The 288,358-nt window shown below is 46.6% G+C and overlaps 3 protein-coding genes across 5 annotated transcripts; 1 reads left to right on the top strand and 2 right to left on the bottom strand.

The window, feature by feature from the left end:
* The first annotated feature begins 75,339 nt into the window (after positions 1 to 75,339).
* Positions 75,340 to 110,527, top strand: SLC6A6 (solute carrier family 6 member 6). The gene is made up of 14 exons (XM_040408440.1): positions 75,340 to 75,472; positions 83,373 to 83,609; positions 85,224 to 85,358; positions 89,695 to 89,929; positions 97,222 to 97,354; positions 97,457 to 97,591; positions 100,663 to 100,766; positions 100,852 to 100,976; positions 102,843 to 102,955; positions 104,195 to 104,332; positions 105,471 to 105,573; positions 105,649 to 105,749; positions 107,927 to 108,097; positions 109,746 to 110,527. Exons 2-14 carry the CDS (start codon positions 83,381 to 83,383, stop codon positions 109,872 to 109,874), a joined length of 1,851 nt encoding a protein of 616 aa, XP_040264374.1. The 5' UTR covers positions 75,340 to 75,472; positions 83,373 to 83,380; the 3' UTR covers positions 109,875 to 110,527.
* A 5,552-nt stretch (positions 110,528 to 116,079) lies between these two features.
* On the bottom strand, positions 116,080 to 208,472 carry GRIP2 (glutamate receptor interacting protein 2). 3 transcript variants are annotated; one of them, XM_040408437.1, is made up of 24 exons: positions 208,274 to 208,472; positions 167,282 to 167,362; positions 164,839 to 164,974; positions 164,610 to 164,755; positions 162,321 to 162,404; positions 161,336 to 161,411; positions 151,337 to 151,482; positions 149,753 to 149,900; positions 148,540 to 148,709; positions 147,821 to 147,946; positions 147,333 to 147,491; positions 146,906 to 147,092; positions 141,800 to 141,945; positions 141,134 to 141,214; positions 138,212 to 138,275; positions 136,920 to 137,065; positions 135,360 to 135,504; positions 133,291 to 133,430; positions 132,906 to 133,085; positions 130,566 to 130,719; positions 129,196 to 129,316; positions 126,512 to 126,724; positions 125,936 to 126,082; positions 116,080 to 118,128 (listed from the first exon to the last, which is right to left on the bottom strand). In XM_040408437.1, exons 1-24 carry the CDS (start codon positions 208,326 to 208,328, stop codon positions 117,952 to 117,954), a joined length of 3,228 nt encoding a protein of 1,075 aa, XP_040264371.1. In that variant the 5' UTR covers positions 208,329 to 208,472; the 3' UTR covers positions 116,080 to 117,951. The 3 variants fall into 3 exon arrangements, with proteins under 3 accessions (XP_040264371.1, XP_040264373.1, XP_040264372.1); XM_040408439.1 differs by having other exon boundaries at positions 147,333 to 147,455; XM_040408438.1 differs by lacking the exon at positions 208,274 to 208,472 and adding an exon at positions 177,027 to 177,110.
* Positions 208,473 to 265,865: 57,393 nt separating this feature from the next.
* LOC120979041 (RNA exonuclease 1 homolog) lies at positions 265,866 to 269,580 on the bottom strand. The gene has a single exon (XM_040407559.1). It carries the CDS (start codon positions 269,517 to 269,519, stop codon positions 266,094 to 266,096), a length of 3,426 nt encoding a protein of 1,141 aa, XP_040263493.1. The 5' UTR covers positions 269,520 to 269,580; the 3' UTR covers positions 265,866 to 266,093.
* Positions 269,581 to 288,358: the final 18,778 nt, after the last annotated feature.

Raw genomic sequence — 288,358 nt, 5'->3', positions numbered from 1 at the left:
ATGTAAACATGACCATTTAGTATACGGCGTGTGCCAGGCGCCTGCACTGTGACAAAATGATTACAAGGACCATGTGGAAACCGCTGTATGAAACCATATTCTCCCCTACTGTACCTTATGGTCCACAACACCTCTGAGCATGTGCCTCGAAATTTCAAAAACTACAAATAGTGCACGTATGCAGATCATAAGCAAAGTTTTACACCTGCATGCCGCCATATAATGCCAAATAATACTCCTACTGTGTCCAAGTAACACTCTGTTCACATCCGGTTAAGATTCTCCTATTGGAAGTATAGGTCTATTCTGACGGGAAAAAAAAGATATACTAGCGCAGTGGTGGCGAACCTATGGCATGGGTGCAAGAGACGGCACTCAGAGCCCTCTCTGTGGGCACCCGCACCCTGAAAAAAGCCTAAGAAGTACCAATATTCCTCCCATTCATCAGGGCAGGGCGCACTATGAACAGCACAGACCTCGCACTGAATGCAGGCCGGCTATTATAGCTGAATGATAAAGTACATGGAGGATATACAATGCTGGACTGTAGTATTCACGTGTTGGCACTTTGTGATAAATAAGTGGGTTTTGGGTTGCAGTTCGGGCACTCGGTCTGTAAAAGGTTCGCCATCACTGTACCAGCCTGACGAAGGACGCTCTTTTGGCCTCTGTTGAGTAAATGAAGCCCTATGGGTATATTGGGTGTATACTCCACAGCCGTCAACTGTAGTGACTGTGAATACAGCCTAATACCACCATATAGTGCCCATGTAACCCTGCCATATATTTCACTTACAATACTGCCATTCCGTGTCCAAATAAAACTGCAATGTACTGTGCAAACAATACCGACATACTATATCTACTGTGTATAGTGAAACCTTTAATGGTAAAGTCTACAGCAATGAAGGTGTGACGGCCGCTGTAACAGGAAGGTCTCAGGATAATCACTTTCGGCTTCCCCCTTCTCCTCTGCACTGATCTGTGTGATACGGCATTAGACCCGGAGCACAGTGGCGATGGTTTATCACAGTTCTCCAGCAAATATTTCTCCACTCTGTCCTCTGGCTGCTCCGAGGACAGCGCCTGAGCAGTAGTTGTTTCTTCCCCTGCTCTGCGGTATAACACCGTGCATGGCCCTTTAACAGACTGCTAACTCTTTTTATCATGTATGTATCAAATGATTGTACACGTGTTTTTGGCTAAAAAGACGCCTGCAGCGTATCAAACACCGATATAAACCAGATATTTGCCAATAGGGGATTAATACTGCCCTTGTCAGTGGATCGTATTACCTTCACTTACTGACTTCTAATTTGGTGGACTCAGAGGAATTTCGGCCACAGCTGTTACATAATCTGAAGTTCGAATGGACTATTAAAATCCCCCCACTGATAATTAGTTGACAGCTGTTGAACAGCAATAGAGACATTCAATGATTCACACAAGTTTAGAGTTTCCCTGTGGTCTTAATGAAGGTCCCTGAGAACACATCATGGAAGAACCAAGGTGCAAGAGACACCCTAAGGCCGCATGCACACGGACTGATACCAACCATGTGCGTTCCGCATTTTACGGAACTGAACATCCCACCCTGTTATAGAAATGCCTATTCTTGTCTGTAAAACCGGTCACGAATAGGACATGTTCTATGTTTTTTTTTGCAGGGCTGTGGAACAGAGCAGCAGATGCGGACAGGACACAGAGTCAAAACTGATGTCCCTGTCTCAAGTTCTAGAGATGCACAGGTCCTGTAAATCTTTGCAATCTCCAGGTTCTTTAGAGATAAGGACAGTTAATTTATGGCCTATTCTGAATGTCACTCCATTCATATTTCAGGAAGGTTATAGAATTTATGTTTTCCAAACTTTTCGACGGATCCGTCTGCCGGATCCGTAGTAATAGCGGATCCGCCTGTTCCGTTTTTAAACGGAAAGACTGATCCGGTATTCAAATTTTAGAGATAAAAAGATGCTACCTGTTAAGCAAATACTCCAAGTGGCTATAAAAGAAAACCGAAGGTCACTTACCACTCAGAGGTTACTTCTGCAGATTGCAAAGATGATGCCGGACCATATTCGATTCGGATTTCAGGCTCTAATTCTGGTTTCGCGCTGGAGAAGACGTCTTCGAGCCAGACGGCGTAGAAAGCGTCGTTATTGGGTGCATCCAATAACCTCTGCAAGAATAAGAAGGGGAGTTTTTGAAACTCTGTTTCCCGAATTGAGGGATTATCCTGAAAAATTCTTTAGCTACTTACGGATGACGGTAGAAAGTTTTGATGTTCTTTTACAACGGGTGTCACCTCACATTCAAAGACAAGACACCACTTTCTGACCCTATTGTTGACCATAAGGTAAAGTACATACTTATTATACTGTATATAGTACCAATTAACTTCTGTCTAAATTTTTTAAAGCTGCTCTTTGGTAGTGTGAAACTATAAAAGTTTTTTAACAAAAATTTTTCTGGGATCACTGTACAAAGTGCCTAATTTTGGCCACAATTGATGCTCAGCATTATTATTTTTAATTCTACATCTTGTATGTTAAAGTTTTAATGCATATAATGGTCATTAACGATGTAGAATGAACTGTGATCAATATCGGTCACCATGGAGAAGAAACCTTTATCATTATTTATTTAGAAAAAAATTTATTGGCCACATAAAAAATCTTGTCCAAAGAAAAATATTCATAAAAGGTCCCATAGAATTGTGTCCGATTGATATACCTTGTATGTTATGTTTTTTTTAAAATCTAATACCCTAATATTTTTATTTTTTTAGGTTTCTTGCAAGTGGAGAAAGTTTCAGCTCACTCCATTTTCTATTTCGCCTTGGCATATCGACTGTTTCCATAATTGTGAAGGAGACATTTCGTGTTTTGTGGGATCAACTGCATGATCAATTTATTCCACATCCAACTAGACAGCATTGGACAAATTGCTGAAAAATTTTGGGACATTTGTCAGTTTCCCAACTGCATAGGTGCGGTAGACGGGAAACATATTAGAATAATCAAGCCCCAAGGAACCGGATCAGAGCATTACAACTGCAAGAAATATTTTTCGATAATCCTAATGGCCATCGCTGATGCACAATATTGTTTTGTTGCCATCGACGTAGGGGCCTATGGACGCACCAACGATTCCATGGTTTTTAAAAATTCTTATATGGGCCGTAGTCTATATAAAAGACAATTTGATTTCCCTCTGCCTCAACCACTGCCAGGTACTGATGCCCCACCCATGCCGTTTGTATTGGTTGGTGATGAGGCCTTCCAAATGTGTGGAAATCTTCTGAAACCGTATTCAAGCCGCGGATTAGATTTAAAAAAACGCACATACAACTACCGTTTGACCAGGGCTCGAAGAATGGTTGAATGCACATTTGGAATTTTGGTCGCAAAATCTAGGATTTTTACCAAACCAATTCATATGAAGGTTGAATCGGTGGACGAGGTTGTAAAGTCTGCTGTTGTGTTATACAACTACCTCCTTAAAAAAGAACCACTCAATTTGGAACAGATACCGGAGGACAGCGAGAAGGCCAGCATTGAAAGTTTTGGAATTTCAATGGCCAGCATTGAAAATTTTCAAATAACCGTTAATTTCTGTTTATTTGGCGGTTTATACAGTTTGTTGTATTTGTTTTCAATTGGATTTGTGGTTCAATAAATATTGTTTTTCAACGTACTTGAAATTTTCATTAAATATATATTTTTTCCCACGGTGGAGGAGAAACACATTATTGCGTTGCTACACTGACAATGTTATATTATGTGAGACATGTTTTTAGATACTCATTTTCAATCTTCCCACGAGAGAAGCGACACATACTTGTGTCGCTCCACTGGCGATTGGACATTTTTAAAGACCTGTTCTACATACACTAAAGTAATCTCCCATCGCTGGTGGAGCTAACCAAGTATAGTTCGCTTCAAAAGCGATGTGAGATGTTCACTTTTATTTTTAAAAAAATAATAATAATAAATACAAAACAAATCAAATTTTGAAACAAAAAATATTTTATTTTAAAAATAAATATTTTTTAATAATATAAATAACTTTATTAAAAAAAAACAAAAAAAAGGCTACAAATGCCTGTAAGTAGGACCGGTGGGAGTGGAAGGTTGGGTGGTGGAGGGTTTAACACTGGTTGGTCCCCCTCGTTCCTGTGCCCCTGTGGACATATAAGTGTGTGCTGTGGCAAGCACAACAGAGGGAGTATTCAATCTGGATGGGGGAGCAGGAGAAGGAGTTGACCGAGCAATAGTAGAAGGAGTGGTGAAACTGGTAGCAGTAAAGTAATGAGAAGGAGAAAAGTGTTGAGAAAAGTGCTCGGTGGATGGGGAGGCTGGGGGCTGAGGAGGTAGGAAAGGGGGGTAGGTAGTTTGGGTAGGGGGTTGTTGAGGTTGTGATGGGGGATAGGGCATGGATGGAGGATAGGATGTGGGGCGGTGCTGAACTTGCCACAAGACACTGTCCACCTGTCTTCGGGCCTCAAACAACTGGTCGGGCGTAAATCGTTCCATCACGGGGAGCAACGATAACCAATAGTGATGCACAGGACCCAATTGCGACGTATGCACCGCCCCCTCCTGCAGACGTCGCACTGTGTCCTCCAAAGCGGCAACTCTATTGGTGAATCCCATCAAGGACTCGTAAACGAGCCTTGTGAGATCCTCGTAGTCCGCCTGACTGCTCCTACCGGTCCTCTGGTGACGCATCAATGCCTCAAACACTGGTCCCATTGTGGCCATTGTTGAGTCGCCAGAGGGCACAGGTTGGGGAACATTGAGGTCCCGACCAGCTGTTGGAGTAGGACGAGAGGGACCCGCGGTGGGCGGCTCTTCGGGGACCGCCTCTGGTGCTCCAGCCTCTGGAAGGACTTCACGAGGAGGTTCGTGCGCCCGAGAACTGCTAGATGTGCTGTAAAGGAAAAAAAATAAAATTAATGAAAAAATAGCGAACTATATGTGGATGTCCCGGACAGAGTGTCAAATGACAGTCTGCCTGGGCCACGCACATAGATTGGAGATTAACATTCATAATTATTATAAACATTAGAGCTTACCTTCGCAGCTGTAGGGTTCTACGAAGAAAACGTAGTGTGGCCACATACCGGTACGGCCGCTTTTGGCTTGCTCTTGAACCACTCGGGCGCTTGACCTCCTCGTTGTAGTCCTTCTTATAGCGGTCCCTCATTGACCGCCACCGCACCAAGATTGTAGTCCCTGTCCACAAGAAAATTTTTTTTTAATTAATATTATAATTATTTTTTTCAGACATCAAAAATGGTTTAGTATTTGTTTGAACCTGCCACAACAACAATAAAAACATTATTGATGTTCACTATAGGTAGCAGTGACCAACTTCAACCAGACACAAAACCAATTTTGAATGAAAAGTACACATGTGCATTATACTACTGTCATTGATGTCGTCCCAATTAGGCACTAATACTTCGCATATATCAAGCCAGAGGAGCCGGGTAGCATGATGGTCTGCGTGGCGGTGGTCCGTGTGGTCCCACAGTGGTGGTCTGTCCTCCAACATCTGGATGAGGAGTTCATTGTCGATAATACAACTGCCAAATTCCTCCTCATCCGTTCTGGTGGAGCCTCTGGAACCCTAAAAATATAATAAAAATAAATTATAACCTCATGTTTGACAGATTTGCAATTAAAAATACTCATTGAGGAAATACTCACACGAACACGACCGCCGCGTGCTCCCCGACTTCTTCTGGCTTTTGATTGACGACCTCTATTGGAGTCAACGGGACGAGCGGCCTGTAATAGAAATAACAATAATAAAAAAAAATTAAAATATACAAATCACAATATTGAGCCAAAAAAAATATATAAAAAGTTACCGCTTGCTGTCCTCCACCACCGACTTCCTCCTCTCCAGCGGTCTCTGGGCCGGGAGGCCGCTCCTCCGCAGATGATGACTGTGAAATAAAAAAATTAAATATTTATAATGCGTTCATAATGTTATAATGCTGAATGCTTCTAAAAAAAATTTACCGTATCATGTCTACGACGACGTCTTGGAGGAGAGGTCCCGGCCTCAGTAGAAGATGATGAGCCTGTAGAAAACAAAAATATTAAATTAGATTTGAACTATTATTAATACAAAAAACCCACACAAATAATACTTACTTGACATTCTTCTTGAAAATTTGTTAAATTTTCTACAGACGTCTGGCTGGCTTGTCTAACTTGGATTGGCTTTTTCTTGCAAGCAGGTCACAGGTTTTTTTTTTTTTTTATATTTTTGGTAATATTTTTTGGACTACATGAGAAAAAAAAAGGTGAGTTACCATGTTGTAGGAGTACTATCTCTAGCATCCCCTATGTACTTGTACCACATGCAAAACTACATAGGCACTGCATGTGGAGCAAGTACATAGTGGATGCTAGGGGTGGTAGTCATCAGGACTACCACCCCTAGCATCCCATCCACTATGTACTTGCACCACATGCAGTCCCTATGCAAAAGTACATAGGGGCCCACTGGTGGTACAAGTACATAGTGGATGCTAGGAGTAGTAATCAACAAGACTACTACTCCTAGCATATCTATTTTCCCTGCAAAGACAAACAAAGAAACAACAACTTTCTACTCACCTCGAATGGCGTCCAGCCTTCTCCCTCTGTCACTACCAGAGCTTTGAGACGTTCTCACAGCTCTGTTTCTCCACCCCTGTGATGATGTCACTACTAGAGCTTGGAGGAGTTCTCACTGCTCTGTTTCTCCACCCCTGTGATGAGGTTTTTACTTTCTGTTTCCTTCCTCCCAGCTGTTCCTCCTGCGTTTGATTTCCCTGCCTTTAAATCACCCATGATCATTATATTTCTCATTTGAGTTGTAGCTCTTGCTTGAGTATCTTCACTTGTAAGCTATCATTTCACTGGACCTGTGTTCTGCTGCAGCAAGTACTCTGGATATTGCCAGCTGTCTTTGGATCAGTCTTCTCTGCTGCTGCAGCTCCTTCAGCTAAGTGTGCAGACATTGTAGTGTATCTGTTTATTTTCTGACTGGATCTGAGGCGACCACCTCCATATACTGAGCAGGGCACTGGTGGCCGTGCCCCTTCCACTATTGTAGGGGTTTCAGTGGTCATCAGTCTTAGGTACGCGGGCATGCCTCGTTCCACCATTTGGATCCAGGCATGTGCTTTAGCAGCATAGGGAGAGCTTTGAGGGTCTGACAGGGGTCACCCTTTTCACCTCCCTAGTTTGGGTCCGGTCAGTAGCTCTATTCACTGTGTATGCTCTTGTTGCTCACATACAGCCGTGACATTATAATCCACCAAAACCGTCCTTTTTGACATGGATCCGCTTTCTGGCCTGGTTGACCGCATGCAGGGTCTTTCTTTGGAGGTAGCGGATTTCCGTCAATCTATGACTCAGCTTCAAGCATTAGGCTCTGCTCCGGCCCATGGAGTCTGTTGCGAGCCAAAGGTCTCACTTCCGGAAACGTTCTCCGGGGGCAGTGAGAATTTTGTTCGCTTCAGAGAGGCATGCAAACTCCATTTTTGCTTGTGTCCCCACTCCTCTGGTAATGAGGAGCAGAGGGTGAGGATTGTCATCTCCCTGCTCAGGGGTAATGCTCAGACTTGGGCTTTTTCGCTGCCATCAGGGGATCCCTCCCTTCGATCCGTGGAAAGATTTTTTGTGGCCCTGGGGCAGATATATGATGACCCTGATCGTGTTGCTCTGGCCGAATCTAACTTACGTTTTTTATGCCAGAACAAACTGTTTGCGGAGCTTTATTGTTCTGAATTTCGGAGATGGGCAGCTGATTCAGGTTGGAATGATGCTGCACTCCGGAGTCAGTTCTGTCATGGTCTCTCAGAGAGATTGAAAGATGCGTTTGCTTTCCATGAGAGACCAACGTCCTTAGAGTCTGCCATGTCATTGGCGGTACGCCTTGACAGGCATCTAAGAGAAAGAAGCGAGACCTCTCTGTCCAGCCATTGTCAGTCTAGGGGCAGTGGTGCGGACTCATTCAGTGTGCAGGGGCCTCATCCTGTCTCGCTCCCCTCTGAGGAGGAGCCCATGCAGCTAGGTCGACTTGCCCCTGATAAAAGAGGATTTAGTCCTCAGAGTATGGTGTGTTTTTGTTGTGGGGGCATAGGTCATTTGGCAAATGTTTGTCCGTCTAGGAGATTCTTGAACTGTACTAAGAGCGATAATAAGAGAAAAACCTCAAAAGGTAAATCATCAAGTTCTGCTTCATCTGCTACTTTGGGCAAAGTTGATGTAGGAATTGATGCTTTTCCTCTGACCTGCAGTTCCCGTTTTCTCCTGTCTGCCAGGGTGGCGCTAGAGAGCAAAGTAATTTCTTGTGAGATTTTTGTCGATAGTGGAGCGGCCGTCAATCTTATTGACACTCAATTTGTAGCCATGCATGGTTTTCAGGTTTGCACATTAGAAAAGGATATACCTGTTTTTGCTATTGACTCTGCTCCACTCTCACAGAGATCTCTGAAGGGCATTGTTCACAATATCCGGCTATCTGTAGGTGACACTCATGTGGAGGATATATCTTGTTTTGTCCTTAACGGATTGCCTTCTCCTCTAGTTTTGGGGTTACCCTGGCTCACTAGACATAACCCCACTATTGATTGGCAAGGAGTGGAGTGACTTTTATAGAGAGAATTGTCTCACAGCGACTTTTGCAGAGGTGTCTACTAAAACTGTGCCATCATTTCTCTCTGATTTCTCGGACGTGTTTTCCGAGAGCGGTGTTCAGGAGCTACCTCCTCACCGGGAGTTTGACTGTCCCATTAACCTCATTCCCGGCTCCAAGCTGCCAAAAGCACGCCTCTACAATCTCTCACAACCGGAAAGAATCGCAATGCGAACCTATATCTCCGAGAGTCTCGATAAGGGGCATATTCGTCCCTCAAAATCACCTGTTGCCGCGGGTTTTTTTTTTGTTAAAAAAAAAGATGGCTCTCTGAGACCTTGCCTAGATTTTAGGGAGCTGAACCGTATCACGATTCGCGATCCCTATCCCCTTCCTCTGATCCCGGACCTATTCAACCAAATTGTTGGGGCCAAGGTTTTTTCCAAATTGGATTTGAGAGGCCCGTACAACCTGGTCAGGGTCAGAGAGGGGGATGAATGGAAAACGGCCTTTAATACCCCTAACGGGCATTTCGAGAATCTCGTTATGCCTTTCGGCCTGATGAATGCTCCGGCCGTCTTTCAGCATTTTGTTAATAGTATTTTCTATCATTTAATGGGGAAATTTGTATTGGTGTATCTTGATGATATTTTTATTTTTTCCCCTGATGTTCAGACCCATCAGGATCATCTTTTTCAGGTTCTGCAGATTCTGCGGGAAAATAAATTGTACGCCAAGCTGGAGAAATGTCTTTTTATGGTATCGGAGATTCAATTTCTGGGTTTTCTCCTCTCTGCTTCTGGTTTTCGCATGGATCCGGAGAAGGTCCGTGCTGTACTTGAGTGGGAGCTTCCTGAGAATCAGAAGGCATTGATGCGCTTTCTGGGTTTTGCGAACTATTACAGAAAGTTCATTTTGAATTATTCCTCTGTTGTCAAACCCCTCACTGACATGACAAAAAAGGGGGCGGATTTTTCCTCTTGGTCGGAGGAGGCGCTTGCAGCCTTTTCTAAGATTAAAGAGAGTTTTGCGTCTGCTCCCGTCTTGGTGCATCCCGATGTTTCCTTACCTTTTATTGTTGAGGTGGATGCTTCCGAGGTGGGTGTGGGTGCGGTTTTGTCCCAGGGCCCTTCTCCTGCCAAATGGCGACCCTGTGCCTTTTTCTCTAAAAAACTCTCCCCGGCAGAGAAAAACTATGATGTGGGAGATAGGGAGTTGTTGGCCATCAAGTTGGCTTTCGAGGAATGGCGCCATTGGTTGGAGGGGGCCAGGCACCCTATCACCATTTTTACCGACCATAAGAATCTGGCATACTTGGAGTCGGCCAGGCGTATGAATCCGAGACAGGCCAGATGGTCTCTGTTCTTCTCCAGATTCAATTTTGTTGTTACATTCCGCCCTGGGATCAAAAATGTGAAGGCTGATGCTCTCTCTCGCTGTTTTCCGGGAGGAGGAAACTCTGAGGACCCGGGTCCCATTTTGGCGGAGGGGGTAGTTGTTTCTGCTCTATATTCTGATTTGGAGGCCGAGGTCCAGGCTGCCCAGACTGAGGCACCTGCCCGTTGTCCTTCTGGGAAGTTGTTTGTGCCTCCTGAGCTACGTCACAAACTCTTCAAGGAGCATCATGATACTGTTCTTGCTGGTCACCCCGGGAGTAGAGCCACGGTAGATCTCATTGCTCGGAGATTTTGGTGGCCGGCTCTTCGTAAGTCGGTGGAGGGTTTTGTGGCTGCTTGTGAGACGTGCGCTCGCGCTAAGGTCCCTCGTTCACAGCCTTCAGGTTCCCTTCTCCCGTTACCCATACCTTCCCGTCCTTGGACACACCTGTCCATTGACTTTATCACGGATCTTCCTCGTTCCTCAGGGAAGTCGGTGATCCTGGTGGTGGTGGACCGTTTTAGCAAGATGGCTCATTTCGTACCTTTCCCTGGTTTACCCAATGCTAAAACGTTGGCGCAAGCTTTTGTCGACCATATTGTTAAATTGCATGGCATTCCCTCTGATATTGTTTCCGATAGAGGCACGCAGTTTGTGTCCAGGTTCTGGAAGGCTTTCTCGCCTGGCGGTTCGGCTTTTCTTCTCTTCTGCTTTTCACCCGCAGTCGAATGGTCAGACTGAGCGCCTCAATCAGAATCTGGAGACATATTTGCGCTGTTTTGTGGCAGAGAACCAGGAGGATTGGTGTTCATTTCTCCCTCTTGCTGAGTTTGCTCTGAACAACCGTCGTCAGGAATCTTCTGATAAGTCACCATTCTTTGGTGCATATGGGTTCCATCCGCAGTTTGGGACATTCTCGGGAGGGGCTCTTTCTGGTTTACCTGAGGAGGAGAGATTTTCCTCGTCTTTGTCTACCATTTGGCAAAAGATTCAGAGTAATCTTAGAAAGATGAGTGAGAAGTATAAGCGTGTGGCTGATAAGAGACGTGTGCCTGGTCCGGACCTGAATGTGGGTGATCTGGTGTGGTTGTCTACAAGAAATATTAAACTGAAGGTTCCCTCCTGGAAATTGGGTCCCAAGTTTATTGGGCCTTATAAAATCTTGTCAGTCATCAATCCTGTTGCCTTCCATCTTGATCTTCCACAGGTTTGGAAGATACATAATGTATTTCACAGATCTCTCTTAAAACCATATGTCCAGCCCACGGTACCCTCCTCTTTGCCTCCTCCTCTGATTTTGGTTGATGGCAATCTGGAGTTTGAGGTTTTCAGAATTGTGGACTCTCGCATTGTCCGCGGTTCTCTTCAGTACCTCGTTCATTGGAAGGGTTATGGTCCTGAGGAGAGGATGTGGGTTCCGGTGTCGGACATTAAAGCCACTCGCCTCATCAGGGCATTTCATAGGGCTCATCCTGAGAAGGTGGGTCCTGGGTGTCCGGAGTCCACCCGTAGAGGGGGGGGGGGTACTGTCACTACCAGAGCTTTGAGACGTTCTCACAGCTCTGTTTCTCCACCCCTGTGATGATGTCACTACTAGAGCTTGGAGGAGTTCTCACTGCTCTGTTTCTCCGCCCCTGTGATGAGGTTTTTACTTTCTGTTTCCTTCCTCCCAGCTGTTCCTCCTGCGTTTGATTTCCCTGCCTTTAAATCACCCCTCCTCCTTTTGTAGGGTGTGGATTATATTTCTCATTTGAGTTGTAGCTCTTGCTTGAGTATCTTCACTTGTAAGCTATCATTTCACTGGACCTGTGTTCTGCTGCAGCAAGTACTCCGGATATTGCCAGCTGTCTTTGGATCCGTCTTCTCTGCTGCTGCAGCTCCTTCAGCTAAGTGTGCAGACATTGTAGTGTATCTGTTTATTTTCTGACTGGATCTGAGGCGACCACGGTTCCCTCCATATACTGAGCAGGGCACCGGTGGCCGTGCCCCTTCCACTATTGTAGGGGTTTCAGTGGTCATCAGTCTTAGGTACGCGGGCATGCCTCGTTCCACCATTTGGATCCGGGCATGTGCTTTAGCAGCATAGGGAGAGCTTTGAGGGTCTGACAGGGGTCACCCTTTATCCTCCCTAGTTTGGGTCCGGTCAGTAGCTCTATTCACTGTGTATGCTCTTGTTGCTCACATACAGCCGTGACACCCTCGCAGGCAGGATCGAAGAGAGAACAGGAAGTTGATGGCGCCCACAGCTCCTCCTATTCGATTGCGCAGGCGCAGAAAGAAAAGCCGGATCCGTCGATCAGGCAAACAACTGAAATCTTTGCGACGGATCCGGCTCTAATGCATTCCTATGGAGAAAAACGCCGGAGAAATGCTACAGTATTCTTTTTTGCCTGATCAGTCAAAACAACTGAACTGAAGACATCCTGATGCATCCTGAACGGATTAGGGTACTTTCACACTTGCGGCAGGACGGATCCGACATGCTGTTCACCATGTCGGATCCGTCCTGCCACTATTTTGCCGTGCCGCCAGACCGCCGCTCCATCCCTATTGACTATAATGGGGACGGTGGCGGAGCTCCGGCGCAGCACGGTGAAAGCCACCGGACTAAAAAGTCGGACATGCAGGACTCTTTAGTCCGGCGGCTTTCGCTGTGCTGCGCCGGAGCTCCGCCCCCGCCCCTATTATAGTCAATGGGGACGGAGCGGCGGTCCGGCGGCACAGCGAAATAGCGGCAGGACGGATCCGACATGGTGAACAGCATGTTAGATCCGTCCTGCCGCAAGTGTGAAAGTAGCCTTACTTTCCATTCAGAATGCATGGGGATATGACGGATCAGTTGTTTTCCGGCATAGAGCCCTTTTGACGGAACTCTATGCCGGAAAACAAAAACGCAAGTATGAAAGAGCCCTTAGACAAATTTTCTCTCTCCTCTTCGTCCTCAGGCAGCACAGAATGGGATGTAAATAGCTAAGGGCTCTTTCACACTTGCGTTATTGTCTTCCGGCATAGAGTTCCGTCGTCGGGGCTCTATGCCGGAAGAATACTGATCAGGATTATCCTAATGCATTCTGAATGGAGAGTAATCCGTTCAGGATGCATCAGGATGTCTTCAGTTCCGGTACGGAACGTTTTTTGGCCGGAGAAAATACCGCAGCATGCTGCGCTTTTTGCTCCGGCCAAAAATCCTGAAGACTTGCCGCAAGGCCGGATCCGGGATCAATGCCCATTGAAAGGCATTGATCCGGATCCGGCCTTAAGCTAAACGTCGTTTCGGCGCATTGCCGGACCCGACGTTTAGCTTTTTCTGAATAGTTACCATGGCTGCCGGGACGCTAAAGTCCTGACAGCCATGGTAAGTGTAGCGGGGAGCAGGGGAGCAGGGGAGCAGCATACTTACCGTCCGTGCGGGTCCCCGGGCGCTCCAGAGTGACGTCAGGGCGCCCCAAGCGCATGGATCACGTGATCACATGGATCACGTCATCCATGCGCATGGGGCGCTCTGACGTCATTCTGGAGCGCCCGGGGAGCCGCACGGACTGTAAGTATACCGCTCCCCCGCTCCCCGCTCCTACTATGGCAACCAGGACTTTAATAGCGTCCTGGGTGCCATAGTAACACTGAAAGCATTTGGAAGACGGTTCCGTCTTCAAATGCTTTCAGTACACTTGCGTTGTTACGGATCCGGCAGGCACCTCCGGCAACGGAAGTGCATGCCGGATCCCAACAACGCAAGTGTGAAAGAGGCCTAAAAAAGAAACAAAAGGTAAATCTTGCGAAACAGCACTAGAATATCTGAGTCACAGGCTGAATCCTAGATGAAGCCTTTATATAGAGACTGTTGTTCTGTACGTGGGATGACAGTTCAGACCAGGAGACTGTACTGACGGTACTTGAAGAATGCTTTGGGCCTTTTCCGCCAAAAGGGTGGGAGCTAAACAGACAGATTATGATCTTCCTGGAAATGAAGTAGAGTCCTCCTATCTGTGCACAATAGAACTCAGAAGGTCTGTTGACATGTCAGGAATGAAGATTATTTCTGAAGATCATCTGCCGGACAGAGGCAGCAGGTAGACATGGTCAGGGCCGGACTGGCCATAGGGCAGATCGGGCATTTGCCCGGTGGGCCGGGCCGCCTGGTGGGCCGGGCCGAACACAATCAGCTGGGCAGGAGTGGAGATGAGCGCTTCCCAGTAACTATCAGGGAAGCAGCTGCTTCGGGGCCGAGAGCAGTCACTGTACTCCGTCACCCCGGCCCCTGTCAGAGCAGCTGACTTCTCCTGCACCACTTGCACTCTGTCACTGACCTCCTGACATCAGTGACATTGCTCCGCCTCTCCCCTCCTTAGTTCTTATGATGGACAGTGGTGACCAGCATCAGGACGGCCCCGATGTGGGCGGAGCTATAATAACCCCGCCCCCTTTTATGCCCGCGATTCCTGCAGCCTGAACTTTCCTGCCCACCATGCTGAACATCAGTTGGATTGTCACCTCACAACTGCACCAGTGATGTGAGTAGCAGGGGAACTGGGGTTATATTCAGCTTTCCCAGACTGTGCACATGTGACCTGCAGTACAGTAGGAAAGCTGGGTGAATTATATCATGAAATGTCATCCAGCTTCCCTGCTATCCTGCATGGCACAAGTGCAGAGGCATTAGTGTATGCGGGAGAGGCACAGCAGGAAAGCTGGGTGTCTATATATGTGTATTGTATATGTGTGCGTCCATGTATGTGGTGAGTGTGTGTATGAGTGCATCCATGTATGTGGAGAGTGTGTGTATGAGTGCATCTATGTATATGGTGAGCGCATGTATGAGTGCATCCATGTATGTGGAGACTGCGTCCATGTATGTGGAGAGTGCGTGTATGACTGCGTCCATGTATGTGGAGAGTGCGTGTATGAGTGCGTCCATGTATGTGGAGAGTGCGTGTATGACTGCGTCCATGTATGTGGAGAGTGCGTGCATGACTGCGTCCATGTATGTGGAGAGTGCGTGTATGAGTGCATCCATGTATGTGGAGAGTGCGTGTATGAGTGCGTCCATGTATGTGGAGAGTGCGTGTATGAGTGCGTCCATGTATGTGGAGAGTGTGTGTATGACTGCGTCCATGTATGTGGAGAGTGCGTGTATGACTGCGTCCATGTATGTGGAGAGTGCGTGTATGACTGCGTCCATGTATGTGGAGAGTGCGTGTATGACTGCGTCCATGTATGTGGAGAGTGCGTGTATGACTGCGTCCATGTATGTGGAGAGTGCGTGTATGACTGCGTCCATGTATGTGGAGAGTGCGTGCATGACTGCGTCCATGTATGTGGAGAGTGCGTGATTGACTGCGTCCATGTATGTGGAGAGTGCATCCATGTATGTGGAGAGTGTGTGTATGAGTGCATCTATGTATATGGTGAGCGCATGTATGAGTGCGTCCATGTATGTGGAGACTGCGTTCATGTATGTGGAGAGTGTGTGTATGACTGCGTCCATGTATGTGGAGAGTGCGTGCATGACTGCGTCCATGTATGTGGAGAGTGCGTGATTGACTGCGTCCATGTATGTGGAGAGTGCATCCATGTATGTGGAGAGTGTGTGTATGAGTGCATCTATGTATATGGTGAGCGCATGTATGAGTGCGTCCATGTATGTGGAGACTGCGTTCATGTATGTGGAGAGTGTGTGTATGACTGCGTCTATGTATGTGGAGAGTGCATCCATGTATGTGGAGAGTGTGTGTATGAGTGCATCTATGTATATGGTGAGCGCATGTATGAGTGCGTCCATGTATGTGGAGACTGCGTTCATGTATGTGGAGAGTGCGTGTATGACTGCATCCATGTATGTGGATAGTGTGTGTATGACTGCATCCATGTATGTGGAGACTGCGTTCATGTATGTAGAGACTGCATCCATGTATGTGGAGAGTGCATCCATGTATGTGGAGAGTGTGTGTATGACTGCGTCCATGTATGTGGAGACTGCGTTCATGTATGTAGAGACTGCGTCCATGTATGTGGAGAGTGTGTGTATGACTGCATCCATGTATGTGGAGAGTGTGTGTATGACTGCACTATGGGGGCATCTACTGGGGGCCCTGTATACTGGCACGCATTAGAGGGGGGCACTATGGAGAAGTGGGGGACAAGAGCACTATGAGGGCATTATATAGGGGCATTTAATACTGGCACCCATTTTGATGCTACTATGGGGGTATCTATGTGGGGCAGTCTATAGGGCGGGGCATTTTATAGTGCCACATTATGGAGGGCACTATGGAGACGGGGAAGGAGCACTATGGGGGCATCTTCTGGGGGGACTATATGGGAGTATTTTATACTGGCACAAATTATAAGGTCACTATGGGCACCTAAGCTCAACTGGGGGCACTAAGTGTTTTTTGTAGTGGCACACAGTACGGGTCATTGGATCCCATGAGGGCACTCTGGGGACATTGGCTCTACTGGGGGCACTAAGAGGAGGTATTTCTTTTTTTTACTGCCACACAACGGGGCATTTTTTGTACTGGTGCACATTATAAGGGGGGGGGGTTCTACTATCACACATTATAAAGATAATTATTACTATCGGGGCATTATGTGGGCTTTATTACAACTGGGGGACTATGGGAGCATTATTACTTGTGGGACACAATTACTGTTGGGGGCACTGTAGGAGCACTATTACTACTAAATGCACTCTGGCAAAGAAACAATTACTATTGTTGGGACTTTGGGAGCACCATTACTTTGGGGGCACCCTGGCACAGCATCAGCTTAGCACAGTTATTTTTGCAGTATAGTTTTGGGGAGCACAGCTTCTCAGTATTGGGGGTGCATGATGGGATGTTAATTGGAGGATAATGGAAAAGTAGGAAACTAAGATGTCTGTCAAACTCTGCAGAGACGTGAGATGGCTGAAAGAAATTATCACGGCGGTCTGGTCTGAATGGAGAAGATGAAGAAAGAGAACGTCTACATCAGAGGAGACGTCACTGGATATAAGAGGTATGGGGCGCTGTATTAGGCTACCTTCACATCTGCGTTAGTGATCCTGGCAGGCTTTTCCAGCTGAGAAGTCACTGGATCCGGCACTGCTGGATGCAGACAGAATGCCCGCCAGCCCCATTAACTATAATGGGGTACGGCAGAGATCCGGCCACAATCTGGGAAAAATGCAGAGAATCAGCGGGACGTAAACCGCTGCATGCTGTGCTTTGTGTCCAGTCGATTCCTTGCATTTTCTGCCGGATTAGGTGGCCGGATCGTACTAAGACCCCTAATGTCACCTTGGGACCCCCAAAGAAGCTTGTGTGTTGGCTGAAGCCTTCCTATCTTATTGGTGGCTGGCCCTGCCTCTTAATTGTGCTTCCGGTTTTGGCTCCGCCCCTAGACTGCAAGGGGGTGGGGCCCTTTGGGGGTCATGTGATTGGGCTGCTCAGTCAAAAATGCCCGGGCCTATTTTTTGTCCCAGTCCGGCCCTGGACATGGTTTCCTATTAATGTCTTCTACCGAAGAGACCTTTGGAATCGTCTCAGAGACAAGATCCCAAGAAAGAAAGGAGGTCTCACATCTGTCACATTGTAGTAGACATGAAATTTTGAGCAATGAATTTAATTTCCTCTGTAAGCTTTCCTACAGAAATAGAAGGATCACTGGATCATCAATATCAGGGTGAGAAGACTCTCAGAGACAAGAATATGTTCTTTGACTCTAGTAGATCCTGTAGTAGTCCTCTAGATCCACAGTGTTCACCACTCACTCCAAGACCTTTTATTCCCCAGGCTTTTTCTCTAAAGTAGCCTTAGTCTCCAAGTTATGAACCTGCTGAGATGGAGATGATAGAAACCTCTGTGTAGCAGTAGGTATAGAGGTGGAAGAAACGCCCAAAATTCTCTCTCTCAAAGAAACATTAGTGGAAACCAGGCCAAATGAAGATCAATAAAAGTTGGCTTCTCTTCTGATATCCCAAGGAAGGATGAACAGAAGATGGAAGCCTCAAATGAAAGAAGGCTGATTGACCAGAAGATCTGCAGCCTGTAGAGGCACATTTTTTCCAAATGATACATGTCCATTGCTAGAGCTCCTATTTCTCTAGAAAATAGAAGAAATTCAGCTCCATCTGGATGACATCCCTTAGATAAAAGTACTACTTCAGTAATGCTACTGTTCTCAGAATGCAATGCTAGGGACCACACGAATACCAGACTTCCAGATAAGTGCCCTCAACCTTGAGAGCCAAATATTTGTAGAAACAACTACTTGGCTTTTGTAGTGAACATCTTCCTTTTGTGAGGTTCTTCTCATTCAGCCATAAAAAAAGGGATTGCTGAGAGATTATTGCTCAGCTTTACTGAACCTGATGCCAGGATCTGAGGGTATGTTGCCGTAGATCTATGAGGTGGCTCTTTAACAGGGGCGGACATCTTTGAAAGAAATGGGATGACCAGGCTAAGTCATGGAAGAATTAATAAACCCTCCATTTACTGGTAGATGGGAATGATCTTAACTTGGAGACAGAGTATTTGAGCTTCTGAAGGGGGCAAACCAGAGTCAGTAGTCTAAGCGCTGTACCACATGAATGCACAGGAGGCAGTGAGATGATGCCACCATAATGGCTATTTCCATAAAAGTGCAAAGAACCGGAGAGGTCATATGAGAACCCTAAATTGTAGAAGATGTACTGCCTAGGACAGGGATGGCCAACCTGCGGCTCTCCAGCTGTTGTAAAACTAAAATTCCCACCAGGCCCTGCTGTAGGTTGTTAGCTGTAAACAGTCTGGACATGCTGGGAGTTGTAGTTTTGCAACAGCTGGAAAGCTGCAGGTTGGCCATCCCTGGCCTAGGAGAATGGGTTACTACTTTCACACCTGCGTTAGGTGCGGATCCGTCTGGTATCTGCACAGACGGATCCGCACCTATAATGCAAACGCTTAGATCCGTTCAGAACTGATCCGTTTGCATTACCATGAACAAAAAAAAAAAAAATTTTTTTTTTTTTTTTTTTGTTCATGATAATGCAAACGGATCCGTTTTGACTTTACATTGAAAGTCATTGGGGGACGGATCCGTTTGAAAATTGAGCCATATTGTGTCAACTTCAAACGGATCCGTACCCATTGACTTACATTGTAAGTCTGGACGGATCCGTTTGCCTCCGCACGGCCAGGCGGACACCCGAACGCTGCAAGCTGCGTTCAGGTGTCCGTCTGCTGAGTGGAACGGAGGCCAAGCGGAGCCAGACTGATGCATTCTGAGCGGATCCACATCCACTCAGAATGCATTGGGGCTGGACGGATCCGTTCGGGGCCGCTTGTGAGCCCCTTCAAACGGAGCTCACAAGCGGAGCCCCGAACGCTAGTGTGAAAGTAGCCTTAAAGGGAATAAGCAGGTATGTGATGATAATGTGAGAACATAATCGCTGTTTTAAGAAACTAGAATAGCTCTTCTGGAAACACTTAGTGTAGTAATACTCAGCACACATCCCGTCTTAGAAGGAGAAACTGAAACAAACAGGAGCAAACTGCCTACATTCAGACTCTGCTGAAATGGATCTAATGCATCTTCATAAGGAACTCCGTATGATACACAGATCTTCTTTGTGGTTCAATAGAAACAGGTGGAATGTAGCAAACGTGAAGGTGTCGCCTTTCAATACCCAGCTACCTGACGTAACATCTAACCATATGGATTGAACTTCTCCACTCTAGTGGCCACACTGAGAGTTCAATTAGTGGCCTCCAAATGCCATCTTAGTGGAGCCAAAGTTGTTGGACTTCAGATTGTTCCTGAATCCTCTCTCAAGGTGCAGCTATCTACGGAATAACCATCACCCTGAGAACTTCCATCCCTTAACACCCAGAGGTCAGAATATGAAGACTCTATTTGCTGCTTATTGTATCTTGAGGAAGACTTGTGCTGCGGATATACCAGCCGTGGTGCCTCTACACGAACGACTATTGCCTGCTGCTTTAGTATCAATTCCTCCTGCAAACATCTGAGGAGTAATGTACTGATAATGGGAAAGGGCAAATTATTAAAACAAACCCTCGCATACAGAGTAGAGGCTGGAGGCCATATTATACATTGCTAAAACTAACATGCATACATAGTAGAGGCTGGAGGCCATGTTATACATTGCTAAAACTAACACACATACATAGTAGAGGCTGGAGGAATGGGGAATTAGGGGCCAGGGTAGTACTTGGAAGTCTTTGTCAGGCTCTTCCAACCAATGTCGGACATTTCTACATTGTCTTGCTGGAAGATCCCATCTGCCCCAGGGAAGACAGTCGGCATGTCTGGGTGTATGTAATCTGCAAGGATGGAGTCATACCCAAATCAGCTGAGAGCGCCTTCCACATGGATGAGTGGCCCAGAGAATGCCAGGAAAACCTCCCCCGACCATAACGCTGCCCCCACCAGCCTGTGTTCTTCCAGCAATTGCTGCGGGGTGTTCCCTCTCTGATGTTTCTCTCCTGACACCCCAACGTCCATCCGTTCTATAAAGCAGAAATCGTGACTCATCGGAGAAGACGGCCCTTTACCAATCAGCGGAGTCCAGTCCTGATGTAACTTCATTATCAGAGGAGCAGTGACCGTCCGTCTGCTCCGGAGCCCCAGACGCAGTAGGTTCTCTGCACTGCTGTGTTGGACACACGTCTGGTGCCCCCGGGTCATTTTGGGGTGAGCTGCTCCCCTGTAGGGTGTCCTCCGCCCTCGAGCACCTTCATAGCCAACGTTCACCTCTGGCACATGGTCTCCACATCACTTATTCACAATGGCGCCATTTGTCCACTCACAGTAACAATTTCTCCACAGCATCAGAGAACGGTTCACACTGCGCAGGTTTAGAAATACCGCCACCCGGGGCCTGAAAGACGGTAATCAGCCCTTCCTGCATCTCTGATAAATCACCCTTTTTACCCATGACAGTAATGAGGGATATGTGTGCAGACAGCCTATCACACCTTACTGTATATGCCCACCGAGCCAGCTCACCACACCTTATATACCCACCGAGCCAGCTCACCACAGCTTATATACCCACCGAGCCAGCTCACCACACCTTATATACCCACCGAGCCAGCTCACCACACCTTATATACCCACCGAGCCAGCTCACCACACCTTATATACCCACCGAGCCAGCTCACCACACCTTATACCCACCAAGCCAGGCCAGCTCAACACACCTTATATACCCACCAAGCCAGCTCACCACACCTTATACCCACCAAGCCAGGCCAGCTCACCACACCTTATATACCCACCAAGCCAGCTCACCACACCTTATACCCACCAAGCCAGGCCAGCTAACCACACCTTATATACCCACTGAGCCTGTTCACAACACCATATATACCCACCAAGCTAGCACACCACACCTTTTATACTCACCGAGCCAGCTCACCACACCTTATATACCCACCAAGCCAGCTCACCATACCTTATATGCCCACTGAGCCAGCACACCTTATATACCAACCAAGCTGGCTCACCACACCTTATATACCCACCGAGCCAGCTAACCACACCTTATATACCCACTTAGCTGTTCACAACACCATATATACCCACCAAGCTAGCTCACCACACCTTTTATACTCACCGAGCCAGCTCACCACGCTTTATATACCCACCAAGCCAGCTCACCACACCTTATATACCCAGTAAGCCAGCTCACCACACCTTATATACCCACCAAGCCAGCTCACCATACCTTATATACCCACTGAGCCAGCTAACCACACCTTATATACCCACCAAGCCAGCTCACCACACCTAATATACCCACCGAGCCAGCCCACCACACCTAATATACCCACCGAGCCAGCCCACCACACCTTTTATACCCACTAAGCCGGCTCACCACACATGACACTTCCTTCCTGCTGATGGCGAAAGTAGGAAGTGGTCAGAATAATGGGACGTGACTGTGTAGATACACGGATGGCCGTGCAATATGATTGGGTCTAACAGTAGAGTGCGTATCATAGAGAGCTTTCTCTTAGTTCTGCCAGTTTCTGAGAAAGCTGGGTTATTTCAGGGGAATTAAAGGGGTTGTCTGGTTTCCTATATTGATGAGCTATCCTCAGGATAGGTAATCAGTATCAGATCGGCCTGGGGCGAATCCCAGCACCTCTGCCGATCAACTGAGATAATGGTGCTCATTGCTGTAAAGCATTTTCTCCTGAACACGGCAGCTCCCCATATGTGGTCGTAAATTGCTGTTTGGGCACACGGCAGGGATCAGAAGAGAAGGAGCTCCATATGGTTTTTGGAGGGCAGATTTTTGTGGATTGGTCTACAGGCGCCATGTTGCTATTGATCAACCTCTGGACACCAGTGCAGCCATTTTCTGACAACCATACATTTTATTTTTCTCTCAGTGGAGCTTTATGATTGGTTCTATTTTGGGGTATAGATGATTTTTTTATCACTTTTTATTTAGCTTTTTGGGAAGCAGGATAAAGAAAAGCCAGCAACCAGCAACTCTGCCATTGCTTTTTGAGTTTTCTTACTGGAGCGAACACCGTGCAGGAAAAATGACATGTTACCTCTATTCTGCTGGTCAGTAGGATTACAGGGATACTAATTTTATATAGTTTTTTTTTAATGTTTTGCTACTTTTACATAAAGTATTTTTTTTAAAAGAAATCCTGTTTTTGTGTCACCATTTTCTTAGAGCAAATTTTTATTTTATTTTTCTGCCGATCGTCTTGTGTGGGGGCTAGTTTTTTGTGAGATGATGAGTTGACATTTTCATTGGTACCATTTTGGGGTACATAGCACTTTTTGTGTGCTCGCTATTAAGCTTTTTGTAAGGCAATGTGACAAAAAATGACTATTTTGGCACAGTTTTTATTTTTTTATGGCGTTCATCTGACAGGGTAGAATATAAGATATTTTTACAGACCCCGTTGTTACCGATGCGGCGATACCTAATATGTTTATTTTGTAGTTTTATTTTTTGTTTTTTTTATTGTACATAGCTTGATTATTGGAAAGGGTGCTTTTTTTGCTTGAAACTTGACATTTTTTATTGTTAAATACCACTTTTTTGTGTCCCACTATGAGACTTCAACATTTCAGGGTCTGATCCTTGTTTCAATGCAGTACAATACATGCTGTATTATACTGCACCGAACTGTCAGTGTAATACACTGACAGTTCACCTCATAGGTCTCCGTAGCTGCCGGGCCCCACGGCCTTTGCAAGGCTTGGGGCTGCCATGGCAACCATTGGGACCCCGCCATCACAGCACAGGGACCTGACGGGTTGACAGAGGGAATCCCCTCCTTCTGCGAACCTCTTATATGCTGCGGTCAGCGTTGAAGGATTAATCCACTGGCATACAGCAGGGGCCCGCCTGTCAGTAACAGCTGATCAAGACGGGGCTGTGTGGGGACGGGGTTAACCGCAGGATGAGAATGCTCATCCTAATGTGGGAAGTACCCACTGGTTAGGGCGAGTATTCTCTCAGATCATTCATGCACTGATGTGAAGCACTGGCTGAGACCTGTAGTTCCACAGACTCCCTTTCCTGTTCCTAGAGGCAGCAGCGATCAACTTCTCCCCATTCAGAGGATCTGAGAGGAGTCGCGGATAATAGAACAGGTTTCCAGTGAAGCAAGTGACACCAGAACGAGGTGAAAAGGGATTTTATTTCCTCACAAACACAACACTTGTGCAAGGCGCACGGATAACAGCATAAAAAGTGCGGCACGTCCGGTAAACTTGCCCGACTATGGGTTTCGCCACACAACCGGCTTCTTCTTATATACCAAAACATATGGTATTTGCAGTGTTCCACTGGCAAGGGGCCCGGCAATTGTGACTGCTGCGACCTCTATAGCTACACTACTGATTACAGGTCCTTACTACTTCTCCTCTCCACTGCTGAGCTCTAGCCCATCCTCTACTGATCACATGACAGTGACACCATCACAGGTCCTTAGCACTTCAACTCTCCACTGCTGAGCTCTGACCTCTCCTCTACTGATCACATGACAGTGACATCATCACAGGTCCTTAGCACTTCAACTCTCCACTGCTAAGCTCTGACCTCTCCTCTACTGATCACATGACAGTGACACCATCACAGGTCCTTAGCACTTCAACTCTCCACTGCTGAGCTCTGACCTCTCCTCTACTGATCACATGACAGTGACATCATCACAGGTCCTTAGCACTTCAACTCTCCACTGCTAAGCTCTGACCTCTCCTGCACTGATCACATGACAGTGACATCATCACAGGTCCTTAGCACTTCAACTCTCCACTGCTGAGCTCTGACCTCTCCTGCACTGATCACATGACAGTGACATCATCACAGGTCCTTAGCACTTCAACTCTCCACTGCTGAGCTCTGACCTCTCCTCTACTGATCACATGACAGTGACATCATCACAGGTCCTTAGCACTTCAACTCTCCACTGCTGAGCTCTGACCTCTCCTGCACTGATCACATGACAGTGACATCATCACAGGTCCTTAGCACTTCAACTCTCCACTGCTGAGCTCTGACCTCTCCTGCACTGATCACATGACAGTGACATCATCACAGGTCCTTAGCACTTCAACTCTCCACTGCTGAGCTCTGACCTCTCCTCTACTGATCACATGACAGTGACATCATCACAGGTCCTTAGCACTTCAACTCTCCACTGCTGAGCTCTGACCTCTCCTCTACTGATCACATGACAGTGACATCATCACAGGTCCTTCAGCTCTCGCACTGTAGCGGATTATAGTGCCTGCCCAGCAGCAACCCCCTCCCCATTGAGAATTCCGGACATTTTTGGTAGTTTATAGACTTTATTTTTTAGGTCCCAGAAAGAGGACATTTCCGGGAAAAAGAGGACATATGGTTACCCTACTTTTTATTAGCACCTGCTCCAGTAGTGTGTATGCCCATACCAGGTGCCTATAGTTTGTTAGTGTTTTCAGCAGCAATACCGTCTCACGTATCTGAAGAATGAATACCATGGTGTCCTCAGCCGACCGCTCCTCGCCTGCGCTGTAACTTCACATTTGTCCAAGGATTATTTTTTTTTACTTTTTCAGCAAAATCCAACTACTGAAAACGAATCCCAGACTTGTATGAATGTGGTCAGCGGAGCAGACGAGGATCTTCGGCCGCGACAATAAGACATTGACTAAGTCCAGCAAACCGGTGAAGACAACCACAATGTAAGAAGGCTTCTGCAGTGGAGGAGTTCACAATGGCTGCCCCTCATCCCCTCTGGGTGGCCACTGCAGGCGGCCACCAGACATAGAGGCCTCGCCTAAGGGATGTGACCAGCATCGAGGCCCATGGTTGACTCTTCTTTCTGACCCATTGAAGCAACACTGGAGCTCAGAGATGAATAAATTCGAGGCCTCTGGGGGCAGACAGGGGAGGGTTAAAAAATAATTATTCCTAAAAACAATTTGCTACCTCTATGTTAGCGTATTGGATCTTAGATGACTGTCTACAATATGGCGCTGTTCCTAGTAAAAGATGAAAGGGTTGCAACACTTGCTGGAGAACCCTGACCCCTTTAATCAGCTGATCAGTGGGGGTGCCAGGAGATGGACCCTCACTAATCCTTAGGATTTGCTGTGAATATTCTGGTCTAATCCCAGTGCTCAGTTTATGTTCATTATAACAGCTTGTCATTGCTATGTTGCATTAAGCAATGTACAGAAGTTTTTGGAATTCCCCAACCAGTGGCTATAGTTTTTTTTTTTTTAAGTGCCTTTATTCTGGTAAATAGTGGGGAGTCTCTAAATAAAGGTGGTGTTCCCCTTTAAGGTATTTCGGAACCTCAGTTGGCAACACTGGTGAAATATAGAAGATGAAGGTGGAGTGATGCGCCGGGTTGTCGTCTCTCTTTTGCTGTGTTGAGTGCCCTGAAGTAATGGACATTTGGGGGCATTTGCCCCTATTGCTATTATGCAAAGCCATCAACTCCCTACTTTATTGCAATTTGAAGGGATGACTTGCACAGTGATTTAGGCTGTTGTGTGCACACTGTTTCATATTATTGAACTGCATTTATATGTTTATTTGTTCTGTTATTGCACTATAGCTGCACCGCACTGTGGAAAGGGTTAATGCACGCTTAACTAATACTGACTTTTGGACTGACTAAGCAAAGTTTTAGAGGGTAAAAAACAGACACATTGACCTTCTCATTGGTTTAGCTCTGCTGTTTTTGTCTGAAGACTTGTTTATGTCTGGAAAAAGTCTTTAGTCATTCCCATAGACTTGCATTAAAACTGAAGTCTATGACAGGCAGAAATTGTAACAATGTTTCTGTTTAAGCTGTGCTTCTCCACTTCACCCCTCCCATTAGAAGGTTCTAATCCAACTAGAAACTGTGTATAAGGAGAGCAGTCAGAGACCCAAGTTGTCTGCAGATAGGGACCAGTGCTTAGAAGAAGAGACTCTACCAGAAGAAGATGCAGAGATGGGGATACTCTGCCACAGACCCTGGATCACCAGCCTCTGACCAGAGAGCCAGCCAGACAACTGAAATAAGAAAAGATAAGCAGCACTCCAGATTCCAACATGAGAAAAGGATACCATTAATAAGGGTGATGGTGCTCGCAGATAGAGATCCCGGCCAAGGGTCCCAACATCAGTTGAAAATATACAAAGATCCGCAACATTGATGAAAAAAATCCGGTCTTTTATTAAACCAGCAGCATAATTACAGCGACGTTTCGACCACCTCTGGTCTTCATCAAGCAGTGAAATCACAATAAAGAATGTGCCTTTAAATAGTGCTTATGTGGGTGTGTCCCTCACCTCCCCATAAAATGGGGGTGTGATCCCAACATTCAAATACATCACATTAGCAATTCATTCAATGCACATATTTTTCTAAACAACATCAGTTGTGACATTGATAGAAGCATATCAATGTTTATAGTGCTTATGATCTATTCACAACCTAACCCTAAGGGCTCGTTCACACGACCGTATGGCTTTTTCAGTTTTTTTTGCGGAACTATTGAAATGAATGGTTCTGTATACAGAACGCAAAAAACGGCCCGTATACGGAACGCAAAAAACGTTAGTGTGAACTAGCCCTAAATAACATGTTTATACTATAAACATTTCCCCTGAATAAATTTTTTAATAACTTACATGCGGTAGTCTTCATATGTGGACCGGCGCCGCACTGGAGTAAGTGCGCGCCAATGCCCGGTTGGGAATAGATCATAAGCACTATAAACATTGATATGCCTCTATCAATGTCACAACTGATGTTGTTTAGAAAAAAATATGTGTATTGAATGAATTGTTAATGTGATGTATTTCAATGTTGGGATCACACCCCCATTTTATGGGGAGGTGAGGGACACACCCACATAAGCACTATTTAAAGGCACATTGTTTATTGTGATTTCACTGCTTGATAAAGACCAGAGGTGGTCGAAACGTCGCTGGTTTAATAAAAGACTGGAGTGCTGCGGATCTTTGTATATTTTAAGCCAGACAACTGAGCCCCTGAACCACCATCCTTTTGGCCAGGGTAACGGCCTTCTGCAGAGAGGGACAGTTAGCTCAGGTCTTTTAGTAGAGAACCTTCTTCTGCCGGTAGGAGACTAGAGAAGCCATCTCCGTGCATTGTCTGCAGGGCCGCCATCAGGGGGGTAAAGCCGATACCCCAGTAAGGGGCCCGGACCACGGGGGGGCCCGGCCAGTCCCGAGCCATATATATACACTCACCTAAAGAATTATTAGGAACCCCTGTTCTATTTCTCATTAATGCAATTATCTAGCCAACCAATCACATGGCAGTTGCTTCGATGCATTTAGGGGGGTGCTCCTGGTCAAGACAATCTCCTGAACTCCAAACTGAATGTCAGAATGGGAAAGAAAGGTGATTTAAGCCATTCTGAGCGTGGCCTGGTTGTTGGTGCCAGACGGGCCGGTCTGAGTATTTCACAATCTGCTCAGTTACTGGGATTTTCACGCACAACCATTTCTAGGGTTTACAAAGAATGGTGTGAAAAGGGAAAAACATCCAGTATGCGGCAGTCCTGTGGGCAAAAATGCCTCGTGGATGCTAGAGGTCCGAGGAGAATGGGCCGACTGATTCAAGCTGATAGAAGAGCAACGTTGGCTGAAATAACCACTCGTTACATCCGAGGTCTGCAGCAAAGCATTTGTGAAGCCACAACACGCACAACCTTGAGGTGGATGGGCTACAACAGCAGAAGACCCCACCGGGGACCACTCATCTCCACTATAAATAGGAAAAAGAGGCTACAATTTGCACGAGCTCACCAAAATTGGACTGTTGAAGACTGGAAAAATGTTGCCTGGTCTGATGAGTCTCGATTTCTGTTGAGACATTCAAATGGTAGAGTCCGAATTTGGCGTAAACAGAATGAGAACATGTACCCATCCTCTGATGGCTACTTCCAGCAGGATAATGCACCATGTCACAAAGCTCCAATCATTTCACATTGGTTTCTTGAACATGACAATGAGGTCACTGGACTAAAATGGCCCCACAGTCACCAGATCTCAACCCAATAGAGCATCTTTGGGATGTGGTGGAACGGGAGCTTCGTGCCCTGGATGTGCATCCCTCAAATCTCCATCAACTGCAAGATGCTATCCTATCAATATGGGCCGACATTTCTAAAGAATGCTATCAGCACCTTGTGGAATCAATGCCACCTAGAATTAAGGCCGTTCTGAAGGCAAAAGGGGGTCCAACACCGTATTAGTATGGTGGTCCTAATAATTCTTTAGGTGAGTGTATATATTTTTGTGTCAGTGTGTTAACTTTAAAATCAGCGCTCATCTCTTTACTATCTTACACTGACTCCGGTAACAGGCAGTGTGGGGGCGGCGCTCACTCACTGACGTTATGCGCCTGCTCCTCCCACTAGGCGGCGCAGGTGCGTGACGTCAGTGAGTGAGCGGTGCCCCAGCACTGCCTGTTACTGGAGGGAGCTGAATGTAAGGTAGTAAAGAGATGATCCCCCCCCCCATAATAGTGTCATCCACAGATCCCCCCCATAATAGTGTCATCCACAGAACACTGTTATGGAGGGGGATCTGTGGATGACATTGTCATGGGGGGAATCTGTGGATGACACATATAGCATAAGATGCTATATACGGTATGTATCATCCACAGATCCCCCTCCATAACAGTGCCATCCACAGATCCCCCTCCATAACAGTGCCATCCACAGATCCCCCTCCATAACGGTGCCATCCACAGATCCCCCTCCATAATGGTGCCATCCACAGATCCCCCTCCATAACGGTGCCATCCACAGATCCCCCATAACAGTGTTGGGGGGCCCAGGCCTTGAGCTGTGTAAGGGGCCCCCAAATTTCTGATGGCAGCCCTGATTGTCTGTATAGTTTTACACTTGAGATCCAGTAGTTTACTGCAGACCCTGACTCTCTGGACCTATATCCCATTGGGGTGCACCGTGCCATCCTCTCTGGAGAGCAGCAGCATGTGGTGACACCCCGACAGTGTCTGGGGGACCCAGAATAGCATTGGGGCCACCGCAAACCCGGCCACTGCATGTGTCGTACTGTAGATCACCGAATGGAATAATCATTATGAAATTAAATCTCATTCTGATTATTTTTGCTCCCCTGCTGATGTCAGTGAACGGACATGCTCCTCCTAAGTGACGCTGGATGGGACATTCCATGAGACGTCCATGGCCAAGGATCTGAGCGCTGGGTCATTTTCTGAGAAATATCTCCCTGTGGTTGGGTACAAACTACTCGTAACTCTAGACTGTGAAAATGTCATCTTCTTTGGATTGGATACGCACTGTACACAAAATGAACAGGAGAAGGTGACAGATCGCAGGCATCTGCTGCTGCGCCCAGGTCCTGCACCTTTCGTTCCTACTGCTGGGGGTGATGCAGAGCCACCGTCACAGTGACATCCGCCCGTTATCTTACCCTTCCTACCCAAAGATGAAGGGACCATTTCAGACTTAAAGGGGTTGTCTTATCTCAGACAAGGGGGCATATCACTAGGATATGCCCCCATTTGTCTGTTAGGTGCAGGTCTCACTGGGACCCGCATCTGTCTCCTAAATGGAGCCCTGTAAATTGGTTGTGTCACCGCCAGCTCTTTGAGAAGATCTGGCAGACGTTCTTCTCTACCTGTTGTATGATGTTTTTTGTTTTGGTTTCACTTTCTCATCTCCTTTCCTTCTCCCAGCTGTCACCTATTTGCACTGATTGTCTCCCTTTATATTCCCTCCCATACTGCCTCACTTTGCGGTTTATACTTCTTCCTGGATTGTGTTCACTGCTGGAGGCTGCTACTGCTGATTCCTCAGATAAGTCTGTTTCCTTTATTTGTGTTTCTTGCTGGCTTGTTTGTAGGTGACCCTGACTCCGTCCGTATTAAGTGCAGGGAGCCGGTGGTCGTGTCCCCTCACTATTATAGGGTTTTCAGGTGTCACATAGTATAAGGTACGAGGGCATGCAATCGTGTACCATAAAGATCTTTGCATGGGCATTACAGTCAGGGAGAGCTCTAGGGGTTTTATAGGGCTCACTCATATGCTCCTTAGTTTGGGATCAAGCCAGTCGGATGTTTATTTATAAGTTCCAGCTTTCTGCAACACCATCCGTGACAGGTTGATGGAGGACTCCGGTCCAGCCACCACCAAGCACTCTCCCCATAGAAGCGAATGGCAGCGCACCTCTCATGACCGGCTCGGCGGAAATAGCCAAACCAGTGCTCGGCTATTTTCTGCGGCCCCATAGAAATGAATGGAGGGCAGCTGCACCTTCGTGGCTCCGTTCTCAATATAGGTGTGGGTCCCAACAGTGGGACTTGCACCTATCAGAGAATAGGGTCATATCCTAGCCATATGCCCCCCATTGTCTGAGATGAGACGACCCCTTTAAAGGGGATACCCACCCTCCTGTAATTTTAATTTATTTACCATTAGTTTTTGTGTGTTGGTGTCACGGAGGGTGTTGCAGAAAACAAGGAGTAACAAATAAAGATCCAACTGACTTGATCCCAAACTAAGGAACAGAAGGGTGAGCCCTATAAAAGCCCTAGAGCTCTCCCTGACTGCTCAGCCCATGCAAAGATCTTTATGATAGAAAATTGCATGTCCACGTACCTAGACTGAGTGACACCTGAAAACCCTATAATAGTGAGGGGACACGACCACCGACTCCCTGCACTTAATACGGAGGGAGTCAGGGTCACATAGAATCAAGCCAACAGGAAAACACAAATAAAGGAATAGACTTATCTGAGGAAGCAGCAGTTGCAGCATCTAGCAGTGAGCACAATCCAGGAAGTAGTATAAACCGCAAAGTGAAGAAGGATGGGAGGGGATATAAAGGGAGGCGATCACTGCTAATAGATGACAGCTGGGAGAGGGAGAAGAGATGACAAAGCGAAACCAAAACAAAAGAACATCATGCAGGAGGTACTGAAGAACGTCTGTCAGAGCTTCTCAGAGATCTGGCGGTGACAGTTGGAGTGAGGAGTACAGAAAACTCTGCTTGTACTAAATGGGGGCCGGATAGGTTAATGAAGAGTGGGCAGCTCTGGGGCTTTCCACCCTCATACATGAGATGCTCTATGGCTTATTATGTAGCTGAGATGACGTTACTTCTTTTGTGGTGTTCCCCTTTAAGAAAGATCAGCCCCAGTCATCGGCATCTGACCGCCACACCAAGACCTTGCTTAGGCCTCATGCACACGACCGTATGGCTTTTTCAGGTCCGCAAAAAATATGGATGACGTCCATGTGCATTCCGTTTTTTGCTGAACGGAACAGCTATCCCCTGATAGAACAGTACTATCCTTGTCCGTTATGCGGACAATAATAGGACATGTTCTATCTTTGAACAGAACGGAAAAACAGAAATACGGAAACGGAAGGCATACGGAATACCCTCCGTTTTTTTGGGGGGGATCCATTGAAATGAATGGTGCCGTATACGGAACGCAAAAAACGGTTATTGGGAGCCAAAACCAGTAATGAAGTCTACTCAGAGATCAGGTATAATGGAAAGATATTGCACCTGTTCGGTGTCTTCGACCCGCACCAGGTTTTGGTTTAGGGTGAATTCACACGTCCGCAAATGGGTCCGCATCCATTCCGCAATATCGGGAACGGGTGCAGACCCATTCATTCTCAATGGGGCAGGAATGGATGTGTAGAGCACACTATGTGCTCTCCGCATTTCCGGAGCGCGGTTTCGATCTTAAGGTCCGCAGCTCCGGAAAAAGATAGAACATGTCCTATTCTTGTCCGCAATTGCAGACAAAAATAGGCAGTTCTATGGGGGTGCCGGCCGGGTGTATTGCGGATCCGCAACGCACTACGGATGTGTGAATGGACACTTACAATAACTCATGGAAATAACTGATCAAATAACTGAAGTGTGAACTCAGCCTTAGGGCTCATGCACACGAACGTTTTTTGCGTTCCGTATACGGGCCGTATTTTGATTCCGTCTACGGTCATTATACGGAACCATTCACTTCAATAAGTCCGCAAAAGATGCAATTTGCGGACCGCAAAAAAACGGCACAGTCGGGTGCATGAGCCCGTAGGCCTCATGCACACGGCTGTTGTTTTAGTCCGCATCCGGATGCGGACCCATTCACTTCAATGGGGCCGCAAAAGATGCGGACACCACTCCTGTGCTGTCCGCATCCTTTGCTCCGTTCCATGGTCCGCAAAAAAAATATAACCTGACCTATTCTTGTCCGCGTTTTGTGGACAAGAATAGGCAGTTATATTAAAGTCTGTCCGTGCCGTTCCGCAAATTGCAGAACGCACACGGACACCATCCGTGTTTTGCGGATCCGCGATTTGCGGACTGCAAAACACACATTGGTCGTGTGCATGTAGCCTTACAGGCCCTCGACTTTCAGTCTCCACTTCTCCTGCAGATGCACAGACCACACTCCGATCCAGCAAACCATGTGGCTTCCCGTCCACGCCGAACCCTATTTTTGGGCTCCTCTCAGCTCACAGTGATGTCACAATATGCATGGTGATGTCACAGCACAGAAACAATGCAAAAAGTAATGCACTTCTCTATTGTCCACATCACTAATTGTACACACTGTATGTCTGAGTGGAAATGGGCCCCCCTAGTTATTGGGCCCCCTTAGCAGCTGCTACGCCTGGTACCTTTGTAGTTACGCCCATTTGCGGTGTTTTTATAGAGAGTTTCTGCTATATGCGACACATGAACCCGTGCGGCATCCATACATCTGCTTTATGATGCCGCGCCATTGGTTCTCCTTTATAAAAATCCCAAAACCCCTTCCAGGATCCATGCCCGGTCTATGAGGCGGATGATCTGTGTTGGGCTCATTGCTCAATGTTTTTCTTGGTAGACAGAGATGGCGCCATCACATTCCCAGCTATCTCATGTCCTGGCTCCACATGGCAAAGAATTTAAGGTTCCTCCTGTGGCAATCTCACTGAGGGGCCGTCTTCATCACTGTCACAGCAGCTGATGGTCGTCACGTGGTTAATGAAGCAGCTGCCAGCTTAGAGGAATCCAAGGGAGGATGGAAAAGTACTGAGGCGACCTGAGCTGCGGGGTCCCTCCGGCCTGTCCATTACTGGTGTGTCATCTTAACTTCAGATTGCAAGCTCTGCGTCCTAAATTCAGAGGGGTGATATCTATATGAAACTAGCAGAAGGACACGGCATCGCACGTGTCTATTTCATCTATTTCATTTAATTGTGTGTGTCGTTAAAAGATATCGACAGTATCCCCCATAACAGTGACATCTACAGTACCCCGCCTCCACTATAACAGTGACATCTACAGTACCCCGCCTCCACTATAACAGTGACATCTACAGTATCCCGCCTCCACTATAACAGTGACATCTACAGTACCCCGCCTCCACTATAACAGTGACATCTACAGTACCCCGCCTCCACCATAACAGTGACATCTACAGTACCCCGCCTCCACTATAACAGTGACATCTACAGTACCCCGCCTCCACTATAACAGTGACATCTACAGTACCCCGCCTCCACTATAACAGTGACATCTACAGTACCCTGCCTTCACTATAACAGTGACATCTACAGTACCCCGCCTCCACCATAACAGTGACATCTACAGTACCCCGCCTCCACTATAACAGTGACATCTAGAGTACCCCGCCTCCACTATAACAGTGACATCTACAGTACCCCGCCTCCACTATAACAGTGACATCTACAGTACCCCGCCTCCACCATAACAGTGACATCTACAGTACCCCGCCTCCACTATAACAGTGACATCTACAGTACCCCGCCTCCACTATAACAGTGACATCTACAGTACCCCGCCTCCACTATAACAGTGACATCTACAGTACCCCGCCTCCACTATAACAGTGACATCTACAGTATCCCGCCTCCACTATAACAGTGACATCTACAGTACCCCGCCTCCACTATAACAGTGACATCTACAGTACCCCGCCTCCACCATAACAGTGACATCTACAGTACCCCGCCTCCACTATAACAGTGACATCTACAGTACCCCGCCTCCACTATAACAGTGACATCTACAGTACCCTGCCTTCACTATAACAGTGACATCTACAGTACCCCGCCTCCACTATAACAGTGATATCTACAGTACCCCGCCTCCACTATAACAGTGACATCTACAGTACCCCGCCTCCACCATAACAGTGACATCTACAGTACCCCGCCTCCACTATAACAGTGACATCTAGAGTACCCCGCCTCCACTATAACAGTGACATCTACAGTACCCCGCCTCCACTATAACAGTGACATCTACAGTACCCCGCCTCCACCATAACAGTGACATCTACAGTACCCCGCCTCCACTATAACAGTGACATCTACAGTACCCCGCCTCCACTATAACAGTGACATCTACAGTACCCTGCCTTCACTATAACAGTGACATCTACAGTACCCCGCCTCCACTATAACAGTGACATCTACAGTACCCCGCCTCCACTATAACAGTGACATCTACAGTACCCCGCCTCCACTATAACAGTGACATCTACAGTATCCCGCCTCCACTATAACAGTGACATCTACAGTACCCCGCCTCCACTATAACAGTGACATCTACAGTACCCCGCCTCCACCATAACAGTGACATCTACAGTACCCCGCCTCCACTATAACAGTGACATCTACAGTACCCCGCCTCCACTATAACAGTGACATCTACAGTACCCTGCCTTCACTATAACAGTGATATCTACAGTACCCCGCCTCCACTATAACAGTGACATCTACAGTACCCCGCCTCCACCATAACAGTGACATCTACAGTACCCCGCCTCCACTATAACAGTGACATCTAGAGTACCCCGCCTCCACTATAACAGTGACATCTACAGTACCCCGCCTCCACTATAACAGTGACATCTACAGTACCCCGCCTCCACTATAACAGTGACATCTACAGTACCCCGCCTCCACTATAACAGTGACATCTACAGTACCCCGCCTTCACTATAACAGTGACATCTACAGTACCCCGCCTCCACTATAACTGTGACATCTACAGTACCCCGCCTCCACCATAACAGTGACATCTACAGTACCCCGCCTCCACTATAACAGTGACATCTACAGTACCCTGCCTTCACTATAACAGTGATATCTACAGTACCCCGCCTCCACTATAACAGTGACATCTACAGTACCCTGCCTTCACTATAACAGTGACATCTACAGTACCCCGCCTCCACTATAACAGTGACATCTACAGTACCCCGCCTCCACTATAACAGTGACATATAGAGTACCCCGCCTCCACCATAACAGTGACATCTAGAGTACCCCGCCTCCACTATAACAGTGACATCTACAGTACCCCGCCTCCACTATAACAGTGACATCTACAGTACCCCGCCTCCACTATAACAGTGACATCTACAGTACCCCGCCTCCCCCAAAACAGTGACATCTAGAGCACCCCGCCTCCACTATAACAGTGACATCTAGAGTACCCCGCCTCCACTATAACAGTGACATCTACAGTACCCCGCCTCCATTATAACAGTGACATCTACAGTACCCCGCCTTCACCATAACAGTGACATCTACAGTACCCCGCCTCCACTATAACAGTGACATCTACAGTACCCCGCCTCCACTATAACAGTGACATCTACAGTACCCCGCCTCCACTATAACAGTGACATCTAGAGTACCCCGCCTCCACTATAACAGTGACATATAGAGTACCCCGCCTCCACTATAACAGTGACATCTAGAGTACCCCGCCTCCACTATAACAGTGACATCTACAGTACCCCGCCTCCACTATAACAGTGACATCTACAGTACCCCGCCTCCACTATAACAGTGACATCTACAGTACCCCGCCTCCACTATAACAGTGACATCTACAGTACCCCGCCTCCACTATAACAGTGACATCTACAGTACCCCGCCTCCACTATAACAGTGACATCTAGAGTACCCCGCCTCCACTATAACAGTGACATCTAGAGTACCCCGCCTCCACTATAACAGTGACATCTACAGTACCCCGCCTCCACTATAACAGTGACATCTACAGTACCCCGCCTCCACTATAACAGTGACATCTACAGTACCCCGCCTCCACTATAACAGTGACATCTACAGTACCCCGCCTCCACTATAACAGTGACATCTACAGTACCCCGCCTCCACTATAACAGTGACATCTACAGTACCCCGCCTCCACTATAACAGTGACATCTACAGTACCCCGCCTCCACTATAACAGTGACATCTACAGTACCCCGCCTCCACTATAACAGTGACATCTACAGTACCCCGCCTCCACTATAACAGTGACATCTACAGTACCCCGCCTCCACTATAACAGTGACATCTACAGTACCCCGCCTCCACTATAACAGTGACATCTACAGTACCCCGCCTCCACTATAACAGTGACATCTACAGTACCCCGCCTCCACTATAACAGTGACATCTACAGTACCCCGCCTCCACTATAACAGTGACATCTACAGTACCCCGCCTCCACTATAACAGTGACATCTACAGTACCCCGCCTCCACTATAACAGTGACATCTACAGTACCCCGCCTCCACTATAACAGTGACATCTACAGTACCCCGCCTCCACTATAACAGTGACATCTACAGTACCCTGCCTCCACTATAACAGTGACATCTACAGTACCCTGCCTCCACTATAACAGTGACATCTACAGTACCCCGCCTCCACTATAACAGTGACATCTACAGTACCCCGCCTCCACTATAACAGTGACATCTACAGTACCCCGCCTCCACTATAACAGTGACATCTACAGTACCCCGCCTCCACTATAACAGTGACATCTACAGTACCCCGCCTCCACTATAACAGTGACATCTACAGTACCCTGCCTTCACTATAACAGTGATATCTACAGTACCCCGCCTCCACCATAACAGTGACATCTACAGTACCCCGCCTCCACCATAACAGTGACATCTAGAGTACCCCGCCTCCCCCAAAACAGTGACATCTAGAGCACCCCGCCTCCACTATAACAGTGACATCTAGAGTACCCCGCCTCCACTATAACAGTGACATCTACAGTACCCCGCCTCCATTATAACAGTGACATCTACAGTACCCCGCCTTCACCATAACAGTGACATCTACAGTACCCCGCCTCCACTATAACAGTGACATCTACAGTACCCCGCCTCCACTATAACAGTGACATCTACAGTACCCCGCCTCCACTATAACAGTGACATCTAGAGTACCCCGCCTCCACTATAACAGTGACATATAGAGTACCCCGCCTCCACTATAACAGTGACATCTACAGTACCCCGCCTCCACTATAACAGTGACATCTACAGTACCCCGCCTCCACTATAACAGTGACATCTACAGTACCCCGCCTCCACTATAACAGTGACATCTACAGTACCCCGCCTCCACTATAACAGTGACATCTACAGTACCCCGCCTCCACTATAACAGTGACATCTACAGTACCCCGCCTCCACTATAACAGTGACATCTACAGTACCCCGCCTCCACTATAACAGTGACATCTACAGTACCCCGCCTCCACTATAACAGTGACATCTAGAGTACCCCGCCTCCACTATAACAGTGACATCTAGAGTACCCCGCCTCCACTATAACAGTGACATCTACAGTACCCCGCCTCCACTATAACAGTGACATCTACAGTACCCCGCCTCCACTATCACAGTGACATCTACAGTACCCCGCCTCCACTATAACAGTGACATCTACAGTACCCCGCCTCCACTATAACAGTGACATCTACAGTACCCCGCCTCCACTATAACAGTGACATCTACAGTACCCCGCCTCCACTATAACAGTGACATCTACAGTACCCCGCCTCCACTATAACAGTGACATCTACAGTACCCCGCCTCCACTATAACAGTGACATCTACAGTACCCCGCCTCCACTATAACAGTGACATCTAGAGTACCCCGCCTCCACTATAACAGTGACATCTACAGTACCCCGCCTCCACTATAACAGTGACATCTACAGTACCCCGCCTCCACTATAACAGTGACATCTACAGTACCCCGCCTCCACTATAACAGTGACATCTACAGTACCCCGCCTCCACTATAACAGTGACATCTACAGTACCCCGCCTCCACTATAACAGTGACATCTACAGTACCCCGCCTCCACTATAACAGTGACATCTACAGTACCCCGCCTCCACTATAACAGTGACATCTAGAGTACCCCGCCTCCACTATAACAGTGACATCTAGAGTACCCCGCCTCCACTATAACAGTGACATCTACAGTACCCCGCCTCCACTATAACAGTGACATCTACAGTACCCCGCCTCCACTATAACAGTGACATCTACAGTACCCCGCCTCCACTATAACAGTGACATCTACAGTACCCCGCCTCCACTATAACAGTGACATCTACAGTACCCCGCCTCCACTATAACAGTGACATCTACAGTACCCCGCCTCCACTATAACAGTGACATCTACAGTACCCCGCCTCCACTATAACAGTGACATCTACAGTACCCCGCCTCCACTATAACAGTGACATCTACAGTACCCCGCCTCCACTATAACAGTGACATCTACAGTACCCCGCCTCCACTATAACAGTGACATCTACAGTACCCCGCCTCCACTATAACAGTGACATCTACAGTACCCCGCCTCCACTATAACAGTGACATCTACAGTACCCCGCCTCCACTATAACAGTGACATCTACAGTACCCCGCCTCCACTATAACAGTGACATCTACAGTACCCCGCCTCCACTATAACAGTGACATCTACAGTACCCCGCCTCCACTATAACAGTGACATCTACAGTACCCCGCCTCCACTATAACAGTGACATCTACAGTACCCTGCCTCCACTATAACAGTGACATCTACAGTACCCTGCCTCCACTATAACAGTGACATCTACAGTACCCCGCCTCCACTATAACAGTGACATCTACAGTACCCCGCCTCCACTATAACAGTGACATCTACAGTACCCCGCCTCCACTATAACAGTGACATCTACAGTACCCCGCCTCCACTATAACAGTGACATCTACAGTACCCCGCCTCCACTATAACAGTGACATCTACAGTACCCTGCCTTCACTATAACAGTGATATCTACAGTACCCCGCCTCCACCATAACAGTGACATCTACAGTACCCCGCCTCCACCATAACAGTGACATCTAGAGTACCCCGCCTCCCCCAAAACAGTGACATCTAGAGCACCCCGCCTCCACTATAACAGTGACATCTAGAGTACCCCGCCTCCACTATAACAGTGACATCTACAGTACCCCGCCTCCATTATAACAGTGACATCTACAGTACCCCGCCTTCACCATAACAGTGACATCTACAGTACCCCGCCTCCACTATAACAGTGACATCTACAGTACCCCGCCTCCACTATAACAGTGACATCTACAGTACCCCGCCTCCACTATAACAGTGACATCTAGAGTACCCCGCCTCCACTATAACAGTGACATATAGAGTACCCCGCCTCCACTATAACAGTGACATCTAGAGTACCCCGCCTCCACTATAACAGTGACATCTACAGTACCCCGCCTCCACTATAACAGTGACATCTACAGTACCCCGCCTCCACTATAACAGTGACATCTACAGTACCCCGCCTCCACTATAACAGTGACATCTACAGTACCCCGCCTCCACTATAACAGTGACATCTACAGTACCCCGCCTCCACTATAACAGTGACATCTACAGTACCCCGCCTCCACTATAACAGTGACATCTAGAGTACCCCGCCTCCACTATAACAGTGACATCTAGAGTACCCCGCCTCCACTATAACAGTGACATCTACAGTACCCCGCCTCCACTATAACAGTGACATCTACAGTACCCCGCCTCCACTATCACAGTGACATCTACAGTACCCCGCCTCCACTATAACAGTGACATCTACAGTACCCCGCCTCCACTATAACAGTGACATCTACAGTACCCCGCCTCCACTATAACAGTGACATCTACAGTACCCCGCCTCCACTATAACAGTGACATCTACAGTACCCCGCCTCCACTATAACAGTGACATCTACAGTACCCCGCCTCCACTATAACAGTGACATCTACAGTACCCCGCCTCCACTATAACAGTGACATCTAGAGTACCCCGCCTCCACTATAACAGTGACATCTACAGTACCCCGCCTCCACTATAACAGTGACATCTACAGTACCCCGCCTCCACTATAACAGTGACATCTACAGTACCCCGCCTCCACTATAACAGTGACATCTACAGTACCCCGCCTCCACTATAACAGTGACATCTACAGTACCCCGCCTCCACTATAACAGTGACATCTACAGTACCCTGCCTCCACTATAACAGTGACATCTACAGTACCCCGCCTCCACTATAACAGTGACATCTACAGTACCCCGCCTCCACTATAACAGTGACATCTACAGTACCCCGCCTCCACTATAACAGTGACATCTAGAGTACCCCGCCTCCACTATAACAGTGACATCTACAGTACCCCGCCTCCACTATAACAGTGACATCTACAGTACCCCGCCTCCACTATAACAGTGACATCTACAGTACCCCGCCTCCACTATAACAGTGACATCTACAGTACCCTGCCTTCACTATAACAGTGACATCTACAGTACCCCGCCTCCACTATAACAGTGACATCTAGAGTACCCCGCCTCCACTATAACAGTGACATCTACAGTACCCCGCCTCCACTATAACAGTGACATCTACAGTACCCCGCCTCCACTATAACAGTGACATCTACAGTACCCCGCCTCCACTATAACAGTGACATCTACAGTACCCCGCCTCCACTATAACAGTGATATCTACAGTACCCCGCCTCCACCATAACAGTGACATCTACAGTACCCCGCCTCCACCATAACAGTGACATCTAGAGTACCCCGCCTCCCCCAAAACAGTGACATCTAGAGCACCCCGCCTCCACTATAACAGTGACATCTAGAGTACCCCGCCTCCACTATAACAGTGACATCTACAGTACCCCGCCTCCATTATAACAGTGACATCTACAGTACCCCGCCTTCACTATAACAGTGACATCTACAGTACCCCGCCTCCACCATAACAGTGACATCTACAGTACCCCGCCTTCACTATAACAGTGACATCTACAGTACCCCGCCTCCACCATAACAGTGACATCTAGAGTACCCCGCCTCCACCATAACAGTGACATCTACAGTACCCCGCCTCCACTATAACAGTGACATCTACAGTTCCCCGCCTCCACCATAACAGTGACATCTACAGTACCTCGCCTCCACCATAACAGTGACATCTACAGTACCCCGCCTCCACTATAACAGTGACATCTACAGTACCCCGCCTCCACTATAACAGTGACATCTAGAGTCCCCTGCCTCCACTATAACAGTGACATCTACAGTACCCCGCCTCCACTATAACAGTGACATCTACAGTACCCCGCCTCCACTATAACAGTGACATCTACAGTACCCCGCCTCCACTATAACAGTGACATCTACAGTACCCCGCCTCCACTATAACAGTGACATCTACAGTATCCCGCCTCCACTATAACTGTGACATCTACAGTACCCCGCCTTCACTATAACAGTGACATCTACAGTATCCCGCCTCCACTATAACTGTGACATCTAGAGTACCCCGCCTCCACCATAACAGTGACATCTAGAGTACCCCGCCTCCACCATAACAGTGACATCTACAGTACCCCGCCTTCACTATAACAGTGACATCTACAGTACCCCGCCTCCACTATAACAGTGACATCTACAGTACCCCGCCTCCACTATAACAGTGACATCTACAGTACCCCGCCTCCACTATAACAGTGACATCTACAGTACCCCGCCTCCACTATAACAGTGACATCTACAGTACCCCGCCTCCACTATAACAGTGACATCTACAGTACCCCGCCTCCACTATAACAGTGACATCTACAGTACCCCGCCTCCACTATAACAGTGACATCTACAGTACCCCGCCTCCACTATAACAGTGACATCTACAGTACCCCGCCTCCACTATAACAGTGACATCTACAGTACCCCGCCTCCACTATAACAGTGACATCTACAGTACCCCGCCTCTACTATAACAGTGACATCTACAGTTCCCCGCCTCCACCATAACAGTGACATCTACAGTACCTCGCCTCCACCATAACAGTGACATCTACAGTACCCCGCCTCCACTATAACAGTGACATCTACAGTACCCCGCCTCCACTATAACAGTGACATCTAGAGTCCCCTGCCTCCACTATAACAGTGACATCTACAGTACCCCGCCTCCACTATAACAGTGACATCTACAGTACCCCGCCTCCACTAGAACAGTGACATCTACAGTACCCCGCCTCCACTATAACAGTGACATCTACAGTACCCCGCCTCCACTATAACAGTGACATCTACAGTACCCCGCCTCCACTATAACAGTGACATCTACAGTACCCCGCCTCCACTATAACAGTGACATCTACAGTACCCCGCCTCCACTATAACAGTGACATCTAGAGTACCCCGCCTCCACTATAACTGTGACATCTACAGTACCCCGCCTTCACTATAACAGTGACATCTACAGTACCCCGCCTCCACTATAACTGTGACATCTACAGTACCCCGCCTTCACTATAACAGTGACATCTACAGTACCCCGCCTCCACTATAACAGTGACATCTACAGTACCCCGCCTTCACTATAACAGTGACATCTACAGTACCCCGCCTCCACCATAAAAGTGACATCTACAGTACCCCGCCTCCACCATAACAGTGACATCTACAGTACCTCGCCTCCACTATAACAGTGACATCTACAGTACCCCGCCTCCACTATAACAGTGACATCTACAGTACCCCGCCTCCACTATAACAGTGACATCTAGAGTACCCCGCCTCCACCATAACAGTGACATCTAGAGTACCCCGCCTTCACTATAACAGTGACATCTACAGTACCCCGCCTCCACTATAACAGTGACATCTACAGTACCCCGCCTCCACCATAACAGTGACATCTACAGTACCCCGCCTCCACTATAACAGTGACATCTAGAGTACCCCGCCTCCACCATAACAGTGACATCTAGAGTACCCCGCCTTCACCATAACAGTGACATCTACAGTACCCCGCCTCCACCATAACAGTGACATCTAGAGTACCCCGCCTTCACTATAACAGTGACATCTACAGTACCCCGCCTCCACTATAACAGTGACATCTACAGTACCCCGCCTTCACTATAACAGTGACATCTACAGTACCCCGCCTCCACCATAACAGTGACATCTACAGTACCCCGCCTCCACTATAACAGTGACATCTACAGTACCCCGCCTCCACTATAACAGTGACATCTACAGTACCCCGCCTCCACTATAGCAGTGACATCTACAGTACCCCGCCTCCACTATAACAGTGACATCTACAGTACCCCGCCTCCACTATAACAGTGACATCTACAGTACCCCGCCTCCACTATAACAGTGACATCTACAGTACCCCGCCTCCACTATAACAGTGACTTCTACAGTTCCCCGCCTCCACTATAACAGTGACATCTACAGTACCCCGCCTCCACTATAACAGTGACATCTACAGTACCCCGCCCCATTGACAGTGACCCACAGAGGCCTGCCCCCGTCTCATTAAGTGATTTCCACAATAATCCGCCCCCTTAACAGCGACCTCTACAGAGCTCTGTTCCCTTAAAATGTGACCTCCACAACACCTCGCCCCCTTAACAGTGACCTCTACAGCACCCGCTCCTTAACACTGACCTCCATAGTGGACCGTCCCCTTAACAGAGACCGCCACAGCGCCCGCCCCCTTATCAGTGACCTCCACAGCATCCCGCCCCCTTATCAGTGACCTCCACAGCAGCCTGCCCCTTTAACAGTGACCTCCACAGCATCTCGCCCCCTTAACAGTGACCTCCACAGCAGCTCACCCCTTTAACAGTGATCTCCACAGCGGCCACCCCTTTATTAGTGACCTCCACAGTACCCAATCTCCTTAACAGTGATTTCCACAACACCCCGTCCCCTCAACAGTGGCCTCTACAGCAATCTGCCCCTTAACACTGACCCTCATAGCGGACCGTCCTTTTAACTGTGACCTCCACAGCAGCCTGCCCCTAGGGTGGCCAGAGGTCCAGTTTTAGGCCGGACAGTCCGACTTTCTGACTCTATGTCCTCCATGTCTGGCACAGGGCCTGGACGGACACAGGGAAGTCCTTTTGAACAGCTCACTCTCAGACAGCAGCACTGTGCTGTCTGAGTGTAAGCTGCAGGGAGAAAGTCACCCTCCCTCACCCCTGCAGCTGACAAGTTGATTTTTACCTTCATTTTTTCAATCCCCGTAGGCTGCAGAGTGGGAGGGGGCGTGGCTTAGTCGGACCTGGGGGCGGAGTTTTTAAGTCCGTCTTTTGAGGGTGGCCTGATGGGCCACCCTACCTGACCCTAAACTGTGACCTCCACAGCACTCTGGTCCCTTAACAGTGTCATCCACAGCGCCCTGCCCCTTTAAAGCTGACCTACAGCAGTGAAGAAAAATGGCTGGGTTGTTAAGGAAACCTGGTGTAAAACTGTGTGTATGTGGAGACTAAGGTCCTGCAAGCTTCTATTGGCTAATAAGGGTCATGTGACCAGGCTTGTATTGGCTAATGGAGGTATTTTTTTGGTAATATATGTCAGGAACGGTACGTCCTAGAGAGCTGTGACCCCCACAAGATTTCTTTCCAGGTAGCAAGGGATGTGTATAGCAAGTGTCGTTGAAATTGATGGTTGCGATTTTTAATTGCGGAACACATACATACATGCGTCCTTCTTTATATACACTCACCGAAAGAATTATTAGTGCCCCCATACTAATACGGTGTTGGACCCCCTTTTGCCTTCAGAACTGCCTTAATTCTACGTGGCATTGATTCCACAAGGTGCTGATAGCATTCTTTAGAAATGTTGGCCCATATTGATAGGATAGCATCTTGCAGTTGATGGAGATTTGAGGGATGCACATCCAGGGCACGAAGCTCCCGTTCCACCACATCCCAAAGATGCTCTATTGGGTTGAGATCTGGTGACTGTGGGGCCATTTTAGTCCAGTGAACTCATTGTCATGTTCAAGAAACCAATGTGAAATGATTGGAGCTTTGTGACATGGTGCATTATCCTGCTGGAAGTAGCCATCAGAGGATGGAGACATGTTCTCATTCTGTTTACCCCAAATTCGGACTCTACCATTTGAATGTCTCAACAGAAATCGAGACTCATCAGACCAGGCAACATTTTTCCAGTCTTCAACAGTCCAATTTTGGTGAGCTCGTGCAAATTGTAGCCTCTATTTCCTATTTGTAGTGGAGATGAGTGGTCCCCGGTGGGGTCTTCTGCTGTTGTAGCCCATCCGCCTCAAGGTTGTGCGTGTTGTGGCTTCACAAATGCTTTGCTGCAGACCTCGGTTGTAACGAGTGGTTATTTCAGCCAACGTTGCTCTTCTATCAGCTTGAATCAGTCGGCCCATTCTCCTCTGACCTCCAGCATCCACAAGGCATTTTCGCCCACAGGACGACCGCATACTGGATGTTTTTCCCTTTTCACACCATTCTTTGTAAACCCTAGAAATGGTTGTGCGTGAAAATCCCAGTAACTGAGCAGATTGCGAAATACTCAGACTGGCCCGTCTGGCACCAACAACCATGCCACGCTCAAAATGGCTTAAATCACCTTTCTTTCCCATTCTGACATTCAGTTTGGATTTCAGGAGATTGTCTTGACCAGGACCACAACCCTAAATGCATCGAAGCAACTGCCATGTGATTGGTTGGCTAGAGAATTGCATTAAAGGGTTTCTGTCACCCCACAAAACTCTTTTTTTTTTTTGGATAGTTACATTCCCAATTCCGCTGTGGTCCGTGGTAGCGGAATCAATAATCGGCCATTATTGATTCCGCTACCACGGACCACAACGGAAGCCGAACTTTAGACGCCGAACTTAAAACAGAAGTTCGCTTAACACTAGTTCCTAATAATTCTTTAGTTGAGTGTATATATAGATGTCAAGGAAGTACACAGTGAAGATGAGCAGCACAACAGTGATGTCCTGATAGTTATAGGACAAAACGTCAATGGGGGGCCCCCCAATGCCAAGGGAGGGAGACCATTCCACAGTAAAGGTGTCCATGCATATTAGATGAATGTCAGCAAGACCGACCAACCATCCCATACTTATAGGTAGGGATGAGCGAATTTCATATTTTAAATTTCATGTGCGGGTTCGTGTTGTGGTATTTATTGAATTGCGTTATGGATTCCGTTATTCAATCTGTCATAATAGAAGTTTATGGGCTGCAAAACGGATCCATCCCGCGTTTCCGTTATGCAGGGGAGTCCTCTCCTGATCCTGAGTCCTCTCCTGCATAACATAAACGGGACGGATCCGTTACGCAGGCCATAGACTTCTATTATGACGGAATGAATAACGGAATGCCACAAAAGGCATTCAGTCATAGAATTGCGTTATGGTCCGTGGTAATGGGATCCATAACACAGTTCCATAAATACCACAACACGAACCCGCACACGAACTTCAATATATGAAATTCGTTCATCCCTATTTATAGGGGTAGCCTAATGCCTCATTCACACGTCATTGATTTCCATCAGTGATTGTGAGCCAAAAGCAGGAGTGGAGCCTCCGCAGACATAAGGTATAAGGGATCTTTCACACGGGTAATCTGCTGCGTAAAACAGAGCCAAGCCCCGCTCCGGACAGCAGAGACACGGAGCAGTAACATGACTGATAATGTTCTTTGCCTCTCTGTGACCTTTTTACTACAAAATCACGGTGACAACTTTATCTCATTGTGATTTTGTAGTAAAAAAGTCACAGAGAGGCAAAGAGCGTCATCAGTCATGTTACTGCTCCGTGTCTCTGCTGTCCGGAACGGGGCTTAGCTCTGTTTTACGCAGCGGATTACCCGCACGGCATCCGCTTGTGTGAAAGAGCCCTAAGGGGAAGATCTGCTCCTGTTCTATGTTTAGAGCCGCACCTGGTTTTGGCTCACAATCATTGATGGAAATCACTGACTGGACACTGACTGTGTGAATGAGGCCTGAGGCATAACTCTCCCCTGATGACAGATATCAGCGGAGCGAAAGATCGGGCAGTTGGATTTCACCATGCCTGATCCTTTTGTTCTCAGGGGAGATAAACCGCCATCAGTAGCATCTGGAAGCAGCTTATTCCCCTATTGAGAACACATGCATGCCTAGCCAAGCCCGGCGTGCATGTCTATGGGGCGGGTCAGGAGTAATACCTGTCCGCCAAACGACAGCTATCTAATGTGCATACCCAGCTTAAGAGCTCATGCACGCGACTGTGTGCCGGCCGGGCCCCTGCTGCGGACCGCAAATCCCAATCCGCATTCGACATTCCGCACCGCAAAAAAGTAGTGCACGCAATACTTTTTTGAGGTGGGGAGGCACAGACAGAAACCCCACGGAAGCACTCCGTAGGTTCGGTGCCTCCGTTCCGCACCTTCCTTCCGCGAGGCGGTGCCAGAACGGCACGATTTCTGCATTTCTCATCTCATTGAAGGACACTGCATTCAGCCTCCCCAGCTTCATATGGCTGATAACAGGGAGCAATAGTTTTACATTCAAGTGCATTGGTTTGACTGAAGGTTAAAGGGGTACTCCAGCCAAAACATTTACCACCTGTTTACTGATTAGGCGCTAAATAACCGCATTAAGAAGGAGGAAGGGAGTGTCACATCATTCCAGCCATGTGCCTGGGTGAAGCAGCGGAGTTCCCCACTCTGGCAACTGGTAGGGGTATAAGAGGTCAGACCCCACCAGTCTAGTCCATGGTTGATAAATATATTTGGCTGGAATACCCCTTTACCCCTTGTTATACCTTCCTTGTAGTGGCACACTCTGATTTTCTGGATTTCTGTGGAGTTGCCCTTTAACCAGTTGTGTTCCGCCCTCTGTTCGTCTATTTTTATAAAGGCATGTTAATGGACGGAGAAGTTTCCAGGCAGTGAAATCTTAATACTCTGTGGAAAGAGGACGGTTCCTGGAAGCAATCCACGACAGCTTTCTAGTATTTTTTGTTTAAAGTGCTCACCATTACAAGATCTCTGTTTCCTGTCAGTGATTATGAACCTCCTCTTTCTATCCAGCAGCTGAAAGCTCACACAGACCTGACAGCACTTGTTACAGTTGTATCTGGACAATCCTCTGTGATTCTGGAATGATACAGTTTCCTGCGCTGATACATTGTAACAAACGATCAGGACAGGTGTCATTAGCAGAATGGTTTGGGGATTTGGTTTTCTACAGATATTTGGAGTTTTCTTCCTATGGCCACAGGGTAACGTTTCCGATGTGCGGACGCTTTGGTTTCTCCTCAGCCTGGTCCATGTTTTGTCGCTGTGAGGTTATGGATGTCTCCTTCCAATGACCTCGGGGTCCCCCAGTTTAGAGGGGGTTCATAGGAGGTTCCCCATGATGCCTTGCCATGAAGATGTCACTGGTGATGCTGGGCGTCCATTACGTCTTCTTGATAAGATGGCGAGAAGCCTTGAGGCGTATTTTACGCTGCAAACATCTGTGGATTTGGATCTATAATTAGGAGCATAAATCAGTGACCATTAGGAGAGTGAGTGATGGTGTGCCCCCCTCCCCCACCAACCGCACGCTGCTCCGACTGAAAGGAAGAAACTGCTCAACACATAAGAACACTCAAAAGTTCCTCAACTTTCGAAGTAACTTTATGTTTCAATTCCTTGCCATTTTTAAGATCTCTGTTTGCTGCCAACGAATAAGAACATTTTGTTAAAAGAGGCAAAAATCTGTATAGACTGGATGCTTTCACTGCTGAGGGTTTGCTACAATTGTATTTAATCTAGATGATCCTCTCTAAAATACAGTGTGGAATATAATACAGGATGGGGATCAGTACAGGATAAGTAATGTATGTACACAGTGACTGCACCAGCAGAATAGTGAGTGCAGCTCTGGAGTATAATATAGGATATAACTCAGGATCAGTACAGGATAAGTAATGTATGTACACAGTGACTGCACCAGCAGAATAGTGAGTGCAGCTCTGGAGTATAATACAGGATGTAACTCAGGATCAGTACAGGATAAGTAATGTATGTATACAGTGACTGCACCAGCAGAATAGTGAGTGCAGCTCTGGAGTATAATACAGGATGTAACTCAGGATCAGTACAGGATAAGTAATGTAATGTATGTACACAGTGACTGCACCAGCAGAATAGTGAGTGCAGCTCTGGAGTATAATACAGGATATAACTCAGGATCAGTACAGGATAAGTAATGTATGTACACAGTGACTGCACCAGCAGAATAGTGAGTGCAGCTCTGGGGTATAATACAGGATGTAACTGAGGATCAGTACTGGATAAGTAATGTATGTACACAGTGACTGCACCAGCAGAATAGTGAGTGCAGCTCTGGAGTATAATACAGGATGTAACTCAGGATCAGTACAGGATAAGTAATGTATGTACACAGTGACTGCACCAGCAGAATAGTGAGTACAGCTCTGGAGTATAATACAGGATGTAACTCAGGATCAGTACAGGATAAGTAATGTATGTACACAGTGACTCCACCAGCAGAATAGTGAGTGCAGCTCTGGAGTATAATACAGGATATAACTCAGGATCAGTGCAGAATAAATAATGTATGTACACAGTGACTCCACCAGCAGAATAGTGAGTGCAGCTCTGGAGTATAATACAGGATGTAACTGAGGATCAGTACAGGATAAGTAATGTATGTACACAGTGACTGCACCAGCAGAATAGTGAGTGCAGCTCTGGGGTATAATACAGGATGTAACTGAGGATCAGTACAGGATAAGTAATGTATGTACACAGTGACTGCACCAGCAGAATAGTGAGTGCAGCTCTGGAGTATAATACAGGATGTAACTCAGGATCAGTACAGGATAAGTAATGTATGTACACAGTGACTCCACCAGCAGAATAGTGAGTGCAGCTCTGGAGTATAATACAGGATATAACTCAGGATCAGTGCAGAATAAGTATTGTATGTACACAGTGACTCCACCAGCAGAATAGTGAGTGCAGCTCTGGAGTATAATACAGGATGTAACTGAGGATCAGTACAGGATAAGTAATGTATGTACACAGTGACTCCACCAGCAGAATAGTGAGTGCAGCTCTGGAGTATAATACAGGATGTAACTCAGGATCAGTACAGGATAAGTAATGTAATGTACACAGTGACTGCACCAGCAGAATAGTGAGTGCAGCTCTGGAGTATAATACAGGATGTAACTCAGGATCAGTACAGGATAAGTAATGTATGTACACAGTGACTCCACCAGCAGAATAGTGAGTGCAGCTCTGGAGTATAATACAGGATGTAACTGAGGATCAGTACAGGATAAGTAATGTATGTACACAGTGACTCCACCAGCAGAATAGTGAGTGCAGCTCTGGAGTATAATACAGGATGTAACTGAGGATCAGTACAGGATAAGTAATGTATGTACACAGTGACTCCACCAGCAGAATAGTGAGTGCAGCTCTGGAGTATAATACAGGATGTAACTCAGGATCAGTACAGGATAAGTAATGTAATGTACACAGTGACTGCACCAGCAGAATAGTGAGTGCAGCTCTGGAGTATAATACAGGATATAACTCAGGATCAGTGCAGAATAAGTATTGTAATGTATGTACACAGTGACTTCACCAGCAGAATAGTGAGTGCAGCTCTGGAGTATAATACAGGATGTAACTGAGGATCAGTACAGGGTAAGTAATGTATGTACACAGTGACTGCACCAGCAGAATAGTGAGTGCAGCTCTGGGGTATAATACAGGATGTAACTGAGGATCAGTACAGGATAAGTAATGTATGTACGCAGTGACTGCACCAGCAGAATAGTGAGTGCAGCTCTGGAGTATAATACAGGATGTAACTCAGGATCAGTACAGGATAAGTAATGTATGTACACAGTGACTGCACCAGCAGAGCAGTGAGTGCAGCTCTGGAGTATAATACAGGATGTAACTCAGGATCACTACAGGATAAGTAATGTATGTACACAGTGACTGCACCGGCAGAATAGTGAGTGCAGCTCTGGAGTATAATACAGGATGTAACTCAGGATCAGTACAGGATAAGTAATGTATGTACGCAGTGACTGCACCAGCAGAATAGTGAGTGCAGCTCTGGAGTATAATACAGGATGTAACTCAGGATCAGTACAGGATAAGTAATGTATGTACACAGTGACTCCACCAGCAGAAAAGTGAGTGCAGCTCTGGAGTATAATACAGGATGTAACTGAGGATCAGTACAGGATAAGTAATGTATGTACACAGTGACTGCACCAGCAGAATAGTGAGTGCAGCTCTGGAGTATAATCCTACATGTATATACTGTATGTCATTTCACTGTATATAGTGTGATTGTATAACGCTGTTCACGAGGCCATAAAAATAAAAAAATTTAGTCTTCCTCCTGGGTGGGCCCCTTCTGAGTTCGGGCCCCCCTGCAGCGTCGCCCCTGGACAGGTCACTGTTCTCCCCCTGCTCCCTGGGATTTGCGGATTGTCACTGACACTAGTCCAGCACTTAAATTCTGATGTGAATAACTTTGAATATGTCATAAAGGGGAATAAGAGCAGAGGTAAATGTGCGGATGTGAAGGGTTCGCTCATCTGCTCGGCCGGTGAACATGGTAAGGTTCCTTTTAATTTTCCCTTTATTCTGGCTCTGCTTCAATGATATAAATACGAATGGAAATATCTTCATGTCATAACTGTAGTCAACAAAGCGTTTCTCAGGATGTGAGTCTGGAACGTCTCCAGGGATGGTTCACTGGAAAGTGTCAGCTTTGTGACTTGTCCTTTATTAGCCTGGCACCTTTAGTGCTCAGGTAGTATCTGCTGTAAGAATATAGAACTGGTGCCTTCCGGCTGACTACAGCCCCCCAGCATCAGGGTCAGGTGCCTCTCTACAAACTAGAATATCACCGAAAAGTTAACTTATTTCAGTAATTCAATATTCTATAGATTCATTACACACAGAGTGATTTATTTCAAGCATTTATTTCTTTTAATGTTGAATGATTACGGCTAACAAAAACCCAAAAGTCAGTACCGGTATATCCAAAAATTAGAATATTGTGAAAAAGTAAAATTTTGTAGACCCATGGGCTCACACTCTAATCAGCTAATCAATACAAAACCTGAAAAGGTTTCCTAAGCCTTTAAAGGGTCCCTCAGTCTGGTGCAGTAGGCTACGCAATCATGGGGAAGACTGCTGACTTGACAGTTGTCCAGAAGACAGTCATTGACAAGGAGGGTAAGGCTACTTTCACACCTGCGTTTGGTGCAGATCCGTCTTGTATCTGCACCAACAATGCAAACGCTTGTATCCGTTCATAACGGATCCGTTTGCATTATTGATTTAAAAAAAAGTCTAAGTCAAAACGTTTTCAATTGCACCATATTAGCTCAGCATCGTCAGGCAGACACCAAAACGCTGCAAGCTGCGTTTTACTGACCGTCTAAAAAACGCAACGGAGACCAAACGCAGCCAAATTGATGCATTCTGAATGGATCCTTATCCATTCAGAATGCATTGGGGCTGAACGGATTCGTTTTGGGCCGCTTAGCCCTGAAACGGATCTCACAAGCGGACCCAGAAACGCCAGTGTGAAGGTAGCCTAAGCCATAAAAGGTCATTGCTTAAGAAGACGGCTGTTCATCAAGTGCTGTATCCGAGTGTATTAATGAAAAGTGGAGTAGAAGGAGAAATGCTGTAGAAAAAGGTGCACAAGCAACAATGATATCCGCAGCTTTGAAAGGATTGTCAAGAAAAGGCCATTGAAGAATTTGGGGGAGATTCATAAGGTGTGGACTGCAGCTTGAGTCAGTGCTTCAAGAGCCACCACACACAGACGTATCCAGGACATGAGCTACAAGTGTCACATTCCTTGTGTGAAGTCACTCATGACCCAGACACAACGTCAGAGGCGTCTTACCTGGGCTAAGGAGAGAAAGGACTGGACTGTTCCCACTGGTCCAAAGTCCTGTTTTCAGATGAAAGTACATTTTGCATTTCATTTGGAAATCAAAGTCCCAGAGTCTGGAAGAAGAGTGGAGAGGCACAATCTAAGTTCCTTGAGGTCCATGTGAAGTTTCCACAGTCAGTGATGGTTTGGAGAACCATGTCATCTGCTGGTGTTGGTCCACTGTGTTATATCAAGTCCACAGTTAGGCCTCCTGAACACGAACGTGTGCGCCCCGCGGCCGTGCTGCGGCCGACAAAATGCGGGCCGCAATGCACGAACACCGTCCGTGGGACAGCCGCAGCGGATCGCGGACCCATTCACTTTAATGGGTCCGCGATCCGTCTGTTCCGCAAAAAGATAGGACATGTTCTATCTTTTTGCGAAACGGAAGAGTACAGGACAAAACCCCACGGAAGCACTCTGCAGTGCTCCCGTAGGATTCCGTTCCGCACCAATCTCCGGATTTGCGGACCCATTGAAGTGAATGGGTCCACATCCGTGATGCGGAATGCACACGCAACGGTGCCAGTGTATTGCGGATCCACAAATGCGGTCTGCAATACGGCAACGGGCAGCACACGTTCATGTGCAGGAGGCCTTAGTGTAGTTGCCTACTAGGAAATATTAGCGCACTTCTTGCTTCCCTCTGCCGACAAGCTTTATGGAGATGCTGATTATATTTTCCGGCAGGACTTGGCCTCTGCCCACACTGCCAAAAGTACTCTGTGCTTGATTGACCAGCAAACTCGCCTGACCTAAACCCCATAGAGAATCTATGAGAGACACCAGAGGCAACAATGCAGACGAGCTGAAGGCCAATATCAAAGCATCCTGGGCTTCCATAACCCCTCAGCAGTGCCACAGGCTGATCTCCTCCAGGCCACATTGCCGCAGTAACTCATGCAGAAGGAGCTCAACCAAGTATTGAGGGCGTATACTGGACAGACTTTTCAGTAGGCCAACATTTCTGGATTAAAAATCATTTGATAATTGGTCTTATATAATATTCTAATTTTCTGAGATATTGACTTTTGGGTTTTCATTACCTGTAAACCATAATCATCAACACAAAACAAAAACACTTGCAATAGATCACTCTGTGTGTAAGGAATCCATAGAATATGGGAGCTTCACTTTAAAAAAATAAATAATAATTACTGAAATAAATTAACTTTCCAATGACAGTAACATAGTACATAAGGCCTAAAAAAGACATCCGTCCATCCACTTCGACCTGTTATCCTGCAAGTTGATCCAGAGGAAGGCAAAAAAAACACCCTGTGAGGTAGAAGCCAATTTTCCCCACTTTAGGGTACTTTCACACTTGCGTTGTTCTTTTCCGGCACTGAGTTCCGTCCTAGGGGCTCTATACCGGAAAAGAACTGATCAGGTATGTCCCCATGCATTCTGAATGGAGAGTAATCCGTTCAGTTTGCATCAGGATGTCTTCAGTTCAGTCGTTTTGACTGATCAGGCAAAAGAGAAAACCGTAGCATGCTACGGTTTTATCTCCGGCTAAAAAAACTGAAGACTTGCCTGAATGCCGGATCAGGCATTTTTTCCCATAGGAATGTATTAGTGCCGGATCCGGCATTCAGAATACCGGAATGCCGGATCCGTCCTTCCGGTATGCGCATGCGCAGACTGAAAAAAAGGTGAAAAAATAAATGCCGGATCCGTTTTTGCCGGATGACACCGGAAAGACGGATCCGGCATTTCAATGCATTTTTTCGACTGATCAGGCATTTTTAAGACTGATCAGGATCCTGATCAGTCTTACTAATGCCATCAGTTAGCATACATTTTGCCTGATCCGGCAGGCAGTTCCGGCGACGGAACTGCTTGCCGGATCTCTCTGCCGCAAGTGTGAAAGTAGCCTCAGGGGAATAAAAAATTCCTTCCCGACTCCAATCAGGCATCAGAATAACTCCCTGGATCAACGACCCCTCTCTAGTAGCCATATCCTGTAATATTATTACACTCCAGAAATACAACCAAAACTATTCCAAAGCCCCCTCCCCAGACAGGGATTATGGGGCCATGGCGAGGAGACTTATGGTCCATATAGGTGACATTTGTGATTTCAGCAACTAATATCCAAGATTAGGTCTAGTCTATATTATCCATTTTCAGGTACTACAGAGTGCCTCCATGGGTTTTCTGTCTGTGCATGCAGCACTGTCGGATGCGGATCGCGGACCCCATTCAAGTGAATGGCTCCTGCGTCCCCATATGGCGGCACTACCGTCGGTGCCCGTGCATTGCAGACCACAGCATGAGCCCTTACAATGATCTTTTTTAGCCTCCATTTATAAACGTGTTTATTTCACTCAACCAAGTATCTCTTAAAGGGCCTTTACCATTCCAGACATATAGCGGCATATTGCTAGCCTGTACCACCAATGTCAGATCCAGAACGGGCCCCCGAAAGTAAGAAGAGCGCACAAGCGTGGCATGTTCTCCTCTCATTTCTATGAGAGTCCCAAAAATAGGCAAGGGAGTGCACTTGGTTATTTTCGGAAATCCCATCTAAATGAATGGATAACGCACCAAGCAGGCACGGCCATTATTCCATTCACCTCTATGGGACTGCCGAAATTAGTTGAGCCAGCGATCGGCTATTTTCGTGACTCCCATAGAAATAAATGGAGGGTGGCTGCTCTCCGCTCACTTCGGAGTTCCCGCTCTGGAGATAGGAATGGGTCTCAATGGTAGGACACACACCTATCTGACATTGGTGCCATATCCTAGAGATATGCCTCCAGTGTCTGAATATATGCGATCTCCATTGCAAGACCAGTTTTAGACGATCGTGTTCGCTGCTTGTTGGGAGCATGAATTCCCGTGGTGAACTCTGCTCCCTTGACCCCACGGCATTATGTCAGTACAAATCATTATAATGCCGTGCGTGGAATTCTCGCCCGTGTGAAAGAGGCCTAAGCCTCTCATGTGTGATACTGTCTGCTGACCTGGTGCATCTAATCCTATCATGTGTGATACTGTCTGCTGAGCTGGTGCATCTAATCCTATCATGTGTGATACTGTCTGCTGAGCTGCGTATATAATTCTGCCATATATGATATTGTTTGTTTTGTTAGGGCTCAAACACACGACCTTATGTATTTTGCGGTCCACAAAACACGGTTCCGCAAAAAATTTGGATGACGTCTGTGTGCATTCCATATTTTGCGGAACGGAACAGCTGGCCCCAATTAGAACAGTCCTATCCTTGTAATGTGTAATGTGGACGATAATAGGACTATTATGTTCTATATTTTTGTGGAACGGACATACAGAAACGGAATGCACACAGAGTAACTGTGTGATATCATTGGCTGAGCAGTGTATCTAAGCCTATGTTGTGTGATACGTCTGACGATACAGCTCTACGCTTGAATCCCATTTAAGGTTGTAGCATCTCAGCATTTTCCAAAAATATGCCCTGAGGACTCTTTGCAGTGGAATCCCATGCAGACCTGGCATGTGTCATGTGCTGCCAGCTTCTCCTTCAGTTTGGTATGAGACATCATTCAGTTTGACACAAAATGTCAACAGGCGGATTAGTCCCATTGTGTAAGCGAGACACAGTCACAAGTCAGCCTCAAGGTGTGACAGCGAGGGGCGGAGGAGCAGCTGCCCGGGCACCGGCCGTATTCCATGAGACCTTGAGTATCCAGAGGGCGGGCAGAGGTAGCAGTGGCACCTGGGGATTTTTAGGAAGGTCCTCAGCCCATGCTGTAGAGTTTAGCGGAGGCTTTCCACCATACTGCCCCCTGGAAGGGACAAGGTTCCTGCTTTATTTAGGGAAGTCACTGTATACCGTCATCTAACTCACTGTAGATCCAGACTTTTAAGGAAAACCTTGAGTTAAAGGCATACCTCCCAACTTTTGAAAAACATAAAGAGGGACACTATATCCCGGCATGCATCGCGGCAATTTGCCAGAAGCAGAATTACTGACACCGTCACAATTGCAGCAGCCGGGGAACGGTTAGGAGGGTGGAAATCCCTTTACTTTTTTTACAGCATGTGGAGCTTCGATATCCATATAAATATTAGCAGATACATCATCAGATTATAGATGTTTTAGGGTCCAAAATGCACCAAATAATGAAGTTCTGGTCTAATATACAGGTAGAAACCGGGCAGATAGTTTAGTAAGGAGCAATTTAGTAAATTTATTAATGCACAAGTGTTGTGCATTAATTCCCCAGGTCAAAAAGACGGACATTTAACCCCTTCACGCATTGTCACATACATGTACGTGAGGGAATGCCACATCCTCATGTGCCTGTACGTGATGTGATCGGGCGGGTGCAAGAGCTGCGCAGTGCAGTAACAGCTGGGCCCCTGCTGCATCCGCTGGCATCAATGTATGGGGTGATGCCGGCGGATTAACCCTTTCACATGCCTCGGGGGCTCCCTCTGACTCCATCCCCCCCCCCCCCCACGCTGCGCTGACAGGGGGCCGATGGTTGCCCAGCTACAGAAGCCCAGGAGATCCAGCCTTACAGAATGTATTGTACTGAATTGAAACAGGGATCAAACCCTGAAAAGGTGAAGTCCCACAGTGGGACAAATATAAAAAGTGGAAAAAAAAAGTTTTTTTGTTTTTTTTTATAAAAAAAAAAAGGTTAGTTTCAAGGATAAAAAAAGAAAAGAGCCCGTCACCATAAAATCGTGTTTAAAAAAACATAAATAAAAAACAAAAAACAAGATGGCTGCACACCGTTATATATACAAACAATAGAGCTAAGAAATGGGGGTCATTCTAGATAAAAGTAGTACAATACCGACTATAAATAAGTAATGGAAGCTCTTAGCGCACATACGTGTCGGGCCCATCTACCAGGCGTCAAGGTGGCTTCCGCAGATGGGTCCCTAACACTAAATATACTGCCTCACTTTGGACTTAGAGTACGTTTGTAGCTGGTTCCTACACTGCCCTGAATATTGTAGGCTTAAGTAAGTCCAAAGTGAGGCAGTATATTTAGTGATAGGGACCCATCTGCGGAAGCCACCGTGCAGCCATTTTGTTTTTTGTAATTATGTTTGCTTCATGGATATGCACCTGTGATTCTGAAGGTTCTAGTCTAAATTTTCTTGCAATAAATAAAAAACAGACATATTGAGTATCGCCGCATCCGTAACGACGTACTCTATAAAAATCTCACATAATCTACCATAAAAACTGTCACATTAATCTACATGAAAACTTAGCAAAAAATGCAATTTTTTTGTCACCTTACATCACAAAAAGTGTCATTCCAAGCGATCAAAAAGACATATGTACCCCAAAATAGTACCAATCAAACAGTCATCTCTTCCCACAAAAAATGAGCTCCTACCTAAGACAATCACCCAAAAGAGTAAAAAAAATATGGCTCTCAATGGAGACACTAAAACATGATTTATCTTTTTGTTTCAAAAATGCTTTTATTGTGTTGAATGTAAAAAAAAAAAAAGTTGACATATTTGGTATCGCCGGGTCCGCAACGCAACAACCTGCTCTATAAAAATACCACATGACCTAACCCTTTAGGTGAACACCTTAAAAAAATAAAATAAAAACAGTGTCAAAAAAGGCATTTTTTGTTACCTTGCCTCACAAAAAGTGTAATATAGAGCAACCAAAAATCATATGTACCCTAAAATAGTACCAACAAAACTGCCACCTTATCCTGTAGTTTCCAAAATAGTGTCACTTTTTTGGAGTTTGTACTCTAGGGGTGCATCAGGGGGTCTTCAAATGTGACATGGCAACTTAAAATTATCCCTGTGAAATCTGCCTTCCAAAAACCATATGGCAATCCTTTCCTTCTGCGCCCTGCCGTGTGCCCGTACAGCAGTTTACGATCACAAATGGGGTGTTTCTTTAAACTACAGAATCAGGGCCATAAATATTGAGTTTTGTTTGGCTGTTAACCCTTGCTTGGTTACTGGAAAAAAACGGATTAAAATGGAAAATCTGCCAAAAAAGTTAAATTCTGAAATTTTATCTACATTTTCCTTTAATTCTTGTGGAACACCTAAAGGGTTAAGAAAGTTTGTAAAATCAGTTTTGAATACCTTGAGGGGTATAGTTTCTAAAATGGGGCCATTTATGGGTGGTTTCTATAATGTAAGCCTCACAAAGTGACTTCAGACCTGAACTGGTCCTTAAAAAGTGGGTTTTGGAACTTTTCAGAAAAATTTCAAGATTTGCTTCTAAACTTAACTTCTAAGACGCACGTGACCGAGAAGGGCGGTACCAGAGAAGGACCGCTCATGATGACGATGGCTGTCCGATGTGTTAGACGTCACAGATGACGTCGAGGGAATATAGGGACGCCATACACGCCATGTGCGGTGCGGAAGACATGGGTTAATGGAATACATAACACCCCCCCCCCCCATGGATGTATCCCACGGCCTGAGACAAGGGTAAGAAATGGAGTAATGGATTCGTTTAATGGTTTTATATGGGACTTTAAAGTGATGTGGCTGACAGAGGATACGTTTTTTAATTTGAAGGGGGAGGTGTTTACATTCAATTTAGGAGGAGTCAACACTGACCAATTGTAGAGGTTTTGTGCTTACATAAGTTCACTATGAGTATGTTTGTTTGAGCTGGATAAAGACCCAAAAGGTCGAAACGTCGCAGAATTCGGTATGAATATGTGAAGTTTTCTGCGACATTGGAGTGCTGCAGTTTTCTACAACATTGCAATTTACTGAGGAGTTCCGGAGGCCAGGACTCAACACTGTGGGCACCGCCACAAAACGGAACAACCGAAAGGATTCAGTGAGTAGTGCCGTCTTGTTTATATTTTTTGGATAAGTAAAAGCGTTTTAAAGTTATCACCACATAAAGTGACACTGGTCAGATTTGCAAAAAATGGCCTAGGCAGGAAAGTGACCCCTGAAGGGGTTAAGGATCAAAGAAGGACTGTCCCTCCAAAAGAGGGACACTTGGGAGGCCTGGTTAAAGGGGTTTTCTGGGAGTTGGATATTGATGGTCTTTCCTCAGGATAGGTCATCAATATCTAATCAGTGGCGGTCCGAGTCCTGGCACTGCCACCCTCACAGCATACCGTCCATTGTATAGTGGCTGTGCCTGGTATTGCAGCTCAGCCCCATTAACTTGAATGGGACGAACTTGCGCCTAGTCCATGTGACCAATCAGTGTGATGTCCCTGGCCTCGGCAGAGGACGCAGAGCTCACCGGAGCACGGCAGCCTCTTCAAACAGCTGATCTGCGGGGGGTGATGGGAGTCGTACCCCCACCGATCAGATAGGCCATCAATGTTGAACTACTGGACAGCCCCTTTAAATCACAGCTCATACTCCAGTCACATCCAGAGCTGCATGCACAATGTTGTCGTAGTAGATAAGATGACCCAGCCCTATCTATACATTAAAGTAGATGACCTGGGAAGTTACGAATGCAGCTCTGGATGTGACTGAAGCGCAAGTCATGATGTAACGGCAGTCATTTCCTGGCGTCCTGCAGCACTACCTCCTCCGTCGTGTTTACAGCCGGTTAATCCACTTTGATTCGAGGGTATAATTCCTGTATCTGTGGCTGGGCCGATGTCCTGCGCTCCATCCAGATTTACTAGGTGTTTGCTGTTGCGTACAATCTTTATTGCTCAGCCTTATCTAGGAACATCTACATTATTATAACATCTCCCAGAACACCAGGTACTCGTGTAAAGGGGAACGATGGCGCCATAAACGATGGGAGGCAGCACCGGAGCAGCTTCACCTACAGAGAGGCGAATACATTCACAGGAGGGGAAGACTCCTGCCCCATGATCTAAGGAGAACCATACAACTTTTTGATCACTTTTTATTACATTTTTTTTATGCGAGGCGAAGAGACAAAAAAATGGCAGTATGGCCATTTAGACTTTTTTCTGTTTCGTCATTTGCCATAATGGATAGATATCTCTAGATCTTAATATTACGGGTGTTTTCGCACATGGTAATGTCCATGATGAGTATTTTTATTTTCATTTTGATTTGAATATTTATATTTTACATTTTTTTATATTTTTTAAAACTTTTTTTTATTTAAAAGCCATCTTTAAAGACTTAACATTTTGGGAACGGGTTAAAGGGGTTGTTAAAGTTAATATATTACTGTCACTTTAGACTTCAGACTAAGTTGCCACGTGTGTGTATACGAGGAATAGCACTATTTCTGACCATCCTATGACTTATATCCTGTATTTTTTAGCACTTTTTTTTCTCTATATCATCCTAAACTGGCAGTTTTTTTCTGAGCTGTTGGGCTGAGACGAGCTGGTATCATGTCTGTGAACGTCCCCATAACTCTCTGTAGCAGTGTCAGTAATGGAGGACATTACACAGCAGTACTGAGCAGTTTAGATGTAAGTCCAGCGGGTAAATAATACACTAAATACTTTACAAACCAGCAGCAGCCTCTCTGTCCGTCTCTCTGCCTCTGCATGCCTTCTCCTCCGTCCCCATTCCCTCTTTATAGACTTTTATGTAATCTGATCCTTCAGTGAGCAGGCAGCCCAGACAGGACATGGATAATGCCCAGTGATGTCACAGTACAGGGATAATGTGTGGAACTGGTTGCTGAGGTAGCAAGTTAAAAGAACAGAAGAATAGATGCTCCAGAATCGTTATTACATGGGGGATGCATGGAGCTGGGCTGGTGTTTAAAGATGGCGCCCGCTCCGGGCGCCATAGTCGCAGGTGGCCGTCTGCTTCTTTTAGCAGACACCCGCGGCTCATGTCCGCAACCGGCAGTAATGCCGATCCTGACCACGGCATCTGAGCATGCTGAAACCGAAAGTGCGCACTTTCGGTTGTGCTCCGGATCCCCCATGTGGTGATCGGAGGAGCCGGAGCGTGTATGCAGCAGCCCCTGTCTTTATGAATGACAGGAGGCTGCTGCATAGTATTTCCTATGGAGCCCTTGCCTGTAATAGGGCTCCATAGGAAACAAACAATTTTCTCATAGAGTCCAATGCTAGTGCACTGGGGTCTATGAGAATAGGCATGTTAGTTCCCTATGGGAGCTATAAAAAAGTGTAAAAAATAAATTAAAAAAAAGTTTAAAAAAATTGATAAATTAAAATTAAAATCACCCCCTTTTCCCAAAATAAAAATAAAACAACCAAAAAAATGTAAATAAATACACATCATGGGTGTCGCGATGTGCAAAAACGCCCATAGTATAAAAATATAAAAATATATTCCCCATATGGCAAACAGTAAATTTTTTTTATATAAAGTGATCAGTCATACGCACCCCAGAATGGTGTCAATGAAAAGTTCTGATCGCCCCTCAAAAAATGAGCCCCCGGACAGCTCTGTACACATAATTACTAAAAAGTTATAGGGGTCAAAATATGGTGACAAATTTTTTTTAAAAATTTTCCCCACTTCAAAACGAAGGAAAAACGATACATATAAGGCTACTTTCACACCTGCGTTAGGTGCGGATCCGTCTGGTATCTGCGCAGACGGATCCGCACCTATAATGCAAACGCTTGTATCCGTTCAGAACGGATTCGTTTGTATTATTCTTTTAAAAAAAAGTCTAAGTCAAGACGGATCCGTCCTGACTTACATTGAAAGTCAGTGGGGGACGGATCCGTTTTCAGCTGCACCATATTGTGTCAGTGAAAAACGGATCCGTCCCCTTAGATGATGTCTTCTGCCTGATGCCCTGGAGTGGGCCTTTAAGTGAGGTCGAGTTTGATATCTGAAGAAGGCGGCGGTCCGTCACCGAAACGCATTGTTCTATTACCAGGCGTCTCTCTTTTATTTATATTCTCATTTCTCTTAATATCTTTTAATAACTTATTTGCTATCCAGTGCAGCGCCCAGTAAAAAATACCTTCATCAAACACCAAAAGTGTCAGGTCCAGTTTCGTGTGTGAGATGTCTTGTGCCTAATGTGGAATACTCCTTTAAGAGACTTAAAGGAAAAATTCTAAAACCTAGAAGACGTGGACTGTGGGGGCGTCTGTGTCCTGCACCGTGTTTATTTAAGGTTATTTATTCGTCCCTATAAATGTAATATTTAAATTCTTGAAATATTTCTGAAATCCGGGGACATGACATCTTCAGGCTTACAGCACGCCAGATTATTTCATAACGCAATCCAGCAACCTTACATAATGGGGGGAGTAGTGCTGCTGGTTCTCGGGTAAACGACATGGAAGGCAGCTGGCATGGATATGTCTGTAGGGTGCCAGTGGAGGGGCACGGCAGAGTATTGCAGCCGCAGCTCTGAGCTTGTACGTGGGGATCTGATACAATAATCCTATAACGCAGGGACTCAGCTCACATGTGAGGCTTAAACATCTGACCCTCATCTCCCTGCCAAATACAAAGCTTACACTGAGAATACCCGGCATACAAATGCCCCTGTGTGCGGCCCTGAGCGCCCCTTGCCCACCCTGTGCAGACAGACACTGGACCTTTGGACTAAGGTTTCATGGGAATCATTTACTCCTGAAAACAGAAATACAGTCGCCTCTAGCTAGTTATCCTCTGTTTCTGGGAAAGCTGGGTGACAACTGACAGGGCTGCCATTGCGGCACCCGCAAGACCACTGACACCTAAATCTGCATAGTTAATCAGTGGTACATGCCTCTAGGTGGATGTGCTATTCAGGAGACTGAGAAAGATGAGTGCGTACCTCTGAAAAAGCAGCAACGGGAAACCATACTGGTTGTTACCCAGCTTTCCCAGAAAATAGAAACCACTGAGATTCCTCCAAGTTCTGAATGCCAAAATACAGTAGATCTACTGCCACATAACTATATAGATGTTATATGTAGGGATGAGCGGACCCGTGGATGTTCGGCCTCGGCCGAACTTAGGGTCAAAGTTCGGGTTCGAGACCCAAACTCGAACCCTCTAGCCGTAGTTAGGCCCCTTTCACACGGGCGAGTATTCCGCATGGATGCAATGCGTGAGTTGAACGCATTGCACCCGCACTGAATCCTGACCCATTCATTTCTATGGGGCTGTGCACACGATCGGTGATTTTCACGCATCACTTGTGCGTTGCGTGAAAATAGAAGCATGCTCCTCTTTGTGCGTTTTTCAGGTAACGCAGGCCCCATAGAAATGAATGGGGTTGCGTGAAAATCGCAAGCATCCGCAAGCAAGTGTGGATGCGGTGCGATTTTCACGCACGGTTGCTAGGAGACGATCGGGGTGGGGACCCGATCATTATTATTTTCCCTTATAACATGGTTATAAGGGAAAATAATAGCATTCTGAATACATAATGCATAGTACAATAGCGCTGGAGGGGTTAAAAATAAATAAAAAATAATTAAACTCACCTTAATCCACTTGCTCGCGCAGCCGGCATCTCTTCTGTATTCTATTTTGCTGTGTGCAGGAACAGGACCTGTGGTGACGTCACTCCGGTCATCACATGATCCATCACATGATCTTTTACCATGGTGATGGATCATGTGATGACCGGAGTGACGTCACCACAGGTCCTGTTCCTGCACACAGCAAAATAGAATACAGAAGAGATGCCGGCTGCGCGAGCAAGTGGATTAAGGTGAGTTGAATTATTATTATTTATTTTTTAACCCCTCCAGCGCTATTTTACTTTGCATTCTGTATTCAGAATGCTATTATTTTCCCTTATAACCATGTTATAAGGGAAAATAATACAATCTACAGAACACCGATCCCAAGCCCGAACTTCTGTGAAGAAGTTCGGGTTTGGGTACCAAACATGCGCGATTTTTCTCACGCGAGTGCAAAACGCATTACAATGTTTTGCACTCGCGCGGAAAAATTGTGCATGTTCCCGCAATGCACCCGCACCTTTTCCCGCAACGCCCGTGTGAAAGAGGCCTAAGGGCTACAGGGCTGCAAAGGAAGCAAAATGGGGGTAAAGGCAGGACAGTTGCTCTGCAAACAAATGTGGATAGGTAAATGACTTAAAATAACATAGAATAAAAAAAATAAAAAATAATAATATTGAACTAGGAGGCGGAGGTCAAAGTGGAGGAGGAGGTTGAGGAGGCGGTGGAGGTGGAAGCTGCGGTGGAGGAGGAGGAGGATGAGGTAGCCCACACTGTTTTTGTTGTTTGTTTTATTTTGATTTCCTTTATTTAATTATTTTTAGTTTTTTATAAATTTGGTAAGACTACAAAAGAGAATGCAAAGAGAAAGTGCGCTGGAGTATAACAATGGCTGGGTGCGGCCGGTATATTTGTCTACTCAGCACAAGGTACGGACAAGTCCTGTGGGATCCAAGCCTGGTTCATTTTAATAAACGTGAGCTTGTCCACGTTGGCTGTGGACAGGCGGCTGCGCTTGTCTGTGATGATGCCCCCTGCCGTGCTAAACACACTTTCGGACATCACACTGGCCGCAGTGCAGGCCAGCACCTCCAAGGCGTAAAGGGCAAGCTCAGGCCCAGAAGTTGAATGGGGCAGACCCGTCATTCAGTAGGTATAGGTATGGGCACATGTACAGTCCCACCATGTTGCTTAAATGCTGCCTCCTGCTAAGACGTTCCGTTTCAGCTGGTGGTGCTGGTGGTTGTGGCGTGCTGACAAAGCTTTTCCACATGTCGGCCATGCTAACCCTGCCTTCTGGCGGTGCCCCAGCTGCGTTGGCGACCTCTTCCTCGTCCTCTGCCTTCGCCTTGTGCTTCCACTGTCAGGTGGGAATGCCATCAGCAGCGCGTCTACCAGCGTGCGCTTGTACTCGCGCATCTTCCGATGATGATCCAGTGACGGAATTAAGGACAGCACGTTATCCTTGTAGCGGGGATCCAGCAGCGTGGCCACCCAGTAATCAGCACTGGTTAGAATGTGGGCAACTCGCAGGTCGTTCCCCCAAACAGATGAGTTTTAAAGCAGCCTGCTGTCGTTTCCCACTGGCTGCGCTGAAGTTGGTGGTGAAGGTGTTGCGCTGACCGGATGAGGAGGCGGTAAAGGATGAGGAAGCGGAGTCGGAGGAGGCAACAGGAGGCAAAGAGAAACGCCCTGCAATCCTCGGCGGCGTAAGGACATATGCGCCAAACTGCTATCCGGCTCAGGCCCAGCCGCCACTGCATTCACCCAGTGTGCAGTTAGGGAGATATAACGTCCCTGCCCGTGCTTACTGGTCCACGAATCGGTGGTTATGTGGACCTTGCCATAGATGGCGTTGCGCAGTGCACACCTAATTTTGTCCGCCATTTGGTTGTGCAGGGCGGGGATGGCTCGCCTGGAAAAGTAGTGGCGGCTGGGAACCGCCATAAGGTTTTTAAAAGTCTCCGTCTCCACCAGACAGAATGACAGCATTTCAAAGGCCAGGAATTTTGAAATGCTGGCATTCAGGGCCAGGGATCGCGGGTAAGTAGGGGGGTACTTCTGCAACGTGCCGGTCCGCAGGGGGAAACGCGTGAGGTTCACGGTGGGCCGAAGTGTACAAGAAGGTTCATCGGTTACTCACGGTTTAGCAGACGCCTCTCTGGGCCGGCAGTGCAGTGAAGGGGAGAACAGTGCTGGATTCTCCTAGAGCCTAGAATAATGGCTTTGTACTTCCTTTGTCTTTTCCACAATAAACTTAGTAAAATCCTTTTGATACTCCAGAGGAGTAGATGGTAGAATACAGACTTCACCTCGGCCTATTTTCCTAGCTTGACACTGAGATATAAATTGGCTCCTCTGGGCCGTGGAGCCCAAGAGAGAGCTGAGAGGAGAGCGGACCTCTCCTTCCCCCTTGCTCCTCACTCCAGCTCCTTCTTCAACTCCCACACTCTGAACAACCCTAACTAGGCCTGAACTGAGCTATATATACTGTGGTGCTATCCCCATCTAGTGGTGGAATTTGTGTAGCGCACCTGACAGCCTGGTAACACAGATTTCACATAAGAATAAAATACAGCATGATACAACATATGACATAACAAGCTTTTGCAGGGCCCACGTACACTAGTGGGACGCTGCACTTCCTCTTTCTCTCCAGTGTTAGGGCGATGGACAGCTGAACGCTTCCATTGGACAGTGTGAACATGCTGGGTGACGGTGGTGGTGTTGCTGCCACATCCTCTGTTTGCGGGGTGGCAGGTGTCACTGTCCCTCCAGAGGGGGAGGAAGAGGCCGAGAAACGCAGCAGAAGAGGGAGCCTGAGATCTTTTGTGGTTTTTGAGGTGTGTACCATGTCCACATCCTGAAACATAAGTGGTTGGGCATCAGTGCACTCAATCTCTTCCACTTCTGGGGCAGGGCTAGGAGGTGGATGGCCCACAGAAATCCCGCCAGCAGAGTCATCAAAAAGCAGAAGAGACTGCTCCATGACTTGGGAGACAATGTGAAGGAACTGGAGGCACTGTCAGCCACCCAATCTACTACCGCCTCTACTTGTTCTGGCCTCACCATTCGCACACTGTTATTCGGGCCTACTAAATGACACTGAACGTCCTGTCGCCTACGTGCACCTGAGGAAGGTGTTTCATTTGGTCGTGTAGCTGGCACAGATCGACCACATCCTGGTAGTTGGGCCCGACATGTATGTGCGCTTCCATTACTCATTTATAGTCGGTATTGTACCACTTTTATCTAGAATGACCCCCATTTCTTAGCTCTATTGTTTGTATATCTAACGGTGTGCAGCCATCTTGTTTTAGGTATTTATATTAATTTCCCTGTCACGTATGCAGGTGTACCTCACACCAAAAAGCTGAAGCGTTTTCATCCGCTATTGAGATCCTATGACGGATCTCAATAGCGGAATTGAAAACGCTAGTGTGAAAGTAGCCTATGAAGACAAAAGTTGTAACATTGTATCTGTTTGTGCTGAGTTTCTCCACTCCACCCCTCCCACTAGAAGGTTCTAGTTCAGCCTGAAACTCTATATAAGCAGAGCAGAGCCCCTAGTGTTTTGCAGTTACTGATCAGCGCTTAGAAGAGGAGACTCTGCCAGACTATTGAGTGACCAGAAGAAGATGCTGAGACGGGGATACCCTGCCACAGGTTACCAACCTCGTGAGGTAGTGAGGGACAGCTTGTTCAGGCCTTTCCTCAGCACAGAACCTTCTTCTGCCAGGGAGGAGACTTATGTATCTGTACATCACCCCAGGGGAGGGATCCATTCACATCTGCACGGAGCTTCTATTGCAGATTCCATCTAAATTACGGGACAGAATATAGCAGCGTAAAGAGCTGCCAGAATGCTGGGCTTTCTAATAGAGAGCAGATTCCATTATAGTCAGTGGGGTCCATCACGCAGGGGTGCACCACCAATGAGGCCAGGTGAGGCGATCGCCTCTGGCAGCACTAGGTAGGGGCAATAGAGGGGCAGCCAAAGGGTCATGGGCATGGAGCACTTTCATTGTGGCGAAGGGGTTAGGTTAAGAAATTGGCATGGGGGGGGGGAGCCGTTTTAGTTTTCGCCTCAGGCAGCAGAAAGGCTAGGTGCACCCCTGCCATCACGCGTTGCTTGTTTCATTTGTCAGGAACGCAGCTTCCATTATTTTCATTATTTCGTTCAATACCGCCTCTGTAGTGTAAAACCTGCGGAGCGCTGCTCTAGCGATACCGTTACACACTGCAGTAATGGCGACTATCACTAGAGACGAAGATCTCATAGACTTCTGAGAGATGGAGAGATGTCACCATAAACCACCATATTCAGTTAGTTTTACAAAGCAAACCTGGGCAAACTGGGCTCCTGCATAGGGCTGCAAGGTTCAAGGGCAGCATTGGAATAAGTGGAAGGGAGGGATTTTTCCTCGCTTTGTGGTTATTTGCTTCTCCAGAAGAAGTTATAAATGGTCATCTGAGAAATGTTCTGCCACACTGACTGTACTTGGGCACGCAAATCATCAAGATCTGCTGCTAGCAGCTTCCTTTGCAATTGCTGACCAATGACGTCCCAGATGTGCTCGATGGGAGACAAGTCCGGAGACGCTGCAGGCCATGGTAAAACGATTAGGCCACACAGGCAGCTCACAGTAGCACCAGCAAGATGAAAATGACGCTTTTGGACATTTTGGAGAAATGCCTATACCACTGGTTCCATGACCAAATCAATGTAACACCAAGCTGTTAGTACTTGACATGAGGGGTCCGGCTACCGTACATTATATTACCCCACACCCAGGGCCTGTTTTAGACAAAATGTGGCCCTGGGCAAAATCAAAGGGGGGGGGGGGGGGGCACATCTTGTAATAATGGGCTAAAAACACAGCCTGATGTCCGACACCCCCGCCGATCAGCTGTTTGAGGAGACTGCGCGTGCTGTTCACTGCTGCTGTCTAATAGACATACAGCAGCAGAGCAGGAAGAGAGGAGGGAGACGGCACGTGCGCACAGCGCCCGCCGTCTCCTCAAACAGCTGATCGTCGGGAGTGCCGGGTGTCAGACCCCCGCCAATCTAATGTTGATGACTTTTCCTAAGGATAGGTCATCAATATGAAAAAGCCCAGAGAACCTCTTGAAGCTACCCCCAATACTGTGCCTGTTGTGCTCCCCGCCATGTCCACAAACACTATACTATATACCCAGACTGCCCTCATTAGTAATGGTGCCCCCAATAGTGATAATACTCCCCGAGATAGCCCCCATCAGTAGCAATGCCCTCCATATTGCGTCAAATAATAATAACGCCCCTACAGTACTCTAGTAGTAATAATATAACCATAATGCTCCCAGTGGCTCTAATGCCCCCCTGTAGTGCCCCCACTAGTTCCAATATATAATGCTTCCCCCCATATTGCCAATATATATATATATATATATATATAATGTTCCCCCGTAGTGCCAGTATGTATATAATGCTCCGCCATTCCTCCTCAGTAGTGCCAATTATATATAATGTCTCATTTTCCCCCATCCTTGGTGCCCCCAGCAGTGCGGACCTCCCTCCCGTCCCCCAGCCGCTGTCTGAAATGCAGACCACAGTTTTATCTGTGGCTTGTGTTGCTGTGTCCTGATGCATGCGGTCCCAATGCAGGGATCTCAAGTCTCCCGGAGGTTCAGGGAGTCTCCCTCTATTAGATAGCGTCTCCCTGACACCCGCATGTGAGACAATATATCCCAGAAAGGTTCACTGACAGCAGAGCAGAGAGATAAGAGAAGTGAGAGGACACAGTTTAGATTACAGGTTGAATTAACCCTTTAGGGTCAAATTGGCTTCTCAAGGAGATTTATATGTTAAAGGCATCCCTTCTTCTGTCTCATTCAGTAGCTGTAGAACTATTGAGAGAGATGTATTTTTTTTAAATACATTTACACATTTAACCCTTTATTTTAATTATATTATTTACCCCAGTGTTAAATTCACCCCCCCTGGATGCTTGTTTTTTTCCTACAGTGGGGTAGATAATTACACACAGGGTTTTAAGGAATAAACTTCCAGACTCAGACCAAGAGCCGACTCAGCGAGTCAGCAAGTGAACGGAAGCATCCGCGCATGCGCATTGCGCAGCCCAAGCTTCGGTTCACTTGCTTCTTGTCAGCTCAGCGAATGAACCGATTCATGTGAAAGAGCCGAACTTCCCATCTCTAGTTTACTCGCAGTAAACCTTTCCGGCAACCTGTAGCAGTGTCCCCTTCTCGGCGCGTGCGCACAGTGCAAGAAGAAGCCGATGCCAGCAGTCCGCAACGGCACATCAGGCTGAGCCTGTGCGCACGCGCGGGATCTCAAAGCGGAAGGAGGGGGGGGGGGAGAGAGGCGGCACTGAGGAGTAGAAGGCGGCGCTGGGCACGAACGGCGATGCGTGCGGCCAGGCACCATGCTTCCACAGACCTCCCCTGCTTGGGCACCTTAATTCAATGATTGACAGGTTAGTAAAACCTGTTTTTCCGCAGAATAAAGCCACAAATAGCTTTTATAAGGCCACCTTAGAAATCAGAATGCTGCCCTGGACATGAGCAGATGTTTAGCTCACAGGGCTTATAGGTGGTGACAGAATCCCTTTAATCATATACATAAATATGATAATTTGGGGCAGGGTAATGAGCCCCGTCCTCCACACCATAGAGCAAAGTGTGCAGATACTGCATATGTCTGGAAAATGTAATAAAAAGTTTGTGAAAGAAAAAAAATGAAAACCTCCCTGAAATGAGAAGTGCACCTCCCTGAAATTAGTTTTTGCAGGTTGGGATGTCTGCCAATGACATCACCATTCCTGCTCCAGGTCTCACTTGATGACGTCATCATGCGAGACCAAGAGCAGGAGGTTGCAGTGATGTCATTGCGGCTTCTTGCTCTGTTCTAATGGCTCACAGGCTTGAGGCCTAGCGGCCTGATGCTTGTGAAGTTGGACGGCCATGAGTGCGCCCCCCTTTATGGGGCGAAGTGGTGCCCTAGGCGGATGACTATCCTCCCCCATCCATCGTTCCGGCCCTAATTCAGAGTACATTACTGCAGGAGGTATAACAGGAGAGGACTATAACTCCCAGCATGTCTAAGCCATTACTATTTAATATGAGCACATACTTCTTCACATGCATCATTGGTCTTCTTCATTACTTACTGCACTGCTGAGCTCCGCCTTCTGTTCTGGTCACATGATGGTGAGGTCATCGCAGGTCCTTCATCCCCTCTTCTTTGCTGAGCTCTGCCTCCTGCATCTGACATTATTGCAGGTCCTGTCAGCACTAGGGTAATGATTTCTCTTGTATGTGAAGGAGGAGACCTTACACTGCATTGTAAAGTGCCGCTGTTCAGATGTCCGCCTGTTTGCTTCCTCGGACGTTCAGCTGAACAGCAGCACTGAAGCAGGGGGCCCCTTAGACAATGGGGGCCCTGGGCATTTGCCAGTTGGCCCCCCCTAACGCCGGCCCTGCCCACACCATAATCCTGGGAGTAGGACTGGTGTGACGTTTCATTGTGAAGGCCTCTTCATTGCGTTGCCCACATGTTCTCCAGACCAATCTCTGGCTATCATTGTGTCCGAGACAAAAGCGTGACTTATCTCTGAAGAGGATAGACCTCCATTCCAGCCGTCTTGCTGTGCACCATGATAGCCTTTGAGAGCGGTGGCGTGAGGTCAGTAGAACACCTGTAGATGGATATCTGGCTCATAGTACAATGTCGTCCAGAAGCCTTCTGATAGTTTGTGTAGACGCTGTTTGCCGCCCTAGGCGTGGGATGTGACGTCCCATCTCACCTGCAGTACAGAATGGATCACTACGCCCATTCTTCTAATCAGACGATCCATCCATGCAGAGGTTCTCCTCTCTGCACCTCTTGCTGTCATTCCAGTTCACCGGGACACACCATGTTGAGCAGTGCTGACATCTCCGCCTAGGCACATAGCGATCTGCTGGAGTAATAAACCAAGGCCTCTCAGCTCAGGGACAAGTGGTGATAACTGGCATGTAGATGAACAGGAGGCATCGGACAATCATCCCACACGACCTGATCTGATTTCTGAGGTTTCATGTGGCTAAAAAAAAATTGTCTCCAATCTGGCTTTTATGCCCCTCCCACAGATTGGAGCTAGGTGCTGAAAATATCATCATTTGCAGATCTTAGGCTGCGCTCTCATAACGTTTTTGTCTTATGCTTAACGTATACAATAGATGCCTCTGAGGGATGCCATACAGTGTATCCGTCACTATAGCGTTTTCTTGTGAAAAAAAAAGCATATATTTTTTTTTTTTTACTGGACTCTGCAGGATGGAAAAGCGTAGTGTATTGCGCTATTGTATCTTGTTTCTTATTGTATCTTTTTTATAAAAGTAGGACAAAAACGCGATGTGAACATAGTCTTAGGCCTCATGCACATTTTTAGCACCAATGAAAGTCTATGGGGCTATTCATATGGCGTTTTTTTTTAACAGCCAGTGAATAGCGTCCGTCCAAAAATACCGGTAGGCCATGTCAGTACTGTTAGACCCCATTGAAATCAATGGGACCGTTTTTAACGGCTGATTGACAGGAGTGCACCTGTCTAACGGCCGTTAAAAACGGGTACACTTTATCTATACGGCCATTTAGGGGTTAAAAAAAACCTCACGCCATCCACTTGCTCGCGCTGCGGCAGCCTCTTCACTCTTTATTGAGCAGGACCTGCGATATGCGTGGTGACGTAACCATGTGGGAGCGCTCAGTGATGTCATCGCACACATCGCAGGTCCTGTTCAGTGAAGAGAGAAGAAACTGCCGCAGCGCCAGCAAGTGGATGAGGTGTGTTTCCCCCCCCCCTAAAATCAACAAAAAAAAAATGGGGGAAATTATTTAATATGGGGCCCTACTTTGGGGGCATTATTAAAGGGAGTCTGTCATCAAAGTTTCACCTTTTTAACCCTTCCCATAGCTTTCTAGCAGCCTTACAGTTAATAAAAACATTACCTTTATGAGCAATCCTGGACTTATAAAACCGTCAAAAAACATCTTAGTAGCATATGCAAATGAGGGCTCGCAAGTGCCCAGGGGCGGCGTTACCCTCGTAGGTGCCCAGCTAGCTCAGCCTTATCGTCGCTTCCCCCGCCCATTCTTTCCCTCTGACCGCCCATCTACTCACTTGTTTTGCCGAGATCCCGCGCCTGCGCACTCAGTCCGTCGGCCGGCGCATGCGCACTGCGATGCCCATTCCTTGCACGGCATCACAGTAATTAATGCGCATGCGCCGGCTAACGGTGCAAAAACACCACAAAGGAGGTGGTCCATCGGCGCATGCGCATTAATTACTGTGATGCCGTACAGTGCGCATGTGCCGGCCGATGGACTGAGTGCCCAGGCACGGGATCTCGGCAAAACAAGAAGTAAGTAGATGGGCGGTCAGCGGGAAAGGATGGGCGGCAAAGGGAAAGAATGGGCGGGGGAAGCGACGATAAGGCTGAGCTAGCTGGGCACCTACGAGGGTAACGCCGCCCCTGGGCACTTGCGAGCCCTCATTTGCATATGCTACTAAGATCTTTTTTGCCGGTTTTATAAGTCCAGGATTGCTCATAAAGGTAATGTTTTTATTAACTGTAAGGCTGCTAGAAAGCTATGGGAAGGGTTAAAAAGGTGAAACTTTGATGACAGACTCCCTTTAAAGCTGGAGACATAAAAAAAATTATTCCTAGACTATGGGGGACATTATATGGGGGCGGTAAAATAAAATCATACACTATGGGGGACATTATTCTGGCAGGGGCCCTACATGGGGGCACTATAAAAAAAAAATGTTTCTATGTTGTTGTTTTTTGCAGGACAGAAAAGCGTGGTGTGCTACGGTATTCAGTCATGCAAAAAAAAAAACATATGGAAAAATAAAAAGTGTGCGCTTCTGAACTACATTTACCCAATTACAGTCTATGGGTTTTTTTCTGTTTACAAACGTATCCGCTTGACGTAACAGCAAAAACAAAAAGTTACAGAACCTTCCATCTTGTCCTTCTTGGTGTTACAATATCAAAGTCTATCTCATATCTACCTTCTATCTGATATCTATCTATTACCTATCTATCTATCTCTCTCTCTATCTATCTGATATCTATCTCTCTATCTGATCTCTCTCTCTCTCTCTCTCTCTCTCTCTATCTGATCTCTCTCTCTCTCTCTCTCTCTCTCTCCATCTCCATCTCCATCTCCACGGACATTCCTTCTGTTTTCCTCTGCACGTGCTTCTCTCCATCTCCCTCTCTCATAGGCCCCTCCCCTCTCACTGTGGCCCCTCCTCTCTCACAGGCCCCGCCCCCGCCATAGCCCCGTGCGCTGAGTTGCGGTGATTTTCCACCATGACTCTGGGCGGTTATCTGTTGCCCTGGAGCCGGATCCTGCCTCCAGTGAGTGCTGAGCGGCTGCGGGAGCTGCACACCGACCCCGGAGCTGGAGCGCCGAGACCCCAGGTGAGTGCGAGCTACTGCACCCATCATCCAACGGACAGTACCTGCTGCACTCCTCATCCAGGTTACACCACTACTGCACTCATCATCCAGGTTACACCACTACTGCACTCATCATCCAGGTTACACCACTACTGCACTCATCATCCAGGTTACACCACTACTGCACTCCTCATCCAGGTTACACCACTACTGCACTCATCATCCAGGTTACACCACTACTGCACTCATCATCCAGGTTACACCACTACTGCACTCATCATCCAGGTTACACCACTACTGCACTCATCATCCAGGTTACACCACTACTGCACTCATCATCCAGGTTACACCACTACTGCACTCATCATCCAGGTTACACCACTACTGCACTCATCATCCAGGTTACACCACTACTGCACTCATCATCCAGGTTACACCACTACTGCACTCATCATCCAGGTTACACCACTACTGCACTCCTCATCCAGGTTACACCACTACTGCACTCATCATCCAGGTTACACCACTACTGCACTCATCATCCAGGTTACACCACTACTGCACTCATCATCCAGGTTACACCACTACTGCACTCATCATCCAGGTTACACCACTACTGCACTCATCATCCAGGTTACACCACTACTGCACTCATCATCCAGGTTACACCACTACTGCACTCATCATCCAGGTTACACCACTACTGCACTCATCATCCAGGTTACACCACTACTGCACTCATCATCCAGGTTACTCCACTACTGCACTCATCATCCAGGTTACACCACTACTGCACTCATCATCCAGGTTACTCCACTACTGCACTCATCATCCAGGTTACTCCACTACTGCACTCATCATCCAGGTTACACCACTACTGCACTCATCATCCAGGTTACACCACTACTGCACTCATCATCCAGGTTACACCACTACTGCACTCATCATCCAGGTTACACCACTACTGCACTCATCATCCAGGTTACACCACTACTGCACTCATCATCCAGGTTACACCACTACTGCACTCATCATCCAGGTTACACCACTACTGCACTCATCATCCTGGTTACACCACTACTGCACTCATCATCCTGGTTACACCACTACTGCACTCATCATCCAGGTTACTCCACTACTGCACTCATCATCCTGGTTACACCACTACTGCACTCATCATCCAGGTTACACCACTACTGCACTCATCATCCAGGTTACTCCACTACTGCACTCATCATCCTGGTTACACCACTACTGCACTCATCATCCAGGTTACACCACTACTGCACTCATCATCCATCATACAAGTGATAGTAATGTCTCTATTAAAAGTTATAGGTGCAGGAATATTCTGTCCTGATTACTGTGGAGACGGTGTCACCTACAGACTACTACACATCCATCATCCGCAGATAACCTGCTGCTCTGGATCACAGAGCCCCATTCATACAGGGCAGATTCTGATCTCATCTGTTATATGTGAGGTCATGTAATAGTAACATAATGAGGAATAATATCATGTCTGGTACAATAGATAGAAGACAAGGCGGCCGGTAACCTACAGCTTGTCCTTCTTGGTGATATCTGCATCTGTCTCTCTATTATCTATTATCTATCTGTCTGTCTATTATCTATCTATCTATCTATCTATCTATCTATCTATCGGTCTCTCTATTATCTATCTGTCTCTCTATTATCTATCTATCTATCTATCTATCTATCTATCTATCTATCTATCTATCGGTCTCTCTATTATCTATCTGTCTCTCTATTATCTATTATCTATCTGTCTGTCTATTATCTATCTATCTATCTATCTATCTATCTATCTATCGGTCTCTCTATTATCTATCTGTCTCTCTATTATCTCTCTGTCTCTCTATTATCTCTCTGTCTCTCTATTATCTCTCTGTCTCTCTATTATCTCTCTGTCTCTCTATTATCTCTCTATTATCTATCTGTCTCTCTATTATCTCTCTATTATCTATCTGTCTCTCTATTATCTCTCTATTATCTATCGGTCTCTCTATTATCTCTCTATTATCTATCTATTATCTATCTATCTATGTATTATCTATCGGTCTCTCTATTATCTATCGGTCTCTCTATCTCTCTATTATCTATTATCTATATACCAAATTGATAGAAGGCAGGGGAACACAAGTGAGGGAGAGTTTACATCACCGTTATTGTTCGTTTCTTCTGATCCGTCATAAGAACAAAAAAATAACGCAGAAAAACGCATCCTGTTCGTCAGTTCTGCACATCGGACCCTTTTCAGCCATTTCTGTCTGAGATCAGTTTTTTTCAGATGGAAAAATGTCCTGCCTGTAGACAGATGTCAGACAGAAATGTCTTCAACGGATGCCAGATGTGCAGAACTGATGAACAGGATGCGTTTTTCTGCGTTTTTTTTCTGTTCAGAAGAACGGAACAGTAACGGTGATGTGAACCCTCCCTCGGCGGGGTCAGTAATACCACAGTGCAGCACAAAATTCCTCCCCAGGAGCTGCCCCTCTGTGGCGGCCATCAATAGGGCCTCGTTCTGTCCTCCCCCAATTCCCTCTAATGAAGATATGGAGCAGCGGTCTTAGAAGGTGGGATGTCGGCCGCAGCTCCTGGACTGCCCCTGTAATGTTCCCTGTAGGGCAGTATGCTCCCCCCTGAGGCGCCTGTGTCCCTGCGCCTTTCCTACACTGTCCCATATAGTGGCCTGTGAGGGTGACCAGCGCCCGCTGCAGGGTTTAATGGTATCACCTGAAGACAGCCATACAATTGAATTCCGGAGGACATTGGTGGCCCCCGGCCGGGGACATGAGTATCAGATCAGCAGGAAGGGCTTCGGCGCCCCCCTGGACATCAGCCCACCGGGAAATAGGGTCTATGGCCAGTCCTGAGAGTCATAATGTAATAGTAATGTAGCATAATGTGCAATAATGTAAAGTCTAGTGGTGTACCCATACGCCAGTCTTCATGTCCCTGCGCTGGCGTCAGATGCGCGTAATTAGGCACATCTCTGCCCTGCCATACACCAGGCAGGGCTGCCGCAGACCTTCGCTATAACTTACACCAGTAAATCCGGTGGGTCATGTGAAGTCCCGCCCCCTCCCACTAATCCCCTCCCCTTTCTTGGTACTTAAAAAAAAAAAAAAGTGCCAAGAAGCCTAAAAAGTCGCTAATTATGGCGTGCGCCATAATTTGTGGTTTTTTTTTTTTACACCACAATAGTGGCATAAAGGGCTTAGTGAATGTCCCTCATAGTGTAGAATCGTGTAATATGTCATATAGTAATAAAATGTAGGTGTAATAATAATCTAATGTACAGAAATGTCATTTACTATGTAGGATTATATAATAATGTGTACAATATCTGGTGTAACAATTTAAAGGGCATCTGTCAGCAGTTTTGTACCTATGACACTGGCTGACCTGTTCCATGTGCTCTTGGCCGCTGAAGGCATCTGTGTTGGTCCCGTGTTCCTATGTGCTCGCATTGCTGCGAAAAACGATGTTTAAATATATGCAAATGAGCCTCTAGGAGCAACGGGGGCGTTACCGTTACACCTAGATGCTCAGCTCTCTCTGCCGTGTCCCCTGCACTTTGACAGGGCGAGGCGTGATGTTGTTTTCACTGTCTGTCCTGTCGAGCAAAGTGCAGAAGACGTGGTGGCAGTTGCAGAGAGAGCTGAGCATCTAGGTGTAACGGTAATGCCCCAGTTGCTCCTAGAGGCTAATTTACATATATTAAAACATCCTTTTTTTCAGCAATGCGGGCACATATGAACATGGGACCAACACAGATGCCTTCAGCTGCCAAGTGCACATGTAACAAGTCAGCTGGTGTCATAGGTACAAAACTACTGACAGATGCCATTTAAAGGGGTTTTCCGGAAATAATGAACAATTTCCTGCCTGACCTATAGACAGATTCATACTCCACTCCTGCATCCTGGCCGCTATCCCTCCATCTTTCGGTCCCCGGTTTGTTTGTTTTTAGCAGGGACATGATCCCCCATGGATTGGCTTCATTGGTGACATATGCCCCAGCGACACGTCACCTCTGCAGCCACTCATTGGGGTGACCATGCCCACTCCCCAGTTGGAATAAAACAAGCAGAAGGGACTCTATCAGCAGGAAATTCAGTGCTATGTCAGGCACAAAGCCTTGCAGAGCTAGCTCAGCCAAGGAACCTGTCAAGTAGAGGGAATATCCAGTTTTACCAGTGTCCCTGTAAATAACAAATTCGCCTCTGCTACACCTCTGATAGGTGTAGTGTAAGTGTGAACGCACTGTGTATTATATGTGCTGGTGTCCTGATATTACATTCGCTGAGAGCTGCCAACGGGTATTTTGTCTGCTGCATGCCGTGAGCTTACAGCACCACACACTGGACCCTGGATCGCTGCATGCTCGCCGTATGGCTGCCGACTTCTGCAGTTTAATTCCACACGCTGCAGCTCGTTCAGTTCTTACAGAAAAGGTACACTTCCTCAGAACTATTCGCGAAAAACGCGTCCGCCAACCATTGGGTTAATGTGTGGTTTCTGCATCACCGCCACAGCGTGTGAACATCACCATAGATTTGGTCTTACACGCAGTGTAGACGAATGAAAAATCTCTTCTGTTCGTCATTTTTACGTATCATCCTTTTGGTCTACACTTAGGCTGGGGCGCAATCATCAACTATTATGAAATAAAATCATTTTCACATAGCATGTGACTTCTGAGGCCAGCGACTGACCCTTGGGGCCATATTTGGCCCTTTATCGCTAAGCACGTTATAAATAAAACTATGGCCATAAGTGTTTACAGGATAAACCAGGCCTCAGGCATAGCAGAGGTGTTGCCCATAGCAACCAATCAGATTTCAGCTTTCATTTTCCCAGGGCAGGTTATAAAATGAGAGGAGTGATCCGATTGGTTAATATTATTACCTCAGAATTGAATAAACATTTGACTATCCGCCCATGTCTTTTGGTGGTGAACAGGTAGACACGTTCTCGCGCTGCCCTCCTTGGGTATAATTATGGAGGGGTGCTCACAGTTTATCTGCAGTCAGGCTGCTACGCTTGTCTCATTGTCTGGTTCAAAAAATGAGCTTGTTCCTTTATTCAGCTGATTCATCCCTCTTACATCTGTGACATCCTGATCCTAGGCTCAGATGCTGCCTTGTCCTTCTCCATGCTTTATAGTGCAGCTCTGCTCCACCAACATCTGGTCTATTAACATACTTTTACATGTGTGAGCCCTTTACCTGTCAGGAGACGTTGCCGCTTTAGTAACGGGCAGGGCTCCAACGGTTTATGGACTTCCTCTTTTCTGGATCAAGATAAAGAGGAACTTTTCGGGCTTTTATCTCTTAGCTTTGTTGTCTGCCGTCATATAGCGATTAACTATTAACCTGATGAGAGCAGAAAGTATGGCGAATAGCAGGGAATTACCCCCTCTCATCAGAGCACTTACACCTGGCTGTGACTAGGGGGCAGGCTGCGCCATTGACTCGCCAATAGGAAGGGAGCAATGTCCCATAGAGGTCAGTGACCGCCACCATTATGTACCTCCCGTGGTCCTTTCCATCATCCTGTGGCGGGGCCGATCAATAGACCACCGGCCTCTCAGCGCTATAGCGAGCGACACTGGATCTTCACCGAGATCTGGCTCTGACAATTGTTGCTAAGCAACGGTTACATCTGGAAATGTCGGTGATATCGTAACGGCATTGGTCTGTGCACCCTAAAAAAAAATCTGTATTCCTCCATTCACGTCATCCGTCATTGCACTTAGCGCTGGTTCAGTTCTATACTTTAGAGCCTGTGGCCCCACTGAACTTGGGGGCCCATTTGCAGCCCCCTATGCTGTCACCCTCCTATCATTTGTATTATACGTTATTACCACTCCGGCTGCAGGAGGGTTAAGGAGGGAGACGGCCCTGGCTGCGCTTCCTTCATTGCCGCTCGCTGTAATTACAATTAAGGGACTTCTCTTTGGCTGTCGGTAAATAAAGGATAATTGTGTCCCCCGGGACGTGAAGATACAGGTGCCAAGACGCCTGACACGGAAGACGAACGCTGCAATAAAATCTGCCGACAGACATTGTGCCGGCCGCAGCAAATTCTAAAATTGCGCAGATTTTCCCGGAACTTCCGAAAGAGTACCATCCATTGTAGCAGGAATCGTTTGTTACAATGTATCAGCGCAGGTTATGTGTATTGGTCTGGAGTCCAGGTTCTTCAGCACTCTACATGAGCTGACAAAAGAAGTGGGGAAAAGAACTGACAACTGCTCTGTGCAGATTTCTGCCTCTCTGAAGTTGTCAAGTTTCAAGGCCAGCTTAGACGAAACATGCCAGCGCAACCAACCCCTTTACATAATGGGTTAATGCTGTCTCCCACTCCCCGTGGCATCATCTGGGCACTAAGGGCACTGACTCTTCTCGTCACCGTGAGGGTGAGTCACACTCGGGCAGATGTCTCCATGCCTGGGGCTTTTGGGCAGCAGAAATCACTGTGGTGGGGTGATGGAGGGTCACATCATCTGTGCAGTGTACGCTGCTGCCAGTCGTTAGTTGCAGTAAGGCTCGCGTCCTCCTGCAGCTCCATAGACAGCAGTCGCAACTCGCAATCTTTGCCGTTAAGACTTAATGAAGGATTGTTAGAAACGCGTTGGGTTGGAGGGTCCCGCAGTACCGATTTCGCCTAGCTTGACCGTTTTGTTTTCGTTCTGACGCACGTGGAGCGCCACCGGCAGGGGGGCGTGCCCAGAGGACCATTAACGGAACGAGCGGACTTGCTTGCTTTCATATTTAACCATTTTTGTGAACCATTTGGACCACTTTGGAGGACCTGCGCTGTAGAAGGGATATAGCCACCAACTTTCCATTAGGATTAACCGTTTGGGGACCAGGAGAGCACTAGGATTCAAGTTGGTGCAAATACGGCCCTCTGTTTATTAGACTCCTGTAGCCTGCATTACTTGCTGTTCAGGTTCCCCTTGTAGTACGTGCCGGGTGTGTTTTTGGCATCTCCCCCCCCCCCCCCCCCCCCCAAAGTACTAGGCCACAACTGGAAGTAGCCACCACTGCCATGTCTGAGATGTCTCCACATAACCCTTGGTCTTAGAGTCAGTTTTTGTCCTATACTTCAGTCACATCCAGAGCTGCATTCACAATTCTGCCGTTTTTTTTTAGCAGTGCATTGTGGATGCACCAATGACAAGCTATTAGATGACATTTAAATAAAGTACGGTTTCCATTGCTGAATGCAACTCTTGGTGTGACTGCAGTATAAGAGGTGATCTAACTCATACGTGTACCTTTTTGAGTAATGTTGGTATAGGTGCGGGGATGGGTTACTATGCCCACAGTGTTACCGTCCTATGGGTTGCTGCGCTCACAGTGTTACCGTCCTATGGGTTGCTGCGCTCACAGTGTTACCGTCCTATGGGTTGCTGCGCTCACAGTGTTACCGTCCTATGGGTTGCTGCGCTCACAGTGTTACCGTCCTATGGGTTGCTGCGCTCACAGTGTTACCGTCCTATGGGTTGCTGCGCTCACAGTGTTACCGTCCTATGGGTTGCTGCGCCCACAGTGTTACCGTCCTATGGGTTGCTGCGCCCACAGTGTTACCGTCCTATGGGTTGCTGCGCCCACAGTGTTACCGTCCTATGGGTTGCTGCGCCCACAGTGTTACCGTCCTATGGGTTGCTGCGCCCACAGTGTTACCGTCCTATGGGTTGCTGCGCTCAGTGTTACCGTCCTATGGGTTGCTGTTCTCACAGTGTTACCGTCCTATGGGTTGCTGCGCTCAGTGTTACCGTCCTATGGGTTGCTGTGCCCACAGTGTTACCGTCCTATGGGTTGCTGTCCTTTTGGCTTTGTGCATTGTACTTATATCAGGCCTTGTCGCCGCTTATCTCCGTCAGGTACAAAGATGTCCAACAAGGAAAAACTGCAGTGTTTGAAAGACTTCCACAAAGACATCCTGAAGCCGTTTCCAGGGAAGAGTCCAGGGACGCGTCCTGAGGATGAGGCGGATGGGAAGCCCCCGCAGAGGGAGAAGTGGGCCAGTAAGATTGACTTCCTGCTGTCAGTGGCCGGAGGCTTTATTGGTCTGGGCAACGTATGGAGATTCCCGTACCTCTGCTACAAGAACGGTGGAGGTAAATGGCACACACAGCGCCCTGCTCAGATACCGCAACATGCTGTCAGTACATTGGGTCATTCCTGATTATATCCAGCTGTAACTGAAAGATCGCCCTGAGCTACAGCTGCCCCTGCTGCAGACGTGTTAGGCCCCTTTCACACGAGCGAGTTTTCCGCGCGGATGCGTTGCGGGAGGTGAGCGCATTGCATGCGCACGGAATCCTGACCCATTCATTTCTATGGGGCTGTGCACACGAGCGGTGATTTTCACGCATCACTTGTGCGTTGCGTGAAAATCGCAGCATGCTCCTCTTTGTGCGTTTTTCACGTAACGCAAGCCCCATAGAAATGAATGGGGTTGCGTGAAAATCGCAAGCAAGTGCGGATGCGGTGCGATTTTCACGCATGGTTGCTAGGAGACGATCAGGATGGAGACCCGATCTTTATTATTTTCCCTTATAACATGGTTATAAGGGAAAATAATAGCATTCTGAATACAGAATGCAAAGTAAAACAGCGCTAGAGGGGTTAAAAAAATAAAAATAAAAAATTTAACTCGCCTTAATCCACTTGATTGCGATGTCGGCATCTCCTTCTGTCCCCTTTACTGAATAGGACCTGTGGTGAGCATTAATTATAGCTCAAGGACCTTTGATGACATCACTCCGGTCATCACATGGTACGTCACATGATCTTTTACCATGGTGAATCACCATGGTAAAAGATCATGTGACGTACCATGTGATGACCGGAATGACGTCACCACAGGTCCTGTTGCTGCACAGAGATCAGATGAAGCCAGAAGGAGATGCCGGGCCGCGAACAAGTGGACTAAGGTGAGTTAAATTTATTTTTATTTTTTTTAACCCCTCCAGCGATGTTTTACTATGCATTCTGTATTCAGAATGCTATTATTTTCCCTTATAACCATGTTATAAGGGAAAATAATACAATCTACAGAACACCGATCCCAAGCCGGGTTTGGGTACCAAACACGCGCGATTTTTCTCACGAGAGCGCAAAACGCATTACAATGTTTTGCACTCGCGCGGAAAAATCGCGGGTGTTCCCGTAACGCACCCGCACATTTTCCCGCAACGCCCGTGTGAAAGGGGCCTTACAGTGTATCAGTGGACGTGCTGTCAGCCAGGATAGGAAAGAGATTTGTGCTCCTGCTACCTTTAAAACATTCCCTACACCGATACATCGTAACACGCTGCATCTGTGTCAGGAGCTGGTCAGAATGGTTTTTCAGCCTCTGAATACTTCCATTCACTGTCAGCAAGCACAGATCTTGAAAGTGGCGAGGAATTGAAACACAAATTTTATTTAAAAGTTGCAGAACATTTCATTAGACAAAGATTAAAGGGGTGTTACAGTTTTAACAAATGTTATTTTTATGTATAATGAAAGACTCGTACAATTTTGTACTATACTGTCCTTATGTTAACCCTTTCTGCCACTGTTCCCTGGCAGTGCAGTGTTATCATAGGGACACTTGGTCTCATAGCAGTGAGTATGTTAGCGAGAGATATCTCAATATAGCCTGCCCTCTGCACACTACGGTCTGACTACTTCAAGTTCTGAAATTCTGAAAACACCTCATTCTGCCGGCTTTACATATTTTCCAGGTGCCTTTTTGATCCCCTATTTCATCTTCCTCTTCGGGGGCGGTTTACCTGTGTTCTTCCTGGAGGTTGTTTTGGGACAGTTTACATCGGAGGGTGGAATCACCTGCTGGGAGAAGATCTGTCCAATCTTCACAGGTAAGAACACCTTGTACCACAGCGATAGCAGCCATTATTCTGCGGCTCACTCCTATGACATAACGGCAACAACGGTCTCAAGATCATAATGCTAGAGCCTGGGATTCACCGGGCAATGAGACACCAGAACTTGGGGTACAGGATAAGGACACGCTGACACTTGGGGAACAGGATAAGGACACGCTGACACTTGGGTTACAGGATAATGACGCCGACACTTGGGTTACAGGATAATGACGCCGACACTTGGGTTACAGGATAATGACGCGCCGACACTTGGGTTACAGGATAATGACGCGCCGACACTTGGGTTACAGGATAATGACGCGCCGACACTTGGGTTACAGGATAATGACGCGCCGACACTTGGGCGTCTCTATATGGTACATATAATGTAGTTGCTGCTGGTGAGGTGAAGGGATTCTCAATGTACATTTAGATTCCAGGATTACGGGATTTGGCTGCAGTTACTACAGTGATGTGAGCAGTGAGACATGACATGATGCCTGCTGTTCGGCTGGGAGTAGTAGTACACTGTCGTTTTATAGCACCCGGACCTGTGCCAGGACAAGGGGTTGTGCTGAGGCCGTCCTTTGTCTGCAGCTGTATAGTGTTTCGGGAGCTCTCAATTTTTTGCTGCACCATCTGACAATCTAATGTGTATGGGGAGGCCCCGACACTCCTCGACAAATTATGTCAGTGTGTATGAGGATGTACAGTTGCAAGAAAAAGTATGTGAACCCTTTGGAATGTTATGGATTTCTGCACAAATTGGTCATAAAATGTGATCTGATCTTCATCTAAGTCACAACAATAGACAATCACAGTCTGCTTAAAGTATAACTGTCATATATTTTTTTGAGAGTATTGGATTGTGGTGATTAATATCACCTTGGTGGCCCTATTTCAACTTTTCACTGTGTATTCAATTACCCCTTAATTCCACATTTTTGTCCCCTGTACTGCCTACTTTTACCTGTGCTTAAAATAGGGTTGCTAGGCATGGTCCGTCTATCTGTTGAAGGACGGAGCACGCAGAAGCAGGCTGCGTGCAAGGTCACATTACTGACAGCCAGGGACTGTACGTAAATGATTAAAGCCAGGTCCTCCCCAGCAGCTGATAACAGTGCCTGCGCTGTGTGCACTTCTCCCTGTCCCTGCGCTTGGCAGACGCTCCCTCACTCAGCATAGCTGGAGAATGCAGAGTGGAAGCAGCGCAGACCAGGGAAGGGAGATCTGCCGTCTGCTCAGTGTATAAATGAGAGCAACATGTGGTGAGAGGACCCCTTTGTGCTGCAGGAGATTAACCCTTTAGGGGGGAGGGCTCTGGTTACTGACACTTTTGGGGGGCTATTGTTACTGGCTAGTGAGGGCAGGCGGGATTAGCATCAGGGTGAGGGCAGTGGCGGCCATCTTAACTGAATAGTGAAATTGCAGTTTTATGCAGACTGGTTGCTAAGGGCTGAATCTTATTAAATATGGGGTAAGTCGGTCTAATAGTAACCGATTCTGGAATATCATGTTATTAGTAACTACATATATGAAAATTGAAATTAGGGTCTAAATGTGACAGTTATCCTTTAAACTAATAATAACCGATTCTGGAATATCATGTTATTAGTAACTACATATATGAAAATTGAAATTAGGGTCTAAATGTGACAGTTATCCTTTAAACTAATAACACACAAAGAATTAAATGTTACCATGTTTTTATTGAATACACCATGTAAACATTCACAGTGCAGGCGGAAAAAGTATGTGAACCCTTGGATTTAATAACTGGTTGAACCTCCTTTGGCAGCAATAACTTCAACCAAACGTGTCCTGTAGTTGCAGATAAGACGTGCACAACGGTCAGGAGTAATTCTTGACCATTCCTCTTTACAGAACTGTTTCAGTTCAGCAATATTCTTGGGATGTCTGGTGGGAATCGCTTTCTTGAGGTCATGCCACAGCATCTCAATCAGGTTGAGGTCAGGACTCCAGAAGGTGTATTTTCTTCTGTTTAAGCCATTCTTTTGTTGAGTTACTTCTATGCTTTGGGTCGTTGTCCTGTTGCAACATCCATCTTCTGTTGAGCTTCAGCTGGTGGACAGATGGCCTTAAGTTCTCCTGCAAAATGTCTTGATAAGGGCTCTTTCACACTTGCGTTGTCCGGATCCGGCATGCACTCCACTTGCCGGAATTACACTCCGGATCCGGAAAAACGCAAGTGTACTGAAAGCATTTGAAGACGGAACCGTCTTCAAAATGCTTTCAGTGTTACTATGGCAGCCAGGACGCTATTGAAGTCCTGGCTGCCATAGTAGGAGCGGGGAGCGGGGGAGCGGTATACTTACAGTCCGTGCGGCTCCCGGGGCGCTCCAGAGTGACGTCAGAGCGCCCCATGCGCATGGATGACGTGTCCAATGCGATCACATGATCCATGCGCTTGGGGCGCCCTGACGTCACTCTGAAGCGCCCGGGGAGCCGCACGGACGGTAAGTATGCTGCTCCCCCGCTCCCCGCTACACTTTACCATGGCTGCCAGGACTTTAGCGTCCCGGCAGCCATGGTAACCATTCAGAAAAAGCTAAATGTCGGCTCCGGCAATGCGCCGAAACGACGTTTAGCTTAAGGCCGGATCCGGATCAATGCCTTTCAATGGGCATTAATTCCGGATCCGGCATTGCGGCAAGTGTTCCGGATTTTTGGCCGGAGCAAAAAGCGCAGCATGCTGCGGTATTTTCTCCGGCCAAAAAACGTTCCGTTCCGGAACTGAAGACATCCTGATGCATCCTGAACGGATTTCACTCCATTCAGAATGCATTGGGATAATCCTGATCAGGATTCTTCCGGCATAGAACCCCGACGACGGAACTCTATGCCGGAAGAAAAGAATGCAAGTGTGAAAGAGCCCTAAACTTGGGAATTCATTTTTCCTTCGATGATAGCAATCCGTCCAGGCCCTGACGCAGCAAAGCAGCCCCAAACCATGATGCTCCCACCACCATACTTCACAGTTGGGATGAGGTTTTGAGGTTGGTGTGCTGTGCCTCTTTTTCTCCTCACATAGTGTTGTGTGTTTCTTCCAAACAACTCAACTTTGGTTTCATCTGTCCACAGAATATTTTGCCAGTACTGCTGTGGAACATCCAGGTGCTCTTCTGCAAACTGTAAACGTGCAGCAATGGTTTTTTTGGACAGCAGTGGCTTCCTCTGTGGTATCCTCCCATGAAATCCATTTTTGTTTAGTGTTTTATGTATCGTAGATTCGCTAACAGGGATGTTAGCATATGCCAGAGACTTTTGTAAGTCTTTAGCTGACACTCTAGGATTCTTCTTCACCTCATTGAGCAGTCTGCGCTGTGCTCTTGCAGTCATCTTTACAGGACGGCCACTCCTAGGGAGAGTAGCAGCAGTGCTGAACTTTCTCCATTTATAGACAATTTGTCTTACCGTGGACTGATGAACAGCAAGGCTTTTGGAGATACTTTTATAACCCTTTCCAGCTTTATGCAAGTCAACAATTTTTAATCGTAGGTCTTCTGAGAGCTCTTTTGTGCGAGGCATCATTCACATCAGGCAATGCTTCTTGTGAAAAGCAAACCCAGAACTGGTGTGTGTGTTTTATAGGGCAGGGCCGCTGTAACCAACACCTCTAATCTCATCTCATTGATTGGACTCCAGTTGGCTGACACCTCACTCCAATTAGCTCTTGGAGATGTCATTAGTCTAGGGGTTCACATACTTTTTCCACCTGCACTGTGAATGTTTACATGGTGTGTTCAATAAAAACATGGTAGCATTTAACTCTTTGTGTGTTATTAGTTTAAGCCGACTGTGATTGTCTATTGTTGTGACTTAGATGAAGATCAGATCACATTTTATGACCAATTTGTGCAGAAATCCATATCATTCCAAAGGGTTCACATATTTTTTCTTGCAACTGTATGTATGTGCGTAGGTATGTTAGTATATGCATGTGTGTGTGTGCATGTATGGAGGTATGTATCTCTACACGCATGTATATAATGGTATATGAAGATTAGTGTATACATGTATTGGTGTTTGTATATGTATACCTGTACATGACGGAGCGTGTGTATAAATTAGGGGTTAATATCTGTGCCTGGCATTACTTCCCTGTGAACCTTCTGCTTCTTGCACAGCTCACACTTAGGCGTCACTTTCCCTTTTACTGTCCTGATAGATGTGGCCATTACGTGGCGTTGTCTCTTGCGCTGTGGCTCCACGTGATCTGTACTGAAGACGCAGCAGATTCTCTGTATCTTCATGTTAATCTGGATAGTCATAGACATCTCCAATGCTCTTTGTGTTTCCTCCATTCCAGGAATTGGTTATGCCTCCGTCATCATCGTGTCCCTCCTCAACGTCTATTACATCGTTATCCTGGCCTGGGGGGTCTATTACTTGTTCCAGTCCTTCCAAAGTCAGCTGCCATGGGCCCTGTGTCACCAGTCATGGAACACCGAGAACTGCGTGGAGGACACGCTCCGGAAGAACCAGACCATGTGGCTCTCGCTGAACACCACAAACTTCACCTCGCCGGTGACAGAGTTCTGGGAGTGAGTACACGAGTCTGTCTATGTAGTCTCACCGCGCTGTCCATGCACGGGGCAGACACTGCAAGATACCGTATACACAACATTCAAGTTTCACCTTGAAGATAAAGGTTTCTGATTGGTGCAGATAGTTTGGAAGGGTAGTTTTACACTAGTGCTAGACCGCCAAATGCTTCCTGATACTCACCGGCCCCTATACCGCATCCGGCAAACATGCTGAGAATCAGCCTGTTTGTCCGGCCGATTACCGGCATATTTGTCCGCCCGATTCTCTGCATATTTGCCAGGTTGCGGCCAGATCTCCGTCAGTCCCCATTATATTTAATGGGCCGTCGGGCCTTCAGGCAGCGTCCAGCAGTGCCGGATGCCAGAGATGTCGAGCGCTAGTGTGAAAGTAGCCTAAGGCTACTTTCACACTGGCGTTTTGGCTTTCCGTTTCTGAGATCCGTTCAGGGCTCTCACCAGCGGTCCAAAACGGAGCAGTTTTGCCCTAATGCATTCTGAATGGAAAAGGATCCGCTCAGAACGCATCAGTTTGCCTCCGATCAGTCTCCATTCCGCTCTGGAGGCCGCCTGCAGCGTTTTTCTGTCCGCCATGTGGTGCGGAGCAAGACAGATCCGTCCTGACACACAATGCACAAGTTGTGCTCATAAGTTTACATTCCCTTGCAGAATTTTATGATTTCATAACCATTGTTCAGAGAATATGAATGATAACACGGACACTTTTCTTTCACTCGTGGTTAGTGGTCGGCTGAAGCCGTTTATTGTCAGACAACTGTGTTTACTCTTTTTATAAATCATAATTACAGCACAAACTCCCCAAATGACCCTGATCAAAAGTTTACATACCCTGGCCTGATTACATGCACACAACTTGCCACAAAAGGGTTACAATGGCTATTAAAGGTAACCATCTTCACCTGTGATCTGTTTGCTTGTAATTAGTGGGTGTGTATAGAAGGTCGGTGACTTTCCTGACTCCTGACCGACCCTTGCGTCTTTCATCCAGTGCTGCGCGGATGTTGTTTGGATTCTAAGTCATGGGGAAAGCAAAAGAATTGTCAAAGGATCTGCGGGAAAAGGTAGTTGAACTCTATATAACAGGAAGAGGATATAAGAAAATATCAAAGGACTTGAGAATGCCAATCGGCAGTGTTCAAACTCTTATTGAGAAGTGGAAAAGTAGGGGTTCTGTTGAAACCAAACCACGGTCAGGTAGACCAACTAGACTTTCAGCCACAACTGCCAGAAAAATTGTCTGTGAAGGTTCTCATTTATCCAAGAAATCTACAGTACGTCCAGTTGCCTTGATTTATTCTTTACAGATATGCCAGAAAAATTGTTCGGGATGCAAGGAAAACCCCACCAATAACTTCAGGTGAAATGCAGGACTCTGAAAGAATGTGGTGCGGTTTGGCACAATAAGGAGGCACTTGAAGAAAGATTGGCTGCATGGACAAGTTGCCAGAAGAAAGCCATTACTACACAAATGCCACAAAGTATCCCGCTTACAATATGCCAAACAGCACAGAGACAAGCCTCAAACCTTCTGGCACAAAGTCATGTGGAGCAATGAGACTAAAAATGAACTGTTTGGACACAACCATAAACGCTACATTTGGAGAGGAGTCAACAAGGCCTATGATGAAAGGTTCACAGGTGCCCACTGTGAAACATGGTGGTGGATCGCTGATGGTTTGGGGATGTGTGAGCTACAAAGGCACGGGAAATTTGGTCAGAATTAATGGCAATGTGAATGCAGTGATGTATCAACAAATACTGGAGGAAAATTTGCACTCATCCTCCCGGAAGCTGCGCATGGGGCGTACTTGGACATTCCAACACGACAATGATCCAAAAAACAAGGCCAAGTCGACCTGTCATTGGCTACAGCAAAATAAAGTGAAGGTTCTGGAGTGGCCATCTCAGCCTCCAGACCTCAATATCATTGAGCCTCTCTGGGGAGACCTCAAACCTGCAGTTCATGCAAGACAGCCCAAGAATTTAGGGGAACTGGAGGCTTTCTGCCAGGAAGAATGGGCAGCTTTACCAGCTGAGAAGATAAAGGGCCTCATCCACAACTACCACAGAAGACTTCAAGCTGTCATTGATGTTAAAGGGGGCAATACACAGTATTAAGAACTGGGGTATATAACCTGTCGATCAGGGTCATTTGGGGAGTTTGTGTTGTGATTATGATTTAAAAAGAGTAAACACAGTTGTCTGACAATAAATGGCTTCAGCCGACCACTAACCACGAGTGACAGAAAAGTGTCTGTGTTATCATTCATATTCTCTGAACAATGGTAAAGAAATCATAAATTCTGCAAGGGAATGTAAACTTATGAGCACAACTGTAAGTTAATGGGGACGGATCCGTTTTCTCTGACACAATAGAACATGGATCCGTCCCCTATTGACTTTCAGTGGTGTTCAAGACGGATCCGTCATGGCTATAGAAGACATAATACAACCGGATCCGTTCATGACGGATACATGCGGCTGTATTATTGTAACGGAAGCGTCTTTGCAGATCCATGACGGATCCTCAAAAACCGCTAATGTGAAAGTAGCCTTACAAGATAATTGCACCAAACAGAAACCTTTTTCTGCAAGGTGACTCCTGACTGTTACATATATCTTCCGGATCCAGACCTCTCCGGCAGGCTGCTCCCTGCCGAAACAGCCTAGTGGACGCGTCTAGCACTAGTTTGAAACTAACCTAAGATTTTAACATATAATTAGTATCAGCCAAAAGAAAATGATCTGCAACTTTTTAATACAATTTGTTTCAGTAACTTTTCAATATGTCTGCTTGCTGCCATTGAATGAAAACTCATGGTCTATGTTCAGTGACTGGAAACCCATCCAGCCTTGCATTTGTGTCATCTGGGCGTACACAAAACAGGGTTTTATCTTATTTCGATTCCCTGCAGAAATCTTGAAAGTGATGAGGAATTAGAAAATTGCAGAACATGAAAGCTAAAGGCGTCATCTGCTTTAGGCTACTTTCACACTCGCGTTTGGTGCGGATCCGTCATGGATCTGCACAGACGGATCCGCACCGATAATACAACCGCATGCATCCGTTCAGAACGGATCTGTTTGTATTATCTTTAACATTGCCCAAACTGATCCGTCTTGAACACCATTGAATGTCAATGGAGGACGGTTCCGTTTTCTATTGTGCCAAATTGTGTCCGTGAAAACGGATCCGTCCTCATTGACTTACATTGTTTGCCTTGCATCGTCAGGCGGACACCAAAACGCTGCAAGCAGTGTTTTGGTGTCCGCCCTCCAGAGCGGAATGGAGGCTGAACAGAGGCATTGTGAGCGGATCCTTATCCATTCAGAATGCGTTAGGACAAAACTGATCCGTTTTGGACCGCTGAGCCCTGAACGGATCTCACAAACAGAAACCAAGTAGCCTTATACTGGACGTATAGATCCAATCACAATCTTTACTGTGGCCCCCAAAGCGGCTTCTGCTGGCTGCCCATATCTGGAGCAATTAATGTGGGCGGCCATTGGTTCTTCCTTGATGTCAGGTTGCTTCCTTTTATTTATTCAGCTTTTCTAGACTACTGAGTGGAAAATCTGCCTAGTTATACAGTGATGTGGCAGGTGGGGGAACATAACCAGACAAGCCTGGCTCTCAGGAGTCTGGGAAAGCTGGTTGATGAGACATAATATAACGATAATCTATTACGTTTCTTAAAGGGGTTTTCCAGGATTTTGATATTGATAGCCTATCCTCACCATAGGTCATAAATACCAGATCCGGGACCCTCGTCATTCAGCTGTACGAAGAGGCAGCGGTGCTCCATGAACTCTTAGACCTATTCCTAGGCCTTGTGACGTCACGTTAATTGGTCATGGGGCCAATACGTTCTATTCAAGTGAATGGGGCTGAACTGCAATACCAAGCGCAGCCACTATCCAGTGGACGGCACTGTGCTTGGTAAGCTGTGAGGAGGCGGCAGCGCTCACCGGAGGTCTGGTGACCGCAGCGGCTTACACAGATAGCTGAATCCCCTGCACCCCCACCAATCTCATATTGACGACCTATCCTGAGGATAGGTAATTTAATATGAAAATTCCAGAGAACCCCTTTAAATTTTGGTCTTCTCGAAGGTCATCTGCCTCTACATGTCAGCTGTTAATCCAGCACCGATCAGGCCATTGATGCCGGGTTAGGAGAATTGGTCTGCAAATATTGTTCACACACACCCCCGCCATAAAAAGATATGGCCACTCTGAACTGTACACAATGTACTACAACACCCATGGGACTTTCCATGTCAATGACTCCCACCCACTCTGTGTAAAGTTATCTAGTGACAGCTTTATTTGCCCTGTCGGTTAATTATTGACTGCCAGACTCGGAGCCAGCCTGTCTTGGCTTTGGCGAGCAGAGTACGTGCTTGGTTCCTGCATGGGGCCGATCGTTGGCATAAGTCTCTTCTCTCTCCAAGAAGAACCAATGTGGACATTCTGATACAAAAAAAATATAAAATACAAGGGTGCAAAAGGCAACTTTTTCTTTTTTGACAGGCTTAATACATGGATTGGTTTGTGATACTTTTTGCCTTTTTTTAACCACTTCATTCCTTAGGGCTCATGCACACGGCCGTATGTATTTTGCAGCCTGCAAAAAATACGGATGGCGTCCGTGTGCATTCCCTATTTTGCGGAATGGAACAGCTGGCACCTAATAGAACAGTCCAATCCTTGTAATGTGGACAATAATAGAAAATGTTCTATACTTTTGTGGAATGGACATACGAAAGAGAATGGACACTAATAAGTTTGTGTGCATGAGCCCTTAAAGGGAAACTCCGGTGTCTTAAAGGGCTCAAGGTGGCCGCTGTTCTTCATTGGTTGAATGAGGAATTCCCTTCTTGCTGGAGGCTCTTCCATATTGATTGGGAAGTTGTGTGGTCCCTGACATTCAGAGTATTAGTACTAAAGCATCAGAACATAAAGTAAAAATAGATACAAAAGCTTTATCAGCAGCTGGCCTGCTTGCTGATGGTTTCCATACTTCAGAAGAGATTAAGAACATTTTTCTGACTATGGCGCCATTGTTATTATTCAGAGGCATTACATGTACGGGGACGCACGGCTCCTTTTTGCAGTGTTTATTTAGCAGTAGATTGTGGTCACGGACAGAGTTCTCTCAGGACCCGCAGATGTTCAGGAAGTGGGGGTCGGAATAGATGTGTTTACAGCCGGACTCTGAGACGTCAGCATTTTCCTGCGGTTAGTAGAAGATTCGTCCCCGGGACTGAACTGCAAAAGCAAAATTCTTGTATCTCATTCTGGGAAAGCTGAGTAGAACCAATACGGCTGCTATTTCAGCTCCCACAAAGGTTGCACTTGGCTTTCGCTGAATTCCCCAATGGCAAATCTCTCTCCCTTTTTTTTTTTTTATCTCGTGATTGGTCGGATCTGCCATTCAGGATTCTCGGGAAGCTGGGTGACAACAGCTCCTACAGGGAGAGTACGACTACAAACCACTGCAGGTCTGATGTTCAGGAGCCTGGTAAAGCTGGACCATTAGACCATGAGACCAGGGACCGGTGGGATTTCAGCTTTTACATACTACCGTCCCGCTGGATGCATTTTCTGCCTTGATTCCCATTGAAGTTTGCAGCGTGCCCCCCTCGCCTCGTTATGTGGTGCACAAGGGGCAACTCTTTGCCAAACATTCCAGGTGTCTGTTAGGCTGCAAACTTAAAAAAAAACTCTGCGATTAATGGTCGGAGTAGGAACCATAATGAGGGCGAGAAGTAAGGCCTATTGCACACGACCGTAGATGGCCCGTGCTGCGGACCTGCAATACACTGGCGCCGTTCTGTCAGCATTCCGCATCACGGATGCAGACCCATTCACTTCAATGGGTCCGCAAATCCGGAGATACGGAAGCACTACAGAGTGCTTTCGTGGGGGTTTCGTCCTGTACTTCAGTTCCCCAAAAAGATAGGACATGTTCCCAGAACGGGCGGATCGCGGACCCATTAAAAGTAAATGGGTCCGCGATCCGCTGCGGCTGCCCCACGGTCGGTGTTTGTGCATTGCGGGCCCGCAGCACGGCCACGGGGCGCACACATTCGTGTGCAGGAGGCCTAAGGCCCCTTTCACACGAGCGGGTCCAATGCGTTACGTGAACGCATTTCACCCGCACTGAATCCTGACCCATTTATTTCAGTGGGTCTGTGCACATGAGTGTTGTTTTTCACGCATCACTTCTGCGTCGCGTAAAAATCGCAGCATGTTCTATATTCTGCGTTTTTCACACAGCCCTGGCCCCATAGAAGTGTATGGGGCTGCGTGAAAAGCGCATCGCATCCGCAAGCAAGTGTGGATGCGATTCGTTTTTCACTGATGGTTGCTAAGAGATGTTGTTTGTAAACCTTCAGTTTTTTATCACGCGTGTGAAAAACGCATCAAAATGTATTGCACCCGCGCAGAAAAAACTGAAAAACTGAACGCAATCGCAGACAAAACTGACTGAGCTTGCTTGCAAAATGGTGCGATGCTCCGTAAGAGGCCTAAGTCTTCAGTAACATGGGCACCTGACGGCTCTCACACAACCATACAGCGACCCCTGCTGTCTATTCCTGGTACTGCAGGGGATGACTTTCGGCCAGATTGGTCAAGTCACTAGTATGGTCTGTATGATTTTATGGGCCTTTTTCAGACCCCTAGTCTCCTTTTTTCAATTGAATGAACAAGCACTGGGCTCTCCTATCGGGTGACTATGGTTTTCCGTGGTGGCATGGGCTATTACAAGGAAATGCCCCAGTTATATTTCTGTCATAGAACCCCCTGCCTCATGAATGCCAGGACTGCATTACACAATTGGATAGGGGGGAGACGGTGAGTGAAGGGAGAGTATAGCGGGACTTTGCCATCCGTGGTCTGTGGAAATCTGAGTGAGATCCCAATAATAGATGTTCTCGGTCATTCACACTGAAATAAAAGACATATTATTTTCCTGTGTTCACGGCATTTATTTGATTAGTTTTATGCACTTATATAGCGCTGACATATTGTGTAGCACTTTACAGACATTAGCATCGCTCTGTCCCCAGTGGGGCTTACAGTCTATTGGCCTCTGTGAATGGGGACCTATGGGTACATTGGATTTATACTCCAAGCATTGTGTGGCAAAGACCAGACTTCATCACATTATTGCATTTTATTAAGTTTTTGATGTATTTCTGTATTTTAATCTCTTGACTCTCTCTCTCCTGTGACGCTGATTGTGTTTTCTCGTCTTCTTTTAGGAATAAAGTTCTTAGCTTATCAAAGGGAATTGATGATGTAGGTGTCTTGAAGTGGGACCTGGCGCTGTGCCTCCTGCTAACTTGGGTCATCTGTTTTTTCTGTATATGGAAAGGTGTCCGCTCCACCGGGAAGGTAAGAAAGAAACGCAGCATCATCTCGGTTATCGCTTTTCAGGTAAGGAGTCTGCCATTGCGTCTGTGCCCCTCACCACGTTGTCTTATGTTCTCCCGCCAGGTGGTATATTTCACAGCCACGTTTCCGTTCATTATGCTTATTGTGTTGCTGATCCGCGGGGTCACCCTACCCGGAGCTTCGGAAGGGATCAAATTTTATCTTTACCCAGACGTCAGCCGCTTAGGAGACCCTCAGGTGGGTGCGCCTGTCCTCTCTTCAACAGAAACTATTTTCTATGAGTGAGCAGCCATGTTTGCACTCAGTGCTAGGGATCCCTAACATTCTATACCCTTGATCACGTGTATAAGGGTGGAGATATCGTCACAAGCCTTTAATATTGCCACAGTTGCTCCTTAGCAGACATCACTGGGTCATGATTTACAAAGGAGTTCTGTCACCAGGGCTTTCTCTACTGTCAAATTGGACGAGGCTGTCGGTGGAGGCTTTAGATTGAGCCTCTGACAGCCTTACTAGTTTCACATTCAAATACCAAAGAGACCAATTGTGCAAAAAGTAAAAAAGCCATAAGCACACAGGAATCCGCATTGGTGATAGTTGCTAAGGAGCAACCGCAAGGGGAATTCTCCTCTTATACATTAGGGATCTGCACATACATCACTTCTATAAAATACTTCAGCTAAATGGCCTTCACTTCCTTGTGAGCCTGGGTCCACTTTATGGGCCGTGGCGCTGCAGCCGCCATAGCACATCCAGCCTCATCTTAGGGCGCCTTCACACGCTGTGGATTATTTGGCAGAAATTTCCATGACTAAAAATCAGTTCCATTCACCTGAATGAATCTTGCAGTAATCCATGTGCTTGCCTCGCCATTCAAATGAGCGGAACGGATTTTTTGTTCCGGAAATTTCTGGCACAAAATCCTCTGCATGTGAGGGCACCCTTAGGTTTGTGACTGAAATCAGTTCCGCTCATTTGAATGGCGCTTGTAGAAATCCATGTGCTTCCTGCCAAAACAAACTCATTCAGATGACTGGAACGGATTTTCAGTTGCAGAAATTTACTGCAACAAAATTTGCCTTCCGTGAAGGCACCCTAAGGGCTAATGCACATGACTGTGTTTTTTGTCCACATCTGATCCGCATGTGTTGCGGGTTGGATGCGGACCCATTCACTTCAATGGGGCCGTAGAAGATGTGGACAGCACACCTTGCGTGCTCTCCGCATCTGTATGTCCTTTCTGCGACACAGAAAAATAGAGCATGTCCTATACTTGTCCGTTTTACCAGCAAGGATAGGACTGTTCTATAGATGGCAGAAAGTTCTGTTCCGCAAAACCCGGAACGCACATGGCCGGTAACCGTATTTTGTGGCTACGGCCATGTACATAAATCCTTAAGGAGGAAAGCAGCTGTGTTTTTTCTAATCTTATGCATGCTCTTTAACCCTTTTGCTGCTAGGGGTGTTTGGACATCTTGCAGCTCTGGTAACCAGGACAGTTTTGACATGTACAAATAAAACATAAATGACAAAATGAAAAAAAAATCATACAACCCCTCCCCCTCCCCAATACCCATAGATTTTCTGAAAGTATACACCTGTCAAAATGCCACTTGGCACATCATACAAACAGAAACCTATATGCAACCTTGCGTCAGTGTTTTTTTTTTAAATATATATATAAAAGTTGCAAAAATATTGATATTAGTGGGTAAAAGTATGACCCAAGCAGAAAGTGATATGCACCTCACCTCTTAAAATAAATATTGTGCATAGTTCATACATACCACACAGGCCTAAATTTACATGCAGATGCCTTCATAAAATCACCAGAACTGGAAAGGCCAAAAATCGGGTTTTAAGCTGGGAAAAAAAATTCTGGTTTCAAACTGGAAACCAAAAAATCCCCAGTATTACACCTGTCTGAGAAGCTGCTGAATATTGTGGGTTTTTTTCTAACCAAATTGTTAATTGGAATCTGGAAAATGCCTTTTTCCATCTGTCTGATCTATATTAGATATTCCTCTCCGGCGATAATCTTTATCGCTATCAGTGTAGCAGGTATCACCGAGAAGCGTTACGTATATTTTACACTAAAGATCGGGTATGGACAGGATAGGCGCAGCGTAAAATGCAAACTTCATTGATGTTTGGTGCAACTTATTTTGCTCTGTGATCCGGACGCTGGTAAACGTCTGGGTCCTAAATAGGTGCAGAGGGGTGATAAGATGAGCAAGCGCTCAACTACTCCCTTTCTGGAAAAATAACCTCCCATATAGGACAGTCACAGAGCAAGAATGCTCTCTGATTGATGGGGGAAAGGCGGTTGATAACATGCATGTTAACTTCCCCTTGGGACCATGTACAGTCACATAGGGAGAGAGAAGGCTCTGTGTGTGCCTCTTTATCCTGCAGGCATATACCCGCTGCCCCTGCATCCTCTCCTCCTCTGGCTGACGTCTCAGCTGGGTGAATTGGGGAGGGCTGCTTGCTGCTGGCATATCTCGGGCTGTGTAACAGCTAGAGATTCATGCCAGGTCTTATTTTAAAGCTGATAATATGTGAGTTAGAACAGTTAGAAATCGGGTGAGGAATGAAAGTTGCAGGTATATATTCAGCTCTCACTAAGGGCTCTAACCTGTGATATATCACAGCTAGGGCCTCGATCTCTGTGTTCTTTTAAAGGTGAGATTGTGGGCTAGCTGTTACACAGTGACCTAGCCATCAGTAGCACGGATGTTTGTGGTACATCCTAGGCTACGGAATTGCCACCCTGCAAAGATTTATGAGATATGTCCTTGGCGGGGAAAGGGTTAAGGGCTGAAAACCTCTCCGCAGCTGTCCTGCTGTATTTTCGGATGGCTCCTGCCCATATTAACTAGATAATTGCTGCATTTGCAGTCCTTAAATATGGTACATTCATCTTTCTGTTGATCACCATTAGAGCCCCTTTAGTGTAAAAAGTGTGCAAAAACTATTGAAATCTCTTAATCCTCATTGGAGGTAGCAACAGACTCCGGTCATATGCCCCCATGACAACACTTCCTGTCTCTGTGCTCAGGCAGCTCGGTGTTATCATAGGGACACTGGGCTTCATAGCTTGCAACCAAAATCCAGATTTCATTTTTCAAGCACAGGTAAGAAAATAAGAGAAATCTGATTGCCTCCTCTAAAGCCCAGTTTCCATGTAGAGCTACCAGGGAACAGGAAGTCTTGTCATGGGGACACAGGCAGAGGCTTCAGCTTTTACAGTTTATGACTAATTACTCATCCCTTTTATTCTACATTTCATCTCCTTTTGCCATAAGGTCTGGATTGATGCTGGCACCCAAATTTTCTTTTCCTACGCCATCTGTCTGGGAGCCATGACGTCTCTGGGGAGTTACAACAAGTACAAGTACAACTGCTATAGGCAAGTCGGTGGTAGGAGGGGGAGGGTGGTGTGCGGGCTTTGCTGTTGGTCATTAACACTGCTCCGTGACATGTGTGTGACATAGGGACTGTTTGCTGCTGGGATGCCTCAACAGCGGTACCAGTTTTGTGTCTGGCTTCGCAATTTTTTCCGTCCTGGGCTTCATGGCACAAGAGCAAGGGGTGGACATTGCTGATGTGGCAGAGTCAGGTACTGTATGACCACGATACGGTGAGGTCTGTCGCCGACTGCTGGAGAGCTGAGTGACAGAACCCGTACCAAGCTATGATCCCACAGATAAAGGGAACAAAAAAAAGTGTCTGAGTGATCCCCAAATGTAGACGCACGCCCATTGATTTATTGCACCCTATCTACGTCACAGGAAGGTTATTGGTAGCGCAGTATAGTTGTCACTATTATTTGGGGGGATGATAAACATTCCTGTCGGCTGCATTCACCTGGCACGTTCATATATGCCAGTACGCAGCTCCTACAGCTAATGTGGGGGAGCAGCGCTGCATCACCCCCTCTTTGTAGCACAGAGTAAGGAAGCGGGATCTGGAGGTGCTCCGTGTCTCCTTTCTCTCCTTTCTCAGGCCTGCAGCTCAACACAGGGCGGATTTCACACTATGCATTGCAAAGAGTGAAATCCATGGTGGAAACCCGCAGCACGAATTGATGTCTTGTAGATTTAAAACCTGCATCACAGGTCAATTACTGTGGTTGTTTTCTCACGTAGCATGCAGATAAGATTTGTTTGTCTTGTCCACTTTGCTGCCACTGTAAAACACTGCGGATTTTCTGCATGCAGTTTTGCAGTAGAAGATCTGCAGCGTTTATGCCACTTGTGGCCATACCACGACTCTGCCTAGAAGCCAGGGTGTGGTCCCCCCCCCCCCCAACTTAGTAGCTGCTGCCATGGCTGAAGGTGGTCCTTGCAACAAGACTTGTTGTGAGGCCCCCTTATGCACCCCATCACCTAATGCAAGAGTTCACCTTCTAGCCCCTCTTCTATGTAAATCAGCAGCCTAGTAAAAACATGAGATGCTTACCATTTGTCTTGGCACCATTGCAGATAAAGACAGTATAGTTACCACTGCATCCTGTGCATATGATAATGGGCAGGAGTGGCTGCCCCCTCTCTTTCTGGGCATTCAGTAATTCACATACAGAAGGGGGCACAAGACGTGAGCCACTAGAAGCTGCAAAAAGCCAAAAGTCAACTGCGTAAACTGTAACGAGTCTTCTTTGACCTTCGCGGTACAGCATTTGTTCATCCCTTATTGGTTTGTACAAATCCTCCCGTCACCCGGATAATGAAGGTAGAAACGCCCATGTTAATGCCAGAGCCGCGGCTCCATTATCGTGATGTAGTCGACATCTAATATTGAGTAACATTGTAGATACTTTACTTATCTTTTAACTAATCCACAGTTACATTGTGTCTTATACTCCATTCCCGTCCAGAGCTACATTCACAATTGCTGTCGGGCTTCATGCTTCCGGTTCAGAAATCTTTGCTGGTGCATTGTGGGTATTTTTTTATCTGATGCGAGAAAAACCACAATTCCCACGGTGCAGTACATTATGGGAGTTCAGCTGTATTGTTCACATGTACCATTTTATTTGCATTGGTTGATAGCAGCAGGTTGTTTAAACCGACAGCCTAGCCTGTTCTATTCTGTCCTATTCCTTCTCCCCGCTTGACCTCAGTATGGAAATGCGGTGTGGTTTGCTGTAGAAGCAGCTCCGGGAGCATTTTCCTAGAACTGTTTCAGCTGCGTTGTGTGCCGCATTGCCTCCAGTGCAGTAGTCGAGAGGTTCTCCACTGTGTAGCCGGATTACAAGGGGGATGAGAGATAATGTGACATCAACTGAGAATTTGCTCCTTTCCCTTGCACACAGTTATTACCCTAGAGCAGGTTGAACCCCTCAAGAAAGGATTGGTAGTAATCGCCTGGTTGGTAGCCACTGTAGATAGGTCATCATTCAGTCAGAGCGCTGAGTCCTCCACCTTGTACAGAACTAGACTGAATATGTTGTCTCCCACCCCTTCCCCTTTTATTATTCTTCTAGGTCCTGGCTTGGCGTTCATTGCATATCCCAAAGCTGTTTCTATGATGCCTCTGCCCACTTTCTGGGCAATACTCTTCTTCATAATGCTTTTGTTGCTTGGACTAGATAGCCAGGTAAGTAACCCCAAAATGGACTCACAAAAAACTCATTTATAGTCCTTATGTGTGACGTTTGGACTAGATCACGTTCTGGCTGCCACTAGGGGGAGCTCTATACTCATGGATGTGTACAGCCTCCAAATTTGTATGCACTAAAACCTTTGCTGCCCTAGTGGTGGCTGCAGCCTGGCAGAATTTTACCATGTAAACACTACAAAAATCTGTTTTATCCCAGTGCAGGGATGCTCAACCTGCGGCCCTCCAGCTGTTGTAAAACTACAACTCTCACCATGCCCTTCTGTAGGCTGATAGCTGTTGGCTGTCCAGGAATGATGGGAGTTGTAGTTTTGCAACAGCTGGAGGGCCGCAGGTTGAGCATGCTTGTTCTAGTGTATTTTAACACAAAATGATCAATCCACACCACCAGAAAGGTTCCCATTCACACCTTCACTTTGTTAGACATCGACTGGTGTTATTAAAGGGGTTGTCCTACCATAAGAACTCACCACCTATTTACAGGATAGGTGATAAGCATCAGTGGGACCCCCACGAATAACAAAAAAGAGGTCCCAGCGTCCCCAGAGCGAATTTGGTGACGGTCAAGGCGCATTTGCTTGCACCGAGGAGCAGCAGATTATCGGGAAGGAAGCGCCCCTTCCTGACAGTCAGCTGCTCGTTTAGTGGATTGATGCTCTGTATTTACATGCAGAAATCTCCTCCACAGTATGAGGACGAGAGATGGCTATTGTGGTCGCCCGTCCTAATGCAGCTGCATTGTTTCTGGGCAGCAGATCGCTGTTTAGACGGCACAATCTGCTCCCCAGAAACGATAATTTAGGTGCCTGCAAGAATGGCAGAATCGCCTGATGAACTAGCGTTTCCTGCTCCATTCATGCTCTATGGGACTACTGGAAATTGCCAGTCAGTGTGCTCAGCAATTTCCAGCAGTGCCATAGAGAATGAATGGAGCGGCAGCGCATATTAGGTTCACTCTGTGAAACCGCCGCCAACATATTCACTTAGATAACCTGGCAGATCTGCTGTGGATTTTACCAGTAGACTCGTGCAGATAAAATCCAAGGCAGATTCCGGTACAGAGGATTTTCTAAACCTCATCCATATGCTTTCAAATCCACAATGAATCATTAGCACGGTCTGACCGCGTCATGCATGCATGATTTGTGACAACCTTGGTGGCAGCACCTGGACTCGCCCTCACCCTCTCTTTGATGGCTGTCTTGTTTCCCCCAACAGTTTGTTGAAGTTGAAGGACAGATCACGTCCTTAGTTGATCTGTACCCGTCCTTCCTACGGAAGGGTCACAGGCGAGAGATCTTCATCGCTATTGTGTGTATCCTCAGCTATCTTCTGGGGTTAACTATGGTCACAGAAGTAAGTACCAAGGGCCCTACGATGTTCTTCCTGGTGCATTTCACTGCTAGGGTTACAGCTTCAAAGCTGAAATGGGGCAAGATGTGTGTTCTCGTTTTACATGGGCCGATATAATGCAGAGCGCCTGAGAGGAGGGGGTACCTGCGATCACAATCACAGTTTAAGGGTATCTGTACTGTGTCCAGGTTGCACCTGTTCTTGCAGCTTAAACCACAGCAAGTACACGTGCGGCCCGCAATTAGTAGTGGCCTAGCAGCACCTTTTACAATTGGCATTGCGGTTGAAATGGCTTTCCGAGCCAGCTGAAGCATCCACTAACATTCAGTGTGAAAACTGCAGCGGCCACATGCCACTGTACTTTTTGGCTGCCCATTCTGGTCTTACCCTTAATTAGGATTGCTACCATACCGGTACCTAGGCAGTATCACCAGCAGGAGACCAGTATTTAATTTGTACCAGCTCCAATATTTGCCATTTAATTTTCTCTTCAGTAGCAAAGGAGTTAAGGAATACGTCCTAGCTACTAACGGCTCTATCTCAGGCTGTATAGCAGCTAGAGATGGGATCAGTCAAAATCTCTCCAGTCAGTGCAAGTGCCCTTGGGAGGTGGTAAAATACCAGGAGTTTCTGGGATCTCAGCTATGGCAGGAGAATGGAATAGGGCCAAAATATTTGTATCCAAGAGAAGCTGTGAGCATGCGAGCCGTGTGGCGAGCGTCCAGATAAACCGTGTATTTGCTCTCTCTATGCGCCGTGGGCATTTTTTTTTTTTCAGTCTTCATTTTGTGATGTAGGAAATGAAGCAAACCTAATTTTTCACTCTAATACCAAGTCAGTTTTTGGATACCAGCATTTTCCTCTCGTTATAGTGAGCAGAAATATTTTTCTATGGGTTGAGACTTAGAGATATTACATGGTTGCCCAGTTATTTCCATATGTGCCATTTACCGCCACCGCACAGGTTCCCCAGTGTTAACCGTGGATTGTAAATGAGGACTCGCAGGCAAAGTCACTTACCCTGAGCGCTGCTGTTGAGTGAAATATCTATGTTGTTTACTGTGCTGCCCTTGAAACTACAGGGCATGTTGCTTGGGCACGGTGTCTGCAGCCTGGTAACCTTCTCCTTTGCCTCACACAGGGTGGCATGTACGTATTCCAACTTTTTGACTACTATGCAGCAAGTGGTGTCTGCCTCCTGTGGGTTGCATTCTTTGAATGTATTGCTGTAGCCTGGGTTTATGGTAAGTCTTACGTCCAATAAGCTGATTGTACTCCTGGTGCTTCCAGCATGTCTTACCCTGGTTGTCACTCTGCAGGCGCTGATAAATTCTATGACAATATTGAGGATATGATTGGCTACCGACCAGGGCCATGGATGAAGTGGAGCTGGTGTGTGATCACTCCTCTGCTCTGTTTGGTGAGTGCCCCTCCACTTTTGGACAACTCTTTTATAATCTGTGCTGCAATGCCCCCTGTAGGAATAACAATAAAATGCAGTCTGTCCATATTGAAGCTCTAGGGATTGGCGTGGTCAGGCTTGAGCTGGCCAAACACACTAGGTCAGGGATCAGCAACCTGCGGCACTCCAGCTGCTGTGAAGAAACTACAACTCCCAGCATGCACGCCTGCTCAGCTGTTTTTGTAACTCCCATAGAAGTGAAAGGAGGATTCTGGAAGTTGTAGTTTCAGAACAGCTGGAGGATGCTGATCCCTACACTAGGTAAACGTCGTCTGAATGTCTATAGCCTGGTCAGGAGAGATTGGTTGGCTAATTATACCTTCTGCTGACAGCTATCTAATCCATATGGCAGGCATTAAGGGGGTTGTCCAGCCTTTTTATTTTCAAATTTGCCCTTAAGTCAGCTGAACCTGTGGAGAAATCCATACTCATCTGCTCTCCACCGCTCTTTTCACACAAAGACATGACCATGTGTGCCGCTGAAGTCAATGACTGGTTTCTGGTGACATGTCCCCAAGTGGTACATCACTGTCATCTGCCCCATGAGGAAATGTCACTGCTGAGGCCAGTCATTGGCTGCAGTGACCCCTTTAAAGGGGTTTTCCGAGACTTGAAAGTATCTGATTGGTGGGGGTCAGAAGGCTGTAGTGCCTTCGCCCTCCCTCAGCTTTTCCTAGGCCAGTGATGACACTTTCATCGGTCGCATGGCCTAGACACAGCTCAGCCTCATTGAAGTGAATGGGGCCGAGCACGATACCAAGCACGGCCGCTATACAGTGTACAGCACTGTGCTTGGTAAGCTATGTGACCCCTACTAATCAGATACTGATCATCCATCAGTATTAAAATCTTGGAAAACCCTTTTAGGCTACGTCTACACGACGACATTTGTCGCGCGACATTTTGTTGCACCAATGTCGTGCGACAATTTTTATAATGGCAGTCTATGGTGTCGCACTGCAACATACTGCGACGCAACAGTCGCAGAAAATCCATTCGAGATGGATTTTTCTGCGACTGTTGCATGTTGCAGTGCGACACCATAGACTGCCATTATAAAAATTGTCGCGCGACATTGGTGCTACAAATGTTGCAGTGTAGTTGTGCCCTATCTCAGTGTTTTCCAACCTTTTTTGTGCAAAGGCACACTTTTTTCATGAAAAAAATCACGAGGCACACCACCACTTTTTTGACTTAGCTATAAGTTCAGCAACGTGATAGCTAGCTTTAAGAGCTCTTTCATTTACCTTTGTGGTTTTTCTCATGAAAGTTGCCTGTTTCTCTGTGTTTTCACGCAGGCGAACAAAATAGTCCGCATTCTTGTTTTGAAGCGAAGGGTGTTTCGTTTGGAGATGGCGTTTAAGTTTACTTGGGACCATAGCACTGTTAGATAGCTTTTCACCACACACCAAGCACAGTGGAGTTGGTTTCTTTGCATCTCCGGTGAAAGTAAATCCAAATGAAATATAGCTTTCGCTATATTGCCTTGTGCCAGAGAATTTGCTTGAGCTAACCATCTTTGCTTTCTTTTGATCCCCACTCATACTTGGGCTCTCATCTGGCTCCGAATTTTGTTCAGAGTCCAGTTCTTTCCTTTTCAAAAACTTGTCCATCACTGTATCTGCTCCTGTCTCACTGTCACTCAGTACTTACTGTGCTTGTCTCCTCCAGATAGCCGCTGTCCGTCACACCTAAGGCGCGCTTCTCCATCCAGATCCATTAATCAGCGCTCTTCTGCTCATGTCTCCTCCAGATCCATCACTCAGCGCTCCTCTGCGCTGCGACGCGATAATCAGATCCATCGGCGCTCTTCTGCGCATCGGTGATCTACTGCGATGTCTCCTCCTGTCAGACTGTAACAGGACAGTGACACCGGAGCTATATAGTCCGTAACATGCGGCTTCAGCTCACAAATAGACCAAATTGGAATTTTTCCCCACGGCACACCAGACAATATCTCACGGCACACTAGTGTGCCGCGGCACAGTGGTTGAAAAACACTGCCCTATCTGTCGCGCGACTTATTGTCGTCGTGTAGACGTAGCCTTAATCCTCCACTCCAAAATTGGTTTTAGGATAGTCTTGGAAGAAGGGCGGCTACCTTCACTAATGAGCTTATTATGTTTTGTTTTCAGGGGTGCTTCATCTTCTCTTTAGCCAAATATACCCCCCTGATGTACAACAAGTATTACACATATCCAGACTGGGCCATTGGGCTGGGCTGGTTCCTAGCTCTGTCCTCCATGCTGTGTATCCCCTTGGTCATGGTGTATAAAATTATGCGCTCAGAAGGATCACTAATCGAGGTATGGGAAGATTAGGCTACTGACAATAACCCCCGAGTGTGAGCGTGTCATTATCCTGCACCCCGAGTGTGAGTGTGTCCATTATCCTGTACCCCGAGTGTGAGCGTGTCATTATCCTGTACCCCGAGTGTGAGCGTGTCATTATCCTGTACCCCGAGTGTGAGCGTGTCATTATCCTGTACCCCGAGTGTGAGCGTGTCATTATCCTGTACCCCGAGTGTGAGCGTGTCATTATCCTGTACCCCGAGTGTGAGCGTGTCATTATCCTGTACCCCGAGTGTGAGCGTGTCATTATCCTGTACCCCGAGTGTCAGCGTGTCATTATCCTGTACCCCGAGTGTGAGCGTGTCATTATCCTGTACCCCGAGTGTGAGCGTGTCATTATCCTGTACCCCGAGTGTGAGCGTGTCATTATCCTGTACCCCGAGTGTCAGCGTGTCATTATCCTGTACCCCGAGTGTCAGCGTGTCATTATCCTGTACCCCGAGTGTCAGCGTGTCATTATCCTGTACCCCGAGTGTCAGCGTGTCATTATCCTGTACCCCGAGTGTCAGCGTGTCATTATCCTGTACCCCGAGTGTCAGCGTGTCATTATCCTGTACCCCGAGTGTCAGCGTGTCATTATCCTGTACCCCGAGTGTCAGCGTGTCATTATCCTGTACCCCGAGTGTCAGCGTGTCATTATCCTGTACCCCGAGTGTCAGCGTGTCATTATCCTGTACCCCGAGTGTCAGCGTGTCATTATCCTGTACCCCGAGTGTCAGCGTGTCATTATCCTGTACCCCGAGTGTCAGCGTGTCATTATCCTGTACCCCGAGTGTCAGCGTGTCATTATCCTGTACCCCGAGTGTGAGCGTGTCATTATCCTGTACCCCCGAGTGTGAGCGTGTCATTATCCTGTACCCCCGAGTGTGAGCGTGTCATTATCCTGTACCCCGAGTGTCAGCGTGTCATTATCCTGTACCCCGAGTGTCAGCGTGTCATTATCCTGTACCCCAAGTGTCAGTGTCATTATCCTGTACCCCGAGTGTCAGCGTGTCATTATCCTGTACCCCGAGTGTCAGCGTGTCATTATCCTGTACCCCGAGTGTCAGCGTGTCATTATCCTGTACCCCGAGTGCCAGCGTGTCATTATCCTGTACCCCGAGTGTCAGTGTCATTATCCTGTACCCCGAGTGTCAGTGTCATTATCCTGTACCCCGAGTGTGAGCGTGTCATTATCCTGTACCCCGAGTGTCAGCGTGTCATTATCCTGTACCCCGAGTGTCAGCGTGTCATTATCCTGTACCCCGAGTGTCAGCGTGTCATTATCCTGTACCCCGAGTGTCAGCGTGTCATTATCCTGTACCCCGAGTGTCAGCGTGTCATTATCCTGTACCCCGAGTGTCAGCGTGTCATTATCCTGTACCCCGAGTGTCATTATCCTGTACCCCGAGTGTCAGCGTGTCATTATCCTGTACCCCGAGTGTCAGCGTGTCATTATCCTGTACCCCGAGTGTCAGCGTGACATTATCCTGTACCCCGAGTGTCAGCGTGTCATTATCCTGTACCCCGAGTGTCAGCGTGTCATTATCCTGTACCCCGAGTGTCAGCGTGTCCTTATCCTGTACCCCGAGTGTCAGCGTCTCATTCTACTTCTTCTTTTCAGAGGATTAAGTTGGTGAAGGCTCCAAGGGAGATGAATCGCTGGGCCAAGGAATCTGAGGGTTCTACACCTTTCTGCCCAAATAGCGGCCACATGAAGCCCACACACGTCATTGTGGAGACCATGATGTGACCCAGTGTCCATCCACCCTCAGACCCGACCCTCACATACTCCATTCGGAAGTTTACTAACCCTCTCCTTAGAGTCAGGTTTATGGAGATGTCTATTTGCACTAGATTTCTGATTGTCGGCTCTCGTAGAGAACGTTGTATATTATGTGAGCGCATGTGCGTATTTTGTATAATTTTATAATGAGCCCCACGATCTCTCTGTGCAGAGACGGACTCATCACCAGGAGATTTTAAACAGTGAATTTTTATATAGTTCAATTTTAATGATCTTTTATCTCTGGTATCTACCTCCAGTCCATGTACACAATGCTTTCTTCTCAGCAGAGGTCTACAGGCCGCTCTGCTCCAGCTGCGGGAAAGACACAGGTCCAGCTTAGGGTGTATTCAGATGGTGCAATTGGGTGCAGGTTTTGTTGCGGTTTTTGCAGGTGAAACACATTTATTTCACACATAAAACGACTTGAAAACTCATCAGCTGGTAACACAGCAGTAAAACCACATGCATTTTCTTTCAGTGGCTCCAAGAAGGCATCAAAACCACAGCACAAAAACCAATTCTAAGGTCATGCTTTCCTCAGCCCCTATGGCAGGCATGGCCAACCTGTGGCTCTCAAGCTGTTGTAAAACTAGAACTCCCACCATCCTCTGCAGTAGGCAGTTTTGGCATGCTGGGAGTTGTAGTTTTGCAACATCTGGAGAACTTCAGGTTGGCCATCCCTGCCCTATTTAGTGCAGTTTAGCATGGGTAAACCAGCTGACTGACTCTCTCAACATTTCTAGTTAAGTCATCAGGCACTTAGACCTTTCCATCCACCTTCCAGTCTTTTCTATCATTCATTCTGGGAAGATTTGTTGCAGAAATTTCTGCAAATAAAAAACAGTTCCATACGTATGAATGGGTTTATCTTTGCAACTGATCTGCCTCATCTAAAATCATCATTATGATTTTAATTTTTTTTTCACCTCTGACAACTGGGTCTTTGGTTGTCAGCGCGTTCCTGGTCTGCAGTGGTTTTCTGTTTACCGAGGATCAATCTATACAGAGAGGCCTAATGTATTATCTGCTGCACATCACAACCACCCCCAAGCTACTCGCTTGTGGCGCGGGTTCTGCCATTAGGGAAGGGGGTGATAACCAGTGTGAGCCGTGGCCCCATATCTGTCTGTACACGTCTAACCATTTCCAGTAACGGCACTGGCACCAGTTTGGCCGTCCCCTCCACTTTCACTGGTCAGTAAGCCAACATGTTACAAGTTATAAAAAAAAAAAAAAAAGCTACGCAAAAAAAATAATAATCTTACCGTACAAATATCAGGACATGACAATGAAACTTCTAAGATTCAGCGTTAACCCCTCCCATGCTGGCAGGGGTGGAATGCATTTCCTGTATAGACTGCACCACTGACTTCGCTGTTCTATCCTGTAACTTTAGAGGCTTTTGTAATTAACTTCATTAATAAACTGATTAAAATCCTCAAACTGTACGTTCATTACAGTGCGCGACCTCCGCAGCCGCCATCCATAGCAATAGACTGACTCCGGAGCGGTCACCTCTCCCTACCGGTCTGTTTTAGTAAATACTTGCGTCAGAATTATAATTTCACAGGCTACTTTGACATTAGCGTTTTTCTTTTCCGGCATAGAGTTCCGTCCTAGGAGCTCAATACCGGAAAAGAACTGATCAGTTTTATCCCAATGCATTCTGAATGGAGAGCAATCCGATTAGGATGCATCAGGATGTCTTCAGTTCAGTCTTTTTGACTGTTCAGGACGGAGATAATACTGCAGCATGCTACGGTTTTATCTCTGGCCAAAAAAACAGAACACTTGCCTGAATGCCGGATCCGGCATTTTTTTCCATAGGAATGTATTAGTGCTGGATCCGGCATTTAAAATGCCGGAGCCGTCCTTCTGGTCTGCGCATGCGCAGACCAAAAAAAAGTGAAAAAAATAATGCAATGCAATCAGTTGGCATACGTTTTAACTACCTGCCGGATTCCTCTGCTGCAAGTGTGAAAGTACCCTTAGAAATGTACATTGATGCATTTCCCTGTTATTCCTCCTGGAAATGTATGAATCATTTGAAACTGGGTGTTGCCATTCCCTTGTCCATGGGGGTGTCTCCCTACACAGTCTGCCACTGGGGATCATAATATCAGTGTATGTCCAGACGGAATAACAGAGGAACGGCATAATGCAGGGCTGCAAGAGAAGATAGACCAAAACTGCTATTTCATAGCAAATGTAGTGTTAATCCTGTAACACAGTGCTCATTTCTGCCAAAAAGACGCTTCTTGCAGTTCACATGATCTGAATGGAACAGATGCAAGACCATGTAAGTTGTCTGGACAAGTCAATGCATCTTCAGTGACTGATAACCCAATAAAACATTTAAAAAAAATATTAAAAAAGGTGTTCTCCCTGTACATAGGTGATATCATTACAGGCAGGATTGGAGTGACACATAAGCAGATAACTGCAGTACAGACCAAGAAGTGGCGCCTATTAGGCTTAGTTGCCGATGCAAAAACTGCAGGATTTAAATTATTATTTTTTTTTTTTTAAATATATTGACATGAAAAATAACCACCAAACATTCTTTAAGAATATTTTTAACTTAACATGTCATTTTAAAGGGATTATGTCAGCCAGATTTTACCTACAGAGATTTTCATATAATCATATCAGTCTAAAAATAAACTAGACTTACCCCCCGCATGTCTTTTCATTTTTTCTAAAAATCACTTTTATTCATATGGTAGTTACCTTCATAAGGAGCCCAAGGAGCTGTCCTTCCGGCTGTTTGAGCCCAGCGCCGCCCCGCTGTTATTTATTCACTGTGCCGTAATCTCGCGCATGCGCCCTTGATGCACACGTCCGGGCCCGCACGGTGTCCTGGCAGCAGCCTCATGCAGGGGAATCGCACATGCGCCAGATGAGGCTGCTGCCAGGACACCGCGCGGGCCCGGACGTGTGCATCAAGGGCGCATGCACGACATTACAGCGCACTGGGGGAAAAAAAAGAGGAGAGGGGTGAATAATTAACGGCGGCGCTATGCTCCAACGGCCGGAGGGACAGCTCCTTATGAAGGTAATTACCATATGAATAAAATTAAATGAAAAGACATGCGGGGTAAGACTAGTTTCATTTTATCTAGATCGAGGAGACTGATATGATGATATGAAAAGCTCTGTAGGTAAAATCTGGCTGACAGAATCCCTTTAAACAATAGGTCATTTTCTGATGACACATTCCCTTTAATTTCTTTACAATTTCTTCACCATTTGCACCTAAAAGATAAGTTTATCTCTTACCATATCCGTGCATTGTGGGGGTTATCCAATTTCTCAAACAGCCCCCCCCCATGGGCCGGGCCCCTCACAAGTAATATACTTACCCCGCTCCCCTCACTGCCGCTTCTCCCTGTACACTGATGAAAACATCCTGTGTCGGGGGGAAGGGGAGCAGCCAATGGCAGACAGGGACGAGCCTCTGTAGCATCGCGGATGACGCTAGGGAGGCTCCTCCCAGTCCCCGCCTGCCATTGGCTGCATCCCCCCTGACACCGGATGTTTTCATCAGTGTACAGGGAGAAGCGGTGGTGCAGGGACTTGGAACGCCGCAGGGAGTGGGGTAAGTATATTACCCGAGAGGGGTCCGGCACATGGGGGGGGGCTGTTTTTAGAAATTGGATAACCAAGACGACAGACATGTGACAAAAAAACTTACCTCTTATTATGTAACCGGGGGTGGAGCTGAACGGCTGTCTGTTTCCAAGGGCAACCAGACATGTATGTTGAAAAGTACATGAAATAAAGGGGTCGTCTGGGCTTTTACTATTGATGACCTATCCTCAGGATCAGTCATTAATATGATTAATCGGCTGGGGTCCGACACCTCTGCCGATCAGCTGTATAAGGAGACGGCGTGCGCAGTGTGCACGCGGCGTCTGTTTGCCTGTCTGCTGCTTCTGTTCCATAGACATACAGCAGCGAGCAGGAAGGGAGAGATGGCACTGCGCACAGTCTCCTCATACAGCTGAGCGTTGGACCCCCGCCGATCTGATATTGAGGACCTATCCCGATGATAGATCATCAATACTAAAAGCCCGGAGAACCCCTTTAACCTAAAACAGTAAGGAAAAAAATAATTGTTATTGCACAATATGAAGAGTGCAATGTCGCACTGCATCTAATGATCATCACTATGTAACACGACAGTCGCAAACAATCCAAACCTGCTGGATCTGCAGTCACAAGTTTCAGTCAACTATAGCAGCATAGATCTCAGCTTAAAGGGGTTGTGCAAGAATGGGTGGGGGGGGGGGGGGGATTTGGCAACCCCCCTCTCCCCCTGGATCTGTAAAGGGAAGATGAATTACCTGCTTCCTAATGCCGGCTCAACAGTCCTTCTGCTCCTGCCGTCGATGCTCTGATGGGCTCCACCGATGACATTGCTGCAGCCAATCACATGGGCAATGACAAATGGTCACATGACACAAGGGGAGCCGTACACTGCTGTGGCCTGTGATTGGCTTTGGTGATGTCAAATCGGATGTTGACATTGATGGAACCCAGCGATGGAACGGGTCTGTGATATTTTGGGAATTGAACCTCTAAGGCCTCTTTCACACGGGCGTCATGTTTTTGGCCCGGATAAGATGCGGGTGCGTTGGGGAAAATGCGCAATTTTTCAGCGCGAGTGCAAAACATTGTAATGCGTTTTGCACGCGCGTGAGAAAAATTGCCATGTTTGGTACCCAGACCCGAACTTCTACACAACACCTAACCCAAACTTCTGTGAAGATTGTATTATTTTCCCTTATAACATGGTTATAAGGGAAAATAATAGCGTTCTTAATACAGAATGCATAGTACAATAGGGCTGGAGGGGTTAAAATTTTAGGCCTCGTCTTAGGCCTCATGCACACGGCCGTGTTCCGCGGCCGAGAGCGTGTGCATGAGGCCTTAATCCACTTGCTCGCGCAGCCTGGCTTCTCTTCTGTCTTCATCTTTGCTGTGCACAGGAATAGGACCTTTGATGACATTACTGCGCTCATCGCATGGTCCATCACATGATCTTTTACCATGGTGATGGATCATGTGACGGACCATGTGATGACCGCAGTGACATCACCACAGGTCTTTTTCCTGTGCACAGCAAAGATAAAGACAGAAGAGAAGCCGGGCTGCGAGAACAAGTGGATTAAGGCGAGTTAAATTATTATTATTTTTTTTTTTTAACCCCTCCAGCCCTATTGTACTATGCATTCTGTATTCAGAATGCTATTATTTTCCCTTATAACCATGTTATAAGGGAAAATAATACAATCTACACAACCTTGAACCCAAACCTGAACTTCTGTGAAGAAGTTCGGGTCTGGGTACCACAGTCAAATTTTTATCACGCGCGTGATTATCATCGTTTTATCATGTGCACAGCCCAATAGAAGTGAATGGGTCCGGATTCAGTCCAGGTGCAATGCGTTCACCTCACGCATCGCACCCGCGCGGAAATCTCGCCCGTGTCAAAGGGGCCTAAGAACAGTCGCAAGACAGCAGGATGCAGACAAATCACACACATTTTTGGCCCACGTAACCCTAACCTAAAGCTAGGTTATTCATGTCTGTATGACACTAGATGGTGACACATGTCCCACGCCACTAAGCTTCACACTACTCTGCGACTGGTGGCTACACGACCATTTCACTTTTATAACAATACAGCCTAATCACAGACAGCGCAGGATTTTTGCAACAGTCGTGTTGCTCGTCACAATGCAACCCCCGTCAATAATAATTAGATGCAATGGTGGGGTGACATCATGATCTTCCATTTTGCCTTAGACCAAGGTTCTGTAAGGAGATGTTCAGAAAATAAACCGCGCCACGCGTGTAAAATTCCATATTTTATTATTAAAAACCCATCTGTCCACAATATTCCCATTTTTTGCACTTTTTTAAATACAGAAAAAAAAATATTTACAAATGTGCCCGGAACAGGAATAAAATAAAAGTTCTGGCTCCTGTCAGCTTTGCGGTTTGTGCTTTCCTGAATACATAAGAATACCTAAATCTGTAGAAAAATACTGTACAAGTTACGTTTTACTCATACGGATAAAAATACTCCTCTGGTAACGCGGGAAACTGGACGAGATCATTGAAAATGCATAGGAAAAAAGAGTAGAGGGATTGTTAAAGCCTTCTGTTTAAATGCATCGTGTGAAAACCCAAAGATTGGGGGCCTCTGTACCCACAAATATTGCATATAAAAATACCTTCAGTCCCTGCTATGGCACAAAATGTATGGCGAAATGAAGACAGCGTGGCGGCTGTGGGGAGCGTTCGCTGCATCCGCAACCACGGAGATACTGGCCCTAATGAACACTGGGGTGCGAGGGGATCAGTAAACATCAAGAGGCAGCCATTTTAGCCTACAGATCTGAAATACAGTCACTTACCTGGATAGACAGAAAGTACTAGGTAGGTACTTGGCAGCCATCTTGTCAGCTGATGTATCAGTGGTCCCTAACCTGTGCCTGTCCGGTTGTTACAAAACTACACCTCCCAGCATTCTGCAGCTGTTGGTGCATGCTGAGAGTTGTAGTTTATGCAACAGTCTGAGATCGGTGCTTTTTAATGTCATCTTAATATCAAAACTGCAGTATGGAGACTATGCCAAAACAAATTTGAAAGAATATCATATTTCTCTGGCCACCATCAGAGGTTGTGGAAGCCATCTTGAGGTAAATTTAATGCCTCACAATTCTTATGCAATCATTTGCCTTAAATTTCACTGAGTGAAATCCGTCATTATTAGCATAAAATAAAAAAAAATGGTCGCTAAGGTACCTCAGAATTTGTCATTGTAGGCCAGAAACTTGTGAAATGGCTGCTCCACAGACTAGGCCGCACCTAGAAACCAGTGGCAGGGCAGCGGTGCCCATAGCAACCTATCAGATCACAGCTTTTAAGTCCTAACCTGCACTGAAAGCCGCATTATGATTGGTTGCTATGGGCAACCCCTCACCTGCAGCCCAGTCTGGGCCATTGACAGTCGTTTCCCATGTATTTTCTAAGCATCAGGCTTATCTGCTGTGGCTCTGGCAGTAAAATGGCGCCATCAGGTATAAACGCCATTAAGATGGCGGCATGCTACATTATAAAACATACTGTGCTCCAAGAACATCGCTTTCTTTTCTTGTGGTCGGCAGTGCAGCTGCTCAATGTGTAAAAAATAAAAAAAAATCCTATTCACGCTTATGACTAGTGGACTCCATTATCAACAAAAGGGTGTCATTGTCTGTGGCAGCCAATCAGAGCCTGCGTTTCAGTTCAGGCTGAGCTCTGATTGGTTCCTTGAAGAAACACAAAATGGCAGTGAGGTGCGATAACATAGGGCGACGCGGGGAAAGTGCTAAACACAGTATAATACTATTCTCACGGAAGAAGTGCGCGTGGTCTCACAGCGCCAAGTAAGGCGCTGGGGTGTGGCCCTTGAAGTGCATTGTGGGTAAAAATAAAAAATGACATTAGCAACCTGTGGCTCTTCGTGCTGGGAGTTGTAGTTTCGTGTCAGCCGTCCATTGTGAATAAAGTATAGGTGAAGTAATAGGGGAACATTTCAGGCTCTCGAGGTGGTCATCTTGAGGAATAGTGTCTAATCTACTTTGTGGAGGGTGAGGGGAATATAAAGTGCGTCAGTGTTGAAAATACGATAAATGTGTGTGTGGGAGGGGGCGGGTCACCTAATATATCAGCAACCGCATCACGTACATTACACAAACCACAAGAAGAATCGTTTCCAGGATCTTTCGAGACGATTCTTGTCATCACTAACATGAGGTATAGAGTCAAATAATACAACTGATAGCACCATGAGAGAGGGATGAATCTCCAACCACAAGGACGCCGACATCCTAGCGAATACGCCAAAGTAAAGAAAAAAAACAGGAAAAAGTGCTGAAAACTGTCAGAATGAGACAGTCGCCAACCTGTCCCTTGACGTAAAGGGGTTGCCGCATTTTCTCAATGGCCGCTTCTTCTAGGTTGGGGAAAAAGTCACACTTTAGGCTCCTCAGAGGGTCTTTGTGCTCGTCTTGGATTCTAAACTAGTGGGGTGTTTAAGGATCTCCTCTCGAACCCCACTGGACAGAGGCTTGCGGCTGATGACCAGGTCTAACCTGTCGCCAGCATCGGACAAGAGAGGCACCGCCAGGCAACAGTCAAAATCTCGTGTGCGGACGTGGTTCACCTGTAATGGGAGACATGGGGGTATTAGTAAATGGGCGATTCCATTGTGCGTACCCGTTTTGCCCAATCCAAGGGACCCCGATCACTAAAATGTATACCTTTTGGGGGAATTTTTTTTATTATTGCCATGTACTCATTTTGAGCTAAAAATATTTTTTTTCCATTAGATTAATAAAAAAATGTTAAACCACCGTCTCTGTGCAGCCTTGGAGTTTCCATTCTGTTCCGTCAGGCAGGTCAGCTGACAGTTACTTATCTCTGACCTCAAACGCTCACGATAGATCAATTATTTTCTTACCGATAAGAATGTGGCTTAAATAAGTGTTTATGACCTTTAGAAGTTTAGAGATAAGGGGGGAGATTTATCAAACTGGTGTAAAGTAGAACTGGCTTAGCTGCCCATAGCAACCAATCAGATTCCACCTTTCATTTTCCACAGGAGCTGTGAAAAATATATAGTGGAATCTGATTGGTTGCTATGGGCAACTAAGCCAGTTCTACTATACACCAGTTTCATAAATGACCTTCAAGGTTTATTAGATGACCGTGTCACGCTTCGGTGTGGGAGGGAAACACCACACCGAGCATAGGAGGGAAGGGGCGAACAGGGAATCAGGCCTGAGAACTAGGAAAAGAAAATAGGACACCTCCTAGCGAAAACCCTAACTGACTACCAGTATTACCAGCAGGGCTGTGGAGTCGGAGTCGAGGAGTCGGGGGAAATTTTGGGTACCTGGAGTCGGAGTCGGCAAACAATGCACCGACTCCGACTAAATTTAGATTGGAATAAAAAAAAAAAAAGCAAGTTTAAATGTCCCAATTCACAAAAAGTTATAATTAATGACTTCTCTACTGTAAGAATAAAGACCAATGCATGCAGTGCCTCACGTAACCGCAAAACGAACACGTTAAGTGACCGTGAAGCATGCTTTTCATGTGCTTCACTATATGGCACGCAACGCACAATTAGGAGCTGCAATACTTTCCATAGTGTTGTGTTCTGCTTTTACAGGGAACGCAGCGTCCATGTGTAACCTAGCCTCTCACTGATAAGGGATTAAATAAATATGTTTTTTGCAGGACTAGAGAGTGAGACACTTGTATAAGTGAAGGGAATGGAGGGCCAATAGTTCAAGACTGAAGCTGTAAACCATTGGAAAAACTGCTGTCATTTAGCTAAGGCTATAAAAACTTGTAAACTCTGATTGTTAGCTTAAACTTTAAACATGACTATGGGATTCTCCTAGGAAAATCATGTTTTAGAATAAATGGTAGGTTGCGTTTCGTTCCCTCAAGGAATGTATAAAATACATTCGCATATTAATACAGAGGAGTCGGAGTCGGAAGTACATAAAACTGAGGAGTCGGAGTCGGAACATTTATCTACCGACTCCACAGCCCTGATTACCAGACCCCAAAAGGTAGGCGAGTTCATACGCAGGAATACCTAGAGTCCTATCTAGCCCTATAAGACTCTGGTACTAATGGCAGGGATGAGACTACATGTTCGAAGAACGAACAGGAGTCTCCTTCAGGCCTAATACAAACAATAGGGAAATGCAACACACAAAACCCAAACAAAATACAAAAGGGAAAGGAAAGACTTAACTTCAAAAGGAGCAATGGAAGCAGCAGGAACTCAGCAGAGATCCAACCACAATTTATCCAAAAGGTCCAAACAGAAGCTATAAACCGCACAGCATTGTGGGAAAAGCAACTATAAATAGAGAAGGTTAAATTAACCCAATAGCCACACCTGGGGAAAGAAGGTGCGGCGAGCAGCAGAAACAACACAGACGTCATTTAATCCATACGGAAAACATGTCAGATCAAACCATGTGTTGCCAGTCTCACCGATCTTCTGTCACGGGAACGTCCACGGACACCCAGGACCGACCTTATCTGGATGAGACCTGTGAAAAGCTTTTACCAAACGACTGGCATTCACGTCAGATGCCGGTACCCACATCCTCTCCTCTGGTCCATAACCCTTCTAGTGAACAAGATACTGAAGAGATCTATGGAGAACTCAAGAGTCGATTATCTTGGCGATCTGAAATTCCAAACTACCGTCCACCATGACAGGAGCGGGTGGCAAGGGGGACAACTCTAAAGGTTCAACATATCTCTTCAACAAAGATTTATGAAACACATTACGAATTTTCAGTGCCTGAGGAAGTTCAAGACAAAAAGCTGCAGGATTAATAATGGCGGGGAACTTAAATGGACCAATAAACCTTGGACCCAACTTCCAAGTAGGTACCTTCAACTTAATATTTCTTGTGAACAGCAAAGAATCACCCACTCTTAGGTCTGGACCTTTCATACGTTACCTGTCAGCCACACGTTTATACTTGTTGCCCATATTCATCAAGTTATCTTGAATTTTCCGCCATATAGATGACAATGATGACGAAAAACGTTCCTCCTCAGAGATACCAGAAGTATCAGAACCAGAAAATGTGCCAAACTGCGGGTGAAACCCATATGCCCCAAAAAACAGCGACTTACCAGTGGACTCCTGACTACGATTATTTATGTTGTCCCGTAAGAACTGTACAGTGATGTTCCTCAAACACCTTGTGACGCAATTCCAATGGCACAAACTGTTTCCCAGAGGGAAAAGAATCTGGTGAGTCTCCCTGAGCCTCTAACATCTTCACCTCTAGGTCAGGGTGAAGAGCAGATATCACCACCCCTCCGACAGTACCGGACTCGGATTTTCAAAATCACCACCTCCAGGAAAACTATGCGACAAGGCATCTGCCTTGACGTTCTTAATCCCAGGATGATAAGTTGCAGTGAAATTGAATCTGGTGAAAAACAAAGACCATCTGGCCGGCCTCGGGTTCAGTCGTTTAGCCGACTCCAGGTAAGCCAGGTTTTTGTGATCAGTGAACACCGTGATCGGATGAATCGCCCCTTCCAACCAATGACGCCATTCCTCAAAAGCCAACTTAATGGCCAGTAACTTTCTGTTCCCCACATCATAATTTCTCTCTGCGGAAGAGAGTTTTTCAGAGAAGAAGGCACATGGATGCCATTTACCAGGTGACGGGCCCTGCGATAAAACTGCTCCTACCCCCACCTCGGACGCGTCCACTTCCACAATGAAAGGTTGTGATCCATCCAGCTGCACCAATATAGGGGCGAAAGAGAAGCATTCCTTAATCGCAGAATAGGCTCGCAACGCCGAATCAGACCACACTGAAACATCTGTCCCTTTCTTAGTCATGTCAGTTAAGGGATTTACTATTGTCAAATAGTTCTGAATACATTTTCGGTAATAGTTGGTGAACCCCAAAAACCGCATAAGAGCCTTCAGATTTTCGGGTCGATCCCAGTCCAATACAGCACAGACTTTCTCTGGATCCATTTGAAAACCCGAAGAGGACAGCAGGTAGCCCAAAAACACACTTCTCTAATTTTGCGTACAATTTATTATCTCTTAGGATCTGTAACACCTGTCTAACGTGATCCTGATGAGTCTCGACGTCTGGAGAATAAATTAGAATGTAATCCAAATACACAACTACAAACCTCCCCACAAGGTGATGAAAAATTCCATTCACAAAATGCTGGAAAACTGCAGGAGCATTGGTCAACCCAAAAGGCATGACCAGGTTGTCAAAGTGCCCCTCAGGAGTATTAAAAGCAGTCTTCCATTCATCTCCTTCCTTAACCCTGACCAGATTATATGCCCCCCTTAAGTCCAACTTGGAGAACACCTTGGCATCAACAATCTAGTTAAATAAATTGGGAATCAAAGGAGGAGGGTAAGGATCACGGACAGTAATCCGATTGAGTTCACGGAAATCCAGACATGGCCGAAGACCTCCGTCCTTTTTTTTTGCTACTGGAGACTTGGAAGGTCTTATGTGTCCTTTGGCCAAACTCTCGGTAATATACTCTCTCATGGCCAGTCTTCCAGGTCCAGAAAGGTTATACATCTAGATTTTGGCAACTTAGCTCCGGGAATAAGGTTGATAGGACAATCATATTCCCGATGCGGAGGTAAATCCTGGCATCCACTCTCAGAAAGTACATCGGCGAAATCAGATATAAAAGAGGGTAATGTTAAAACAATAATGCAATAATCACCCCAATCCAGAATCTGTCTAGCTTGCCAATCGATAGTTGCATTGTGCTTGCTTAACCACGGTAAATCCAGAACCACCGGAGCAGGGAGACCCTCCAACACAAAACACGAGATGAATTTCTGATGAAAGTCACTCTTAATCGGATGTCATGCACCATCTGAGATAAACACTTCCGAGTTAGAGGTGCAGAGTCAATAGCAAAAATGGAAATGTTTTTCTCTAATGCACTTGGAGACAACCTGTGCATACGGACGAACTGAGCATCAATCAGGTTCACCCCAGCCCCGCTGTCAATAAACACCTCAATCCCCACAGTTTTTGACTCTAGCGCCACCTCAGCAGTCATGAGAAATAGGGTACTACCAGTCAAAGACAAATGCACATTTTCTGACTCTCCTCTCACTCCTCCAAGAGTCAGATGGGAATTAAACGTCCCTCTTTTTTCTTTGTGCTGTTGAATGTATGGACATACTCTGATAAAATGTCCCTTCTGTCCACAGAAAAAAAACCAACACACTCCCTTCCTATTACCAGTATGCTTAAAAGCGGATCCAGGAGTAGCTCCCCCTAATTGCATGGGTTCATCCCCAGACATAAACCCAGAAGTAGCTTCACCCAAAGTGTCAGAGGAGGACGATGCATCATGTGATAGTACGTCCTGAGAGTGGGGGCCCCTAGATCTCTCTCAGGCGTCTATCGATGCGTACTGCAAGAGACCTAGCAGCCTCCAGAGACACTGGGGTTTCATGAAAGGCCAAAGCGTCCTTTAGCCTCTCTGATAACCCTTCACAAAACTAGCTACGGAGGGCAGGATCATTCCACTCCGTATCCGTAGCCCACCTTCTAAACTCAGAAATAAATCACCCTGACGAAGGCCGCGCAGCTTGGTTTCGGCTAGAGAGGATCATCATAGATAAGACCCAAAGGTTCCAAAAATGTACTGACCGGAGAGACTGCGATACGGTCGGCAGAGAAAAAGCCCATGATTGCGCATCCCTCTTAAGCAAGGAAATAACCACACCGACTGTTTCTCAGCCTCAGAGGAGTGTGGACGTAGCCTAATATACATACAGTTTGTACGCCTCCCTAAACTAAATGAAATTATCACGCCCCCCAGAAAATCTGTCCGGGAAGGCAATTTTATGCTCCAGATAGGCCTGGTAACCACCACTACTACCGGGACCATTGGCCTCTCTCTGCGTCCACCACTGTTTAGCCCATTATTAATAATGGTCGTGATCCCAGACGCAGCAGAATTATATTATAATGTACGAAGCTGTTGGCTGCACTTCCGTCACCTTCAGCAGTTCTGCAGCAGCGGACACGTCTTGGCCGTCATCCTTCAGGATTTTGGGGTCCTGGTTGAGCTTGTTCTCCTTTTTGGGGGTGTTTTTAGAGTGGTGGGAACCTCCTTTCCGATGCAGAAAGCGGCTACTTTGATTGGCGTTTTCGAGGAGCAGTTTGCTTCCGTCAAGCCCGATACTTTGCACGGTGCCGGTCATGATGGAAGCCTGAGCAAGGGAACAAATCACGGGGTGACTCCCAAATCTATAAAAAGTCTTCACCCCTGCAGCATTAACACAAACTAACAAACTGAGGTTCACAGATCATTTGCTTTACTTCTAGTATTATGTATTTCTTATACTCCAGTCACATCCAGAGCTGGTGCAGACACTGTGCCTCCCATGAGACAACATAACACAGCTGTAGGCACTCGAGCAGCAGTCAGTCTGTCGCCCATTTAGACTGCAGCTAAACTCTGCATCTGAGAGAGGGTCGTGCGGAGGTCAGCTACCTCCAAAGATAGCCCGTGCAGCAATAGGATCCATGGCTGCACACAAACAAACAAAAAAATGACAGTTTTGGAGGTTTATAATGTCACGCTTCGGTGTGGGAGGGAAACACAACACCGAGCAAGAGGGAGGGCAGGGAATCAGGCCTGAGAACTAGGGAAGGAAGATGGACACCTCCTAGTAAAACCCTAACCAAAATCCTGACTGACTACCAGTATGAACAGACCCCAGAGGTGGGAGAGTTCCTACGCAGGAATACCTAGAATCCTATCTAGCCCTATAAGACCCTGGTACTAATGGCAGGGACGAGACTACCCTCCAAAAGGAAGGGCGAACAGGAGTCTCCTTCAGGCCTAATACAAACAATAGGGAAATGCAACACACAGAACCCAAACAAAATACAAAAGGGAAAGGGAAGACTTAACTCCGAAGGAGCTATGGAAGCAACGGGAACTCCGCCAAGATCCAACTACAATCTATACAAAAGGTCCAAACAGAAGCTTTAAACCGCACAGCATTGTGGGAGAAGCAACTATAAATCGAGAAGGTTAAATGACCATAATAGCCACACCTGGGGAAAGAAGGTGCGGCAGAAACAACACAGACGTCATTTGATCCAAACGGAAAACATGTCAGATCAAACCACGTATTGCCAGTCTCACGGATCTTCTGCCACCTGTCGCGGGTACGTCCATGACAGACCGGCACAAAGTAAAAGTGAAAGTACCATTCACACAGCTAGAAAAACAGTTAACCCATTGTGATAGAACGCTTAATAATTGTAATAAAGACCAATTGAAAAAAATATATGATTTTTAGCCCAAAATGAGTAAAATGCAATCATAAAAAATAATTGATCCCGAAGGTGTACCTTGTATTTGGCAGAAAAAACACTCTAAAAAAATAAAATAAACATTCTACAACTTTATCTAATTTAAGTTTATTTTCTTAACCGTTTTCAAGATCTCTGCTTGCTGTCCACAAATTTGCTTACATGCAGATGATGAGAGCAGATTATGCCTACCCGACACAAGAATCTGGTGCTCTACAACCCATCTTCTAAGAGGATGTTCACATGACCAACTTTTCTCATGGATTTTTGTGTTCTGTGCCGAAATCATGTGAAGTCCACTCACAGGCAGCACTCCATTGATTTCATTGGGAAATCCGTGCAGATTTTGTTTTTTATTTGAAATCTGCAATGTGGAAAAATAAGAATTGACATGTCGATGCGTGGATCAGCCTGACTGAATGGGGTTAAAGGGGTCTTCCAGGACTTCGATATTGACTACCTATCCTCAGGGTACCCGACACCCCCACCGATCAGATGTTTCAGGTGGCACCAGGTCCAAAAGCTGTACAGTGGATGGAGCCACGAGTCTACTTTTCGTTGCTGGCAGCTGATCATGGGGATGTCGTGGGGTGTTGGACCCCCCATCGATCTGATACCGATGACCTAACCTGAGGATGGATCATTTTCTAGTCCTGGAAAATCCCTTTAAATCCACGTGTGGATCAGCGACACGTCAAACTGCCCGAGGGTTAATGGATGGAAAACCGCCAGACACAGTGGCTGAAATGCACAGCGCAGTCCCCATCCAGTGACAGCAAGCAGAGACCTTTGAAATGGCGGAGACCTGGAACAAGTATATGACAAAGCTGAAGAACTTTTGAAAGAAATTTTTAAAAAGTTAGTGTATAATCTGCTTAGGAGCAAGTAAGGAGCAACCGACAAGTTATTAAATGGCTTGCGAAAAATGTCTGCGAGATTTAACCTACACGTCAGTATAAGATTCCGTTAATCCGGCAAATTCTAATTCTGTTAGAGCGGCACAGACCTTCTCACTTAACCCAGATTAATGAGGAGCATTGTGTGTGACAATTATTTTGCAGGCCTTCCTGAAGCTACACTGACCTGCAGGATCCTATCGTAAGGCTGAAGACCGCTCCTGTCTGCCGGACCCCCGGGACGGATCATATTGACATAAACGCCTTTGTCCAGAAGCCCGTCTGAGACACTGAAGCCAAAGTCATCTGTTTCCAAGTCCTTCATCACGGTCACCTGCAGAGACAGATGGGTGGTCAGCGGTCAGGGTCACCAAATGTGGTTGTATGACAGAGGTCCCATCCAGGAGCCCTGTGACATGTCTTGGATGCAATATCATCTTGCTGGTCCAAGGAGATGAGATATGGGATGCTGTTTGCTGGGTCCTCACAATGGAGAGCTGCTGAGGTATCTTTGGACTCACAGGACTGAGTGATATGAAGGAGGATAGGTACTGTAGTCACTGGTTCCTCCACAGGGAAACCAGTTCTTCAATGTAAGGACCCTGTAAACAGTAGTCCATGGCTCTGCTTCTGGGAGGGGAGAGGGACCATTGGCCTCTCTCTGCGTCCACCACTGTTTAGCCCATTATTAATAATGGTCGTGATCCCAGACGCAGCAGAATTATATTATAATGTACGAAGCTGTTGGCTGCACTTCCGTCACCTTCAGCAGTTCTGCAGCAGCGGACACGTCTTGGCCGTCATCCTTCAGGATTTTGGGGTCCTGGTTGAGCTTGTTCTCCTTTTTGGGGCTGTTTTTAGAGTGGTGGGAACCTCCTTTCCGATGCAGAAAGCGGCTACTTTGATTGGCGTTTTCGAGGAGCAGTTTGCTTCCGTCAAGCCCGATACTTTGCACGGTGCCGGTCATGATGGAAGCCTGAGCAAGGGAACAAAACACGGGGTGACTCCCAAATCTATAAAAAGCCTTCACCCCTGCAGCATTAACACAAACTAACAAACTGAGGTTCACAGATCATTTGCTTTACTTCTAGTATTATGTATTTCTTATACTCCAGTCACATCCAGAGCTGGTGCAGACACTGTGCCTCCCCTGAGACAACATAACACAGCTGTAGGCACTCGAGCAGCAGTCAGTCTGTCCCCCATTTAGACTGCAGCTAAACTTGGCCGCAAGTTGTCCGGACCATGCAGAACAGTCATTAATGCATTAGAGATAAGCAGGATTCCTCCAATGCATCTAGCAGAACTACTGTCTGGACCTGGCACACCAAGTCCTGTTGATGGCCAGTGCCAGGGAATGGTCGGTGTGCAGCACCGGCAGAACGAGAGGAGGACCTGAGAAAAATAAGTCTATATTTTATGTCTGGTCTGGGGTCTGAAATAATGCGAGGGGAGTCTTCTCTAGGGCCTGGTCTAGAGTTTGATCCATTTTAGTCTGGGGTCTAATTATTTGTAGGGTCTGGTCTGTTGAATGTCTTTGTACAATGCTCGCAGAAAGTGGAGTACGGTATATTTTTCCTTTTTTATGTTTGGTCTGAGGTCTGAATTAATTTTAGGGGTCTTCTCTGGAGTCTAATTAATTTTATACATCTGGTCTAGGGTCCGATTCACTTTAGGGGGTCTGTCTCAAATTTATTCCTATAGGTCTACTGGGGTCTGATTAATTTAAGAGGCATGGAGTAGGACTGGCTTGGGGTCTGATTCAATTTAATCTGGGGTCTAATTAGCTGGGATACCAAACCTGCGCCCCTCCAGCTGTTGTAAGGGCTCTTTCACACCTGCGTTCTTGTCTTCCGGCATAGAGTTCCGTCGTCGGGGCTCTATGCCGGAAGAATCCTGATCAGGATTATCCTAATGCATTCTGAATGGAGTGAAATCCGTTCAGGATGCATCAGGATGTCTTCAGTTCCGGAACGGAACGTTTTTTGGCCGGAGAAAATACCGCAGCATGCTGCGCTTTTTGCTCCGGCCAAAAATCCTGAAGACTTGCCGCAAGGCCGGATCCGGAATTAATGCCCATTGAAAGGGATTGATCCGGATCCGGCCTTAAGCTAAACGTCGTTTCGGCGCATTGCCGCATCCGACGTTTAGCTTTTTCTGAATGGTTACCATGGCTGCCGGGACGCTAAAGTCCTGTTTGCCATGGTAAAGTGTAGTGGGGAGCGGGGGAGCAGTATACTTACCATCCGTGCGGCTCCCGGGGCGCTGCAGAGTGACGTCAGGGCGCCCCACGCGCATGGGTGACGTAATCACATGGACACGTCATCCATGCGCATATGGCGCTCTGACGTCATTCTGGAGCGCCCCGGGAGCCGCACGGACTGTAAGTATACCGCTCCCCGCTCCTACTATGGCAACCAGGACTTTAATAGCGTCCTGGGTGCCATAGTAACACTGAACGCATTTTGAAGACGGATCCGTCTTCAAATGCTTTCAGTACACTTGCGGTTTTCCGGATCCGGCGTGTAATTCCGGCAAGTGGAGTACACGCCGGACGCGGACAACGCAAGTGTGAAAGAGGCCTAAAACAATAACTCTCACCATGCCCTGTTGTAGGGCATGCTGGGAGTTCTAGTTTTGCAACAGCTGGAGGGCCACAGGTTGGGCATCCCTGATTTATAGGGTCTGGCCTTTGATCTGAATGAGTTTAGGGGTCTGGTCTGGGGTCTCCTTATTTATAGGGTCTAGCCTTTGATCTGAATGAGTTTAGGGGTCTGGTCTGGGGTCTTGTTATTTATAGGGTCTAGCCTTTGATCTGAATGAGTTTAGGGGCCTGGTCTGGGGTCTCCTTATTTATAGGGTCTAGCCTTTGATCTGAATGAGTTTAGGGGTCTGGTCTGGGGTCTTGTTATTTATAGGGTCTAGCCTTTGGTCTGAATGAGTTTAGGGGCCTGGTCTGGGGTCTCCTTATTTATAGGTTCTGGCCTTTGATCTGTATGAGTTTAGGGGTTTGGTCTGGGGTCTGATCCATTTTGGTTTTCCCACTTACAAATGAATTTTGATGAAAACAGTTGCTACATTTTTTACAAAACATTAACAAGATGCCAGCTTTGCTGTTGGTGTTCAGCTCAGACCTTCACCGGGCTGTCGACCCAGAAAAGTTGACCTTCTCATAGATTGTAAGCTTTTGAGAGCATAGTCCGCCCTTCTAGTGCTTTAATTGTATATTAGCCTGTAATTCGGTGTTGTCCATTTTGATTTCTACATGTACTCTCTGAATTGTAAAGTCCTACGGAATATGGTGGCACTATATAGAGATTATTATTATTATTGACTAAAAAGAATTGATTACCCCTGACTTGGCAAAGGACTGTAAACCAGCAGGAGGCGGCAGTGAGACGCTGAGCGCTAATAGGAAACCAGTAGAAAGGCAGGAGCAATGATTACCTCGATCTCCCTGAGGAGCTCCGACTGTCCACACGTTTCTAGGTCTTCTAAAGCTTCCCCGAACACTCGCCAGAAGCTATCATCGTGCTCGGTCTCCAGGCCGTTGGGTTGACTGGGGTATCTGTTGAACCAAACATGATGAGTCTTCAGGAGCATCTTCTGAGCAGCATTGTGGCTCATACTCTCAGGTCTTCTGATACAAGTGTACAAATCATGAGTGCACACCACCAGGTCCCACTCATGCCGACAATGCAACGCACTCACCAGATCTTTCTCCGACAGAAGGAGCAGCAAGGGGAGATGAGGCAGGAGGCTGGTGGTGAGGAGGACATGCAGGTGGAGACAGACGAGTGGAGACAATGGAACGGAGAATATGAGGAGGGGGTGAGGGTAAAAAAAATATATAGCAAAAAACAGGAGAACCCGGGAGCGGTTAGTACACATGAGGAGGGGTGATGGGTTCAGAGCTGAGACATAGAACACCTGGGAAGAGAGAGAGAGAAAAACACAGAGGAGAACAGAGACGAGGTGAGAAATGATGACAGGAGAAGAACCTCCAGGTATCTGTGGGGGCAAAAATACAACCATGTGTAACGGGGGTAGCCATGATGGTGAATGGGGGGTAGGGGAGGTTAGTGGGACCCCAAGTCCAGATACAGTGTCCATACATAATAATCTTGCATTAATAACCGTATAACGAAAAGTATTGCAACTTTCTAAGGAACTTTTCTTGTTGCCATTCAGAGACAAGCAGAGTTTTTTTAATTCTTTAAGGGATTGAAACACAAAGTCTGAAAAGCTCTGAATCCTGAAGGTTATTCTGTATCCAGTCTAGACAATCCTCTGAACTAAAGGGCTTGGACTCCAGACTCCCTGCACTGATACATTGTAACAAATGATCAGGACAGGAGGGAGATTTGTGCTGCTGATGAATTAGCTAGAGGAGTGTCTAGACGGAATAGAAAACCCTCAGGTGAGAGTTTAAGCCTCTGCAGTACACAAGAATATCACTATTCACTGACATGAAGCAGGGTTCTCAAGGCACTGCATTAGAAATCTGCAGAACGATTACGATCTACCGCAGCAATTTCCCAGCTCGTCGGCTCATGAACGTCACTCCAGGTCCCTTCCACTTACAGAATGCCAGAGTTACAGAACTACTGTGGCACTTACACAGGCAGAGCAGTACGAGGCTGCAGGGTCACTGTGCCTCTACATAAGAATGCCATTCAGGGTCTGTGGAAAGCTGGGTGACAACTCCTATGGACACTATAAATGGTTGTCACCAGATCTGTGAGAAATAGCTGAATAGAAAGATAGGAGTACACAGGCTGGATCAGCGGCGCCTCCTTACTCCTCCAGCCACATACCGAGCTGGCTTGTCCCACTCCTCCTCATGGAAGCTTCCATCAAGAAAGGGGTAGCTCTTCCTGTGTTCCACTGGTGGGGTGTTCATCTTCTGCCGGGCCGTTCTCCACTCATGTGGATGTAACGAGATCCCCACAGCCTGATGCATATAGTTACCTGCAGGAAACAAAGGGAATGCGATCAGTCGGGGCCACCAGTGTTAGGAAGCGGTACAAAGAGGGGGTCCAGTGGGGGCAGAGAGGGGTGTTCTTTACCTTCTTCCCAATAGCTGGTAAATATGTAAATAACCATGTGGCATGGACAAGAAACCTGAGGACCCAGGAATAAAAGGTGCCAACTGTCCTGGAACAGGTGGCAAATATCCTGGGTGCTGCACAGTCTCACTTCTCCCTGTTCCTGCACCTCCCTCCGCACCGGACAATGTCCTGATGCCAAGCCATGTCAGGGCATTGTCTGCAGTACTGCAAATGATAGGCAAGGCAAGTACCCGAGTATCTGGTCTGAGGTCTGTAAACAGGAGGGTGTCTGGTCTAGGGTCAGTAAACAGGAGGAGATCTGTAAACAGAAGAGGGCCTGGTCTAGGGTCTAAATAGGAGGTCTGGTCTGGGGTCAGTAAACAGGAGGAGGTCTGGTCTGAGGTCTGTAAACAGGAGGGTGTCTGGTCTAGGGTCAGTAAACAGGAGGAGGTCTGTAAACAGAAGAGGGCCTGGTCTAGGGTCTAAATAGGAGGTCTGGTCTGGGGTCAGTAAACAGGAGGAGGTCTGGTCTGAGGTCTGTAAACAGGAGAATGTCTGGTTTAAGGTCTGTAAACAGGAGGGGGTCTCGTCTGGGGTCTGTACACAGGAAGGCGCCTGGTCTGAGGTCTGTAAACAGAAGAGGGCCTGGTCTAGGGTCAGTAAACAGGAGGAGGTCTGGTCTAGGGTCAGTAAACAGGAGGAGGTCTGTAAACAGAAGAGGGCCTGGTCTAGGGTCTAAATAGGAGGTCTGGGGTCAGTAAACAGGAGAATGTCTGGTCTAAGGTCTGTAAACAGGAGGGGGTCTCGTCTGGGGTCTGTACACGGGAAAGCGCCTGGTCTGAGGTCTGTAAACAGGAGCGGGTCTGGTCTAGGGTCTGTAAACAGGAGCGTGTCTGGTCTAGGGTCTGTAAACAGGAGGAGGTCTGGTCTGAGGTCTGTAAACAGGAGGAGGTCTGGTCTGAGGTCTGTAAACAGAAGAGGGCCTGGTCTAGGGTCTAAATAGGAGGTCTGGTCTGGGGTCAGTAAACAGGAGGGGTCTCGTCTGGGGTCTATACACAGGAAGGCGCCTAGTCTGAGGTCTGTAAACAGGAGCGGGTCTGGTCTAGAGTCTGTAAATAGGGAGGCTCTGAGGTTTGGTTTTGGGTCTATAAACAGAGGGGGTCGTGTCTGGGGTCTGTAAAACTGTGAGGTTTTTGGTCTGGGGTTCAAATGTATTTAGGGGTCTTTTAATAAGGGTGTGTGTGTCTGAGTTCTCTATTAATTTAGGGAGTCCGGGAGAATCTTAATTTATTCGTGGGTCCCTATGGGGGAGATTTATTAAAGACTGGCGCCAGTCTCCAATATCCCCTGCGGTGCCGGAGGATGCGCCTAATTTATGGAGAGGTGTAGGCCTCGTCTTATATTAGGAGCATCCTCCAGTGTCCATGCGTCAGACTGAAATCTATGGCAGCTTGCCCGCTCTCTTCCCACCCTCGTCACGCCCACTTTCTGGAAAGCGCCGAGGGTGCTGTACAAACGCCACTTGCGAAAATATTTTGCCATTTAAAACAAACACTGTTTTCATGCATTTCTTTCCACTAGAAAACTGGCGCAGGGAGATAATAAATCCCCCCCCCCCCCCCCCCCCCCCCAATGTGTATTTATAATTCGAATGCTGTATGTTGGGGGCTTGTTCTATAGGGTGGGACATAAATCCCAAAAATATTGTGCACCACTCTCTATTCTTCCCTTTGCAATCTCCCTGATGTCCCTTCTCAGACATTTCCAAGGGTGGTGCTATACACATTCAGATTTGGTGGGAATGGCTGACCATGAGATGTCCTGATTCTACCCAACATCAGTTGTTGAGGAGGAAGAAGAATCGGGCATGGTGGATTTCGACATGCCCAACCCTTTGTTCCCACAGGAGATATCACTAGAGAAGTCTAGCAGCTGCCTGTTCCCCTCTCCCTGAGCATTCGCGTGTCCGGGGAAGTCAGCTGAATGGATATGGGGAGCTGTAGTGATGAACGGGAGATGGAAAAATCTTGGGGAAAAGATGGAGGACCCTCCTCTGTGAAGTGCGGAGATCCTAATAAGCCATAAAGACAGGGATTGTCCTCTTACCATGGCTTCCATATCCTGCATCAATACCAGACCCGTCCCATGATTCCAGAGCGCTGTCCACACTGGGGATGGTCGTGGAGTAGATCTCAGATAACTTGCTGGTCTTCTGAGAGTCGGTGAGGTCGTCTTCGGGGTCGCTCCCTTCATTTACTCCATCTGAGAGCTTTTGAGAATGTGTCCCTGAAAAACCAAGCCCAATGTAAGTGACTCCAACCAAGGGGGCAGCATGAAATCTATAGGGGGTTTCACATAGCAAATGGTTTTCACTCCTTCAAGGGATTTGATTTCTACATTGCATTGCCCACCTCCTTGCCCCTCATCCTGCCCCCCACCCGTCTTCTGCTGCTACCTTGATCTCCTAGCCCCTGCAGAGGAGCCCACTCACTCTCTGCTTGCTTCTTTATCTTGAGGGTCACCGTCTCTCCAGCCATCTGCAGCAGGTGAATGGCCTCGCTCAGCGGTTTTCCCTTTAGACTCACACTGTTAATGGCCAAGATCCGATCCCCGACATGAATTGCTCCAGTTCTGAGAACAAAAAAACATGAAAAGCCGTTACAGAAAGTGCTGATAAAACATAGAGACCTTCTTGCTTCCTATAAACACAGTTAGGTTTGGGTTCTCCTCCACCTCCAGTGGTCAGGAGTGGTACTGCAGGATAATTTATAACTTTTTGCCTTGGAGGCATCAGACATCGTAATGTCATAGAAACCTAAAATGTGTCGGCAGATAAGAACCATTTGGCCCATCTAGTCTGCCCAATATACTGAATACTATGGATAGCCCCCGGCCCCATCTTATATGAAGGATGGCCTTATGCCTATCCCATGCATGCTTAACCTCCTTCACTGTATTTGCAGCTACCACTTCTGCAGGTAGACTATTCCATGCATCCACTACTCTCTCAGTAAAGTAATACTTCCTGATATTACTTTTAAACCTTTGCCCCTTTAATTTAAAACCATGTCCTCTTGTAGCAGTTTTTCTTCTTGTAAATCTTCTCTCCTCTTTTACCTTGTTGATTCCCTTTATGTATTTAGCAGTTTCTATCATCTCCCCTCTGTCTCGTCTTTCTTCCAAGCTATACATGTTAAGGTCCTTTAATCTTTCCTGGTAAGTTTTATCCTGCAATCCATGTACTAGTTTAGTAGCTCTTCTCTGAACTCTCTCCAAAGTATCAATATCCTTCTGGAGATATGGCCTCCAGTACTGAGCACAATACTCCAGATGAGGTCTCACTAGTGCTCTGTAGAGCGGCATGAGCGCCCCCCTCTGTCTACTGGTAATGCCTCTCCCTATACACCCCAGCATTCTGCTTGCATCTCCTGCTGCTCTGTGACATGGTCTGCCTACCTTTAAGTCTTCTGAAATAATGACCCCTAAATCCCTTTCCTCAGATACTGAGGTTAGGACTGTATCACTGATTGTATATTCTGCTCTTGGGTTTTTACGCCCCAGGTGCATTATCTTGCACTTATCAACATTACATTTTAGTTGCCAGATTTTTGACCATTCCTCTAGTTTTCCTAAATCCTTTTCCATTTGGTGTATCCCTCCAGGAACATCAACCCTGTTACAAATCTTTGTGTCATCAGCAAAAAGACACACCTTACTATTGAGGCCTTCTGCAATTTCACTGATAAAGATATTAAACAATATGGGTCCCAGAACAGATCCCTGAGGTACCCCACTGGTAACAAGACCTTGGTCTGAATATGCTCCATTGACTACAACCCTCTGTTGTCAGCCACTGCCTAATCCATTCAACAATATTGGAGTCCAAGCCCAAAGACTGCAATTTATTGATAAGCCTTCTGTGTGGGACAGTATCGAAAGCCTTACTGAAGTCCAGATAAGCGGTGTCTACTGCACCTTCGCCATCTATTATTTTAGTCACTCAATCAAAAAAAAATCCATAAGATTAGTTTGACATGATCTCCCTGAAGTAAACCCATGCTGTTTTTCATCTTCCAATCCATGGGATTTTAGAAGTTCCACAATCCTCTCCTTAAGTATGGTCTCTATTAATTTCCCCACTATTGATGTCAGGCTTACTGGCCTATAGTTGCCCGATTCCTCCCTACGACCTTTCTTGTGAATGGGCACAACATTTGCTAATCTCCAATCTTCTGGGACGACTCCTGTTGCCAGTGATTGGTTAAATAAATCTGTTAATGGTTTTGCTAGTTCACCGCTGAGCTCTTTTAATAGCTTTGGGTGTATCCCATCAGGCCCCTGTGACTTATTTGTATTCATTTTAGACAGCTGACTCAGAACCTCTTCCTCTGTAAAGACACATGCATCAAAAGATTCATTAGTCTTCTTTCCTAACTGAGGTCCTTCTCCTTCATTTTCCTTTGTAAAACCTGAACAGAAGTATTAATTGAGGCAGTCAGCTAGTTCTTTATCTTCTTCCATATACCTTCCTTCTTTTGTTTTTAATTCCCCATGACCCACCTTTCAGCCAGCCCTCTCTTTGTGAGGCCGGAAATAACGATGGGATCAAAGGGTTCTTCAGTCCCCGATATCGTAATACCTAATGGCCCGCCATATCTCTTCAGCTCCACTGTGTATATGATAGCGCCCGTCGTTTCCTGCTCGTCTGTAAAACAAGCGACTGGATGAATATGTTAGTTAGTTATAATACATTAGATAGTGATTACGGCTCAGACTATATTACATATATTCATAGCAGGATTATGGTATATAGAAATCCTTACCAGTGTAATCTACAAATTACATTGTGCAATAGCACACTAGGAATGGTTTGCTCCCTGTGCCACCTAATGGTCATCAGTCGGCAGTGCAGTTTTTACTAAATGTATTTCATTAGATTTAAGAGTTCTCATATGAATTATTTTCACACCAAGAGTCCTGAAATGCTGTTAATAGCTGTTGGAAAGTAATTTACAGATTTATTAGCATTAAATAACCCCATTCCATCATTTTCTGATGCTAATCTGGCCTCTAGACAGAATCAGTCTCCTCTCCCCTCTGGCAGCTGACAATATAGTCTCTTCTCACTCCATTGCAGAAGGAGTCATCTCAGCTATACAATGTAATGAAGAGGATCTGCTCCTTCTTAAGCAGAGCAGACAGCTCTGTCTATTATAACTGCCCTTCAGTGAACAGAGGATTGCTATGCAGAGACCTGACAGTGGGCAGAGTGACTGAGCATGTGTGACCACCAGCACTCAGCTCATGAGGTGGACATCAGTAACTGAACACCAGGCAGCACCATACTTTGTAAGTAAATGAGCACCAGGTGGCGCCATACTATGCAAATACATAAACACCAGGTGGAGCCATAATATGTAAGTAACTGAGCACCAGGAGGAGCCATACTATGTAAGTAACTGAACACCAGGGGGAGCCATACTATGTAAGTAACTGAACACCAGGTGGAGCCATACTATGTAAGTAACTGAACACCAGGTGGAGCCATACTATGTAAGTAACTGAACACCAGGGGGAGCCATACTATGTAAGTAACTGAAGACCAGGGGGAGCCATACTATGTAAGTAACTGAAGACCAGGGGGAGCCATACTATGTAAGTAACTGAAGACCAGGGGGAGCCATACTATGTAAGTAACTGAAGACCAGGGGGAGCCATACTATGTAAGTAACTGAACACCAGGGAGAGCCATAGTATGTAAGTAACTGAACACCAGGGGGAGCCATAGTATGTAAGTAACTGAACACCAGGTGGCGCCATAGTATGTAAATAACTGAGCACCAGGTGGAGCCATACTATGTAAGTAACTGAACACCAGGTGGCGCCATAGTATGTAAATAACTGAGCACCAGGTGGAGCCATACTATGTAAGTAACTGAACACCAGGTGGCGCCATACTATGTAAGTAAAAGTATGATCTCTTCAAACGATAAACACCCCTCATTTTTAGGATCTATACAATGAGTATTGGGAGATTTAATGGTGGGAGACCCTTTGAGCTCTCTGCTGTTTCTTTTCTGCTGTAATTGCCTCCCATGAGTTTGATCGTATCATTTGTACCCGAATTGTCTTCATCCTTTCGAATCTTCAGTTTGACGAGCTCCTCACATTGGCGCAGTATCTGCACAGCATCTTCCATCGAGCAGTTGTCGAGGCGGATGTTATCTATGGCTAACAGCTTGTCTCCGGGCTCCAGGGTGCCGGTTCTGTAGTCAGAAGCCACAAATACTAGAGTTACACAGGATAACGGAGCCTGGGAACACAAGACATGGCGCCTGCACTGCACATTATAACCTAGCGGTGGCTTCAGGGGTTTCTGGTTAAGATCCTTGTATAAAGGAAAAATAGGCAGCTGTTAATAGACTTTGCATTTCAGTTTATCACCATTTGCAAGATTCCTGCTTGTTGTCAGTGAATGGGATCATTCTTGTTTGCATCAACAGACTGAAAACCTGTACAGACCTAAGGGTACTTTCACACTAGTGTTAAAGTTTTCCGGTTTTGAGTTCCGTCCTAAGGGCTCAATACTGGAAAAAAACGCTTTAGTTTTATCCTAATGCATTCTGAATGGAGAGCAATCTGTTCAGGATGCATCAGGATGTCTTCAGTTCAGTCACTTTTACAGTATTTGGCCGGAGAAAACAGTGGAGCATGCTGCAGTATTTTCTCCGGCCAAAATTCCGGAACACTTGCCGGAATCACGGATCCGGCATTAATTCCTATTGAAATGTATTAGTGTCGGCATTAAAATTGCCACATAGACAGATCCAGTCTTCCGCGCATGCGCAGACCTTTAAAAATTTGAAAATAATAAATACCGGATCCGTTTTTCCGGAGGACACCGAAGAGACGGATCCGGTATTTCAATGCATTTGTCAAACAGATCCGCATCCGGATCTGGAAACAAATGGTTTCCGTTTGCACACGTTTTTCCGGATGCAAGTGTGAAAGTAGCCTAATACTTCTCACAGCTGAGGGTTTGTTACAATTGTATCCAGTCTAGACAATTCTCTGTGAGCTAAACACATCAGCACTCCGGACAGATGCACTCCTGAACATAGAAGCCCAACGGCTTAGGTAGGTTTAGTGCAGGACCCGCCTGACCTGAGACCACCGTGGCGCGGGTAGGCGGGCACAGATGTGTTTTGATCAAAATATATTGGCTAAGTGTCTCAGATTTTATTACATAGGAGTGAGGGCTCGGTCCATATATAATGCTTGCATCTATATTATTAAGTGCATTATAATCTTTTTTCTGTAGTTTTTTACAGATACATTTTACCTGCACTGATACATTGTAACAAACTGCCAGAACATGATATTCAGACATAATATAACACAACGAGCCCGACCTGTGTGCGACGCTGCCCTTCTTGATGTCCGATATAATTAAAGGTTCGCTGGGTTTTCTGCTGGCTGTTAACAGAACAGAATTAGAATCAGGAGTAATGTTTCAATCGTCAGTCAAACACAAAATTTACGGATTTTTTTGCTCGCCTAATTCAAAGGATTCAGAGGGACGGTAAAGGGTGGTCACATGACAGTGGCTATAACTTTTGACCTGCACTTACAGGGCATGTTCACACACAGCAGACATGCTGCAGATTTTCAGGGGTATCACAGTAGCAGCCAAGGTGAGATTTAAAAATCTTTTCGTAAAAAAAAAAAAAAAAGAAATGATTGACATTCACTGTGGATTTAAATGTTTATTACATGTCAATTCATTCTGCAGATTTTGATGCCGATTTGTTGCGGTAAGTTTGTACGTGTGGACGCACCCATCGTGTCAAGCCCCTCCCACCTTGGCTGCTGGCTAGGAGTTATGGCTGCTGCTGCGGTCTCCGGCATCACGTGACCACGCTTGTCCCTCTGTGGCCTGCAGACAGTGTCGTACATAGGAGATAAGGGGGCCCAATAGCAAAGACCAAAACGGGCCTCCCATTATGGTGTTGGGTTTGCCGTCCAGGACGGACGGAGACCGCGCGTTTCCCATGACCGTTGTTTGTGCACACAGGGTCTCTGCACCTGATAGCAAAGGGGACCCCCATAGCAGCTGCACGGTCCCTCTCTAGCACCAGCAGATGTCCCCGATCTCCCCACCTCGGCCAAAGAGCTTTGCATGCAGCTCGCTGGCACATTGCAATTCCAGACACTGGTCCTGGATGCCCCGGGATGGACGTTGTGGTTGAAGCAGACATCATAAATCACAGGGCTTCTCCTTCCGCGGGGACAGGAAGAGCGGCAAGAAAACTACAGGAGAAGATCGATTCCGTACGAATAATAAACGTCTCATTAATTCAGCGTAGTCTCCGCTGGGGCCTCCGTTTTGGAAATTATGAACGAGGGGAAGAAGTGACAGAGGAGGCGGTGGCGGACGCTTCCTGTGATGCATGACGACAGCTATGGGGATATAAACCTCCGGATTATGGGATCTTGCATTGCTTTAATATTCACGCCAATAGCCACAGAGGGAAATGACAGCGGGCGAGGGGCGGCTAATCACTTGCAGGACACACAACGATTTCCCATCGCCACAAGCAATGAGGATCATCAATCGTTTCTTTGTCCGGTTGTTACGTTCAGGAGAAAGGAATTATCGGGGGTCAGCTCATCAGTCAGGCTGGTCATACACATCAGACAAAGCCAGCAGGACCACCTCACCATCCTATGTATAAGGAGGGGGGGTCCCGACTCTCCCCTGATGGCTGATGTCAGGGAAAAGAAGTAGTGGGCATGCTGGATTTCAACTGCCTGGTCCTTTTGCTCTCAAGGGAAATATGCCCCCATTAGAGACGTGCATCAGAGGCTTACTCCCCTCTCCTAGTTTGGAACACATGAATGCTCGCCCTAGCCAAGCATGCATGTGTATGGTGAGGGGCAGGAGGAATGGCTGTCAGATACGTGCATGGCCAGATTTATTCATCATGCACACGACCGCATCCATTTTCATGGTTCAGCAAAATTCAGTCCACATTTTCTGCAGACCCATTGACTTCAATGGGTCTGCATGTATAGGACATATTATGTCTCCTTGCAGAACGGACGTACGGGTGAAAATCCTCTGTGTGCTTTCCGCATCTGTATGCCCGTTCCACAAAAAAATAAAAATAGGATAGGTCTGCAAAATGCGAACTACGGACCCACTAAAAATAATGGGTCCGTAAATAAAATACGGACAGCACACATATTTTGCGTTTCTGCGATTTGCAAAGCGGATGAGTCGTGTGTATGGGGCCTAATAGGGATTTTGTTTTACATCTGCAAACAGCTTCACATATCTCAGCTTCCTGGATCTCTTTAGAGGCTATGTGCACCTTCGGGAGCAATTCTTTAGGATTGCATTTTACTCATTTTGTGCCTAACCCTTATCTCTAAATTGCTAAAAAGGTCATAAACACTTATTTAACCCACTTTCTGATCAGCAGGATTAGGGTATTTTCACACTAGCGTTAAAGTTTTCCGGTATTGAGTTCCGTCCTAGAGGCTCAATACAGGGAAAAAACGCTTCCGTTTTGTGCTAATGAATTCTGAATGGAGAGTAATCCGTTCAGGATGCATCAGGATGTCTTCAGTTCAGTCACTTTTACGGTATTTGGGCGGAGAAAATACCGCAGCATGCTGTGGTGTTTTCTCTGTCCAAAATTCCGGAACACTTGCATTATTTTCCATTGAAATGTATTAATGGCGGATTCGGTACCAAGTGTTCCTGAAATATGGATCCAGTTTTACGGTCTGCGCATGCACAGACGCTTAAAAATGTGAAAAAAATAAATACCGGATCCGTTTTTTCTGTATGACACTGGAGAGACGGTTTTTCAATGCATTTTTCAAACGGATCCACAAACAAATGGTATCCGTTTGCACACGGATTTCCGGATCCGGCAGGCAGTTCCGGCAACAGGACTGCCTGCCGGACTCCTCTAACGCTAGTGTGAACGTACCCTAAGAACAGCTATAATGAGTGTTTATAAGGTCAGAGATCCGAGATAGTCAGCTGAGCTGCCTGACGGAAACCGTAAAAAATACAGAACATGCCACTAGAGAATCTCAAGGCTGTACAGAGAAAGGAGCTCAACATTTTTAATAGACCAATTGAAAAAATATATTTTTAGTTTAAAATGAGTGCAATAATAAAAAACATTGCCCCCCCCAAAAGGTGTACATAGCCTTTAAGTATGATCGGGGTGTAATAAAGATAACTGGAGTCATCCCGGCCGAAAGTATTAGTACAATAGTGGAAATAAGCATAATACGTATTCCACCCCCGTACTCACAGCTGATGGTAATGCCCAGCTCCACGCCCCTCTTTTTTGGCAGCTTGACGTGGAACGTACCACTGCTCGGAACTACGGACTCTTGGAGAAACCAGAAAAAGGGCAAATCAATAACAGAAATTTGGTCAATACAGTTAGATATTAACACAGAAGATGACACGAGGTCGGAAAGATTTGTCCCCATAGGATAGTCTTATGTGTCACGCTCCGCCCCCTCAGGCCCTGCACAATGTCTATAGCAGGGATCAGCAACCTTTAGCGCTCCAGCTGCTGCATGCCCTCTTACTCGTCTGTTCTTGTAACTCCCAAAGAAGTAAAAGGAGGATTCTGGGGGTTGTAGTTTCAGAACAGCTGGAGTGCCGGAGGCTGCTGATCCCTGGTCTATAGCATCTTGTCTGCAGAGTCCCTTTAAGGCTTTGTGCTTGCAGAGTGGATCACCCTGCGCTGCGTTTCTCGCTGCCATCGTGTTTTCTGTGTGAAATATGGGGGTATAATGGAGGCAGACTGTTCCAGGCAATGTGTGCACACAATCCCACACTCAGCCTGTTACATCTGCAGCGGAAGCTCACATTTTCTGGCTGTTTGCAGATTGTATTGAGATGATTGCTGCGGGGGAGCCGAGACGTGGAGCCAGAATCTTATTGTTTCGATTCCCTCATCACTCACCAGCCACATCATATTCGATTTCCAGGACGACTTTGTTGGAAAGCGCGGCGTCCCGCAGGAGCTGATTGGCTTCCTCCAGAGTCCCGTCCTCTGTTAAAATACCATTGATGGAGAGCAGTCTGTCCCCTACCTGCAGGAGGCCGCACCTGGGGACAGAATCAATGCAACAGGAAAGGTCACCATGTGTACCCGTGATGATTTGGGCTGCTGCTGCTGACACAATACAGGGGTGTGAATATAAAAAAGAAATATATATAATAATAATAATAATAATCATCATCACTTGCCACCCATCATTATCCTTGGTTTTCCTCACTATTAATGCCCTTACAGGCATTAACGTCTGCCGTCCTGGTCATTTTAAGACAATTTTAGTGTAATTTTTTGTACAGTCCTTGGCTCCGATGATTGACTTTCATTCATATCGAGCACCACAGAAAAGTTCGGCATGTTCTCGCAGGGGTTGATTATGTGCTGGCGGACTTTCCCCCAATGTCTGATTGATGTCCGAAGTTAAAAAATGCTGTACCGCTTAAAGGCCAGCAGATGGCACTGCTGCACTGCCACAATAGAAGCATACACATGCATTGGCACTGGATGTCCACCAGAGGGTGCAGAAGTGTCTTGAATGTACATTCATACATAATGCACATACATTCATGTCCCATTCCAGTTTGATGTGCTGTAGCTTACATAACTCCAACATATTCTGCAGCGCTGTACACAAGCGCAATCACTGTCATTAATCCCCAATGGCACTCATGACCATGGGTTTAACTTGTAACCATGGGGCCCCATAGCCAAAACTTAGAATTGTGTCCTAACTCCACGGGGAGATGAAAGGCTTGTCCCTCTGTCCCCATTTGTGTCTTTTGTGGTCACCCAGAAATCTGCATTTATTATGCCGCTTTCACCTTTTGCAATTATCACTAACTGCACCTCATTTAAGAGTGGTGGGGCCCCACTTAATTGCTAGGCCCTGGTAGTTACACCCTTCCTTACAATATCCCAGATGCCAAAGCCAAAATCCATAGGAAGGCAGGTAACTCATTATTGGGATCCACGGACAGGTAGAGACGGTAGGGGGTGGAGGGGGGTAGTGTGTAGTTATATACCCAACAGCACACCCCTCGCCCACTTATGGACCTCCAAATTAGCTCCAAGGGCCACAGCACATTATGTTCTTGCTCCATTGTCCCAAAACTGTGTCTTCTTCATTATGTGAAGTTATAAAGAACTATTTCCATTTTCAAGGTGAGAACAGAGGATTGTCCGGCTGGTAAGGACATACTGGAGGCCGGTGGGTATGAGAGGGGGCAGCAAGAGATGGCTGCGGGCAGACGAGCTCATTACAAGAAGGGTCACCCTCCACAGAGATGCAGTATGGTGTCAGCCCCTGGGGCCAAGCCCTGACCCTGTTCCCAAGGACGGAGCGCTAACAATCCCTGTAATTTAGTTATCTGGAAGCAATGAGACCAGACACAGGAACAGACGACGGGGGGAGGACTGCCAGCAAAAATGGATTCGTTCCTGGGTGTCGATAAAGAAACTAATTAAAATCTGCAGTCAATTAGTTCTCGGAGCAGAAGCCTGGGAGTGCAGGGCTATAGATCCCTCGTCCTTGTGGGAATGCGCCCAGCAAACATGGCCGCTTTCCATTTCACGCGTGCTGCACAAAATATGTCACTCTGACAACTTCCCCGAGTCTGAACTTGCTGCTGAAGACCCATAGACGACAGGAGGTAGCGCGGAATTAGGGTTCGGCTACACAGCGGTTTTGGGTGAGAATCCGGCAGTGTTGGTTTTTCTTGCGATTCTGGGGTCACAGCAAACATGCGAATCACGCTTCATTTCTATGGCGGCCCTGTTATATATACACATGCTATAAATTGCTGTGTAGCCAAACCCTTAAAGGGGAACTCCATCCATCACCCCTATGATGTATTAAGTTATCTCCGGTTTACAAAACTATTCTAGATTAGGTACATTAAATCATGTACCATCGGTGACAACTTTGGTCTCCATCCATGAGGTTGTCAGAGGCCCATCCCTGATACTAGCCCCACTGAATAGTCTTAAAAGGAAAGTCGTATAAAAACATTCACCAAATGTCACAGGCGCCGGCGAAATCCCCGGGAAGGTAGCCCTGCCGAAACCTGCCCTCTGCCCTATTCTGTGGGGCCTTGGTCATGGGCCTTGGTCAACGGGATTTGTAGACATGGTTTGGGGTCTATGAAAAGGAGGAGTCTGGTGCAAGATCTGTAGAGATGGAGGGTCTGAGTTCTGTAATGATGAGGGCCTGGTGTGAGGTCTGTAGAGATGGAGGTTCTGCTCTGGGGTCTGTATAGCTGGGAGGTCTGGTATGAGGTCTGTAGAGATGGAGGGTGGGGTCTATATACATGAGGGTTTGGTGTGAGATCTGTATAGATGGAGGGTCTGGTCTGAGGTCTGTAAAGATGAGAGGGTCTGGTGTGAGGTCTGTATAGATACAGAGTTTGGTATGGGGTCTGTGTAGATAGACGGTCTAGTTCAAGGTCTGTATAGAGGGAGGGTCTGAGTTCTGTAATGATGAGGGCCTGGTGTGAGGTCTGTAGAAATGGAGGTTCTGCTCTGGGGTCTGTATAGCTGGGAGGTCTGGTATGAGGTCTGTATAGAGGGAGGGTCTGATGTCTGTATAGATGGGGGTCTAGTGTGAGGTCTGTAAAGATGTAGGGTATGAGGTCTGTAGAGATGGAGATTCTGCTCTGGGGTCTGTATAGATGAGAGGTCTGGCTGGTATGAGGTCTGTAGAGATGGAGGGTGTGGGGTCTGTAAAGATGAGGGCTTGGTGTGGGGTCTATATATATGAGGGCTTGGTGTGAGATCTGTATAGATGGAGGGTCTGGTCTGAAGTCTGTAAAGATGAAAGGGTCTGGTGTGAGGTCTGTATAGATACAGAGTTTGCTCTGGGGTCTGTGTAGATAGACGGTCTGGTTCAAGGTCTGTATAGAGGGAGGGTCTGGTGTCTGTATAGATGGGGGTCTGGTGTGGGGTCTGTATAGATGGGGGTATGAGGTCTGTAGAGATGGAGATTCTGCTCTGGGGTCTGTATAGATGGGAGGTCTGGTATGAGGTCTGTAGAGATGGAGGGTGTGGGGTGGGGGCTGTAAAGATGAGGGCTTGGTGTGGGGTCTATACATGAGGGTTTGGTGTCAGATGATGGAGGGTCTGGTCTGAGGTCTGTAAAGATGAGAGGGTCAGGTGTGAGGTCTGTATAGATACAGAGTTTGGTCTGGGGTCTATGTAGATGGACGGTCTGGTTTAAGGTCTGTAGAGATTGAGGGCCTGGTGTAGGGTCTATATAGATGAGGGTTTGGTTTGAGGTCTGTAAAGATGGGGAGGGGTCTGGTGAGAGGTCTGTATAGATGAGAGGGTCTGGTGTGAAGTGTCTATTGATGGGGGTCTGGTCTGAGGTCTGTGGAGATGGGGGGTCTGGTGTGAGGTCTGTATAGATGGAGGTTATGGTCTGGGGTCTGTATAGATGGAGGTTATGGTCTCGGGTCTGTATAGATGGAGGTTATGGTCTGGGGTCTGTATAACTGGAGGTTCTGGTTGGAAGTCTTTATAATTGAGGGGATCTGTGTGGCGGTATGGTCTGGGGTTCCTATCGATGAACTGTCTGGTCTGGGTCTGTAGGGTTGAGCTATTGTGTGGTCTGGATAGGTTTAGGGGCCCGGTCTGTATTTATATTGGGGTGACGTGAACTATTGTGATTCAAATACCTTAGGTTGGGGTGTGGCCTATATTAAAGGGGTGGGGCATAAGAGAAAAGTCTGAGCGCACTGGTGAATTTCACTCCAACTATACGTGCTCAGGTCATATCCTCCACCCATCATGGCCTCTGAGGATTCTGTAACACCCCAGAGTTGTGTTACGACACTCCTCTACCCCGCTGCTATCTCCTATGAGCCTTTAAATTGTCATCTGATATGATTTTGCTCATGTCTTCACAAATGTGCATAAACCATGTTAAATGTAAATTATTGTTGTAGTTTTCCATGTTCACCAGCAGGTGGCAGCAATGTGTTGGTAAGGAGCTGGCTACAGTTTAGTACATCTAAGCTGGAATAGTTCATTCCAGCTTAGCTCCCCCTCTGTGAGCAAAGTGGGCTGCGTCCACATCCTGCAGCATGGGGAGGGAAGGAAGTTAGGTCAGTGTGCCAGCCACCCCTGTTGGGGAAGGCTGTGTGATAGCATTCAGAAGTCCCCCTATATAGGGAAGAAAGCCAGGATCTAGTCTCGTGCTGAGACATTGATCAAATCCCCAGCCTGAGCCCTGCAGCCACAGCTGGATGAAACAGCAGACAACCTCCAGTTCCAGGAAGAAAGCATACCCTGAGAAGATAACTGAGTAAACTCCAGAGACCCAGGAGAAGTCCTATTCCTCCTCAGCTAGTCAGTCCCCATACAGCAGAAGATAGAGAGTGCAGAAGCCAAATTCCTGCCACAGTATAGAGCTACAAAGCAGACGTCCTTTCCTGCAAGCTCCAGGTTAATAGAGCAGAAGATAAATTCCTGCCAAACATTGCCAATACCTGCTGGGACCAAAGACTAAAGCTGTATCTTTCTTGGATAAAAGTTACAATCAGTAAAGACAAGTTTGAACTTTATCTAAAGGTCTGGATCTCAATTTCTGCTGCAAAATCCCTCTATTACTCCTACTAGCACTACACTCAATTTATTGCTAGTGAGCCAGGAGTCCGGCCGTACCCAGTTAGGAGACACCGTTGACACCATTATCACCATCATACGGACACATTACACCACTCTGGCATTCCTAACCTGGGACGTGCGTTATAACACCTTTGAGGGCCCTGTGTTAGTACACTGCGCACGCTGCAATTGGCGTCACAAACAAACTATAGACTATTAACCACCCGTATCCTGACCCACTGCATAAGTGGCGTCAGCGTACCCGTTCCTGGTCACTGCAATTCAAAGTCATTCAAAGATGACAACCACCTTTGTGGTGCAGCAATATGCTCAGAGCAGTTGTCATTTCCCCTGCTCCTCCACAGCTCATACATTGCTCAGCAGGGGGCGACGAGGAGCTCCAGAAGACCTCACCTCTCTGCAGGGCTGTCCGGCTCAATGAATCGGATGAGTGGCGGAGAAGACAGAGTCTCCGTGGCAAATATTCCTCCCTGCAGCTGGACACCGAAGCCATTTAAAGGGTCCCCGCGTAGGACAATCTCGGTGGTCTCTGTATGGATGATCTGCCCACCAGGACCCACAGTGCTGGAAGCCAGGGATACTGAGGAGACAGGAGATGACAGTGAGCATTCAAACACGAGATCCTATGGACTTCTCCTATATTCTATAGACTCTAGATCACTCCATTCACACATCAAGCAGCGCCAAGGTTATGAGGAAGGCAGCTCCTATGTGTTCTCTACTCTGTCAGGTACAGAATCTCGTGCAATTCCAGAATGTGGACGCCATCCCTTTAAGAGGTATAGTTGCTATGATGACGACGGCAGTGCAGACCCCTTACTTGAGCTTTTATGGTCCTTCCTACGCTGCCGCCGGCGGGTCATAGTGGTCCTCGGGCTCATCTGATGTGCAGAGCGGGGAAGGGTGTTGGAATTCTGACTGCTACTAAACCCCGGGGTCCCAGCTGAAGAAGAGGAAGAGAGGTTGGTGGCAACCAAAGCTGCAAACGACAAGAAAGGGTTAAAATAAAAACATGATAAAAAATTTAAAAAAGGCAAAATCGAAGCAGCTGCAATTCTTAATTCAGAGCTAAAATCTCCCAGCATTCCCTGCTTGCTCAGTGTCTGCAACCACTTTGCTCCGGTGATCTGCACTGTAAGAAGTGTCGCCTCGACACCAGGGTCTGTACAATCATCTGATGTAGGGAACAGTATCTGCCGAAAAACCCCCGCCTTATAGGAGCTCAGTCTCCCGACCAGCTTGCTGACTGTTTCCAATATCCACTAGCAGGATTGTGAAAGCAGCTCGAGATGGGCGCATTACACGTACATTTACAGTAGTCTTGATTGGAGCTTGGATTCCAGGTAGGAGTCTTGCAGTGCCCTGGATGATGGGTGTGACAGTAGTTGATGCAGGGGTCCCAGCAGTGGTGGTGTTCACTCTTTTGAACTTTAACTGGAAGTATAAGACGATGGGAAATGCAATAAAGTAATGATGAGTATCATAATACTGAAGAAGTGAATGCACCTGGGGCACTAAGATATTACTCCAACCACATCCAGAGCTGCTTTCGGAATTCTGCTAGTTTCCCAACATCTTTTGATGTTCAGAAAATGCTTTGCTGTGATGCATTGAGTGTTCATGGGAGATACTGAACTGCAGCTCTGCACTAAAGCATCAGTCATGACAAAGTATCCTAGAAAACAGAACTATGAATTCAGCTCTGGATGTGTCCCTTTAATGGTGAGCAGTCAGACCATGCCCCATAGATCAGGTCTTTAATAACCAACCAGACGACATACATAATATTCTCACTGCAATCAGGGGGAGCGAAGCCCCCTGCACATGGTGGCGCCAGGTCCTAGGATATAAGCCGCCTATAGACGGCTGCTCCAACCTTGCCCCGTTTGATAACAGCCCTTCATGGATGAGCAGAGCAGTTTCCTCTGCAGACTGACTGCAGGCGGCTGGCTCTGACCTTTACCGGGCCGGCCTGAGATCCCATCACAAAACACTCAGGGGGTGCTCTGCATGCAACGTGGACTGACCAGTCTCTGGTGGCCTCAGAGAGAGGCGGCTGTGATGTGCTGGGAGGATCTCCAGCTTCACATTCTCTGTGGTGCTCGCAAGCAGCTGGGTCGCCTCCATCACAGTGCAATGCTCCGTACTGGTGCCATCTATGGACAGGATGTGGTCACCGGGGTGAAGAGCCCCACAGCTGCAAGAGACGAGGTGCAAATACATATATGAAGAATGTGATGTATGTACACAGTGACTGCAGCAGCAGAATAGTGAGTGCAGCTCTGGAGTATAATACAGGATGTAACCTCAGGATCAGTAATGTATGTACACAGTGACTCCACCAGCAGAATAGTGAGTGCAGCTCTGCAGTATAACACAGGATGTAACTCAGGATCAGTACAGGATAAGAAATGTATGTACACAGCGACTGCACCAGCAGAATAGTGAGTGCAGCTCTGGAGTATAATACAGGATGTAACTCAGGATCAGTACAGGATAAGTAATGTATGTACACAGTGACTGCACCAGCAGAATAGTGAGTGCAGCTCTGGGGTATAATACAAGATGTAACTCAGGATCAGTACAGGTTAAGTAATGTAATGTATGTACACAGTGACTGTACCAGCAGAATAGTGAGTGCAGCTCTGGAGTATAATACAGGCAGTAACTCAGGATCAGTACATGATAAGTAATGTATTGTATGTACACTGACTGTACCAGCAGAATAGTGAGTGCAGCTCTGGAGTATAATACAGGATGTAACTCAGGATCAGTACAGGATAAGTAATGTAATGTATGTACACACTGACTGTACCAGCAGAATAGTGAGTGCAGCTCTGGAGTATACTACAGGATGCAACTCATTATCAGTACAGGATAAGTAATGTAATGTATGTACACACTGACTGTACCAGCAGAATAGTGAGTGCAGCTCTGGAGTATAATACAGGATGAAACTCATTATCAGTACAGGATAAGTAATGTAATGTATGTACACAGTGACTGCACCAGCAGAGTAGTGAGTGCAGCTCTGGAGTATAATACAGGATGTAACTCAGGATCAGTACAGGATAAGTAATGTAATGTACACAGTGACTGCACCAGCAGAATAGTGAGTGCAGCTCTGGAGTATACTACAGGATAAGTCATGTAAGGTATGTACACAGTGAATTATACAAATTCTAGATGTAAAATGATATTTAAATAAACTGTAAATTACTTTATCTTGGACATACTCACCGGTCAACCACACTGGCAGGTTTAACTTTGTCAATAATTATGACTTGCTTGTTCCGGTGAGTGCCAGTGCTCAGGGATATGCCCAGCGTGGATCCTGGAGTCTTGGCTATTTCCACTAGCAGAGGTCCTGATGCATTTGTCACAGTGTCTGGGTAGACAGGTAGATAGATATAAGACGATAGATAATCCTGTTTATATTCTAGGTTATGGTATAATCTAGATACATCAGTGCAGTCCTCCATGAGTTAATCTGTCTTTACAGAAATCCACAGAGAAGACGCTGGATTTGGTCCAATCAATTAATTTCCTGCATCAGATGATAAGTGGGGTGACTGCGCCTCGGAGGGTTCCAACTTGTTAAAGGACTCCTAGCGAGACGCAGCAGTAATCTGCCTCTCAGGGGTGAGAACAACGTGCCAGGACTGGTGCAGACACTACAGTACAGTAAGAGTAGTCCCTTCCTCCTGCTTAGAGTGCACAACTGAAATCACGGCTGACCCACAAGATGACACATGAGTGAAGCCATCATTACAAATTTTTCCTGCATCGCTTGGTTCAAAGTTGTACCGATTACTTTCTTAATGCATATCAAAATTTACTGCACGGAGAATGTTGCATGAAAAAAATTGTATCTACCTGCAGCCACCACTAGGAGGAGCTGACAGCATACAAGTGTATACAGAGCCCAGTGAACTAAACCAAATCTGTCTTCAGTGAGCTCCCCCTAGTGGCAGCTTCAGGCAGAGAGAATCTACGTCTGAAGTTCTATTTTTTTTAAAGGGTTTCTGTCACCCTGCAAAACTCATATTTTTTTTTTTGGATAGTTAGATTCCTCATAGTGCGATATAGGAGAATATAATGCTCTTACTTACTTTCATGCGGCCGATTCTTTATAAAACAAACTTTTATAATATGTAAATGAGGGCTCTACCAGCAAGTAGGGCGTCTACTTGCTGGTAGCTGCTGCAGAAATCCGCCCCCTCGCCGTGTTGATCTCCTCCTCCGGCTGGCCCTGTCAGTAATTCAAAAATCGCGCGCCTCGCGTCATTCGGCGCAGGCGCTCTGAGATGAGGAGGCTCGTCTCCTCAGCACTCCCTCAGTGCGCCTGCGCCGATGACGTCTTCTCTTTCGGTGATGTCATCGGCGCAGGTGCACTGAGGATACGAGCCTCCTCATCTCAGAGCGCCTGCGCCGAATGACGCGAGGCGCGCGATTTTTGAATTACTGACAGGGCCAGCCGGAGGAGGAGATCACGGCTGGCCCTGTCAATCAACACGGCGAGGGGGCGGATTTCTGCAGCAGCTACCAGCAAGTAGACGCCCTACTTGCTGGTAGAGCCCTCATTTACATATTATAAAAGTTTGTTTTATAAAGAATCGGCCGCATGAAAGTAAGTAAGAGCATTATATTCTCCTATATCGCACTATGAGGAATCTAACTATCCAAAAAAAAAAAAATGAGTTTTGCGGGGTGACAGAAACCCTTTAAATGTTATTTAACTCTTATTTCAATTCTTCTGTTTTTAGTCCTGATTAATACTGTAGACAGAATACTGCATTTCCATTCCATAAAACACCAGCTCACCCATAAGCGCAACATCATATTCAATCTGGAAGACTGCCTCCTGGCTGCACTGCCGGAGTATATTCAGAGCATCACAGAGAGGAACATTGTGCAGAGCAATGCCGTCCACACACAAAATCCTGTCCCCAATTTTCAAAGTTCCTTCCCTGAAACAGGAAACATGACAAGATGAGCACAGCCAGTCACCAAAAACAGGACAACAGCCAAAGGGAAAAGCAATCCATTGCTAACACGTTATAGTAGTTATGTCACAGCTGTGTCATGGTCTGGTATTGTGGACCATGACACTTTTGCCGTGCATGCTTGTTGCTAGTGGCACCTGTGTGAGCCACCCTTATTTGTTATATTGTTTCCCTAGCTCTGTCTGTGTGCGCCCTCCGGCGTGTTTCTGTTTTCCCTCTCCCACCTGGTGTATGTTGTTATGGTGTGGGCCTCGTTTGGAGGTTATTGTGTTGTGGTGTGTTTCCTCCGAAAGGGGGTTGCTTTCCCGGAAGGGGTTTAAGCAAACAGAGCAAAGGAAACAATATAACAAATAAGGGTGGCTGACACAGATTTTTACGTACAGCCAGGGAGCAGAGCTCCTACACAGACTGACAAGCAAAATCAAACTGACCTTAGGTTCCACCACCCCAACATATAAAGAGGCCTGAGTTCACACCCACCACACCTAGCAAACACACCTTAACCCCGTGCACACCAGGATGGGAAGGGACACACAACTTAAAAGGGGAAGTGTCAAAACATGCAAAAACAACATGTTGCCACCAGCAACAAGCATGCACGGCAAAAGTGTCATGGTCCACAATACCAGACCATGACACAGCCGTGACAAGTTATATTCTGGTACATAGGAGCAGTATTATAGTAGTTATATTCTTGTACATAGGAGCAGTATTATAGTAGTTATATTCTTGTACATAGGAGCAGTATTATAGTAGTTATATTCCTGTACATAGAGAGCAGTATTATAGTAGTTATATTTTTGTACATAGGAGGCAGTATTATAGTAGTTATATTCTTGTACATAGGAGCAGTATTATAGTAGTTATATTCTTGTACATAGGAGGCAGTATTATAGTAGTTATATTCTTGTACATAGGAGCAGTATTATAGTAGTTATATTCTTGTATATAGGAGCAGTATTATAGTAGTTATATTCTTGTACATAGGAGGCAGTATTATAGTAGTTATATTCTTGTACATAGGAGCAGTATTATAGTAGTTATATTCTTGTAGATAGGAGCAGTATTATAGTAGTTATATTCTTGTACATAGGAGAAGTATTATAGTAGTTATATTCTTGTACATAGGAGGCAGTATTATAGTAGTTATATTCTTGTACATAGGAGCAGTATTATAGTAGTTATATTCTTGTACATAGGAGCAGTATTATAGTAGTTATATTCCTGTACATAGGAGCAGTATTATAGTAGTTATATTCCTGTACATAGGAGGCAGTATTATAGTAGTTATATTCTTAACCATATTTCTTTTTATTGAAAGAAAAATTCAGGGCCATGACCCACACAAGACATTACATTGATGACAATATGGTACCAAATAGTATCCAGCATACATGTCAAGTGTAAGCAATACAAAACAGTTATTATCATTGACCCTAGAGTGATATCCAAGAAAAGGAAGGGGGAGGGGGAGATCAGGAAGGGAAGGAGGGGAGGGAAACAAGGAGGTGATAAATTTCTGCTCTATTATGTAAAGTTTCTATAGGCTTTCCATGGAGACCACAATTTTAGGAAGCGAGAGCGTGAGTTATTTTCCCAGTGCGCTAGCTCCTCAAAACGGTAGATCTGGTCCACTTTATCAGTCCACATCGGGAGAGTTGGTGGGGAGTCATTCTTCCACAAGAAGGGGATAAGTAATTTAGCTGCTGTGAGCAGCATCGTTGGAAGGTCATGTTTGGTGGGTGTGAGGGAATTGTTCGGACACCATAGCAAGATAAGCTTAGCATCCAGTGATATCTTAGTATTACATATTTGATTAACTAAATCCTCAATTAAGGTCCAGAACGGTTGAATCTTTTGGCAGAGCCACCAAATATGTGACAAGGAGCCAATGTCCAGGCCACATCTCCAACATTTTTCAGAAATTTCTGGGTTCAATTTATGCAAGAATTCAGGTGTTTTGTACCATCTACACAGGAGTTTAAAGGAATTCTCCTGAATCCTCACACAACGATTGAAGCCGTGTGAGTGAGCTAGTATGAACGCTTTCTCTGGCTCTGTAAGGGATATGGAGAGCTCCCGTTCCCATGAGGCCACAAAACGAAGCTCCGGGGGCAGGGAGGAAAGCATTTCTTTATACATCTGAGATAATGGCCTAAGGGGGGGTTTTGTTGCCAAGACCTTCTTTTCAAGCCAGGAGGGCGAGCTACTATCAGAAAATGGTCCGATACACAATTTGGTATCTCTTTGGAAATTTGCTAGGTGGAAAAAGGGTGCTGTTTTGACCTCAGGGAGGTCCATTACTGAATCCCATTTTAAACAGCCATCCGGGAGAAGGACATCCCGCAGAGGAATATCAGCGAGCTTAGACCAAATCCCGGAGGGGTTTAACACAGCTGGATGGATGTGGCTTTGTAGTAGTCTAAGCGGCATACGAGTGTTAGGGAAGTTAAAGATACGGGACTGAACCATTTTGGACCATTCCACCAACATGCCTTTCCAAACCGGGGACGTATAACAATGATTAGCAGAGATAGGCCTAATACCCCATAAAGTAAGTAATTCTTGGTTAGACAATAGTGCATTTTCAAGACGGGAGCAAAGAGAGCTAGATTGGCGAGATATAATAGTTACGCATCTGCCTAGTTGTACAGCAGTATAATAAAGCTTCACATCTGGCATCCCAAAGCCTCCGAACCTCCTATCCCTTGTGAGGACAGAGTAAGCAATACGTGGTGACTTGCCATTCCAAAGAAAGCGTGTGAATACCCTACGTATTTCAGTAAAATATGAATTTGGAAGCCAAATAGGGAGGGATTGTAGCAAATACAGAAATTTGGGAAGGATAAAGGTCTTGATGTAATTTTTTCGTCCTACCCAGGAGACAAATGGGAGTTTCAGGTTTTGAAGATGTGTCCGGACCGTTTGAAGAAGCGGCAGGTAGTTAAGGGAAGCCAGATCTTGGACATTAGCCGAAACATGAGTACCTAAATACACAATGTCTCTGGAGGCCCAAGTGAATGGGGCAGCACGCTTAAGATCATTAATCACTGTTTGTGGACAAGAGATATTGAGTGCCATGGATTTCCCATAGTTAATTTTAAAATTCGATATAAACCCAAAATCTTCAAATATGAACAGCAATCTGGGCAAGGCTTCCCTGGGGTTTGAGGTCATGATTAAAAGGTCATCCGCGAATGCCGCAGCAACGTGTGTACAAGATCCTATTTGTAAGCCCTTTATCTCTGGGTCCATTCTTATTCTACATAAAAGAGTCTCCATCACTAAGATGAATAGTGCAGGAGATAAAGGGCATCCCTGCCTTGTCCCGTTAGTGATGCGAAATGGTGGTGACAGTGACAGTGTTCCATTAACTTTGACCATGGCAGAGGGGGTCGAGTATAACGTATAAATGGCAGTAATAAATTGGTCAGGTAGGCCAAATCTCAACAGGGTCCGCGACATATAATGCCAACTGACCCTGTCGAAGGCCTTTTCTGCGTCCGTACTTACTAGCACCAAGGGCTTAGATGATCTTTTAGCCCAATTTACAAGATGCAGAAGCCTTATTGTATTTTCTGACCCCTGTCTGCCATGGACAAAACCCACCTGTTCCTCATGGATGATGTCAGGCAGCACATCTTGAAGCCTAGAGGCCAAGATCTTCGCCCACCACTTCACATCACAGTTTAGCAGAGAGATCGGCCTATAGTTGCTGCAGCATGTCTGATCCTTATTCTCCTTATGTAGGACAGTAATGTGTGCCAATAAGGAATGGGGGGCAAGGGAGCCACCAGTGAGAAGATGATTGCACAGGTTCCTGAAGCGGGGAATTAGAATATCTTTGAAGGATTTATAATAAGTGATGGGGAACCCATCTGGTCCTGGGCTTTTGCCCGAGGGGATGGACATGAGTACTTTGTGAATCTCTAGATCAGTGACAGGTCTAGTCAATTGAGATGCCTTGGCCGGGGCTATAGAAGGGAGATCTAAATTCTGTAGGAATTTATCAGTAGCTTCTGAGAGATCACTAACAGATGCACCATCTGGGGGGGTAGATTGTATAGGGTCTCATAAAAAGCACAGAATGCCTTAGCTATATCTGGGGTAGATTTATGTACTTTGCCTTTGGGGTCCTTAATAGAGGAAACAAAGGAGTCAGAGAACTGCTTCTTGGCAATCGCCGACATCAGTCTGTTTCCTCTATCCCCATGTGCATAGGCTTTAAATCGTGAGCGTAGGATCAGCTTTGCAGAGGTTATATTTAATAGGTTTTTTAAGTGTACTCTGGCTTCAGTTAGTTCGGTCAGGGTGCGCTTAGCTTGTGATTCCTTGTGAGAGGATTCAAGGCGAGCAATCTTCGCTAGCAAAGCGTCTAATGCCTGCGTTCTTTGCTTTTTTACATAGGCCCCTAGTGCAATTAGTTCCCCCCTTATAACTACCTTATGGGATTCCCATAGTATGGAAGGAGAAGGCGGGGAATCTGGTGTATCATTTAGCGCAAAAAATTCGGAAAGCGAGGCCTTGATTTTGCACGCGTGGGTGGGGTCCAAAATCAAGGTGTCGTTCAAACGCCATAGGCGTTCTTTTCTCTGTGGTCCGAACAGGGAGAAGTTAATGATAACAGGGGCATGATCGGATAACGTAATACTACCAATCCGGGCTCCAGAGACATTACGAATATGTGAGTCAGACAAGAACAAATAATCTAATCTATGAAATGACATCTTGGCATGTGAATAAAATGTGTAGTCTCGGCCATTGGGGTTCATAGTACGCCAAACATCAAGGACCTTTAATTTTCTCAGGGAAGTTTTAAGCCTTTTCAAAAGCTTATAGGACACAGACGGTCTCCCCACTGACGTGTCCATTGCCGGTTCCAGGGCAACATTGAAGTCGCCTCCCAAAACTAACAGTCCATCAGAAAAAGATGACAATAGAGCAAGGGTCTGAACGAGCCATGGTACTTGGCCTCTATTAGGCGCATATAGATTGGCGAGTGTAACTGGAGAGTCACCAACTACCCCCTTTACAAAAATATACCTGCCCTCAGGATCCGCTGAAGTAGCGGTATGCTTGAAGGGAAGGTTTTTGTGTATAGCTACACTGACACCTCTACTGGCGGATTCATGTGTACTATGAAACCACTGAGCAAACTTCCTGGGAGGAAGATTAGGGATTTTATTTGTCCTAAAATGTGTCTCTTGCAGGAAGGCTACCGAGACTTTATCCCTCAGAAGGAGAGAGATGGTTTGAGACCTTTTGCATGGCTCGTTCAGCCCGTGTGCGTTTAGAGAGGCGACTACAATTGAGGACATGACAATATATGTACTAAGGAGAAAAAGCACATATTATCCATGGAAATATCTGAGAGAGCATAGCATATATGAGCAGAATGAGGAAAGGAGGGGAAAGGGGAACAAGTAAAATAGAATAAAATAAAATAATATAAAATGAGAAAGATAACCAGCAACATGTCAGGCTGGTATAAAACCAGCTCAGATGAAATATTCATCTAGAGAAAAGTAGGTGCCTACCTATCACCATCCAAGACAGGGTTGGATTGGCGAGGGGGCAGGTAAAGCACCTTTTGGTCTACAACAAAAAGGGGAGACCAACAACAAAAAATACTTCCAGCACCGGAATCTATCCGGACATTACCCTGCAAATAGGGAAAGAAAAAGTTGCCTTCATGGAGGTAGAGTTCCAAAACAGCAGAAGAGTGTCCCAGTTAAGATCTGACGCCTCATACATAACTCTAAGCCAAAAGTAAAAAAGGTAAAAAATTGGCTCAAAAACAGAACAATCGTGAACAGGCCACTACCTTCCGCATAAAACACTATGCCGAGGGGCCGGGAGACAGTCATCTCTTATAGTAGAAAAATGAGGTAGGACCTAATATTGGCAGTCCATGTTAGCAGACAAATAGTACCAATGTCACCTTGGTTTGAGCTCAGGTAAGGGCTCCGTCCATCCTGCTGCGACCCAAACGATCTGACTTGTTTGCAGATGCCGTCTGCCAGGAGGACACACGTGGCGGGATAGGCAGGGGGCCATCTTGATCGGCTGGTAGCCACGAGGGGATCTCCACCGGAGGGACATCCAGGGACCTCCAAACTGACTCTAGGTCTGCGGGAGAGCGAACTGTAAGCAGCTTTCCATTCCTGGAGATCGCCAGCCCAAAGGGATATAGCCATCTGAACGGGGTCGACGTCTTCCTGAGGACTTCCAGTAAGGGCTTAAATAAGCGCCGCTTAGCCAGGGTAGATGGCGCTAGATCCTGGAACATCTGAATCGGCGTATTCTCATATTCTAGTACCTCCATTTCTCTTTGCCTTTTCAACAGTGCCGCGGTATCTACAAAACTTAGTAGGCCGCAAATCACGTCACGTGGCGGTTCTTGAGGTTTGGGCCTAGGGCGCAGCGCCCTGTGTATGCGCTCCACCACTATTCCCTCTGCTCTTTCCGGTTCAAGCATCATGGAAAATAACTCACGCGCCACTGTCGGCAAGGCCTCCGTCGCAATAGATTCAGGTAGGCCGCGGATGCGTATGTTGCGCCGGCGACTCCGGTTCTCCTGGTCTTCCAGTTTCAAGAAGGCATCGTTCAATAGGGCCTTGTGAGATGCTAGCACCTCTGATGCTTTGCCTTCATAGGTCAAAATGGCTTCTTGCGTGCCTTCTAATGTGACCACTCTCTGGCCTAGATGTTTTATGTCGTCTTTGATGTCCGCCAGATCTTGTTTGAGAGGCGTAAGGGCCGATTCAAGAACCCGGCGAAGGGTCCGCTCCGATAGAGGCGGATCTCTGGGCCTTCTATCTGAAATATCAGAGCCGCTGCCCGCATCAGAGAGTTCTCCTGCGTCGGAGTCATGAGCATTAGACGCCGCCATATTGGCGCCTTTCTGTGTGGCAGCTCTCGGCGTTTTCCGGAGAAACTTCTCCATCTCTGGCTGTTTGGAGTGCCGTGGGGTCGACTCTGAACTTCCTCTGATCTTTTCCTTGCCAAGTTTCCCCATAATAGAGTAAATTATAGGCTTATATAGGGTTAGTGAGCCGGAATGCTGGAGGAGCTCAAGCTTGTGCGGCCATTCAGCTGCGTGGCTAGGCTCCGCCCCCCATAGTAGTTATATTCTTGTACATAGGAGCAGTATTATAGTAGTTATATTCTTGTACATAGGTGGCAGTATTATAGTAGTTATATTCTTGTACATAGGAGGCAGTATTATAGTAGTTATATTCTTGTACATAGGAGGCAGTATTATAGTAGTTATATTCTTGTACATAGGAGCAGTATTATAGTAGTTATATTCTTGTACATAGGAGCAGTATTATAGTAGTTATATTCTTGTACATAGGAGCAGTATTATAGTAGTTATATTCTTGTACATAGGAGGCAGTATTATAGTAGTTATATTCCTGTACATAGGAGCAGTATTATAGTAGTTATATTCTTGTACATAGGAGGCAGTATTATAGTAGTTATAGTCTTGTACATATGAGCAGTATTATAGTAGTTTATATTCTTGTACATAGGAGCAGTATTATAGTAGTTATATTCCTGTACATAGAAGCAGTATTATAGTAGTTATATTCTTGTACATAGGAGGCTGTATTATAGTAGTTATATTCTTGTACATAGGAGCAGTATTATAGTAGTTATATTCTTGCACATAGGTGGCAGTATTATAGTAGTCATATTCTTGTACATAGGAGGCAGTATTATAGTAGTTATATTCTTGTACATAGGGGCAGTATTATAGTAGTTATATTCTTGTACACAGGAGGCAGTATTATAGTAGTTATATTCTTGTACATAGGAGCAGTATTATAGTAGTTATATTCTTGTACATAGGAGCAGTATTATAGTAGTTATATTCTTGTACATAGGAGACAGGATTATAGTAGTTATATTCTTGTACATAGGAGGCGGTATTATAGCGGCTATATTCTGGTATATATAAGGCAGCATTATAGATATATTCTTGTACATAGGTGTAAGGTTGCTAAGAGAGTTATTAGCATTTAACCCCTTTATGTCACACTGTTCCCTGGACATGGACACCTGCAGTGTGTTGAAAAAACGTATTTGTCAGATTACAGATTAACCCTTGCATCCACTCCAGGTGTCCTTCTGAAGCCGTGCATTACTTTGCGTTATCGTTTTGGATGAATTTTCCATGTGCTTAGCTGAGCAAATTAAAATGACAAATGCTTTAAATCATTCCCGATATCCGACAGCGTCTCACTTTGATCAGTACAATCTTCTTAGGTCTGCCTGTCACCGCTGGGGCACCTGCATATCTTAATGGAAATTTTTCTCATTGATTTAATGTTAAGAATCAAGAGACTTTAAGAGATGGGGATTCTGCAGGGATTCGGGCAGCCTAGTGTACAAGGTTACAGAGTCAAAACCGTTCTGGAGCGGTGTTAGTAGATTCGGCGACGGCATGAAGGATGATAGGTCGGTCAAGGTTATATGGAACGGTGAAGCCATTAGAACAGAGAAGAAAGGAATTTCCAAGAAAGCTTTACCCCTTAAGGACATCTTCCATACATGTATGGGTAGTCCATTCGTTAAAAATGGCACCCGCTCCAGACAGCAACATTTTCACCATTGCCCAAACTATTAAAATATAAATGTACTTATACCGTTCAGTGAACACCATAATGGAATAAAAAAAAAAAAAAAAAAAAAATATAAAAAACTGTAATTAAAAGTGCTACAAAGTCATTCACACTCCAAAATGGCATCAATAAAAACTACGCACACAGCTCCATAGATAAGGCTATAAAAAAGTTATGGGCGCCAGAACATGGCGATGCAAAGAAAAACACATTTTTTTAAAATATTAAAACACACAAAAAAACTACATAAATGTGGCGACACCGTCATCGCACTGACCCAGAGAATGAAGAGAACGGGTCAGTTTTACTATCTCGAAAAAAAAGAAAACCCATAAAACTATGGCGGAATTGCGTTTTTTTTTTTTTTTTTCAGATTTCCATTCATTTTAGAATTTTTTTCCAGCCTTCCACTTATATGATCCCATTGTAAAGTACAACGTGTCCTGCAAAAAATAAGACCTCATTTGACTATGCAAATGAATAAAAAATTAAAAAATAAATTTTTAAAAAGTTATCGCTCCGGGATGACAGGGAGTGAAAAACGGAAGCCCAAAAATGGAAAATCTGCCTGTCCTCAAGGGGTTAAAATAATTGTTCTCCAACCGGGGGAAAAACTACAACTCTCAGCATACTACGACTACCCAGGGAAATGTACTTTCAGCGGCTGGAGATCCCCATTCTAGACAGATTTACCGGTGGAATGAAAGTTCTGTTCCGCTCCATCATACATTTGCACAGTAATTCGTCACTGTTATCCTGATCTCTGCTTGCTGTCAGTGAATGGTTTAGCATTCACCCTTGCAAGAAACCAGATGATCAGACTTGTCAGGTCTGGAGATTGCAGGATTATGTCGATTTAGTTTGCATTTTGAGCATGCAGAATAAAAACAATCGTACACCTGCAGCTCGCTGCCGTCTGTGGCGGGGAGTAAATCTTCCCTTAAAGACGGGAATTTTATTTAAACGCTGGAATTAGAAGCGGCGCTCATCCGCCGTCCTGTCTGCGGTGGAATTAAACCGACATTAGCAGTCATTTGCAATATGCCTCCCGCTCCCTGCCTGTTGTAAGTAATACGGGGACAGATTTATGAAAGTGCCAGACTGTGGATCCTGCTGTCGCTGAGTTTAACCCACTGTGCGCCAGGGGCGCTCGCACCACCTACAGACACACAGTCAGGGCTCAGCCTTACCTATCTGCTGGTCCTCCCGGTCTCACGTAGGTTATCGCCAGAGGCCTGGATTTGTGCCAGTCGTCCTGTGCCCCTCCTGCAAAGCAAAGTATAGGCGGTGTTACTTTAAGCATGTTTCACGGGCAATGCCCCCAATAGTTGCAACCCTGGGCTATGTATAAAGCAGCCTGGTCCAAGGGATGGTGCATCCTGTCATGGCTGACACCCAAAGCATTGCATTGTGGGTAAATGGATGACATGCAGTGCAAAGCAATGATGAACTGAATCCCTGCAGAATGAGACAACCCCTATCAGGAAGCAGATCATAGCTGTGCACGATATGCATGGCTGAAGGGAATTGCACCGCGTGCGTCAATTATCTCACAGCTACACCCTGTTCTTAAAAGGGACGCGACCCCTCTGTATGGTTTGGTGCCCCCTCTCTATACGCCACTGCAGCTTTAGATATGGATCTATGTTCCCACGGGAGATGACAAGGGCAGTTCACAACTGAGGATAACATGGGGTGAAAGCTCAATGGAGCGTAAATGGAAAAATACCGCAAGCTGCATCTGTACTGCGCCAGGCGATCGACCCGCGCTGCCCCTAGTGGTAGCCTGTGAGCATGCAGCCTCGTCGCAGACACCGATTGCTCCTGTTCATTTCCAGGCTGATAAGAAGGGTCTTATTTATAGGAAATGCACATTTTTAGACCTGGCTGACGAGGATAGTGACCTTCACAGATGTTACCCTGCTTTCCAAAACTCCTGGACGCAAAATCTGCCTCCTTATGTAGCAGCATGGACGCATGGCATGTACTGCTGCAAAACGAGCCTGTGTGCCATGGCAATAGCTGGGCATCAAACCCCTGTGACGCCATCCCTATTAGTGGTCATCCGGCTTTCCCAGAAACATAAAGAGCTACAATATACAGTAACTGAATAGAACATCTAAGAAGCGGAGAGGCACATTTTAGGGGGAATAGTGCAGGCGCTGCTGTACTCACCCCTCATAACAAAGCCGAAGCTGTTCCCTTCTTTGCACAAGGTGATCTCCAGTGTCTTTGGGATGATGGCGGCATTATCTGGAGCTGGAAAAAATTTAAATAAAATGATGAGACAATAGGCTCTAAAAACCTCTTGGAAGGGGAAATGTAAGATTGATCCAAATACACGTACATCAGGATCTACATCCTTCCTGAAGCGCGTGGACGCTGGGGTCTGATATTAATAGAGGGGATCTGAACGTATTGAAGGGGCCTGTTCGGGTGTGGGACATTAATGCAGGATTTCGGTCTGGTGTCCGATATTAATATTGGGGTCTGAAATTATATAGGTCTCATAGATTGCAAGCTCTTGTGAGCAGGGCCCTCATTCCTCTTGTTGTAATTATTGACTTGTCTGTTGCCATGTTATTTATGATCCCTGAACAGTACAGCGGAATATGTTGACGCTATATAAAGATTATTATTATTATTAGTCTTCTCGCTTGTGGATGAAAGATCGTACTGTCAGTGCTTACTCGTCTGTCGCTCCGCTGATGCCACCATCTCTTCTGGTATTAGTATAGGGGTCTGACATTAGTATTGGGGGGTCAGATATTAGTATAAAGGGGTCTGACATAAGTATCGGGGGTTGGGTCTAGGTTCTGACCTCAATATCAGGGTCGTGTTTGCGGTCGGACATTAGTATAAAGGTTCTGGTCTAGGGTCCGACATCAGTGTCTGGGGTCTGATATTAGTATAGGGGTCTGGTCTGGGGTCTGACATTAATATAAGGGGTCTGGTCTGGGGTCTGACATTAATATAAGGGGTCTGGTCTGGGGTCTGACATTAATATAAGGGGTCTGGTCTGGGGTCTGACATTAATATAAGGGGTCGGGTCTGACATTAATATAAGGGGTCGGGTCTGACATTAATATAAGGGGTCGGGTCTGACATTAATATAAGGGGTCGGGTCTGACATTAATATAAGGGGTCGGGTCTGACATTAATATAAGGGGTCGGGTCTGACATTAATATAAGGGGTCGGGTCTGACATTAATATAAGGGGTCGGGTCTGACATTAATATAAGGGGTCGGGTCTGACATTAATATAAGGGGTCGGGTCTGACATTAATATAAGGGGTCGGGTCTGACATTAATATAAGGGGTCGGGTCTGACATTAATATAAGGGGTCGGGTCTGACATTAATATAAGGGGTCGGGTCTGACATTAATATAAGGGGTCGGGTCTGACATTAATATAAGGGGTCGGGTCTGACATTAATATAAGGGGTCGGGTCTGACATTAATATAAGGGGTCGGGTCTGACATTAATATAAGGGGTCGGGTCTGACATTAATATAAGGGGTCGGGTCTGACATTAATATAAGGGGTCGGGTCTGACATTAATATAAGGGGTCGGGTCTGACATTAATATAAGGGGTCGGGTCTGACATTAATATAAGGGGTCGGGTCTGACATTAATATAAGGGGTCGGGTCTGACATTAATATAAGGGGTCGGGTCTGACATTAATATAAGGGGTCGGGTCTGACATTAATATAAGGGGTCGGGTCTGACATTAATATAAGGGGTCGGGTCTGACATTAATATAAGGGGTCGGGTCTGACATTAATATAAGGGGTCGGGTCTGACATTAATATAAGGGGTCGGGTCTGACATTAATATAAGGGGTCGGGTCTGACATTAATATAAGGGGTCGGGTCTGACATTAATATAAGGGGTCGGGTCTGACATTAATATAAGGGGTCGGGTCTGACATTAATATAAGGGGTCGGGTCTGACATTAATATAAGGGGTCGGGTCTGACATTAATATAAGGGGTCGGGTCTGACATTAATATAAGGGGTCTGGTCTGGGGTCTGACATTAATATAAGGGGTCTGGTCTGGGGTCTGACATTAATATAAGGGGTCTGGTCTGGGGTCTGACATTAATATAAGGGGTCTGGTCTGGGGTCTGACATTAATATAAGGGGTCTGGTCTGGGGTCTGACAATATAGGGGTCTGGTCTGGGGTCTGACAATATAAGGGTCTGGTCTGGGGTCTGACCTCGATATAAGGGTTTGGTCTGGGGTCTGATCTTATATTGTGTCGGGGAGCTGTGGAACAAAGGGAGGAGGTTCAGTGATGATACAACCCATTTACCGACATTGGGTTACCCTGGGCCTCCTTGACCTGTGGGAATGTCCTGCGGCTTTGTGCTTTGCTTTAACCCCTCGGTGTCTGCTAATACTCTTAGAATTGGCAATAGGCGGCATATGAGCCCGTAGATGGCATGTTCATTGACTTACAGGCTGGCGGCAGCTCGTACTCCACCTCCAGCACCACTCTCTCTCCTACGTTCTTCAGGAGGCTGATAATCTCTTCATGGCGCAGTTTTGTCAAGTTAATGCCATTCACGGACTTTATGTAATCCCCGATATTCAGCTGGTCACTTCTGTAGAAAAACAAAATGACAGCTGTGAAACAGACTGCAGCTCGGCAGCACCGATCACTGGGAACCAGGACGGAGAAGCTCACCTGGTGGCCAGGCCTCCCGGCCTCAGGTTGGACACTCTGGGCTTGCCATCCTTGTCTGTGCCCCCAGAGATGGTCAGTCCCAATGTGCTGCCTTCTTTCTTAATGAGCTCCACAATGGTCACTCCCCGGAACTCCTCTGAGGAGCAAAGGATGAGGAACAAGGATTAGTCTTAGCAAATCTCTTCAGGTCTCTAGGATCTCTAACACTTCCACTATTCCAGCTGGATCTTCATATCATAGTGATCCCATAGCCCTCAACTGGGTGACCACCAATATGGTCCCAATTACAGCTGCAAATGGGGTTGACACCCAGCTTTCCAAAAGTCCTGAACAGCGCTAGGAGGACAGCAGCAGGGAACGTAGGCCTGAAGAACCAGGGAAACTTGACATTCAACAGTGTTGGAAGGATGGGTGACAACAAATATGGCTGACAGTACAGCTCCCATTACAGCTTAGAGCCCAAAATATATTCCCAGGTCCTTGCTTTATAACAAGTGGAGGATGGGAGTGGTAGTAATGCTGGCAATGGTCGCTTTACACATGGATCACAGTGGCAACCCTCACACGGATGCTCCCTAGGGCAGTGCAGCGACAAGGGGGCACACCCTTTCTTCCCTTGGGGCACACCCTGAAGTTGGGACTCCTGCCTGGTGGCGATTGGGGTGCCTTTGTTGTTAGGAGTGTGGAGGAAGGGGTCGGCGGATGGTAGTAAATGAATAAATCACTCTTTACTAAACTGCAGGATAGGAGTAGTAGTACATCCAACAATATCAAGGCACAGTGCTGAGCAGTTCACAGTGCAAATCTCCTGGCAATCTAAGGGGTTGAGCCAAGATGCATTGTTAACCCTGACTTATCCATACAATACTATTGGGTATACAAATACAGCAAACCAGAACATTTTTACTTACCATTTACACCAATGTACCCTAATTCTGGGGCCCTGCACTAGTACTGGTCTGGAACACAGAAAAGCTGGGTGAACTGACAACCTCTAGGAAGGTGGCCATTTGTACCCAGCTTTCCCAGAATCAGATGTAATGTACAAACTGTTGACTAGAAATAGAAAGAGACGCTTTCTGCAGTCCATGTATCCCGCATGTAGTTTATGTTTCTAAGCACTTTTACCGAGAGCATTTTCACTCACTTTAAAATTAGATAAATATTCATTGACCCAAAAAAAAGCTATAAAAAAAAACAAAAAAAAGCAATGAAATGTGCTGGGAAGCAGCTGGTGACAGGCTGGTCCAGTGCTCATAGGAATTAAATTAGCACTTAGCGAAAGGGCACAGGAAGGGTTAAGCTGGCACATGGCTCTGATCCGATGGCTGCTGGATGACTGACTGCTCCGCTGGAGTCCTCGTCCTATCAATCTCACCTGCTGCTGCTCGAATTATCAGATGCCCAGGCCGGCTCCTCGCAGGCCTCGCTCACGAGTCTTAATATGACTGCAGATGGCACCTTGCCGGGATATTAATGCTTCCTTGCTGTGGTTTAATTTCGGTCCTGACAAAATTTAAATTATAGTTTCGGGGGTCCCGCTGCTCAGAGGCGACTCGTGTGGAGTCAGGATTATTCAGGGGAGTTAAGAAAACACACGTCAAAAAAAGTCACCAGAATCTCTGCAGCCGTATATTAAGGAAAAATATCAGAGCTCAGCTTCATGTGAGGGAGCCTGGCAAAATACTGACAATGGAGTTCCCCTTTAAGGCTGCTGCCCCATAGTTGTGAAATGCAACTGGTGCTCCTGTCCTCGGGCTGTTTCATGCCCCCACAACCCCCTCCTCACCCCAGAGCAGATACGATATGACCCATGTGCAGATTCACACACCCTATGGAAAATGAAAGGGGGATGTTACTCAGCAATGGCCCCATAAACACCAACTCCTTAACTTTGTCCTGAAGTTACACACGGACACAACCAGTATGCAGGTAGAAAAAAATATATATATAATCTTCCTTTTATGTCATTTTAGGGTGCTAATATTTACACAGGGAATCAAATATAGTGTTGAGCGAACTTGTGTTTTAAGTTCGGCGTCTAAAGTTTGGGTTTGGGTTATTGAAGAATCCAGTTATTCTAAATTCCGTTATGGTCTGTGGTAGCGAAATCCATAATGCGATTCTTTGATAACCCGAACTTTAGACGCCGAACTTAAAAACACAAGTTCGGTCAACACTAATCAAATACCAGCTCCTCTTGGGCGGGGCTGTCCAAATAGGCTGAGACAACTGTCCCCACCTCCAAGGAACTTTAAAGCTCTTCATTTAGGCTCGGGACAGGGTTGATGCCCAAATGGTAATGAGGAGACTTTTTAAGCAATTTCCCAATTTATTGAGTAGGTTCGCTAGGGAGGTAATCAAGAAAAGTGGGTCATTAACAGGTCAGAACTGCTAAAAGCACTGGGCGAATGGGAGCACTTCAATTTCTATGGCTATTCACCTGGAATGCTTTGACGCCTGGAGACCAACGCAACATCGTTCCCTGAAAAGTCTTTGTTTCCCTTGGAGTACGGTCCATCATCTAAAAGAACAAAAGATGGGGAAAATAAGAATATAGAACTGAACTCTGAGGAACAAATGGCACAATATACAAGCATCGGACAGAAACCCCAAAACAACCAAAAACATTTTTTTATTATAACTTCAGGGATGGAGTCACATCGGGGACAGAACTGGTAAAGAGAATCTGCTGCCAGAAGAGGCCCCATACTTTAGGAAAGGCCCTCAAATGGAAAGGTCCTCAGTAGACAAATACTTCCCATAGTTAATGATCAGCAGTTCTGCTCTTCTATTGAGCAGAGAACAGTGGTTCTGTAGGATCATTCATGCCCATGCATTACTTGGATGCCCAATAATTTAAGTGGAACCTCAGATACAAGCTTCTAATGGCAAGATGGGTCCCAACAGTGGTCCAGCTCAGCTTGGTGGTCAGCTAGTTGCAGGCCGCCCTGTTTAATTAAAATGGGTTGTTCATAGTAGACAACCCCTTTAATGGTCCATCCAAGAGCTGGAACTTGGACATTTATCAGAACTACTGGTCCGGCGTTGATATGGACATAGAAGTGGTTGACCCAGATCCATGGAATTCCTCCAGGATGTTCTAGACCAGTGGTCTTCAACCCGTGGCTCCCCAACTGTTGCAAAAATACCACTACCAGCAGCATGCTGAAAGCGGAAGCTTTGCAATAGCTTGAGAGCCATGTGGTGGAAATCAATGGTCTAGAGTCTAGACTATGAAGCATTTCTGGGCTTCATGGCCCTTGAAGGGGCCAGTGTGAAAACCTGAGGATTGTTTAGTCCTTCAATGCTGGACTATTGGAATTCTTCATCAATTGCATGTTGTATTCCTGTATACTCAATGCCTCCCCCCTCATACAAATACATTTATGATAGAATCGCTCTATAACAAGCCGCACAAATGCAAAGCTCCTCAAAGACATTTACTAAAAAAACACGCGGACGGAAAAGAAGTATAAATATGTGTTTCTTCGGCTCTGTTAAGTGTCATCCCTCATACACTTCAAGGCTAGATGCCGCAATCTGTTTGTAGTCTGCAGACCGTAAAGATCTGACATATTTTACACGCTCTGTAACTCTCGATATCTTATGATTATTTTTACTTTTCTTATTTTTATCGGGCTCCAGATAAGAAAGATTTCAAGGACTGAACACGTCCAAGGCGGCTGTGAAAAAAAAAAAAAAGACAAGTTCCACGAAATAAATTTCACATCAGCAGCTTCAGGAGATTGAAATCACAAGAGGAACATGAAGGAACATACTAGAAGGAAACGTACACGATAAGGAGGAGGATTAACGGGGAGACTCTCCTCTGGGATGAGGAACCATCACCAAATACTGGGGAGAAGGCCCCCGCTGCAGTAGAACACTGGGCTGTCGGAAGGGTCGGGCTCATGTACAGGAAGCTCAAGACGACTTCAAATATCCAGAAAATGTAAAAATCACTAAATAAAAAAAATCCCTAAACACTAAGGGGGTCATTTCTTAAGACCGGCGCAAATAACCTTTGTGCCACAATCTGGCGTATATCTGATAGTAAATGACCCTCTAAATGTATAAATTGTGAACATATCGCCCAAGTGTCCTGGATTCGGGAGGGCAGCAGCTCCGTCCTGCGATGCCCAAATCCCTCCCTTGTCAAATGCTGGCAGCTGGAAGTTACTTCTTAGTGGCACCTGGGTCCCTGTTTGCAGACCATGGATGGTCCTTCCGTGAGCACACCATGGGTAGCACCCTTATTGGGACACTATGATTTACTGTAGACCCCTATGGGAAACACTATGGATTAGACGACTCCTATGGTAAAACCATCATTAGAACCTCTATGGGGGGGGGGGATACCATGGATTAGACCACCCCTGTTGGCAAACATCTCTCTCTTTCTCATCAGTAATAAATGAAATTATTAGGAACAATTATTTATTTATTATATATTTTATGCACTTATATAGCGCTACTATATTCCGCAGCGCTTTACAGACATAAGCATCGGACCGTCACCAATGGGGCTCACAATCTAAGGTCCCCATCAGGATGTCTTTGGGGAACACGAGGATGGATTCCAGAATAAGGGATACATGGCCGGCGTCTGAACAGCAGTGATCCAGCACAGAGAATATCAGCGGCTCGTGTAATGTAAACCATCTACGCAGAACTTCCTCCAACCCTCACGGGCACCGGGCCCATCTTTAAATAACCTTGTGGAGCCGAGAACTGCAGCTGAACTATGACAGCTCCGACATTGCTGCCATGCCGAGACCCCCACACCCCGGGCTTCTCTTTGGTCTAAATGTATCCTCACATGATCAGCGGAACAGGGGGCAAACCACATTTTACACAGAGAGAAATTTAACTCCTTCCAGGTCACCTGCACCATAAGGCTACTTTCACACTGGCGTTTTGGCTTTCCGTTTGCAAGATCCGTTCAGGGCTCTCACACGCGGTCCAAAACGGATCAGTTTTGCCCCAACGCATTCTGAATGGAAAAGGATCCGCTCAGAACGCATCAGTTTTCCTCCGATCCGTCTCCATTCCGCTCTGGAGGCCGCCTGCAGCGTTTTGGTGTCCGTCTGACGAAACTGAGCCAAACGGATCCGTCCTCCATTGACTTTCAATGGTGTTCAAGACGGATCCGTCTTGGCTATGTTACAGATAATACAAACGGATCCGTTCTGAACGGATGCAGACGGTTGTGTTATCTGGACGGATCCGCACCAAACGCGAGTGTGGCCTAATACGATGACTTACAGCAAGTGCAAAGAAAATAAAAGGACACCACATCTCCCCCGCCAGTCTCCAGGGCTCAGATGCTGCGGCTCCACACGCCAGTATTTAGCACCGACATCTACAAGTGTCCCCATAGGAGGGAAAAAAACAGCCACTAGGGGGAGCCATTTTGGTTTCCTTCTCCTCCATGCAAGGATGTTCAGAAAGGTTTCATGAATGTAAATCACGTACAATAAATAAATCCCATAATGGAGGGAAGTTCTTAAATAAAGGGAATTAAGGAGGCAGCTTCTTGTCTGTGCAATCCTCAGATCCCGATCACAAAGCCGCCATATAACCACAGTGCCAATCATTTGTGGAATATAATTGGTTTAAAGGAAGTGGTGGAGCCCCCACTGAGAAATGCTAATTTACTAAAAATGGTCTCGCTAAGCAAATATTAGAGAGAATTCAGCTTCTCCAAAGCTAATAACCCAGAAGAGATATATATATAATGATATAGGTTTATGTATTGAGAGAGAAATTATATAACCTGGGCATCTATGTAATTATATATGTACAGCTGGTATAACCTGGGCATCTATGTAATTATATATGTACAGCCGGTATAAGTTATACATCTTCTTGTATATAGTGATATGGAGCATGCTGGTATAACCTGGGCATCTCCTGTATATAATTATATATGTACAGCTGGTATAACCTGGGCATCTCCTGTATATAATTATATATGTACAGCTGGTATAAGTTATATATCTTCTTCTATATAGTGATATGGACCATGCTGGTATAACCTGGGCATCTCCTGTATATAATTATATATGTACAGCTGCAATAACCTGGGTATCTCCTGTATATAATTATATATGTACAGCTGGTATAAGTTATACATCTTCTTGTATATAGTGATATGGAGCATGCTGGTATAACCTGGGTATCTCCTGTATATAAGGATATATGTACAGCTGGTATAACCTGGGCATCTCCTGTATATAATTATATAGGTACAGCTGGTATAAGTTATACATCTTCTTGTATATAGTGATATGGAGCATGCTGGTATAACCTGGGTATCTCCAGTATATAATTATATATATATATATGTACAGCTGGTATAAGTTATACATCTTCTTGTATATAGTGATATGGAGCATGCTGGTATAACCTGGGTATCTCCTGTATATAAGGATATATGTACAGCTGGTATAACCTGGGCATCTCCTGTATATAATTATATAGGTACAGCTGGTATAAGTTATACATCTTCTTGTATATAGTGATATGGAGCATGCTGGTATAACCTGGGCATCTCCTGTATATAATTATATATGTACAGCTGGTATAACCTGGGTATCTCCTGTATATAATTATATATGTACGGCTGGTATAACCTGGGTATCTCCTGTATATAATTATATATGTACAGCTGGTATAAGTTATACATCTTCTTGTATATAGTGATATGGACCATGCCGGTATAACCTGGGCATCTCCTGTATATAATTATATATGTACAGCTGGTATAACCTGGGTATCTCCTGTATATAATTATATATGTACGGCTGGTATAACCTGGGTATCTCCTGTATATAATTATATATGTACAGCTGGTATAAGTTATATATCTTCTTGTATATAGTGATATGGAGCATGCTGGTATAACCTGGGTATCTCCTGTATATAATTATATATGTACAGCTGGTATAAGTTATACATCTTCTTGTATATAGTGATATGGAGCATGCTGCAATAACCTGGGCATCTGTGCCGTAGCTAATACGAGCCCCTCTTTACAGGCGGATTACATAAAGCAGCAGATGTACAAATTCACCTTGAGCGTCAATTATCTCTTTCAGCCGAGGTTGTTATAACAAGAACAGGAGCATGAAAATGGTTTTTCCGCTCTCGAGAATTGGCTCGATGCGTTTCCTGTATTATACGCCGATTGCTGTAACGCGACTTGGGAAGAGTTAACACAATTTAGTTCATAAATCTAGGACATTATATATTTTTGCTTGAATTATGCAAATCTCAAAATTCTGCTCACAGACCCGGATTATCCCAGTACCTGCTCTGTGCTAAGAGGCTGCAAATAGGAGTCAGAAGAGAGTGCAAATACCGTATGTGACATTTACCAGGCTGGGAAACGCCAAGGTGCGGGAACCTGCGGCGAGCGCCCGTCCGTGTGAGATTACTGCAATGTTACCAGAAAAAAAAAAAAACATTTTTATTGTAGAAGAGACCAGATCCAGGCGCGCTGGCGCATTTCAGGATGTTTTGTGGCACTGAAATCTCACAAAACAGTTCTAAAACACATCCGCCATACTGTGTGACTGTACGGGGTGTGAATACACGGGCGCCATACTGTGTGACTGTACCGGGTGTGAATACACGGGCGCCATACTGTGTGACTGTACCGGGTGTGAATACACGGGCGCCATACTGTGTGACTGTACCGGGTGTGAATACACGGGCGCCATACTGTGTGACTGTACCGGGTGTGAATACACGGGCGCCATACTGTGTGACTGTACGGGGTGTGAATACATGGGTGCCATACTGTGTGACTGTATGGGGTGTGAATACACGGGCGCCATACTGTGCGACTGTACGGGGTGTGAATACACGGGCGCCATACTGTGCGACTGTACGGGGTGTGAATACACGGGCGCCATACTGTGTGACTGTACGGGGTGTGAATACACGGGCGCCATACTGTGTTACTGTACGGGGTGTGAATACATGGGTGCCATACTGTGTGACTGTACGGGGTGTGAATATAACTGTCACGGGGTGTGAATACATGGGCGCCATACTGTCACGGGGTGTGAATACATGGGCGCCATACTGTGTGACTGTACGGGGTGTGAATATACGGGCGCCATACTGTGCGACTGTACGGGGTGGGAATACACGGGCTCCATACTGTGCGACTGTGCTGCCATATAACTGTACGGGGTGTGAATACATGGGCGCCATACCGAAGGATACAAAAATACATTCATACAAGCATTGCTGCCGTATAGGTGGGTGTGACTAGGGGTGAACACATAGCGGCACATTTTAGACACCGGTCTTAATAATCCTTGCACTGGCGGTGGATGGCGCCCGCCTCCCCCATCTCTGCCAGAAATAAGTCTAATTTAGCAGTATTTCAGATTAGTTAATGACCCCCATAGTTTCTATAGCGGAGGGTGTGGATACATAGAGTCATTTACTAACAGAAATTTGCCTATTTTTGGCGCAGATTGCGGCACAAAGGTTATTTACACTGCAATCTCCAACTATTCCCTGCTCAGGTCAGGTCTAAAAAAGTGGGTGTGGCCTGGGCTGAGAAAGGGGCGGGCCCGTCTCATTCATCATTCTCTACACCTGTACTGGGAGAAGAAAATGGTCTAAATTTAAGCCAGCAAGAAAGCTGGTGTAGGTTTAGACCGGCGGTGGATGCACCAAAGTTCTGTAGAGGCTGGCGCGGCTCCACCGCCAGTGCACGGGATTATTAAGACCGGCGTCTAAAACGCAGGTCTTAATAAATGACCCAAATAGTTTCCATATTGGAGGGTGAAGATACTTGCCTGCCATATTGGAGGGTGAAGATACATAGCTGCCATATTGGAGGGTGAAGATACATAGCTGCCATATTGGAGGGTGAAGATACATAGCTGCCATATTGGAGGGTGAAGATACATAGCTGCCATATTGGAGGGTGAAGATACATAGCTGCCATATTGGAGGGTGAAGATACATAGCTGCCATATTGGAGGGTGTGGATACTTGCCTGCCATATTGGAGGGTGAAGATACATAGCTGCCATATTGGAGGGTGAAGATACATAGCTGCCATATTGGAGCGTGAAGATACATAGCTGCCATATTGGAGGGTGAAGATACATAGCTGCCATATTGGAGGGTGAAGATACATAGCTGCCATATTGGAGGGTGAAGATACATAGCTGCCATATTGGAGGGTGTGGATACTTGCCTGCCATATTGGAGGGTGAAGATACATAGCTGCCATATTGGAGGGTGAAGATACATAGCTGCCATATTGGAGGGTGTGGATACTTGCCTGCCATATTGGAGGGTGAAGATACATAGCTGCCATATTGGAGGGTGAAGATACATAGCTGCCATATTTTTTAAGTATATATTTTTTATGTTATCTGGTGACTTCCTCCGCCGATCAGCTCATTACTAGGAGGTTCTCACATCTGCAATATTCGGCGCTTTGCATCATTGCTGTCATTAGCGCCGCGGATGAGACGTTTCCCTCCTGTAAGTGACAGAGGACGGCGGACGGGTCTGCGAACTGCGTACGAATGATAAAAATCACTCATCAGCTCTGATCTAATTGCCCATTAACCCTGCGCCTTTCACCCGATGTAATGGTTCACTATGGTTATAAGGTCGACATTCACACCGCTCCTCCTCTGATTATTGTGCTGGGCGGTCAGGATCAGGGCGCCATTAATATTGGGGGGGGCGGGGGGGCTACGGGACCCTGCAGAATAAGGCTCTGGCCCCGGGCAGAGGGTTCAGGAGAAACGAGGGGGATCTGATTGTGTGCATCAGTCGTCTCTACATGAGGCACTATAGCTTATACAACTACAACCCCCAGCATGATATGGGCTGGAGTGAAGCTGCAATGTAAAGCATGGGGGAGCAGATGATTAACTGCAGCCAGGACTGGGGACTGTGATGTACAATCCATAATATATTTAGTTGTACAGTCAGATTTTGCAATCGTCACGTTAGCGGGCAGAGTAATTTGCATTCTCTCTCTTTAGGATGATCCGGGACCGGACGTAACGAGGTCCTGGATGTGTCCGGTTATAATTAATATGGATATAACCAAATGGAGGAGCAGCGACCAGAAAAAACGTATTGAATAGGTTTCTGTGTGGCTGTGAGCGGAGGATGGAGCAAGTGGAATGTGGGGGAGGGGGGGGGGGCGGCATTCAGCATGGGTAATGTAAACATTTATGGGGGTCAGTATACAGACATATAGGAAACCAGGTCAGGAATGCACGTACATTAATCAGCGGGGGAGGGGATGCACAGAGACCTGTATATATCTGTAAAATTTACTGGTCATTGTTACAAAGCTATCCGCCATGCTGCACCTTTCCACATCTTTTCCTTCGTCAGGTATATGGCACTTTCTAGCTCAGACTGATTTTGTCCCCTTCTTACCATCGAGGGTGAAAGAACAGGACCCGCAAGAGCAAGAAAGGGACGAAATCAGCCTGAGGCCTCGTGCACACGACCGTATGTATTTTGCGGTCTGCAAAAAGGGGATCCGCAAAAAATACAGATGACGTCCGTGTGCATTCCGTATTTTGCGGAACGGAACAGCTGGCACCTAATAGACCAGCCCTATCCTTAACCGTAATGCGGACAATAATAGGACATGTTCGTATTTCCGCTCCGGAAAGAAATAGGACATACGGAAACGGAATGCTTATGGAGTAACTTCCGGTTTTTTTGCAGACCCATTAAAATGAATGGTTCCGTATACGGTCCGGAAAGAAAATACATTGGGTGCATGAGGCCTGAGGGTCACCCCCGAAATCCTAGGCCCTCCTTTCTCGAGACGGGGGGGCCACATTTGGTTTTCTCCAGGGCCCCCTCCTCTCCCATGCCTACACCCTTGCCCTCATCATATGGAAGCGCTCCCTCCTATCCTGCACCTACACTCCAGGAATCTCCTGCAGCAAAATCTTGTGAACTTCATAACCGAAAACGGCAGCGAGCTTTCCACAGATCCTGAGCGGCGCGCAGACACACACTGTAGATACACACTGCAGCTCTGCCTCTGTGTCAGTCTCGACTGCATTTATGGCATTCAATTCATGAACCGTTAATTTTTGCTATAGATTCAGCTCTGACAGATAAAGGGGGCTGCGTTGCAGCGAAGGGCAGCTCCTCTACGTATTGCATGACCCCCTCCCATCAGGTGTAGACTGTAAGCTCTTGGGCACAGGGACCTCCATCCTTAATTTTTTCATGATCTTTCTATGTTGTCAGTCTCATGAGACAGACCCCAGGCCGTGCTGCCCCTATACCCTGCACTGTACCCCTCCGCCCGAAACATTCCTCTTCTAGCTCCAATATCTGGATCTCGGAAAGCTGGGTTACAGCTCACACCCAGCTTTCCCAGAGACCTGAATGGCATTTTTTCCCACAGATGTCCATCAGCACAGTCAGGCTGATATGCCATTCAGGAACATAGGAAAGCTGGATGACGCTGCCATTACAGCCCCACAGCGCGAAAATCACTCCGCTTTCCTAGAGTCCTGATCTACTGAGCTATGTCTATGGGCCTGACGGATGTAGAACTGTCTAACCAGGTAACGTGCCCCTCAGAAGAAGCGGAAACCGGATGAAGAGGCAGCATTGGTAGTCACCCAGCTTTTCCAGGTTCCCCCACTGATCAGCTTCTCATGGGGGACGACGACATAGAGCAGACGATATAATAAAATATTTAGAATTTCTCTCAATTTCTGCACAACCAAACCCCTCACATTCCCAGAATACCAGCTGCACCGTGACAAACCCCTCAAAGACATAGCAGAGCTCAACTACACCACGCACTGCTACCGGTCACTGGAAGGCGCTGCCCGGGTGCAAACGACTCAACCCTATTCCTGACCATGACAGTCACAAATACTAGTTAGGCATCTACCCTGACCAAGGCAGAAAGGTTGGTTGGTGCCCCCTGTGGCACTTGGCACTACCCCCGTCAGCCCCCCTAGATATGCTCTCTAGCTAATCAAATCAGCTCTGCTACATCTGCAGACAGTCCTCACATTTGCAAAGTTTATATCGATTGAGGCATGGCAATAATGCCTACTGGATGGCACAGGGCACAGACTGGCATGAGTCAGTAGGGTTCTGCCTAATACCCCAAGAGCGCAGAAGAGAGAAGAGAGATCCACTCACCAAAATCTGAGTGCAGATCCTTCCTGAGCCCACAGAGCATGTCTGCTGGAGAGCTGCACACCGCACACAGCCCGTGCCGCCTGCTCTGCCCCTAGCCCTGCTCCCACTGGCACATCCCACATAGCAGAGCAGACGCCGCGCTCCGCACTGATTGGATGGCACAGGGCAGCTCAACTTTTCCCAGCAATATAAAATCCTCACATTTCTCAGCTTTGGCAGCACCGGGTTCGATGCCAACCAGGGCACCATCTCCACAATCCATACCGGGCTTCCATGTGTTTGCCAATCATCCTCCCAAAGACCAAAAATGCACTTAACGCTTCCTAAGAAAATGGCGCTACGTGCCAAGCACAGGACCACGGGTTGGCGGAGGGTCACAGTGGCACAGCGCCGATTGCAATCCAGGTTTTTCTAGAATTGTTTCTTTATGTGAAAAAATATATATAAAAATAAAATAAAAAATCACAAGAAAAATACCCAATTTTGAATCATATTACCGGTGCGTGACCCTGATCGGACCAAATACGCGTGCCCACGCCCCGAGCAGCTCCCTCTCCCATCGCATGAATGCGATTCCTGTTGGCTACAATGTGTCACCGGGATTTTTCAGTATTTTGCAGTCCTCAAAAAACTGATCCGCAAAAAAATACGGATGACATCCGTGTGCATTCCGTTTTTTGCGGAACAGAACAGCTGGTCCCTGATAGAACAGTCCTATCCTTGTCCGTTATGCGGACAATAAGGGTCTATTCACACGTCCGCAATTTCGTTCCGCATTTTGCGGAACGGAATTGTGGACCCATTCATTTCTATGGGACAGCACAATGTGCTGCCCGGATCCTGAATTGTGGATCCGCACTTCCGGGTCCGCAATTCTGTTCCCGAAAAAATAGAACATGTCCTAAATGCGGAACGAAATTGTGGACGAATAGGACATGTTCTATCTTTGAACGGAACAGAAAAAACGGAAATGGAAGGCATACGTAGTACCTTCCGTTTTTTTGCGGATCCATTGAAATGAATGGTTCCGTATACGGTCAGTATACGGAACACAAAAAAACAATGTAAACGGGAAAAAAAAAAACCTTTGTGTGCAACAGGCCTGAATGTAAGCCAAATGGACACGATGACGAAAGGTGTAGTCCAGAATTAGGGTCCATTCACACGTCCGCAAATGAGTCCGCATCCATTCCGCAATATCGGGAACGGGTGCGGACCCATGCATTCTCAATGGGGCAGAACGGGATGCGGAGAGCACACTATGTGCTCTCCGCATCCGCATTTCCGAAGCGCGTCCCCGAACTTCCGGGCTTTGGTCCCGAACTTCCGGGACGCGGCTCCGCAAAAAAATAGAACATGTCCTATTCTTGTCTGCAATTGCGGACAAAAATAGGCATTTCAATGGGTGGTGCCGGCCGGGTGTGTTGCGAATCTGCAATTTGCGGATCAGCAATACACTACGGACGTGTGAATGGACCCTTAGAAAAACATGGCTGCCTTCTTCCATAAACAGCGCCACACCTGTCCAGAGGTGGAGTCTGGAATTGCAGCTCAGCTCTGCTGAAATGAATGGAGATGAGCAACCTGTGGGGAAGTGCGGCGCTGTTTTCAGAAGAAGGCAGCCATGTTTTTCTTCATCCTGGAGAACCTGCATGCGGTATGCGGCCCCAGAGGTGAAGGTTAATCTCGTTACCCCCATAATGTGAGTGAATTAGATTGGGCAGAACTTGCTTTAAGGCCTCATGCACACAAACGTATTTTCTTTCCGTGTCTGTTCCGGGGGTTTTTTGCGGACCATATGCGGAACCATTCACTTCAATAGGTCCGCAAAAAAAAACGGAAGTTACTGCGTGTGCATTCCATTTCCATAGGTCTGTATTTCCGTTCCGCAAAAAAATAAAACATGTCCCATTATTGTCCGCATTACGGACAAGGATAGGACTGTTCTATTAGGGGCCGACCGTTCCGTTCCGCAAAATGCGGAATGCACACGGATGTCATCCGTATTTTTTGCGGACCTCAAAATACATACGGTCGTGTGCATGAGCCCTAATTGTGTGTGGAGGAATTAAATTAGGTGTTTGTCAGGGCATGCTGGGAGTAGTAGTTGGAGATCAATGCTGGATTATCTAATAGTAAAAATGATGACGTAAGGGGCAGAGGCAGGGCGGTTAATATGGCCGACGTCTGCTGGTGTCAGTCACGCGGGCGCAGCTGTTGCGCCGCACATACGGCTGGATAGATAGAAACAGTTGTTTGATGTAACTGAGATCTGAGGCGCGGAGAATGTGACTCAGCCGAGTGTATGGAAGCAAAAGGCCGGATATCTGGGCAGGTCCGGTCGGCACACACAGGGTTAACAGCATAAATATTCCCCGAAGAAAAGCTTCCAAAATTCTTTCTTTTGCAAACCTTGTGTCTTCTGCTCCATTCACAGCCAGAGCTGCATTTAACATTCTGCTGATTTTCTGTTACCAGACAGAAGTGCATTATGGGAGCTCATGATCCCCCAGATCCCGCGATTGACAGCAGGTCACCGCCAGAAGGTTGTTTGTGGTATTGCAGCCTAGGCCCATTCACGTCAACCTGAGCCGAGCTGCAATACCAGACACAACCTTTAGACGGGGGGGGGGGGGATCCGTTTAAGAAAGCAGCCGCGTTTTTTTTAAACTGGGAAATGCCTTTAACTCTAAAGCCAACAACGACTGCATGATGGGAGTTGTAGTTCCCTACAAGTACAATCCATAGGCTGTAAATATACAATATGATGCCGTTTCCCTGTCTCAATAGACAGCTCTTATTATGCTCCTGTCTATGGACCCTGTATGGAGGCACCATGGGTCCCCGTGGGCCCATAATCCAGAGCTGTAGGTGCTATATGTTCCTCTAGGGGTGAACACCTCCGTAATACGGCATCTGATGGGACACATCACAATAGTCTCATCGATTGTTTTTCTGCTTTGTCTATGACTCTAAAATGTTACATTTTTCATTTTGGCCACTAGAGGTCAGCAGTGGAGACATCTCACTTTACAGCTCGCTGCTTCTCAAAATAGAATTAAGGCTAGTTTCACACTAGCGGCAGGGGAGTCCGGCAGGGGAGTCCGGCGGGTGAACAGCCTGTCGGATCCGTCCTGCCGCTAGTTCACCTGTGCCCCCGGACTGCCGCTCCGTCCCCATGGACTATAATGGGGGCGGGGGTGGAGTTCCGACGGCAGCCGGACTAAAAGTACTGCATGTCATACTTTTAGTCCGGCTGCCTCTCGCCGTGCGCTGCCGCTGGAACTCCGCCCCCATTATAGTCCATGGGGACGGAGCGGCAGTCCGGGGGAACACATGAACTAGCGGCAGGACGGATCCGACAGGCTGTTCACCCGCCGGAAAAGCCTGCCGGACTCCCCTGCCGCTAGTGTGAAAGTACCCTAAGGCCTCTTGCACACGACCGCAAGTCTTTTTCAGTATTTTGTGGTCTGCAAAAAACGGATCCGCAAAAAATACAGATGACATCCGTCTGCATTCCGTTTTTTGCAGGAAGATCTGTCCCCTAATAGAGCAGTACTATCCTTGTCTGTAATGCGGACAATAATAGGACATGTTCTATCTTTGAACGGAAAAACAGAAATATGGAAACGGAATGCATACGAGTACCTTCCGTTTTTTTTTTGCGGACCCTTTGAAATGAATGGTTCCAAATATGGATCGCAAAAAACTGAGACCTAAGGCTTCATGCACACAAACGTATTTTCTTTCTGTGTCTGTTCCGTTTTTTTTTTTCCGGAACGTATACGGAACCATTAATTTCAATGCATTCCGTTTCCGTATGTCCGTATTTCCGTTCCGCAAAAAAATAGAACATGTCCTATTATTGTCGGCATTACAGACAAGGATAGGACTGTTCTATATGGGGCCAGCTGTTCCGTTCCTCAAAAGACGGAATGCACACAAAGTCATCTGTATTTTTTTCAGGTCGTGTGCATGAGGCCTAAAGGGAATGTGTATTATCATTTTATATTGCTCCAATGCACCTAAAATAAAAATATAAAGCAAAATTTGCTAATGGTCTTGATAAAAAACCAACCTCCTCCCGTATTAGGTGCATCTCCAGGTCACAGGCTAGAAGCAAACCCGTCTGATCCTGAAACCCCTCGGCCTCCTCTTTTTACTAAATTAAAACTATAGATCAGTGGTCACCAGCCTGTGGCTCTCCAGCCGTTACAAAACTACAACTCCCAACATGCCATGACAGCCCTAGTCAGAGCATACTGGGAGTTGCAGTTTTGCAGCTGGAAAGCCACAGGCTGAAGACTCCTGTTGTAGACGGTAGATAAGGAGGTATCAGACTGCACACAGGTGGCCGTATGACATGCGCCACCATCAATCCCAGTAAGGTTACCAGGGATAATGGGAGTGGAGTCCAGTAGCGACATCAGTGAGGCGTAAGGCTGCGAGTTTCTCCTCCCACTGTAATAGAAACTACAACTCCCAGAATCCTCCTTTCACCTCTATGGCAGTTACAAGAACAGTGGAGTAAGTGTGCATGATGGGAGTTGTAGTTTCCCAGCAGCTGGAGTGCTGAAGGTTGCTGATCCCTGGTCTACCTTGTTACACAAACACTGAATATTTCTAATCTCAGGAAGTAAATTCCCCCTTAAAGAGGTACACCGTCACTTTATGATCAGTGGGGGTCCGACCTCTGAGACCCCCACCAATCCCGAGAATGACTGTGTCCCCTTCACTGTTTTCTCCTGAAGAGCCGTAGTCCTCTGCACGGCCGGGGGCCGGGACAACACTTCACAGAGAAAACTCAGAAAGGGGAAGGGGCTGGAATTCGGCACTGCGGCCCCTTCATGCTCAGGATCATGGGGTTAGAGTGGTTTGACCCCCAATAATCAGAGAATATCCTAGCAATATGTATATAAAGGGCCTAACACTTCAAGCAGCAAAATGGAGTACGACACAGATATTGTCCTTGAGGTGGCGCTGCGTTTCAGACGTCCGTATGACAACCCGCTTTTTGTCTCCGTTGAAGCCGTCCGGGATTTGATTGGAAATGGGTCATCAGAAAATCCATTGCTTAATTCAAGTTTTTATGTTCAAGATACTTAATAAAATGTTGGCGATTTGTTTCCTCGTTGTTTTATGTCACCATATAAAAAAACTGCAATTTTCACTCTTAGGCCTCATGCACACGACCGTTGTGTGCACCCGTGGCCGTTGTGCCGTTTTCCGTTTTTTTTTCGCGGACCCATTGACTTTCAATGGGTCCGTGGAAAAATCGGAAAATGCACCGTTTTGCAGCCGCATCCGTGATCCGTGTTTCCTGGCCGTGAAAAAAATATGACCTGTCCTATTTTTTTCACGGCCAACGGTTCACGGACCCATTCAAGTCAATGGGTCCGTGAAAGAACACGGATGCACACAAGATTGGCATCCGTGTCCGTGATCCGTGGCCGTAGTTTAGTTTTTATACAGACGGATCCGAAGATCCGTCTGCATAAAAGCTTTTTCAAAGCTGAGTTTTCACTTCGTGAAAACTCAGAACCGACAGTATATTCTAACACAGAAGCGTTCCCATGGTGATGGGGACGCTTCTAGTTAGAATACACTACAAACTGTGTACAAGACTGCCCCCTGCTGCCTGGCAGCACCCGATCTCTTACAGGGGGCCTTCATCAGCACAATTAACCCCTTCAGGTGCGGCACCTGAAAGGGTTAATTGTACTATCATATCCCCCTGTAAGAGATCAGGGCTGCCAGGCAGCAGGGGGCAGACCCTCCCCCCCCCTCCCCAGTTTGAATATCATTGGTGGCCAGTGCGGCCCCCCCCCCCTCCCTCTATTGTAATAATTCGTTGGTGGCACAGTGTGCGCCCCCCCCCTTCCTCCCTCTATTGTAATAAATCGTTGGTGGCACAGTGTGCGCCCCCCATTGCCCCCCCCCTCTATAGCATTAACAACGTTGGTGGCCAGTGTGCAGCCTCCCATCTCCCCCCCCCTCCCCCCCATCATCATTGGTGGCAGCGGAGTTCCGATCGGAGTCCCAGTTTATTCGCTGGGGCTCCGATCGGTAACCATGGCAACCAGGACGCTACTACAGTCCTCGTTGCCATGGTTACTTAGCAATAGTACAATAGTAGAACTTGTAGAAGATTAATACTTACCTGCTGCTGCGATGTTCGTGTCCGGCCGGGAGCTCCACCTACTGGTAAGTGACAGTGACAGGTCTGTGCGGCGCATTGCTAAATGAACCGTCACTTACCAGTAGGAGGAGCTCCCGGCCGGACACGAACATCACAGCTCCCAGGTAAGTATGAATCTTGTACTATTGCTAGTAACCCGCTGCCACCAATGATCGGGGGGGGGGGGGGGGGGCGCAAGATGGGTGGCCGCACACTGGCCACCAATGTTGAAAATGCTATAGAGGGAGGGGGGCCAATGATTGCCACCAACGATTTATTACAATAGAGGGAGGAAGGGGGGGGGGGGCGCACACTGTGCCACCAACGAATTATTACAATAGAGGGAGGAAGGGGGGGGGAGGCGGGGGGGGGGGGCACACTGTGCCACCAACGAATTATTACAATAGAGGGAGGAAGGGGGGGGGCGCACACTGTGCCACCAACGATTTATTACAATGGAGGAAGGGGGGGGGGCCGCACTGGCCACCAATGATATTCAAACTGGGGAGGGGGGGGGGGGTCTGCCCCCTGCTGCCTGGCAGCCCTGATCTCTTACAGGGGGATATGATAGTACAATTAACCCCTTCAGGTGCGGCACCTGAGGGGTTAATTGTGCTGATCACGGCCCCCTGTAAGAGATCGGATGCTGCTAGGCAGCAGGGTGCAGTCATGTACACAGTTTGTAGTATATTCTAACTAGAAGCGTCCCCATCACCATGGGAACGCCTCTGTGTTAGAATATACTGTCGGAAATGAGGTTTCACGATCTAACTCATATCCGACAGTATATTCTAACATAGAGGCGTTCCCATGGTGATGGGGACGCTTCAAGTTAAAATATACCATCGGATTGGAGAAAACTCCGATCTGATGGTATAAAAGGGACTCCGGACTTTACATTGAAAGTCAATGGGGACGGATCCGTTTGAAATGGCACCATATTGTGTCAACGTCAAACGGATCCGTCCCCATTGACTTGCATTGTAATTCAGGACGGATCCGTTTGGCTCCGCACGGCCAGGCGGACACCAAAATGACTTTTTTTTCATGTCCGTGGATCCGCCAAAAATCAAGGAAGACCCACGGACGAAAAAACGGTCACGGATCACGGACCTACGGACCCTGTTTTTGCGGACCGTGAAAAAAAACGTTCGTGTGCATGAGGCCTTAGTCTCACAATACCTTTTCTGCAGAGATCACATCTCAGGAGTCATCTCATTATCATCACAGGCCGGATTACAATGACTAGTAAAACCTATACATAACAAAATCCACCATTCACCAGTAGGTGAAATCACAAGTCACATCCTCCCCCTCCTTGCACAATGACCACTAAGCTTTACAACAGACTGGCGCCTACTGTTCTTTACTAATCACTTTTCAGAAGTGATCTCACTATCATCACAGGCAAGATTACAATGCCGAGCATCACCTGTATATGGATAACACAGCATCCACCATTTATAGTAAATTAAGCTTACCCCCTCTCCCTCCCTGTACAATGACCACTAAGCTTTACAATAAAATGACACCTACTGTTTCTCAGAGGTCCTCTCCTTGTCATCACAGGCAGGATTACAATGACAGTAACACATACAGATAGCAGGATCCACCCTTCACAATAAGAAATGTCACATCTCACCTCCTCCCCCTCCCTACACAATGGCCACCTAGTATCATAATAGACTGGCACTGATTACTTCTCAGAACTCAACTCATCATCATCACAAACTGTATTACAGTGACTGGCAAACTTTACAAGTTACAGTGGGAGAGGTCACAGCTTATCTACTCCCCCTCCTTGCACAATGACCTCTGCACAGGTCGCAGAGCATGTGCACAATACTTTCCCAAAGAAGTCAATGTGGCTGCTGTAGAGCAAATCTTGGATAGCGGTTTACTGCAGCCAAGGCAAGATGGCCGCCTTTATAATCATATACAAAAAAAATAAAAAAATAAAAAAAAAGGAGTAGAAAAAATATGTGTAAAAAATATAGACAAGCCCTACGTTCCTTTTAAGAAGTTTGGGCCTCCTTTCCCGGGAAGTGTCTGCCACTCACTTTGAAGGACAGCTGTTGCCCAGGGTAGAAGTGCTCCATACATTACGGTGCCTCCTATTGCATTAGAAGAGTCAATTAATCGGTAAAGCATCGAGCGCGCCTCCCACCATCCTCTGATGTTTTTCAAAACTCATTAATTTGCTGCTTATTGAATTTTAGGTGAAAAAAAAAGCTACTTTACAAGGACTAAATCACTTCTTCCTGCAGCGGGCACTGATGGAACAGACGACAGATGAGAGTGCAGCTGCCAGGGGGGGCAGAGCAGTGACCAGGTGCCTTGTGGTCAGAGCGCGGGTTCTCTCACCGAGAGAAACGTTCTCAGTGTTTAGAGGTCAGTGACAAGGACAAAAAAATAAATAAATCACATATTGAATAATAGTCCCTAAGTATACTTTATTCTGGAAAGCTGTGGCTGTGTGCGCTATGCAAACGACTCCCACAGACCTGTAAGAGACTGCATGCAGTACTTCCTGTCGCCACCAGATGGTGGTCTATGGCATATATAAAAATAAACCACTATCAACATTTACTGGGCCTTATGAATACAGATTGCTCTAATCATGCACAGAAACACTGTGAAAGGGTTAAAGAAGCAAAATAAAACAGTCATCGTTACAATAATGTTTTATACAGCGATACCTCGGAGGCGACCACCCAAAATGGTCTTCTAGAGGGGTGGTCTTTTCAAGGAAGGCAGACATTGTACATAGGGTATATCAGATTTGATAATCTATCATGGACTGCCATCGGTGGGGAAACCCAGCACCAGAAAGCGGGGACGTCTGGCAGCTTCCTCACTCAGAAAACTACAATCAGCTCCGCGCCAAAAACCGAAAACAATCAAATCTATTCCATTTATTTTTCCCCCGGAGGAAAGTCGGGCTTCATACAGAGAGAAATGACTCCGACCCCGGGAGACAGAATGTCTTTTGTGCAAGAAAATTACCAGACATCGTTATAAACAGGAAAAATAGACTCCGAGCGAAAAGGAAACGCTCGACACCTCGAAATCTGTCAGCGGAGGGATGGCGCCGACACACGGAGAGGAAAGAAAGGGTTAATCGCATACACACTGCAGAATCACATCTGTATAAAGCATCAATAAGACAAACCTTTCCCCGACACAGCTGAGGGGTCGTTACAATGTATCAGTCCATCTAAGGATCATCACTGCAGTACTGGATGTGGATAGATTTGTGCTTTTGATGTGGTTAGCTCACAGAGCAGTTCCTACACTGAAACACTGTAACAAGTCCTCAGTTGTGTGAAAGTAGGACTAGATGAGGAGAGGTTGCCATTCTACAGATTTCTTCACACTGGGTTTCATGTATTTAAAAAAAAAAAATCTGTCAGTGAATGACCATCAGGTGGAGCCATACTATGTCAGTAACTGAACACCAGGTGGAGCCATACTATGTAAGTAACTGAACACCAGGTGGAGCCATACTATGTCAGTAACTGAACACCAGGGAGAGCCATACTATGTCAGTAACTGAACACCAGGTGGCGCCATACTATGTAAGTAACTGAACACCAGGTGGAGCCATACTATGTCAGTAACTGAACACCAGGTGGCGCCATACTATGTCAGTAACTGAACACCAGGTGGAGCCATACTATGTCAGTAACTGAACACCAGGTGGAGCCATACTATGTCAGTAACTGAACACCAGGTGGAGCCATACTATGTCAGTAACTGAACACCAGGTGGAGCCATACTATGTCAGTAACTGAACACCAGGTGGAGCCATACTATGTCAGTAACTGAACACCAGGTGGAGCCATGCTATGTCAGTAACTGAACACCAGGTGGAGCCATACTATGTCAGTAACTGAACACCAGGTGGAGTCATACTATGTAAGTAACTGAACACCAGGTGGAGCCATACTATGTAAGTAACTGAACACCAGGTGGAGCCATACTATGTCAGTAACTGAACACCAGGTGGAGCCATACTATGTCAGTAACTGAACACCAGGTGGAGCCATGCTATGTCAGTAACTGAACACCAGGTGGAGCCATACTATGTCAGTAACTGAACACCAGGTGGAGTCATACTATGTAAGTAACTGAACACCAGGTGGAGCCATACCATGTAAGTAACTGAACACCAGATGGCGCCATACTATGTAAGTAACTGAACACCAGGTGGAGCCATACCATGTAAGTAACTGAACACCAGATGGAGCCATACTATGTCAGTAACTGAACACCAGGTGGAGCCATACTATGTAAGTAACTGAACACCAGGTGGAGCCATACCATGTAAGTAACTGAACACCAGGTGGCGCCATACAATGTAAGCAACTGAACACCAGGTGGAGCCATACTATGTCAGTAACTGAACACCAGGTGGAGCCATACTATGTAAGTAACTGAACACCAGGTGGAGCCATACCATGTAAGTAACTGAACACCAGGTGGCGCCATACTATGAGTTGTCAGAACTGTTCACTGGATGTATGGAAATGGCAAATATGTTTCACTTTTATTATCTATACTGTGAATAAAGAATGTAATGTTGGGAGAGACCTTTTAACTTGTACACAGAGTAGACCACCCCCCCCCCCCTCCCAGTTTGCAGCCTATGAGATAACCTTGTTTTAAACAGCTTAAGGCCTCCTGCACACGATAGTATTTTTTCACGGTCTGCAAAACGGGGTTCTGTTTTTCCGTGACCGTTTTTTCGTCCGTGGGTCTTCCTTGATTTTTGGAGGATCCACGGACATGATAAAAAAAGTCGTTTTGGTGTCCGCCTGGCCGCGCGGAGCCAAACGGATCCGTCCTGAATTACAATGCAAGTCAATGGGGACGGATCCGTTTGACGTTGACACAATATGGCGCAATTTCAAACGGATCCGTCCCCCATTGACTTTCAATGTAAAGTCAGGAGTTAATATACCATAGGATCGGAGTTTTCTCCAATCCGATGGTATATTTTAATTTGAAGCGTCCCCATCACCATGGGAACGCCTCTATGTTAGAATATACCATCGGATTTGAGTTAGATCGTGAAACTCAGATCCGACAGTATATTCTAACACAGAGGCTCCCATGGTGATGGGGACGCTTCAAGTTAGAATATACTGAGAACTGTGTACATGACTGCCCCCTGCTGCCTGGCAGCACCCGATCTCTTACAGGGGGCTGTGTTTCGCACAATTAACCCCTCAGGTGCTGCACCTGAAGGGGTTAATTGTGCATATCATAGCCCCCTATAAGAGATCAGGGGCTGCCAGGCAGCAAGGGGCAGACCCCCCTCCCTCCCCAGTTTTAATTTCATTGGTGGCCAGTGCGGCCCCCCCCCCTCCCTCTATTGTATTATTTTCATTGGTGGCACAGTGTGCGGCCCCCCCCCCTCTATTGTATTATCATTGGTGGCCAGTGTGCGCCCCCCCCCTATTGTATTAATATCATTGGTGGCCAGTGTGCGGCCAGGCCCTCTCCCCCGCATCATTGGTGGCAGCGGAGAGTTAGAAGCATCATACTTACCTGCTGCGATGTCTGTGACCGGCCGGGAGCTCCTCCTACTGGTAAGTGACAGGTCTGTGCGGCGCATTGCTTAATGACCTGTCACTTACCAGTAGGAGGAGCTCCCGGCCGGTCACAGACATCGCAGCTGGCAGGTAAGTATGATGCTTCTAACTCTCCGCTGCCACCAATGATGGGGGGGGGGGGGGCGGGGGTGGCCGCACACTGGCCACCAATGATAATACAATAGAGGGAGGGGGGCCGGGGGGGCCGCACACTGTGCCACCAATGAAAATAATACAATAGAGGGAGGGGGCGGGGGAGGGGCCGCACACTGTGCCACCAATGAAAATAATACAATAGAGGGAGGGGGGCGGGGGGCCGCACTGGCCACCAATGAAATTAAAACTGGGGAGGGAGGGGGGTCTGCCCCCTGCTGCCTGGCAGCCCCTGATCTCTTATAGGGGGGCTATGATATGCACAATTAACCCCTTCAGGTGCAGCACCTGAGGGGTTAATTGTGCGGATCACAGCCCCCTGTAAGAGATCGGGTGCTGCCAGGCAGCAGGGGGCAGTCATGTACACAGTTCTCAGTATATTCTAACTAGAAGCGTCCCCATCACTATGGGAACGCCTCTGTGTTAGAATATACTGTCGGATTTGAGTTTTCACGAAGTGAAAACTCAGCTCTGAAAAAGCTTTCATACAGACGGATCTTCGGATCCGTCTGTATGAAAGTAACCTACGGCCACGGATCAAGGACGCGGATGCCAATCTTGTGTGCATCCGTGTTCTTTCATGGACCCATTGACTTGAATGGGTCCGTGAACCGTTGTCCGTCAAAAAAATAGGACAGGTCATATTTTTTTGACGGACAGGAAACACGGATCACGGATGCAAAACGGATCACGGATGCAATCCGCGAAAAAAACAAAACGGAAATTGGCACAACGGCCACGGATGCACACAACGGTCGTGTGCATGAGGCCTAACAAACAAGGAATGCTGGGACGTGTAGTTCAATAGTGACATCAGTGAGGGAGGAAGTTTTATTAGACAGGGATGTAGCTGCTGCAGCCTAGGACGTAAGGATACAGAAAGACGGGAAACCCATGGGATTTATAACAAACTTCGGGGGAGATTTTTTACAGACTGGCATTTTACGATGCTGGACAAAGCGCAGTCCTCGTCATATATAGGTGCCAGGTCTGACAGGCCATGCGCCAGAAGGAAATCTACGGACGACCTGAGCTGCCACAGATTTCTGCTCTCAGTTGTGCCTCAAAAGAAGTGGAAATGAAGATAAATGTATCAGGCCCACTTGGCCCTCCCCTTTTAAAAAAGTGGTGAGGGCAGCGCAAAAACAGGGCAGCGCAAAAACTCCACTTGCAACAAATTATGTTTAAAAAGTCGTAAACACAGCGAGGCACATTTACTAAAGTGTCCACACCTGTTTTTAGTCTAAAAAAAGCAGTTTTAGACAGTCTTATTTTGTTAGTTGCATTCACTACTGAAATTGCGCCTGTTTTCGTTCGACTGTTTAGATTTTTTTAGACTAAGGCCTCTTGCACACGACCGTATGCCCTCCGAGATATACAGTCCGTGAGCGGGCCATATGTCCTGGAGCGGCATTGATCGTGCGCACGGGAGCACACGGCATTATAGATTACAATGATGCTGTGCACGTCGGGCCATATGATCTTATAAGTGCGGGACAATAGCCCCGTGGGCCGCCCAATGTGCACAGCATCATTGTAATCTATAATGCTGTGTGCTCCCGATCAATGCCGCTCTGGGACATATGGCCCGCTCACCTACCGTAGGTCTCGGAGGGCATACGGTCGTGTGCAAGGGCCCTAATTCAGAAGTTTTCAAACTTTTGGGACTTTCCTAAATTTGTTGCAAAAACGGTCTAATTTCTCCTCCACCCCAGGCTGGTGCCTTTTTTTTTTTTTCTGTTTTCAGTGATTGAGATTTACATATTTTTTTTGCATTTTCCTGGAAACGTGAATTTTCTCTGCAAAGACTTTTTTCATGTGTAAATAAATTAGACCAGTGTAAGTGAATATGAACCTGCCCTACTGAAGAACAACCACCAGGGGGCAGAGTCTAATCCATCAGTGGCTGTGCGACTTTTAATAAATGGTCTAATTTTATTGCCAAAAACAGGTGAACGTCATAAATGTGCCCCCCTTTGTTTGCAACTTTTTTTACGCCAAAAGTGGCGCATGGAGATAATATATCTCCCCCAAAGTTGTGCCAATAAATGACCGGCGGTGGCGTCCGTGACCGGATTACTTCTGTAGGAAGAGTCCATTATCTGGACAGGGGGGGGAGGGGGGGAGAGGACTGTAAATATGTATGAATGTGAATACAGAATACTTTAGCTTGGGGAGGGGAAGGGGCATCAGTTTTAGAAGCTGCTCACTTAATACGTCTCAGAATTTAGAGAAAAAAACCCCCTAAAGACAGTTTAATAACAGGCCTGTCACGCTAATCAGAAGAGATTTCTTAATTACACATGCACGGGGCTGACATGTTCCCGTCACGAGCTGCGGAGGCATAACAGCCGAGAACAATAAGACAAGCGCGACTTAACCCCTTCAGATCCAGTGGCTGCAAAACCACCCTGGCGACAAAGGGTTAATGGGTTAAAACCAGCAAAAGGTTCACGTCGCCGCCACGTCCCGGAAGGTGGAAAAAGGGGGCAACGTCTGCATGAAGCGAGATTCGACGGCCACAATGCTGGGGCTTGTAATTCTGCAGAAGCATATTGGGACTTGTAGTTCTCTCCGGCAGCAGAAGAGGGGTTGACATTTTTTTTTTTTTAAGGAGCCATTCACTTTTAGGTTTTCAAGATCTCTGCTTGCTGTCAGAAAATAAGAGCATAGCTGTTTAGACCTAGCTGCAGGTTGCAACAGTGAAACAGCATAGACCTGGTCTACCAGTAACACATGCGATGGTCGGGGCAAGAGTTTATTCTCTGAGCTCTATTCACTGACGGCAGGCAGAGCTCTTGAAAATGCAGAGGGACTGAAGCACAAAGTATATTACAAGCAGTGGATCGTGCAACTAAATGAGGCCTGAGGACCCCTTTAATATTCCAATAATACATGTGACTTGGGCAACAATTTAAAGGGATTCTCCACCCAAATTTGCTTCAACAAAAATCTTATTAAAGTGACAGTGAATGATGGATAAACGGGTGGGCGAGGTCCCGGCAGGCTTCAGGACCTCGGTATACAGGTAAACTGGTTGCTAAGGACAAGTTGCCTGACAACCTCATATATAAAGGTTGTAGCTGTATCCATAGCAACTAGCCTTCCTATTCAATTGAAAGGCAGATTGGCACTGGGCAGCAGTGGAAAGGGAGAAGGGGGCAGATTTTGATTATGACTGCCCCCCCCGGGGGCAGCGATGGACGCAGATGCTGACAGCGCTGTGGAATGGGTTGGAGATATATAAGCAACAGAATTGAAATCAATAAAGAGATAGAAGCACCCCGAAATGTTACTGGTGCTATACCCGGCGACTACCACTAGAGGGCAGGATAATGCTACCGGCGGTAGATTTGCAGCAATGATCTCGATGACCCATTTTTAATGATTTTTCTTGCTTCGACTGCGCAGAATGCAGAGGCAGAAGATTTTATATCTACAAATAAACCGCCGGCCTCGGCTTCCAGGAAATTAAATCGAATGCAGTTGAACTCAATGGCTTAATATCTCCATAATCGAGACGGGACTCGGGGGGGACTCATCGCTACATTAGCCATTCACTGGGTTCAGAGCGTAAAGGTGCATCAGGAGGCGCGCTCACCCCCCGGCAGACACAGACCCCAGGGCTGCACTGGTACCTGGGCATCAGCGTTACTTGCTTTACTCTGCATCGTGGTATAGAACGGATTCTCTACCTGTTCAAAAGTATACACCCCCCCCCCCCCCCGCCGCCAAGTATCGGGTTCAGACACTGCAATCACATCTAAGTGTACAGTCATCCAGCAGGGTCATACTATAGGGCTCAGTGACCTGGCACCGTGATAAGGGGGGGGGGGGGGGGCACCAATCCAAAAAAAGTCATGCTCACAGCTGTCACTTTGAAGAGGGAACCTCTAGAGCAGGGATGGCCCACTTGCGGCCCTCCAGCTGTTGCAAAACTACAACTCCCAGCATGCAAAGACTGTCTACAGCTATCAGCCTACAGCAGGGCATGGTGGGAGTTGTAGCTTTACAACAGCTGGAGAGCCGCGGGTTGGCCATCCCTGCTCTAGAAACACCGAGAACCAGTCGGACTTAAAGGGGTATTCCAGTAAGAACAGGTTGTTATCTCCAATTCATAACTGTTAGAAAGGTGGGGGTCCAACTACTGGGACCCCTCCCTCCGATCACGACACAAGACCCCCCCACCTATCCTATGTCTAGTGCATAAGCTTTTTTTACTGGAATGCCCCTTTAAGTTTCTGGGCAAGATGCAAAATTTACAACAGGGCTCCTTCACCTGCCGTATGCCGTACTGGTGTCCTCTTATATGGTCTTTTGGCATCTCAAGCACAAGAACTTAGAGATGACCGCCACCAGTGGTCAACCAAAGTGTGCAGAATGGGACAACTGATTACTGAAGGGCATATGGCACTGCACTGTACACACCGCCTCTGAAATTAAGGCCAGGAACAAGGCCCTGAGCTTCATGGATTTGGAGATCGACGGTACTCAGAGCCAGGAACTTACTTTCGGCAGGGCCCACAGTTGGTTGGACTGGCGTAAAGTTGACTCTAGATCCAACTCTAAAGTTTGGTGGAGAAGGAATGGCGATCTTGGGTCTGTTCTTCATGGACCGAGGCTCTCAGATCAATTAAAATTCTCTAGCTCCACTCCTGTTCCAGTAAACGATGCCCTGGGGGTCCAATGAGGCGTCTTAAACATGTTTTGGCATTGGAAGAACCTGACCAAATCCTGATCTCAACTTGACCAACATTTCTTCAATGAAATAAATGGTATAGAAGTGGCTGAGTTTATCCAGAGGAGAGGGGTCGATCCAGGAAAGTGTCTTTATTGCTGGGTGCAAGTAACGTCAACGCGTTTCGGGACAAGCCCAGTCCAATTTGCAAGACCAACACCACACATGGTCTGAACCTTCTCTAGATGTTTGTGAGCTAGACATCCGCATGAACATCACTAGGGCTGAGTGGAGGGGATCCTTGAAGCCATGTCCCAAAAACCCTTGACCCAACTCCATCATGTACCTACGGAGGTGATGCTGGGTGGGGGAGGAGGGCGATATTGACTACAACCCTAGACTGTTACCAGAAGTGTCCACTGTTCTTTAATTTAGATCTCCCCTCTCCGCACGTTCCCCCCCCCATCTGTCCTCTTCAGTTTACCAAGTATCTGTCGGCCGGATGTCTTAACTGACTTTGAACGGCGGAAAATCAGCATGAATTAGCGGTGAGCGCACCGTCAGGCCCGAGCGCCGCTCCGCTCTCTGTGTAATGAAGTTTGGCAGAAAGGCAGAAAAAAAATCTGCGGTAAATTATGTGTTTGCTTTTTCTATTTCCAACAATCAGAAATGACACAAACTGAACTGGAGGAAAAGTCTCGGAAAGAACGTCGAGTTTCATTTCAGAAGACGCGTAAAAATAATGAGATGCTAATAAAAAAATTTAAGAAAAAATTCCCTTTTTCTAACGGAGGTCCAACAACACGCGGAGAAAAGACCGCTGCGTTCTCCCCCTTGTTACAAAAATAAGAAGGTCCAGGCCTTAACCCCAGCTTCAATGGAGAAGTGAATGAACGTGGCCGCTCACCACTGACACAAGTGGAAAGCATTTACGTGGGGGTTTTTTCTGCGCAAATTGTCATGTGGAAAAACCGCAGTACCAGAGACGTGTATGACATCTGACAAATCTCATGCACACTTTGCTTTTACGTTCTGTGCAGAAGCTGACTCTGCAGCATGTCCGTTTGGTTTGGCTTTTGTGCAGATTTCACCCGTTTCAATTAAAGGCTGATATCTGCTGCAAATCCGCAACAAAACCTGCAAATAACACAAGGGTTTTGGTGCAGATTTAATGCGGAAATGCACAGAAAACCCCACAGAGAAGTGTGCGGAAAAACCTGCTGTGCGGTAATCTAAGGCCCCTTTCCCACACATCCGACTCACAGCGTAAGTATGCAGCAGCTCCCGTCCTGACCTCCCAGCACCGACGGGGTCGCATAGCACTATATTGATTTATGATGCTATGTAACCCTTAGGCTACGTCTACACGACGACATAAGTCGCGCGACAATTTTTATAATGATAGTCTAATGGTGTTGCACTGCGACGCAACAGTCGCAGAAAAATCCATCTCAAATGGATTTTCTGCGACTGTTGCGTCGCAGTCGCAGCATGTTGCAGTGCGACACCATAGACTGCCATTATAAAAATTGTTGCGCGACATTAGTGCAACAAAATGTCACGGGACTTATGTCGTCGTGTAGACGTAGCCTAAGGGTTACATAGCATCATAAATCAATGTAGTGCTATGCGACCCCGTCGGTGCTGGGAGGTCAGGACGGGAGCTGCTGCATACTTACGCTGCGAGTCAGATGTGTGGGACTCGCTCGTCTGAAAGGGGCCTTAGGGTAGCTGCACACATAGCGGAATACACATGGTTTTTCTGCACAGAATCCCGTGTAGAAAAACCACTGCGTATTACTGCACCAGCAATGTGCATGGGATTAAACAGATCTCATGTACACTTTACAGAATTTCTTTTTCCGCGTGAAAATTTACCTGCATTGCGGATTACCAAATCCGAGGCATGTCAATTATTTTTGCAGTTTTAGCTGCGGATCTCACCCTTTTACAATGAAGCGTGAGATCTGCGGAAAAAACGCATCAGGTCCGGACCAAAAATTGCGATTAGAATTTGTGATGTTTGGTGCAGGAAAACCCATAAGTCAGGATTCTTTGTTTTGAAATTTGCATTAGTGTACAGGTACCCTTAGGCCTCTTTCACACGAGCGTGGCGGATTGGCTCCGGATGCGTTCACCATTTTGCAAGCAAGTTCAGTCAGTTTTGTCTGCGATTGCGTTCAGTTGTTGAGTTTTTTCCGTGCGGGTGCAATGCATTTTTCATGTGCGTAATAAAAAAACTGAAGGTTCACAAACAACATCTCTCAGCAACCATCAGTGAAAAACGCATCGCATCCGCAACTGCTTGCGGATCCAGTGAAGCCCCATTCACTTCTATGGGGCCAGGGCTGCGTGAAGAATGCAGACTATAGAACATGCTGCGATTTTCACGCAACGCAGAACTGACGAGTGAAAAAAAATAAACGCTCATGTACACAGAACCATTGAAATGAATGGGTCAGGGTTCAGTGCGGGTGCAATGCGTTCACCTCACGCATTGCACCCGCGCGGGAAAACTCGCTTGTGTGAAAGGGGCCTTAGGGTAAGTGCACGTGATGCACATGGTAACCGCAGTGACACCAGCAGAGCGCATGAGATTAGACAAACGTCAGGTGTACTCTGCTTTGGTCTTGTGTGCAGAAATTGACCTGCTGTGCAGATTTTAAAATCCACATTATGTCCACTGTTTGTGCGATTCCGCACCTTCTGTAGAGTGCTTTACCCCATAGACCAAGCATGCTCAACCTGCGGCTCTCCAGCTGTTGTAAAACTACAACTCCCACCATGCCCTGCTGTAGGCTGATAGCTGTAGGCAGACTGGGCATGCTGAGAGTTGTAGTTTTGCAACAGCTGGAGAGCCATAGGTTGGCCATCCCTGCCATAGACTCCATCACTGTTCCCCTGGTATATCACCCCGGGCACACCTTGCTTCAGTATCCGCTTAGTATAAAGTTACTCAAATTGTAAGAAATTTGCAAAATTTTTCCAAGCCAAATCCAACCATCGAGATTAAGAGCGCCGCTCCCCGCGTCACAACAACATAAACCTCACAGAGCTTCAGATTTAGAAACCAGGAGCCGCCATCTTTAATGTGACTCGCAACAATGTATCAGATTCTGGAAGCATTGTCATTAATGGCTCCAACAGCGGAGTTCAGGTTTCTCCACATAATATTTATCATATAATGACTTATTAATTTACACATCGACTGTGGCAAAAGTGCTGAATATAATAACGTCCCAAGAACATCCTTCTATCATGTGATGTTGATGACACCTGGGAAGGGACGCACGGAACCCCACAAGTACATGCAGTTTCTGCTGCCCATGGGGGGTGATGTGGTTCTGAAACTTATACTTAAAAACAGATTGAAAAAATAAATAAAAATTAAAAACTACAACTCCCATCATACCCTGAAATTTCTCAACAGCCAAAGAGACATACGTCCGGCTAGGGTTAGGGCGCCTTCACACGCTGTGGATTTTGTTGCAGAATTTCCCACGACTGAGAATCATTTCCATTCATTTGAATGGGGAAGGAGGAGGAGGAGGAGGGGGGTTCAAGCACTTGGATTTCTGCACGCCCCATCCAGGTGAACGGAACGGATTTTCAGCGGCAGAATTTTCTGCAACAAAACCCGCAACTGAAATTTCTGCGACGGAGAATCGGTTCCATTCACCCGGACTTTTGTTTCTGCAGCAGCTGCCTGGACTTCTTATAAACCCTGTTCACACGAAGGGACAGTCGCAGAAATTTCTGCTGCACCTAAATCCACGTACACGGAAATCTGCAGCGTAAGTAACAGCAAAGTGAAGGGGATTTTCCAGACCTCGTGTCCATGGTGCATATTTTTGTGGAACTTGACCTGCGGGGGTGGATTTGGAAACCTGCAGCTGGTCCGTTGTGCGGATTTTCAGGGCAGATTTCACCCTTTGCAATACGAAGGGTGAGATCTGGCGCAGATTTCAATGCAGAAACGCACAGAAGTCCCCATGTAAACTGCTCAGAGAATCCACATGAGCTGTACTGCTGTGTGCATGAAGCCTTAGGCCAAGTTCACACTTCTAGGATTTGATGCAGGTTTTCAGAAACTCACATCACCAGTGAAGCGCGTTTCCGCAACCCTATTCACATCCGGTGAAAAAATTTAAAAAATCTTGTGTCAGCGCCATTGCAGACTCCGGAAAGGAAAAGCTGCGGACTGGCTCCACTCGATGACGGCGGCGGAGAGCCGCATGTGAACCCGTGGCATAAATCCAAGCGGCCGCCTCGGATTTCTGCTGCTAGTAAAACACGTACAGACAAATCCTCAACGTGTGAACTTAGCCTTGACGGATAGAGATGAGCGAACTTCTGTTTTAAGTTCGGCGTCTAAAGTTCGGCTTCCGGTTAGCGGAGGATCCCGATATGGATTCCGAATTCCGTTGTGGTCCGTGGTAGCGGAATCAATAATGGCCATTATTGATTCCGCTACCACGGACCACAACGTAATTCGGTATCCATATCGGGATCCTCCGCTAACCGGAAGCCGAACTTTAGACGCCGAACTTAAAACAGAAGTTCGCTCATCTCTATTGACGGACTTTAATTTGAGGCGCACGGTCTAATGTGCTGCAAAGCGCCTGCAGTGTTGCGATTGCATTAGTCATCACGCCCCAGAGTCCACACAGGAAACGGCGTTACAATAAAGGGGAGCTCTGACCTTTCCTTGACTTCCATCTGATTATTAGCGTCGTTAGGAAATGCATTTTCACGTTGCAGCTCACATTGACCGAGCTCCGCGGACTGATCCTCTGACAACCGACACCTACAACCCTCATCAGCTGCACTAATAGCCCAGAGCTCAGGCCTCGTAATCACATGCAAAATCTGGGCCGGCGTCCGCTCCGTTCATGTGTGCACTGTGGGAGCAGGACAGTAATAAAGATCAGGCGGATCCATAGACACAACAGCCGCTGGATTAATGTGGCGGTTTTATTTCTTATCCATTTATACATATGGGAATTCGAGGGTTTTATAGAAATGATAGACACTGGGCTGATTGTGAGCCGCCCGGGAATTGTGGCGACATTGCGGTATTACAGCATTTTCTATTTTTGCCTTGCAACCATCTTTAAGAATCCAACAGCGTAGCTTTTAGGCCTCTTTCACGCGAACGTGTTCGCTTCGTGGCCGTATTGCGGATCGCATTTGTGGATCCGCAATACACGGGCACCGTTCCGTGTGCATTCCGCATCACGGATGCGGACCCATTCACTTCAATGGGTCCGCAAATACAGAGATGCGGAACGGAAGCACGGAACGGAACCCTACAGAAACACTACGGAGTGCTTCCGTGGGGTTTCGTCCCATACTTCCGTTCCGCAAAAAGATAGAACACGTCCTATCTTTTTGGGGAATGGCCGGATCGCGGACCCATTAAAGCGAATGGGTCCGCAATCCGCTGCGTCTGCTGCCCCATGTTGGGTGTTCGTGCATTAGGGGCCGCACACGTTCGTGTGCAAGAGGCCTTAATGGGGAGACGACAATCCCAATGGTCTTGGTCCTGTGACCACTGCCGCCAATCACTGTCCTCAGAGGTCACATGATTTAGAATAACACATCACAAACATGTCATTAGCAGTGACGTGCCACATGTGACCACTGAGGCCAGTGATTGGCTGCAGCGGTCATGGGACTTCCGCTCTGGCGGGGACCTGAAGCAGCCAGCAATTGGGCAGGAATGACAGGTCATGCTTTCTTACAAAAACAGCGCCATGCCTGTCCACAGGTTGTATGTAGTATTGCAATTCATCTGCATTCTCTTCAATACCAGACACAACCCATGACTGGTTTCTTCTAACTACAGCGCCACCAGTGTCCGTGGATAGCGTCTGGTACTGCAGCTCCATTGACATGAACAGGCCTGGGCAGCATTACCTGTGTACAGGCGTGGCATTGTTTCTGAAAGATAGCAGTCGTGCCTTTTTTAAATTCTTTGCCAGCCACTTTACGTTTTTCCAGACTGATACATGTTAGGGTGGGTTCACATCTGCGTTCTGGAATCCGTTATGGCGTTCCGTTATAACATGGTTATAACGGAAAATGACTGAATCCATGAGACGGACGTCAAAAACCAGGACGGATCCGTTCTGCTCCACATAGACTTGTATTTCGGACGGAAGTCAAAACGGAAGCCTTTATAAGGCATTCCGTTTTGATCCGTCCTAATAGAAGTCTATGGGAATCATAACGGATCGGTCCTGGTTTCCGTTATGCAGAACGGAGAAAAAAGTCCTGTCGACAGCACTTTGTTTTCCGCCTTGCATAACGGGAACCAGACGGATCCGTTATGATTCCCATAGACTTCTATTAGGACGGATCAAAACGGAATGCCTTATAAAGGCTTCCGTTTTGACTTCCGTCCTAATATAAGTCTATGGGGAGCAGAACGGATCCGTCCTGGTTTTTGACGTCCGTCTCATCGATTCCGTTATTTTCCGAAAGCCATAATGGAATCCATAACGCAGATGTGAACCCACCCTTACCTGCACTGATACATTGTAACAAACTATCAGGAAAGGAGGGAGACTTGTGCTTCTCATGTGCTTGGCTTACAGAGGATTGTCTAGACCGGATACAGTTGTAACAAACCCTCAGCTGGGAGAAGCATTAGGTCTGCACAGGTTTTCAGCCTCCCTTTTAAGAGCTCATTCAGACGGCCGTTTTGCGGAATGGGTGCGGACCAATTCATTTCTATGGGGCTGTGGTTCTGTTCCATGTGTACATTAGTGGTAAACCGTCTCCACTGTTTGGAGAGATTCTATTAACTGGAATATACTAGGGGATTACTAGTTGAGCGATTCCCCAGTATAGAAATATAGGTTCTGCAAATGAGTTTCAAAAAAACAGTCTATACAAAAACTTGCAGATCTGAGTCCATCCAACTTCCCGAGGTTCTGTGCTGGAGGAGGCGTTTATCACAGTAACTGTAACCCTGCAGCATCCGAGGAGTCTCGGGAGGTAAAACCCATCCAGCTCTGCTGCATTTATATGCAAAAAGCAAATTCCAAATGTTACTTTCAAGATCTCATCGGATGCACTGAGGGCCTCGTAAGCAGCAATTAAAACACACACAGGCGGCAAAGTTAATTTTATTTTTTTATTATTAATGTCAACATAAAAAAGCTCTGGATTTCTCTGCTAATTAAGCTGTTCCTTTGAAGCATTCACTAACCACACAGAACGAGGCGAGGAGATTATACAGAACTAAGTCCCGGAAGAGAAGATACTCCATCTTATAGAAAAATAATTAACCCTCTCAATCAAACATCAGCGCAAAAGAAGTCTCATCCCGCCACAAAAGAAAGAAAATACTAAGCAAAATGCTCAGGTTATACCAGCTGTACATATATAATTATATACAGGAGATACCCAGGTTATACCAGCCTGGTCCATATCACTATATACAAGAAGATGTATAACTTATACCAGCTGTACCTATATAATTATATACAGGAGATACCCAGGTTATACCAGCATGGTCCATATCACTATATACAAGAAGATGTATAACTTATACCAGCTGTACATATATAATTATATACAGGAGATACCCGGGTTATACCAGCTGTACATATATAATTATATACAGGAGATACCCAGGTTATATCAGCATGTTCCATATCACTATATACAGGAGATGCCCAGGTTATACCAGCTGTACATATATACTTATATACAGGAGATGCCCAGGTTATACCAGTATGCTCCATATTACTATATACAAGAAGATGTACAGGGAGTGCAGAATTATTAGGCAAGTTGTATTTTTGAGGATTAATTTTATTATTGAACAACAACCATGTTCTCAATGAACCCAAAAAACTCATTAATATCAAAGCTGAATATTTTTGGAAGTAGTTTTTAGTTTGTTTTTAGTTTTATCTATTTTAGGGGGATATCTGTGTGTGCAGGTGACTATTACTGTGCATAATTATTAGGCAACTTAACAAAAAAAATATATATACCCATTTCAATTATTTATTTTTACCAGTGAAACCAATATAACATCTCAACATTCACAAATATACATTTCTGACATTCAAAAAAAATAATAAAACAAATCAGTGACCAATATAGCCACCTTTCTTTGCAAGGACACTCAAAAGCCTGCCATCCATGGATTCTGTCAGTGTTTTGATCTGTTCACCATCAACATTGCGTGCAGCAGCAACCACAGCCTCCCAGACACTGTTCAGAGAGGTGTACTGTTTTCCCTCCTTGTAAATCTCACATTTGATGATGGACCACAGGTTCTCAATGGGGTTCAGATCAGGTGAACAAGGAGGCCATGTCATTAGATTTTCTTCTTTTATACCCTTTCTTGCCAGCCACGCTGTGGAGTACTTGGACGCGTGTGATGGAGCATTGTCCTGCATGAAAATCATGTTTTTCTTGAAGGATGCAGACTTCTTCCTGTACCACTGCTTGAAGAAGGTGTCTTCCAGAAACTGGCAGTAGGACTGGGAGTTGAGCTTGACTCCATTCTCAACCCGAAAAGGCCCCACAAGCTCATCTTTGATGATACCAGCCCAAACCAGTACTCCACCTCCACCTTGCTGGCGTCTGAGTCGGACTGGAGATCTCTGCCCTTTACCAATCCAGCCACGGGCCCATCCATCTGGCCCATCAAGACTCACTCTCATTTCATCAGTCCATAAAACCTTAGAAAAATCAGTCTTGAGATATTTCTTGGCCCAGTCTTGACGTTTCAGCTTGTGTGTCTTGTTTAGTGGTGGTCGTCTTTCAGCCTTTCTTACCTTGGCCATGTCTCTGAGTATTGCACACCTTGTGCTTTTGGGCACTCCAGTGATGTTGCAGCTCTGAAATATGGCCAAACTGGTGGCAAGTGGCATCTTGGCAGCTGCACGCTTGACTTTTCTCAGTTCATGGGCAGTTATTTTGCGCCTTGGTTTTTCCACACGCTTCTTGCGACCCTGTTGACTATTTTGAATGAAACGCTTGATTGTTCGATGATCACGCTTCAGAAGCTTTGCAATTTTAAGAGTGCTGCATCCCTCTGCAAGATATCTCACTATTTTTGACTTTTTTGAGCCTGTCAAGTCCTTCTTTTGACCCATTTTGCCAAAGGAAAGGAAGTTGCCTAATAATTATGCACACCTGATATAGGGTGTTGATGTCATTAGACCACACCCCTTCTCATTACAGAGATGCACATCACCTAATATGCTTAATTGGTAGTAGGCTTTCGAGCCTATACAGCTTGGAGTAAGACAACATGCATAAAGAGGATGATGTGGTCAAAATACTCATTTGCCTAATAATTCTGTACGCAGTGTATAACTTATACCAGCTGTACATATATAATATATACAGGAGATGCCCAGGTTATACCAGCATGGTCCATATCACTATATACAAGAAGATGTATAACTTATACCAGCTGTACATATATAATATATACAGGAGATGCCCAGGTTATAGCAGCATGGTCCATATCACTATATACAAGAAGATGTATAACTTATACCAGCTGTACATATATAATTATATACAGGAGATGCCCAGGTTATACCAGCATGCTGCATATCGCTATATATGGAGTGTTTTGTTTGGTTTGTTACTTTTTATCTTGTTTGTGTAACATTTGCTGTAACACTTATACAATGTGACACTTTTAGCAGGGGCAGAGAATTTGGCGCGCGCGTCTGTTCTGTTTACTGTAACCAATATCTACAGGTCAGTAATCTATCCAATCAGATCATCATCACGGTTACATGTGAGCTGACACGCGGGGAGACGCATTGCTTTCAGCCGAGCAGTTACACACCGTGTCCTGCAGAATACACCTAATAGTCATAAGTGAATTATCTGTATATTACATATGCATGTAAATATGCAGAACTACAACACCCATCGTGAAGTGTTGCTGAATTCAATTGTATAAAAATCTCTAGGTGCAGAGAGCTGCCAGCAGGGATCCTGTTTGGAAAGACCCAAGGAGCAATTGCATTAGAGCCTCCAGAACTGTCCCGAGCACCACGTCATCACCAGTAGAGGCAGTCACTCCATACTGGTGCCTTCACCAGCCATAGTGCCACTCCACGCGCTACAATAGCTGTAATAATCCATAACACCATTTCCCCTATAGCAGTATCAGACACAATGCTTCTGCAACAGCTTTCCATAGAGTCCCCAGTATATTGTAAGCCGCCACTGTACCTCCATAACAGAGTCAACCAGCATCCCCATCAACCACAGAGCTCCCATGTTACTCATCTGAAATGCCTTCATAAGACGGACAACCTAAGTCTCCCCCCTAACAGAGTCACTATGAGTGCCTCCATAACAGTACCCCCTTATAACATTGTGCCCCCATAACAGAGTCAGGAACAGTCATTAGATTAATTGGCTAACAGGTCCATCCAATGTGCCCCTATAACAATGTGAGCCCCATCACGGGGTCCCCATAACAAAGTCAGTGACCGTGCACCCACAAAGTTCATTCACTGTGCCTCCATCTCAGCCTCTGTGCCCCAATAACACAATCACCCACAGTAATTTACAAGGGATAACCACAGTACCCCCATAACAATGTCACCCACAGTCCCGGAAAACAATGTCACCCACAGTACCCCCATAACAATGTCACCCACAGTACCCCAAAAGAATGTCACCCACAGTACCCCCATAACAATGTCACCCACAGTACTCCCATAACAATGTCACCCACAGTACCCCCCATAACAATGTCACCCACAGTAACCCCATAACAATGTCACCCACAGTACCTCCATAACAATGTCACCCACAGTACCCCGATAACAATGTCACCCACAGTACCCCCATAACAATGTCACCCACAGTACCCCCATAACAATGTCACCCACAGTAACCCCATAACAATGTCACCCACAGTCCCGGAAAACAATGTCACCCACAGTACCCCCATAACAATGTCACCCACAGTACCCCAAAAGAATGTCACCCACAGTACCCCCATAACAATGTCACCCACAGTACTCCCATAACAATGTCACCCACAGTACCCCCATAACAATGTCACCCACAGTAACCCCATAACAATGTCACCCACAGTACCTCCATAACAATGTCACCCACAGTACCCCGATAACAATGTCACCCACAGTACCCCCATAACAATGTCACCCACAGTACCCCCTAACAATATCACCCACAGTACCCCCATAATAATGTCACCCACAGTACCCCCATAACAATGTCACCCACAGTACCCCCATAACAATGTCACCCACAGTACCCCCATAACAATGTCACCCACAGTACCCCCATAACAATGTCACCCACAGTACCCCCTAACAATATCACCCACAGTACCCCCATAATAATGTCACCCACAGTACCCCCATAACAATGTCACCCACAGTACCCCCATAACAATGTCACCCACAGTACCCCCATAACAATGTCACCCACAGTACCCCCATAACAATGTGACCCACAGTACCCCCATAACAATGTCACCCACAGTACCCCCATAGGGCCTTCCATGTAGCAGCGTCACCTAGCAGAATGTTAGCTCTTTGCCCCTTTAGACACCTGGAAGTTACATGGAAGCAGCCTATTAGGTACTACCCCTAAATAGCAGGACATGTATGACCCCATATCTGGTCCCCTATTGACCCGTGTACTAATAGTCACCGCTTATGTACAGGTAGAAGCGGAGACCGAGGGATGATTGTAGATCAGATACGACGTCTGACAGCCATGACGTGTGATACAGGCTGAGCCCATCTCCCTGCAGGATCTCATCTCCAGCACAAACCCAGGCCTGACAGCCCATCCTCAGAATTAATGTCTCCTATTCATTCCCCTTCTTAATTTAGCTGCTCGTCTCTGGAGTTGTGCAACATTTTGGAAATCCTTTATATGAAGTGACACCTCTCCAGAAACCGTCTCATAACTTTAACAGGGAAAAATAAAACATAGATCTGAGCCGGCTTTTCCCTAAAGATCATCGCTCGAATCTCAGCAGGGTAGAATTAAGATTTCATAAGGTCTTTAGCCTGGAAGGGGCTTCTCCTGTGCTCATTGTGGCTCTATACTGAGTAATGCATTTTGGATGTGCTGCCAAGGGGTGGGGGATGGGAAGTGACAACTGGTAGCAGCACATTTCTGATGTACCAAGTGGGTCTCTCTCAACCAATTCCAGAGTTGTTCTAAAAAGATAAAGGTGTTCTGCGGTGGAATGATATTGATACCCTATCTGCAACATAGGTTATTAATATCAGATCGGCAGGGGTTCAACTCCTAGTGCTCCACCAATACTCTGAAGGGGTTGCAGTTAAACACTGAAGAGTGATACCTTCAAACAACTGATCGGCAGGGATGTCCGGAGTCAGACCCCCACTGGTCTGATATTAGTGACTATGTTCAGGAGAGAACATCAACATCATAACACCACAAAACCCATCAATATATCTTTACTATGTACAAGAAAATACTGTAACTACTATAATACTGCCTCCTATGTACAGGAATATAACTACTATAATACTGCCTCCTATGTACAGGAATATAACTACTATAATACTGCTCCTATGTACAAGAATATAACTACTATAATACTGCTCCTATGTACAGGAATATAACTACTATAATACTGCTCCTATGTACAGGAAAACAACTACTATAATACTGCTCCTATGTACAAGAATATACCTACTATAATACTGCTCCTATGTACAAGAATATACCTACTATAATACTGCTCCTATGTACAAGAATATAACCACTATAATACTGCCTCCTATGTACAAGAATATAACTACTATAATACTGCTCCTATGTACAATAATATAACTACTATAATACTGCTCCTATGTACAAGAATATAACTACTATAATACTGCTCCTATGTACAAGAATATAACTACTATAATACTGCCCCTATGTACAAGGATATAACTACTATAATACTGCTCCTATGTACAAGAATATAACTACTATAATACTGCTCCTATGTACAAGAATATAACTACTATAATACTGCCTCCTATGTACAAGAATATAACTACTATAATACTGCTCCTATGTACAAGAATATAACTGCTATAATACTGCTCCTATGTACAAGGATATAACTACTATAATACTGCTCCTATGTACAAGAATATAACTACTATAATACTGCTCCTATGTACAGGAATATAACTACTATAATACTGCTCCTATGTACAAGAATATAACTACTATAATACTGCTCCTATGTACAAGAATATAACTACTATAATACTGCTCCTATGTACAAGGATATAACTACTATAATACTGCCTCCTATGTACAAGAATATAACTACTATAATACTGCCCCTATAGTGTCCTGCATCAGCATCCGATAACCCCCTTGATTGTCATAAAATATAACATCCTTGGTGGATTTGGGGATGAATTGGTACACCTGCCACTCACATAGGCTTTTTGTTCTCCCGCTCCTCAGATGCAGGGCTCGTCCTCCAATTCCTATCTCTGCCGCTCCTATGGCCGCGCTGCATACAGAGCATGCGTGGCTATGTATCAGATGCGGCACTGAAGAAATAAGCTTTGCCACCTATGAGTAACACTAACCTGCTCTAGCCGCCGAAGCCTCCACAGAGCTGAGGAGGAGGACAGCAAGCAGCAGGGGAATAGCATGCGACTGCAGGATTCGGTTACACTGTTTTTTTGTATTCTGTATATGACCCTGCATACACAATACGGTAGGATATTGACTATATAGATGACTTTAACCATTTGTTTTGGAGTAAAGATGCACAATTTCCTAATCTGTGCCAACAGTTGTGGCACGCAGCCACGAGTCCTGCAGGTGCCTCTCTGTTCCCCAATTTAAGTAAATTATTTATGGTGCAGTGCATTATGGGACACGTGCACAACATCACATATGCCATTATAAAGCACAACACACCAATAGTAGAAGGAAGGTTAGGGCTACACAGAAACCAGGGCATTTCTGAATGCAGCTTGGGATGTGAATGGAGTATAATGTTACATGGAGATTGCTGATTTAAGGTGCAGATTTAGAGGCATTTAGGTAATAGCTTAATAAAACAAGTACCGTCTATAGAATAAAATACAGCAATATGGTAAACCCTGCACAGCACCATTTCCCTGCAGCAGTGCTGCATACCTGGCTACCACACTTTCCTTCTAGACTGAGCATTATTTGTATCTCCGGATCCCTGTGGTGCATTGCAGAGTCGCCTTCATAATAATCTATTCCAGGTATGCTGCTATACTGTAGCATTAAAGCGCACCCGGCCTAATTCTTCCAAGTGCAGGCTCTTAACCATCATCTTGTCCTGCTTGAAGTCAGGTGTCTTAAAGGGCCACTAAACCGTAGTCTGCAGACTGTAAGACTGCAGCTGCATCAGAAGAGCAGCTCAGGACTGGACATGGAGTAGTGATCATGGGGGTCTGGGAGGTTTCTGCAGTCAGTCATCCCTTGGATAAACACTACAGTTCAGCCTCTCCCCAAGCATGAAATGCAGGGAACCATTGCTTGCATTGCAGGTTTAGTGTCCCTTTAAAGGCAAGTCTGTCAGGTCACAGAACAGTTAATAGCTGACTACGCTGCAGGTCTCGTCACGGGGTTTTCATACCTTTCACTCGTCGCTTTATGATCCCCAGGCGACACTTTAGTGACACGGAGAACATAGGTGCCCACTGCTGCCGGCTCCCTCACCCTGTCCAGGTGTGCGCTGCCCGGCCAAGTCAGTCACGGTAGGCAGCACAGTCACTCAGGGCTCATACTATGGTCGACAGAGAGGAGGGTGGTACAGAGTATGATGGGGAGAAGGAAGAGAAGGAAGATTCTGAGGAGCCTGGGAAGCAGGGAGCACTGCAAGGAACTCAGAAGAGGAGAAAATGTAAGAGAATGGAGTGAGGAAAAGGGAAGGACGGAGAGAAAGAGGAGATGAGAAAGGAAGAAAGAAGGTAGAGAGGAGGAAAAAGGAAAGGGAGAAAGAAAGAAAGGTGGAGGAAGATAGAAAGGAAGAGAAAAGGGAGAATGGAAGATAGAAAATAAGGAAGAGAGGAATGAGGATAACAGAGACAAAGACAAAAAAGGAAGGTAGACAAGTGGAAGAGCGGGGTAGAGATGGAGGAAGAGAAAGTAAGATGAAGAAAGAAAGTTAGAAAGAAAGGTAGAGAGGAGGTGGAAGAGAGAAGTAGAGGGAGAGAGGAAGAGATAAAGATAGAGGAAGATGGAAAGGAAGCTGTAGAGGAAGAAAAAACAGAACAGAAGATGAAGAGAGGAAGACAGAAAGGAAGGTAGAAAGGAGAAAGAAGAAAGAGAGGGAGAGAGGAAAGAATAAGAGAGGGAAAGAGAAAGAAAAAAGAGAGAAGGAGAGAGGAAGATAAGAAAGTAGAGAAAAGGGAAAATAGGAAAAGCAAAGAAAGAAAGTAAGAAGTGGAAGGTGGAATAAAAAAAGAGGTAGAGGAAGAGAGAGATAGGAAGAAAGGGAGATGAATAGAAGTGGAGAAAGAGAAAGTTAGAAAGGAAGGTAAAGTGAAGGTAGATGGAGGGAGAGGAAGAGATGAAGATAGAGGAAGATGGAAAGGAAGCTGGAGAGGAGAAAGAAACAGAAAATAACATAAACAGAGGAAGGTAGAAAGGAGAAGGAAGAAAGTGAGGAAGATAGATGATTAAAGATAGTAGGAGAAGAGAGAGGGTGAAGAAAAGATAGAGGAAGGCAGAGAGGAAGTGGAAGAAATAGAGAGGTTGAAAGAAAAAAGGAGGGAGGAGGGAGAAAAAGTTGGAGGAAGTGAAAAAAGATGGAGGAAGAGAAAATGATAGCGATAGGAAGACAAGAGAGTGGAAGATAGAGGTAAGCTGAAAGGTGGAGGAAGAAAAAAGGATAGAGGAAGAGAAAGACAGAGGAAAGAGAGGGGAACAGAAAGAGTGATGGTGTGTTGAGCAGGAGAGGGAAAAGAAGATAAGAGGAAAAAGGGAGGAAGAAGAGTAGGAAGACGGAGAAAAAAGAGAGACAGAGAACAAGAAGAAAAGGAAATGAGTGCAGGAGGAAGAGAGAGGAAGGAGGGGGAAAGATGCAAGGTGAGAGAGGGGGAAAGAGATGGAGTCTAGAGAATGGGGGATATGAGGAGGAAGAAACCAGGAGAAGAGAAACAAGGGAGGGAAGTGAGAGGTGGGGAGACGAGTGGGAGAGAAATAAGCAGGTACTGAGGGAAAAAGAGGGAGCGTATTGTGCTACAAGAGACAGGAAGGATGAGAGCGACTCACAAGAGACAGAGGAGACAGCTCAGGGAAGAAATCCTTCTCTCTGCATCTGTCTTGCTTCTCTGTCTGGAGGATAATGAAATTCTCATTAATATTAATAAGATGTTTATTTGCTCCTTGCCTCCTTATTGGAATTCTTCCTAATAATAGCAAAGAGTGATTAACCCTTCCACTGCCTCAACACTATCCTAATGCTGCCCAACACAGAGGGGAGCTTATGGTATAGCCACATGCACATAGGCGACTACTGTAGTACTACAAGTGAAGGGATGCCCCGTCAGCAGCAAACACATTCCTAATACTGAGCATCAAAACCGCAGCACGTGTCGTCAAATAGACATATTCTGCTCCGTACACATTGTGTGAAGCCTATGGATACGCCTGTAATGTGTCTAAAATATAAAAAACTTAGAAAATAGTTTTGATTAAAAATCACCAACCATTTAGGGTTTACAGCTCATATGCAGACCTATGTTTCTGAGTGGTGACAGACTGCAAGCAGATCCTGAATAGTCTGATGCTGAAGTCGTACTGGATTCCTTCTGTCCTCCAGTTCTTGCAAACCTAATGAGTATACAGTATATAGGCAAGAAGTAGGGCACAGGTGGAAAGGTGTATTATTACTGCGGAAACAGACTACATTGCGTTTGTAGTCTGTCACCATGGAGACCCAGAACTTCTTCCTTCTTCTTACCTCACCATTTTACAGTTTATACATAGGGCTACATTAAATAGTACAGTCACTGTGTACATACATTATATTACTTATCCTGTACTGATCCTGAGTTACATCCTGTATTATACTCCAGAGCTGCACTCACAATTATGCTGGTGCAGTCACTGTGTACATACATTACTTATCCTGTACTGATCCTGAGTTACATCCTGTATTATACTCCAGAGCTGCACTCCCTATTCTGCTGGTGCAGTAACTGTGTACATACATTACTTATCCTGTACTGATCCTGAGTTACATCCTGTATTATACTCCAGAGCTGCACTCACTATTCTGCTGGTGCAGTCACTGTGTACATACATTACTTATCCTGTACTGATCCTGAGTTACATCCTGTATTATACTCCAGAGCTGCACTCACAATTCTGCTGGTGCAGTCACTGTGTACATACATTACTTATCCTGTACTGATCCTGAGTTACATCCTGTATTATACTCCAGAGCTGCACTCACTATTCTGCTGGTGCAGTCCCTGTGTACATACATTACTTATCCTGTACTGATCCTGAGTTACATCCTGTATTATACTCCAGAGCTGTACTCACTATTCTGCTGGTGCAGTCACTGTGTACATACATTACTTATCCTGTACTGATCCTGAGTTACATCCTGTATTATACTCCAGAGCTGCACTCCCTATTCTGCTGGTGCAGTAACTGTGTACATACATTACTTATCCTGTACTGATCCTGAGTTACATCCTGTATTATACTCCAGAGCTGCACTCACTATTCTGCTGGTGCAGTCCCTGTGTACATACATTACTTATCCTGTACTGATCCTGAGTTACATCCTGTATTATACTCCAGAGCTGCACTCACTATTCTGCTGGTGCAGTCACTGTGTACATACATTATATTACTTATCCTGTACTGATCCTGAGTTACATCCTGTATTATACTCCAGAGCTGCACTCACTATTCTGCTGGTGCAGTCCCTGTGTACATACATTACTTATGGGAGAGGCTTAACTGTGATGCGAGGGTGAAGCGCTTCCCCTAACCTAGCTGGCTGTGTTGTGCCGGAAGCCAGGAGCGAGGGTAGGCCTAGTAGTGTGCAAAAATAAACGAGGACAGCAGAGTAGTGACCAAAGCCTTTAATACCACTCAGAGAGCAAGGTTACAAAATGCCTGGGAAATCTCAACATGCGGGTTCGGGATGTATCTCGTGAAGCAAGAAGAGCGCCACCTACCCATGCACTTAATCACGTGCGCCGGGACTCCGTTTTTTGATGCTGAGGACGCGGCTCCGATTCGGAGCGAGTGTCCTGTGATGGCCAGCGGGTTATAACCGAGACCTGAGGCCAGCGTTCTGATGTGGGCCACAAACTGGATTGACGTCAGGGGCCCCCCACGCCAAGGAAGCAGCGGGGCCTCTGGGGAGGCATCTTGCAACAGGGCTAGCAATTGACGGAGGACCATGACTGGGCACCAATCGTTGGAGGTTTTAAAAAACCTGACCTCCGAAGGTGGACCAAGCTGGTTGACCTTCGTGGAAGGGAGCCAGAGGACGAAATGGTCATGGGCCCAGGACAACTGTCGCACCTGCAACCCCTGACTATTAGGGGAGGTGCTGGTGAACTCACCTGGCCTGAGGAACCCGTAAAACCCGAGGTACATGGCTGCTTTGATAATCAAACTAGGAGAGTGCCCAAAAGGAAGACCATCCAGCGCGGACGAGAGTCGCCTGAACATCTCGCCGGAGACAGGCTGCCTACGGACAGGAGGGACGACCCCGCACTTCTGGACCCCCCTAAGGGCAGCTTTTACCGCCTGCACTGAAAAGATGGAACCTCCCTTCGGGTTATGGAGCATTGCGCAGTGTTGTACCCCCGCTAGGTACAGCTTGATGGTGTTGAAGGATAGCCTGAGATTGCGGTGACAGTGGGCTATAAACGCCAGGGTGTAGGAGACATCGTCCAAGCCACCTTGCGGGTGGGACCTGGCGAAACCTTCGTAAACCTTGACACCGGCTTGATAGTTCCTGATGGTATTGGAGGAGAGGGAGTGCTGAACCAGGTTCCTGGCGTGAGCAAGGAGGGACTCTAGTCCATCACTAGAGACTGGAAGACCGGAGGGGGGAACCCCGAGGGGTCCGCTCCTGGCAGCACCTGAAAAAAGAGGGGGAAATTAAATCGGGACAGGGCATCTGCCGCCACGTTCTCGACCCCCGGGATATGACTGCAGAACACATGGAAATTATAAGTGAGGGAGAGCCAAACTAGTCTGCGCAGGAGGGACATGATCCTGGGGGATTTAGCCCGACCTTTTGTGATGATGTCCACCAACGCTTGGTTATCGGTGATGAACATCACCGGTGTGTTCGCCCAGCGATGACCCCAGCTCTGAGCTGCCGCCACGATGGGGTAGAGCTCCAGGAGGGAAGATGAACTCAGATTTTCGGCGACTGACCGGATTTCTATGGGCCACTGGCCAGCCATCCAATGGGACCCAAAAATAGCGGCATACCCCCGGGACGCAGCAGCGTCCGAAAAAACGGTGGGATATGATGGTGCCCATGTTGGTACAAAAAGGGAGATCCCGTTCCAGGAGGATAAAAACAGGGACCACATGGCCAAGTCCGCCCTGGCATGGCTGTCCAAGTGGACAATGCTGTTCTGGTCAGGGGCCAAAGGCAGTAGCTGGAGCAACCTGGAAGTGAAAGCCCTGCCCTGGGGCATAATTCTGGAGGCGAAGTTGAAACGCCCCAGCAGGGATTGGAGCTCCACCCTGGACAGATAGCCCACGGACATGGCGTGGGAAATTGCCGCACGGCAACTCGCCAGTTTTTCCTCCGGGAGGCTGGCCTCCATCCGGACGGAATCCAGGGTGATACCGAGGAACGTCACCCTGTGGGCGGGGCCCTCAGATTTTGCGCGGGCTATCGGGTCCTGTAGGCTGGAAAAAATCTGAAGAAGAGTAGCCAGGTTGCCCGACCTGCCTTGTGGACCCTCGATGATCAGAAAGTCATCGAGGTAGTGGATGACCGTTGGTAATCCACCATGGTGGACGAGGATCCAGTGCAGGGCCTTGGCAAACTGGTCGAACAACCAAGGGCTACTCTTCGACCCAAACGTGAGCCTGTTTGCAAAATAATAGCGGTTGGCCCATCTAAGCCCGTAGTAACCCCATAAGTACGGTTTGATGGGGAGGAGCTTGAAGGCATCTGAGATGTCCGCTTTTGCCAACCAGGAACCCCTGCCGGAGTTTACTATACCTTTAATCGCCTTGTCTATAGAGGAATATTTAATGGAGAACTCCTCGGATGGGATGAGCGAGTTGAGACTGGGGACGGCAGAGGCATGAGGCGCGGACAGGTCATAGATTAACCTTTTTTTATTTGTATTTTTTTTGGAGACCAGGCCAATGGGATTGATGCGCCAGGAGGAAAATGGAATCGACTCAAGTGGCCCAATTAGGAACCCTTTGTCAACCTCTGCTTGGAGCAACTCCTCAACCGCTGCCGGGTCTTCAGAAGCCGACCTCAGGTTGCCGCCCTCCCAAGGCGTCTGCGGCAGAGCAACGAGGCCCGTGTGAAATCCCTCTGCGAAGCCGGACAGCAAAAACTGCACAAACCCCCTGTCGGGGTGGCCCCGCAGAAGGATTCCAAGGAGGTCGAGGTCAATGTCGGCTAGTCATAGCTGCTTCGCCGACCCCTTGGGACAGGCGGAACGCGGGTGAGCCCTGAAACACTGCGAGCAGACATGGAGAGCCCTGCAACTGTTGAAGCTGCAGCCATGCCTGTTGTAATTATTACAGACCTGGCTCTTGCCCAGGTACACGATGGGCCTCCCCAGCTTGTCCACTCCGGGGGTGCCTGGTTGGAGACCTGAGGGACCAGGCAGGGACCTATCCTGGACAGGGTGGACCGCGTTCGGACACCAGTCCGCGGAATGAAAGATGGATTGACACCCTGAGCAGGACGGGGCCCTGAGGCCCGCGAAGTGGCGGCAGAACAATTCCATGTCTATATTTGCCCAATTGGTGACGAACTGGAATTGAGCCAGGGCAGCCGCAGCCTTCGCAGAGAAGGAGCGGTGATAGTCATAGAATGACGCGCCACCGTACTTATGCCCCAGATCGGTGACCAGATAGAGATAGGAATCTAGTTCCTCCCTTCTTGTGGGCTGGGCCGAGCACACGACATCCCTGAACAGGCTGAACGCCAAAACAAACTCCGGGATGGTGAGTTTTCGGTTCAGCCTTGCGTCCTTGGCCCTCAGGACAAGGGAGACGTCACCACAATTGATGACCCTGTTCTCAGGGAGGTCCTGTGAGGCGATAAGGATGGACGCCAAGTTCACGTCCTTTCCTGCCAGAATCTCCTTCTTAATGCCGTCCGGGATGAAATGAGCCGGGGCCACCCTGGGAGTGAAAATGGCCGTACCTACGGAGGTCGACTGAGGAACCACGGACTCGGCCGGGGGGTATGGAGCCTGGGGGGGAGGGGTCGGGGCCCGGGACTCCAGTACCGAAACCCTGGACTGGGCATCAGTCACCATGCCGACCAAGGAGTCAATGGTGGCTTGCAGATGCCTCAAGGACTGTTGAGTGTCCAGGGTGCCCGGCTGGACGCCCGACGGACCCGGGGTGGTCATCAGCCGCTTGTACAGCTCTGCTTTGCGGGCAGAGGCCGGGTGAGGGATGCCCCTTTTATTGAGTTCCGCGATGAGCCTGGGAATCGTCCAGCTTCTCAGGGACGTGTTGCCCGGCTGGCCTGAGACGGACGTTCCGGGGAGAGACATGGTGTCCTCCGTGTCAGAAACATGTGACATGCTTAAACCTGTAAAGAAAGAAAAATGGTCCCGAATAACTATATGAGACCGGAACGTAGTGCGACTGGTGCCTATGAGAAGGCTTGAGTCGGTCTGGGCAACGTACCTGGCTTAGAGGCTACTACCTGAATCGATGTGTTGGGTCACCTGACCTTGATCCCAAAGTCGTACGAGAGAACGATCAGGACACGTTCCTGAGAGGGCAAATCATAAGGTTCGGAAGGAAAAGAGAACATAACTGAGGAGGGTGACGGGACTGGGTGAACCAGGAGACAGAGGTAGGTATGAGTCTGGACGAACCAGGAGACAGAGGTAGGTGCGTGCCTGGGCGATCCAGGAGGCAGAGGTAGGTGCGTGCCTGGGCGATCCAGGAGGCAGAGGTAGGTGCGTGCCTGGGCGATCCAGGAGGCAGAGGTAGGTGCGTGCCTGGGCGATCCAGGAGGCAGAGGTAGGTGCGTGCCTGGGCGATCCAGGAGGCAGAGGTAGGTGCGTGCCTGGGCGATCCAGGAGGCAGAGATAGGTGCGTGCCTGGGCGATCCAGGAGGCAGAGATAGGTGCGTGCCTGGGCGATCCAGGAGGCAGAGATAGGTGCGTGCCTGGGCGATCCAGGAGGCAGAGATAGGTGCGTGCCTGGGTGATCCAGGAGGCAGAGATAGGTGCGTGCCTGGGTGATCCAGGAGGCAGAGATAGGTGCGTGCCTGGGTGATCCAGGAGGCAGAGATAGGTGCGTGCCTGGGCGATCCAGGAGGCAGAGATAGGTGTGAGCCTGGGTGAACCAGGAGGCAGAGATAGGTGTGAGCCTGGGTGAACCAGGAGACAGAGTAGGTGTGAGCCTGGTGAACCAGTAGATGAGACAGTAGCATATAACGTGACGTTCATACATAACATAAGGCACTGTCGCCCTCCTCGAATAGGTGACTTGTGGCGAGCGCTTTAGTGACCGCTGAGTGGGTATGGCGTAACTGATGACCTGGCCTACTCGTGGTGAGACCCCGGTCTCCCTGATCACCGTGCAGAAACTAGGTCCCTTCCACCTAGTCGAGACCCCGGGAGCCCTCCCCCTGAATGAGGAGAACCGAAGATGACTTGCCTTCCCCCGCTGCGGCCCGGCGGGAGAGAGTATGACAAGAACACCGATTCAGCTGTATACACATACATGTATACATATATGTACCTCCACATATACATATATATAGACGCATACACATACATATATACACATATCTACATATATATCCACATAACCCACGTATGCATGTACACATACGTGCACATACACCCGCATATATATACAATCCAGAGAGAGAAAAGAAATCCTCCCCCATTTTATTAAAAAAACAATTTTTTTTTTTTTTTTTTTTAATGACTGTGGGCATGGCCGTCGTTGGCCAGGGGCTAGATACCCCTGCTAGCCGCGTGTGGCCAGTTAGGACGGGGGTGCCGGTCTGGGGGCCGTAGGCCTAATAGTGAGGCCAGAACCAGATTGTCCTGAAAGGAGGGGAGGGATCCAGAGGGGACAGGGAAAACCTAGGCCGGAGCCGTCATGGCATACATCAGCCGGGCCTGAACGGCGATCCCGGCGTGCGCCCCAGTCCGGAACGCACGCCGACCCCGCGACCCGGGGCCAGGCCCGGCTGAAGGACTCCGGCGTGCGCTCCAAGCTGGAACGCACGCCGACCACGTGATCCGGCCCATGGCCGGCGGCGGACTTCCGGCGTGCGCTCCACCCTGGAACGCACGCCGAACATGTGATCCAGGCCAGGCCGACGGAGGCACTCTGGCGTGCGCTCCACGCCGGAACGCACGCCGATTACGTGACCAGGCCCCTGCCTGGCTGAGGGACTTCCGGCGTGCGCTCCATGCTGGAACGCACGTCGGCCCGTAGCGAAGCCCAAGTAAGGACGGGGGAGGCCGTGTGGAGGGGGGGACCCGAGGTTGAGACCCTGCCCCCCCTGTTGTCTCGGGAGGGGATGAATGCAAAAGACAGGGGACAGATAGGGAGAGGGGGGGGAAGGCGGAAACAAAAACATTTTTGGGCAGACAAATGTGTATCGGCGTGCGTTCCACGCTGGAACGCACGCCGACTCGGGGGGCCGGAGGTATGTGCCGTCGCTGATTGGGCCCTTGTGGCACGTTTGTTTTGCACAGAATTACCTCTCCTGAAGACGTGACGGCTGTGTATGAAAAACGAACGGACGAACCAGATGAAAGTACTCACGACGTGCACGGATGCAGTACCAGAGCAAGCGACTCCTTATCCAGACTGTGAACAGAAGCGCCCTGAGGAGCTGGGGGCTGGAGCTTAAAAAGGTAAGATGCCCCTCCCACAAATTCAGGCTGACTTTTCAGCCTTCCACTTATCCTGTACTGATCCTGAGTTACATCCTGTATTATACTCCAGAGCTGCACTCACAATTCTGCTGGTGCAGTCACTGTATACATACATTACTTATCCTGTACTGATCCTGAGTTACATCCTGTATTATACTCCAGAGCTGCACTCACTATTCTGCTGGTGCAGTCACTGTGTACATACATTACTTATCCTGTACTGATCCTGAGTTACATCCTGTATTATACTCCAGAGCTGCACTCACTATTCTGCTGGTGCAGTCCCTGTGTACATACATTACTTATCCTGTACTGATCCTGAGTTACATCCTGTATTATACTCCAGAGCTGCACTCACAATTCTGCTGGTGCAGTCACTGTATACATACATTACTTATTCTGTACTGATCCTGAGTTACATCCTGTATTATACTCCAGAGCTGCACTCCCTATTCTGCTGGTGCAGTAACTGTGTACATACATTACTTATCCTGTACTGATCCTGAGTTACATCCTGTATTATACTCCAGAGCTGCACTCACTATTCTGCTGGTGCAGTCCCTGTGTACATACATTACTTATCCTGTACTGATCCTGAGTTACATCCTGTATTATACTCCAGAGCTGCACTCACTATTCTGCTGGTGCAGTCACTGTGTACATACATTACTTATCCTGTACTGATCCTGAGTTACATCCTGTATTATTCTCCAGAGCTGCACTCACTATTCTGCTGGTGCAGTCACTGTATACATACATTACTTATCCTGTACTGATCCTGAGTTACATCCTATATTATACTCCAGAGCTTCACTCCCTATTCTGCTGGTGCAGTAACTGTGTACATACATTACTTATCCTGTACTGATCCTGAGTTACATCCTGTATTATATTCCAGAGCTGCACTCACTATTCTGCTGGTGCAGTCACTGTGCACATACATTACATTACTTATCCTGTACTGATCCTGAGTTACTTCCTGTATTATACTCCAGAGCTGCACTCACTATTCTGCTGGTGCAGTCACTGTGTACATACATTACTTATCCTGTACTGATCCTGAGTTACATCCTGTATTATACTCCAGAGCTGCACTCCCTATTCTGATGGTGCAGTCACTGTGTACATACATTACTTATCCTGTACTGATCCTGAGTTACATCCTGTATTATACTCCAGAGCAGCACTCACTATTATGCCGGTGCAGTCACTGTGTGCATACATTACATTACTTATCCTGTATTGATCCTGATTTACATCCTGTATTATACTCCAGAGCTGCACTCACTATTCTGCTGGTGCAGTCACTGTGTACATACATTACATTACTTATCCTGTACTGATCCTGAGTTACATCCTGTATTATACTCCAGAGCTGCACTCACTATTCTGCTGGTGGAGTCACTGTGTACATACATTACTTATCCTGAGTTACATCCTGTATTATACTCCAGAGCTGCACTCACTATTCTGCTGGTGCAGTCACTGTGTACATACATTACTTATCCTGTACTGATCCTGAGTTACATCCTGTATTATACTCCAGAGCTGCACTCACTATTCTGATGGTGCAGTCACTGTGTACATACATTACTTATCCTGTACTGATCCTGAGTTACATCCTGTATTATACTCCAGAGCTGCACTCACTATTCTGCTGGTGCAGTCACTGTGTACATACATTACTTATCCTGTACTGATCCTGAGTTACATCCTGTATTATACTCCAGAGCTGCACTCCCTATTCTGATGGTGCAGTCACTGTGTACATACATTACTTATCCTGTACTGATCCTGAGTTACATCCTGTATTATACTCCAGAGCAGCACTCACTATTATGCCGGTGCAGTCACTGTGTGCATACATTACATTACTTATCCTGTACTGATCCTGATTTACATCCTGTATTATACTCCAGAGCTGCACTCACTATTCTGCTGGTGCAGTCACTGTGCACATACATTACATTACTTATCCTGTACTGATCCTGAGTTACATCCTGTATTATACTCCAGAGCTGCACTCACTATTCTGCTGGTGCAGTCACTGTGTACATACATTACTTATCCTGTACTGATCCTGAGTTACATCCTGTATTATACTCCAGAGCTGCACTCACTATTCTGATGGTGCAGTCACTGTGTACATACATTACTTATCCTGTACTGATCCTGAGTTACATCCTGTATTATACTCCAGAGCGGCACTCACTATTCTGCTGGTGCAGTTACTGTGTACATACATTACTTATCCTGTACTGATCCTGAGTCACATCCTGTATTAAACTCCAGAGCTGCACTCACTATTCTGCAGGTGCAGTCACTGTGTACATACATTACTTATCCTGTACTGATCCTGAGTTACATCCTGTATTACACTCCAGAGCTGCACTCACTATTCTGCTGGTGCAGTCACTGTGTACATACATTACTTATCCTGTACTGATCCTGAGTTACTTCCTGTATTATACTCCAGAGCTGCACTCACTATTCTGCTGGTGCAGTCACTGTGTACATTACATTACTTATCCTGTACTGATCCTGAGTTCCATCCTGTATTATACTCCAGAGCTGCACGCACTATTCTGCTGGTGCAGTCACTGTGTACATACATTACTTCTCCTGTACTGATCCTGAGTTACATCCTGTATTATACTCCAGAGCTGCACTCACTATTCTGCTGGTGCAGTCACTGTGTACATACATTACTTATCCTGTACTGATCCTGAGTTACAGCCTGTATTATACTCCAGAGCTGCACTCACTATTCTGCTGGTGCAGTAACTGTGAAAATACATTACTTGCGGTGATTTGCATTCTGAGAAGTGTCCTCTTCCCTCATCTAACGACTTTCTCCTTGCATTACAGGTGCCGCGCTAAGCTGTTAGGGGGACGTCTGGCGGCTAGCTTGCTGACTGTTTCCAATAACAACCGGCAGAATAAAGTGGGGTTCACAGGTGGACATGTTGTTACCCTCACTTTACATAACCCTGCTTACTTCCACGGACTCCACAGAGCGGTTTGGTATACCGTTCCCCTGCATTTCCTCCGCCGCAGCAGAAAACGCTCCTCAGCAATATTTAATGCAATTTAAAGCCTTTAAAAGCTGACAACGCTTCCCTTTTAAAATCAGCCCCAAAAAGGCCATAAATATCCAGACACCTCAATTACCTCGGCGCTTCGCAGCAAAAAAAGCAGGCCCAGTGCATTACACTTACAGTATCCAGAGCCTAATATCGGCTGTAAATTAAGAGGATTTGCGCACTGGCTTTTGCACACATATTTATCTTCCGCGCCCTCGTACGGGGGCAGCGCTGTAAATCCAGCAGAGAACATTCTGCTTCAGCTCAAACGTATATGTGGTCACCGCAGACAGCAGCCCCTCTCCGCAGGATGATTCCCACTGTGGCCTCAGGGTCCCCAAGACGGTAACTTTATTACAGCGCTGTTCACACCGGAGACCTGCGACTGCCAGGGACCCTCCACCCCCTCTGTCTCCTTCTTTACTGCCGGAAGGGGCAGAGGCAATAACGCATGACTGCCGCATCAGACTACAATGTGTTTGTTTGTAGTCTGTAACTATGGAAACATATAGATCTGACTAAGAGCTGTGTGCAGAAAACGGTACAAGACCGTCTATCCAGACTAACTGCAAATGGAGGCCAAAAATGTCCACAACCTATAAGATTGAGGAGACACTTTGCGGTGCCTATGAGTGCAACCCTTCAAGGTAAGGTCTCATTCACATTGCGGATCCACAAAATACAGATACATTGACTTCAATGGGTCAGTGGTCCGCATTTTTCAGACCAAAATAGGACATGTTGTATCTTTTTGCGGAACAAACATACGGAGGCGGAAATCACAAAGATCATCCATGTCCATTAGACCAAGAAATAGGATAATTCCGCAAAATGTAGACCACGAACCCATGAAAGTCAATGACTCTGCAAAAAAAAAAAAAGGGGGACGTATTTCGGCAGACCGCAAAATGGACATGGTCTCGTGCATGAGGCCGAATACCTAGGTTTCCCAGCAAGCCACTGGTCACTGCATGCGGGCCGGGATTAGGCCTTAGGGCTCATGCACACGAACATGTGTAAACAGCACGTCCGCAATATACGGGAACCTGCTGTGTGCGCACCGTTTCACGGATGCAGTCCCATTCACTTGAATGGGTACGCAATCCAGAAGATACGAAGCGGAAGGCCACGGAAGCGCTTCTGTGGGTTTTCTGTCCGTGCCTCCGCACTGCAAAAAAAAATAACATGCTCAATTTTTTGCGATGTGGTCGGATCGTGGACCCATTCAGGTTGAACGGGTCTGCATCTGTCAGCACCGGCCACACGGACGGCGCACGTGGGGACCTCAATTTGCGGTCCCCAATGCACGGCGCGGTTTGTGTGCATGAGCCCTTAAGCGGATCCCACAACAGATGTATTTTGTAGGGTTGGGTTCCCTTATTTTTATAGTAACTGCTCTGATGGACTGTATTACATGGTCCCCGACTGACCTCAGCGGACACCATCTGACCTCCTATAGTTCTGGCATTAAATTCATGAAACAGGAACCTCAGGATGAGCATCAGTGGTTAATCTAATGAGATTTTCATTGCGCTGTGCTGGTTCTGTGGCCGTCATCCACAGAGGAGTCTGGAATGGCAGTGACTGGAATTATCTTCAGGATGGTGGGCACCTTTCTCATTCATTGCCACGAGCCTGGTACCCCCCCCCCCCCCCCCCCCCCATTTACCTATGGGCTCAGGAAAACGCCTCCTTCTGTTATTAAGCCGTCATCCCCTGACAGATGATTGTCTCCCTTTCATGTAGGTTTCTCTGCAATAGGTAGTTTCAAAATTATCTCCCACTCGAATCGCACAAAACCTCCCACCCCCTGCACAGAGCGAACGTCATCTTCATATTCTGCAGAAATTCCAGCAAACTGATCAGTATCTGCCGCGCAGGAAAAATCAGCAGATCAAATCAAATCAAATTATAAATTTTGCCTCGTTCATTTTTCCAATTTTTTTTTTTAACATTTTACTAATTTTGCACAATAAAAAAACCTTTAAAGAAATAATAAAGAAAATGTTTTTGCATCGCCGTATCCCAAGACCCAGAACTTTTTTACTTTTCATTCCGCGGAGCTGTCTGGGGGCTTCATTTTTGCGGTATGACTTGTAATTTTCATTGGTATCATTTTGTGTTACATAACACTTTTTGATTGTTTTTTATTTAGTTTGGGGTCAAATAAGCAAAAAACTGAAATTTTGGCTTTCTTTATGGTATGGGATTTTACTACTGCAATATTTTTCAATTGAAAAGCAATTTATTTTTTTTCAATGGAAAAAATGTTTTTTTTTACTTGGAGATTTGTTTTTATTTAATAAAACGTTAACTTTTTTTTTTAACGATTTACAAGTCCTACAAGGGGACTTTAGCAGGTGATCTTTTGATTGCTTCCTTAATACTCTGTACTGCTTATGTAGTACAGAGTACTATACTGTCAGTGTTATACTGCCAGTCACCAGCAGGCTCTGCCAGAGAGGTATATACTGCAGACAGGCCTGGAGCATTCATTAGGCCCCGGGCTGCCATGTGAATACATCGGCACCCTGCTATCTCATTTGCAGGATGCCAACGGGAGACACAGGGAACCTCTAAACCACTTAAATGCCTCAGTTGCTATCGACCGCAGCATCTTAGGGGTTAAACACCCCGGATTGGTGTCTTTGTTGATCCAGGCCTTTAGAGCGGGTGCCCAGCTCTCATATGAAAGTCAAGCCTCAGCTCTCCACCTTTGCCTAGCCTAAGGCCCCTTAGAGACTACCGTAAAAAAGCGGTCACTAAGGGGTTAAGGAATTAGGATACGTTCACATGGTGCACCAGGAAGCGGAGGCGTGATAATGGTACCTCACCTCTGCACACTTAGCCTCAATCAGCCCATTCCCATTGAGAGCCCTTTGTTGGTTGTCACCCAACTTTCCCAGAAACAGAAGGGGTGACAATTATATTTTACACTCAACACTTTTCAAAAACAAATTCTTATTTGTAAGGAGACATTCGTACATCCAGGGAGCGAAGAACAAATATGCTTTCTATCGACTGGGCAGCTGCTTCTTTCCGCCATTGATTTTAGCATTAGGAATATATAAGCACAAGTTGTATGTCCGTCAGGGATGGAATTCTCCACTGATCACAGAAGACATAAAACGAGATGAAACAAGGGAAAAGAATAAAGTAGAAATGTGAAGTTGTGTATCTCCTAAGGGCGCATGTCCAAGGAGCAGAGCGGACATGACAAAGACTTGTGGGCTGCATTATTCCTTCTTATTATCAATCGCAAATCTGTCCAGCACCACCCCCACCCAAAACCTGATCTATGCGCCAATCTATAATGGATATTCTTAAAGGGGTTGTCCGGGTTCAGCTCAGATTCAGCGCAGGGCAAAGGAGAGCATCGGAGCATGAAATGGGGGCTGCCTGAGTGAAAATGGGGATATGTCCGGGTTCACCTCTGAACCCCGACAACCTCTTTAATTTTAACATTATATAGTAATACGGTAATATAAAGATTAATCTTTGCTCTCAGTCACAAATGTTATCACTTTTCAAGTCTAATTGGCTCATACGGAAGATTTCTAACACGCCAACTAACTGCTACAATACTGCTCCTATGTACAAGAATATAACTACTATAATACTGCCTCCTATGTACAAGGATATAACTACTATAATACTGCCTCCTATGTACAAGAATATAACTACTATAATACTGCTCCTAAGTACAAGAATATAACTACTATAATACTGCCTCCTATGTACAAGAATATAACTACTATAATACTGCCTCCTATGTACAAGAATATAACTACTATAATACTGCCTCCTATGTACAAGAATATAACTACTATAATACTTCTCCTATGTACAAGAATATAACTACTATAATACTGCTCCTATGTACAAGAATATAACTACTATAATACTGCTCCTATGTACAAGAATATAACTACTATAATACTGCTCCTATGTACAAGAATATAACTACTATAATACTGCTCCTATGTACAAGAATATAACTACTATAATACTGCCTCCTATGTACAGGAATATAACTACTATAATACTGCTCCTATGGACAAGAATATAACTACTATAATACTGCTCCTATGGACAAGAATATAACTACTATAATACTGCTCCTATGGACAAGAATATAACTACTATAATACTGCTCCTATGTACAAGAATATAACTACTATAATACTGCTCCTATGTACAAGAATATAACTACTATAATACTGCTCCTATGTACAAGAATATAACTACTATAATACTGCTCCTATGTACAAGAATATAACTACTATAATACTGCTCCTATGTACAAGAATATAACTACTATAATACTGCTCCTATGTACAAGAATATAACTACTATAATACTGCTCCTATATACAAGAATATAACTACTATAATACTGCCTTCTAAATACAAGAATATAACTACTATAATACTGCTCCTATGTACAGGAATATAACTACTATAATACTGCCTCCTATGTACAGGAATATAACTACTATAATACTGCTCCTATGTACAGGAATATAACTACTATAATACTGCTCCTATGTACAGGAATATAACTACTATAATACTGCTCCTATGTACAGGAATATAACTACTATAATACTGCTCCTATGTACAGGAATATAACTACTATAATACTGCTCCTATGAACAAGAATATAACTACTATAATACTGCTCCTATGTACAAGAATATAACTACTATAATACTGCCTCCTATGTACAAGAATATAACTACTATAATACTGCTCCTATGTACAAGAATATAACTACTATAATACTGCCTCCTATGTACAAGAATATAACTACTATTACTGCCTGCTATGTACAAGAATATAACTACTATAATACTGCCTCCTATGTACAAGAATATAACTACTATAATACTGCCTCCTATGTACAAGAATATAACTACTATAATACTGCCTCCTATGTACAAGAATATAACTACTATAATACTGCCCCTATGTACAAGAATATAACTACTATAATACTGCTCCTATGTACAAGAATATAACTACTATAATACTGCTACTATGTACAAGAATATAACTACTATAATACTGCTCCTATGTACAGGAATATAACTACTATAATACTGCTCCTATGAACAAGAATATAACTACTATAATACTGCTCCTATGTACAAGAATATAACTACTATAATACTGCCTCCTATGTACAAGAATATAACTACTATAATACTGCCTCCTATGTACAAGAATATAACAACTATAATACTGCCTCCTATGTACAAGAATATAACTACTATAATACTGCCTCCTATGTACAATAATATAACTACTATAATACTGCCCCTATGTACAAGAATATAACTACTATAATACTGCTCCTATGTACAAGAATATAACTACTATAATACTGCTACTATGTACAAGAATATAACTACTATAATACTGCTCCTATGTACAGGAATATAACTACTATAATACTGCCTTCTAAATACAAGAATATAACTACTATAATACTGCTCCTATGTACAAGAATATAACTACTATAATACTGCTCCTATGTACAAGAATATAACTACTATAATACTGCCTCCTATGTACAAGAATATAACTACTATAATACTGCTCCTATGTACAAGAATATATCTACTATAATACTGCTCCTATGTACAAGAATATAACTACTATAATACTGCTCCTATGTACAAGAATATAACTACTATAATACTGCCTCCTATGTACAAGAATATAACTACTTTAATAGTGCTCCTATATACAAGAATATAACTACTATAATACTGCCTTCTAAATACAAGAATATAACTACTATAATACTGCTCCTATGTACAGGAATATAACTACTATAATACTGCCTCCTATGTACAGGAATATAACTACTATAATACTGCTCCTATGTACAGGAATATAACTACTATAATACTGCTCCTATGTACAGGAATATAACTACTATAATACTGCTCCTATGTACAGGAATATAACTACTATAATACTGCTCCTATGTACAGGAATATAACTACTATAATACTGCTCCTATGAACAAGAATATAACTACTATAATACTGCTCCTATGTACAAGAATATAACTACTATAATACTGCCTCCTATGTACAAGAATATAACTACTATAATACTGCTCCTATGTACAAGAATATAACTACTATAATACTGCCTCCTATGTACAAGAATATAACTACTATTACTGCCTGCTATGTACAAGAATATAACTACTATAATACTGCCTCCTATGTACAAGAATATAACTACTATAATACTGCCTCCTATGTACAAGAATATAACTACTATAATACTGCCTCCTATGTACAAGAATATAACTACTATAATACTGCCCCTATGTACAAGAATATAACTACTATAATACTGCTCCTATGTACAAGAATATAACTACTATAATACTGCTACTATGTACAAGAATATAACTACTATAATACTGCTCCTATGTACAGGAATATAACTACTATAATACTGCTCCTATGAACAAGAATATAACTACTATAATACTGCTCCTATGTACAAGAATATAACTACTATAATACTGCCTCCTATGTACAAGAATATAACTACTATAATACTGCCTCCTATGTACAAGAATATAACAACTATAATACTGCCTCCTATGTACAAGAATATAACTACTATAATACTGCCTCCTATGTACAATAATATAACTACTATAATACTGCCCCTATGTACAAGAATATAACTACTATAATACTGCTCCTATGTACAAGAATATAACTACTATAATACTGCTACTATGTACAAGAATATAACTACTATAATACTGCTCCTATGTACAGGAATATAACTACTATAATACTGCTCCTATGAACAAGAATATAACTACTATAATACTGCTCCTATGTACAAGAATATAACTACTATAATACTGCCTCCCATGTACAAGAATATAACTACTATAATACTGCTCCTATGTACAAGAATATAACTACTATAATACTGCTCCTATATACAAGAATATAAGTACTATAATACTGCTCCTATATACAAGAATATAACTACTATAAAACTGCTCCTATATACAAGAATATAACTACTATAATACTGCTCCTATGTACAAGAATACAACTACTATAATAATGCTCCTATGTACAAGAATATAACTACTATAATACTGCTCCTATGTACAAGAATATAACTACTATAATACTGCTCCTATGTACAAGAATATAACTACTATAATACTGCTCCTATGTACAATAATATCACTACTATAATACTGCCTCCTATGCTACCTACTGCTCCATTGCTACAACTGTCCACCATGTAATATGTCTCTTTCTGTACATGGCGTCTGTATGTGATATAATCTGTATTAATCAGACACAATCTCTTGAGCTACATGTCCGGCATTTCCTCCTATAAATGCGGCAGTAAAACTGCGTCGTCCCTTGTGGAACGTTCCGCCTGAAAAATCATCAGGTTTTATTATTGCTATGGTTTGTGTAAGTGTCTGCCATTCTTCATCGCCTCTGTGTGCGCCGGAATTCCCGCTGTTTCCACGTTGCACACGATCCGGCACCGCGGCCTCATACAAACCCTGGGTGCAGAATTTCTCTCTGCAATTCAATAGCGGTAATAATTATCATCCATTATAAAATGTGTTTGTGTATGAATTATAAGGAGCGATTATTTCTTCTGCACATGGACGCGGCCCGCCTGGCTTTTTTCCAGATACCGCGATTCAGAAACGCGTTCTCTTTTGTCTCGTAGACACAGGCAGAATGGGAGCAGGGTAGGTAAGTAGCATCGCTGGGTCCCCACAGACAAGGAGGCACATACTGAGCAGTACAAAGCGATGCCGCCCCAGAGGGTTCTGTCACCCTTACCCTAGGAAGAGACGTACACACTGGGTTCTCCTAAAGTATAGGGCCCCCCCTCTGCTCCACACAGATCCAGAGGGGCGATGCCCTCAGCTATCATGTGCCATTTATAGTACTGGACCTTTTGGGCACCCTCCAGGGTCAGGGCGTTACACTCCTGTCTACACCCCTGCATACAGGTTTACAGCTCCCACCAAACTTAAAGGGGTATTCCGGTTTTACTTATTACATTTATTTTGAGAATTGGATATTGAACAATTTTCTAATTAATTAAAATTTTGCTCACAGACCTTTATTATATCCATGCAGTCGCCCCTCTCTAAAGAAAATGAAAAAGGTTTGGCCCGTTTTAGTCCTGGAAAATGCATCTATAAGCGAGCTGAATAGGACTAAACATGGCGTCGGTCACGTGACCCTCACACGTCCCGGGTATCTAACAGGTGAACAGTAGTGTTTTGAACATATACAGTATATACAGTATTACTACCTGCAGCAATATCTCTTTATCATGTCTGTCAGTGACTGTGCAGATACAGAGTTCTGTGTTTGTTTTATTTTACACTAAACTTTATTTTTATTTTTTTGTATTTTTTCTTTTTTTTCTTTCCATACATAAATAATCCATATATACGGATAATATAAAATATCACAATATAGTGCAAAGACATTATAAGGCTTGGGTTACAATCGCAATATTTGAGTAGACTAAACTTTATTAATAACATGAAAACATCACCTGAAGACAGGCCGCCATTTCACAAATCCCCTAGAGACAGGCAGCCATATGAATAGACGTGGCAATGTAGTTACTGTAATAATAAAATCATGATTCCACCACTAGTCCTATTTACTCATCACGTGGATGTGTCCTGTGTGCTGACCCAGCACATGTATGTCATGTAACACTATTGCTGATGCCATGTTTCAGTTAGGCCACGGATACATTACATAGGACTGATACATGGACTATACGATTCTACTACAAATAGGGGTCGGTTGCCTGATATGGTATGAAGGCAGAATTTTAAATACATGTATATTAGAAATCTGCATGATTTCCTATTATATAATTTTTTTTTTTAAGTGGAATGCCCCTTTAATAGGAGCTGTAAACGTTAATGTTTAGTGAGCTCTCCCTAGTGGTGGCTGCAGGTAGTAAGAATTGTATCATTTATCTCTATGTTTGGGGACCGTGGAGGTTCAGCTGCTATAATCTAGGGCTTCCTCGCTTGCTGTAAGTAGAAATCAATCTACTGCTCCCTGTTATCAGCCTTTCCAAGCTCAGGGCAGGCGGCCTGTAGGAGGTACAGGGCAGAGTGCCTCTTCAGCTCCTTCATCCTGACTCTGCCGTGTGACAGGTGCTCCAGGTCTCGGCTTCTGCCTCCGTCAACCACGTTTTCCTTTCATACAATTTGCTCTTTCAGCTCTCGGAGTAATTACCGTCTTCTTTTTAAGGCCGCAGGAGGGGGGGATACGGTGGAAAGGAATAACGAGAGGCAATAAAGAGAAAAAGACCCTCATTAAAATGTATGAGAGAGAAAATGTGAGGTTAAAATAATGGAGATAAAAGGCGTTTTGTTCGGGCCGCAGCTTCCTAAATTCTGCGCCAAAAAAATATATAACTCAGCTTTACATTTTTGCTACAAATGGCCAAACGGTGAAACGTTGTTTCAGATTAGTCTGATAATGTGGAGGCCGAAGCCCCCGACCCCCGGGGACCACATGGGGGGTGCTCACTGCAGCAACCACTAAGTGCGTGTTCACATAGGAGTAAAACTCACGCTGACATATACATGGAAAATCGGCTTTACAAGGCAGTTTTAGCTTTGCACTACATGGCAGTATTATAAGGGCTATATATGGTAGTATATATAATCTTTGTATATTGTAGTATCACCATGGCACTATATGGAGGTATTCTGTAGGCTGGATATGGAAGTATTATCAGGCCACTATATAGAGTTATGATTTGGGCTTTATATGGTCACATTATCTTGCCACAATATGACAGTATTATGTGGGCTGCATTATTTCTATGGCCATATATTGTGGTGTTATGTGGGTTGTATATGGCAGTATTATGCTGACAGTATATAGCAGTATTATGAGGGCTGTATATAGTAGTATTATCTTGGCATTATATGGCACTATTATGAGTACTGTACATGTCAGTATTATCTTGGTATTATAGAGCAGTATTATAAGGGCTGCATGTGGTAGTATTATCTTGGCATTATTATGAGTACTGTACATGTTAGTGTTATCTTGGCATTATATGGCAGTATTTTGCGTGATCTATATGTTAGTATTTTCCTAGTATTATATGACAGTATTATGTGGGCTGCAGTATTTCCATGGCACTATATTGTGATATTATGTGGGCTGTATATGTTAGTATTACCATGGCCATATATTGTGGTGTTATGTGGGTTGTATATGGCAGTATTATCTTGACAATATATAGCAGTATTATGAGGGCTGTATATAGTAGTATTATCTTGGCATTATATGGCAATATTATGAGGGTTATATATGGTAGTATTATCAGGACAGTATTATGCAGGCTGAAAAAAACAAGACGTAGTGAGGTTCCTAGTTTTTGCCCGAGGTCCCTTTTGCTATAAAACTTGCCCTGCCTACAGAAAATAAGAGGCACAGTATATAGAATAGAGTAATAATAACAGGACCAATGATAATGCACAATATCCAGTGTCGGACTGGGCTACCTAGGGCCCCCCAGTGAAAATTTATTTTGGGGGCCCACCATACGGATACATTCAAATATAATAAATAATCTAACAAGTTTTTTATATGAACATAGGCTGGATGAGGTGCTGTACATTGAATATGTGTATGTAGTGCAGTAAGTCAACTGTGTTATGTGCCACTTGTGCAGGGGGTTGGAGACTAGGGGCCCACTTTGCTCAGGGGCCCACCGGGGGATTCCCCTGTACCCCTGTGGGCCAGTCCGAGCCTGACAATATCACATGGCAGTCTACCGCCATATCGTGCACATTTGGTTCTGGAGCCCAGGCCTCAGAAGTGACTAATATTTAGCATGGAGCATTATAACGTCAGACCGTGTGCAGTGATAGAAAAGCCGAGCAGGGGGCCGGGGATGCTGCGAAGTCGCAGGGAGTATTCCCAGCTGTGAAGCCATGTTGCTGGTGAATTTCCCCTCCGATTGCAGCCGTGATACAACCGGTACCGTTCCGTGAACCAAAGCCACGAGAAGACACTGAAGCGGCACGGAAATCCCTCGTTACCGCACATTACGGCCGATTCCTGCAAATTCATATGCCACCGTTTTCCATAGACCCTGAACAGCACAGTCCACACTGCATGCAGTACATCCAAAAACCTCAACATAGATCTGGAACCAGGAAGATCAGACTGAGCAGATGCTTACACAGCAGAGCAGTACAGTGGATTTACAGGGTGTCCTGTATGTTCTACAGATGTCGCCCCTCTGTAATGGTGTGCCATATGTGCCCAGTACTATGCTGATACATACAGTGCCCGGGCTGCAGCTGACCCTGTACGGCGTAAGGTCAGGGCTCTGGGGGCTCAGGCTCCTCCAGGGCTGACAAGTTGTGACCACACACGGCCGCCATCACTGCCAACTGTGAGCCAACATCTACCCCGAGACACGGGAAATACACGCACACGATACATACAGTACATACATAATACATACACATGATACATACAGTACATACATAATACACGCACATGATACATACAGTACATACATAATACATGCACATGATACATACAGTACATACATAATACATACACATGATACATACAGTACATACATAATACACGCACATGATACATACAGTACATACATAATACATACACATGATACATACAGTACATACATAATACATACACATGATACATACAGTACATACATAATACACGCACATGATACATACAGTACATACATAATACATACACATGATACATACAGTACATACATAATACATACACATGATACATACAGTACATACATAATACACATGCATATTACATGATATACACACGATTATACAGTACATACATGATAAATACATATTACATACAGATGATACACACAATAGATATAATACATAAATACATACATGATACACACATAATACATATACAGTACATACACACATATCACATACACATGAAGATACATACAGTACATATATAATACAAATGAATATTAAAGACACACATAATACATACACATAGGTGATATATACACACAAGACACCACCACATTCTATATCCATATATCCATCATATGTTCTACATGCACCGTCCTCCCATCACCAGCCTCGCACATACGATCACTGAGCGACCGCCTCGGCAGATAAAAGATTTTCTGTACAAGTCATCAAACATGGCCAAGAGTCAGTAAAAATGCTAGCTGTCAGTGAATTGGTACAATGACAGTGATGAGCTCCGTACACTGGCGGGCGATCAATCTATTGCTCTCTGTTATCAGACAGGGGCCCCTCCTGGTCACGTCTCTCCAGGACCCCGCACTGAGCCCCCCGTATAATAACAGCCGGAGTTACTCACCGCTCACACAGAGGCTGAGGCTGCACAGGCTTTCTTCACAGGTGTCCTCCAGGCTTCCCTGGTCTCCTTCGTCTTCCTCATCCTCTCCTGCTCTGATATTCTCCCTCCTCTTCCTCCGTGAGGGTCTCCTGACGCTCCGCAGGACCTTGTTGACCCTGTTCATGGGCTGCCGGTGTGGAGGTGGTCGGGGGTGAGGAGAGGTCGGCGCTGTCGGGGTCTGCTGCCTGATCCGAGGCCGGGGGCAGCTGCGGGTGTGCCCCTCTCTATAGAAGAGGCTGGGGGCAGCTGCGGGTGTGCCCCTCTCTATAGAAGAGGCTGGGGGCAGCTGCGGGTGTGCCCCTCTCTATAGAAGAGGCTGGGGGCAGCTGCGGGTGTGCCCCTCTCTATAGAAGAGCAGCTCAGTGGTGTCTGATGTGAGGATGAGCAGCCTCCGAGGCTGGGGGCAGCTGCGGGTGTGCCCCCCTCTATAGAAGAGGCTGGGGGCAGCTGCGGGTGTGCCCCCCTCTATAGAAGAGGCTGGGGGCAGCTGCGGGTGTGCCCCTCTCTATAGAAGAGGCTGGGGGCAGCTGCGGGTGTGCCCCCCTCTATAGAAGAGGCTGGGGGCAGCTGCGGGTGTGCCCCCCTCTATAGAAGAGGCTAGCGGCTCTTCTGGGTGTCTGAGGTGGAAGCTGCGCTCAGCCGCCGTCATCAGATCTCCGCAACCCCAGCCGTCAAAGCTCAGATCCTGACGGCGGCGACACGTGGAGCCAACAGATCCGTCCGCGATGTTCACAGCAATAAACTTCACCTCAGAGAGAAAGAGATAAAAAAAAGGGGGCAGAGGAAAAATGGGAAGGCGCAGAGGAGAAGGCACGGGGGAGCGGAATCATCTGTGTGTTATATAATCCTATCTCCTATTATCTACTATCTATCTATCTATTATCTATCTATCTATCTTCTATCTATCTATCTATCTATTATTTATCTATCTATCTATCATCTATATATGTATCTATCTATCTATCTATCTATCTATCTATCTATTATCTATCTATCTATCTATTATCTATCTATCTCATATCTATCTATCTATCTATCTATCTATCTATCTATCTATCTATCTATCTATCTATCTATTATCTATCTATCTATCTATTATCTATCTATCTCATATCTATCTATCTATCTATCTATCTATCTATCTATCTATCTATCTATCTATCTATCTATCTCTTATCTATCTATCTATCTATCTATCTATCTATCTATCTATCTAATATCTATCTATTATCTATCTATCTATTATCTATCTCCTATCTATCTATCTATCTATCTATCTATCTATCTATCTATCTATCTATCTATCTATTATCTATCCCATATCTATCTATCTATCTATCTATCTATCTATCTATCTATCTATCTATCTATCTATCTATCTATCTCTTATCTATCTATCTATCTATCTATCTATCTATCTATCTATCTATCTAATATCTATCTATTATCTATCTATCTATTATCTATCTCCTATCTATCTATCTATCTATCTATCTATCTATCTATCTATCTATCTTCTATCTATCTATCTATTATCTATCTCCTATCTATCTATCTATCTATCTATCTATCTATCTATCTATCTATCTATCTATCTATCTATCTATCTATCTATCTATCTATCTATCTCATATCTATCTATCTATTATCTATCTCCTATCTATCTATCTATCCATCCATCCATCTACAGTATCCTTATTATGGTGCCACCGCACATACTAGATTTATAGGCCCAGCAGGTAGGTGTCACCACTATGTACCTACCCTCAGTACTCCATTAATCCTCCAGATGCTCTAATTAGCGGAAGGTTTTAAACTTCAAACAAACGGATGTCGGAGCTCGGAGGAGTCAGGGATGGAAGAAACGGGCAAAACCACGAGAAACTGCAGGAGCTGCGGGAGTTTGGTTCTGAGGGGGAAGGGTAATTGCGCTGATGTCAGATATGTCATTGTAAAAGGATTGGAGTCATTACGGAAGCCATATGGTCCATGGTGGGTTACAGGTGGTCCTGGATCTCTGGGAATTCTGTGCACTGGAGCAGCTCACTGCACAGGGAAACATCCCACCGCCTGGACGCCCCGTGTCAGCGCTGGGGTCCTGGGTTCAAATCACACCGTGGACCATATCTGCATGGAGTTTATATGGATTTTCTCCAGGTTTTCTAGTTTCCTCCCTTAGGGTCCATTCACGGGTCCGCATCCGTTCCGCAATTGTGCAGACCCATTTATTTTCAATGGGGCCGGAATGTGCTGTCCACATCCACATTTGGGGATCCGCAAAAAAATAGAACATGTCCTGTGCGGAACGCACATTGCCGGTGTCCATGTTTTGCGCAAAACACATACGGACATGTGAATGGTTAGGGCTCATTCACACGACCATGGTTTGGTTCTGCATCCGAGGCGCATTTTTTGCGGCTCGGGCACGGACCCATTCACTTCAATGGGGCCGCAAAAGATGCGGACAGCACTCTGTGTGCTGTCCGCATCCGTTGCTCCGTTCCGTGGCCCCGCAAAAATTATAAGTAATTTCCGTTTTGCAGACAAGAATAGGCATGTCTACAATGGGCCGTCCCTTCCATTCAGGCACACGGGCGGCATCCATGTTTTGCGGATCCGCAATTTGCCAACCGCAAAACACGGCACAGTCATGTGAATAAGCCCTTAATCCAAAATCATATTGAAAGGTTACTTTGGAATCTCATTGATGACAATCTCCGCACAGCGCTGTGGAACATGTTGGCGCTACATGAATAGAATAAATGTGCTGCTACAATGTATACATCCTCTGTTCAGAGGGGAATGCCCCCATAAACCGCTCCACCTTATACAAGTGCCTAAATTGCCTATAGGGGCCCTGCCAGCCTATTGGCTTTTACCGATCACATGATCTTGGGATTACTGGATCTCCTGCTCACCTATAGACCATCAGCTATAAACTGTCTAAATGCCTCCTAATAAGAGGAAAACTGAAAGGGTTAAAAGGCAACGCATGCCAAGGTACAATGGTTTGCTACTGCAGGAGGCCCCGCAGATTGAGCGGTACTCCTGCGCCATAAATATAATGCCAGACCTACAGTGAAGACTGACACATATTTTATGTACACTGTAGTGGCTGACATTATGAGACCCATCTAGACTAACAGAACACAAGGACGCCTCATAGACTTATATTTATTTTAGGGGTGCATGTGTGCCATGAATAAATATTCTACAGTTTTCAAACCAGCCCCTGGATCTGAATACTTTTGTAATTTCATGTAATTCAAAATTTAGCATAGCCAGAAAGTTATTCAATAAAATGTATCTGTATAGCGCCACCTGCTGTTTGTTTCCCCCCCCCCCCCTTATTTCTTGTCCACTGCACTGACGTGGTCGCACATGCTCAGTTTAAATCATCAACTGTCACTTAGAAGCTATGGCAGTTACAGGGAATGAGCCACAGCAGAAAGGACACCAGCCCTGAAAAAGGGCACGCCCGCTGAGCGGCCAGCCTGAAATAAATCTAGCAATGAATGGGGAGATCTCCGGGTCCATGTGAGGTACAGGGCTGGTTCCTCGATTGTCAGTAAGAGATTGTCATGTCCTATAGGATGTCTGATTTTCTTTCAATCACGGCATAACCCCTTTAAGAACCTTTCTGGTCTCAGAACCAGAATCTCGATTCTTAAGGTGCCAAGAACTTTCTTTTGAATCCTGACGCCCTTTTTTCAGAAATGCCAAACTTTCTGGTGTATGATTAATTCTTTTGAAGTTGCTGCAAGCCGATAATCCTCCATCATTTCTTCACTTATCTGATGTCTCACAGCCTGAAAGACGCATCTTCTCCACTAAGCAGCTCTCGGCATGACCTGCAAAATCCAGAAACGGTGGGGGAAGGGGGGGGCAGAAGACCTGCTGTTTTTTTTTTCTGGTTTATATATCTTCTATATATATATACACTGGCAATCAAAATTAGAGAACAACACACAATTTCCGAAATGTCAAGGTCACAGTGTAGCCCTATGTGAGTATATCCTAACATGATAGCAGTATTTTAATATTATTTCATAAATTGTATTTATTCTAAAGCACAGAATAAAAGTGTAAATGAGATCATTGAAAAATAACACTGATCAAAATTAGCGAACACTTTCAGATACCGGCAAGTGATTGGTGTTAATCTGGCAACTGGCGCTAATTTCCTTAACGGTCTGACAGCCCCCATAGAACTGGCGGCCTAACCTGACTTTGCCAAAATGGTGTGCCGTTCCAAAGTGACTGAACCCCTCCGGCAGCAGGTTGTCCAGTTGAAGGCCAAAGGGGTGACCCTGTCATCCATAGCAAGAGAAGTTGGTGGTTCCAAGTCTGCGATTTCTAGAATATTGCATCCTTACAACGTCACAAACTCATTCAAGTCCCCAAGAAGGCTGGCCGCCCTCGAAAGACAAATGCAAGAGAGGACGGGAGAATGCGGAGAATCTCCATGGGCAATCGTTTCAACACTGCGGCTGGAATTGCTCGCCAGTTCAGGGTCTCGTCATACAGGGTCTTGACGTTTAGAAGCATTCGGACTGAAAGCCCACCCTGCAGTGACCAAACCTCTCATTAGCAGAAAGAATCAAAAGGCTAGCCTCACCTTTGCTGAGGAGCATGTCGTGTGGACAGAGGAGAAGTGTCCAGAGGTCATTTTAGTGATGAAATCAAGTTTTATTTATTTGGGTCTGATGTTCGTCGACAAACTGGGGAAAGACTGAACCCAAAGTGTGTAAAGAAGTCAGTGAAAGGTGGAGGAGGACGACGTGTTGGGGTTTGGGGAATGTTTTCTTCTCATACAGCTACATGGCAGAGCGAATGCAAGTCTGTATCAGAACCTTCTTCAACAACACATGGTTCCTTCCTTGCGTTCATCACTCAATCAGCCAGGACGATGCCCCCCGTCACACAGAAATGACCAGCCCAGAGTCCTGATCTAAACCCAATAAAAAACCTTCTGGAAAATCCTTGGTGACAAAGTTATGGTCGAGAAACCCACAACAGTCACAGAACTGCAGAAGAGAGTGGAAGAAGAGTGGAGCAAAGTCCCACCGGAGCCGCGTGAGAGGCGAGTGATGTCCTGTGGCCGCAGATGTGCTGAAGTCCTTCAAAGCCGAGGGCCCGCGCACCTCCACTGATTGGGGACGGTGTAACCTGCAGACAATGTAACCAGAATCCGTCTCTGTGCTACAGTCATTGCTGTTCTCTCATTATCATCAGCACGTTTTTTTGAAAAATAAAGGTTTTATGTTGATATACTTTGGTTATTTTGGAAAACACTGTTCTAATGGCATGGTGCCCCCCTTACAAAAAATCCTTCAAATGACGATCAATGTAGATTACGTTATTTCTGAAAAAATCAAGTGTTCATAAATTGTTCTCTAATTTTGATCGCCACTGTATGTATGTATATATGTTCCGCGATCACTCAAAAACGCAACCATCGATTTCAATGAAACTCAGTTTACACATCCCTTGCTACCTGGAAAGAAGTCTTGTGGGATCTCAGCTCTCTAGGACGTACCATTCCCGAGATATTCCCAAAAAATGACCTGCATTAGCCAATACAAGTCTGCAAGTCTTTCTCTTCATATCCCAACTGCCATACACACGGTCACATGTCCCTTATCGGCCAATAGAAGCTCATAGGCTCTTAGTCTCCACATACACACAGTTTTACTTCAGGTTTCCATAAAAACCCAGCCATTTCTCTTCACTGCTGTAGGTCAGCTTTAGGCTAGGCGCAGGCATCCTTAAACTGCGGCCCTCCAGCTGTTGTAAAACTACAACTCCCACAATGCCCTGCTGTAGGCTGGTACCTGTAGGCTGTTCGGGCATGCTGGGAGTTGTAGTTTTGCAACAGCTGGAGAGCCGCAGTTTGAGGATGCCTGGGCTAGGGGTACACAACAACAATAAGTCGCACGACACATAGGGCACAACTACACTGCTAAAATGTGTCGCACGACATTGATCTCACACCAATGTCGTGCGACAATTTTTCTAATGATAGTCTATGGTGTTGCATTGCGACATGCGACATGCTGCGATTGCGAGGCGACAGTCACAGAAAAATCCATCTTGGATGGATTTTTTGCAACTGTCATGTCACAAGTCGCAGTGCAACACCATAGACTATCATAAAAATTGAGACAAAATGTTGCGCAACACATGCCATCGTGTATCCCTAGCATTAAAGGGGCAGGGCGCTGTGGAGGTCACTGTTAAAGGGGCCGTCACTATTAAAGGGACGGGCAATGAGGAGGTCACTGTTAAAGGGGCGGTCACTGTTAAAGAGGCATTCACTGTGGATGTTACTGTTAAGGGGGCAGGCCTCTGTGGAGGTCACTGTTAAAGGGGCGGGCACTGCGGAGGTCACTGTTAAAGGGGCGGACACTGTGGAGGTCACTGTTAAGGGGGCAGGGGCCACTATTAAAGGGGCAACTTCTGTGGAGGTACTGTTAAGGGGGTGGGCTGCTGTGAAGGTCAAAGTTAAAGGGATGGGCTGCTGCAGAGGTCCCATTTTAAAGTGGCGGGGCCTCGTGAGGAGGTCAGTGTTAAGGGGTGGGGGACTGTAGATGTCACTGTTATGGGGGATACTGTCAATATCTTTTAATGACACACAAACATTAAATGAAATAGATGAAATATACCAGTGCGAAGCCGGGTCCTTCTGCTAGTATATATATATATATATATTGTGGTGATGTGTACAGTATAAGTGCTGGGAGGCGTGTATATCCCACCCAGATACCTCAGCTGGGGGAGATAACTGAAATCCAGAAAGCTGCAGTGGTTTCAGCAAGGTGTAGTTTGCGGAGACAGTTTTGTCTAGATGTTGTTCTGGGCTGGATTTCATGTGGACTGGGAGATAGGTTTGGTAGTGGGATCTGCCAGTCCACACCCTTCCACTACATGTATTGTCTTTTGCCGGTGGTGATCGCAGGTGAGGCCTGCTGCTGGAATCAAGGAGGCATAAAACAACCCTCTGTGTATGACTTTAGGGGAGAAAGGCTGAGGAAGCCTGAGAGGCTCTGTGTGGTCTCAGCCAGGAGGGCTGAGGGGCCACGAGGCTTTGTAAATCCTGAAGTTTGAGGGGGGCCCAGTGGCGCCTATGGAAAGAGGGTCGCACGGTCAGAGTCGGGAGGACTTCTGGACCATCTCCCCCCAAGGGTGCTGGTGTGATCACAGCCTGGAGGCTGCTGGACCGTATATGGCTGAGGAAGCGGGATCTAATCCCGTGTGTGAACGGCGCTCTATAGGTGAGGAAGAGACAACACGTGTATTAGGTAGAGCCCAGACGGGCAGGTGTTTATTTTCAATGTTTATGTGTGTGATGGTGCTGAAGTGCCAAAATAAAGCACCTTTTGGACTTGAACCCCGTTGTCAGAGGACAAGTCCGTGATTGCGACCCCCTGAGAGAACGAGATCCCTTACAATGTACATATATAGGCACATTTATTAAGACTGGCGTTTTAGACGCCGGTCATAATAAGCCCCTGCGCTGGCAGTGGATCCGCTGGAGTTATGAAGAGACGTCATCCTCTTCATAACTTCGGGGCATCCTTCGCCACTTCTAAATGGTAAGAAAGTTTCCTTGTTGTCTTACATTTAGACCATTTTCTACGCCTAAACCAGGCATAGAAAATGATGAATGAAACGGGCTTTGCGACCCGTGCCCTTCCCCTCCCACGCCAAGCCCACTTTTTTAGACCTGGCGTGAGCGGAGAAGAAGTCGCAGATTCTACCACAACATGGCGTGCAACAGAATCTGTGCCAGATTATGCCACAAAAGTGCCGTATATCTGTTTGTAAATTACCCCCATAGTACTGCAGCTTAGAGAACGTGAAATGATAATCAAGCAATGGGTTTAACATCTGCAGCCACAGTCTCCAGGACTCCTTATGTCGCCGTGTGCAGCCTCTTTCTCTTGTAAGCTCAGCTTCTAAGGTCACAGGAAGTGCAGTCCCTCAGACCTGGGGGTATCTGCAAATGTTTTGGTTTGTTCCTATTGTTACGTTATGTATGTGCACCCAGCATGATATGGTATGGTTGGCAGGGACAGGGTCAACCAGCCTGTCCCTACACTACTAGATAAAAGTGGGCTGGTCCTGCTTCCTGCCAGGAGGGGGAGTGCTTATCTAGACAGTGTGGACTAAGGAAGCATGTTCAATTGCTCCTCCAACAAAGGTCTTGGGGTCCGGACATTATCCAGCTTCTCAACGACTCTGAGAGGGATTACCAGAACCAAGACTTCTTCTATCCTGTCAGAGATACATAGTTTACAGTCAGCAGAGTGACCAGCAAGCCACAGCTTTACAGATCCTGCTGCAGGTGAGTGACTACAGCTCAGACACCCATCCCCTAGATGACATCCAAGCCACGCACTCATATAAGCCTGCATTTCACTGTGGACACCTACATCCATATGTACCAGCATACAGATGTTAGACAGAAGCTCGAGAGACATCAGCCAGATAGCACACCTGAGGTGCAATTATCTGCCACTTCGTTAGTCACAATACCTCAACACCTGGGGATAGAAACTGCACGTAAAGACAGACTTTTATTCTTCTACTTCTGGGCTGATTCCTTATATCACCTTTTCACTACACCGATCTCAAGGGAGTGACGGTCTGAGGGAGTACACCGTGGCTTTACTTCCTGGCGGTCACTCATGGTGATAGATCCCACTCTTTCCAACTTGGTCCCCATACAGAGATTTACTGAATCTGTAGGGTATGAAACCTCAATACCAGGTAGTGTATTTCCCCTCTAGTAACTGTGAATATAGTCCCTAGTAAGTTTGCTTTCCTCTCTGGCCGTGGTAAGTATGATAACTAGTCAGTCTCCTTCCTGTACTGGCAGCTGTACATATATTAACCAGTATATTCCATCAGTCTCTTTCCTGATCTGTCAGCCATAAAAATACTCACAAGTTAGTCTCCTTCCTCTCTGTCAGCTGTAAATGTACAAAATAAGTTCCTAGTCTTTCCCTTTCTGTAAATATGAACTGCACTCAGTCTCCTTCTCCCCCTTGCAGCTGTAAATATAGTACTGTTATGTGCAAAAGGGGTCTGCCTGTTGCCTCAAGTTCACCTAGGTACTAACTTTGTTCGGCCCATTGTTATGCAACTGCCCTGCTTTTCAATTTGCGTTGGTTATCATCTGGCCTTGCTTGGTTGATTAGGGTGGAGTGCTGATTGTGAGTGTTTATATCACAAGCCTCCCTTCATTCCGGTTGCCAGGTATAGTACTTGTCATGTGCTCTTCTGTCCAGAGGATCTTTACTAGTTTAGTATGTGTTCTGGTATTTGTAGTTCCACAGAATATAGTGTGTTCCTGTCATGTTGCATACAGTCGGTTAAGTACAGTATTTCTCCATTTCTGATGACTGTCATCCACCTGCCGTCCACTCCATTGTTGGATCATCTCCTCCTTCAGTTACCCTCAGCATTCGGTTCCTGTCATCCAACGGTGAGTTTGTTTAAGTGCCTCGTTTACTGCCGATATTGATATGTGCTTCATTTACATGGTTTTTGTGGCTGCCTGGCTGTTTTGCAGTTTAGCCTACTTTAGGTCCTGGGGGTATCTGAGTACTGTACCATAAAACAAGGTTAGGATGTGAGAAAGGCGACTGCTACAGGTCCAGTATCGCATCAAGTTCACCAGTCTCCTTCCACCTAAGGAAGCTGTAAATATAGTCCCCTATTAAGTTCTCACTCAGTCTCCTACCCCTTCTAGCAACTGTAAATCTACTTCCCCACTAAGATCCTCAGTCAGTCTCCTTCCCCTTCTAGCACCTGTAAATATAGTCTCCTACTAAGATTCTCAGTCAGTTTCCTTCCTCCTCTAGAACCTGTAAATATAATCCACTACTAAGGTCCTCAGTCAGTCTCCTTCCCCCTCTAGCACCTTTAAATATAGCCCCCACTAAGATCCTCAGTCAGTCTCCTTCCCCCTCTAGCACCTGTTAATATAGTCCCCACTAAGATCCTCAGTCAGTCTCCTTCCCCTCTTGAAGGCATAAATACAGTCCTTAGTATATTCCCTGTAGATAATAATTGTACTATGGAGTCTAGAACAGTGAATAAAGCAGTAATTGCTAGCTCCTAAGTCAATCTTCGGAAGCAGTATGGCCGAATCCAAGGAGCCAGGTCGCCAGTTTACAGTATATAGACATTTACAAATTGCCCCAAAGCTTTTAAGACGCCAATTTCCACATCCCATGATGACGTGGGATCGGGTGGAGTTCAGTGGCGCATGGATTTTAATAGAAATCAATATGGCAACATCCTAGGACATAACTGACTACGACAAACACATGTAGCAGTTTTATTGTCCACCCTGAGATACACACCCTATACAGTTTTTTTGTTCCAATCTATAGAAAATATCCGGCCCTATGTTATTAGATATTATAGCTCATGGCACCGTCTTTTTCCCTGCTGGGAGCCATATGTCTTAAAGGGCATGTGTCAGCAGGATCAACCCTATAAAACCAGCCATAATTCCTGGTATGGGCTGACCCAGCTGCTTAAAACTGTACCTCTTATTCCCTGATCCACTGCTGAATTCAGGAGAAATAAAAAAAAAAAAGCAAATTGGGTGGACTCTGTGAACTGAGGGCGGACCCTCTGCGACTCTGTGCACCCTCTGCAACTCTGTGCACCCTCTGCGACTCTGTGCACCCTCTGCGACTCTGTGCACCCTCTGCTCCTCCTCTCTGCTTCCACTAGAATTACAGGTCCAGGCATCCAGGTGGAGGGAAAGCGTCCAGGGAAGCAGAGCGGAGGAGCTAAGATGCACCGAGCGGCTGGGACACCCCCTCAGGGAACTTAAATTCTAATAATAATAAAAAAAAGTACGGTACGGGGAAGAAATTTACGGTTTTAATCAGCAGGGTCAGCCCTACCAGACATTACAGTTGGTTTAATAGGGCTGATCCAGTGTGAATTTGCAGTTAGTCTTGCCGCAGTCCACATGTGGATTAACCCCTGCAGCTACCCGCCGCGGTTTCCACGCCAAACCCACTTACCTATCACTTATTTTTACACAGGTTTCAAATCTGCGTCGGAAAGTCCTCTGCCTGTATGAGCAGCGACATATCGGCCGGACCCCCTGCATCCGCACTGGTGCAGGACTAAGATGGCCGATGCCCCCCGGGGAGCTGCAGTGGCGGCCATCTTGGTTCATCACCCAGCTTTCCTGGGAATAGATTTCTTATTTTTATGCTGAATTCTCTACTTCACGATCCGTTTGCTGCATTTTCTTCCCCCCCGGACCCACAGCTGAAATTATTCATCTTTCACTGCGCCGGATAAACACTTGCGTTTACAGCGCTCGGGGCGAAGCTTTAACTTTTTAATCCCAAGGGAAGGGAAATGTAAAGCTGATATCACAGTTTTGAGGCTTCTGACTTATATAATGAATTCCGACATCAGGAGATGAAATTAAAGCCCCCCCCCCATGGTCCATTTATAGAGTTACATGCCCCCATAGAGCCACCCCCCGGCTACCACCATATTCATGTTCTGGGGGAACGGTCAGTCTATGATCCACCACAGCAAGTAGACGCAGGGCGGCGGTGGAGGACAACGGCGAGGAAAGGTCAAAGGTCAAAGCAAAAACCAGGGCGGAAAGACTTTACATAGTAGTCAATAGGGGTTTTAAAAGGCCGGTCACACTATGCACTAACAGTACGAGGACATAGCGTTACTGAGGGAGCAAAAAAGATGGCCACACAAGAAGATGACACGTGGCAGGTGGGGGCCCCGATACAAACAGATTTTGTATTAGGGCCCAGTAGCTACAAGCTACACCTCCAGTGGTGCTCCATTACTAAGACTTGTAAGAATTAGGCCTCATGCACACGGCCGTTTGTTTTGGTCCGCATCCGAGCCGCAGTTTTGGCGGCTCGGATGCGGACCCATTCACTTCAGCACTCCGTGTGTTGTCCGCATCCGTTGCTCCGTTCTGTGGTCCTCTAAAAAAATATAACCTGTCCTATTCTTGTCCACGTTTTGCAGACAAGAATAGGCAGTTATATTAATGGCTGTTCGAGCCGTTCCGCAAATTGCGGGAAACGCACGCGGACCGCAAAACACACAACGGTCGTGTGCATGAGGCCTTAGTCTCCTATTTTCCCGGCGCTCCCACTAGGCTCCTGTCAGAGTGACCCCATAGAGGTAAGTTCTAACAAGGCAGATTTTCTGCAAATGTGTCAGTCCCAATGCCAATTATTACAGTGCCTTTCGCAGTGCCACTATAACAGTGCCAGCCATGCAGCCCCATAACATTGCCAGTCACAGTGTCCACATAACAGTGCCAGCTAGGGCAGATCAAGATTGATGAGAGTCTTACAAACACAGCGCCGGCGACTATACAGTAAATAATACCACGGAAAGCGACTTGGAAAGGAAAGAGACTGTGTGAAGTGGGGTGCCGTGGCAGAGACCGCAAATGGGGGTGATCCCTGGGACATTGCCTCTTCTGTCCATGCTATCATCTGGTCCTGGTATATGCCACAATGTCCTATAACTTATCTAACCAAGCCGCAGTGTCGCCATAGCAGTGCCAGGTACAGCTCAATGCCCTATATCAGCGATAAGCACTGCGACGGGAAATATATTATGCTATATTGTATTATGTTATATTGTATTATGCTAGACTGTATTACATTGTATTGTTATGTTTATTATGGTCTATTAAATTGTGTCGTTATATTATGTTACATTATACTGTATTATATTATAGGCTGAGCTGTACAGACCCAGAGATGCTACATGAACTACCTGCTATGTGAAAATGACATGATAAATATAGGAATTACAGCGCCACCATGTGGTTGGCCACAGCTCTCCTCTATCTAACAGCCCTACAGTAAGATACAGCAAAATAATTATACTGTGATCGTGAGAGGAAGAAGAGTGGAGACAGGATACAGAAGACGACCGCTACTGCGCCATGTATACTGACACCAGTGAAACCAGTGCACCCATCACAGGCCCAGCTCCTCTATCTACAGTCCGGAGACAATGGTGCAGAACGAGAAGGAAAATGATTATATCCAGGTATAATGTGATCTACTGCCCTCCAGTGTCACTTACATCAGTATACTGCAGTCACCTGTCATGTGTGATACTGTCTGCTGAGAGGTGTATCTAATCCTGTTCTGTGTGATACTGTCTGCTGAGCGGTGTATCTAAGCCGATTATGTGCGATACTGTCTGCTGAGCTGTGTATCTAATCCTATCATGTGTGATACTGTCTGCTGAGCTGTGTATCTAATCCTATCCTGTGTGATACTGTCTGCTGAGCTGTGTATCTAATCCTATCCTGTGTGATACTGTCTGCTGAGCTGTGTATCTAATCCTATCATATGTGATACTGTCTGCTGAGCTGTGTATCTAAGCCGATTATGTGCGATACTGTCTGCTGGGCTGATGTATCTAAGCCGATTATGTGCGATACTGTCTGCTGGGCTGATGTATCTAAGCCGATTATGTGCGATACTGTCTGCTGAGCTGCTCTATCTAATCCTATCATGTGTAATACAGTCTGCTGAGCTGATGTATCTAATCCTGTACTGTGTGATACTATCTGCTGAGCTGTGTATCTAATCCTATCATGTGGGATACTGTCTGCTGAGCTGTGTATCTAATCCTATCATGTGTGATACTGTCTGCTGAGCTGGTGTATCTAATCCTATCATGTGTGATACTGTCTGCTGAGCTGTGTATCTAATCCTATCCTGTGTGATACTGTCTGCTGAGCTGTGTATCTAATCCTATCCTGTGTGATACTGTCTGCTGAGCTGTGTATCTAATCCTATCCTGTGTGATACTGTCTGCTGAGCTGTGTATCTAATCCTATCATGTGTGATACTGTCCGCTGAGCTGTGTATCTAATCCTATCCTGTGTGATACTGTCTGCTGAGCTGTGTATCTAATCCTATCCTGTGTGATACTGTCTGCTGAGCTGTGTATCTAATCCTATCATGTGTGATACTGTCTGCTGAGCTGTGTATCTAATCCTATCCTGTGTGATACTGTCTGCTGAGCTGTGTATCTAATCCTATCCTGTGTGATACTGTCTGCTGAGCTGTGTATCTAATCCTATCATATGTGATACTGTCTGCTGAGCTGTGTATCTAAGCCGATTATGTGCGATACTGTCTGCTGGGCTGATGTATCTAAGCTGATTATGTGCGATACTGTCTGCTGGGCTGATGTATCTAAGCCGATTATGTGCGATACTGTCTGCTGAGCTGCTCTATCTAATCCTATCATGTGTAATACAGTCTGCTGAGCTGATGTATCTAATCCTGTACTGTGTGATACTATCTGCTGAGCTGTGTATCTAATCCTATCATGTGGGATACTGTCTGCTGAGCTGTGTATCTAATCCTATCATGTGTGATACTGTCTGCTGAGCTGGTGTATCTAATCCTATCATGTGTGATACTGTCTGCTGAGCTGTGTATCTAATCCTATCCTGTGTGATACTGTCTGCTGAGCTGGGTATCTAATCCTATCATGTGTGATACTGTCTGCTGAGCTGGGTATCTAATCCTATCATGTGTGATACTGTCTGCTGAGCTGTGTATCTAAACCTATCATGTGTGATACTGTCTGCTGAGCTGTGTATCTAATCCTATCCTGTGTGATACTGTCTGCTGAGCTGTGTATCTAATCCTATCATGTGTGATACTGTCTGCTGAGCTGTGTATCTAATCCTATCCTGTGTGATACTGTCTGCTGAGCAGTGTATCTAATCCTATCCTGTGTGATACTGTCTGCTGAGCTGGTGTATCTAATCCTATCATGTGTGATACTGTCTGCTGAGCTGTGTATCTAATCCTATAATGTGTGATACTGTCTGCTGAGCTGTGTATCCAATCCTGTACTGTGTGATACTATCTGCTGAGCTGTGTATCTAATCCTATCCTGTGTGGTACTGTCTGCTGAGCTGTGTATCTAATCCTATCCTGTGTGATACTGTCTGCTGAGCTGTGTATCTAATCCTATCCTGTGTGATACTGTCTGCTGGGCTGTGTATATAATCCTATCCTGTGTGATACTATCTGCTGAGCTGTGTATCTAATCCTATCCTGTGTGATACTGTCTGCTGAGCTGTGTATCTAATCCCATCATGTCGGATACTGTCTCCCGGGATCGGCGTGTCGTGTTTAATGGGGGATAATTACATGTCAGGTGGACGTGAAATAATGAACGGTGGAAGGAAAGGTCAGAGATGTCTCCTGTCCCTCCGCGCAGCACGAGCCTCTGGTGACCGGGCCCCTCCACTCCGTTCACACCAGATGTCGAAAATGATAGGTTTTCATTAAATGTGGGAAGAAATACAGGGTTTTTACACTGCAGAAACAGCTTCTATTCCTGCTTGAGGCGGCCATTAGATCAATGTTCTCCATCCTATGGCTCGCCAGCTGTTGCAAAACTATAACTCCCATCATGCCCTGACAGCCGCAGGAGAGCTGGAGAGCCACAGGTTGGAGATCGCTGCATCTACTGAACCCCCGGCCAGGACCGGTCAATGGGTTTGGGGGTCTCCCGACTCTTCCTCATTGGCAGATGTCAGGGGAAAGAGAAACTGCGACTGTTGAAATATTGCCCTTATGCCATCAACAGGGTTTTCCCACAAAAAATATTCTAAATTTTTCAAACCAGCACCTGGATCGGAATAATTTTGCAATTGCATGGGCATAAAAATTTTGTACAGCCGCTGAGCTATTCAATGAAATGTATCTGTACAGCGCCACCTGCTGTTTGCTATTTTTCTAATTTCTCTGTCCACCTCACTGAGATGGAAGCACATGCTCAGTTTCACCCTTCAACTGCCACCAGCTGCAGTAGAAAGGACACACCCCTGGGAAACGGCACACCCCCTGGGAAAGGGCACACCCCCTGGGAAAGGACACCCCCCCTGGGAAAGGACACGCCCCCTAAGAAAGGACACGCCCCCTGATAAAGGACACGCCCCCTGAGAAAGGACACGCCCCCTGAGAAAGGACACACTCCCTGAGCTGAAATAAATCTTGCAGAGCAACTAGAGCAATGAATGGGGAGATCTCTGGATCCATGTGAGGTGCAGAGCTGGTTCTAAGTTTATGAGAAAGAGACTGCCATGCACTATATCAGATTTTCATTTATTATGGGAGTAAGCCCTTTAAGAAAACATGCACCCTTGGCCGGACTGCAGGTGTGTGGGGGCTAGGAGGAAAAGCCAAACAAGCTATCTAAGGTCGGGGCTATATGGCGATCTTGGGCACGACACCAGCCACGTGACCAAGGATCCCAAGAATCCATAGAACTGAATGGATGCCTAGCACGATAAGTTTGCCGCGAACTTAACCCTAGAATCGCAAAAAAATTCTGTAGGGTTGCATTTCTTGCAATTTTGACGCATACACGGCAACCTGTGAGTCGCGCTATGTCCCTATTCAGTTCTACGGAAGCCCTGCTACACTGCGATCCTTGGTCGCGCTACAACTGTCACAGTGTAGCCCCAACCTATGGCGTACGGGAACCTTTCCATCCCTGGGAACCTCGCTTATCAGAAGAACCGGAAAAAAGACCCTTGTCCCAAAGTAAGTGCTCGTCGTATGGAGGCAAAGTGACGTGTGCGACTTGGAACCAAAAAATACAAAAACGTTGGATATGTTGCCGCTATTGCGTTGCGGTCATGCTAGGTCGGAAATCACAATGTAACCCCATCGACAGTGGTTGGTCATGATGTCACAATGCCAGACTGCATTCTTCAAGTCGCCGTGTGGCCCTAGCCTAATCGGAACCAATTACAGAGGCTGCGGGGCCCGGATGCTGCAGCGGCACCCTCCGATTGCTATAGGACACCCCTGCTGTACGGTCACACCACCCCCGGTCTATGATGGCGATGGCGCCGCTCGTCAAAGGTTAAGCTCATCATTGTTGGGAGAGCCGCCGCACACGGGTCCCCGTTCCTGCGCACTCCTGGGGCTCCCTGATAAAGAGATTTAATAAATCTGTGGCTGAATTTTCTTGTACCGATTTAATAAGCCCACATTGGGCACAAACGCTCCAGGAATCCGGCTTATCTCAGCGCCTGGCGCAGCAGCAGCGAGTTGCCGGCCGGCCCTTATCGCACACAGCATTCCTCATTCCTATTCCGCAGCCTCAATAGGCTTATAGACGCGGCGCAGCAGCCACCGTACGGACAGAGCTGCTCCTGCAACGGCACCCGACATAAAACCCCCGCCATCGCCCGCGCTGTGAATACAAGCAGAATTACATTGTGCTCTCCGGCCGGATGGAGCACAGGGTGGAAATATTAAGGCAATGGCGGCGGTTGGAGCTGATAACGCTGATAATTACTCCTCTGCGCGCCCGCATCCGTCTGTACGGGCTCAGGACCTGATAATTATCTGCTGATTTCCATAGAGTGCGGGGACGGGCAGTGCCAATCACAGGATTTTCCTTTAATGCTCCTCTGCGAGCCACCTTCATTTCTTCGCCTCTAGGTCCTCGCAGGGAGAAGAATAAAACTGGCAGATCGATTAACCCTCTCGCGTCCACAGTGGAGATCAGGCGGTGAGCCCCAAACATTGCGGCAGAATGCACAATCAAGCCTTAAAGGGGTATTCCCATCTTACATCGCTAGGACGCGCCATCACTTTATGATCGTGGGGGTCCAACTTGTGCGAACGAGGGGTCTGCAGCAGGGTGCTGAGGTGCTGCTGCGCAGGCCAAAATGGTGAAGGGGGAGAAGCTCCAAAAATACCGCGGCAGCCCCTTTATTCTCAGGATCGCTGGGGGTCCCAGCTCCTTCAGTCATAAAGTGATGGCATATCCTAGCGATATATAAGATGGGAATACCCCTTCAAATTCCGACTATACGATTGTAGTAGGAGCGGGGTCTCCCCGCAGCACAGAGGAGTTCAGGAGAGAAGCGTTCTCATCTTGCTGGAGGCAGTGGCCTGTTCACTAGTGTGATTATGTTAATGAGTGCAGGCCTGAGGGGTAAATAATAGAAGCAGGGTTTCTCAGCAGCACAGAGTATTTCAGCTCCTCTTGTTGAAGGCAGTGACCTGTGATGATGTTAGTGAGGATGGGGCTACACGGAACGGGCTGTAATGTAAGGAGAAGGGTGGAGGTGGGGAGGCGGGGACTGAAAATGGAAGTAGCGGGGTCCCCAGCAGCACAGGAGTATTTCAGCAGAGGATTATGCTCATCTTCTTGGAGGTAGTGACTTACGATGATGTTATTGAGGACCGCGCTGTAATGTAATGAGCTGAGAGGGGAGGGGGCAAAAGATTGAGAATGAAAGCAGCAGTTGCCCCAGTGGTGCAGAGTATTTCAGGAAAGACATGTGCTGTTCAAAGGGGGGGCAGGGGGGCACTCCTGTGATGGCGCTAGTGAGAACGGGAGCAGCGTCATGATGTGGACAGGAGAATTCAGAGATATGGGACGGACAATGTTCCTCCTAGGCAGCACAGAGTATTTCAGGAAAGATCTTTTTGTATTCTCAATGAAGATCAGGGCTAATTCTCAGAGAAGACGAATGGATCACCATGAGGGGCTCCAGGCAGGCTACTATCACATCATCTGAACCCGATGTCGGTTGGTAAAAGTGAACCCCTCGTGCAGGACGGTATAAGGAGTGCTCCGCACCTGGCCCCCCGGCTGTAATGATCGGCGATACTCGTGTGACCCTGGCACCTGGAGGAGAGGCGACGGAACCTACACCAATTACCGCGCTGATTAGCTTTTCATCACTCCGCGCCTTTCAGTGGCACCTGCTCCGAGCGAACGCAAAACTGCGCGGCGGAGACAATAACTCATTTGGAGACAGAAGCGCCGGCAGGACAGGGTTAATCCATCTGCTTGCGAGATAACTTTCTCGGGGGGCAGATGAAGATGTAAGCCGACACAATGAGGCATCTGCCTCCTTCCATTTCCTTTCAGATAAGAGCGAAACGGAATGATGAAGCATTGTGGCAGCGATTCCCAGGAGATCATCGGGATATTTACAGCGCACCTGTCACCTGCCTGCAGAATAGCGAGGGGGCATGAATCTGGCGCATACGTCTGAGCGCCGGCATGGTCCGTGGGCACCAGTGCAATGTAAGAAACCGTTATATTGCACAGTTTATGATGCATAAACTTTTTGGGATGTGAACGGATTTATACGGTCCAGTCCTGTGAACATCAATGGGGCAACAGAGTCGGGGATTTTGAAGCAACTTGCACCAAACTTGTCGAGATGATTATAAATTTGGCACAATTCATGGCACATTTGGCAATAACCGATGTAAAAAATGGTGGCGGTCCCAGATTAATTCAGCAAGAACATTGCTTTGATGCAAGGCTTTTATAAATATGGCGCACATCAATTTTTAAAGCACATAGGGGCATCAGTACAGGATAAGTAATGTAATGTATCGACTGGGGGTGGCCCGAGGAGATTTCCAGAATGAAGTCTTTGCTCATGAGATATCAGTACGATAGACACGCATCTTTGGTTTTTAACCACCTCAGCCCCCAGTGCTTAAACACCCTGAAAGACCAGGCCACTTTTTACACTTCTGACCTACACTACTTTCACCGTTTATTGCTCGGTCATGCAACTTACCACCCAAATGAATTTTACCTCCTTTTCTTCTCACTAATAGAGCTTTCATTTGGTGGTATTTCATTGCTGCTGACATTTTTACTTTTTTTGTTATTAATCGAAATTTAACGATTTTTTTGCAAAAAAATGACATTTTTCACTTTCAGTTGTAAAATTTTGCAAAAAAAACGACATCCATATATAAATTTTGCTCTAAATTTATTGTTCTACATGTCTTTGATTAAAAAAAAATGTTTGGGTAAAAAAAAAATGGTTTGGGTAAAAGTTATAGCGTTTACAAACTATGGTACAAAAATGTGAATTTCCGCTTTTTGAAGCAGCTCTGACTTTCTGAGCACCTGTCATGTTTCCTGAGGTTCTACAATGGCCAGACAGTACAAACACCCCACAAATGACCCCATTTCGGAAAATACACACCCCAAGGTATTCGCTGATGGGCATAGTGAGTTCATAGAACTTTTTATTTTTTGTCACAAGTTAGCGGAAAATGATGATTTTTTTCTTTTTTTTTTTTTTTCTTACAAAGTCTCATATTCCACTAACTTGTGACAAAAAATAAAAACTTCCATGAACTCACTATGCCCATCACGAAATACCTTGGGGTCTCTTCTTTCCAAAATGGGGTCACTTGTGGGGTAGTTATACTGCCCTGGCATTCTAGGGGCCCAAATGTGTGGTAAGGAGTTTGAAATCAAATTCTGTAAAAAATGACGAGTGAAATCCGAAAGGTGCTCTTTGGAATGTGGGCCCCTTTGCCCACCTAGGCTGCAAAAAAGTGTCACACATCTGGTATCTCCGTATTCAGTAGAAGTTGGGGAATGTGTTTTGGGGTGTCATTTTACATATACCCATGCTGGGTGAGAGAAATATCTTGGTCAAATGCCAACTTTGTATAAAAAAAATGGGAAAAGTTGTCTTTTGCCAAGATATTTCTCTCACCCAGCATGGGTATATGTAAAAAGACACCCCAAAACACATTCCCCACCTTCTCCTGAGTACGGAGATACCAGATGTGTGACACTTTTTTGCAGCCTAGGTGGGCAAAGGGGCCCATATTCCAAAGAGCACCTTTCGAATTTCACTCGTCATTTTTTACAGAATTTGATTTCAAACTCCTTACCACACATTTGGGCCCCTAGAATGCCAGGGCAGTATAACTACCCCACAAGTGACCCCATTTTGGAAAGAAGAGACCCCAGGGTATTCGCTGATGGGCATAGTGAGTTCATGGAAGTTTTTATTTTTTGTCACAAGTTAGTGGAATATGAGACTTTGTATGAAAAAAAAAAAAAAAAAATCATTTTCCACTAACTTGTGACAAAAAATAAAAAATTCTAGGAACTCGCCATGCCCCTCACGGAATACCTTGGGGTGTCTTCTTTCCAAAATGGGGTCACTTGTGGGGTAGTTATACTGCCCTGGCATTTTCCAGGGGCCCTAATGTGTGGTAAGTAGGTAAATGACCAGTGAAATCCGAAAGGTGCTCTTTGGAATGTGGGCCCCTTTGCCCACCTAGGCTGCAAAAAAGTGTCACACATCTGGTATCGCCGTATTCAGGAGACGTTGGGGAATGTGTTTTGGGGTGTCTTTTTACATATACCCATGCTGGGTGAGAGAAATATCTTGGCAAAAGACAACTTTTTCCATTTTTTTATACAAAGTTGGCATTTGACCAAGATATTTATCTCACCCAGCATGGGTATATGTAAAATGACACCCCAAAACACATTCCCCAACTTCTCCTGAGTACGGCGATACCAGATGTGTGACACTTTTTTGCAGCCTAGATGCGCAAAGGGGCCCAAATTCCTTTTAGGAGGGCATTTTTAGACATTTGGATACCAGACTTCTTCTCACGCTTTGGGGCCCCTAGAATGCCAGGGCAGTATAAATACCCCACATGTGACCCCATTTTGGAAAGAAGACACCCCAAGGTATTCAATGAGGGGCATGGCGAGTTCATAGAAATTTTTTTTTTTTGGCACAAGTTAGCGGAAATTGATATTTTTTATTTTTTTCTCACAAAGTCTCCCGTTCCGCTAACTTGGGACAAAAATTTCAATCTTTCATGGACTCAATATGCCCCTCACGGAATACCTGGGGGTGTCTTCTTTCCGAAATGGGGTCACATGTGGGGTATTTATACTGCCCTGGCATTCTAGGGGCCCTAAAGCGTGAGAAGAAGTCTGGAATATAAATGTCTAAAAAATTTTACGCATTTGGATTCCGTGAGGGGTATGGTGAGTTCATGTGAGATTTTATTTTTTGTCACAAGTTAGTGGAATATGTGACTTTGTAAGAAAAAAAATAAAATTCCGCTAACTTGGGCCAAAAAAAAGACTGAATGCAGCCTTACAGAGGGGGGGGGGGGGGGAATCAATGACAGGGGGGGTGATCAATGACAGGGGGGGTGATCAATGACAGGGGGGTGATCAGGGAGTCTATATGGGGTGATCACCCAACTGTCATTGATCACCCCCCTGTAAGGCTGCATTCAGACGTCCGTATGATTTTTACGGATCCGATCAGTCTATCAGTGGATCCGTAAAAATCATGCGGACATCTGAATGGAGCTTTACAGGGGGGTGATCAATGACAGAGGGGTAATCAATGACAGGGGGGTGATCAGGGAGTCTATATGGGGTGATCACCACAGTCATTGATCACTCCCCTGTAAGGCTGCATTCAGACGTCCGTATGATTTTTACGGATCCGATCAGTCTATCAGTGGATCCGTAAAAATCATGCGGACATCTGAATGGAGCTTTACAGGGGGGTGATCAATGACAGGGGGGTAATCAATGACAGGGGGGTGATCAGGGAGTCTATATGGGGTGATCAGGGGTGATCAAGGGCTAATAAGGGGTTAATAAGTGACGGGTGGGGGGGGTGTAGTGTAGTGGTGCTTGGTGCAACATATTACTGAGCTGCCTGTGTCCTCTGGTGGTCGATCCAAACAAAGGGGACCACCAGAGGACCAGGTAGCAGGTATATTAGACGCTGTTATCAAAACAGCGTCTAATATACCTGTTAGGGGTTAAAAAAATCACATCTCCAGCCTGCCAGCGAACGATCGCCGCTGGCAGGCTGGAGATCCACTCGCTTACCTTCCGATCCTGTGAACGCGCGCGCCTGTGTGCGCGCGTTCACAGGAAATCTCGCGTCTCGCGAGAGGACGCACCGGCGCGTCCACCCAGAACAACAGGACCGCCGCAAAGACGCAATCCTGCGTACGGCGGTCCTGAGGTGGTTAAAGGGATTACAGGAAATACCGCTCGTTTGCACATTACAGAAACGGCAGGATGTCAGTCAGTAGTAAGATTGTGTCAGGACTGATTGATAGTACGGGGTCCCTGAAGAAGGTCCACATCAGGGATCTTGGAGGTCGTCAGATCCTTTTACTCACATCTCATGGCGAAGAGGGATGTTGTTCGTGATAGGGTGTCATCTTTCCTGGATGAAACTGTTCCTGAACCAGGAGTAGATCCCTCTCTTGATGTTTTGACTGAAATGATCCAGAAAGGGGAAGTCAGTCTGGTGATTGAGGGGCTTGCTCCCAAAAAATCGCCAGGTCCAGATGGCTTAACATCTGAGTTTTAGAAGACCTTTAAGGACACCTTGGTTCCGCTCTTGTCTCTCCTCCAGGCGCTCTACCAAAGTCAATGAGTAGGTCGGTCCTGATAATTCTGTCAAAAGGTATAGATCCGTTCCACATTGAGAATTGGCGTCCCATTGTGCTCCTCTGTGTGGACAGAAAGAGTCAGGCAAAGGTGCTATTTAATCGGTTGGTGAAGTTTGCACCCCAGCTTCTTTCTGGGGCCCAGCACTGCTCTGTTCCACGCTGCAGTACTTTTAGTGCTGGGCTCAGTGTCTGAAAGGCCGTGGACCAGGGTGGGTCACTGGAAGGGGTACATACTGTCCTTGGATCAGGCAAAAGCATTTGATTGTGTTAACCAAAAGTACCTCTGGTCTAAAGACCTTGTACGCAGGGGTAGAGAGTTTCCCGCTTGGTGGGTGTCGGGATGGACCAGATGGCTCCGGATGCCACTCTGAGGGTGGTAGCGTATGCTGATGAAGGGACAAGAACTTCGCTGACACCTTCTTTTTAAAGGGATTCTGTCATGACAATTTGGGCCTATAACCTAAACATATGGCCAGGTCCGTACAAATAACATGAATCCGAAACTGTACTTATTAAATCTGCCTGTGGCTCTATTAGCACATAAAACAGGTTTTTATAACCGTTCAATCGCCTACCTAAGGTGCCCAAGGGGACGTCAGTTAATACAGGGTGCCCGGCCGTCTGGTGCCCAGCGCCTCCTTCCCAGTCATAATCGCCGCCTTCCTCACCTCAGCGCCGCCTCCACCAGATCCGGCCGGCCCTCTGCTAGATCCGGCGCCTGCGCACTACGCTCAGCCTGATGCGCCGCGGACTCCTGGCATCAGCTTCGTTAAGCAAAGTGCGCATGCGCCCGGCCCTGAAGGAAACGCAGCAGCAGTAGTTAGAACAACCATCAATTCCAGACTTGACTACGCAAACTCCCTCTATCTAGGACTTCCCAAATACCAAATTTCACATTTACAAGTTGTCCAGAACACAGCCGCCAGACTGATAACTGGAAAAAAAAACTGCGAATCTATCACCCCGTCCCTGAGGACCCTCCATTGGCTACCCGTGAAGGATCGGATCACATTCAAGACCCTCTGCCTCACACACAAATGCACACAAGGGAAAGCACCCCAATACCTGTGACAAAATAAAGCACTACACCCCAGGTCGCCTCCTCAGGTCAGCTAACCAGAATCTCCTCCTTATCCCCAAGACACGCTACAAATCAAAAGGCGAACAAAGGTTCGCAGTCCTAGGACCCCGGCTATGGAACATTCTACCCGCGGAGATCCGCTTAGAAGAAAACCATCTGGCCTTCAGGAAGAAGCTCAAGACCTACCTCTTCTGAAGGCACAGGCGGTTAATGGCTGCAAAAAAGCTCCTCGAGGCGATTTAGTTCGCAATTGTTGCACTATACAAGTTATTTATTCATTCATTACAATGTACTGTAGACCCCCAGTAACAATGTACTGTAGACCCCCAGTAACAATGTACTGTAGACCCCCACTGCACCCAGTAACAATGTACTGTAGACCCCCAGTAACAATGTACTGTAGACCCCCACTGCACCCAGTAACAATGTACTGTAGACCCCCACTGCACCCAGTAACAATGTACTGTAGACCCCCAGTAACAATGTACTGTAGACCCCCACTGCACCCAGTAACAATGTACTGTAGACCCCCAGTAACAATGTACTGTAGACCCCCACTGCACCCAGTAACAATGTACTGTAGACCCCCACTGCACCCAGTAACAATGTACTGTAGACCCCCAGTAACAATGTACTGTAGACCCCCACTGCACCCAGTAACAATGTACTGTAGACCCCCAGTAACAATGTACTGTAGACCCCCACTGCACCCAGTAACAATGTACTGTAGACCCCCAGTAACAATGTACTGTAGACCCCCAGTAACAATGTACTGTAGACCCCCACTGCACCCAGTAACAATGTACTGTAGACCCCCAGTAACAATGTACTGTAGACCCCCAGTAACAATGTACTGTAGACCCCCACTGCAGTTTATTCCCAAGAGCTTCATTGTTATAATATGATAAACACCTAACTCCGGATGTCTACAAGAAATATGTAAGAAACCGAGCCCAGCTGGCGGCACCGGCACACGGCGGCATGGACATCAACGATGAAGTAACCAAACTGTACCATTAACTTCATACCGGTGCAGGACAAGCTTGGATCCCGTACCAGGAGGTGTTTGTATGAATTGAAGGGAGAAGAAAGGAGAAAGAACCCTCCTGACGAAACCAGGCCAACCGGGAACCCACCCGCCCGCAAAGCTTCAAGGTCAGAGGAGGTCTTAAGGGTTTCACAAGATCTTTACGTGGCACTAGGCCGGAGACACAGGGACTGAGGAGTGGCGAAAGGTTTAAGGACCTGTGCACCGTGCATAGCCGGTTAACCCATGGGTTCAAGTGTCTGCAGTGTGTGAATCCAATAGGCTTCACGTCTTTTTAACATTTTAATCCCGTCACCCCCTCTGCGAGGTTGCGGCACATATTCGATGATCTGAAAGCGCAATTGTGCGATATTGTGATTGTAGCGATCAAAGTGGTAGGGAATCGGTAAAAGCAGGTTCTTTTTCCGTATAGTCTACTTGTGTTTCGCTGCAATCACAATATCGCACAATTGCGCTTTCAGATCATCGAATATGTGCCGCAACCTCACAGAGGGGGTGACGGGATTAAAATGTTAAAAAGACGTGAAGCCTATTGGATTCACACACTGCAGACACTTGAACCCATGGGTTTAAACCGGGAATATGATCTGAATAGCTTCCTGTAATTTCCAAGCTCCATTGTTATGTATATTTTATATCTTATGCAATTATTTGTTTTTTCTTTATCTTTTTCAGAAAACGTGATGAACCCCCAACCGCATCATCTGACCTTGAAATTATCAAAATTTTTGGAGAATTCCACATATGTTATAGTGATGTTGTTTTGATTGATGCTGCTGCAGTTGGGCTGTTCCTTCACGTGTTTCTGTTCTTTTTGTTTAATGTATCACCATGGTTACTTGATGTCACTTCCGCCTTGGCGGTCTATTTAAATCGTGTATGTTATACTGTGTGTATGCCATATCTGTTTGAGAAAGGCTCGTATTCTGAGCCGAAACACGCGTCACAGAACTGTATCATATATGTGATGATTAAAGGATTAAATTCGCGGACGACTTAGTGAGTGCCGGTCTTTTCTTCTAATACATGTGGGATTGTTATCTCGGACGCGTGCACCACGCCTCCTGAACAGAGTGCCGGCTGATCATTACCTGATTACCTATGTCGTACTTTTAGTCAGGCCGCCTCTCGGCATGCACTGCCGTGCTGGCGCCGGAACTCCGCCCCCATTATAGTCAATGGGGCCGGAGCGGCAGTCCGGGGGCACGCATGCACTAGCGGCAGGACGGATTAGAGAGGCTGTTCACCCGCCGGAAGTCCTTGCCGCTAGTGTGAAACTAGCCTTAGTTGGCCATAAGTTGACATTTACTGAAAATCACTTGTCTTGAGGTAGATATGCCAATTTATTGCCATAGAAGGGATAGCTGTAATCCATACAGAGGATGGTGCTGCCTCCCATTATAACAGGTCTGGGTAGGATCTTTACTAAATTTAAACTAATGTTTGACCCATACTATCTCCACTATTTATAGGGTATATACTATATATATGGTATATACTATTTATAGGGTATATATAATATATATATATGGTATATACTATTTATAGGGTATATATAATATATATATGGTATATACTATTTATAGGGTATATATAATATATATATGGTATATACTATTTATAGGGTATATATAATATATATATGGTATATACTATTTATAGAGTATATACTATACCCTATACATTACATGGCCTGTACACATATATGTCTTGCACTCCTTGAATTACATACAATTTCCATTAATATTGTGCACATTGTCCATGGAGGAATGTGGATCCACATACAGCTTTGCGCTAAACTGTAGATGGTGAATAGGCACTGTAGTCCACACCACTCCCCAAATGCTAGTAGACTGCATAGATTGCACTACCACTCATCTCCACTAGGCTTTCCCTAATCTTTCTGTCACACTGGGTCCTTACCTGAGCTCTTCATCTTACGATCCTTTTAGCTTTAACTTAACTTCCTGCCTCCTACCTTGTTACTCTTATGTGTCAGGGCACCAGTAGGAGGCAAGTGTCAGCCGGCCACTGCCCCGAGGCAAGTGTCAGCCGGCCACTGCCCCGAGGCAAGTGTCAGCCGGCCACTGCCCCGAGGCAAGTGTCAGCCGGCCACTGCCCGGAGGATGAACCCAACGATCGAACCCAGGCCATCAGAGAACCCACCTATAGGCTCGGACTCCGCCAGGTGGGTTCCGAGCTGCTAAGGGACCTCTACTCCGAGAGGTGTTAGCAAGGCTATTCGAGACCTGGAAGGAAAGGCCGGACACCCCCCGATCCTAGTCTCATCCTTAGGCCCTAAAAGTTCTTGTAGAATCTCTTCAACCCTAGAGCAGGGAACATCTCTGCGTCTATCCCCTGAAAGGGACAGGAAGAACACTGGTGGGTGGAGGTGGGGGGACCCTTTTAACCTCTCTGTTTTCTGTCCCAAGAAAGGGGAACAACCTCCTGTTGTGCTGTCATGAGGGATGTGCTGTCATGTATGGAGGGGTGCCTGTATGCATGCACCTGGAGCTCTTCTGGTGCACACAATGTAGTTAAAATATGGTGTGAACTGAGCCTTATTGTACATAAGCTACATAACGTGGACACAGGCTTGCAGTGAACGCATCCTCCTCCTGTTCAGAGTACAGTCACCGCGGCTGCACTCCGCCTTCCTCCTCCATCCCAGCAATTTCTTCACCTCCTTGCATTGTCCAAACACTGAGTAATCCCAGATGATAAGACTCCTCCATGGTCTAACTGGTTACACAACTGCAGCTAATTCTTTTTAAATAACATTTTTGTTATGACCTATTGCAAAATTATGTAATTTTTATTTTAGCCTTTAAAGGGCATCTGTCAGCAGTTTTGTCCCTATGACACTGTCTGACCGGTTACATGTGCACTTGGCAGCTGAAGACATCCGTGTTGGTCCCATGTTCCTATGTGCCCGCATTGCTGAGAAAAATGATGTTTTATTATATGCAAATGAGCCTTTAGGAGCAACAGGGGCGTTACCGTTACACCTAGATGCTCAGCTCTCTCTGCCGTGTCCCCTGCACTTTGATGACATTTACACTTCCTGGTCCTGTCAAAGTACAGAGGGCGCAGCAGTTGCAGAGAGAGCAGAGCCTCTAGGTGTAACGGTAACACCCCTGTTGCTCCTAAAGGCTCATTTGCATATAATAAAACATCTTTTTTCTCAGCAATGCGGGCACATATGAACATGGGACCAACACAGATGCCTTCAGCTGCCAAATGCACATGTAACAGGTCAGCCGGTGTCATAGGGACAAATCTGACAGATGCCCTTTAAGGCCCCTTTCAGACGAGCGAGTTCCACCCACGCATGGGACCCGCAGCGCGAGTATGCAGCAGCTCCCGTCCTGACCTCCCAACACTAATGGGTTGCATTGCATTATATTGATTTATGTAACCCTTAGGCTCCTTTCACACGAGCAAGTTTTCCACGCGGGTGCAATGCGTGATGCGAATGCATTGCGCCCACACTGAATCCGGACCCATTCATTTCAATAGGTCTGTGTTCATGAGTGTTGTTTTTCACGCATCACTTGTGCGTTGCGTGAAAAATCGCAGTATGTTCTGTATTCTGCGTTTTTCACGCAACGCTGGCCCCTAGAAGTGAATGGGGCTGCAAGAAAAGCACATCGCATCCGCAAGCAAGTGCGGATGCGATGCGTTTTTCACTGACGGTTGCTAAGAGATGTTGTTTGTCAGCCTTCAGTTTTTATCACGCGCGTGAAAAACGCATCAATGCGGATTACAAACTGAACCACTGACCTCAATCTCAGACAAAACTGACTGAAATTGCTTGCAAAATGGTGCGAGTTTTCCTGAACGCACCTAATCCGTATCGTTCGTGTGAAAGGGGCCTTACAGTTCTGGAAGGTATTGTATAAAGCTATGCGACTCGTCGGTGCTGGGAGGTCAGGACGGGAGCGGCTGTATACTGACGCGTGGGTGGAACTCGCTCATCTCAAAGGAATCAAAAGGAAATGTGTCCCCAAAAATTCGGCCAGTTAAAGCCAGACAGCAGCACACTTTCTGACTGCAGATTCCTTTCCTCCATCTCCTGAACACGATTATGGGGGCGGCCATTTTGCCTGAGCCGTTTTAATCAGCATTTAGAGAGCATTCAGAAAATTGCTTTACTTCTTTGGAAGAGTCTTCTAGGCGCGCTCTGTGCAGAGGTCATTGTACAAGTAACGAATAGATCAGCCACTGCGAATGGTGGATCCTGTCTTATCTATACACAGAGGTGATATCATTACAGGCAGGATTATAATAATAGATAGGCAAGTCACTGCAATAAAGTGATCTCTACATACCAAGAAGTGGCGCCTATTAGGCTTAGGCTGGGTTCACACCTGCGCTTTAATTCCGGCAGTGTGTTCCACTGTATCCGGCGTACATCCCGACAAAAATAATACTACACGCAGCATTTTTTGTCCAGCCAAAAGCCAGTATATTTGCTGGATAGTGAATGGGGATCTGGCGGTGCTGGATACGGTAAACTGCGGCAGTCTGTCCCTCCTCCGCCAGAACTGACTGCTGGAGTTAAAAACACGGTGAACGCAGCCTCAGTGGCCAGTGCAAAAACGGCAGGATTTTACGGTTTCTGTTTAGATATAGATCAGCGATGAGTGAACTTGGTTCGTCATACTGAAAAGTAGCGGGTACCTCGTACATGCGTATAATGTACGGCCTCCGATGAGGCTCTGCCAAGATGGCAGCGGGTAACGCAAGACTTCATTTGTCTCGTGCATGCGCCGTTACTGTACGTATTGGTGCATGCATTAATGTATTACATTACGAACCTGAACCTGGGTTTATTGATGCCCTTAACAATCATTAATGAACCCAAGTTTTTAATGTTAAACACATTAACGCACGCGCCAATACTCACAGTAACGGCGCATGCACGAGACAAATGAAGTCTCGCGTTACCCACATCAGAGGCCATACATTATATGCATGTGCGGAGGTACATATTCCTTTACAATAGGACTCATATTCAGGAATGAATCACTAAATGAAAAATAAAAAAAAATTATTGAAAAATACGTAAAACATAAAAATGTGATTTAAACAATTGGTAATTTTTCTGGTGACACATTCCCTTCAAACCAGTTAACATAAGGTTTCCCTCACCTGGAACAGCAAAACAATGCACCAAGTTTTAAAACCCAAATATCTTTTTTTTACATTTCACAACCAAAGCACTGGTGAAATAACTCGGCAGTACAGGGTGAGCACTAACACCGTCCTCGACTCCCAAGAGATCGAATGTAACTTTACTGGAAAGTGCTTACTCATCAGAGGCCACAGTAACGTTTGGTGCGGTATCAGGCAGTATCACACCCACTCCATGTGCGCTCCACCCGTTAAGTTTCCATTTGATAACTACTTGAAATGAAGGAGTGTTTTTGTGTCACCCTGTACATTATCAGCAGGTTTGGTTTTGGTTTTTTTCCCCAGGATTAGACAATAAAGCTCCATCGACGTTTCCGTTCTGCGCCGGACCAGGGCGCAGCAAGTCCTCGTTTTGCCCAGTTTACAAAACCACGAAAGGCAATCGAACCGAGAACCTTGCACTCATCTCTCTGCTAATGAAGAACTACTTATTACATGGAAACCACAAATATACATCGCGTTCAGACCCGGCTATGGCCCTTCCTCAGATAGTCGGAAGCAAGATTAAAAGGGCAACACTGATGACCTATCAACATCTGATCGGTGGGGGTCCGAGCACCAGCATTCCCCACCGACCAGCTGTCCGAAGAGGAGGCAGTGTGCCCACGTGCGAGAGCACTCTTCAAGATCGCGCAGCACATAGTCTCGGAGGCGCAGTGCGACCACAAGTGCAGCGAACGAGCATCTGCAACTACACCGCACCACCGCGACAACGTGCAGTGCAATGTCAAAGAGGAAGCAGAAGTGCCGTCTCCTCCCCAAAAAAGACCCCCACCGATGACCCACCCTGAGGACAGGCCATCAACGCCACCAGCTGCACAACCCCTCAAGTGTGAATGAACTGCTATACGGCACGAGACCTCAGTAGCTATGGGAAGATGCGCTGAAACGTCATGTGTACTTATGGATTGCATACAATAAATATTCCTCCGTGAGCAAAGAGAACGCAGAGATTTATGCTCATTTGCAATATGAAATTAGCCCCTAACCCAAGAACCGGCTACTGAGGTGCGCCATGCTCTTACTGTACACGGAAGGCAGTCTGCGCCTTCAGCCACATGAAGTACGACACATTGCACGGACCTCATGCATCACCAGATAAGGGTCCATTCACACGTCCGTGTGTGTTTTGCGGATCGGCAAAACACAGACACCGGCAAAGTGCGTTCCGCATTTTGGGGACCGCACATCGCCAGCACTTAATAGAAAATGCCTAATCGTGTCCGCAATTGCGGACAAGAATAGGACATGTTCTATTTATTTTTTATTTTTTTCGGGAACGGAATTGCGGACCCGGAAGTGCGTATCCGGGCAGCACAGTGTGCGACCCCATAGAAATGAATGGGTCTGCAATTCCGTTCCGCAAAAGGCGGAACAGAATTGCGGACGTGTGAATGGAGCCTAAGACTGACTTCACATCAACTAAGGCAGGGTTCACATCGCTATTTATTTTTCTGTTCTTCTAGTCCGTTAGAAGAACAGAAAAGTAAAAATAAATAAATAAATCCTGTATTTTAAAAGGGTTTTCCAAGACTTTAAACTAATGTCATCAATATCTGATCAGTGGGGGTCCAACGTCTGAGACCTCCGCCGAACAGCTGTTTGAGAAGGCAGCGGCGCTCCTGTCGGGACCACCGTACATTGTATAGTGGTGGTGCGTGGTATTGCGCTCAGCTCCATTAACTTCTATGGGGTTGAGCTGTGCCTAGGCAACGTGACTGATGGACGTGTCATCACTGTGAGCGCCAGCGTCTTCTCAAACAGCTGATCAGCGGGGGTCCCAGCTGCCAGACCCCCACTGATCAGATCCTGAGGATAGGTCATCCTATTAAAGTCTCGGTAAACCCCTTTAAGCATCCGTTCTGCTCAGTTGCTTGTAGAGAAAGTCTTTGCAGACAAATCTTTGCAGCGTTTTTATTTGTCGCTGTGGGATTTTCATTCTCATTGGTGAAAAACAAAAGATCTATGTACACAGAATGTTGTAGAAAGGTTTAAACACTTGGGTCTGCATATGAAACAGGTGAGTTTATACTTTTGAGGCTTTAAATTCAAAAATAGAAATAATACTGGCTGCAGCTTCACTGTTTTGGACGCTTTCACCAGCACCGGATGGTGGAAAACCACCGGCGTGGAGATTACCGTTTTAATTTAGCATCTTCTTTTAGACGCCAAATCATCAGTTCCATACATGAGCAGGCATCCTCACTGGAGTCATGTCCCTCCACACTGTCCTGGATAATACGCTTAAGATATTCACCCATTAACGTACGAAGGGCGCGCTTGTATGGCAACCCAAGGCGGTGAGGGAAGACGACCGCTGTGTCCACTACAGTCTGGTGAATAAGCTTCAGTGCAAAAAGGTCGCTTTCCAAGCTATGGCCAATTAATATGGAGTCACTGCTGAACATGCACAGTAAGACCGCCTGGACATCTCTCATGGTGATGCTGGTGTTCTGCAGATCCTCTTCTGTGACGCCAGAAAACCTCGTATTGTAGTCCACAATCTTATTGTCCGGTTTTACGAAAGTGTCATACACCACCTTCAGCTGAGAGTTTACGACGGTAACACGGGTCAGCTCCAGGCCCCTTGTAGTGTAACACATTTCACAGTCTAAAGCAAAGACTCCATGATTTCCTTCGAGTCTATTCAACTTCTCAAAAGTCTTCACAAAGCCATCCAAGTTCTCCTTACGACCATCTGGAACATGTTGCTGAGCTACTTGACATCCAACCGAGCCAACGGCACCCGAGCAGCAGTTATAAAAGGTCTCTAATCCTCCAGGCCCTCTCTGCCTGCGGAGACGACCCCAATGGAAATTGCACTCTTCTCGGCGCACACATTTTCCACTCGGCGTCACCAGGTACTCGGCGCCACATCGGCAGCATACTTTGCAGGAGGAGTCTGAGTTCTTGATTTCCTCTCCAGAAAAGACGACAGCCCTTCCAGACTTGTCGGGGTGCGCCAGTGGGTAGCCGTGCTCCTTCAGTTGCTCGGGTGTCAGGATATATTTCATCAGATTTTTGTATATTGTTGCCTCCGTCAGTTCTTCGTCCTGACGAATTCTGGCTGAAAAACTGCTATTGGCTGCCAACTTTCCAGCCAGGACAGCCTCGTGGGAAACGGTTTTCTGATTACCTTTTGGATAAGTCGCTTTCTTCTCGGAGCCTTGGCTTCTGAGTTTCTTCAGAGTGTTGACTGCCACATTGAGATAGATGTTACGACTGCTGCTTCGGCTATAGACCATTTTTTCCTCTTCGAGAGCTTTGTTAAAGGCTTCCTCTTGTGACGGACAGGACACCAGGCACTCGTCAATGAACAGGTTCAGGTAACGCTGACGAACGGTGGTTGGCACTTTGGCACCGAATTCAGTAGGCAAGACCGGCCTCTTCAGGGCGGCACTCTGAAGCGAGGGTACATGTGCCCGTCGACGTTCTCTGGTTGCAGAACTGGTCTTTGAAGCCATGCCGGACAGTGTTCGCGATTTTACGGCAAGTGAGGAGCCATTACAAGTCTCAGCAGTGCCCGGCAGTTGGGCCTTTTTTTCACAAACACCAGGAGAACGAGGAGCGGACGTTTTGGATAGCGTTTTCTCGGAATGGATTTTATGAGCAATACTGACCAAGAGAGCGCTTTTCTGTTCACGCAGCAGTTGGGCGGCTTGTTCCTGGGCCCTCTGAATTCTCTCGTAACAAATCTCCTGAGGGGTAAGGAGACTGTACGGACGGGCGGCAGGTTTTCTAGATGAATCCCCATTATTTGCATTAGTAACATGAGAAATTCTTTTCTTCTGGCCTGTAACTGATGGAACCAAACTCAGCTGCGATTTCTCCTCATTCTCACTCGTCTTCTTCCCCATTCTCCCCTTGTCTTCAGTCTTCACGTCATGCGATTCATTGAAAACTCTGAGACACTCTTCCATGGGGTCTGGATCAGAGTCCCAGTCCAGATCTATCTCAGGAGAATCCAGAGAGGAGACGGACGTTGTTCTTGTGGTCACTTTACTCTTCGCTGCAGACTTCTCCCACTTGTTAGACGTTGCGTTCCGTGGTTTACTGGTTTTTCTGTTCTCTTCTTCATCACTTGTATCATCGCCAAACAAATCCGCATGACACAAACTTTTCATATTGGAATCCACTTTGCAAGTCTCTTGGGCGGCTCGCTTGAGTTTCTCCAAAGGCAACGATTTACCATGTTTGGTGCTATGTTTTCCATTCTTAAGATCTCCTTTTTTACCCATTGAGTCTTTCTTGCTGGACTTTTTCTTGGACACGTTTTCATTATCCTTTTTGTTTTTTCTCAATATTGGAGTTTTTGGAAAAACCGTCTTTTCATTTTCAGTTTTTTCAGACGGTTTCTCTTGTTTTTTCTGCTTGTGCACATTGTGAACCTGTTCAGTATTTTTCTTGAGGTGTTTTGAAGACACTTTTTTGGATTCTTTACTTGTGCGCATCACCTGTCCGGAGTCCAATGGTGGCTCTTTTATACGCTCGCTCTTCCCGGATTTTGGCTTTAGATCTTTGTCTAGTTTTTTAAAGGACTTTAAGGAGTTTCCAGCATCGTCAACATCGTACTGTGCAACAAGGTCTCCTCCTTCATTTACATCTGGAGATGGAGAATCCGAGTCAGAAGAACATTTAGCTTCCACCATTATCTTAGACATTCTACTCCTTTTAGAAGAGGCAGTATGGCCTTCACCTGGACTATAGGTCCTGCTTCTTTCAGTAGAAGCTATTTGGCCTTCACCTTGACTATGGGTTCTACTTCTTTTAGAGGCTGTTTGGCCTTCACTTGGACTATATGTACTTCTTTCAGTAGAGGCTGTCTGGTCTTCTCCTTGACTATGGGTCCGGCTTCTTTTAGAGGCCGTCTGGTCTTCTCCTTGACTATGGGTCCGGCTTCTTTTAGAGGCCGTCTGGTCTTCTCCTTGACTATGGGTCCGGCTTCTTTTGGTCTCCTTCTCAGGTTTCTTCTTGCTGAGGAGCCTGGCAGAGTAGTTCACCATGGGGTCATACTCCAGGTCTGTGGAAGGTTTGGAATGATCGATGACGTATTTGTGGGGCCTGCGTCCAGGAGCCGGGGCCACGGCTTTGGGAACATACTCCAGATACTGTCTCTTGCGCCCATCATGTCGTGCAGGCTCTAAGGTGTATTTGCAGGGCTTTGCTGGCGGCTCCAGGGGGGTCGGGCTGTAACATGCGGCTCTGCTGCCCGAACACCCCGGGTCATATTCACACACACTGGGGCCCCCAGGCTGCAGACTCTTGGAGGGGCCCTTCTGCGTCTCCAGCAGCTCCTGGTATTTCCTCTGCTCTCTCTCCACCTGACTCTTCACCTCCTCGATCGCTCGGTTCACTCTCTCCAGCTCCAGGACATGTTTGTTTCTGGCCTCGTCCATGGAAGGTGGAACAACAGAAAGCTCCGGAGGCTCGTACTCCGCATCATTTCGGGCCCTGCCGCTCCCGACTCTTCCGCCATGCTTGAAGAGACAGTGCGGCCGCAGGCAGCTATCGCTGAACGGACACTCTATCGCTCGGAAGTAACCGGTGTTCTTTAACATCATAACATCTAGTCGCGGTACGAGTGCAGCAGCGACTAGAATGGAGTCGCTCCTAGGAGGTATGATGATGTCACCGGAAGAGGGGGGGCTTCGCGATGACAGTGAGAAATGTCAGAGCGGCTGCTTCTAGATTGGAGCAGCTCCTGATAGCCCCTCCCTCCGGACGGCCCACTGGCGGTAGCTCCCCCTCCGAACGTCCCACTGATGATAGCTCCTCCCTCCGGACGGCCCACGGATGATAGCTCCTCCCTCCGGGCGGCCCATTGATGATAGTCCCTCCCTCCGGACGGCCCACTGATGATAGCTCCTCCCTCCGGACGACCCACTGATGATAGCTCCTCCCTCCGGAGGGGTGACAGAGCTGTCAGAGGTCTGTCGGAGCGCGGCCGCCTGCACCCCCCATACTGCGGACGAGTCCTGTGTGAACAGGCGCTGATTGTCACACAGCGGCCGCCCGTCCGTCTGACTGGATTCATTTTACACGTTTCCTTGTTCTCGCCCGCGGCTGTTTCTGTGGCCGCATAATGTGGAGCTCCGTCCAGGACAGCAGTCACTTCACAGCGGAATGTGCTGAAATAACGTGCTGAAGCGTCTTCAGAGCGGAACCGGCTCGGAAACGCATCAAGGGTCCATTGAGTCAGTGGCCCCAACTACATACACAGGACCGTGAAAAACGGAAACGCTGTGCTTTCTTCATGGCCGTTTTGTATCCGTTTTTAACAGCCGTTATCAATGGATGAGTTTCATAGCCTATTTTATTCAACCACTGCAGTAAAAATGTCCCCCAGAGTGGCCCCCAGCAGTAATAATGTCCTCCAGAGTGGCCCCCAGCAGTAATAATGTCCCCCAGAGTGGCCCCCAGCAGTAATAATGTCCCCCAGAGTGGCCCCCAGCAGTAATAATGGCCCCCAGCAGTAAAAATGTCCCCCAGAGTGGCCCCCAGCAGTAATAATGTCCTCCAGAGTGGCCCCCAGCAGTAATAATGTCCCCCCGAGTGGCCCCCAGCAGTAATAATGTCCCCCAAAGTGGCCCCTAGCAGTAATAACATCCCCCAGAGTGGCCCCCAGTAGTAATAATGACCTCTAGTGTGGCCCCTAGCAGTAATAACATCCCCCAGAGTGGCCCCCAGTAGTAATAATGACCCCTAGTGTGGCCCCCAGCAGTAATAATGTCTCCCATGGTGGCCCCAGTAGTAATTGTAATGTACCATCACACTCCCAGTGTGATGACATCATCATGCGCTCCCATATGATGTCATCATGCTGGAAGCTCAGGTTCTTTTGCATCAAGAGAGCAACAGCTGTCTCTGCACGTGCAAGTAGAGGAGGTCATTTTTTTTTTTCAATTTAACCCCTAAAAGGCAATTTTTCACTAATGCACCCATTTTTAACGGCCATTAGATGGGTGCACTCTGTACTATATATTATTCAAATGCCATAGCTTGGCGGCGTGCGTCATATATATAGCAGTTGGGCAAGGTAAGACTCCGATGTCACTCCTTAAAGGGAACCTGTCACCGGGATTTTGTGTATAGAGCTGAGGACATGGGCTGCTAGATGGCTGCTAGCACATCCGCTATACCCAGTCCCCATAGCTCTGTGTGCTTTTATTGTGTGAAAAAAAAAGATTTAATACATATGCAAATTAACCTGAGATGAGTCCTGTCCCTGAGATGAGTCCTGTCCCTGAGATGAGTCCTGTCCCTGAGATGAGTCCTGTCCCTGAGATGAGTCCTGTCCATGAGATGAGTCCTGTCCCTGAGATGAATCCTGTCCCTGAGATGAGTCCTGTCCATGAGATGAGTCCTGTCCCTGAGATGAGTCCTGTCCCTGAGATGGGTCCTGTCCCTGAGATGAGTCCTGTACGTGAGATGGGTCCTGTCCCTGAGGTCCCTGAGATGAGTCCTGTCCATGAGATGAGTCCTGTACGTGAGATGAGTCCTGTCCCTGAGATGAGTCCTGTCCCTGAGATGAGTCCTGTCCCTGAGATGAGAGTCCTGTCCCTGAGATGAGAGTCCTGTCCCTGAGATGGGTCCTGTCCCTGAGATGAGTCCTGTCCCTGAGATGGGTCCTGTCCATGAGATGAGTCCTGTACGTGAGATGAGTCCTGTCCCTGAGATGAGTCCTGTCCCTGAGATGAGTCCTGTCCCTGAGATGAGAGTCCTGTCCCTGAGATGAGAGTCCTGTCCCTGAGATGGGTCCTGTCCCTGAGATGAGTCCTGTCCCTGAGATGAGTCCTGTCCCTGAGATGGGTCCTGTCCCTGAGATGAGAGTCCTGTCCCTGAGATGGGTCCTGTCCCTGAGATGAGTCCTGTCTCTGAGATGGGTCCTGTCCCTGAGATGGGTCCTGTCCCTGAGATGAGTCCTGTCTCTGAGATGAGTCCTGTCCCTGAGATGAGAGTCCTGTCCCTGAGATGAGAGTCCTGTCCCTGAGATGGGTCCTGTCCCTGAGATGAGTCCTGTCCCTGAGATGAGTCCTGTCCCTGAGATGGGTCCTGTCCCTGAGATGAGAGTCCTGTCCCTGAGATGGGTCCTGTCCCTGAGATGAGTCCTGTCCCTGAGATGGGTCCTGTCCCTGAGATGGGTCCTGTCCCTGAGATGGGTCCTGTCTCTGAGATGAGTCCTGTCCCTGAGATGAGTCCTGTCCCTGAGATGAGTCCTGTCTCTGAGATGAGTCCTGTCCCTGAGATGGGTCCTGTCCCTGAGATGGGTCCTGTCCGTGAGATGGGTCCTGTCCCTGAGATGGGTCCTGTCCCTGAGATGAGTCCTGTCCCTGAGATGAGTCCTGTCTCTGAGATGAGTCCTGTCCCTGAGATGAGTCCTGTCTCTGAGATGGGTCCTGTCCCTGAGATGGGTCCTGTCCCTGAGATGGGTCCTGTCCCTGAGATGGGTCCTGTCCCTGAGATGAGTCCTGTCTCTGAGATGGGTCCTGTCCCTGAGATGAGTCCTGTCCCTGAGATGAGTCCTGTCTCTGAGATGGGTCCTGTCCCTGAGATGGGTCCTGTCCCTGAGATGAGTCCTGTCCCTGAGATGAGTCCTGTCCATGAGATGGGTCCTGTCCCTGAGATGAGTCCTGTCCCTGAGATGAGTCCTGTCCCTGAGATGAGTCCTGTCCATGAGATGAGTCCTGTCCCTGAGATGAGTCCTGTCCCTGAGATGAGTCCTGTACGTGAGATGAGTCCTGTCCCTGAGATGAGTCCTGTCTCTGAGATGAGTCCTGTCCCTGAGATGAGTCCTGTCCATGAGATGAGTCCTGTCCCTGAGATGAGTCCTGTCCCTGAGATGGGTCCTGTCCCTGAGATGGGTCCTGTCCCTGAGATGGGTCCTGTCCCTGAGATGAGTCCTGTCTCTGAGATGGGTCCTGTCCCTGAGATCTGTCCTGTCCCTGAGATCAGTCCTGTCCCTGAGATGGGTCCTGTCCCTGAGATCTGTCCTGTCCCTGAGATCAGTCCTGTCCCTGAGATGGGTCCTGTCCCTGAGATGAGTCCTGTCCCTGAGATGGGTCCTGTCCCTGAGATGGGTCCTGTCCCTGAGATGGGTCCTGTCCCTGAGATGAGTCCTGTCCCTGAGATGAGTCCTGTCTCTGAGATGAGTCCTGTCCCTGAGATGAGTCCTGTCCCTGAGATGAGTCCTGTCTCTGAGATGGGTCCTGTCCCTGAGATGGGTCCTGTCCCTGAGATGAGTCCTGTCCCTGAGATGGGTCCTGTCCCTGAGATGAGTCCTGTCCCTGAGATGGGTCCTGTCCCTGAGATGGGTCCTGTCCCTGAGATGAGTCCTGTCCCTGAGATGAGTCCTGTCCCTGAGATGGGTCCTGTCCCTGAGATGGGTCCTGTCTCTGAGATGGGTCCTGTCCATGAGATGGGTCCTGTCCCTGAGATGGGTCCTGTCCCTGAGATGAGTCCTGTCCCTGAGATGAGTCCTGTCCATGAGATGGGTCCTGTCCCTGAGATGAGTCCTGTCCCTGAGATGAGTCCTGTCCATGAGATGAGTCCTGTCCATGAGATGAGTCCTGTCCATGAGATGAGTCCTGTCCCTGAGAAGAAGAGGGCCAAGCTAATAACCCCCCACGTCCCATGGTGTTGTCAGCTTTTGCAGGGCTGCTGCCCCCAACATGCCCGAGGGGTCTCCCCCCGTCCACTGCCGTGTCTCTTATTCTCCCATACAATGTCCGCTGCCCGCAGAGAGCTAGTGAATAAGCTTTGACGTTGCCTGATTGTCGCTTCCTACAATTTCTGATCATTAACTAAATGGGAGGCCATTATTGACGCGCTGAGGAGGAAATAACCCCCTGCACATATGTATTACCGCCACCTACCCGTCCAGCACACGACCGCACAATGGAAAGAAAGTTCAATTAAACGTCAAAAACACAATAATGTTTGAGGAACAAATGGATTGTAAGGACTGAACGGTGACTCAGATCCCGAGACCCGAGACTCCTGCTGAGAATAATGTGTTTTCTGCAAGTTCTGGAGTCTGACGTCCCAATATTTACCACCGAGCAAACAGCGTCTACATGTAGGATGGGGCGACATATACAGAGTGACGGAGCTGCCAATAAACATTGTAGTGAGGAAATATGATTACATACAGGAGATGCCCAGGTTATACCAGCTGTACATATATAATTATATACAGGAGATACCCAGGTTATAGCAGCATGCTCCATATCACTATATACAAGAAGATGTATAACTTATACCAGCTGTACATATATAATATATACAGGAGATACTCAGGTTATACCAGCATGCTCCATATCACTATATACAAGAAGATGTATAACTTATACCAGCTGTACATATATAATATATACAGGAGATACTCAGGTTATACCAGCATGCTCCATATCACTATATACAAGAAGATGTATAACTTATACCAGCTGTACATATATAATATATACAGGAGATACTCAGGTTATACCAGCATGCTCCATATCACTATATACAAGAAGATGTATAACTTATACCAGCTGTACATATAGAATTATATACAGGAGATGCCCAGGTTATACCAGCATGGTCCATATCACTATATACAAGAAGATGTATAACTTATACCAGCTGTACATATAGAATTATATACAGAAGATGCCCAGGTTATACCAGCATGGTCCATATCACTATATACAAGAAGATGTATAACTTATACCAGCTGTACATATATAATTATATACTGGAGATGCCCAGGTTATACCAGTATGCTCCATATCACTATATACAGGAAGATGTATAACTTATACCAGCTGTACATATAGAATTATATACAGAAGATGCCCAGGTTATACCAGCATGGTCCATATCACTATATACAAGAAGATATATAACTTATACCAGCTGTACATATATAATTATATACAGGAGATGCCCAGGTTATACCAGCATGCTCCATATCACTGTATACAAGAAGATGTATAACTTATACCAGCTGTACATATATAATTATATACAGGAGATGCCCAGGTTATACCAGCTGTACATATATAATTATATACAGGAGATGCCCAGGTTATACCAGCTGTACATATATAATTATATACAGGAGATGCCCAGGTTATACCAGCATGCTCCATATCACAATATACAAGAAGATGTATAACTTATACCAGCTATACATATATAATTATATACAGGAGATGCCCAGGTTATACCAGCTGTACATATATAATTATATACAGGAGATACCCAGGTTATACCAGCATGGTCCATATCACTATATAGAAGAAGATGTATACCTTATACCAGCTGTACATATATAATTATATACAGGATACGCCCAGGTTATACCAGCTGTACATATATAATTATATACAGGAGATGCCCAGGTTATACCAGCATGCTCCATATCACTATATACAAGAAGATGTATAACTTATACCAGCTGTACATGTATAGCAGGCTGGATTTCCAGCCTGCATTTGTGGGAGGGGCATAGGGTATTTAGCCGGCTCACGCCCTCCCTCTGGTGTCGGCATCGCACAGTGCATCTCGTGTTACGGCGACGTCATACGAGTGCGACTTCCGGTTCCGGCTAGACTGACGAGGCAGACACTGCGGCGGTACGTTCCTCCCGGCCGGCGCTCCTTCTGGGTAAGTTACTCCGGGCCTCGCCGCCGCACTCCATCTCCGGCCGCCCACCTCCGCTTCCCCCACCGACGCGTCTCCTCTGCTGCGCTCCTCTGACTGCGCCATCTAAACTCCGTGCGGCCGCGGCCGTCGCGCCCGGTCTGGTGGGAGCGCGCATCCCTGGCGTGGCTGGCGGGGGAGCGGTGCAGCAGGAGACGGGACACTTGGTGCGGTCCGCTCAGGCAGCGCTGGGGCAAGATTCAGCTGGGGCGCTCCAGAGCTGGCTGCTTCAGGTTCCCCGCTTCCAGTCTCCTCCACAACAAGCCATGGCTCCAACCGTCGCACCGCGGGGGGTCCCGCGCGTCTCCCCTTCCCCACGGGCTGATTCCTCCTCCTTGTCCAGGCCTTGGGGGGGCGGCAGACGGGGACGCCACTCCACGACTTCCCCGATGCGTTCCACGGTGGAACGCATCGGCATCCCGCCCATCTCCCGGAGCTCCATCACTTCCCCGATGCGTTCCACGGTGGAATGCATCGGCATCCCGCCCATCTCCCGGAGCTCCATCACTTCCCTGGTGCGTTCCACGGTGGAACGCATCGGCATCCCGCCCATCTCCCGGAGCTCCATCACTTCCCCAGTGCGTTCCACGGTGGAACGCATCGGCATTCCGCACGTCGCTTCAGTCATCAGGAAGGCCCCCATATTCCCAACCTCCCTGCGCTCCACCGTGGGGCACCCAGGGGGAACCCCTAATCCTGGGCTCCAATATGGAAGGCATACCACGCCCACTCCTGGTGCCCGGACCACATGTTTCCCCACATGTGTTTTTTCAATAAAGTGTTGCATGAAAAGCCCAGAATACGCTGGGCGGACATGTTGCGGGGATGCCATGGCCGGGCGGCTTGGTCTTGCGGTGCGGCCGGGCGTTCCGGGAGCAGCCGCGTGGGCCGGTTGCTAGGCACGCAGCGGCTTCGCCCCTGAAAAAAAAAAAAAAAAAAAAAAAAGGTTGTGCAGATATGTTCCGTTTTCTCTCACCTGTTTTCTATTGTACCTGGTCGCCGTGGTTTTCCTCCTAGGATGTCCAGGTGGTCTTCTCTTCCTGTCTTGTTCTAATATGGTTCTCTCCGTATCCTGTAGCCTGATACCGTCAGGTTCCTTTTCGGGGTCTCGCCCGACACGTCCAGGCTCACTGCCTGTCCAATCAATTGATACTCTCAGGTCCGGTTGCCTCATACGTCCGGGGTTTTTTCTTTCATCATGTACTCCCTCCTGATCCGTTCTAGTGTTTTTTCTGATATGTCCAGGATTGGCTCCACGTCTTCCTGCCTGATACGTTCTGGAGGTTCTCTGTGTCTTCGGCCTGATACGTTCAGGTTTCTTTTTTGCGTGTCTATTTGCCTGATACGTCCAGGTTCCGTTTTCATGTCCGTCTACCTGATACGTTCAGGTTTCCATCTTCGGCACTGTCTGCCTGATACGTTCAAGCTTCTTTTTCGTGTCTGTTTGCCTGGTACGTCCAGGTTTCCGTTTTCATGTCCGTCTACCTGATACGTTCAGGTCTCTTTTGTTGTGTCTGTTTTGCCTGGTACGTCCAGGTTTCCGTTTTCATGTCCGTCTACCTGATACGTTCAGGTTTCCATCTTCGTCACTGTCTGCCTGATACGTTCAGGTTTTCCGTTTTTTCATGTCTGTCTGCCTGATACGTTCGGGTTTTCTGCTTCTGGTTTCTGCCTGTTACGTTCAGGCCCTCGTCATGTCCTCTTGCTGGTCAAGCCTTCATCATGTCCTCCCTCCTGTTACGTTTGGTTGATGTCCCGTCCGGTCGGTCCTGTTGGTGTCTTTTTATCTTTTTCAGGGTCGTTTCTTGGGCTCACCTTCTCACTCCACGTCTTTCTTTCCCTCTTACTGTCCTGTCGCATCCTTCTTCTTCTTCCCCAGGTGTACCTATCACGGTCAGTTCAGGTTTCTTTATCTGTCACGCTTGGGGCCCGTTGCTCGCCATTTGCCAGCACGCACGGGTCATGTCTCCTCACTGCTTGCCACACTGGTCAACTCCATGCTGGCAGCCAGTTGGGGCCTCGTTTCCAGTCGCGTCTCGGCTCTCGGTTTGTTCAGGGCCCGGCGTGTTCGTTCACTTGTTCACGTCAGGTCCTTTTCCTCACCACCTGACACGCTCAGGCCGCTCGGTTTTTCGTGTTTTCTTTCAGGTTGTCCTCCCATCGCCTGATTTCGTTCAGGATTTCTTGCGTTTTCGGCCTGACACCTCCAGGGTTCGTTTTTTCCTGTTTCATCATCACGTAAGTTTCGTCTTGTCAGCAGATGTTGGGGTACATCTCCCCGCAGGTTCCAGTAAAAATTTTGTATTTTTCCTCACTTACCAATCCCAGATTCGCAGGGTGAGAAGTTCACTCTCTCCGCGGGCTTCCGAGTTTTTGTTCGATTCCAGGTTTCCTAACTTTTTTCCATCCTAAACTTTCTAAGGCTCCAGGTAAGAAAAAAAATAAAAATAAAAAAAATAAAAAATTAGTTTTGGGGTTGCACGAGGGGTTGTCAATTCACGTCAGATCCTTCCACAGGGTCCGGTCTTCTTCGGGCAACATGTCGCATGTCTCGGATATTGAGAACTCACTGTCCATCCCGGAGTCAGCGGTCTCGGAAGCAGCCAGCCGCGCATCTTACAGGCATTGGACCATCCCCAGGATGCTCGCGGAACTTAAGAAAAAAGGGATCCGCCATTCGGCATCGGCACGGAAGGCAGAGCTGTATCATCTGCTCTTCCCTGAATCCCCCAGGGCTTCTGAACCACCCGGAGCCTCCGAAGATCTGGTCTCCATGTCGACCATCCAGCTCTCCCTGACCCAACTCCATGCGACCATCAACAACATGGCATCTTCGATGTCACACATCGACTCCAGGCTCCAGGCCGTCGAGAGCAAGATGGCTACGCCTCCTCCTCCGCCAGAGGCCGAAGCCGTGCCTTCTACTTCCCAGGCCAACGTCCCAGGTACAGGTCTGGCCTCTCCCGACATCGCCCCAGCGTTCTTCGTTCCAGAAAACATCAGGCGGGATATCCTGGCAGGGAAGGATATCAATTTGGCCGCCATCCTAATCTCCACCCATGATACGGTCGAAAACCGGACAATCGCCTGCGGTGATGTGTCGGTGGTGCTGAGGTCTAGAGACGTCCGCCTCAACAAGAAGCTATCCATCCCCGAGTTCATGCTGACCTTCAGCCTGTACCGGGACATAGTGTGCTCCATTCATCCCCACCGCAGGGTAGAATTGGACACATACATGTACAAGGTCACCGAGCTGGGTTACAGATATGGCGGTACCGCCTTCTACGAATACCACCGGTCTTTCTCTGCCAAAGCGGCAGCGGCTTTCCTCCAGCACCAGCATGTCACCAACTGGGCGGTGTTGGACATGGAGATTTTTTGCAGGCACTTCGCCGGGCAAAAATCCCCAGCCTGTGCCGGTTGCCAATCAGTCCTCCATGCTTCTGATTGGTGCCCCCATGTCACCAACCCATCTCCTGCCAGGCCAACGTCCAGCTCAGGGGCGCAGAAACCCAACCCCACCACGGACAAACTCGGCCGTCCCATCACCTTCTTAGGGAAGAATCAGCTATGCAACAACTTCAACTTGGGTTCTTGCAGTTATGATAAATGCAAGGCTTTGCACATCTGCACCATCTGTTTCAGGGCCCATCCTCAGTCCTCCTGTTCCCAACGCACGGCTAAACGCTCATGACTAGGCGGGGTCAACGTTGACCTGTTACTCTCCCTTCTCCAACTACATCATGACCCCAGTTTTGTCCAGTTTCTCTCACAGGGGTTCTCGGAGGGTTTCCATACCGGGCTAGTCACCCTTCCGCAGGTCACTCATGAGTGCCCCAACCTCCTCTCCTCTCTGGCGGATCCCGGGGCGGTGGACGCTCTGCTGGAGGCGGAGTTACAGAAGGGCTTTATGATCGGTCCTTTTGCAGAATCCCCTTTCCCTCTGTACCGGGTCAGCCCCATAGGTCTGGTGTCCAAAAAATCGTCCAATAAAAAAAGATTAATTTATGACTTGTCTGCTCCTCATGCATCCAGCACCCCCAGCCTGAATTCCCTGGTCCCGTCGGACGAGTTCTCTATGCAGTACTCGTCCCTGGACGAGGCCGTGGAGCTCATTTTACAGGTCGGGGCAGGAGCTTGGTTGTCAAAAGCGGACATTGCTGATGCCTTCAAGTTGCTGCCCATCCTGCCTCATCTGTGGAAGTTCTACGGCCTCAAATGGAGGGCAAAATATTACTTTGCCACCCGCTTGACGTTCGGGTCAAAGAGCAGTCCCTGGCTCTTTGACCAGTTCGCCCAAGCACTGCATTGGCTCTTGGTCAATCATGCCCACTGTCCGAGGGTCATCCATTATCTGGATGACTTCTTGCTCATCGAGCAGGCCGAACATGCCCCGGACAGGTTGGACAGCCTCCTCAGCCTGTTCAGCCGCCTCAATGTTCCGGTGGCTTTAGCTAAGGTCGAGGGCCCCTCCAGGGTAATCACCTTTCTGGGCATCACCCTGGACACTATCAGAATGGAGGCCAGCCTCCCCCTGGACAAATTAAACAGGTTAAAGGACTCCGTGGCCAGGCTCGTGGGCACCCGCACGGTGTCAAAGTTGGAACTCCAGTCTTTATTGGGGTCTTTCAACTTTGCCGCCAGGATCATGCCCCAGGGCAGGTCTTTCACCGCCGGCCTACTCAGACTCCTCCCAGCAGCCTCAGATCAGCATGCCCTCATCCACCTCGGGCGTGACGCGCTGGCGGACCTGGCCATGTGGTCCTTGTTTTTGTCCAGCTGGAATGGCATCTCCCTCTTCGTTCCTCAGTGGAATGAGGCCTCTCCCTTGGTATTCTCCGATGCTGCTGCTTCCCTCGGTTTCGGGGCCATCTGCGGGGATCAATGGTTTGCAGGTCCTTGGCCCACGCAGGTCTCCTCAGACCAGGAGGCCGCCAGGTCTTCCCCCCTGCTCGAGGTCTACCCCATCGTCGCAGCCGCTCTCGTCTGGGGTCAGTCATGGAGTAACAGGCCAGTGTGCTTCATGACTGACAACCAGGCGGTTGTTGACATCCTCGCCAGGGGTAGGTCCAGCTCCCCCAAGGTCATGCGTCTGGTTCGCAGGCTCACCTGGCTGTCCCTGCAAAACAACTTCCGCATCATTTGCAGGCACATAGAGGGCAGGAAAAATACCGCAGCTGATGCTCTGTCCCGTTTAAACTTTAATTTGTTTTTCCAGGTCATGCCAGGAGCTCGGAGAGTCGGGATCAACCCTCCGGGGTTCGAAGCCCTGATCATGGACTAGAGGAGTACGTTTCCGCAGCCCACGGTCTCATCCGCGAGTCTCTCTCGGCTAATTCTGCCCGGAACTATTTAACAGGGTGGAACACCTTCAGGCGGTTTGCCCACCTTCACCCCAGGGGGGACAGGGACAGAGTCTCCTTCGTCCTGGCTTTCCTGGCATACTGCCACAAGGAGCTCCATCTGTCCCACAATACCATCAGACTTTATTTAGCGGGCATCCAGCACCACCACATGATCAGTCACCCTAGTCATTCCTCCTTCTTTTCCTCCCAGGCGGTCAAAGCGGTTTTGAGAGGCATTCAGAAGCGCTCTTCCCCTGCCCTTCCCTCCAGACAACCAGTCACAGGGGAATTATTCCAAAAAATTTCTGCCGCCCTAGATGGTAATCCCTTTGGCCCTTTCAGAAGTTCGATCCTCAAAGCCGCTCTCTACCTCAGCTTCTATGGGTTTCTCAGGCCGGGGGAATTCTGCTGCACCTCAGCCCGGAATCCAGGGCCGGTTATCAGCCAGCTCCTCCATAGTTTAGACCACTTCACCTTCTCTCTTCCTTCCTCCAAAACCTCCCAAGTCGGTCCACCGGTACAGATCGAATACTTTAAGTCATTCAATCCTTGGTGCCCAGTGTCCGTGTTCAATCAGCTGCTCTCCACTCTCCATGACAGAACTCCCGATAGCCCCCTACTGCCTTTTCCCGTGCTGTCATTGACGTCCGCGCAGTTCATCAGGCACATTCGTTCCATAGCTTCGGGTCTGGGGTTCCACGCTGCTTCCATTTCCGGACACTCCTTCAGGATCGGGGCCGCATCGGCAGCCTCCAAACATGGCGTCCCCGCTCACGTCATACGGAAGATGGGACGATGGCAATCTTCCTGTTTTTCCCGTTACATCCCTCATCCACGGGCCGAGATTGCCAAAGCTTTTTCCAGTCTGGTTTTGTAAATCTACAAATAATAAACTGCCTAAAATTCATGTTTTGCCCCCTTTTTTGGCTACCCGCGTCACGTGGCTAAAGGCACACCACTAGCCAAGGTTAGGTCCTACCGTGTCCAGTGCACACCCTCTTCCCGACACTTCCCCCGGAGCCTTGACCACAAGTATAGCAGGCTGGATTTCCAGCCTGCATTTGTGGGAGGGGCATAGGGTATTTAGCCGGCTCACGCCCTCCCTCTGGTGTCGGCATCGCACAGTGCCCCACCCGACCCTCCCTCTTTTCCAGCTTCACTCAGCTCAGACTCCCTGGGTTAGCCCCCTTTTTTGGCTACCCGCGTCACGTGGCTAAAGGCACACCACTAGCCAAGGTTAGGTCCTACCGTGTCCAGTGCACACCCTCTTCCCGACACTTCCCCCGAGCCTTGACCACAAATATAATTATATACGGGAGATACCCAGGTTATACCAGCATGCTCCATATCACTATATACAAGAAGATGTATAACTTATACCAGCTGTACATATAGAATTATATACAGGAGATGCCCAGGTTATACCAGCTGTACATATATAATTATATACAGGAGATACCCAGGTTATAGCAGCATGCTCCATATCACTATATACAAGAAGATGTATAACTTATACCAGCTGTACATATATAATTATATACAGGAGATACCCAGGTTATAACGGCATGGTCCATATCACTATATACAAGAAGATGTATAACTTATACCAGCTGTACATATATAATATATACAGGAGATACCCGGGTTATACCAGCCATACATATATAATTATATACAGGAGATACCCAGGTTATACCAGCATGGTCCATATCACTATATACAAGAAGATGTATAACGTATACCAGCTATACATATATCATTATATACAGGAGATACCTAGGTTATACCAGCATGCTCCATATCACTATATAGAAGGAGATGTATAACTTATACCAGCTGTACATATATAATTATATACAGGAGATGCCCAGGTTATACCAGAATGCTCCATATCACTATATATAAGAAGATGTATACCGTATTTTTCACTTTATAAGACGCACCTAGGTTTTTGAAGAGGAAAATAAGAAAAAAATATTTTGAACCAAAATATGGGGATGACATTGTTATGGGGGATCTGTGGATGGCACTGTTATGGGGGATCTGTGGATGACACTGTTATGGGGGATCTGTAGATGACACTGTTATGGGCCTCTGTGGAAGACACTGTTATGGGGGATCTGTGGATGACGCACTGTTATGGGGGATCTGTAGATGAGACTGTTATGGGGGATCTGTGGATGACACTGTTATGGGGGATCTGTAGATGACGCAATGTTATGGGGGATCTGTAGATGACACTGTTATGGGGGATCTGTAGACGACACTGTTATGGGGGATCTGTAGATGACACTCTTATGGGGGATCTGTAGATGACACTGTTATGGGGGATCTGTAGATGACACTGTTATGGGGGATCTGTAGATGACATTGTTATGGGGGATCTGTGGATGATGCACTGTTATGGGGGATCTGTAGATGACACTGTTATGGGGATCTGTAGATGACACTGTTATGGGGGATCTGTAGATGACACTGTTATGGGGGATCTGTAGATGACACTGTTATGGGGGATCTGTGGATGACACTGTTATGGGGGATCTGTAGATGACACTGTTATGGGCCTCTGTGGATGACACTGTTATGGGGGATCTGTGGATGACACTGTTATGGGGGATCTGTAGATGACACTGTTATGGGCCTCTGTGGATGGCGCTGTTATGGGGGATCTGTGGATGACGCACTGTTATGGGGGATCTGTAGATGACACTGTTATGGGGGATCTGTGGATGACGCACTGTTATGGGGGATCTGTGGATGACACTGTTATGGGGGATCTGTAGTTGATACTGTTATGGGGGATCTGTGGATGACACTGTTATGGGGGATCTGTGGATGACACACTGTTATGGGGGATCTGTGGATGACACTGTTATGGGGGATCTGTGGATGACGCACTGTTATGGGGGATCTGTGGATGACACTGTTATGGGGGATCTGTAGATGACACTGTTATGGGGGATCTGTGGATGACACTGTTATGGGGGATCTGTGGATGACACACTGTTATGGGTGGGAATCTGTGGATGATGTACTGTTATGGGGGATGTGTGCTGTGACACATAGGGCCATGAGGGGGGCCAGCATAAGATGCTATATGTGTGGATGGCACACATATAGCATCTTATGCTGGTCCCCCTCATGGCCCTATGTGTCACAGCATTACAGAACTTTATTCTTTGTATGTAAAGTCTTTCTTTTATCCTGAATCAATCGCTCTCCTATTGATAAACTAGCCTAATCGCCTGCATCAGAACTCACTATGAATGCAGCGTGCGGTCCGGCCGGCGCTGACGTCACTCAGTCAGTCCCACTCCTCCCACTTCATTAATGAAGCAGGAGCAGGATGAAGTCACACGCCGGTCGGACCGCACGCTGCATTCATAGTGAGTTCTGATGCAGGCGATTAGGCTAGTTTATCAATAGGAGAGCGATTGATTCAGGATTAAATAAAGACTTTACATAGAAAGAGACTTCTGTGCGCGGGGCCCGGTGTAATACAGTGACTGCACCGGGCCCCGCTGTGAGTTGCCCCCAGCCCCTCCTCCTTCTTGCACCGTAACTGATGTATCGCCGGCAGCATAGCAGCATAGCAGCCGGCGATATATCAGTGTCAGCCCTGTAAAAAAAAGTCAACCATTGTTTTATAAGACGCACTGCCATTTCCCCCCCATAATTATATACAGGAGATACCCAGGTTATACCAGCTGTACATATATAATTATATACAGGAGATACCCAGGTTATACCAGCATGCTCCATATCACTATATACAAGAAGATGTATAACTTATACCAGCTGTACATATATAATTATATACAGGAGATGCCCAGGTTATACCAGCATGCTCCATATCTCTATATACAAGAAGATGTATAACTTATACCAGCTGTACATATATAATTATATACAGGAGACGCCCAGGTTATACCAGCATGGTCCATATCACTATATACAAGAAGATGTATAACTTATACCAGCTGTACATATAGAATTATATACAGGAGATGCCCAGGTTATACCAGCTGTACATATATAATTATATACAGGAGATACCCAGGTTATACCAGCATGTTCCATATCACTATATACAAGAAGATGTATAACTTATACCAGCTGTACATATATAATTATATACAGGAGATCCCCAGGTTATACCAGCATGGTCCATATCACTATATACAAGAAGATGTATAACTTATACCTGCTATGTATGCAGCTGATATCAGGCTCTATGTTTGACTGTATGTCTTGTTTTAAAGACTAGATTATTATTTTTAAAACAAGACCTGACTTATATCTCTTGCTGCTATACAGCCTGAGATTGAGGTACCCCCTCTCTTCAGCTGGCAGTGGGGGAGGTGCAGACAGACTGGGGTTTGGGGTGGTGCTGTTTCAGAAGAAGATGAAGGCACCACAGCCCCTTTGCTTTATAGTGGGGTTTCCACTGGTCATACCTATCGATATGCCATCAGTACCCGTTATAGCTCTCTATGGGGTCCTGTGCAGCCTATGAAGGGGTTAAAGGCCTATGCGTAGGACTCCCTGGCTTCGTGATGCAGGAGAGGAGATATTTGCGTGGCCGGCGGGAAGATGGTGAATAATGAATGTGACATGTTGGCTACACCCAGCGCCCCCTCCCGTCCCACGCCTGACATTTTATTCTACCTGAAGGGCTTTGTGTTATTTGGTGCAGGATCACCAGCCGAGTGTTGAGCTTCTCCGCAGTCACTTCTTATCACCAGATGCTAGAGTGAACTTTAAAAGGCACAGCTGATTAGGTTGCCGCCCTCGCCATGTCAGCCCGTGACCATCTCCGGGTTCATTAGGGTTCATCCAGTAGAGTAAAGAGAGAACGACAAATGAAAGTGCGCAGTAAACATCTGCAAAATAAGTCCATGGGGCAGAATTTCTCATGTCTCTTAATTAGGGCGTCTAAAACCCTAATAATCCTATATTACTGGGGGCAATAGGACTTGCTGTATACCAGACCCCCAAAAAACTCTGTGCTGTAAATAAACCATTGCAGCTCTCTCCAGGGTTCACCTGAGCAGCTGTACATTCAGTGCTCCGTGCTATGTGTGAATTGCGGCAAAACCGTACAGGAAGTTTTGGAATAGTTACAGCATCGCTAACGCATTTTCTGCACATAGAGACTATTGAAGATGCCCTATGGAAAGATCACCTTTTTGCAGAGACTAGGGAGTGATCGGGGCAGGTTTTACCTAAAACAGAGCCCCATGCAACAAGCATAGTAAATCCCCATACTCTTAGGCTAGTTTCACATCTAAGGCGCATCATTCTGCTGAAGTTCTCCAGATCCGGCATTGCCGGATGCTACAGGAATGCGCGCTGGCCACGTTAACTATAATAGGGTCCGACGGAAATCCGGCTGCAACCCGCAAGTATGCCGATAAATGGATGGACAGAAACTGCTGCATGGCATCCTCTGCCAGAAGGCTGTAGCGCACACGTGAAAGTAGCCTTAGATGGGGTTTATTTCTCATAATTTGAAATGCCCTGGTGGTCTAGAGTAGTGAAACGGTTAATTGTAAATGTCCTTGTTATCTAAGATAGTGAAAAGGTTAACTGTAGATTGCTTGGTGGTCTAAGGTGCTGAAAGAGATAACTGCAGATTTCCTGGTCTCCTAAGGTGGAGAAACGGTTAAAAGCAGATTCCCCAGTGGTCTAGGGAAGGAAAGGGTTAATTGCAGATTCTTTTGTGGTCTATGGCAGTGGAAAAGTTAATGGTAGATTCCCTGGTGGCTTAGGGTAATGAAACGGTTAATTGATGAGTCTATGGTGGTCTTGGGTAGTGAAAATATTCATTGTAGATCTCCTGGTGGCGGATCCGGCATGACCCCCAATGCAAATCAATGGGGATGGATCCATTTTCTCTGCCACAATAGAAAACGGATCCGTCCGCCATTGACTTTCAGTGGAGTTCATGAAGGATCCGTCTTGGCGATGTTACAGATAATACAACCGGATCATAACGGACGCAGACGGTCGTATTATCAGTAACGGAAGCGTTTTTGCTGAACCCTGCCGGATCCAGTAAAACCGCTGGTGTGAAAGTAGCCTAAGGAAGTAAAAGGTAGGTTCCCTGGTGGTCTAGGATAGTGAAACAATTAATTGAAGCGTTTAGGGTAGTGAAAAGGTTAACTGTACATTCTCTGAAGGTCTATGATAGTAAAAAGGTGGTCCAGGAAAGCAGGGCGCGCAGATGCTGCAGCCGCACGGAATACGTCCCTGCTCTTGTATCTGCAGACAAAGCCCCGGAAATCTCTTCAAGGACACGTGATGCAGGAGCCATGCATTGTATACCGCATTAGGTGGGGGTTCTCTTCCATGTACCGCTTCCTCCTAAACTACATTGTGGAAAAACCATACAAAATGCACGGGGGTCTTCATTCGCAGGTGATGTGCGGTTTTATGTAGGTATCTTGATTCAAAATATTGATTGAATCGTGTCAAGAGGATGAAATGGACGTGTCATCCACAAGAAGTGCATCCAGGTCTCCTGAAACACTCTGTGCTGTGTGGGGTTTCGCTCTGGTAGATAGGGTAAGCGGGCGCAGTACAGAGGCAAAATACACGTTCTTAACTCAAAACGTCAGTGTTTATTCACACTTGAGGCAATTGCACAAAACAGCAGTAACTTTGCAGACTTGGTGTTAATTTACACACAACGGAAAGTTTATGTAACACAAGTCACCTGCTGGCAGTTCTGCCTCCGGTAGTCCACAGCAGGCTTTAGGGGGCCTGTTTCCCTCAGCCCTCCAGCACGGCACAAAGCCTCAGATCCCAAAAACAGAGACATCTCTGGTGAGTCCAGCTGCCTGTTTAAGGACAGCCAGGTGCTGCCAAAACCCGGACCGGCACTTAAACTCCGGTCCGGTATTTGACCTCACCTGGCTGGAAAGCAGCCCAGCCGCACATACTGGGAGGAAAATACCTGCCTTCCCAGACACAAGCCCTCACTGTGTCATAGCTGCTACAGGGGCATTACAACTTACACTACTTAAAGGGGTCGTGACACTATATAAACATATGCCCTCTCCATAGGATAGAAAATAAGCATCTGATCCTGGGGTTCGGACACCCACAAAACATGAGAATGGGGGTCCCGAGACCCTTGTATGAATGGCATGCACGCTGCTGCTCTATTCAGCGCTCTGCTTTTTCCAGCTGTCTCATAGAGAATGAATGGAATGGCAGCATGCATTCATGGGGGGGGGCTCAGGACCCCCATCCTTGTGATCAGGGGTGGTCCCGGCAGTTGAACCCCACGAATCAGATACTTGTGAATTCAGGATAAGTTCTTTGTAAAACCCCTTTAACTCTTCATCTGTGGCGCTGATCTCCAG

This window comes from Bufo bufo, chromosome 9 (genome assembly GCF_905171765.1).
Source record: "Bufo bufo chromosome 9, aBufBuf1.1, whole genome shotgun sequence".
Taxonomy (NCBI): domain Eukaryota; kingdom Metazoa; phylum Chordata; class Amphibia; order Anura; family Bufonidae; genus Bufo; species Bufo bufo.
The sequence above is the reverse complement of the archived record's forward strand: the minus strand, read 5'-3'. Positions and strand labels throughout refer to the sequence as shown.

Coding starts and splice junctions, on each gene's coding strand:
- SLC6A6 (XM_040408440.1), top strand. CDS start 83,381: ATGTCCAACAAGGAAAAACTGCAGTGTTTGAAAGACTTCCACAAAGAC. Junction 83,610..85,223: donor CTGCTACAAGAACGGTGGAG/GTAAATGGCACA, acceptor CATATTTTCCAG/GTGCCTTTTTGATCCCCTAT. Junction 97,592..100,662: donor GCCGCTTAGGAGACCCTCAG/GTGGGTGCGCCT, acceptor TTTTGCCATAAG/GTCTGGATTGATGCTGGCAC.
- GRIP2 (XM_040408437.1), bottom strand. CDS start 208,328: ATGTTCTCCGTGTCACTAAAGTGTCGCCTGGGGATCATAAAGCGACGA. Junction 167,363..208,273: donor CATAAAGCGACGAGTGAAAG/GTATGAAAACCC, acceptor TTGTTCTTTTAG/ATGATGGACCGTACTCCAAG. Junction 133,086..133,290: donor GATAAAGAAGCAAGCAGAGA/GTGAGTGGGCTC, acceptor TTGGTTTTTCAG/GGACACATTCTCAAAAGCTC.
- LOC120979041 (XM_040407559.1), bottom strand. CDS start 269,519: ATGATGTTAAAGAACACCGGTTACTTCCGAGCGATAGAGTGTCCGTTC.